Here is a 268,220-nt window from a genome sequence, read left to right on the forward strand (position 1 = left end):
GGTTTGTCACCTCTGAGCCATCTGGAGCCTATGTGGCTTATTTACCTGACCTGCTTAAAGTTAGACCTGGTTTCTAGAATATTCACTCACGGCAAGAGAAGTGTCCCTATTTCCCTCTCTCAATGGTCTTCGGGACCAGGACAGTTCTTTCCATAATCTTACACCACAGCAGGTCCTCTATCAACAACTAGTGTTATAGATGGGGAGCCGGGCTAAGCCACTGAAGAGCATAAGTTCCAAAGGACAGCTTTGTCTTTTGGTTCGGATGCCTGACCTCAACACCAGCAGCAGCAAAGGAAGAGCATGTGCCCTGGCTGGGAAAAGGGAAGGTGGCAGTTTGTCCATTCCCTGCATGGTGGAAGAGCTCCCCTCTTTGGGTCCTACATGGAAGAGGCATCCACATCCCAGAGGGATGCTCTAGAAATTCCTCTCCCCTTCACAACTTCTTGACTGCTTGCCTTCCTACCTCCCACTGGACTCTGGTTTTTGTGTCTCCCTACAGGGGACCACCAGTCCCAATGTGTTGAAATCATCTGTTTCTCTCCGTCTGCCTCCTCTCTATCCCCAGAAGATCCTGGAAGGCCGAGACAATGTCTTGCTTATCTTTGTAGTGTGGGCGCCTTCTTATCCAAGGGCTGCAAACTCTGTATGATTTAATAAATTTCTTCTTCTTCTTCTTCTTCTTCTTCTTCTTCTTCTTCTTCTTCTTCTTCTTCTTCTTCTTCTTCTTCTTCTTCTTCTTCTTCTTCTTCTTCTTCTTCTTCTCTTCTTCTTCTTCTTCTTCTTCTTCTTCTTCTTCTTCTTCTTCTTCTTCTTCTTCTTCTTCTTCTTCTTCTTCTTCTTCTTCTTCTTTTCTTCTTTTCTTCTTCTTCTGGTTTTTACGAGACAGGGTTTCTCTGTATTGTTTTGGAGGCTATCGGTCCAGCCTGGCCTCGAACTCACAGAGATCCGCCTGCCTCTGCCTCTCAAGTGCTGGGATTAAAGGTGTGTGCCACCACCACCTGGCGGATTTAATAAATTTCTTCTATGAATGAAATGTGAAACAGTTCTGGGTGGCACTACACTGCTGGGGAAAGATGGAGACTTGGGGAGAGATGTGAAATAGAAGACCCCAACTATTATAAAAGCTGTAGAAACGAATCCACAAGACTGAGGTTTGCAAGTATTCAGGAACATGGCAAGGAGTACAACATGGTGGGTCAAATTCTTCTAGGGATGTCCTGTTTTCAATGTTCAGGGCTTAGGGTGTGCACTGGAATATGCCTGCCTTGGCAGAGCCTGGCCAAGGGAGCTTTGGGCCAAGGGAGGAAACATGGCTACTCCAGCCCCTGACAAAGCAGGGAGTTGGCTTTGCAGCAAATCATTTATGACTGAGGAGGCCAAAGAATATTCCTTCTCCTAGGCTGGGCAGTCGGGAGAAGGGTTATGCATCCCATTAGTACCTTGGTACCCTGGTGAATGTCAACAGGCTTATGGGATGCTCAGGATTGCTGTTCTCAAGGGAGGCAGTTCCAGTTCTCCTTAGGTAAGATGGAGTGTAGGAACCTCTGGCCTCTCAGACATGAAGAGAGAAAATCAGGCAGCAAATTCAAAGGTAGATGAGGCGGTGCAGAGGAATGGGGGGTCTGAAGGTGGAAAGGGGGAGAATATGGGGAGAATGATAAGGCAACTGCCATTTGGCCTAGCAGTTCAGGTGCATGTTGGGACTGTGCAGGGCTCTGGAGACATTTTTTTCCTCTTCCACCTTTTTTTCTTGCTTCTTTTGGATGTATGAATCTAAGGAACTGCCATGATTTGACCCCACACCGCCATTCTGGCTCCACTTCTTATAGCTGGCTAACTTCCTTTCTCTAGCAACCCTGGCTAGAGACATACTATCTGAGGGCCTTTGCCCTTGGGTACCCTGTGCTGAGTCTGCCTGTTCCCTCCACCACTTCTTGGGCCTGCGCTTACAGGCCCCCTCCCTGTGAGGCAGCCCTAGACCACCCACAGAGCAGTAAATCCCTCCTTCCAGCACTCTCCATTCTTTTTATAAGCTCCACTCTGCTCTGTTTTCACTCCATACCTGATATCGCAGTCAGTCACAACACATATTTGCTTGTTTGTGTTTTACCTGTTTCTGCCTTGGAGAAGATGAGCTTTGAGAAGTCTGGGTCTTTTGCTTCACTGTTAAAGCCTCAACGCCTAGAAGAATATGTTGCAAATATTTACTGGTCTAGAAAAGCAATGGGTAGTTTCCCTGGAACCCTCTTCTGACCAGAAGAGGATCTGAAATGGGCTCTGCTCATACTAGCTGCATAGGGGAAAAAAATCTCAAACTTTTGTGACTTCTGCTGGTCCCTTAGCTAAAAAAAAAAAAAAAAAGAGAGAGAGAGAGAGAGTTGTGTTAAATGACTACAGATTTAAGAGGACCTACCCAAAGAGATAGGATGAGAGAAGGACTTTGGTGCCTGTGGTTTTCTCAGAGAACACCATGACACCGAGTCTCAGGAACGTAGTCTACTCCAAAACTGGGTCGGGGTTCCAGAAGACCTTCAACTGGAAGCTAAGAGCTGAGTTCAAAGGTGGATGATGAAGAACCATGCTGGTATCAAGGGTGAAGGATGGACAGAATTCAGATCTGGGCCAGCTGCGTTTTTATTTAAATCCTTGATAAGAATCAGGAAGCAGGTAACAGCCCAATGACACATTAATTAACTTTGCAGATGATACTGGATCAGGAAGGTATTACATCCACCCATCTTGGTAAGAGAGAGAGGACAAAAGAATCAAGGAAAGGGTCAGGAACTAGGCCAGGAAATGACCTTAACGAAAGCCAAGAGGGAGAACCACCTGTGTTCTTTGGGTAGATGAAGGGGTTAGCGGGCGTGGAGAGTATCTATGTTGGGAACCCACATCTCCAGTGGATGGCGGGGACTGGTGAGGGCTACCCTGTCTTCTGGATGTGTTTCAAGTAATGCGACTAACCCCAGGTTGGATATAGAGCCATTTTACAGTGTTGTTTAGAAGGTAGGGGCATGGGACAGGACTAAAAGACAGACTAACACTGGTAGGGTGTCTTCAATGAGCCAACACTATATAGATGACCTTGTTTGAATTCTACAACAGCTATGAAAAGATAGGCAGAAACTAAGCTTCAGTAAGACGAGAAAGTGGTCTGGGTACATTGCTCAGTGGTAGGATCCTTGTATAGAATGTGAAACCTGGGCTTGGTTCTCAGAACTGTAAATATTAACAACATCCATCGAAAGTCACGCTGTAAGGAAGAGACCAAGTTGAGATTTGACTCTTGGATGGAGGTCACAGTTCCAAAGCAGGTTAGGAGTCAGAGGGGGGAAAGCAGAATAGCTGTGGGGCTGTCAAAGGACCTCCCAATCTTTAGGATTGAGAATGCCCCAGAGGAAACTTCCTTTAGGAGCTCGAGATCCCATGGGACAACTGATTCTCTTGTTGGGATGAACTAACTTCCTAAGCAAGGAGAAAGAGAAGACTTCGAGAATCTATACAGCTTGAGGCAAAATACTAATTATCAAGTGATCCAGAGTTCTTTTGGCCTGTTATTGAGAAGATGCCAAAGGACTTAAAGTCTCAGTTCTCTGGTTACTAGTCTGACACTTTGGTAGGGACAAGGAACTGATGGATCTGGGCTCATGGGCAGTACCCAACAGAGCATGCCACTCAAAGGATACAGGCCCAGGGATAAAGGCAATGTTCTCTGAGATGGGCCAACCTCACCTTCAAGAGCGACAGGCCTCTCTTTTCCTTTGAGGGGGTGAGAGGTGGGGGACTTTCTGAGACCACAGTGAAGAACTCAGCCGATGCCAAGGACCGTCATGTTTGCAGCCGAGCAATAAATATATCTCTGCATGGGCCACGATGCCAACAATGAAAAGTTCAAGACACGGATGGCTGCCAGGCCTGGGTAAGCAGGGTGAGGAAAGACAGCCTAAAGGACTAGTGACCAGGTTTCATGTGAAATTATCAAGGACCTGTGAGTAACACTGGATCAGAATGGCAGGATACCAGGGCTCCAGTCACAGAGTGGAGAAGGAGACTGCAGGGATGGAAGGCCTGGGGAAGGCATTTTTGAGACCTACAGAAGAGGTCCTTTTCATTTAAGGACATTTGGGACCAGATCATGTGTTCTGACCCTGAGAGAATGTTCTGAGGAACTCCTGAAGGGGTGGCCAGGAAGCAGGTTAGGCAGTGTTAAAGAAGTCACATTGTGGGTCTGCTTCCCATGAAGTTAAACTTTGGTTGATATTCTCCTGGTTTGCAGCTTAGTGGCCATGTTCTGTTTCTATCAGTGCCAAAATGAGATTGTTGACAAAACATTGAGTCATCTGTTTACTAGATGTAAAGAAACAGTGTGTCTACCCTAGAGTCAGGGGCTCCTGGTGGCAGGTGGGTGGCAGGGACTGCTTCAGGTCCAGACCTGAGAGAAGCCCTGGCCATGTCTAGGGCAATAAGAGTCAGGGTTACATTAGACAGCTTATTGCCAATAGGAGAAGCCTGATCACACTGTCTCTTCCCTGTCCTACCTGTTCTGACACTGAACTGTAAAGATGAGCAAACTTGAAAGGTAGAGTGAGGGGAACCCTTTAAACAAAGGAAGGGCAAAGTATTAAGAGTTGGAACACAGAGAAGCTAGCCTTTGTGTCTGACGGATGAATACAACTGTGTGTCTTCCGGGTAGGATCTGGCGGATGGTCTCTGAACTGTCCCTTTTCTTTCTGGACCTCTCTCTCCTCTCTCTAAAAGATGGGATTTTCTGGGAAGACCCTTCTGGGGGATGTCAAGGATGATATCCTGATTTTAAAACTCTATGAGAAGGTCACATTTCCTTGCTAGTCAGAGTTTCTCTTCCTTTCCTTAGACTTATCAGAAACACCAGGGATCTCATCAGGGTCAGCAGAGGCAACTCACCACCCCCTCATTTACGCAGGCAAATCCTGGATTATTAAAAAGGGGACACTAAAATAAATAAAAACTAAAAAAACTAAATAAGAAGGGAACCCTAACAACTCTCCAGAAGCTAATGCCTGTGTTCACCAAAACCCACGCCGTGATTCCTTTTTACGTACTTACGGATACGAGCACACACACACTTTGTTCACCACTACCGTACAAAGACACACTTCCCACCTCATATTCTTAAAACGTATCTCACTTTCATGGAGGACAATATTGCAGCCATGAGTTTCAGAGTGCAACACCAGAGGCCGTGCACGGGTGCTTATGCAATACCCTTCCATTCTCCTCCCAACGCTTCGGATGTTTGGAATAGGTGGCGGTACTATTTGTCTACACCTCTATGCCTCATTATGTCCATTCTGCCCTGAAGTTTCAGGCTCGAATCTCTCTACTTACAAAACCCAGTCAGGTTGGGTAGCAAGTGTGATGCTATCTGGGGCCGCCTTATCTAGCTAGCTACAAAGTTTGAATCAGTGATTACGCCACACTGGGTTGGTGCCAGCCAGGCACGCTGCCATATTGCCAAGTAACCCAGTGGTTGAACCAGGTTGAGTTGAGTAACATCCACCAATGGGAAGTGAGCTTACTAATCATGCAGCATGGTTTACTGTTGAGAGCACAACTCTGAAGGCCTGGTTTGGTTGGAGAAGGTACAGGCGGGGCAGGGCGCTAACTATGAAGACATCTCGTGATAATATCTTCAGCTCTGATCAGACCCACCTGAAAAACCACACAGACATCTGGAAGGAAACATCTGGTTCATAAAGAGCTGGGCTATAGGTTCAATCATTGAGACTTAACAGCCATCTTGGACTCCTGGTTGAAAGGAGGATAGTTCTATGTGGTTGTGTATAACACTGGAGTTTATAATTCTTAGTTTTATAAGTGAGGGAAAAATTCAAGATGGCAGACAATGAGCTAGAATAATGTGGGTGCAAGAATTTAAGATTACACAGGGCATCCTCTTTATTCATCTCTCACTTCAGAAACATTCTTTTCTAGGGCCACAGTCCACTGCCCTCCCCACCCAGCTCTGGCCTTAGCTTACTGGTAACTACAGCCAACCTGAAATAGCAAATAGCAGCAGCTCTATTTCTTACTGAGATGGGCCTGCTACTATTATCAAGGGCAGTTTCTGTGATTTTGGGCTGGCTCTCTCTCTCTCTCTCTCTCTCTCTCTCTCTCTCTCTCTCTCTCTCTCTGTGTGTGTGTGTGTGTGTGTAGAACTGACTCCCCATTACAATCTAGAGCATAAAGGAAAAGATACAGACAAAAAGCAAAGGGCAAATGGTCCCTTAAGAGCAATGGCGGAAATGCTAGGTTGGCCAGAAAAGTCAGTGAAGGCTGAGGGAGGTAACCTGAAGGGCATGGAAGACACTGTTTTCACAGGAGATGGAAATCATGAGAGGCAATGCATTGACACTGCACGAACTTTCCCTGTCCTGTGTGCTCTCCAAATCTCGGGAGTCCTTTCTTGCCTTAAAAGCATCAAATCTTTGAGTCACCCACAAGAACCACTTTCTAAGGAGAGCCACCTCTCTTAGACGTTGACAAGCAGGGAGGACTTTGGAAAGTCTGTCCAAGTGGGATTAAAGCTGTAGAACTTTACAACCAGACTCCCCTCTCCCCATTATCTGACCACAGAAGAGCTGCCAATCTCTCTGGTTATCTTGCCAACCCTGAAGAATCCCTGTCAAGTCTCCACCTGTTTCTCAGGCTTCAAAAGCTTAAGCAAGAGAATTTCTCAGAGCTGTTCCAGAGGCCCTTTAGGGTCTTGTTCTAAGACCAACAGAGAAATAGTTTGCCAATGAGGAGACTTACCCGTGGAAACCATAGAGAAGGTTCTAGAAGATTTAAATCACTGCCCTGTCACCCATGAGTTCAGTTTATCTAACCTGTTCATCTAATCGCTATGCTAGTCTGAAAATCGCAGAAGGCTAGAGTGGAACCCTCTCAGAACCAGCATTCAAAGCTGGATTAGAAACACCAGAACCCACACAGAATCCTGACTCATGTCCAGAGACATTTGTTCTACTCTGAGAGTTCTCAGAGCAAGAAGCATAAATCCAGGCACCACAACCTATCAAACAGACCACCACTCCCCAAACAAAACAAGACCAAAACCAAAAACAAACAACAACAAAGACCCCAGGCCAAACCAAAACTTTATACCATGAAAACAAGAAATAAAATGAGATTTAAAGGCAGGCTGATTGTCAGCAAACACAATATATTTACTGTATTGGCATTTGCTCACAGGGCAAATGGTACAACATTACACTGTTTTCATATTTGTTTTTAAAAATGCTGTTTTCATTAACTATATTATATTGGCATAACAATGTGACAAGGAGTAAATGAAATGTTGGTGAAAATCTCACCTTTTCACAATATCAAGCATTTTTTAACCTTAGTATAAGGTACTATAAATCCAAGAAATAAAAACATCCACAAAATATATTACATCTGGTTTGTCTTTTTCTAAGTACTCAACTGTATACAAAAGTCTTTCAAAAAATATCATTCCCCATAGGTTTTCCTGTTTAAAACCTGATTTTTTTCCTCTCAGTTCACATAAGTTAGAGTGCATTTTCTTTTGTTTTTTTTAACATGCAGACATATAAAAAAATCCGGGATAACACAACCTTTTGGCAACAAAGTTATTTTTCTCTTAGTTTAGCTTAAATGTCTGAGAACAGTTTTATTAAAACAAAGGAAAAGTCAGAATTATCATGCAGTGGCATGCATATTTCAGAAGGAGGAAGGAAAAAAATTAAAGGATATTTGATTCCTCCTTCCAATTTTGAACTGACCAAATTTTTTGTGTTTTTTAAATAATCATCACATTATAAAAAGTATTCAGCAAAATACTGTCTCTGCAAAGAAAGATTTTACCCTTCAGCTGAAAAAATATGGGCCCTCCTGGCAAACTTCTCCTTCTACAAAAAGCCCGAGTACCTGGAAATTCACAATCCCCTACTCTTTGAGTTTTCCCTCTCCTTTCACTAGAGTCCTTTTAGTATTATTTATCCACCACCAAAAGACGGTGCTTTTTTTTAATTAAAAAAAAGTGGGAAACGCATAAAGTGACTTTAAAAACAGACATTCTGTAAACTCCAGATCTTTGTCCCCTCTCTCTGGGCAGCTCACTGGCCACAGGAGAAATGACACTAATAGGAAACAGTATACATTCAGTCAAGACCGTGAAGGAAGCTGTGTCAGAGAGCACCCTTCTCTGTCTCCAATTCAAAAGGGCCACCCTGTGTGAGGAAGGGCTGGGTGGGACAGCTGGGGAAGAGGGGCTCCTGAGAAGAGGTGAGGTAGGGCAGGGAGAGGGTGTGACGGGGGCATGAAACAGATGTACCTCATTCAGCAACACAGATTAATGCAAAAACCCCCATCTCATTTTGAGGACAATTTGAGCAGAATGTGTATGCATATATACACATGTGTGCACATATATTCACATACACATACACAGGTAGATATAATCTCATCGGTTAACATTTTCATAAAAATAAATCATTTAAAGCTGTACATGCCTACGAATTCTCTTCATTCCAGTGCACTGCACTGGATAACCAAATGCCTTTAGATTTGATTTTGCTAGGAATATAGTGTGTTATGTAAACATGTGTGTATAAAGAAACACACACATACATCTACATACACACACCAACATCGTATACATACATTTCACTTCTATCTGTTGTGTTGGCGATCACAGAGGGCAAATGACTAGAGCCAGCTTTCCCAGGAATGGGGGACGAGAGATGGGTATGTGACAGACAGACAGCCGGGTGGTTGATGGAGGCCTGCCTCTCTGGGTAAAGATCTCGAGAGACCGAGTGAGAACCTGAGAGGGCAAAGGAGACAACGGTTGGGCAAGGCAGAGGGCGAGCTCAAGAACACAGATTTGGAAAGTGGGGGGCTGAGCAAATGATTTTTAAAAAAGGCAGGCTCAAGAGATGGTGGCTCTTTCTCCCCAAAGATCAAACTGCCCTGAGGCCTAAGAGGGAAGCGCTCGGAAAGGGAGGGGGCTTTGAGGGGCCAAACCCGAGGCGGCGGCAGCAGTACCGCAGCAGCTGCGTCCGAGGCATTTCTGTAAGAAACATTAGTACGGAGCAGATGGAAGACCATCTCCTCCGGCCACATGCAGGTCCCCAGCCTGGGACATCTCCCAATGGCTTGGGGACCCTATGTGAAGAAGAGTTTGGGGGTAGACACAGCCCAGTTCAGCTCAAGAGTCTCACACACGCGTGCGCGCGCACACACACATACACACGCACACTCACACACATACAGGCGAGCACGCACACACTCACGCGCATCACCGCACGCTAGCGCGCGTGCGTGCGGCGGGCAGCAAGCTCTGCGCTTTGGTGCGCTCCTTACCCCCTCCCCCTCTCGGGTATTCGAGGGGGAACACAGGGAGACACTGGAGGGGGAAACAGTGAGGTGCTTGGGTCTGGCGGGGCTTGGATGGGCCCCGCCTTCAGTCCCCCGCAGGTCCTTGGCCTGGCCCAATGGCCCCTGGATCAAGGCGATCCTAACTGAACAAAGCGGGCTAGACGCCACCTTTCCGCCCCCACGCCTTGGCAAGGGGGGGAGGCAGCAAAGAGAAAGTGCCTCCAGCCCTAGCCCCCAACCATCGGCCGGTGTGAAAGGGTGGGAATGGGGGACATCGAAGGGGAGGCAAGGGGGCCACACGTCCAGGACGAGACCAGGGCGCGGCCCCTGCGCCTCAGTGGCTGGCTTTCCCCGCTGCTTTCAGGCGACCAGCCAGGAGGCACTGGTAGGGCAAAGAGGGGATCTGGGTGCCCGATCCTCAGGCGCAAGTGGTGACCACAGGGGCCAAGGACACGGTGGGCGCCGAGGATGCAGAGGGCGCACCCCCTTTCTCCGACTTCTTCTCTTTTTGCTTGAGGTGGATCTTGGCGTGGCGCTTGCGCTCATCGCTGCGCGCAAACTTGCGCCCACAGAACTCGCACGCGAAGGGCTTCTCCCCGGTGTGCGTACGGATGTGAGTGGTGAGGTGGTCGCTGCGGCTGAAGCTCCGCATGCAGATCCGACACTGGAAGGGCTTGTGGCCCGTGTGGATGCGCAGGTGCCGGGTCAGCTCGTCCGAGCGGCTGAAGCGGCGGTCGCAGCCCTCTGCCGGGCACGCGTGGGGCCGCTCGTGGAGCGGGGTCTTGCTAGGCCGATTCGGGTACTTGCGGGGCCGGATGGGCTTGAGAGTGAGTGGCGGCTGGGGTAGGCTGCCGAAGCCCGGGTGGATCTGCTTGTCTTTGAAGGCCTTGATGGTCTCCAGAGGGGTAATAGGGGGTGGGTTGACCCGGATGGGGTCCATGCCCTGGAAAGGCTTGTGTTCCGGAATGGAGCCCATGTCGTTGGGGTGATGGTACAGGTTGTAGTCAGGAATCATGGGGAAAAGATTGCTGTCCAAGGCCGGCTTGGCCGATTGGTAATCCTGGGGAGAATAGGCGAGCCCAGGGTTACCCTGGGGGTCGTGGAAAGACACAGGCTCCGAGTAGAGATCACCGCAGTTGGAATAGGGGGGCAGCGCCGGATACATGGCCTCCACGTCGCCCTGCGGAGGCTGCACCATGCTAGCCGTGGACGTCTGCGTACTGAGTGCCCCAGAGGCCGGGGGCACCCCCAAGATGCCGGCACTCATGAGGCTAATGATGTTGTCCTGGCACCAGTTGGAAGGAGAGTCGAAAGCGAACTTTCCCAAGTAGGTCACGGTCTTGTTGCCGGGGGCTGGCTGGAAAGAGCCCGAATAAGAGAGTTCCGGATTGGGCTTCTCGTTGGTCAGACCGATGTCCATCACATTCTCTGCGGAGAGCGGGGGAGAGAGGGGAGGGGTGAGTGAAGCCGAGCCGGCTCCCGGCTACGGCGCCCCGGTCCTTGCCTAGGAGTAGAGGGTGCGGCCGGCTGGAGTGCGCAGCGCGTGGGGTAAGAGGAACGCTGAGGCCGGCGCAAAGCGGGCGGTGCCGCGCTCCCTGGCGCAACCTGGATACAGCAAAATACTACGGATCGGGGTGTGGAGTGGCTCCGGCACACACACCGCACACGCTGCGCACACACTCACGTACCACACACATACACGCACGCGCGCGAGAGAGCATTGTTGTTCTTCCCGAGGTGGGGCGGACAGGTAGCTGCAGCTACAGGTAGTTTCAGACCCGAAGCGCGCCCGGCTCTCGCTCTCCAGCACACACAACTCGGCCTCTTCCCCTGGCCCTGTCTACTCCAAGACGCGGCGCCTTCATGCCCCAAGCGATGTCCCCCTACGGGCGCCGAACCCCGGTGGCCGACCCAGAGCGCTTCGACGCTTTTGTCCTCGGAGCGCAGAAGGGTGCCGCCCGTAAAGGGAGCCTTTCCGGGCCCCAGTCTCCTCCCAGCCTGAAGGAGCTTTCGGCTCGTGCTGGAGGGGAAAAGCCTAGACCCCGCTATGAGTGGAGAGTGACGGAAAACCGGCCGGTGTCTCCACAGCGGGAGCAGCTGCCTTTCCCAAGCTCCCGGGTCCCAGGATCGCCCCCAGTGGCAAACCCTTTCCCCCCGCCCCGTGGGTGAGCCCCCTCCCTCTCCCCGCCGTCCCCACACCCCCAATGGCTTTGCTGAACGCCCGGAAAGGCAGCGTCGCAGTACCTCTCCCACCGCGGGGACTCCACGCCGCACATGGCTCCATCCCGGGTGGGAGGCTGAGGGAGTAAGGGGGGGAGAGCGCGGGTGAAAAAGACGCTGAGCTCCTCCCGAGAAAGGGGCTATAGCACCACGCCTTGTGCACAGCCCCAACGATCGGGGCCCCCTGCGTGGGGAGGGAGAACCCCGGAGCTGCTCGTACCTACCTCCCTCCGATCGGCGGCTGCCCCCACCCGGGAGAACCGAAGCCTCAACCGTGGCGTCGCCAACCAAGCCTTCCCGATCTCGGAGGGCGGGAGGAGTGGGTGGGAAAAGCAACTCGCCCCCCCTGAAAATTCCCAGCGCGCCCCCCATCTTTCCATCCGTCTCTCCATCCATCCATTTCTGCATCCATCGATCTATGCATCCATCGCTAGCTCGCTCCCTCCTCCTCTTCCTCCCCCTTTCCTTCCTTGCTGCCTCGCCGCCTCACCGCCACCCTTACCTGTAGCCATCTGATTGTAATGGGCTACCGAGTCGCTGCTGCCGGAGAAGAGGTTGAGCGCGCTGGGGATCTCCTCAGGGTACAGATTGTCAGGCAATTGGTTTAGCAAACTGCTCATGGTCACCGGCAGCTTCTCGGCGAGTTTGCCGGTCATAGCAGTCCCGAGCTACCGCCGCCACCGCCGCCGCCGCCACCGCCACCGCCTGTTCCTAACGCAGCTTCCAGGCTAGCGGCATCCGAGAGGCGATCCGTGGTGCAGGGGAAAAGCATGCGAGAGGGAAAGTTCGGAGGGAGGGGGGAGGGAAGAGGGGAAGGGGTGGACCAGGGGAGGGGATCTATTCTTTTTTTGGGGGGTGGGAGAGGGGCAAAAAGGGTAATCCTCTCGGGTGCTTCAGCTGGTGCGGTGCGACGCTGGGTCGTGGGGGTGGGGTGGGGCGTGTGCGGGGAGTGGGATGGGGGCTGGGCTGGGGGGGGATCTAGGCTCCAGGGGGTCAGACGCGGCTTCAGTATTGATCTCACAAACAGACACGCGCCCGCCGACCCCCCGGCCCCCGATCTGCCACAGCCGCCGCCGCCGCCGCTGCCGCCGCCACCTCCTCTGCCGCTGCTGCTGCCGCTGCTACCACCACCACCAACCCCGCCGCTTCCTAGCTAGCTCACTGCTGCCCAAAAGCTCCCAGCCAGGGAACTCCACCAGTCTATTTATCTGAGCCCCGGGAAAGCTCCGTGACGTAGCTGCCCATATATGGACAGACAAAGCCCAGCCGAAGGGGCGCGACGTCACAATGGAAGCTCCTCACAATGGAACATTAGAAAGCAGGAAGCGGGCCGCAGCCAACGTGCAGCGCCCGCACCGCTCGCCGTTCTTAAAAAAAAAAAAAAAAAAGAAGAGAAGAAAAAAAGAAAGAAAAAAGAAAAAAAGAAAAAAGTCAATTAGAAGATTAGAAAGAAAAGAAGGACGAAGCCGAATGCAAAGCGCGCGCTCCGCAGTGCACAGTCGAAAACCCAGCAACCAAACATGTAGGTTTTTATTTGAGGTCTGCATTAGAGACAACATTTAGGGGGTGGAAGGGTGGAGTTGTTTGCAACTGGCCTCCAGTACTCCCAAAGTTCAACACACTAGGCGACAGGTCCCTTAAGAGCCTGGGAATTATTGGGAAAGGGGGAGGTGACTGCTTCAACCCAGGTTCCCCCACCTCAACCCAACCCTTCCTTCAGCACCCTACTTTGGACTCGGGTGGAGAGAGAAAGTACTTCCCTTTGGGGAGGGGGTTCCAATGTCTAAGGGCTCCTTGGTCTAGTACCTAGAACTTTCCTGCCTATACCATTCTGATTCACCGCCCACAGCCCTGGCCCCTCCCTTGGCTCTTGACCGCGCGCTGACTCCCAGCTGTGCACAGAAGTGACCCAGGAATATATTGCACAGGGGGCAGAAATCCCACATCTTTGGGGGCGAGGACATGAGTTTTTGGTGAAAAGCAAAGAGTGAAGTTTAGGGTATAGAAAACACGTGCACCAAATAAGTCTCAGATAAATTCCCTAACGGTTCTAAAGCAAACCCCTTTGGCCACAGGATGGCAGGAGGGCCCAGCAGGCCAGGGCACAGTCGCTGTTTACTGCAGTCAGCGAAGGGCTTGCGGCTGAATTACAGCAAGAAAATACGAAACCCACAGTTTCTAAGTCGCCACAGCGGCGGTTTCCCCTAGTCTCTACGCTCCTGGTCTCCCCAAGGGCTGTCCTCATTGCTGCCTGAGGGTGCCTCGCAGTCAAGGGCGGACCCTGTGCCGACCCGGGGTGCTGTCACCTCCCCGAGCGACAGCGGATCCCGGGGGTGGGTGATGTGTTCCCCGAGGCCTGCTCCTGAAGCGCGCAGCCTGGCTGAGAACGAGGGGGAGGAGAGGGAGGGAGCATGGAGGCGCGACCCCGAATCACACCGGCTTGGCGGGGGAGGATTCCCTCCTCAGTGGCCGCATGGGCACGGTGAATCCCGCGTCCCCCGCTGGAGAGTCGGGGTTGGGGGAACTTGCATCTCTCACGGGGAGGGGGAGTGCTGACAAGGAGGAAGAGAGGATCCCCGGGCCTCACGCCGTGGGAGGTCCATGCGGGGCCGGGGACGTGTAGGAGGAACTCCGGAGCTGCGTATTGTGATGGGGGTGGATGACAACCTCACTCCTTCTCTCCTCCCCACAGTTTGGTGGAGAACAGAGGGTGGGAAGGGCCCAGACTCCCCCGGATCTTCTCTAGCTCTTAGGAAAGGAGGGATTCCCGCCGCCTGTGAGCCCCTTCTCTGCCACCCCCGCCGCCTCTCCCTCCAGGCTACCCATTCCTGTGCTCTAGAGGCATTGCGCCCCCGGGTTCTCCTCCGCCCGCGCGGCGCGGGGAGACTGCGCGCTGCAGCGGTCCCGGGCTTCGGCCGGAATCAGGGCATGCAGCGCTTCCCGCCCCCGGCTCCATCCCTGGAGGGGGGAGCGGCCGGTCAGGGGCGTGGGCGGCGGTGTGAGCCTGGCTGGGTGCGGGAGGGGCCTCCGCGGCTGCTGGGAGGGTCGTGGGGCAGCGGGCCAAGCCGGGAAGAGCCATACAAGGAGCGGATCCGGTGACGCGCCGGCCGCGCCCCTTCTCCTGCTCTATTTGGCTGCTGATTCCGGTCCCCGGATTTGCATATTTTGGCATCCAGTGGAAAAGGGAAGAAGAACGGAACCCGCAGCCTTTAAAGGAACCGCACAGACTGTAGCGTCACCTAGAAAGGCGGTCGGGGTGGGTGGGGGGGGGGACGTGAAAAATTAGCCTGTAGCTCTGGCCTGTAGCTGGAGAGCCCGGCAATTGGGGAGGGACAGGACGCCTAGGGTACCCGCAAGCTTTGGGCGCGCCTCTGCAGCTCTTCCTGCTGCGCGTGAGATGGGAGGCTGGCGGGCTGCGGTGGGAGGGGCAGGGTGTCTCGGTGGGTTCCTGTCCTCTGCCTGGACCAGCCGCCAGGTTCTCAGCCCTGGAACAAGTGGCCGGTCTAAGATTGGCTGCAGTGCCCATGCCTCCCCGCGGGAGGCCGAGATCAGCCTGAGGGGGTGGTGGGAAGGAAGTGGAAGGTCTTCTGCCGCCCAGCTCAACTAGTAAGGACTCCAGATATCACCCACTTTCCACCTGTTGGGCTCTCCATAGGAAGAGCTGGGAGCCATGCATCTTTTCCATAGAGGCCTGTGGTGGAAGCATGTTGGATTCTCAAAGGCTTTCCGGTTCCAGAGTCAGCTAATGCTCCTTCAAGGATGTCCTGGAGCACTTTCGAGATTAGTTTGTTGCTTCTAAGAGAGAAAGCACATTGCCAGGAGGACTGGCTTGCATCAGGACTTTGTGGCCTGCTAGGCATCAATGGAAAGGCTGTCATCCTTCTTATTACCAGTTCTTCTAATTGAGTGGAAGCTTTCAATTCACTTAAAGTATTTATCAGACCTTCATTGTGACAAGGCAAACTACTGAGCTTCTTATCTATTGATTGAGGTAATAGTACAGGCCTCATAGGAAGAATTAAATCAGAATGTCCATAGAGTACTTTAATACTAGACTTCTAGCAAGCATCCAGAAACAGCAATTACTATTAAACTATGTTCTCCTCCATCCTGCTGCATGATGGACACACTCCTTGTGTGTCCAGAGATGCATCCAGACTGGTGCAGTTAGTAAAAAGTGCCTAACTGGGGAAGCCATCCCTTTCAGATTGTCATGTACAAGAAATACTATTCATTTACAGAGAAAAGGAAATTTCTGTTTGGGTGCCTGATAGCTGTGCCAGTCTAGGGATGTTTAAGGAATGGTCCCCTTTCTGCAGGAGCCAAGACCTGGATTAAGATTTCAACTGGTGGTGGTGACACTAGGCCTGGATCATTCTGCAACACCCTGGAATGCCTTAAAAACTATAACAAGTATTGGCTGTGGCTCCCAGGAGAGGGTGGAGGATTCTGGGGCCTTTTATTTGCCATGAAAGTCATAGGCCCTTAATGACTACTTTCCATTCAGGTCTTAGTGCCAACAGATGCCCTCTGTCACCCTGGATGATGATGAAGGTAGGTGGCAGCTATGGTTCTGTGCCAGTAGGCACAACCAGGAATTTGGAGCAGCACGGGGTGTTTTTTACAATGGCGGTTTTGTAGATTACTATAGTTTCCTGGTTGTCAGGGGTGGAATTCAGTCTAGAAAAAAGTTTTTCCTCTTCCTCACTGTCCCTCCCTCCCGGTGTGTTTCCTTTCTCCATCCTGGAGAGGGGCTGAGGGTGTTTCTTTCAGGTTTATTGGCAGGCTCCAGAGACATTGCCAAGAGCCTAATTGCCTGAACCCTAAGCCCTGCCATTGTTGGGGAACGAGTAGGCACTGGTTCAGGGCATACTCCCCTAGAGCTGGTGAAAGGCAGGCAGGCCAACCCTGTGTAAAAGAACCAAGACTGTTGTCTCCCACGGAGGGGGAATGGGTGTCTTTGTTTTGGTGAGGATAAAGAAGATGTAGTCCTGGAATTCCATGGCAGAAACAGGCACGGTTCTGTCTTGGTCCTTTGTTTCTTGCATCTCTGAACTTTAGCTTTCCTTTTTATTAAGCAGTCTTCTATCTTCCAAGAGCTCCTCCTTCCCCTCCTTAAAATGAATTCAACTTGGCACATTAGCCATTTAATGCTCTACCTGTCTTAGAGGGCATTTGAATTTACATTTATTTGTTTTTATGTGTATGGGTGTTTTGCCTGAGTGTGTGTGTGTGTGCAGAGGCCATAGAGACCTTCAGGTCTCCTGGGACTGGAGTTAACATAGATGTGAGCCTCCCTGTGAGAGGTGGGAATCAAATTCTGGTCCTCTGGAAGAACAGCCAATTCCCTTAGCTGCTGACCTATAGTTCCAGTCACAAGGGAATATGCCCTTTAAATGAAAATGCTTAGAAGTGGGAATGTAGCTCAGTGGGAAGAGTATTTGTGTCTCCTATCAAGGCCCTGGGTTCCAAGCCTTCCAGCAACTTCTTTTTTGGTGTGTATATTTTATGCATGGGTCAGTGTTCATGTGCATGCTCATGTGGGTGTCTCTTAATCGCTCTCCACCTTACTCTTTTTTGAGATAGGTCTTATTAAAGCTGGATTTCACTAATTGGACAAGACTGGCCAGGCAGTGAGCCTCAGGGATCCTCCTGCCTCTGTGTCAGTGTTACAGCTGTGTGTACTTTTTACATGGATGCTGGACCCAAGTTTCCATACTTGAGCAGCACACAATTTTCTGTTTGAGCCATCTCCCGAGAGTCAGGTGAGACTGGCCTTACTTGCCTCTACCTCCCAAGTGCTGGGATTATCGGTGTGTGCCTTCACAAGTGGCTCTACTACCTAGCATCTTGGAGGAAAAGAATATTTAACAAGAGTTACTAATATAACCTGAAGGTATTAAGCACAATACTCAGAATGTCATGCAAAACATGGAGGTACTCACTAACGCTGCTAGAATGGAAATCTGGTTGTAAGACATCAGGCCCAATGACGAGTTTGGGGTTGCTCAAACCACACCAAGGACGTGTGTAGAGGACCTGTCCTGGTGGCATTGCTCTTGAATGTCAGTTGTCTTGAGGGTCTTCAGGTGTTTTCCACTTTTGGGTGTCACCCAGGAGGGCCACTGGAGTCCTACTGCTCATCAGTGAAATCTCATTGTCATTTCTCTGGTAATGACAGCCAGTTTAAAGGAGAGGCTAGGTAGAATTTTCCCACAAGCTTGAAGAAGGAAAGTGTTGGTATCCTATAGGGGTGAGTAGGCTTCATGGGACGCCTGGTGTTGGTGCTTCTGGTTGATTATATCTCTAGAAGTTTGGACCACTGATACCTGATGCTTACCTACGCCAACCACCTCATTTCCGCTTGCTTTGCCTGGTCAGGCATGTATGTATACTGCTTTCCATGCCTTTTTAAAAAATGTATATAAGTGCTTTGCCTGTGTGTGTGTGTGTGTGTACATGTGCGTGTGAGTGGGCAGTCTGGTATCCATGGAGGTCAGAAGAGGGCATCAGATTCCCTGGAACTAGAGCTACAGATGGTTGTGAGCTGCTATCTGGGTGCTGGGAATCAATCCTGAGTCCTCTGTGAGTGCTCTTATCCACTAATCCATCTCTCCATGCCTTATTTTCTTTACAGCAGCCAAGTGAGGAAGATTTGGGGACTGCCTTCCTCATTTCTTACTATTAAGGGAAGAGCTATGTGGTTGGGAGGATCTTAATTGCTCCCCGGTCTCAAAGTGGCTGATCTATTTGAACTCACCCCGATGTAACTCCACAAAGAACACTTTTGGCGTTAGCTGTTGTTCCTTTTGTGACTGTGACCCAGGGAAGAAATGGGGTGGTTGGTGTGGGTAGGAGGATGGAAGGCATGACAGGCAGTTGTGAGCCACCAAAGGGGTGCTGGTAACAGAGCGAGGCCCTCTGACAGAGCAGTAAGCAGTACTAATCACCTTTGACAGAGCAGTAAACACTATTGATCACCCAGGCATCTCCATCTCCTCCATCTTTATTGTTTGAAGACAAGGTCTCTCACTGAACCTGAAAACCTGGGGGAGAAAGCAATGAGGAACAGGAAGGAGGCTTGACTGGTATCCCAGCATGCTTTGGACCAAGCATGGAGGTACAGAAAGAGCCCAGGGGCCAGTAAAGGGGTGTAGATAGCGCTTGTACTTTGTAGGAGTTCTGCCAGGACCTATTAGTAGGCCTGAGAGACTGCATCACTCTGAGCTCCAGCACTCCTTTCTAAAGCTGTTGCGATGGCCACAGGATCCTCTCCAAGGACAATCACATACTTCACGGACTCTCTCTCTCTCTCCTCTTTCCCTTGAAATTGGAGCTACAGGTGATTCTAAGTCATATGAATACTGGAGCACAAGCCTTGGTCCTCCTGCCTTTAGAGTTTCTCTGCAGCTCACTGATTTGGTGAGGCTGGCCGGCAGACTTCATTGACCTGCCTGTCTCTGTATCACTTCTTTACAGACGTGGTTATAGGCACATACATGCCCCACTTTTTACATAGTTCTGGGGTCTGGACTCAGATCCTCTTCTTTTGCCCGGCAAGCACTTTATCAACTGAGCCATTTCCCCAGCCAGACATAAAATTCATTGGTCTAAATTCATGATTATCCTAATCATGTAGAAATGGGATATTTGGGATCACACTCTTAAGTAATTTCTGGGTGTCTGATAACCAAAGACAAGACAGAGCATCACTTGCTGAGAGCATGAGAGTAGCCACTAAATTCCCAAGGCTGTTTATTCTAGGGATCTCTCCAAAGACCTGAGTGAGGACAAAGCTAGTTAGTTGTCATGGGTAATTCACAGGCTGAGCATTCAGCACTGAGCTGGGGCAGGGAGGAAAGGGAGATATTAACAGATAGAACTGAGCAAAGTGTACATCGTAGGTAAACGTCCAACACTAGTCCTGGCCTTTGAATCAGGAGTCCTGATAAACTATCCGTGTATGACTTTGGCTATGATTAATCTTATTCATGGGCTTCAAGAGAGTTGGACAACCCTCCTTTTCTCTTAATTTCAGCTCTAGGTTTTGTCAACTCATGGGTTTCTGAATGAATTTCTAATGATGGGGGCTAGGAGGGGGAGAGAGATAGAGACTTAATGAGCCAGGTCCCCCTTCTGAGCTCTCCGGGTTTCTGACTATCTTAGACAGGTGTGGGAGGAATGTGTTGAAGTTCCTAGTTACAGTTAGAGGTTCTAGAAGGAGGGGTTGAGTTCCTGGGGCAAGGGTGGGGGTGTGTGTATGGGGGTGGAGTGGGTCAGCGGATGAGGGCTGGTAATGGGAACTTTGCTGTCTTAACACAGGGGCTCACAGAAGGTCAATGGAGTCATGTGCTCTGAGGGCCTGTCTCTCCCCTGGGACCCACTGTGGGATAACCCCTTCTCAGTTAGGAGGGATGGTGTCTCTGCAGAAAGGACTCTCAGGGGATGGTGCTTTTTGGAAAGAGGAACTTCATGATTCGAAATGAAGCAGAAAAGGTGTGAGTGTGTGTGTGGGGGGGAGGGGCAGTGGAGAAGGCAGTTAGGGAGAAAAATGAGGAGACAGAAAAGAAAGTGGGAGGGACCATGGCTAGTTCTTAGCTCCTGCTTTTGCTTTATTCATGAGGCAGACGCCGATTCTTTCCCTTCATCCTCATAAGAAAAAGCCTAGGTTTTAGAGAGGTGGCAGGCTTTGAACTCTCATCTCAGCCTCAGCCCCAAACTGTTAGGCCTTTAGTCTCTTCCATCCCAGAGAAGACTGGGAAGTACATCTTTGACTTCTTTTTGTCTTTTTTTCTGCTGTATGTATCCAGTCAAGCAGGATTCAAGGAAGCAGCTAATGACTCTCGAGCGCTCAGAACTCTAGCTCTTGGTGGGATTAGTGCCCTATTCCTTGAGCAGCTCAGGTGTGGGTTTAATGCCTTTGTAGGAAATAAGTCTTTGGGAACAGAGGGCTTGATGCAGGGTCTCACTGTGTAGCCCAAATTAGACTTGAACTCTTCATCCTCCTGCCTCAGCCTGCTACTGAGCACTGTCTGTGATTAGAAGTGTGAGTTCACAACTGCCTGTAATTCCATTCATCATCCTATTAACACCAACCACTTCATCAGAGACTCCATAAATCCTTGTTCAAGATGGAATGTGCTAAATACTCTACCGGTCCTATTTGTGAAGTGGGGGGGGGTGTCGCTAATTACCAGTGTGGAGTATGAGGGTTGGGAGACCCAGAAACAGCACAACAGGGAACCACTATGAATCCCAGGTTGGGGGCAGGGGCAGGGTGGGGTAGGAGTCATTCCGACACAATCTCAAGAGGTAATAACCCCATTAATTGAGAGGTAATGATCCTTGGCATTTTCATCTTCAAAGCCAGGAACAAACTGTAATTAATGCTCCCACCACCCGGGGGCAGGGTGGGGTGTAGGGAACCTTGAGCTACTGCTACTCAGGGAAACTGAGGTACTGGCAGAAAATCTTTAGGAAAGAGGAGTGGAGTCCACCAGCCCTTCAGGGGTCTTTCAGGAGCTTGGAACACATCAGAGCACTGCCCTCTCCAAACCCTGGCAGTCTGGAGAGAGTCGGGGAGAAGCCAAGGTCATGTGTGTGTGTGTGTGTGTTGGATGGGAGAAGCTGAAGAACCTACAGAGGCCTCGCCACAGGTGGTAGCAGGGTAACTGGGTTTGCTGGTGTCTCAGCCTCAGGATATTCGGCTCAGGCTGTGCCCAGTATCCCAGAGCACAGTCTGGGATGCTCCAGGGATGCACCCTGCAGTCCCCAGCGTGTGCTCCCGCCTCTGTAGAGCGCAGAGCAGAGGGAGAGGACGTGGAAGTCCTTCGCGCCCAGATGCAGGCAGGCTCCCGCCAGGCACATTCAGACTGACTCATCAGGCGACTCCGAAATGCCTCCCGGTTTCTTCATCTCAGTCTGGCTACCCCAAGCCCAGAGGGAGTTTTTCATTAGCATGATTATCCTGTTAAAAGCTGGTAAATCTCACTCAGAGACCGAGGCCGGGAGCAGCCTCTGAACTGCAGCCTGAGTTCATAGATCTCCAGCTGCCGGCCAGTGGCGCCACTCCATGTCTTCTGTGACCAGTTCAAGCCCAGATGTCCGGGTACCCGGGGCAAGACACTCAGGCTTTGTGCGGTCTCAGGGGTGCTATCCCTGTCCAAGTGCTCACCCGCAGGGCATACAGCCAGGTTCTGTTTTACTGGACATGACCCTCTGCAGGGCATGGGGTGGGTTTTTACAGCCTTACACCCCAGTCAGCCTTCTTGGAGGGAATGCTACAGGGATGCCTTGCCCACCCGATTTCCTCCTCCCCCCTACCCACACATTTGTGCAGTCCCTTGATAAATGTGCCCCTTCAACACATGCTCCACCAGGGCTGAAGGGTGACTTCTCAATTTGTGCAGATTCCCATTGCACCCCTACTTTTTCCTGGCCACACACCATCCCCATCCCCCTGGCAGGAGCATCTGGTGTTTAGTAGGCCGTTGCCCCCCCTCTTTTGAGTTAACAGTCTTCAGGGGGTAATAGTGTAGTTTTAATGATCTCCCATCATTCCCACCCTTTCCCCAACATTTGGCTATTATTTATTGTGAACCCACTGCACAATTGCACATCAGGCCTTGAGTAAGGCACTGAGGACAGTAGGTCAGGTTTTTGCAGAGGGGAAATGTAGGTCCCAGGAGGCTCCAGGGTGGGCAGAGAGAGTAAACAAACACAGGTGATTTGGTGGTGAGGAGTATGGGGAAAAAACTACGAGCGGGTGAAGAGTAGTGAGGCCTATCTTGGCAGTCACTCTTTGATCCTTGCCTTTGAAGGTATGGCTTGGTCTGCTGGACTACCCATCAAAGTACTGATTTCCAATATATGGGCCTCACCAGATGCTCTGAAAAATTCCATGTCAGGATCTTTAGTATTTATCTTTTAATCTCACCAGGGGCTAGTGAGATGACTCATCTGCTGGGTGACTGCTGCTAAGCCTAACAACCCGAGTTGGACCCTGAGTCAACCGACCCTGAAAGTTGTCCATGCTCCTGCCAGGACACATGCACATTCACACGTGTGTGTGCACACAAGTACATCGGGGACAGTCAGCTCCTGAAAGCAGGTGTTGCTTGGCCCCTCCTCCTCTGGATTAGCTTCTTGCTCTCCCACCAGTGTTGTGAGGACAGGGTCGTTTTCATGGGGTATAATGGGGTAGCAGATCACTGGTGACGGTGGCTTTGGGTGCCCAAGCCCCAAATCTTGGGTTCATACTTCTTTCTTGCACAAACTGTTCTTTTTGGGGGTGGGGTGGAGAAGGTTCTTCTAGACCCCAAGTGAAAGAAAAAGTGGTCATGATGGAAACTCAAACAAATTCTTCCCCATTGCCCTACTTCCCTCCCGTGGTCACACTTCCGGCTGCCACCACAGGGTATTTTAGGCTCAAAAACAAAGCATCAGATCTATCTGAGCAACTTTTGTTCCATCGGAGTAGAAGTGGAGGGGCCTGTGGCCGCCCTGGGCTAGGCCACTTCCCCAGGGAACTGACGCGTTTCCCCTTCTCTGCCAAGGTCCAATTTAGCAACTTAGTCTGGCCAATTTTGGCTTCTCTCTTCCCTGACTGGGCAGGACACAGGCAAGGGGCCAGAGGTAGGGCTGCTAGAAGGATGGGCATGTGTCTGGATGCCTTCCTCATGAACTTTAAGGGAAGGCCGGGTTCCCTTCTTATAGCACCTCCCCGGCTCTTCCTTCCCCGGTTTCACACAAGAAACCTCCACTGCAGTCACCAAAACTCCACTTGCAGCAGCAGGCGATTGCAAAGTGAGATTTGTGGCTAGGTCATGTCTGGTCCTTAGTCTCCTACAAACGGAGGTGTTTTTCTGTGTTAGTGGTGGGCTGAGACGTGATCAGGCTGTGAGTGAGAGCATGCTGAGGTTTACAAATGCAACTTATCTAGAATGTCTAGAAAGAGGTTGGTGGGGTCCATACCCCGTTATGTCTATTGGGTGCGTATACCATGTGGTTTTGTGTGGGTTGCTGTGTTGAAAGAATGTGTGTGCAGGTTGCATTCAGTAGAGGTGTGTTGTAAATGTGGATGGATGCTCATGCTTGGGTATGTGTGGATGGGCAGGACACGGCTGGAAAGAAGCCAAAGACTCTTGGATTCCTGACAACTGAGGCCAGTGTCCATCCATTTGGCCAAAGGCTAGGTTGTAGATCAGTGGTTCTCAACCCGTGGGTCACAAATCAGATATCCTACATATCAGATATTTATATTACCATTCATAACGGTAGCAAATTTACAGTTGTGAAGTGGTAACTAAATAATGTTATGGTTAATGGGGTTACCACAGCATGAGGGACTGTATTAAAGGGTTGCAGCATTAGGAAGGTTGTAGATGCTGCTGTGGATGTTACTTATGTGTGGATCAAGGCTTGGAGGGCACTTGATCAGGTAAGTTTGCTGTAGTACCTGACGGGGATAAGCCACTATTGGTGCCTTGATCTCTACCCTGCTGTCTCAAGTCTCCTGCCCCGTCCCTACAGACTGCAACATTCCTCTCTGCATGGATGCCCCTGTCTTGTGAGCCCGTCCTTGACTGCTCTCTTCTGAGGCTGCAGCTCTTGACTGGCTTAACAGTCACACAACTGGGTTGGGCAGTGACTTTGCCACCGGTACGCCATGGGTTTTCCTAGGGCACATGCAAGGCTGTCTCTGTTCCTGTGGGTGGGAGGGGTCTTGGGAAACAGAAAGCATGTAGGCCTTGCAGGCTGCTACTCAGGCCCTACAGGACGCACCCTTCCCTGCGTTCAGTGAGACTGAATGTGAAAGTGGGAACCCAGGGCAGCTGGGGTCCCTCCTGATGGCCTCTGTCTCGTTCCTTTTAACCCACTGCTCCTGACTTAGGGTTCTAGCTAATGATTCTGTGTGTTGCCCTGGGTCCCTGAAGTGACTATGAGGCTCCCCCTGCTTGGGTTTTGCCTAGCTGGCATCTGAAATAGATGTTGCTTGTGGGAGATCCCAGGGTCATCAAAGGCCAAGAGAGGGTGGCTGACTTGCCCAGGCAAACAGAGCAGTGAGTGGCTGAGATGAGCAGCCCACCAACAGCTCCTTTGCAGCAGAGCATATGTGGCTGTGCCCTTTTCATTCCCTTTTCTATTCCTGATTCTTTGCTGGTCTCAGAAGGGGAGAGATGGGCCAGCGCATACACAAGTGTGTGCGTGTGTGCATGTATGCATGCGTGTGTGCACGTACGCGCGTGCGTGCGTGTGTACAGGTACACATCTCATGTGTCTCTTAGCAGTTATTGGGGGGGCAGAGGTAAAAGTTAATTACCAGAGGAGAAAATGTGTTCTGGAATTGTCTCAGGTTTTATTAAGAAGGCTAAGAGAGTGGGGTAAGGTCCTAGAGGTGGGTGGCTCTGCACACCATTCCTTTAAAGTAGATTAGACACCTGGAGAGGCTGGGGAGGGGGATATTCTGAGTGAAGGGTCTTTATCTTTACCGGAAAATGCTTGCTAGTTGCTAAGGAACTGGGTGTCTTTCCTGATCTAAGCCTCCCAATGTTTTCTTAGTTTGGGAGGGGGATACTGGGCTGGGGCTCAAGCTCCCTAGCTAGGTGGCCTTCTCCCTGGGTTGCCGAGGCTCTTACGGGTCTGATAGGAAGGACTCTCATCTGGAGGAGGCTGCTCCTTGGCCTGAGCCTCGTTGCTTGTTTCAGTTGAGCTGGGGAGAGCAGGTGAAGTGGAAGAGGTGAAGAGGAGGAAAACAAGTATTTGTTGAGTAGCCTGCATGCCAGACACTTCGTTCCAGTGTCCGCCCTGCTATCTCATTTAACGTCGTAACCCATCCTACAAGGGAGTCATTTATCCCTCCCCCAGCTTTTCATTGTATTCTTTATTGCATTTGAAACAATTAAGCTGCTCAAGGACCCTAGATTGCCATGTGGCAGACATCCATTTAGGTCTTGGAGGGGGTGGGTTTTCTTTCTATTTTCTGGCTACTTAGCCCCCATCATCACCATTGCCATCACTGTCATCAGCAACACTGTCCCCGTCACCTTCACCACCATCACTGCCACCTCTGTTGTCACCTACTGCTCGAGCTCTCGTAGGTAGGTGGCTTTCCATCCTTTTCCATTTGTCTACCTTTTCGAGAAGTAGCTACCACACAGGTGTATGTGGGGAAATACAGAAGGGAGATTCAGTTAATTGATGGTGGAGTGGTGAAACACTTGCCTTTGACAGGTGGGGGGTGGTGACACAGTCTTTGTCTGTGTCAGCCCGTTTGCCTTGAGTACTCTGGGGCCCTAGCTTTCTTCACAAAGGACTGGGAGGGCTAGCAGCCTTTTTCCTTTGGTTCAGTCAAGTTCCTGAGTGGATAAAAGACCCAGGCTTTATTTTATATTGCCTAGAGAGTAAAATTAGAGTCCTGTCTCCCTCTGGATACTGTGATGAGAGGCAGTGTAGATCGGGGTGTGAACACAGCAGTGTGGATCAGGGTGTGAACACAGCAGTGTGGACCGGGGTGTGAACACAGCAGTGTAGACCGGGGTGTGAACACAGCAGTGTGGACCGGGGTGTGAACACAGCAGTGTGGACCGGGGTGTGAACACAGCAGTGTGGATCAGGGTGGGAATACAGTAGATGAAACGTTACGTGTAAAACATTTGGTGTCTAGTGCATGGTATGCAGCAAGTTCAATAAGTAGCAAACATATGATGATGATGATAATGCTTTTTTTATTTAAAGATGTCAGTTCTCTTTAGTGTGTAAAGGATCACACTGTGTTCCCTCCCTTATATATTGTGTGGCAATCTGCACACTTTTGTTTTCTTTTGGTGGAGCTAGTGAGGCCCCCAGAGTTCTGCAGGTAAAAAGCTGAGTCAAGATTAGGTGCCCCCACAGGTTGCCCTCCTGGGCTTGAGGTTTTTGCCCCACCTCTGGGCCTTCCCCTGTGGTTCTGGCAGGGCTGGCTTTAGCCTAGGGCCTGGGCCAACTGTGTTTTTCACTTTTTAGGACCTGAAGAGTGGGGGTCCCTCGTGGGGCTGAACTCCAAGCCTAAAATTCTTGGGCAAGAAAGAAGGGGTGAAAAAAGGGAAAGAATGCAAGCTGATAATTTCCTCGAAGGATAAACATCCGATTTTTCCCTTACCCCAAAAATAAACATGCTAGCCACAAGGAATTAAAAGCAGAAGAGGGAGGATGTCTCAATTTGGGGTTGTTCTAGCAAGCCAACCTTCTATTTATCCTAGTCCTGGGCACCACTCGGAACTGCCAATTACGCTCTGCACCTGGCATGGTAAGGGTTATGGAGAGAGAGTCCCAGGGAACATGGTACCCAAAAGTCCCTTTTGTGGCCGTCTCCCATGACACTGCAAATGGAAACTTCCTTTGTTTCTTATTTTAGCGCTGCTTACAGACTTGCCTGGTGGGGTAAAGGGAGCGGGAGGTGCCTTTTGCCCTGGGCTGGCATCTGAATTTGCTCCTATTCTTTTGGGCAGGAATCTGAACCTAGTGATGGAAGGGGCAACATTCTTCCAAGGCACAGAGTCAGTACCCTGCCCCGTCGCATTCCTCAGATCCCATCAACTGAAAATTAACTAATGAGTTAAGACTGTGTTCCACGGGGTGAAGGGTCAGCTGAGGCCCCTCTACCTTGCAGCTATCGTGGGGCATTGCCTCTAAGAGGGTAATAACCGCATGCCTAGCTTCATCCTGGCCCTTTCATCTGGAGATCTCAAAGCACATTGTACATGAGTCACCAGTGGTGCTGTGTCTCAGCCGAGGTCTCCACATCCTCTCGGAGGGAAACTGGTCGAGGGGGTCTTGAGGGGAGTAGAGAGGACTAGGGTGGCGGTAAAGCAGCTGGAGAGCTATGGTTCCTGCTGCACACGAGAGGAACAGGAATGCATTTCCGGGGGTCCTCGGGCAGCAAAGCCAAGAAGCATACAAGGAAATCCAAGGACCTTAGATGATGAAAATCCTTTTCCCATGAACACCCTCCTCATGGATTCTTGTCGCCCCATCTGATTTCTGTCACCTGTCTTTCTCTAATCTACTTATCATTCCATAATTTCTTATTGTTTATAAGGGATTCAATTCAAAATTATAGCATGACTATAAGGACTGGCCTGGCCTTTGTCTACCTATCCAGCCAATGTCTTTCTTGCGTGTGTCATTCCAGCTACTTCATTGGACTTTCATTTTTGGGAAGATGCCACATGTGTTCCTCCCAGCAGCTTGGGGAAGCTCCGAGGAACGCTCTGCCTCCATTTCTAGTCACTGAATTAATCTCTACCCCACATTCCAGCTCCAGCTTCAAACACCAGCTTCTTCCACAAGGCTTGGCCTCTTGCGCTCCTCCCAGAAACTAGGCCCCCTTTACAGCCTCATAACACTATCAAAGTTTGCTATAACTTGATTGTGATTATCTAATGATTAACACCCCCTCCCACCCCAGATTGTGAAGATCCACAAGAGTAGCAAACATCCACCCCCCCCTTTCTGTCCTGGGTCTAGCATGGAACAGGTACCAGCCAAATTCCCTAAATGAAGGCTGTTGGCTGTTAGAACTGGAAAGGTACATGGTCAAAACCCCAATTTCCACCAACACTTCTTCCTTCCTCACTGCCAAAGCTGGGGATGGTGGGCTATAGGGAGGATGAATGATTTGGCAGCTCAGGCCCTGGGACCTGGTCTCCTGCCTGTCAGCCTGACTCACTTGCATTTGTAAGGAATCCTCAAACCTAGGACTAGACACTGGTCCCGTCTTTCTTGTTGGTTTTCTTTTCTTCTCTCCTTCTTTCCCTATGCCTCTTTCTTCTTCTTACTACTTCTTCTTCCGTGTGTGCATGTTCGTGTGTGTGTGCATATGCGTGCGCGTGCATATACGCATGTGTTTGTGCATGAATGTGAGGTCAGAGGAAAATCTCAAGCATTGTTGTTCCTCAGGCACAGTCAACATTTTGTTTAAGATAGAGCTGTATCCCGCCCCCCTCGCCTGCTTGCTTTCTCTCTCTCTCCCACTCCCACTACCTGGTTTTTCTGTGTAACCCTGGCTGGCTTTCCTGGAACTCACTCTGTAGGCAAGTCTATCCTAGAAATTTGCCTGCCTCTGCCTCCTGAGTGCTGGGATTAAAGGTATTGGCCTGGATAGTGGCCAAGTAGCCTAGGCAACTGGCTAGTGGGCTTTGGGAAATGTTTGCCTGATTCTTATTTTTCCCATCACTGGGCTTTTGACATGGGTTCTGGATATCCCAACACACTTCTTAATGCTTGCAAGGCAAGCTCTTTATTGACCAAGCCATCTCCTTAGCCTTTCCCTTGTTAATTTTCAAAGGAATACAGGTTAGGAAGCAAATTGCTAATCCCTGGGTGACTTTTCTTTTCTTTTCTTTTTAATTTGGAAGATTCCAAGAGGAGATTCTGACCCAAGACTATTTGTAGTAGATTACATGACATGGGCACACATCTGGAAGGTAAAGTCGGCAGCTCAGTGAACCGTTATCTTTCACTGAATTTGCCTTTGGCTTCATTCATGCGTCTAAAAAATTGTGGTATGTGGCCATCGAATTCAGTCATGAACTGGGTACTTGCTTCGTGACTCTGCAGCCTGTGGTCCTGCAGAAACTTTTCCAGTTTCCAAAAACCTAGAAAGACAGACAGACCACAGAGAGACAGTAAGAGATAACCATAGACTTTAGATGGCCTGGCAGGGAGAGGCAATTTCTGAGTGGACAGGGCTACCCTTTGTCCCTGAGCTAGGGAGTACATATTGCATGGGGGAATCTTCTGGGTCATAGCTTTAGGAAAGTCTGGATGTTTGTAGAACCTCTCACACATGATAGAGTTAGATGTCTGCTTGCTAGAGGGTGATGGTGACATGTTGCAGAGAGTTAAAGCCACCTTAGGCTTCCTTCCCAAGAGTCTTCTATTTAATATACATTGCTGCCTCCTCACCCCAAGTATAGAGAGTCATCATCAGATGAATGTTGGTCTTCCCACCCCCTCTTCTTGAAGGTCTTCTGATGACAGAGGTGTGGATATGTCTCATCACATCCTGCTCACCCTAGCTGTTGGGGCCGAGATTGGTGGGAGCCTACTGCTGTTCTTACAACTCCCCTCCACCCAGAGCATCAAGTACCCCACAACACACAGCTCCTCCTTGAGGTGAAGGAGAAGGGCCGCCCTTAGATCCTCTGTGGGGATCAAGTATGGGAGACATGTCCCTTGCTTAGGGCTGGAGAGTCCTCGTCAATGCCTAGGTCAGAGGCTTCTGAGGGGGCATCAACCCAACGAGGTGTGCCTCCTGTGATGAGAGGAGAGGGGTCTTGTGGCAGGGAAATAAGTGTACAGCTCCAGACATGGAAGGAAGTTGAGGGAAGTGGTTGGAAGTATGTTCCAGTCTTTCTTTTCCAAATCCTGAGCTTCAAGCACCTTGGCTGGAGGGTTGCCAGGAGAGTTAAGGAAGCACTGGTAGGTTTGGATTTCAGGTAACAAGTAATTTGCTGTAGCTTCCCCACCTATTTCATGGAGTATTCTTACGCTAATTTTTTTATTTTCCTGTTTATTTGGATAACTGTAATTCACATGTGTCCTACAGTGTTTTATTATTTTAGGGGAGAGGTTAACTCAAGAAATCTTTCTAGGGTGGGAGAAACACCCAAAGAAGGCCTCACCCAGAAGACCAGACAGGCAGTGACCAACATGCCATGGTCTGTGGAGACCAGTTGTCACTGAGATCCACTGGAAGAGTGCCAGCGTGAGGCTGGCAACCCAGAAGTCCCTGCACAGTCTCACCTTAGAGTCATAGGCCACTAGTGGTCCCCAGCTATATCCACAACTGCTTTTATGAGGATGATATGAAGTTCACCCATGTTTCTTTCTCAACTTACCTCCCCACCCCCTACCAGGTAAGGTTCATGTTTCAAAGATCTTCTGAAGGACCAGGACATTTTTTGTAATACCAACTCCCCAAAGCTATAATGACGACAATGCCAACAGTAAGATGAGAACACATCCCTGTAGTGTTTCCTAGAAGCCAGGTGTTATCACAGGAGCACCACGTACATTACTTCATGCCACTTCTAATGTGGAGGACTGTGACTATTCTGGTTCACAGATGGGATTGAGCCGGAGGTGGGGGCAGGATGGGGGTACAAAGTCTTTCAAGGTTCCTTCAAGACTACTTAATAACTGCATGTTTGACTCAGTCTCAAGGTCTGTAGAGTTAGAGCTTATGCTTCTTGGGAAGGTGGCTGAGATGCTGCCAGCTTGGCCCATGGATAGGTTCTGGCTACACCGGGCAACTGCATGATGTGGCTTTGTGTCATTGTTCTTTTGTGTACATTGTGTGGTAAGAACCCCTGTACCCCAGGGGCTAGGCTGACTAGAAAGAAATTTTAGTAATCTGACCCTTGAAAAGCACATGCAGGTGTGTCTCTGTGTGAATGGGCATGTGTGTGCGCGCGCGAGCCCCAGAGAGGGGATCTTAGGTGAAGTAGTGTGTGGTAGTTACAAGGGGACAAGGTAGCTTTCTCCTTTCCTCACTGAGTATGACAGGAAGGAGCCTGGGTGGCAATGAGGGAATTGAAACCCATCACGAGATGAGAGCAAGCTGGTGGAAAGAAATCCCCTATGTCCCGAGAGAGAGGGGCCTGGCTCCCCTTGATCAGAGCTGGCCAAACCTGACTAGGCAGCTGTCTTTTGTGCAAACTTAGAGTGTCCTGAGGTAGTTAGGCTCCTTCTGGCCATATTTCTAACAGCCTTGTGGTTCTCAGCAACTTGGGCAGCAGCTCCTCAAAGCCAGGACCCAGACTAGTCTCCTGCTGTCTCTTCCTTTGGCTCAGCAGGGACTCCTTACACACCCCCACTAGTTTCCTGCCACAGAAGGCAGGAGGAACTGACCCAGAGTATGCTCTAGAAGGAAGAGGGGTGAGTCAGGCCCTCAGGGGCATGTGGAGAGAAATGGAGAGCTGTGGCTTCTGTGGTCACTGCTCAGAGGAAAGCCCCTTCCTGTGTGGCACTGCTCTGTCTTCTGGCTGCAGGAAGAGGGCGGGACCACTGCTCTGGTAGCTGGCCATCAGGATTCTTCTTGGGACAAGGCAGGGTGGTGAGTGAGGCCTCTGGTGTTTATGTCCTGAGCTGCCTGGAGGGAGCCTCGCAGAGGCTGGAGCTCCTGCAGCAGAGCCACGCAGATCATATGCAGTCTGGTCTCTGCACAACCCTAGGGCACGCCTTTCATCCTACACAAGCAGTCGGAGCAGCTTTGCTGAGGAGGCCACTGCTTCTGCTAAGAGCTGATGGAGAAGAGGTTGGCCAAGGTGCTGATGTTTACTTGGTTGTGGAAGGGGGTGAGGGGAAGCACGCTATCTAAAGCCTGGAGGAATTTGAACCACACTATATGCCTAACCTCATACTAGACACTAAGATTAGGAGAGATGGAAGATCCTCTCTTCAGCATCCAGGAGAGTTTTATTCCCAGGGAATGCCATGGCCAGCAGGTTTGGAATGACCTTGGTGGTAGATGTTGATGGGCACTTTCTCCATTATAGGTCTCAAGTCCATGGCTTTTGCAATTTGGGAGTGGCATCTGTGTGCCCACATATCATTTGCAGGCTTCAGGGGAATGAGAGGGGCAGTTCATCACCTAGAGTTTGTCCACTCCGAGTGGAGTGAGTCTCTGTGCTTGCCCCATTTATGTAACATGGGGAAGGCCTCCCTGGATCTCTCACAGGCATAGGTGGTGGGGGCTGCTTTATCTCCTTATCTAGCTTCATTCCTGACCTCAGTGAGTTTCTGATATTAGATAATTAACATCGGATTAAAATAAACCAGTCCCGGTCAGGGAGGCCTTGTCCAGTAACACAGCTTTGTAACCAGCTCCTCACTGATGCTTACAGTCTTTGTAGCAATCCCACTTTCAGATTTCCAGTAATCATAGGTGAAAGAGTTTTCATCTGACTTTCCATGTGGTCCTTTCAACTTTGGGATGTGGGGTCGGGAGGCTGAGGGGGGCAGCCCCCCACTCAGGTAAGGTAGAGAACGAAAAGACGAGGTTCTTAGTTGTTGACCTTGGCCTCCTGCCCTAGGCAGCCCATACAGGGACCTGGACATCTGGCTCTTAGCTGCCTGATTCCCCAAGGCAAGTGACTTGTATCTGACCGAGGTGTCTAGCCCCTTGCCTGGCCTGGGCCTTGCTCTATTCTCCCTTTTGGGAGAGCAGGGGACGGTGGCTCTGAAGAAAACAACACAAATTCAAGTCCAAACTAATAACTACCCCATAGAGAGCCCGGCTCAGGTCTGTAATTTGTTTGGCTCGCCAGGGCTGGATGCAGCGATAGAAGTGCTGATGCCTTCTGCAGAGATTAATGATGTCCCGGCAGTGGTAGGCGGGAGGCCTGAGCCTTTTATTTTTTGTGCCATTAAATGACATCCAGAGACTTTCGCTCAGGAGCTGAAAAGCCCTCGTTCCATCACATCCAATTACTTCTGGAGAAGTATTTGCTGAGTGGCTGATCCTGCCGGCTTGAGAGGCTTTGGGATAGAGGGACCACTGGGACCTGGGACTTTGGTTCATATGGGCAGGAGGGAAGCTGGGCAGGGCCCATTGCTGTGAGGAGCTGTCTCTTCCCTCTGTAGAAGAGAACCCAGGAGAGCTGGAGAATGAGGGGATTTCTCACTGCTCAGCCAGGGGGTACTGGGGCCTCCTTCTGTCTTGTAGCCAAGGGCAGTGATGGAGAGGGGAGAGAGACTAAGGAATTCAATGGCCAGGTTAATGTTTACCAGTTCCTGTATTGGGTGGTAGCAATGACTGGCTGGGATTTGGGAGTTATCTGTTCTCTATGATCTATGTGTTCCTTTTTGCTTTGAATGGTCAGTGTTTAGCCTGGCCGGTGCACATTTCTCCAAGAGATCTACCTTCAGCCTACAGAAATCTCAGGTAGTCCCTGGACTGGGTATCTGAGTGTGTGCTGCCAAGATGTTCCCCGCTGGGTGCCTGCCAGGAACCCAAAGGTACCAAGCTCTGCCAGGTGGGTGGGGCCCTACAAAGGCAAGAGAGAGATGTCTGCCACATAAGCCCACAGTGGGAAGTGATCAGGGGCTAGGCCCTGGGGGATTCTGGGGCCAGGCCAAGTGAACCACTGTGGGAGGTCATGGGGGGTTGGGCTGAGCTCTTTTGCAGTGGGGCCTGTATGTGTGTGTTTGTGTCTGTCTGTGTGTATGTGCTGGAGGGTAGTAGTTTGAGGGTGGGTCTGTTCTACAGATGTGACCTCCCTTTTCTGGAGCCTCTTCCCTTCATGCTCCCCAGCTCCCTCTGAGATTTACCTTTTGCCTACAGGCCGATGGGTCCCTCCTAGCCTTGTTCCTGAATGTCACCACCACTTTTGCTTTGGGGCTCTGTTGCTTTCATGCCTGTGGCCTCACAGTGGCCCTGTCTCACTCACCCAGAGAGCTCTGCAGGTGTTCAGATCCATAAGCAAGACTTAGAAGCCATTGTATGGCAGGCCCATACCTGTTCCTCCTCATTGACCCTAGAGTACAGATGTCTGTGCGCTGGGGAGCCCTTTATAGCTGTCTAGCTTCAAGCCTTAACCATTCCTGCTTGCCGCTTTCATCCCATTTTGCAACAAGTGAACTTTCCCACTGAATGTCCCTGGGTTATTGACTTTCACAGTGGTCCCATCCTGGACTTGTGACCTTTGAGTGGTTTCTGGAGCAAGTGGTAGCAGGCCATCTGTCATATTATAGAACCTGGATCATGAAACCCACAGAAATTCCACAAATCCCAGCCAGGTGTCGTTACTACCAAATGACTGTCAAGTCCTACCTCTACTCTCTTCTATGTCCCCCCCTCCCACACAAAAGGAGCATGAGGCTGGCTTGTGACAACCAAGGGTCAGTGGCTTAGATGCAGCATAGTGCAGGAGTTTGAGGCCTAGTCAAAGGCAAGAAGGTGATATTGCATAAGATGATCACTTTCAGGCTTCGGACAAGATACAGTTGCTTCCTGTCTGTCCCTGAAATCTGGTGATCTGGTTGGGGAGAGCAGTGTTGAGTGAGTTGGTTCCAGTGTCAAGAGCCATCTGCCAGGAGAAGGTTTGGCCTGCTGTTAGCTGTAGATCTTTTGTTTCTCATGGACTTCAAATTTCCTCAGTCATTCAGGGGATGTCAGCCACTGTCCTGCCTCCTGACATGGTGGGGGCTAAGGAAAATGTCACCGAGTTCAAGGCGGGTGGCAGAAAGGCAGCCCTGCTGGCCTGGGGTTGGACAGGGAGGATGTGGATGTAGGGATTGTCATTTGAGGGCATAAGCATTCAGAGAGGTGGCTGCCTTTTCAGGTGTTGAAGGATGTTAACATGGTGTCTGTGTGAACGTGGGGGTGTGAGAACATACAGATCTGTGTGTGAATGGCCTATACATGTGTGTCTGTGGGTGTGACACACACACACACACACACACACACAGTGACTGAGAGGCCACCATAGGCTTGGCGAAGTGACAGATAATCAAAGGGAGGACCTCTTCTCTCCAGGAATCTCTAGTGCCATGGTGGACAAGAGTAGAGCAGTATTTACCAGCAGTATTTACCAACACTGAAGAAACCCAGGCAGATGCCTGAGCATAACAGAACGTTAGGGACGCTGGCACAGCGATGGGGACACTAACAGGAGTGGGGGCAAAGCTGAGTTGAGAGGGGACAGCCCTGGACTACAATGGTACACGCTGAGGAATAGTCCAGATGGGGGAAGGGGACAGTTGGCCCATCTAGATGGGCAGACAGGGATGGGTGAATCAGTTGTTCTGGCAACCTGTGAGACTCCTAGGAAGCTGTACATTGTGTGCGTAGGGCCTGCTATGGGATCGGTTAATTCCTTCGGATTATGGAAGTGGATATACCAAGGCAAAGGATGCTGCTAGGAAAACATACGGGGAAACCATAGAGAATCATGCTTGTGCGCACGTGTGTGCGTGTGTGTGTATGTGTGTGTGTGCGTGCGTGCGTGCGTGTGTGTGCGTGTGTGTGTGGGGGGGTAGGTAGGTAGGTAGGTAGGACAGGACCATCCACCAGGAAGCAGAGAGTGAAAGTCCAGTACCTCCTAGGCTAGAGTTATCTCTAGCTCAAAGTGTGGGCAAAGCATGGCCTTTGGGATGATGTCAGTGAAATATAACAGAGGTAGTGGCTTCGGGGGGGGGGGCTAACGATACTTGATATATTTGCATACCTTCTCCAGAGCATTTTGTGTGCTCCAGTACTCAGGCTACGCCAGGGTGACACCCACATCCAAGGGAACAGAGACTTGCAGTTTTCTTTTGCCATGTCAGCACTGGGCGCCATGTTGGGCACAACTTAGCATGAGACATTGTCCCGGGAACTCAGAGGGCATTGGGCAGTCATGACAGGAGGGGCTGTGGCACAGGGGTGGCATCATGGCACCACAGGACTTCCTAACTAGATCAGAGTAGGTTGAACCCCCCTAGGTCCTCCCTGTGGAAACCCCCCACTCTGAAATGTCTGGAGTTGCCCCCTTCAGTCAAGTCTTGTCAACACTCTCATTCATGTGGCAGAACTCAGGAAGTCAGTTCCAGGTCATTCCACTGTAGAATAATCGATTCCATTGTCACGAGAGGGGATCAAGGCATGGGGTGTGAGGTGCGAGGTCACACCCTGATTGAGAGAGCTTGAATGTTGAGATGTCCTTATTCTCTGAGGACATGTATTTGTCCTGAGGAGGGTTTCACCCTCTTTGCTTTGAACAATGCCACCTACCACTCGTTTCCAGTCGTGGCAGGTTCAATGACGACTCATTGCCACATTCAGCCTGTCACATACAAATGAGTCCCGAAGAGGACAAGGCCCTGCACAGGGATAAAACGCAACTGGCTCTACATTTATTTGTTTATTCCAAAGTGAACTGGACCCTGCGTCACAGTGGGGACCTTTAGGTCACTTTAGTTTCAAAACTGCTTTGCAAACGTTTCTTATAATTGTCTAGCTAATTGACTCAGCCAGCTTTCTTTTTAGATGTCCCTTTGCCTAACTCCTATAACTTCTTCACCTTTCCCCTTCAGCCTGTTCACCCTGGGGGATACAGCACCTGATTCTAGCATACCTACATCTCTCATAGCTCTAATCCTATGGACAGAAAACGAGATCAAGGCAAGTCCTGGGGCTTGTGTTCATTGGCAGGGCCCTATGCCCTGACCTGAGTGTTGGTTTTGCCTCGGGCTCTGTGAGTTCCTGAGCACTGTCAGTGCAGAGTGTACCAGGCTCTCAATACTCTAAGTTATGCAAGGACCACAACAGTTTCTGCTTTTGTAATCGCCCTGGGTCCATCTCTGTTGGCCTCTCGCTCGCTGCCTCACATCAGCACACCTCCGGTGTCCTCGTGCCCCCGTCTCTCTGATTATTTGGATTGCTTGTTTCTACAGAGCCACTTCACGAGCTACCTGTCCCACAGACAGTCTCTACTAGCTTCTTGTGGTTTACCCACGATTGCCACATTTCTGGTGGTCTTGCCTCTGTTTGTTCCTATTTTCTTTATTTTAAAATTTTTTCTCTTTCTTTTTTTATTTTTAATTATTTATTTAAGACAAGGTTTCTCTGTGTAACAGCTCTGGTTGTGCTGGAACTTGCTCTGTAGACCAGGCTAGCCTCAAGCTCAGAGATCTGCCTGCTTCTGCCTCCTGAGTGCTGGGATTAAAGGTGTGCGCCACCTCTCAACTTGCTTCCTGTTTTCTTATTTGAAAACAACGACAACGACAACTTTGCATCTTTAGTTTCCACAATCAAGGGCTCCCTCTTCCTTCACTCAAGAGTTCAGATTTGCTTCTGTGGGGCCCAGTCTCTCTTCCACTCCTCCATGAAGCCCCAGGGCAAGAAATCTGTGGACTGCACGCCAATGAGCACCTCATCATTCTGAAGTGGAAACTGAGGCACTGAGAGAATTACCACCAGCTAGAAAGTTGAAGCAAGATTTCCTCACCCCACAGTTAAACACTTTTCATTCTCTACCTGGGAGAAGAGGGGTGCTGTTCTGGAGAGAAATAGACCCCAGGAAGGGACGAGATCTACCCCCGGTCCACATGATATTATTGTGTCCTCCGTGTCAGAACAATGCAGTTAAGGACTTAATTATAAGCTGTTCTGCACTGTTATTTAATCAGTTCCAAACTAGACTGTCAGCTCCCTTAGGGCAGGGAAAATCCTGTGGACTCTGGGACTGTTTCCTCTCGGCACAAGGCTAGGCACAAAGGCGTGGAAGGTAGCCTCCATGGTGGGACCATGACCTTCTTTAGCAAAGAAAACTCTAGGGCCTTATTCTGCTCAGATGCAGGCACGTAACAAGTGTGAGTGGGCACACGTAATGAAAGTGATTTCAGGCCTCATGGATTTGCAGTTTTCTTGCCTTGCTGTCTGTCCTAGGAGTTGGGGTGGGCAGCCTCTGCCGCGTACCTGAGCCTCTGTCTCATGGATGCTAGGCTAAGTCACATCTCTGGAGCCTTGTCTCAGCACGGCAGGGCAGCAATGTCTTGGGCACACACTGCCCCCTTCCTCTCTGGCCCCTGTCACTGTTCTTCCTGGCATCCTCTAACGCGCCTCCTTCACTTCCATCCTGTCATAAGAAAGCCAGCGTCTCACTGTGAGCCTGTTTGTTCTGAGCGTTTTCCTGGCTGAGGCACCAGCATTGGGATCCTGGAGTCTGAGGTATGGCACTGAGGCACTGCTTTATTCTACAAGAATCACATAGAATGGGTGATAACCGGGTAGAGGACATTAGTTCCTGGCACCCTGCAGCTACACAGCCTAGGTAGCTTCCTGTCATTTTGATGAACTGGGTACCCAGGAAGCTGGGGAAACACGAGACTTGTTTTGGTCTGGTCAGGACGCATTCTTTTCTCCCTTTCTTCCCGCTTGATACCAAGACTTAAAAGTGTGGCCTTGTCAGAGCTGTTTAAACAGACATGCATGCTGGCAAGGGGTTGGAGGCACCTGGGAGGGTTCATGAGTGGAAAAGTGACACTGTCTTGGCTCCAGGGGCTGAGTCCTCCGTGACTGAAGGCCTCTGCTCGGCACACATCTGAAGGCCTTGCTTCACCAGCGTGCCAGCCTCGTTCTGGGCTTCAGCTCTTTACCTCTGGAGCCTCAGGCACAGGGGATGTGACAATACCTGTGCCGGTTTCCCAGTGGGTGGAAGTTACTTGGGGTCACCGGGGGAGGGGAAACGGCTGCCCACATCTGCCTTCCCACTCACCTTTGCAAGGCCTGGGGCGTGTGTGCTTATGCACCCTTACACTGCCGCTGTGACTTCTGCAGGACCTTCCCTGTCTCCTAAGCCAGGGAGGTGACAGAGTGCACAGGGATCGCTCTATTCCCATTTCCCAAAGAGAAACCTAAGGCTCACACGGTGAACTACCTGCAGTCTGTCTGGGAAGCTTCAGAACCCCGTTGGTGGGATGACTGAGGCCAAGCAGGCAGGTTAGACATGGGAAGGCTTTGGAAATGTGTCCTCCCTTGTGTCTGAGGAGAATTGCTAGGGGAAGTTGGGAGAAGGGGCGTGACTGGGGACATCTTTGCCCCATCACTGAGATGGCAAGGCAGACCAAGCAATTAACCACTAATGAAGACAGACCAGCAGGGTGGCATTCCAGGGTACTCTTGCCCAGATTGGCCTCAATTATAGGGCACAATTACCTGCTGAGGTGTTGTAGGGTAGTTGCCCATACATGCCATGCAAAGTTTTGGGGGGCGCTCCTATGCTGATGTGTTTACTTCTGGGAGACCACATCTGAAGTCAACACCTCCTTTAAGACATTCGTCCCAATCAATTCACTCCCAAGAAATACTGCCCTTTGACCCCCCACCTCCAAGGCTCTTGGGTAGAAGTAGAAGTTCTGACTTCCCCATAAAGACACACACTTCAGTTTTGCCCCAGAATCCAACCTAGCTTCTGTGTGAAGGTGCAGATGGCCTCACCTCGGTTTCTGTTTTCTTTGTCAGAGATGGAGATGACCCTATCTCCCTGAAGATAGACGAAGAACTGGTAGCGGTGTAAGCCAGTGGTCGGTGGCGGGGTGGGAGCCTGGTAATCTGTAGGGAAAATGACGAGAGACACAGGTGGGGTCACCACCATGCTACCTAGGGTGGAGCTCCTGCTTACTGCGTCTCCTGGCTGCTCTTTAAAAAAAGTCAGCTGTGTTTTTCCATCCCTGGAGACCTTCCCAGTGTCACCCAAATAAAGTCACACCTATTGAGCCCCTCCCTCCTCCCCCATTAGGACTTATGCTTGGTGGGATCTCCCCTTCAGTGTCTTTATTAAAAGTGTCTGTTAGGGATAGGTAGGTGTGTTGTTGCTAGTAGTGGAACTTCAGGTTGGCATGGAGGATTGAGGCTCCCATGCTGTTCTGGGCCAGTGGATGGGGAGTTGGTGGTATCCTGCTTGTTTTAGTCTCTCCTGATGAATTTCCTGCCTCAAGAGAAATCCATCTTCCCCTATGAGTGTGTTTGGCAGTGTGTTTTAATTAAATTTAAATTTTTAAAAAGGATTTCCTTAGGAAGCCAATCCCTAAAGAAGCTAGTTTCTTGGATGGTTTGGGAGAATCTGGAAGTGGTTACTAGGGTGGGTGGGACTGGGTTCAAAAGGTTTGATCACAGGCAACCGTGGAAGCTGGGAAGCTCGGGGCACTGGGGAGAAGGCTCCCTCCTTCTCATTCTCCCTCTTGGAGGCTGGCTGTTTTGGGGGTAAAATTGTAGGGTGAAGATATACTTCCTCTTTGCCTTGTGCCTACATAGCAACAGGGGACTTGGTTGGCCTGGACTAGGCCTTCTAAGCTGGAACTCCTTCCAAGGCTGCCTTGCCTTCCCCATTTTCCTCTCCCCATTTCCCTTTCCCAGGAGGATATACAAGCTGGGGCCAAGAATCTCCCTGGGTTGGGGTGGGGGTGTTGGTGGTGGGAGGGAGAGCTTGATTGCAAGGGGGGAGGCTAGTGGGTGGGAACACTGGCTCTTCATGGCCGTCTCCTCCTCCTCCTTCCCTCTCTTAACCATGAAACAAAAAGGGGACTGACTGTTGGGCATGGTTGGAAGTAGTTCTCGTGGTATATTTCCGGCCACTGGGCCACCAGTGTACCGAGAGCTAGGGAATTTCCTGACTGCTCATCTTTCCCGTTGCAGATCAGATTGTGTGTGTGTGTGTGTGTGTGTGTGTGTGTGTGTGTGTGTGTGTGTGCGCGCTGAGGGAACAGAGCAGGGTGTGCCATTTGTGTGGTTCAGGGTCTACAAGGAGGCAGGTGATAGCTTGCCAAGGCTCCCAGGCTGCTTTGGAGCTTCGGAATTTAGGCAAATCAGGGGATTCCTCTCAAAGACTTCCAGCGTGGGGAGTAAAAAGACTGTCACTTCATGAACATGGGTTTGTGGAAGGCAGAGGTAACAGGTGGCCTCTGGCCAGGCTGGCGGGCTCAGGGGTTACCTAGTGGTCAGAATTCTGCATGGACAAACTGAAATTAGACTTATGGATTTAATCTCAGGGAAATGGGGATTTACCCTTAACTCTCTTACTCGGGCTTTCCTGAAGAAACCTCCCCCATTCAAAACCTCCAGGAGTGAAGATTTGGGAGTGGGCAGTGGGTTCCCCACGTTGGCTGGGTATATAAATGACAACTTCCTTCCACCCAGGCCTTGTTTAGGTTCGTTTTTATGAGGAGACTGAGGGTTTGAGAAGTGAGACTGGGCCCCAAGCAAGTGGAGTTGGAATTGGCCTACATGATGGCAGCCCATGCTACTTCATTCACAGACTGTTCGGGACCATTTATCTTTAGTTTTTTTGTCTGAGGCCAACTCACCATCTGAGTATCCCCTTTAAATAGCACCCAAGGCACACCTTAAGGGTGAGGACCTCAGAAGGAAGGGTATGGGGGTCTAGGGGCCTGGAAAATTTAGTAATGAGTGCCCTCTGACCACCTAGACCCTTGACTGGCCTCATGCCTTCCTAGCTGCAGTGATAAGGGGAAGTCCCCCCCTCCTTCAGCCTCAGCTTGTTTAAAAGTAGACCTAGGGGCTGGCGCTATGACTCAGTTGGTAGAGTACTTGCCTCTAGCATGCTTGAAGTTCTGGGTTCTATTACCAGCATGGCAGAAACAGAGCATGGTGGTATATGCCTACAATCTCAGAACTCAGGAGACAGAGGCAGGAGGATCAGAAGTTCAAGATAATTCTTGAGCTATGTTGAATTTGAGGCCACCTTGGAATACATGAGACCCTGACTCAAACCTCCCAACCCCCCCCCCAAATAAAAACCTGGATGTCAGTGACCTAGCCTACAAGTAACCCCTATAGCTGGTATTTGCACATTGTGAATTAGTGTCATGGTTACTCTTATGACTGTGTTAATGCCCTTCTGGAGAAGGGATGCTGGGAGGACCCACTCACCTGATATCACATTGCCCCGGATAATCCCAGATTTCAAGTCTGCACCCTAAAGGGAGAGAAGGAAAGACTGTGGATTACTTCCTGGGCAGTGATGGTAGAGGCTGACTCTGGCCATGCTTCAGCAACCCCTCATTGTCCTTAGCAGCTGGTCTTTCTCTGGGAGCAGGACGGAGGAGGGGTGTGGCTGCTTCTGGGAGACTAGTTGGGGGTTGGAAAATGGTACTTCAGGGAGCTGGGGGAGAGGAGACAGTTGCAGGGTATCAAGGGATGGGAGGTGTCCTGGAGGCAGAGAACAGACACCTGGTTTCTGAGGGATCCTGATAGAGACCTTCCCAATGGGTTGCCTTGGGCTCACCATCAGCACCTGAGGCTGGGTGCAAGGTGTAACTGTTCATGGGACACCTGGCCTGCCTGTCCCTAGCAGCCGGCTAGTTAACTCATCTTCACCGGGGAGGACTCTGCTCCCTCTGGATCCTCCAGCTTATGAGGCAAGGAAGCAGAGGGGAGGTCGGGGAGAGAGTGGACTGCTTGACTAGACTTAGCCCCAGCTCTGGGCAGTCTGTTTGGCCTCAGTTTCTCTCTGCTTCCCTCTGCCCTCCTTCCTTCCACTCAGTGTCTGTGGGATAATGAGTTGCTCCTGGAGGCGGGTGCTAATTATTGTTTTTGCAGGACTGCTGGATGCTTAGATGAAAGAGGCTGGAGCCAGGCCCCTGGGTCTGTGCCACAGCTCGGGGGCCCCAGGCCATGCCAGGGAGCCCTGAGGGCCCTAGGTGTGGGGTTTTATAGCTGTAATGATGGTGATTAGCGTGGTTCTTAATTGATTTTGCCAACACCTAACTGTGCCCTGGCCCCCTTTCCTCTCAGTCCTTCCTGGGGCAGTCTATGCCTCTCACTCTCCGAAAGTGGAGGCAGGATGGAGGAGTGGTGGGGGGAGGGAATGAGGGTTGTACCATGGTTAACTTATTGGCTATTCTAGGACCTAGAAGGGGTACTTATGGGAGGGGACAAGGATCTGACCTCTCTGCTTTGGGCCATGCTTGTCCACTCTTCACTGTGGGTCTCCTTGCATGGGTCCCTTCTCTAGGCTCAACTATAAGGGTCTATCTAGGTCATTTTCAGTTGGGAGAAGGGGCAGGAGGCTAGAAGGACAGGATCCTACACACCCTAAGTCCACTGCCTTTGGTCTTCTCCATCCTCTCCCCAACCCCATTCCTGCAGCCCCGGGTGCACGTGGGTAGCCTTCAAATACAGGCTCTTGTGTTAGCGGCCACTGCAGCCTGCCTGGTGCTACAGTGCAATGGCTTAGCTCCTCTACTCTGGGGCCTGGCGTTGTCTGGGGCTGGTATCAGAACCAGATGTGACCAGAAGCTGAGATGCCAAGGCTAAGGTGGGAGCGGGATGGAGGTTTGGAGCCTGGAGGCTTTTCTTCTCAATGGCGGTCCACAAGGGGAGGTCATGACCAAAGGAAGCCTGGAAGCACTCGCCCCAAATAGCTCTCTTGGCTACCCTAACAAGATGGGGAGGAGGCAGGGAAGCCCAGCCCAGCAGCATGCTTTCTCTTCTCTGGCCTCCCCCTCATTCCTCTCCACGGCAGCCCAGCCAGTGGTTTGTTTAAGCCAAACAATAGCAACCTAGGCTGGCTGTTTCTGTTCAATTTCCCATGGGCTTGGGTCCCACCCAGAGCAATAAGCAGGCTTCTCCCCTCCAGCGAGGGGGCAGGGAAGCAGTGAGGGTAGGGGCCGAGACTTCTGTATGGGTCAGGGAGCAGCGCTGGGCCCATGCGGAAAGTCTGACTTGAGACCTCACTCAGGCCTTGGGAGTGTCTTCCCACTCACCAGGGCTGCCTGGTTTACAAAGACTGGATGCAAACCTTTGGGTTGAGCCTCAGCATCACGCTGTCTGCGCTTCCTACCGGCATCCCTTGTTACCGCTCTGCACCTGGGTTTCACTTGGGTGCTCCGGGCGTTTAGCTACTTGGGTCTGCCTAAGCTGGTCCCACAGACAGATGCCACTCTTGCTGGCCGGAAGGGTAGAACCTGATGGCAGTGGAGCCATAATGCAATGAGTGGGCGGAGTGGCTGTGACTTACTCAGGTTGGGTGAGGGTGGCTAAGTGTCCTTTGGCTGAAATCCCTCCTCAGGTTAGTTCCAGAGGGGCTGAAATTTCTACTGTGGGGTCAACAGCAAAGAAGCCAAACTCTAAAAGCTGAGAAAATTGGGGGCCCAGAGAGGTTAAACAAATTGTCCCAAGCCATTTGAGAAATGAGTGGGAGAGCTCGAGAATGCTCAGCAAGTGAGGGACCCTGGGACTCCCGAGGCTGACTGATCAATGGCTCAGGCCTTTGAGCCCACATTACTGCCTTGTACCTTTACATGACGTCTTGATAGCATCATTGCTCCACTGGTAAGCACTGTTGTTCTCAGCTAACCATTATTAAATACACAGGCATTGGGTGAGGGCATGCCTCGACAGGATGGGGTGCTTAGCATGTGGGGGGTCATTAGGCTTAATACCGAGTACTAACCCAAACCGGACAGAACCAAATAGTATCTGGATGCCTTGGGTTAAAATATCTTGGTAGAAAATCATACCCAACCTGAAAAGCCGGAACAATGGAGGATGGTCCTGACTCAGTAGTAGAATGTGAGTGGGATCCTGAGAAATGCCAGCTCTGCCCTAGAGGCCAGGCCAAGAAGGGACCCTGATGGGGGTGGGTAGGGACCTGGTGTTGGAGGGGCACAGACACCACATTTGCACTTTTGAAGGAGAACCTGCAAAAGATCAGGGACCCTCAAGAGCCCCCAACACCTTTAGGCTTCCCTGCTGCCCACCATCTGCTATCCCCACCTGCTCTGGGAGACTCCAGGCACTCTTGGCTGTCTTTGAGACCTGGCAAACTCAGCCCAAACCTCCTTTCCCCTTTTGCACTCGGGGATAGACTGAAAATTTCAAAAGGAACTTTTCTAAATGCTGTTTAAAAAAAGGAAATAATTATAGAAATCACAAACACCATAGATGCAATTGGATTTCTGACACCCAGGAACACTAAGAAGCCAAGGATGTGCTTTGTAGAGTGGCAGGACGAGGGTCCTTTCAGGCATGTTTGTGTCCTGTACCTGGGAGGACATTAGGGAGCCCTTGTAAGTGTCAAGGACAGATGGCAACAGATGGAAGCAACTTTTTCCCACAACTTTTTCCCATTCCTCCTCTTCTGGGGAGGGGAACCTAGTACCGGTGGGTATCCATGGTGGGATGAGGTGTGGGAAACTGCTCAGTAGGGAAGACCCTTATGTGTGCAGGGTGTAAGAGCAGCAGTTACTCTAGTTTCTGGCATAGGAATTCACGTAAATTACAGTAGGGACAGAGTCCAAGGCCAGGCGCATTCTAGGCAAGCACTCTACTACTGGACAACACCCCCAGCCCTAGCACAAAGATTCTATTGCACAGAAGGATCTGGACTCTGGAGCACATGGGTTCCTCTGTGTTGGTAGACAGGAGGTCTCTTTTTGCTGGCTTCCCTCTCAGCATCCACTGTCCCTCTGTTGAACTAGCTTAGATCTTGGAGATACTTAGGGGAAGTTGGGGCTTGTTTGGGAGTCACAAGAACTGGGAAGATTCAAACATCTTAAAATGCTTCTGATTTGTCTCAGGTTAAGTCAAAAGCATGGTTCTGGAAGCTGGTGGTGTGTGTGTGTGTGTGTGTGTGTGTGTGTGTGTGTGTGTGTGTGTGTGTGTGTCTCCCACGTGTGTGCATGTGTATATGCCTGCCTACCTGCCTGCCTGTCTTTAGCCACTGTTTACTCATGTTCTGATTCTCCAGGCCACTATCCTGCTGTCTGATCTCAGCACACTCCCTGCATGGGAAGATGGAGAGTGACAGATGATTCAATCAGACAGAAAACAGAGGGGTTTCAGTCTCTCCAGGGCAGGGGCTATATCCCACCATCGTTGTCCACCTGGGATGTCTTGCGCAGAGTGGGCAGGGATGTTGCTCCCCTTACCTTTGCCACCCCAGTCAGTTCTACTTCTCATCTAACCCTTTGCTTCTTTCCTTGTGGGGATACTTGTGTGCTGTTCTATCTGAGGCTTCTCACTTCCCTTGCTCAGAAAGCCCACCAGATATAAAGGCTCAGACTCATAATGGTTCATGAATCTCTCTGGTGGGGGCAAAGGGGATGGACCATTGCAGGTCTTGGCAGAGTTGTTGGCCTGCTGGCTTCATTCTGCTGCAATTACCTACAGCCAACTGGAAACTCCCCCCCCCCATGGGGGATGTTCAAAGCTCCAGGTTCTCGGGCTACCTGACCTCCAGGTAGGGGATCATGACACATTTCCTCTAGCACTCAGGAGATGTTTTAATCTCTTCATCCATGTCTTCCCATTTCCACGGAGGATTCAATTACTTCTGCCTGACGAGGGATTCCCTCTGGCAGAGGGCAAAGTTTCGCTTTTTTATTTCAGGGGGAGTGGGGGGCATCAAGGAGAGCCCCAGATTTGAAGGACAAGGCACAGAGAGATAAGGGAGTGTGGTAGGAGAGATGAGCAACAGAGAGTTCTTGGGTAGAAAGGGAAGAAAGACAAACCCCAAACAAACAACAACAAAAAAGGAAACTAGAAACGGAGTCCAGACTCTGTGACACTGGCACCGAATGAGAAAGATCCTTGCTGTTTCGCACAGCTGCCTGCAAGCTGCCAAGTGGCAAAGGAGCCAGGAAAAGGCACAACACTGGAAAGTGCTACCCAGCAATCTGTGTATTCTGCAATTAACAAGGGCTAAGTGAGTGGAAGGCATTGACAGCTCCCAGGCTCTGAGATCCCCAGGGGCTGTGGCTGCCAGGCCACCAAATGCCAGCCTGGAGGAGACCCAGCTCTGGAGATGGTGCCTACTGGAAGGGAAAGTCTTCCAGTCAATTAATCCTATGGCCTGCTCTTGCCCTGGGGCTTGGTCACTGGGGCAAGTGGAATGAAGCCCATGGGAAGATGGAGGCACACGGATCTGAGGCCTCCTGTCAACTGAGTGCTTCTAGACCCCAGGGTGTAAGATGGCCAATTATTTTGCACATTTGTTTCCTTCAACATATCTCAAGATCAAAGACTTGTCAGGTCTTTTCCCTCTGCCCTTATGGGTAGTAGAGACAGGAAGGTGAACACTGGTGACAGACCAATGGATGGGCAGCAATTGACAACAGGCCCCCTGGGTTTTGATTCTGAGCTTGGTTTCAAATCTAGGTCTCCAGATACCACAGTGGGATGTCACTGAAGAGGAATGATTCATTTCTTCCAGGAAGTAGTGGCCCAGGATGGGAGGAACATCACCCAAAGCTTAACCACCCTTTATCAGACTGGGTTAATAGGCAAATTTCCCATGGCCAAGGTCAAGGTTGTCTATGGCCCTTTGTTCCAGGCCATGTAACGTGTAAGTGGTGTCTCAGTCAGTCCTGCTCACTGGACATTCCCTGTATGTGACAGTCTATAGTATGGAGCTGGTTCTGAGGAATGATGGATGATTGGGGAGATGGGAAGAAGAGTGAATAGATGAGATGATCTGTGTTGGACATAGGACTAATGAGACACAGTTCTTGGTGTTCTGATCCAGACGAGCAGATAAATTAACAAAGAAACAACTGTCATAGCTAAGGCCCTGTAGGCAGTGCTCAGATGACAGAAGATACAAATAGAGGAGAAGAAAGAGAATGATACCTGAGAAAACTATGGAGAGGAGGCTAGTCTTCGGGCGATGAAGGATATGTAGTAGTGTTTTGTTTTGTCAATGGATAAAGCAAGGGAGCTCAAGCTTAAGTTGAGAAAACTGTCTGCTAGTTTTCAAGTCTGCAATGTCCTCCACAGGCTGTGTGTTTGAACATGTGATTCCTTGGCTGGTGGTGCTCTATTGGGAATTTGCAGAGTCTTTGGGATATGGTACCTATATGACACTCATAGGCCACTGGGGGCAAGCCTTGAAAGTTCTTCTATGTGCTTCACTTCCGGACCCACAGCCTCGTATGGAGCCTCCCCAGTCACCACGCCTTCCCTACCATGATGAAACTGTGAGCTAAGACAAATCCGCCCCTTAATTTGTTCGTGTCAGATCAATGAGAAGAGTAACTAACATACTCCTTGAGCGATGTGTGAACATGGAAGTGACGTTCGAGGTAGGACTAGACTGGATCACCTGTTAGAGCCCACCAGCAGACGCATGTCTGAAAGAGACTCAAGAGACATGCAAGGGAGAGGCCAGCCTCCGATGCCAGCAAACACACCAGACTGTGGAGAGCCAAAGCCATCAGCGGGTGTTAAGCCTTGAGTTGAACTCAAGTTCATCTCTGAAGCTTGAGTTCACAGATCCTAGGCAAAGGCTTTCTGCTTTCCAGAGACTCAGCTGCCATCCCAGGATGGATATTGGAGATAGTTGCCCAAGCTGCCCCTCAGGTCAGGAGGGGATGAGGGTTAGGCTGGGCTTTGGTTCCCCGCCATGCCAAAGATCAAAAAGGAAATGGCTGGAAATCAGTGGCTTCCCTCAGAACATGTGACCTTGGGATCTGGGACCCCAAACACCTTTCTTCCATAAATACTAATTTTTGGTTAAGGTTACAAAAGGACTGAATGCTTCTTTTACTTGAACTCAGTGTGGTGAATGTGTGTGTGTGGAGAGAGGCCGCAGGTCAACCTCAGTGGGGTAGGCAGGCTTCTCACCGGGGTTTCTACATGAGTTAGTTCACGTTGGTTCCTAATTCCAACTGAAGCACAGTGAGGCTGGAGACTACCTGCTTGGAGGGTAAAGGCAACCACAAGACCAAGAAAATGGAGACATCCAGTTGATAGGCGACTCAGGCATCGGGCATGACTGTGCTCCCGGGCCAGCCAGACTTCTGTCCAATGTCGTCACCAATTAGCTTGGTGACTTTGAGGAGCCTCTCAATTTCCTTTCCAAGTGTCCCAGTCTCTGTACCTTTAAGTCGAGTGATGGCGATGCACAGTAGGGGTTTCTCACAGGGTGGCTATGAAGTTGTTGGGAAGCAGAGCCCTGAAGGCCCACAACGCCACCCAGGCGTAAGGGTCATCACTGAGCTGAGCTCTCTGCTGAGGCTTCATGAAAGGCTAGTGGAGGGAGGATGGGCTCTGTGGCTGCCAGTGCTCTTGGATTGCGACAGGCCCGAGAAGTGTCTGTGCCGGGTCAGGCTCACAAGGCTAATGGCTGTGCCTAGGGCTTAGAGGTTACCCAGCTGTGACTGTGGCCTGTCCTGCTGGGCCTATGCTCACCCCAGGCTTGTGGAGCAAGTAGTATATGATGTTTATTAATAGGCCTTGATGAGGGGCATTAGTGTCTCCTAATGACACCATCTGAGCCTGGCCTCTTTTTTTCTCTTCTTGATCCTCCTGCCCACTCCCAGCCCCAGCCCCACAGAGAGACTCTCTCTGTGTCTCTCTCTGTCTCTGTCTCTGTCTTCTCTGTTTGGAGCTCTCTTTCTCTCTCATACACACACACACACACACACACACACACACACACACACACACACACACACAATGTCCAGAGAACACAGGTCTGGAGGAGGATTGTGCCAGAGGGCAAAGACAGGAACCATCGTCTGAGAGACAGAAGGCTTTGCCAATGGGAGGTCTAGCCTTGGGGATCAGAGGGAGGGTCCCAGTGGGTAACAAGGCAGGAGTTGTGGAAACTTGGCCAGAAATGGCTTGATGACTGAAGGGGAGCAGAACAGTGGCAAGACCTTTTCAGAACCAGTAGAAATGGGAATGGCTAGGGGATAGTAGAAGCTACAGAGGGTGGGCTTCCTTGAAGGAGCAGCAGCTGGGTGGAGTGTGTGGAGACTATCAGGTACCGTGGGGTTGGGACTGACAGGGATAAGTGGGTAGGGGAGAGACAGTCACAGGCATGGAGAATGGTGACTGATACACACACACACACACACACACATACACACAATATGCTCACAATTCCCACACTAAACATATCTATGCTCACACATACTCATTATCACAAAGTGTTCTCATACTCAATACACTCATATACATGCTCATATTCATTTATGCACATCATATATCCACATATAATGTGCATACATACAGTGTACTCACACACTTAGTCACATGTGCTAACATGCACACACACACACACACACACTCATATACACTAGCATGCTCATACTCAGACCCCTATACTTACATTCTCACTAATACACAGATAGGTGACCCTCACACACTCATCTCCCAGGCAGCCTCTCATTGGTGGTACTGTCAGAGTTTAAGCATGATGGGAGGAACTGGGCATGTGTCTAGGCTGCAGCTTGGACCGTGGGAAGAAGACAAGTGGCAGGGAGTGTGGACAGACAGATAACAGACTGATACAGAGGTCTGTGGGTAGGCCCAGAACCAGCCTACCAGCTGGGAGGTGCAGAGAGTATGGGGGGCAGCCTTCTGGGAGGTGGGCCCATAAATCTAGTCCTCCTGGGCCTTCCTTTTGGGATGCTTGTAGGAGGCTGCAGGTATACTGGCTCCAGCAGCAATTAAGAAAGGAGTGCAGTTAATCCCTAAAACAAACAGGGTTTGAGAAACTGCAGTGGGACTCACTCTTCAGCCCTGGCCCTTATCAAGCTCATCTCTCACCTGTAGAACCCTGTCTTTCTGGCTGCTGGCTGCACCTCATACCTGACACCCCCTCCCTGCCCTGCATTGTGTAGAGAGATGAGCTAAGGAGGACCCATATGCTGGGAGGAGGTGACCCTACCAGACTTTTGCTTCCTATTTCACAGCAGATCCCTAGGGAGTGGTGCTTGCCAGGCTGATGTCTAGAATGCCATGCCCCAACTTGGGAGGCTCCTGGGGTGGTTGGGATTGCTTCCCAGGAGCTTCCTGAACCTGCAGAGCATCTGGCCCCATATATTCCCCTTGTCCATGATCCTGCTAACCATCTGTCTCCCCTTGTTTGGCTAAGACCTTCCTCACTCCTCACCCCAACCCATCCATTCACTTTCAGCCATCAGCCAAAAACTACTGTCAACACTCTCTGGGCTACTTTGCCCTCCCCACTTCCCACTAAGAGATGAGGGGCCTTCTTGGAGTTGGGTCACACAGTGGGCTAAGGTCTAGAGGTGGGTGAGAAACTTTACCATAAAGAGCCTTCTACTGTGGCCTCAGGGATAGGGATGGGGGAGCCAGAGCAGTGGCAACCGGACTCTTGGGTTCATCTCTGCTTTGTCTCCCCCTTCTCTGCCCTATTTGATGAGTCCATCCTCAGCACATGTTCTTAGTTGACAGTAGAGAACAAGGGGTGAAGATAGGGGGCTCAAGGGACACTTCTTAGACAAATAATGGATCAGAAGCAAGAGGACCTGCAGGGCCAGACCCTGCTCTGTAACTCTGGTGGCAAGAGAAACTGTAATCCAGACTTTTGAGACTTCAGTCCACAGACCCAGGTCTGGGGCTGCCCTGTGAGCAGGGAAAAAGGAAGGAAGGGAGGAAGGAAGGGAGGGAGGAGAGGGAGGAAGGAAGGAAGGAAGGAAAGAAGGGAGGCAGAAAGGGTGGGAGAGAGGGAGAGAAGGAGGGAGGGAGGGACCCAAGGAAGAAAGATAGGGAGCTTTACGAAAGAGAAGATGCTGGGTAGAGTTGGAAGCTCTGGGAAACGGATGCTGGTGAGAAAGTGTGACAATAGGCAGAAACAGTGTAAGTCCCATTCAAGTATTACCTTAATCATTCCCAAAGACTGACAGTGACCCTGGCTTCTGCCTACTAGCCATTAGCCCCTTGTTATTGAAATGGCAGCTGTCCTAGAGCAGTAGCAAGGCCTGTGCAATCTCTAGCAACCTGCCTGGGATGGGAGCTCTTTAGAAAACACAGCGTCTGGGGTTCCACTCTTGGCCTAGAAAGTCCCAGAATTTTTAGACATAAGAACCTGGGGGAAAGCTGGTCTCAGTGATGCAGGCTTGTAATCGAGACCGAGGTAGGCGGAACACAAGTTGAAGGTTAGACTGAGCTACAGAGTAAGTTCGAGGCCAGGCTGGGCAACTTGGTGGAACCTGTTCTAAAAGTTTTTAGACGTGGAAAAAGTGGGATGGGTGTCTAGGGGTACGGCTCAGTGACAAAATGCTTGCCTGGCATAGGCAAAACCTTAGGCTCCATTTCCATTGTGGTCAAAAGGAACAAAACAACCCCCATCCTTCACCCACCCAAGGTGATTCATATACACACTTAACCTGGATACTACTCGCCACAGAGTCCTGATGCCCAAAGTGTCTCTGGGCCCAGGAAGGGGATTGCCTCTTTAGCAGACATATGATGGCAGCAATGGGAACCCTCTGTGTTCTGGCCCTGGACGGGCTCTACTTTCCTGTCTTTTCCGGGCTCTGGCCCCTTGGAAGCCTTTCCTTGATAGGCCCTGGCTGACCTTCAGGCTCTAAGGTTTCAAGTAAGGTGGTTCAGACAGGGTGGGACAGCCAGAAGAGGGTCAGTCACCTCACATGGGGACACTGGGCTTTGAGTCCTTGAAGTGTTGGGGGTGAGGTGGTCGCCCCATTTGATAGGTACATGAGGGCACTTGTGGGCTTCTGATACCCTCTGATGATCTTTCTCCAGACAGTCCTCCCTCTACAACTCTATGTGATGTGAGGTATGCCTGTTCTCTGAGGGACCTCAGAGACCAACGCAGGAGGGAGGACACTGGAAAGTGAGGCCCTATGGACTGGAGGATGGTGTGGGAAGCACTTGGTCCTGAGGGCCATGGTCCTCTCTGTGGGCTCTGGTGGCAGGAGTACTGTAGCTGAGCCCCTTCCTTGTTTAGTTCCCCGTCCTCCCAGATGTCCAAGATGCCATCCGTGACCTGATACCATGATACCCTCTCATTCCTTGGCTGTGCCAGGACCTGTGTGGTGGGCCTTCATGTCTCTGCCTGCCTGTGACAAACCACATCTGTTGGTTAGGCCCAGGGAATTATGAATGGGGCCCACCAGAGCCCAGCCAGGGGCTGGGGCCATGCAGTCTCCAGTCAGGCCCAGGGCTTGCTCCCATTCCGTTGTGTCACTTTTTACAGTGCCCAGCAGGCAAATGCCAACCTGGGGAGCTTGGCAATTACAATGAGAAAAACAACTCAGGCTAATACAGCAAACTCCACCCTGACCTCATGGCTGGTCCCATAGGTCTCTGGAACTGTTGGGGACTGACATGACCTCAGGGAGAGGAGAGAGCTCCTATGGGAACCCGGGTGGACATTTCTTACGGGCCACTCAGTGCCAGCAGTCACTGGGAAGGTGCACTGAAGAGGTCCCTGGCTGCTTGTTGGCAGGCAGAAGAGTGGGGGGCAGGGCAGCTTGGGGTGCCTGGCATCCAGTCCCTGTAGGGAGCATCCTCAGTCTCAGTGTGTTGAAATGAATCTTTGCACAACTTTGAGGAGGGCCAGGCCATTCCAGGTGATGGCGCCGAGGGGCATTAAGGAGATGGGAGGAAAGGGGACCAGGTGACAGCAGGAGAGAACTCTAAAGGGGGTCAAGGGATATCTGCTGACTCCTTAACCTACCTCCTGCCAATAAAAGCCCATTGTAGTTATTCCAGGGTATGCCTCACCTCTGCAGAGCAGTCTGGGCATTTGGATACCTAGGCTAGGCCACAGAGAAATGAGACAAAAACCTCTGTAGCAGCAGCCACAGTGTCTGAGACTGCTGTGCACATAGGCAAAGGGGTCTTTAATGAATGCAAATGACAGCCGATTAATCTGCAGACTCTTCTCTGTGGGTTATGGCCACGGTCCATTCAGCCTGGATGGCTTGCACCAGTGGGGCGGGCTTCGGCTTACTGCTCCTCCTGTCCCTTAGGACCGGAGTACGGTGGAATGGCTCTGGAGGATGGGTCTTCAGCCTCTCAGATTTTGTTATCAGGTGTTCCCTCATAGCGAGATGGTTACCTTTCTGGGGACAAGGAGTGGAGCAGAGTGCAAAGGGAAGGCCAAGTAGCCGCTGGACTGGACTTATAGAAAGGAATTAAATTTAGGAGGTGAGCAGGGCACCTCCTAGGTTGGGTAGGCAGCTCACTTCTCAGTCACCTGCTGAAGAAGGGGAACGTATGGAGATATGGGGATAAGGAGGCTTTTCTTTTTTTGGAGGAAGCTGTGTAGGCAATGCCTGTGTTAATGGTACCCGGTAGACGAAGGTAGAGAGAGTTATGCACTGGGATGGCAGTGCCTTCTTGTGCCAGACTGCAGCTGTCACTCCTAAGCCCTCAACAGGACCCCTTTACAAGGAACCTCAGATCTTTCAAATACCATTTGCATGCTACCTGCCTTGGACTGCCTGGCATCTGGAGGTTGGAGAGTTGGAGGGGCAATAAGAGGCAGGCCTGAGACCGAGGGTTACAGTCTTTCCCCTCGGCTACACAGCTTCTTTGGAGGTAGGAGCGGTACTCCCTTTGGGGGAGAAACCCCTTCAGTTTCTACTGCCATAAAGAATGGGCCAGAGCTCTCACTGCAGTGTCTAATGATGGGGTTGCATGTAATGAATATCTCTGGTCTCATAAAACAGGCTAATGACGGCCCTCGTTTCATGGACCCCTTTTATCCTCACTGTTCCCAAACTAAAAGGGACTGTCTTGGGGGGCTGAGGCCCTGATCCTGATGGCAGCCATAGACTACAGCGAGTTGCATGGGGGATGGCGAGGAGGGGGTGTCTGATGGAGATTTGCCTGCTGCTCTCCCATCCCTTACCTGGTACAAACAGCCTGAGGAATTTGGGTCAATGGCCGAGAATGCTCAGCCCGAGGAACTGGGCAGGGATTATGAAAAGAGGACACAACTTAACACCCTGATTCCTAAGAACAGAACCCAAGGACCTAACAGAGGCCCAGAAAGCACGTGAGTGCCCAGAGGCCGTGCCACACCCCCCTCCTCTGGCTGGGTGCTGATAGGAGCTCACTGAATCACTCCAGTCTGCATCTAACACCTGAGAAGAGCTAGACTCCAGGAGGGAGGGGCTGCGCTGCTGAATCACCAGCAACACCTGTGTTTTGCTTGGGAGGTCTCCTGCTCCGAGACCAGCCAAGCCTGACCCTGTTTGGCTTCCTGGAGCTTGGTGAGATCACAGCCTAGGGTGTTATGGCTGCAGGCCAGTGTGACCTGCTATGCAGGAAGGATTTTTACAGAGATACTTGTGTCTGTGTTCCGAGGACTAGGACTAGTTCAACGAGAGAGAGAGAGAGAGAGAGAGAGAGAGAGAGAGAGAGAGAGAGAGAGAGAGAGAGAGAGAGAGAGAGAGAGAGAGAGAGAGAGAGAGAGAGAGAGAGAGAGAGAGAGAGAGAGAGAGAGAGAGAGAGAGAGAGAGAGAGAGAGAGAGAGAGAGAGAGAGAGAGAGAGAGAGAGAGAGAGAGAGAGAGAGAGAGAGAGAGAGAGAGAGAGAGAGAGAGAGAGAGAGAGAGAGAGAGAGAGAGAGAGGAGAGAGAGAGAGAGAGGAGAGAGAGAGAGAGAGAGAGAGAGAGAGAGAGGAGAGAGAGAGAGGAGAGAGAGAGAGAGAGGAGAGAGAGAGAGAGAGAGAGAGAGAGAGAGAGAGAGAGAGAGAGAGAGAGAGAGAGAGAGAGAGAGAGAGAGAGAGAGAGAGAGAGAGAGAGAGAGAGAGAGAGAGAGAGAGAGAGAGAGAGAGAGGAGAGAGAGAGAGAGAGAGAGAGAGAGAGAGAGAGGAGAGACAGAGAGAGAGACAGAGAGACAGAGAGAGACAAAGGGAGAGAGAGAGGAGACAGAGACAGAGACAGAGACAGAGACAGAGAGAGAGGAGACAGAGAAACAGACAGAGAGACAGACAGAGAGACAGAGAGACAAGGGGGGGGAGAGAATGAAGTTGTTGTGTGAGTCCATGCCCCCATGGGATAGTAAAAATTGGTCATTGAACAGACCATCACCATGAAGCGGAAAATAGTCCTACCCACTTACTATAGATAAATACCTGGAAGTGCGCAGGGGACCTTGGTAAGCCATAGCACCCAAGGGAGAGAGGATAACCATCATTAAAGCCCCTATAGTCTCCAAGGATGGAAAGAAGATTCTGGAACTGCCTAACTGGAGTCTTCTGGTCAGGATAAGGTCTACAGGCCACCACGGCAGAGTCCGTAGCAAGTGACAAGGGTCATTTCTGACTTACTCAGGCACTGGCCCAGCCCTGCTTCCAGGTGGCCTGCAGATGACTGGGGTCAGCAGAGGTCAGAGGATCCCAGGGATGCAAGTTCCCTGTGCCCAAGCCAACCTTCCCTTTCTATGTCCTCTCCCTTCTAAAGATGGGTCAATACAGCACCCCTTCTGCAGGGCATAGAGGGGGTACCCTCTACCCCAGCCATCCCAGACCCTGTGTGACACTGTGTCATATACTCCTCCTTCACGAATCTGTCACCCACGGTTTGCACCAGGAGAGCACAAGCCCTTGGGAAGTGACATGCCGAGATCATAGTCCCGTTGGACAGTAGAGTTGGGGGGTGGCATCCAGGTATCCTGGCCCATGTCTCACTCCTGGATCATGGCCCAGAATGCTTCAGATTCCACCTTGGAACACAGGAGGGCTGTGTGAAGGGAACCAGTCCTGAGGGGAGGGCTGGTTTCTCCTCTTTGCTGGAATCTCTCTGGCAACCTTGAGATGAAGGGTGGTCCAGTCAGGGCTCCCCATACTTCTGTACCATGCCAGGCCCGGGCGAGAAAGCTTTGCCATACAGGGACAGGTCCCTTTCTGTGATGCTTGCTAACCCTAGGGCCTTCGGTGCCATGGGCTGAGAGGGGAAGGGGTGTGATGAGTCAGCACGTCTCTACCCTTGGTGACCCTTGAAATCTGCTTGGGAACAGAGACCTGGGGGGTGGGGGAGGAGTATAGGGCAGACTGGGTGAGTGAGTGAGGCTGGAGGTTTCTCCATGCAAGCCTGAGCAGCCTTTGTCTGACATGACCAGGAAGGCTAATGAGTTCAGCTTGGGCTGTGGGTTCTCTGGGCCAAGTGTCTTTCTTTCTCTTTCCAGTCCATTTCACACAGCTTCATCTAGGAAGTCTTCCTAAATTGTCATTTTCCAGTTGCCCCTCCCTCACCCTCTGTGTTGGTCTCTACTGCCAGGCCTGGCTGTCCCTTCTTCTGTGAACAATCTGACGGGACACCATCCCGTTCTCCACCTTCCACCTCTTGTGAAACATCTGGACTGGAGGGCCTGCTTTGCCCTGAGTTCTTTATCCTTTGGAACCACTCAATCGCCACAGCCCTGTAAGTGAGAGAAACTAAGGTTGGAGAGGACGGAGCTGTACAGGTCGTGAGGTAGCAAATTTTGAATGAAAGGTAGGCATTTCTGAATGCATGAGGTATGCTATCTGCCCAGCCTAATGCTGTCTTTCAAATGTTTACTTAGAAGAATTCCAAAAGAAGTGACAAAATGGACTGCTGGTGTGCCCATGTGATGGAACCACAGTGTCCTCAGCTTGGGAAGAGTGGTCTGTTTGTAGCAGGAGAAGCAGTTTTGTTAAAAAGTTTAAACATTACACACACACACACACACACACACACACCACACATATATAGTGTGTGTGTGTATATATGTGCATGTGTGTGTAAACATACTTTCATGTATGTGTGTGAGTGCACACATCCACCCACCACAGTGCCTGGATTTTTCCTTCTAAGATGTGGGTTCCAGGGGTTGAACTCAGGTCGTCAGGCTTGGCAGCAGGTAGATACATTCTTGTATCATTAGATTTCACTGTTTCTCTCTCTCTCTCTCTCTCTCTCTCTCTCTCTCTCTCTCTCTCTCTCTCTCTCTCTGTTTCTTCCTCCCTTCCTTTTCCGTGCAGACATATTTTCTGGCTTGAACAGTGAAAGGGACCTCTGGGTCTCCCTGTTAGATCTGTCCTCCCATGGGAAACAAAAAGCCATTATGGGTTCAGGTGTGGAAGCCTCCTGAGGGATAGAGGAGCACGTGGTCAGAAACAAGTTGGGTTCTGTGGACATCTGTGATTCTAGACTCTGGCCCTTGTGTAGTAGGTGGGAGACAGTGTGTCACTCTGGGGCCGGGGCCAGGGCCAGTTGGTGGCATCACGGCATGACAGAGTCGCCTCAGCTCCCGTCCTCTCCTTTGTCTCCCTCACTCTCCCATCGTCTGCTTCTCTTGGTCCTCTCTCTCTCCTCCTCTCTTCTGCCAAATCCTCTGGTCCTCCTTTTGTGGAGCCCATCAGCATCGCCCCCCCCACCAGCATCATCCCCCCATCAGCAACACCATTGCCCAGCCTAGGGACAGATCCCTCAGGCGACTGCACCTCCTACCCGCCTCTTTCCAGGTCAGCCTTGCCCTTTGCAGTGTTCTACCATGGTGGGAATGTGTTCTTCTTGCCCTCCTACAGGGCGGCTATGGTCCTGTGTTCACATCCATCATTGTACAGGGAACCACCCAGGAAGAGAATCAGAGCAACAATGACTTCATTTTACTTCAGCTAAAAGGAAGGAGCTATTTGGAGCTAATGGTTACTTACAGTAGACATCAGAACTTGGGGTGGGGGTTGGGATGTATCAAGCATTAGACTTCAGAAACCCCTGGGAGTACCCTCGGCACTGTCCGGGTAAACCCTACTTTGTCCAGGTCTGCCTCGGTGTAGAGGTCTAGGTACTAGGCTTGGAGATCGATGATGACCTTGGGCAAATCACTTGACCTGTGTGCCCCTGGAGCCTTTTCTATGAAATGCTGAGGGTATTTCCCTACACACCCTGAAGTCTCTTTCCTTCTCCATCTCCAGTTGTCTTTGAATAGGACCTTGCTGTGATCAGGGTATGAGCTGGAGGGCAGGCGGCTGTGCCCCAGTGTGCATTCCCGTGCAGGAGCAGTGAATGCTTAACAAATTTCTTTCTTTTAGGGGGAGGGGGAGGGGAGGGTTTGAGGCAGGGTCTCACCATGTAACCTAGACTGCCCCTGACCTGACCCACTCATTCTCCTGTCTCCCCAGCGCTGAGATTACAAGGGCACCTGGTTTTCTGCCCAGGCCTGTTTCACCAAGCAGCATGGGTCTAGGAAATGGGTTGAAGGCTACAGAGCTAGTGAGATGGTTGCAACCCAATTCCACTCCTGGCAGGTTCCCTGGCCTGGGCTGTTTGTTTCACAGTGCCTAGACTTCCTCTTTGACCATAAAAGTCTCCCGGAAAGCCCTCCCACAGAGGCCTCAGGGGCTTTCTCAGGGAATGTGTGAGTATGTGCACACAGTCATCCAGTATGCTATCCCAAAGAGCTGTGGTCTAGCATGAAGGGGTGTATGTAAGTGTCTGCCCCAGCTTGGGTGAAGGGATCTGGCACTTAGGGCCCTAGCTTTATGAAATGCTTAAATTTCAAGTCAATTTGAACAGTCGAGGCATGCGCACATGAGTTTCTACAGATATGCATGTACTTTATGTAGAGAGGTATAGGGATGAGAGATAATTATTTCTTTGCTCCTTGCAATGCCTCTGCCCATAGGTTTGCTCCACCTCTCCCAAGATCCAGAGAAAGGATGGTGACCCCTGACAGAGAGCTGCTGTCAGGCTGCTTGGGTTTGGGGCATGTTCACAGACGAGGGCTGAGGGAGGTCTAATGCGCCATTGAGATGCCGCTCTCTTCCTCCCCTAGATGGTGTCCAGGCCTTGGTATCCTGGGTCATAGAACCTGCCTGTCAGGGTGTATCGTCAGAGTGAAACTTCGCTAGATGCCTCAGGGGAGAAGGCAGTGAAGGCTTGTGAGCCCAATTTTCCAACCTCGAGGTGCTCAGGGTCAAGTCCTTGGACGCCACCAGCTCTTCTCCACACACCCAACACCATTGCACTAGACCTTCCATGGATGGATGTGGTCTCTAGGGGCATGTGGAGAGTAGGGGTGTGAGTCAGAAGTGACCAGGCTTTCATCAGCCCTGAATCAGAGGGAAGGCAGGGAGGAGGGTGGGAGTTGACTGTAGATAGTCTTGCGGTTCTGTAGGAATGAAAGCATCCTGACGAAACTAAGGCCTTCTGGAAGGTCTGAGGCTCCTGATGCACCCAGATATACAGGCCATTGATACATACCCCAGAATAGGACAGACCACCAAAAGCTTGAGAGAGTTAGGAGAAAGACTGTGAAGGGGGGGTAGTGGTGGTTGATCCTTTGGGTTCCTGTGAACTCTGGTTCCATAAGAGGCCTCACCATTTCAATACTTCTTTGCCCTGCAGACCCAGACCTCCCGGCTGAGGGTTGAAGTGGTTTCTTGTGACTACAGGAGTGACAGGCTGGGTTCAGAGGATCAGGGTGGATGTGAGTATTGGGTAGTACATCTTACAGTGTCCGCATTTGCCTCAGGGTTTTCTGCTGCCATGTGAGTAGAAAAGAATGGGGGTGTTTTGGGTTGTGTTGGGTCTTTACAAAGGAGCTGTGGTGGGATGTGGTTTTCTCTTCAAAGCTAGCAGCCCCGATGCGATCTAATGCAGTGAGGTTGAGCTCTGGCCAGTTGGTATCTCCTCCTAGTTCTCTATTGCCCTTTCTTGCTCTTCTGGTTTCCCATCCAAATGCAAGAAGTTCCCATCTGTGTCAGGATGACACAAACATTACAGCTCCCTGCTAGAGCCGGAGAGCCCTAACTGCCCCAGGCCTTGACTCTATCCATCTCGCTAGCCAGAAGTGTCACCACCCAGGGCTACAGCCATTCATCTAACATAGAGTATAGATAGACTCTCCGGGGTTCTAGTTACAGTCGGTCTGAACACTGCTTCACCTCCCCTTCCTTTGAGTAGACGCTTGACCCAGGCAGGCTGCTAGGCAGTTGTGCAGGCATGGGTGAACCACCGACAACAGCTCCATGGGAGCACTATATGATGAGCTAGGGCCACGCCCGCATTCAACAAAGGGCCACATTCGTGACCCTGGCATCTACAGAATCAGGTACCCATAGCAGAAACGGTTTAGAACCCAGTTCTCTTGATCTCCCCACTCAGTTTGATAATCTTTAATAAGACAATACTTTCATTTTCTTAGGACTCTTTATGCCTGGAGTCGGGAAAAATTTATCTGGGTGGAGTGTTTTCTTCTTCCAAAGCCAATGGTGACAGGTACCGGGCACAGGGCTGCTGCTTAATAAATGCTTGCCGGTGGACTTGCATCTCTTGGGGAATCCTGTGTCATCATCACTGTTGAGGGCGGTTGCTAGAAATGAGATAGCAGGTGAACTACTCCTCCATCTCTTGGGTCACAAACCCTCTCTTAGCTCCCCTCAATCCTGAGATCTGAGCAAGGGAGGAGGTCTTTGCAGTGCTGCCATCCTGACTAAGTTGGAGAAATAAACAAGATGCTATTATGCCAAGAAGAGAGGAGTTACATCAAAAGTATCTCTGAAAGGAAGAAAGCCAATTTTTTTTTGCCTTATGTGAGATGCATGGATAGGGGGAGAGACGGAAAAATGCCTGGGTAATTAACTTAATAGGTTTCTTAAAGAATGCCCTTGTGAGTGATGTTCAACACATTCAAGTGTTGACAAGAAGGCATTGAACTTGACGCCCACGCAGCGGGCAGAAGCATGCTCTGGGCTCTGACACACCTTCGTCTGAAACGTGTAGTAAACTCTGTGCTGGGTTGTGAAATTGGTCCCAGGGAATTTATGCTGTGGGGGCTCTGAGGTCAAGGTCCCTGCTCCTAGGTAGGTTAAGGTGACTATCCTGGAAGGAGATCTTATGAGTAGGATAACAGGGGTGGATAACCTTGACTTAGAAGTCTAGGGATGCCACTGTACAGAATGAAGCCCTGTCCCTCCTTCCAAGCCCCGGTTGCCTTTAAATGAATAAGTCTAACACCCAGGGGCATCTGTGAGACCCCAGGACTCCCCTAGAAGAATTATCAAAAGAATCCAGGTGAATGTGTAACTATGGACGTTCCCTTTCTATGAAATGTAGAGAGGGGAGAGAGGTTTCCAACCATTGGTGAGCTGGCAGAATAGGAACTTTGCCTTAGAAGGTGTGTGTGTGTGTGTGTGTGTAACAAACACTGGTTGCTCTTGGTTGAAGTCATAGGGGATATGTAAGTCATCTTGATCTCTCAAATAGAGGACAGTACCCTTTGCCAAGCAGCCTGCTTCCAAGGCCGTACATGAGGATGAGCCTTGGCCTCTGTGCCTATTTAGTGCCTACCAGCTACCTCCCTGTTTGTCTGTCATCCGGCCCTCCTGTCATCAGTGGTCCACTCATCCATCCTTTCTGGGATGTGAGGCTCCGACTTATCAGATTAAACTTTTCAGGCTGAGACCGGGTGGCAAGGGATGCCACGACAGTGATGGTGGCCAAATCTGCCAAGTGGAATAAAGGTGATAAAAATGTCCTTTCCTCTTCTCCTGCCTTCCTTCTTCCCTCCTTCTCTCCTCCACCTCCTTTTTCCCTCCTTCTCTTTCTGAGACAGGGTCTTCTATGGCCAAAATGCTTGAATTGTTAGTGTAGCCGAGGGTGACGTTGGACTTGTAGCTCTGGGAATTGGAATTACAGGCATGTGCCCACCACTACGTAGGCCTGGTTTACAGGATGCTGGGAAGTGAACCGAGGGCCCTGTGCATGGCAGGCACACATTCTGTTATCTGAGTCACACTCCCAGCCCCAAGAACTTTTCTTTCTTAGGTACTTAAGAAAATGATTTAAAACAAAACAAAAAACACCACCACCTATGCCTATAGTTTAGACAGCTCATATCAAGGGTGTCATCTAAAAACCCGAATTGAGTCCCATGATTCATGTTTTTTTTGGGGGGTGGGCCTGGCAAAAAATATCAGTAACTGCCTTCCCCTAAAGACACACACCAGACTGTGGGAGAGTGGGGTGAACTGAAGTTATGCCTCATTTACAAATGGCAGTCCAGGAAGTGGGCCCTGCCTTGTAACTGCAAAGTCTGGATTAGCTCTTTGCTCCTGTCCTGGACAGCAGCACTTTGTTTGGGGCTTATTCCTGCCTGGAGAAGCCAGTTCTCGGAAAGTGCAGGATTCTGGAGTTTCAAACACACCCTTAGTATACTTCTAGGAAGAGAAATGACTGCCCATCTTTCTGGTCACTCCTGAAACATTTGGGCATGGTATCAAAGAAAAGGCCGTGTCCGTGGAGGGGACACAGTTCATTTCAGCCATCTCCTACACCGCCACTACCATTCTCCATCATGAAGACATACGCTTCTGCCCCTCCTTTTCCTGATTGCCTAATCTGAGTTTCCCAAAGGCAGAGCGCAAGCGTTGATCAGATTCCCCATTTGCCTTTTGACGCTGATGTGTGTCAGTTCGGCACACCCTTACTGAGCATGTTCCATGTCTAGAGTCAAGGCTACATCCATAGTCCCCCAGCTCCTCGTCTTAAGGAGAGGCTATCACCCTGATTGCTACAGAGCCTCCCATACCATTCTAAAGTCCAGAGGATGGATGACACTCCATGTTAGGAGCCACGAGGAGCTTTGGGAACCTTGGAAACAAGCTGGGTTCCAGAGCTGCAACCCCATTTCAACAAAGTAGGCCCTACCTCAAAACAACAAGACTACAAGGTGCACATGGAACTCTGCAGGAATCAGTCATGAGAGTGACAACGTCTTTTTTTCTTTTTTTGGTACCCATCATACATGTGTTTGTTTATTAATGTGCATCTGTATGGAAGCCAGAGGACAACCTTGGGTATCATTGCTTTTAGTGTCTTTCAGAGTGTGAACATGCATGTGGTCTGTGTCTTGGTGTGCTCACACCAGTGTGTAGACTATGTGCGACTGTGTGCACTGCATGTGTGGAAGTTGACATCTGCAGACTTCATCACTTTCCACTTTTATTTATTGAGGAAGGATCTCTCCTTGAACCAAAGAGTTCACCAGTTGTGGTGATTACAGCTAGTCAGCCTGCCCCAGGGATCACCTGTCCCTGCCTCTCAAGTGCCGGTGACTACAGGCAGACACCATGCCTTTTATGTGGGTTCACAGGACACTCCATGACATTCAAATTTTATGTGAGTGCTGGTGACTTGAAGGCAGCTCCTCATGCTTGCACACTAAGCGCTTTAACAACTGAGCCATCTCCCCAGTCCAAACTACTTTAGAAAGTAATATTCACTTCCCTTAGAGCAGTGGTTCTCAACCTGTGGGTCGTGGCCCCTTGGGGGCTTTTGAATGACCCTTTCACAGATAGCCTGCATATCAGATATTTACATTACAATTCATAACAGTGGCAAATTACAATTATGAAATGGCAACAAAAATAATCTTATGGTGGCGGTGGTCCCCACAACTTGACGAACTGTATTAAAGGGTCACAGCATTGACTTCTAAGACTTGAGAAAATAATGAAATCACATCAGGCACTATCCATGTTGGTGTGTTTCACGTGGACATGGATGCTGGGAGGGAGGCCTTTAGAGTCAGGTGGGTCCCCAGCAGCTGTCAAGACATTGAAGTTTAGAAGTCTAAGGTCAGGGAAGCTACAGACTTGCTGGGGCATTTCCTAGGTCACCCACCACTCCTCCTGGATGCCCTGGGAAGGGCAGGAACCAATGTGCTGGCTTATGCCGTGAGAGTGGCCACTTACAGATTTTGGATTGAGAAGAAGAAAAACCTCTGGACTAGACTCTCCACCCTGGCGTGGGAAGTGTGAGGGGCTGGAGCAGGGAGGCAGGAAGTGAGCGCAGATGGACAGGCCTGGGCAGCTGTGCAGGGAACAGAGCACATCTGTCTGGGAGTAAGCTTGGCAGGGCCCCTCCCTCAGCCTCTCTGCAGAGTGTGGGCTGGGTTTGGGTCCCAGATGGGGATCATGATAGGAAAGAAAAGGGCCAAGCTAGAGGCTAGGAATGGAAACGAGAGAGAGAGAGAGAGAGAGAGAGAGAGAGAGAGAGAGAGAGAGAGAGAGAGAGAGAGAGAGAGAGAGAGAGAGAGAGAGAGGGAGGAGGGAGGAGGGAGGAGAAAGGGAGGAGGGAGGAGAGAGGGAGGAGAGAGGGAGGAGAGAGGAGAGAGAGAGGAGAGAGAGAGGAGAGAGGAGAGAGGAGAGAGAGACAGACAGAGACAGAAAGAGAGAGGAGAGAAAGAGAGACAGAGAGAGAGCGTTCAGGTGGAAACTACGAATGTTGCTGAGCAATGTGGAAATGTGGGAAAGGAAGACGCATGAGACAAAGCAGAAGTTCGTTGAATGAATAAATGGTTTTGTGGCCTAAAGTAGCCTGAAATTTCCTCTAATTAGCTTCAAATACTGCCAGGAAGCTTATCCCAAGTAGACACCTGGCAGAGATCTTTGGGAGATAGAAGCAGGATCAGACTACTGGGGAATTTACCCTTGGGCATGGGGGGGGTAAGTTCGCCTTTTTGCTGTGTTCTAGGGAGCAGGGCAAAGAGGAAAGGCCCATTGTTCTGGAAACTGTAGATACTGGCTTGTCATCATGGCCATCTGTGTGGCCTCCATGGGTAGCTGTCCATTCTTCAGGCAAAGCCACCTGCCCAGTGTGAAGCTGGAGAGGTGAGCATCTGGAGGTGGGATGCCACATAGACATCAGCCATCTTGGCAGCTGATAGAGTCCCCTGCATCCATTCTTCTGCCACCTTCTCTGGTTTCCACAGTGCCAACAAAGTCTGTTGGGCACTCCTGAGACACCCACTCTTCTTGGAGCCTCGGCCTTCTCATCTGTATAATGGGAGGCTGTGCCAGCAGACCCCAGTGACCCCTCTAACCTCTTCTGTCTTGGAATGTGGGAGGGTGGCAGGCGGGAATATGGCTGTTGAAGGTTGTTCCTGTGTCCTCTGTGTTTGGCCTGGGCACTTTGCCTTCACTCAGGCTTGGGAAAAGGGGAAGAAGGCTCAAGAGGCGTTGACTTCACCCGCTGAGCGCTGGGCTCACTCTCTTGTGCAATGGTGACTCCTCTTTCTGGACTGACATAGCCCAGTCCTGTATGGGGTCAGGAGGTCAGAGTGATTCCTACAGTTTCTCAGACTCTTGCTTCTGGTTTTCAGATGTCTAGTAGGTACAACAGACACACCAACAGACAGGCAGGAAGAGCTCTACTAGTCACCGTAGTCATCACCATCATCACGCCCATGATTAACATTGCTAAAAATTTATTGTTCTTTTATTCAGCCCTGCACAGTGGATGAGTAAATCTGCAGGAAGATCGGGCCACAGACATTGGCCCCGTCCTAGGCATCTCTTAGAAACTGGTGAACTTGACCTCTACCTAGAAGCTGAAGCTCACTCATGGCAGAACATGGAACCAGAGGCTTTGAGCTCTTGTCTTTGCCAGGATGCTTTTCTGAGGAAGATAAGCATCAGAATTCCATGTTCTTACTGTTGCTTCACAGTCATGCCTTCCAAAGATCTCTACCCCTGTAGTCCTACATCAGGGTACAGCAAACAGGGCTGGCTCAGTGTGGATTGATATTAATTTTTGTAATGATAAATTATGATACATTTGGCAGGGGAAGGGGGCCTGGAATAACCCAGGGGTCTAGGAGCTTCTGGCAACTGAGAAATCCTTGTCTGGGGCATCTTCCAGGCTAATGCCTAGAGCCTGAAAGCCGCGGGCTGCAAGACTAGCGTGGGATTGTTTTGCAGGCAGGGTGGCAAGCTGCAGACAGGAGGTGAACTGCGGGCGCCTCCTTCTGGCCCCGCAGGGCTGGAGCAGGCCTGGGGAGGGCTCCTGCCTGAACCTTAACCCCTAGGTGGTGGTATGTGACCCTCCCTGGCCATGAGCCCCTTCATGGCCAGAGGGAGAGAGGAGAGCCCCAGCTCTGGAGAGCTATTTGAAGAGAGAGAAGGAGGCTGTTATGTAACCAGTTTACCTCCTCATCAAAACTGGTGACTAATTCAGACCTTCGCTGCCAGATTGGCTCGGCAGCCTTGCTGTTAGCTTGGGAGGGCTCAGCCAGCCTGTGACAGGTCCTCACACCCTCTGCTGGAAAGATTTCCTCTTCACTGGTCTCAGCTCTCCAGATGTAACCTCGGTCCAGAAGCTCCCCAGACCTGGGTAGTTAGCGAGGCAAGCCTTTCCTCTCCCTGGCCAGCCCCTCCACTTTTGTGTGTTTTCCTGCCTTGGTAAAGGAGGCCATAGGAAGAGAGTTCTGTCTGTCGGGAGACCCACTTGCCTGGGAGCTCACGGAGGCCTGACATCTGTTCTCGAGTGACAGTGGCCAAGGGAAGCAGGCAGGCAGGCTGGGAGCTTTGGCTTGCAAAGGTTAAGGCAGTTAGGCTCAGAACTCAGTGGCCAGTCTCTGACCTTGGCCTCCTGGCTGTGGGGGTGACCGGCTCCTAGGGGACGTATGCTCACTCCCATGTGGAGACAGCTCTCAGAGAGACAAAGGCAGGTATTTTTTCTGTGACGGTCTCAGGGTATTTGCCATAGTAAGTATGCCTGCTGTATGCCAGGGCTTGTTTTATTTACTTCTTCACCAATGAACCTGGGGGCTTGGGTTATTCTCATTTTAAAACAGGCGAGGAAGCAGAGGCTGAATGAAAGAGAGCGTGTGGCTTCCCAAAGCTGCTAAGCAGCTGAGCTGGGATTTGAACTTATGTCTCAGAGCCTGGGAAGTTGGATCTGGTGTGACACTTCCCTGTGGTATTCCCAGGGCTGCCTCAGAGGCCTTTGAGACAACCCCCTTCCCAGCAACTTCCCAGCAACTGCCCTGCCAACTCCAGAAGATAATGCGGCCTTGTGTTTGTCCTGCTACTTCCTTCCGCCAGGCAGCTCACAGACATGACCTCATTCACATTCCCAGATCCCTTAAGACCTGGGAGTCGGGGGAGATTCTGACTTCTGAGTTCCCAGGGAGAAAAGGCAGGCCCAGAGAGGGATGGAGACCCGCTGTCTGTCACACAGCTGGTCAGGACTGGGGTTGGCCTTTTCTGTCCTCTAGGGCAGTCACTTAGCTTGATGGATAGGAGCCAAAATCACCCCTAAAATCTTGAAAAGTAGGAAGGGTACTCCTCCTGGGGTAGGGGTGGGGTGGGGTGGGGGATGATTCAGAGGCTGAAACAACTCCAAGGGCTGGTGTTGAAAAGGGAAATCTGAGATGCACAGGAATTCAAGCCTTATGGAAAGCAGGGGTGGCCTGGGACCCTCCTGCCTGCCCAACTGCCTGCCTGGGTTCCAGCTTCCCTTGCAGTCTGGTGTGGTGGTCAGAAACTGGCCCTTGGGTCATAGAGCCTTGGTAGGGTGATCCCTCAGTTATTCATTCCATCCCTGCTTTTCACACAGAGTGGGACTGCTAACTCAGGAAGAGGACTGTGTGGAAACTGTTTCATTCTCAACCACAGAGCCTGCGAGAGGGTCACGGCTGCTGTCCCCAGCCCCATTTTCTCTGCCAAACAGGTCTCTCTCTCTCTCTCTCTCTCTCTCTCTCTCTCTCTCTCTCTCTCTCTCTCTCTCTCTCTCTCTCTCTCTCTCTCTCTCTCTGTGTGTGTGTGTGTGTGTGTGTGAAAATGGCTTTGAAGTGATTGAGCTACTTCTCAATGTCCTAGGCCTCAAATCTGGTTTTCCCTCAGTGCCCTTTTCATACCTGGTGTATGTGGCACTCAATGCCTGGTCCTCACTGTGTGAGCCATCCCTGGGCAGCCTCATGCCAAACTTCCTGGAAAGGTCCAGGTGTCAGATGTCTGAGCCTTGGTGGTGGGGGGTGGGGGGATGTCACACATGGTGTTAGTCACACGTTCCCTCTGTGTTTGCTTCTCTGCTTACCACCTTTGAAAAACACAAAAGCCATTTTTTTTTTTTTGGTTTTACGAGACAGGGTTTCTCTATATTGTTTTGGAGGTTGTCGGTGCAGCCTGGCCTCGAACTCACAGAGATCCGCCCGCCTCTGCCTCCCGAGTGCTGGGATTAAAGGCATGCACCACCACCGCCCAGCACAAAAGCCATTCTTAACTCATAGGCCCTGCAAAAGCAGGCTGATAACTAAAGTGAAGGTAGGTGGGGGAAGTGGAAAGAGGAAATGCCTGGCATCCAGCTTGGGGTAGCTGTGTGCCCTTGAAGCTTTGCTTAACCCTTTCAGACACAATAATGCTGACCCAACTCCGTGCTTTTCATTGCCGGCAGAGTGGAACACATATTGAGTGCCTTTTGGACAGTGGGTGCTGTGTGAGGGAGGGCTGGGTGTACTCTGGCCTTCCTCCTTCCGGGCTGCTTTGCTTGTGGGTGGGTCAGGGCTCTCAGTCTGGGGCTGTGGAAGAACACAGTCCAGACCAGTGGCAGCGGTGGCGGCGGTGGTCCTCTCTCCAGTGTGGCCTGAGGTCAGGGGATTTTGAGATTTTAATTTTATTCTTTCTCTCCTCTCCCTCTCTCTCCTTCTCTCCCTGTCTCCCTCCCACTTTCCCTGTCTTCCTACTTCTCTCAGAAATACAGGGAGAAGTGGCTGGCTCTCCCTAATTGTCAGGATACCTCATCGTTGCTCAGCCTGTGCCATCTCATGGCTCCTTCTGAAGGGTTCAGCTGGGACCCACCTCCTGGGATGTCACTCAGCAGTGTCCAGAGTCCCTGCTCACCCCCCCCCCCCGGCACTTGGGCTTCTCCTGTCTAGGCACTTTATCTCGTCATCTCAGTTAATTCTTACAAACCCATGAGGCGTATTTCTGACTTCCATTACAGAGGCTTAGGGCAGCCAATTAACTTGCGCAGAGTCACTTAACTGTTAAGCAGTCTAAAATCTGAGTCCAAGCAATTCAGTTCTAGTGCCTTCCCTTCTAGTTACAAAATTATATTGCCTCTCTTCATTACTTATAACTGCCCCAAACTGTAATTAGAAGTTTATGGGTCTATAAGCATCTTATGAACAGAGATTGTGACTTACTCATGCCAGCTGCCCTGGAATGCAGTACATAGTATAGTGCACACAGTAGGTGCCTAATGGATGTTTATGCAGTGAATGTTGGAACTGTAGGGTTGAGGCCACTGAGGACGGTGACATATCTTAAATAGGCATGGGAGACAGACATAGGGCAACAGTATGGGGGGGGGCTTCTGGAACCCTGCAGGGTTAGGTGCTTGGGGAGCCTGTGACAATTGCTATCCTAGTGTCTTGACCTACTCACTACAAGGTCTAGGATGCTTTGCACATAGGTGCTCCAAATCCAGAATAAGGAAGAGCTATTCAAATCCTTAGACAACATACACATCAAGAGCCAGCACTCATCCCTGTAGGATGGACTTGGGCAAAAGCGCCCCCTGAAGGTAAGGCCTGGACTAAGTGACCTTAAACAGGCCTCTGAACATTGCTGTCACTGTGTCTCAGGCGGCCAAGGAGGTCCCTGTGTGTAAATGCCTATGTGTGTTAGTTGTTCTTATTTAGGGTAGAGCAGGGGGGTGCATATGAGACCTTTATTTTCTGCCTGGTCCTTGCCCATGGTGGGTGGGGCCTGTCCCACTCAAAGCTAATAGAGCCTCCCAGCATGCTCCAGTGGGCCTGTGAGGTCATGCACCCTGGGTTGTAAAAGCAGCTGTTGTATCTTGCAGGTGGGTCTGTCTAGGGAGCTGTGGCATGGTGTGTGTGTGTGTGTGTGTGTGTGTGTGTGTGTGTGTTAACACTTCATTGTGGGGACTGGCAGTGCCCCCTAAAGTCAACTGGAAAGCACTTTGCTTGCCTGGAAGAGGCCCAAGGCGTGTGTGGTTGCAGGCGTGGCCAGGCGAGGCTATGGGGGAGGAGGGAGGCTGGTGAGTGAGAAGACACCCCCTGCAACCCACATTCATACAAAATGCATTTCCCAACGTATCCCTCTGGCCTGTCGAGGCCCTTCTGCTCACTGCTCTGTTTATACATGATAGACAACTAATTAACAGCAGAACCTCTTGAAAGGTCTTTTCAGAGGTAATGTTCTGACAGATTATGTCAGCAAGGAGCACTGATTTGTCTAAGCATGGATCACATTGTTTCAGATTGAATGAGGTGAATATTAAATTGCTTTAAATGTACTCTTCATAAAGCACTAATTACACACTCCCAAGGGAGAACAGCCAAGGAATACTAAACAGCAGCGAAGTCAACAGAGGGGTCTTTTTATAGTATGTTGCTGGGCTCTGTGTTTTTCTGTCTCTCTCTCTCTCTCTCTCTCTCTCTCTCTCTCTCTCTCTCTCTCTCTCTTTCTCTCTCTCTCCTTTTTTTTACAGTAAAATCACAGCACGCTAAAGAATACACATTTATAGCACAATGCTTCTCATCTAATTATATGGCAATCATTAGTTTTAAGCTGGATGCATTATATTTTCTTTGATATATTATGCCTGAGGCACAACTCTGTATTTATTGCTGCTACTGGCAGATTTTACCCCTACCCCCCTTCGAAGCACCAACTCCTCTCTACCCACCACCCCTTAACAAATTATTTAACCCCTACTGTTAGTTTGCTTATTGTCTTAAAGGGGGGAAATCTCCATAATTTAAATTGGCAAAAGGGGCCAGACAATAAACCCTTGGTTAACTTAAAGAAAAGAAAGAAAGGAAGGAAAGCTCGTGTGTTCTGGGAGCTGTGTGTTTGGTTATTAACTGGGTGGTGTCCTGAATACACAATTTCTCTCCCCACCCCAGTAAAATTCCTTTGCAACAAATCTTACCAGATCACGCTGAATTCCCACTTGGCTGAGTTGCATTGTCCCTCAGGGAAAAAGATATTTATATGTCTATAAATATATATCTGTAAAGAGACGCAGGGGTGGAAAGCCATGAGGGTTGGGTGGGGGGGCATTCCTTCAGAAATGCCTGTCCACAGATGCTGCCAGCATCCTGCTCTGGCAGCCTTTTTTTGAGTCTCCATAGTTAGGGAGAGGCAAAGATAATTCTGAGCTGCTTTGGAGTCCCAGATCTAAAGTCCAGAAGGGAGGAGGAGGTCAACTTCTACTGGGATGGATGGCCTGATGCTGCCCCTTCTTGGCCAGGCCTCCAGTGGCTGGTGGCACTACAGGTAAAAGAGAGGCGTGTCTTCGGGGAGATAGAGCTATCTGACCACTGAGTAGCTGAGCCCTTGTGTGCCTATGAGCTCAGAACTTGGGAGGTGGAGGCGGGAAGACCAGGAGTTCAAGGTTATACTTGGTTATATGGGAAGCATGAAACTGGCATGGGTTACCCAGGCCTCAAACATCAACAAACAAACAAAACTTCCAGAGTGTATTTCTTCTATGGTCATCCTTTTTTTTTTCTGTACTCTGAACCTTTGGTCTATTGGAAAGGACCAGAATTACCTTTGCTCTTTTGTTTTACAGCCAGATGATCTTGATGGAATGGCACAGGGCACATCGTTTGCTATCATGTAACCCCCTGCAGTGCCAGCCGGGCTCCAGACTCCTGACTGGCCCACTTCAGACAGAGTAGATCCAAACAGCTATTTTTTTAACAAGTTTGGCCAAGGGCAAAGGAATGGAGAGATGGCTGATTCTCTGAGAGCTAGAAGTTACCAAGTCTGCCTCTCTTGTTGCTGATGGACCATCCCTACAGTATCCCCACCTACGAACTCATTTGTTCTCAGATCTGGGTTTTGTCCTATGGTGCTCAGCTCAATGATGTATAGCTCAACTTCCTGGAAGGTGTTCAAGGGCAGTGACAGCTAGAGCTGGCACTCCTTTCAGATCTTGCACAGCTCCCTGCTACTTAGTAGCCCTTGGGTAAGTGACAATGTTTTCTTTATGCTTCTGTTTCCTCCTTCTCTGTACACTGGTGATTGGAGTGCCTGCCTTGCAGGGTTTTGTGAGGAGGAAGGAGATCATATATATGCTACTTCCAGCCTGCTGGGCCACCGCAGGTCCACTATTGGTATTGTTAGAAAACTCGTGCTCTCTATGATGGAGAAGAACTAGATGTGTCTGGTGGTGCCGGCCTGGAGAGCTACTTTGGGAGGCTGATGCAGGACAAGGACAACAGAAAGTTCAGGGTCTGGCTGGCTTACAGACCCTGGTCTGTCTTGGCAAATTAGCAGGACCCTGTCTCAAAATGGCAAGTATAAAGACGGGTAGGGTCTGGTGAGCAGGCCCAGTGAGGAGGAGTGATTGACATGCAAGTCTGATATTGAGGGTTTTGATCTCCAAACCTTATAAAACCTGGATGCAGTGGCACATATCTGTAAATCTAGCACTTCCACGACAAGATGCGAGGCAGAGACAGGAGGATCTCCTGGAAGTTCATTGGCTAACGTGGCACACTGGCGTACACAAGGGATCACGCTTCAAAACAAGACAGTTTCGGTGGAGTTGCAAGTTAATACAGTCATTATGACAATCAGCTTTGAGATTTTGCCCCAAAATTTAAAAATAGAATGATCCACTATTCTACTTCTGGGCATATACCCAGAAAATTCCACATTCCACCTGAGAGGTGTTTGATCCCCATGGGTACTTTACTGTTGTTTATTCACTATAGCAAGGAAATGGAACCAACCCAGTTGTCTGAGCAGGTAAAGCTGCAATGAAAGCCAGTGCTGACATGAAATGGAATGCTACTCAGCTCTAAAGAAAAATGAAATCCCAAAATTTGCAAGAAAATGGATTTAGAATGTATACTATTAAGCAAGGTCACACAATCTCAGAAAGAAAAAAAAACTGCTCACTTGGGGATCCTAGTCTACTATAGACGTGTATGTATGTATATGTATATAAATAATGTATATATGATTACTGTATAATAGAAAGGCGAACAATAAAGGCTAATGTTAAGCAATGAAGGAGTAAATGCAGGTAATGGACACGAGTCATGAAGGAGGAAATGAAATTTAGTGTTTTTCTAGTTTTAACTCTGTCACTGGTTTTTTTCCTTTTTTTGTGTGTGGTAGGTAAGTGCATAAAAACATAGTTGATATGAAGGTGTCAAACCAGTGTGAGGCTCTCCAGCCTCAGGATGGTCATTCTAACCGTATAGACGCTCATTGAGATGTGTAGACTTTGGGTCTGGCTAATTTTACTGTGTACTTTTTATTTGAGAGTTCTTTACAATAAAGTTTTATTTAATAATAAAACAAGGAAGGCGAGGACTGACACAAGATGTTATCTTCTGACCTTATATGCTGTGGCATGCACACACACACACACACACACACACACACACCAACAAAACCCAAATCCATGTTTCCCAAGAGCCATGTGGTTATGATTTTACCTTTGGCCCCATGTGAGGTTAACTGTCTTCCAACCCAGCTGCCTTCGCATGTCTTGTTAACTCACAAGTGCTACTTTCACCAGATCACCTGGTCTCTGCTTTCAAAGACCCCTCAAGCTCAGAGCCTATCTCTCTCAGAAGGACTACTCAGGGTCTTGGCATGCTGCTCCCTTGGCATGATGTCATAACTGTCCCACCCATTTTCCCTGAGAGAAACCTCAAGGAAGTAGAAATGGATTAAGGATGAAGAAAACTGACAGAAAACTGATGGAGCTCCTTTTCACCAAACACCATAGCACTTGAGACTCATGGGTGTGGGATGCTCCTTATCTCTCTCTCTCTCTCTCTCTCTCTCTCTCTCTCTCTCTCTCTCTCTCTCTGTGTGTGTGTGTGTGTGTCTGTCTGTCTCTGTCTCTCTCTCTTCACACACACACACACACACACACACACACACACACACACACACACACACACACACACACACCTGGTCTGGTGCCTTTGCATCTGCCACTTCTCTGGGATATATTTTCTGTCTCAAACCCAGGCCCCATGATGAAGCTGTCACTGGCCATGCTAGAAATTAGCTGATGATGGGTGAATCTTCTAGAAGCATTGAACTGATAGTCCCCCTGGTCACTGTATTTGGCAGCTCCAAACCAGGCACCAGGATGGCTTCCTATTAATGTGACCAGTGTAGGTTCTTGACCTTAAAGGGACTGAATGCTCTGCTGTCCATATCTTTGCATTCCTAATGCCTTAATCTTTGACACTGTGTTGTGAGTGAGGTCTGATGGGTCAGCACATGCTGGGGATTTGGAGTCTCCCTGGTTGAAGTGTGGTTCCACCCACCCCGACTGGTCATGCTTTCTCAGTAGAGCCCTGGGGCCCTGGGACAGATACAGAGTGGAGAGCAGGGACACCTTCTAGTAGGGTTTTTGTTTTGTTTTTGTGGTGTGACAAATAGTGGTCATCCTGGACCCTGCCTGGCAGCATTTGGTATCTCTTACCTACCCTTAATTTAGATACCAACCAACTCATGGCATGGAGGCCACCACAGCCCTTGGGGTTTGCCCTGGCAATGGGTGAAGGGGGGCTAATGCCTTTTCCCATGAATGGCAGACTCAGTTCCTTTGCCACGTCAAGTCCTATAGTCATGCCATCAGTCTGCCATGGATCTAGCTGAACACTCCCTCTGCATTCCCTTCTCCTTTGGTAGTCTCATTGAGTTCTCAGTTCTTCTCAGGGACAAATGCAGCCCCACAGGAGCCCAGCTTAGTGCTGCCAGGGCTACCTCCATGCAACCCCCAGCTTCTGCTTTCTCATCTCCCGTGGCTGATTCTGCCAAAGCTGACATCAAGGAAGACAGATAGTTTTTGGTTACTCTCCAGCTGAAGTCCTCTCTACAATATTGCCTGTTGATTCCAGGATAGCATATAAACTCATTGACACGTGAACACGTGAATAGATGCACACACTGATGACCTTATATATTAGCTTCACACGCTGGGTGGGTTCCCTCCACAGCCCATCGGTTGCTACGGTTTCATAGGCTTTTACCTCTTGCTTTCTAGAACTCAAAGACGCAACTGAGTTTTATCTAGTTTGTCCTCTCCCAGCCTAACACAATCCAGGCATCGACTGGGTTCTGGATGCAGGTTTGGGAAATTACACAACCATGATTCTCTACATTTAGGACCCTAAGGAATAAGGGCACCCTGGTGGAATCATGGGTGGGGATGCTATTTTGAAGGGAGAGCGCTTGCCTCATACCAGCAGGTCTGGCTGCCAGATCTTTGGCTTACGTGGATGGTCCTTGTTCTTCTGCCAAGTTCATGCTTGCTCCCTCACTCTTATATTGCATCTCTGGGCTGTTCTATTGCAGTGAGTCCTTCTGGTGATGGGGGCATGGTGGAAAGGATGTGCTCTTCAGGGTCAGTCAAGTTCACGACACTTTGGACATACAGGGAATGAGTACTTGGACAAGTCTTTGCGTAGCAGAAAGACGGTGATCAGCATATTGGCCAGTCTCCTTGCCTTCGCTGAGCTTTTGGTCTCCAGGAATTTATTTAACTGACTGAGCATGGGCCTTCTCATTTACCCAAGGAGCCCAGGAGGACTATTCTACAGGGTTACTGTAGTGGAAATACACACACGAGACATTTGATAAGGACTAAATGCTTCATAAGGTTTCCAAGTGGGCATTCCTTTCTAGAAACTGACCCTTCTGGGACAGGAACACCTCTGCACATCTCTTTAAGGGTGGGACTTGATGCTTTGATATGTCCCTGTCCCTGGCCTTGGTGGTAACCAAGAATGGGACAGATGTTGGTGAACATGGAGAACATCCGTGCCTCTGGTGTAGAAGAAGCCTGCCTGGGGAATGTATTATAAAGGAACATCCTCCTTATGTCCTAAAGGTGTCATTTCCCTCCTGGGTGCAGGCTTCTTTGTCCTGACTCAGAGATGCCTAAGACTCAGTTTTCTCATGTGAAAAGTGGGGGTAACAGTACTGTCCCACTTACCTTGTTGAAGGGATGGGGAGAGTGGCACACGGGTACATGTGAGTTTCTTTCTGAGTCCTCTGTAGGCCTCACTAAAGAGCACTGTGGCCTTAATAGATTTTCTCTCCCCTCCGGAGTCCTCACACTTTAAAAGATGATGCTGGGCGGTTTGACACAGTGCAATAGGTCGACTGGGGCGACACTTCAGGGGAAAACAGTGAGGCGGAGACAGGAGATATTTTGGGGGCAGGAAGTGGCCCTCCTTCTGAAATCACACCACTTAGACTAGCAGTTCTCAGCCTCAAAGCTGTGACATGCTGGTGTGGCACCAACAGTTGTGAGATGCATCATAGACAAATACGTTACTAATAATAAAGTGTTGCAGTTTTCGAATAATTTCCCCCGATTTGTCTTTTGTGTAAATTAGAGGGAATTCAAGGTTATCTCTCTCATGTCGTCAGACCCAATCTCATGCCCATGCGAAGAGGAAGGACCTGGGAATTGGGCCTGGCTTTACAGAGATGCATATACTTGGTCATTGGGTCATGGATGCTATGGGCTCAAATCCCTGCCTGGGAGACAGAGAAGCCCAGTGGTGAAAGTCTCTGAGAAATAGAGACAATGGAACACATACCTGCTTTCTGCATCCCCACAGGTGACACAAACCAGCACCTGCCACATGATGCCAATCAATGATGCTTAAATATATGCCCAGTTGGTTGTGACAGCATAGTCAAAGAAATGTCCACAAAGCGGAGGAAGTGAATGAAGGAGAGGCAAAGTGGTGGGCCTCTTCGGGGTGCTGAAGAGAGTCTATAGTTTGGGTATGGTGGCAGACTCAAAGCTGAATCACCACCAAGGTGTTTAGGTAAGGTCTGCATCCTCAGGCTAGGTGTGTTTGCCTCCGATCCCAGTACTCGGGAGACAGGAGAAGGCTGATCTCCAAGTCTGAGGTCAGCCTGGTCAGCACAGTGAGTTGTAGGTCAGCCAGGACTACATTCCCCCATCCCCATCCCCTGAAAAGATCTATGTTCTTGCTCTCAATGTTTGCACATTCACAGGAAAATGCTAGTACACCTCCATGGAGTCCTAGATACACAACTATAAGTGTCTTTCTGAGAGCACCTGCTGGGAGTTCCCTAAATGCTCTAAGGTCTTGGTAAGGGACAGTGGGATAATCACATTAACTTGGGGGCTTCGGGAGCCTTGGGGTCTCCAGCAGGTCCAGGTTCTGCCCATGAACTCTGTTTACACGGCAACTGCCTGTTCCATTTAGTGGCTTGGTGTCTGCGCTCAGCTACCTACCCACGGGTGTGTGTGTGTGTGTGTGTGTGTGTGTGTGTGTGTGTGTGTGTGTGTGTGACTGACTCTGCTTGCCTCATTAGCACCAGTGCTTATACAGACAGGGTCTTCATCAGAGATCTAATTTCTGGGGACAGCTCTGCAGTGAGAGCATGCGTGAGGCCCACAGCATGTTGGGAAGTGTTCTATGCCTGGGGTTTCACCATGCAATCTCGGTAAAGGGGCTGGATAGACAACCCCCTTTAAATCCGAGGCTCCAGGATGCTGAGGTGACTGTTCTTAGGCCACCCATTTGGAGCTCATTTTATTTGCTTTGTGTGTTACTTTTCAACCCACCCCCTCAGTTGCCAAGGAAACAGTGATGCATCCTAGGGTGGGGCCTGAGCTGGTCAACAGAGTCTTCTGAGGCCACATCCAGGGAGGTGGGCCTGGGGGCATGTGTTGGTACTAAGGAAGAATTGGAACAGGGTGGGATTGGGGTGGGAGTGGTGGACTGCTTGGCCCTCTGCACACCCCAGTCATACAGTCTCCAGAGACCTGCCCATCACCATGCCACCAGCAGACAGATACAAGGCAAATATAGGGCAGTGGCAACAGTCTATCCTGCCTTGGTGTTTGTGGGGCTTTACCAGGCCCAAGACCTCTGAAGACTACAAAGCAGTCAGGAGCCAGAGAAAATGGATTTCTTGTGGTAGGTAACTTGGTGAGGCAGCATGGGCTAGTGCTCCACTCAGGCAGTCCCTTCTCTGTGAAGTGTCCTCTGTGCTCTCCAGGGAGGCGATTCCTGGCTTCCCATCCTAATCTCACGTCTGCATCAGAACCAGGATCTTTGGGACCTCCTGCCAGGATGTTTTGACTCCCAATTGTGGGCCTCTTTGTATACCTTTCTCAAACTCCTGTCTCCTAGGCCCATCCATCCTTCTTCATTCTAGCCACCCCAGCTGGGAAAATAGTCTGCTCCTTGGGGTTTTTATCCTGGGGTGTGTACTGGGCACATCATTATGCTGGGGTCTTTCTCACAACCCTGGCTGTGTAAGGATATTCTGAGTTCTGTCCTTGGCCCCAGACAACTGTTCCTCCACCTGGTGAGTTGACACAGGGCCTGCACAGGGTACCCAGAACCTTTTTTTTCAAGATTCTCTCTTTGGGGCTCTGTGGGTACCCTCTGTGGTCTTGCCAACAGCTAGAAAAATCATGCCTTGACATTATATCAATCTTCTCCCCACTACAGAGCTCCCCATATTCGCTCCCTGCCTTCCCTCATGCTGTCATTTCCCCTATCATCCAGTCTCAAAACCCAGGAGTTATTTTTGATTCATCTATCTCCTTTATCACCCATATCTAGTCGCTTATCAAATTCTGTCAGTTCTTCCCTCAAAATGTCTCTAGCATATGTCCCTTCCTTCCTTAAAAATAAATTTCATTGTTTTCCCCTTTGTATAGCAGAGAAATATGTTCAGTGTGAAATATTTAGAAAGTACGGTACCCATGACCAAAGAAGACAATTAATTAAAGAAAAAAAAACAGAGAGAAAACCACCCAGCTCCTCCATGATAGCTAACTAGTCCCACTGTGTGGCTCCTTGCCAAGCCTCCCGTCCCTGCTAATGTGTCTGCACCTTCACCTTTCTCTTTCCTCCCATTGTTCCTGCCCGCACACTTCCTTCAAGGTCTCAACCTCTTGTCACTTTCCCCTCCCACTCTCTTATGCTCTGGCCGCAGTCTAAGCCCCTCAAACACCTTCTTCAAAACTTCCTGTCCACAGCCTGTTGAATTCAGGGAAGCTGAGAGTCCACAGGAAGCAGGTACCCCACCCAGTGGAGAAGCTCACAGTTTGGCAAGCCTATGGCCAGTTCCTCTGTGGGAATTAGAGGCTTGCCTCATTCCGGGTGGAAGTTCACGGTATGTTTGAATGTGCATCCAGTGAAGACTTTATCCCCACATTAATATGCTGGAAGTGATTGGGCTTCGATGAGGCCATGGCCAGACGGCATTAACGGTAAGAAGGTAAGAAGGTGTGTATGCTTGCTTGGCTTCCCCACTGTGAGCTGCTGGCATGCTGGCCAGATACTAGGGCCACACTCTCAGACTCCTCAGCCTTCAGCCTTCAGAACCACCACTGCGCAAATCTGTAATTTCCCCCACTTTTTTGTATGTGTGTACACATGTTCACATGCAGGTGGCTGCATGTGTGTGCTGTTCACATGCACATGTGTGCAGAGGGCCAGAGGACACCTTTGGTGGCTGTTCCTCAAGAATGTCATTTACTTTTTGAGTTGGGGTTTCTCATTGAACCTGGGATTCGCCAATGGGGCTAGGCATGGTGGCCACCAAGTCCCAAGCATCCTCCGGTCTCTACTTTCCCAGTGGTGGGATTTCAAGTGTTCACCAGGGCACCTAGCTTTTTTAAAATGTAGATTCTGGGGATTGATCTCAGGTCCTTATACTTGCATGGCATGCACTTTACTAATTGAACCCCCAAACCCCGTTCTTTGTAAATTACTCTTTCTTAGATATTTTGTTACAGCAGCAGACAACATACAAAGACACCAATAATGGGTAAATAAGTGACTTGGTAGGGAGAAAACAAGCCTCCTCCTGGGGAGCAATGAATAACTTTAGGAGGTGGCCTTGGTCAAATATCCTCTGTCACATGGTTGGCAAGGCCTAAGCTTCTGGTTTCCTAGCACTTACCATCCCCGATTGAGTTGGGTTACACCCTGCTTCTCAAAAATGTGTGTTCTTCCTCTTCCTAGGCTTCTGCTGAAGCTCTGCCATTCTCCAGCATGCTTCTTCTCCCTAATCTTCTCATATACCCACTTGTGTGGCTCAGGGTCAACCCTCAAATGCCTACAGAGTTCAGACAGTTTCCCTGACTTCATTGGTGGGTAGGATGGGAATCTGTGATGAGGGCCTGGGTCTACCAGATATCCCTTCTCTACTATTAAAACAACCTCTCAACTTTTCAGTGTTGCTTGCTTGAGATGCTTCTCATTTATGACTGGGTTATGCCCAGACAAGCTCATTACAAGTGGTATCTAGCATTAGCTATAGATGCATTTTATCTCCCTAATTTATAGTGCATACCACCCAGTAAAGTATTGGTTGTCTTCCCTTGAGTTTATGGGACTAACTGGGAGCTGAGGCTCTGCCCAGCACCACAAATTTCATAGTGTGTATATTGCTAGGCTGAGAGAAGATCAAAATTTCAAATTCCAAGTCTGGCTGTAGGTGCAGGGTGGGGATGGGGGTGGAGGGGGTGGGGGGTGGAGTGGGGGTGGGGGTGTGTGGCTAAAACTGTATTGCCAGCATATGAGAAGCTGAGGTAGGAAGATCTCCAGCACTTTAAGGCCAGTCTTGGCTACAAAGTGAGTTCCAGGCCAGTCTGGGCTACATAGCAAGACTCCATCTTAGAACTAAACAAAACATAACCCGCCAAACTCCTGCACGGTTTCTACTGAATGCATGATCATGTTCACATTGGCCCAATGTTAAAAATTACAAGTTAAACAAGCCTGAGACTTATTTAATATTTTTAAAGGCCTAGCCAGGTAGAGCAAGGCTGTCAGCTGTTCAACTCTCCATCAACCTATTTCTCCTTTGAAATATTCTGGTCCTCTACCCCACCTCTCTATAGTCAGCTCTGCTGCTCGCACACAAGGACCGTGCCCCTCTTGGCAGTTCTAGTTGCTTGATGCAGTGGCAAACACTTGTTAACTTAACCACTCAAAAAGGCACATGGAGTAGCCTTTGCAGATTTCACAGCACTTGGCTTTGGCTTCTAATTCCAGAACATTCTGGAGCAAGTCACTTACCCTTTCCAACCCTCGCTATCCAACCTGTGAAATGGGGATTAAGGCAACTGTCAGCCCACTCATTTGTGAGAAGGCACTGGGATCATATATGTGAAAGCGTTTTGCAAACTGTGGAGCTCTGGGAAGTGCCATTAACATCCCATCTTCCTTTGTTCCCAGTTTGCTAGTTTCATGCTTCTGAGAGGTAGTGGCTGGCTCCTGATGGTCCTGAGGGTGTTCCGGGATTTTGATAAAATATGTGTGGGTTAGTTGGTAGAATGCATTTATAGCACCGTATCTACCTCCTTCAATGGAGGATTTACATAGACTCCAACAGGACCAAGTGCAGTGAAATAATAACATAATGTCTTTGACAGTGACAAGTAACCTTGACAGAGCTCCTACTGCATGCTTGACACCTTGCTAAGAGCTTTTTGATCGCTCCCTCATGTAATCTTCACAGTAAGTCCTCAAGAACGGTACAGTTGTTGCCCTTACTGTATAGATGAGGACTTAAGCTGTGTAGCCAGTGACAGGTTTGCATAGGGAGCAGGGAAGTTGAGGACATGATGAGCCAGAAGCTATAGGCCATCAGAGATCTCACAAGGGTCTCAGGCAAGCTACAAGCATGCAGGGACACATATGCATTACCATTAGGTACCAGGCCTAGGAGAACATGGCTTTGATTTAGATCAATCCTTACAAGAACCTTGGGAGGAAAGTGTCTTAGTATCTTTTCCTGTTGCAGTGATCAAATATCCTGGCAAAGGCAATATAAGAGAGAAAGGGGTTGTTTTGGTTCACAATTCAAGGCACAGTTCATCATGGTGGGGGAGTCAAGGCAGAAGTTGGTCACATCACAGCCACAGTCAGGAAACAGAGAGGGATGGATGCATGCTCGAGGCTGCTCAGCACCTTCTCTCTACTTATATACAATCCAGGATCCAGCCAGGGAACAGCACTGCCCATAGTGGACAGGTCTTCCCATCACAATGAACTCCGTCAGGATAACCTCTCACCAGTTTGCCCCAAGGCCCATTTCCCAAGTGTTCCTACACTGCCAAGTTGACAGTCAACCCTACCAGCGTCCTCATGTTCATTTTACATGGGAGGGGAGCAGCAACCATAGAGATCCAATGCCTCTGCCAGGCCACGCAGCTAGGGAACGAGAGGCTGGCTTGGGGCTCAGACCCTCCCGTCCATCTGACCCTATCTATGGTCAGCAGTAGGGCTCCCAAGACTTCTTCCAGACAAACAGAAAAACGATGCTTCCCATAACAGTGCCGGCTGTTCTCCACGAGCCTGGCAGTGGGAAGGTGCCTGTGAAGGCCTTCGGTGCCTCTGCCACCTGCACCCACCTGGCTCAGGGATACCGCACTGGCTTGAGATGCCCAGGGCTGGGTACTCACAGGCCCTCCCTGTAAACTTCAAGACAACAAAGACTTACAGTACCTATCTTGGCCTTCCCTGCCCCCTCCCTATTTTCTCCCCAAAGAAAAATGAAAGAATCTGATAATTACTTCTATCTACCACCCAACTGTACTAATTACCAACCTATTTCTTCACAGTGTGACAGACACCAGCTCTGGAAAACACATAGAGATAAATTAGCACTAATTGGTTTTCCTCTGGCTGTTTGAATTAGTATTTAAAGCTCCAATTACAAAGCAGAATAATTGCTATTAATGTCCTATCGCAGTACAAAAGGCAGTTCTCTCGAGAACCAGCCCAGGTGTATGATTACTCTGATTACAGCATATTTAACCTGGCTCGTTAAGAGGGAGAGGAGCAGACGGTTTCAATATGGCCGACAGGCCACTTCCTGCAGGGCTATGGCTGGAGGGAAGAAAAGGCAAGCAGAGAAGGTGGCAGGGTGCAGGAGCTCGAGCCTGCCTGTTCCTCAGCAAAGGCCTGCTTGCAGAGACCTGCAAGGATGTCCGAGAGCATGGTGCATGGGGTGGGGCGTGTGTAGGGTGGACCCCACATTACTGCCAGATTTGATGCCAGCCGGTAACTGGGCCTTCACCCGTGCCACCACCTTCTTGATGGGGGTCTCAGTTGACATGAGCTTCAGGACACGAGCCTGGGCCTCACGCTACCTCCTTTGCCTACCTTCATCCCCACACACCGCTTCGTTCTTGTGCCTCTTGTTTCTCTACCAGGGACCTTCCCCTCTCTGACCAGAGATGGATATTCGGAGAGAAGGAGGAAGGGTGTTCTCTGGGTGTATTCTGATGGCTCTGCGGAGGGGAGCCCAGGGGAGCCCTGGCTTTCCAGCTCCTTGGCTAGATGACAAGCCCTCCAACTTCAAGCGTCAGTTTCCTCATCTATAAAAGGTGGACCACGGCCTCCCTCACCTGTGAGGGTCAGATGAGGAGAGATGTGAGAACAGCACTTGTGAATCCCAGCACACTGCATCAATAACGTTGGGTTTCTCTGCTCGCTGTGTAACAGCCATGACTGGGGCTGGACCTGCCTCTTCTCCCTTCGGTCTCCTCTTCCTTTCCAATAAACTTCCTTCCTCCTTTTGGCCTCTTTCTCAGTTTCCACTTCCTCCCTTCCTCTGGGCTGCCTCCCAGATCTGTCTCCCCATTCACACTGGGATGCTAACATCTCAATGAGTTTTCCTTTCCCCAAAGCAGTTGCATTTGAGAAGGGAGGGCTATGTTTAACCCAAAGAAGTGAGTCACTAATGGTGAACTTTCAGGCAAACTGAGATGATATTTTGTGGGGGAGCCAGGATGTCACAGCGCTCTTCAGAGCCCCCTAGGCAGCTGTCTACTCGCTGACACACACCGGTTTTGGCGCGGGCCTGTGCCAGGCTGAGTCTGAGCCAGGGAGAGGAGAAAGAGGCCCGTGGGGACAAGACAGCAAGATAGGAAGCCCTCTGCAGGCACTTCGGCTGCAGAGCCCTCTGTGACTGCTGACCTGGATGTTGAGGTCACATGAGGCTAGGTGGTGGTGGGGCCCCATTCTGGAAATGATGCAGGGAGGGGCATCCCTCATCCATTTGTTCCCACTAAAGTGTTCAGTTGTTTTTCTGGACTGGGTGGCCCTGGGGCTGTCCTAGAAGCTCAGTCTATCTCAGGACTGCCTCCTTTGTCTCCCATAGACCTCCTTCCTTGCTGTCACATGGGAAACAGGACGCTTTGAATTCCCTCTACAGGTCTACTCCAGGCCCTTGACCTTCAGAGTCTCCCCAGCTCGTGTCTGCTTTCCTCCACAAGTCCCCTGACTTCGGTCCTGTCTGTTTCTCCCTCCTGCATTCTGGAAGGGACCCGTCATATAGCAAAGGGATCATAGCACCCTCGGGGCAGTGGCCAAGGCTCAGCCCAGCTCTACATCAGGTTAGCCATACAATATGCTTTATTTTGCCTCCTCAGCCTCAGTTTCCCACCTGTATCATGAGGGACTGGTCCCGAGGGCTTTTCGAAGGGAAGTTTCTAGCTTTGGGAATTCTCCACTCCTTTCTTGTTCCACCCATCTGGTCTCCTATATCAAGGAGCCTGAATATCTGGGCGGCATCCTTAAGTGGCTCTGGGCCCTCAAGAGCTTTGGTTAAGGGGTTCCTGAGGTTAGCAGTGAGACAGCCACCAGGATCTGTCTATGATGAGAAGTCCCTGGGTGGTCTCTGTTGGGTGGGCCCAGCTGTAGCAGCCCGGGCAAGAAGCAGCCTTGCCAACCAATCCCTCCTTTACAACCATGCTGGGAGGGACCTGCAAGGGCCTGTGGGTGGTGTTCACGTATGGGGGGGGATTTCTTTTTAAGAGACAAGGTGGGTGGAATGGGGGAAGCCAGCTGGCTGTGGGCTCTATTTCTACTGACAAGGCTTTACCCTGTAGGTGTGAGGAATTCCAATTAAATATGCAGCCTATTTGTCTGTGTGTGGGAGAGGGTTTGCTGGAGGGAGGGGGATGGAGGCAGCGTCTCTGCGGCATACCAGCAAACCAGAAATTAGCTCCGTTCATCACAGGCACACGGGGCTTCCCTCAACCCTCCTGTGCACTCGCAGGAGTCGCAAGAAGGAGACAGACAGAGGAAGCTAGAGAGAGAGGTTGGGGAGGCGGGTTCCCGGCTGGAAGGGCTTCCGGAATTTCTGAGTGGGCAGGAAGGATTGCCCGACTCCTTGGCTCTTGGGGGTTTTCCGGATGCTGGCAGCTTGCTCCTCTGGGGCATCTGTCCCCACTGAGGAGGATGGCCAGGGTGGTCTGGGCGCACTCCCGGAAGGGTCTCTGGTATACTTAGAGGACTATCTGTGGATGGAGCAGCCACCACTAGCCTAGAGGACCTACCTCCTCCTCTATCTCTATTCCAAGCAGCATGGGGGGGGGCTCAGTTGGGGTAATGGTTTCTCTGCAGAAAACACCCCTAAGCTGCTGGTTTGAGGATCATGCAGAAGCACTTTAGGGTTACACAGGCCCCCAGGAACTGATGTGAACCTTTTCTTTCTTGTCCCTCGGTTCTCTTATTACTCATAGACAGACAGAGGAAAACGAAGTGCTTTCAGGACTACAAAGACCAATCTACATTGAGCCTGTCTTTTGATAGTAAGTTCACATGGGCTTTGAGGAGGTTTGCGTGATTGTCCGAATCTAAGACATTTGATGACCAGCAAGCATGGCCACCGGGATGGTGGGCTAACCTAGTCATTGCCTTTCTTAGTCTTAACCATCAGCCATCAAACCACTGGTCTTCTATTCAGACTGCCACACTACCATCTTACACCCCACCTACCCATTTCTCTATTGGTCAGTGCTCTGCAAATTTGTTTTCCCTTAAGGTTGCCTCTCTCCCTATCTGCTTCCCCCTACTCTAAATTCACAGCTTATTCCCCAAGGGATGAAAACACAATCATGTGGCCACCTAGGAAGCAAAGTAGCTGGGTTGATACAAGGGGCTGTTTTTCTGACCAAGGCATCGGAGATGTTGGTTGAGTCATCCCATGCTAGCAAGCGCCTCCCCTTCTGAGATGCCCCAATGTGGAGCCTGCTGAGCATGGAAGAGTTGCCGAGTGGCTTCACACCCCCTGAAGGATGGCATGTGGGCACAACCAGGATAGCTGGGAAAGGGTACCGGGGAGCCGAGGCTGGCAGAGCAATGGGATGAGTGTTGGCAGGATGGAGAATAGCTCCATTGAGGTCTGGGCTAGAAGGAGAGGGCTAAAAAGGAGGCCATTGCGCAGCTAAGTGGGCTGGGTCAGAGCCACCAGCGGGTAGCCGGGAAGGAAGTCGGGTGCCAATCATCCAAGGAGGAGTACAGACAACAACCTCTGTCCTACCTTCCCTGTGTGCCTCCTTCCGTTTCCGTCCGTTTCATCTCTGCTGAACCCCTCCTTTACTCCCCCATTCTCCCCGTACCCCAATCCGGAGCATCTCCCACATCTACAGGGTGGGAAAGGGGCTTGGCTGCCTCAGGGGAGCCTCCTGGAGCAGAGAAGCCATTTCAGAAGATGCCCTGTCCGGGTTTTGAGTTCAATGCCCACAAGATGAGGAGCCTGGGTCATCCGGGGAGGTGTGCCTGCACTAGACAGTCACTGCATCCCCTTTGTCCCTTGTCCCTCACTTGGAAGAAAAATGAAATACAGGTAGCAGCTTAGAGAGGAGGGTTAAAGTAGAGGTTGGACAGCAAGGAGATGGAGGGGACCGGAGGAGGCCAAAAGCAGAGGACTTGGAGAGGTGAGGTATTTCCACGCTGGTAGCACTGGGTTATATGTAAGTTATCTTTGAGAAGAGAGGCAGTCCTTCCCCGGAGCAGATGCTTGTGGGAAATGCAGGAGAGACAATAGTGAACTGAATTCAGACACAGGCCAAGGAACCTTGAACTCATCTTGAGTCCTCTTCAGTGGATGTAAAGAACACTCTGGACCATGAGATGGAGGGACAGTGCTATGGCACTTCCTACACCCGTTTCCCAAGCACCTGCGACATGTGATTCTGTGTGTTATATGGGTCCCACAGATGACATCAGCACTCCCTCTAGGAACTCACTGACGAAAGAAAAGCATCTCTGGGGAGGGAGACATACCTCCTCATCTCTTTCTGCTGCCCAAGATGTGAGCTAAATGGTACCCGCCCTTGTTTTAAGGGAGAAAGAATTTACTTTGACTCATATGAAAGAGGGTGCAGCCCCATCATGGGAAGGAAGGCCTGCCAGTGAGAGTGGAAGGGGTCAGTGGCATGACTTTTTCACGTCTCCGTGGGGCAGGAGGCAGAGAACTCCGGTTGGAAATGGGACTAGACTATAACCCCAAACAATCTAGACCTAGGGACCACCTCTACCAGCCTCATCTCCTACCCGAAAGGTTCCACAGCCCCCCAAAACAAGTGTTGAAACAGCAGCTTATGGTAGAAGATATTTTACATCCAAACTATAATATTCTACCCCTGATCTGCAGGGACCAGAACGGATGAGCCCTCCAGGACTGAGATATTTCTTCAAGCCCAGCCTCAAGCATGATAGAAGAGGGGTAGGAGGGTATGATCCTGCCCCTTGGCAGCACTTCCCAGAGGGAAGCCCCCACGGCTGGGCTAACACTATCCTGCTGAATGATTTTAGGAATGACTGCAATCCTGGGTACACGGAAGAGGGTACCTTAAGCCGCAGGTAGGATTTGTACTGCATTGGGGAAGTGGTGGGTAAGGCCTTTCTAGACTCTGAGGATTCCTTGAACCAGAGTCAAGGATGGACAGGGAGGAGGCTGGCTTTGCAGGGCCCTCATCTTGAAGACGATGAGCAGGCATCTGTCGGGGTGACATTGGACAGGGTCTTCCTGCAACAACCTGAAGACAACTGGGAAAGGGATTCCCCCGCCAGGTTGCACCCAGGTCCTCTTGTGTTGCTGCTACAGCATGATTGTTACTCGGGAGCTGGGGACAGGGAAAACATGAATGGCAGAGGTGCTCCAGGTCCCCAGGTCCTCTTGTGTTGCTGCTACAGCATGACTGTTACTCCGGAGCTGGGGACAGGGAAAACGTGAATGGCAGAGGTGCTCCAGGCCCCCAGCCTCCGTCTTGAGCAGGAGGAGAGAACCCGGCCACTAGGTGTTTTCCAGACTCCAGGCGCTAGGGATAACCTTGTAGGAGGGAGGGAGAATCCAATTAGACACGCAAGGCTGGGAGCTGTGTGTTGAGTGGGCAGAACTTGCTTCTTGCTTTCTGGCTTCCCTGGCCCTCCGTGGGATGTGACAGCTTGGCTCCCTCATGGCAGCCCCTCTTGTCCTATTTTCCTCTGCAATCACTGTGCTCTGACCACCACCCCATCTAACCTGGAGCGGGGTGGGTGCGGCCATGACAGAGTGAAACTCTGAGTCAGCCGCACCCCAAAGGGAATGGCCACCACTGTCCTTCCTCTTCATTTGCCTCTAACTTTTGGTCGGGTGCTGCTTCCTGCTTCCCTGGGAGTTCCGTACCCATTCTTCCCCTCTCCATTTCTCTGAACTTTGCAGCAAGTGCCTGTTTCATCCCCTCTACTTGGCCTCGACACAAATAGTGACAAAGTGACCTTGCTCCTTCTGGAACCATCATCCCAACTGTCCCTAGCAGCCAACTAGATGAGTTACTGTCTGAGCCTGGACCTTCCTGCCTCCAAGATCTCCCCATTTTACTCACCGAGGGACACCGTAGAAGACACCTAAACATGTTGGTAGCAAGTGGCTTACTGTGACCTCCTCAAGTCTTCAATAGCTGCTCCCCCCCACTTGAAGACCCGGGGAGGGGAGGAGCCTGTTGGTGGAGCTGGGCCTGGGGCTACTGTGATGGGTGGGCCTGTGCAGCAACCTTCCTCCCCGGCCCCTGGGTAGAAGGTTCTGGAAGTATTGTTTGGTTGGATGCTGAGTACCAACGCAATTTCCAAGCCTCTTGACGGTCTACCTGGCCCTTCTCTTTCAACTCTGCTGAGGCTATCTGATGGAGGCATTTTTAGGGACGGTAAGATCTGTGGTTAGTCTTAGCACCCCTCCAAGAGTCAGGGCTCACCACTGCCCAGGTACTGATTCCTCTGTCATTCCATTACAGGCTGTCCTTAGAGGTGTGAGGAACTCCAATTAGACATTCAGCCAGCCTGCCTGTGTGGGGGCCTGGGCTGTGGGGGAGGCTCCGTTGAGCTGGTGAGGTGACTAATCCTCACACAACACCAATTATGAGCCTCTAGGGAGGAGATGTGGGAAGGTGAGGGGGGGGTGGGGGAGGCAGGGACGTGGGAGGAGGGGGTTTCCTCACCCAGTTATCTGCCTCTGGGTAAATATGCCTTTGGTGGTGGCCAGAGTGTGCACTCCTCAGAAATCGGAGGCACAGGGACTCAGCTTCCTCATAGAAAGGGCCACACCCTGTGGTGGGGTCTAAGGCACCCCATGTTTGGATTCCCTTAATGCTTAATGCACTCCTCCTCACAACTCCAAGGTGGCCCCAATTTCCCCCAAAAAGGATCTGGGCTACAGAAGCCAGGGACATATCAAAAGTCACTTAGCTAAGAGGTGACAGGGTCGAAAGGATGTGTGACTCTTAAGGCCACTGTGTTTCATGCCGTCAGAGACCGCAAGACAGGAGCTCTGAGGGTCTCAGCAGAGGACCTGAGTTAGAGGCCACAAGTGCCTCCTGACCACCCCCCTGTTCTGTGGGGAGACTAGACACTCAGGGAGATAGCGAGCTAGGGTGGGCCCTGGATCCCCTCCCCCACTCTGCTTGCCCATTCTGAGCAGAGTTCTTGGGAATCTGGACAGTGTCTCTACTGGGATGTGTATCTGTTTGGCTTAAACATCCCCAGGCCTGGGCCTCGCACTAGGAAGGGCCAGGAGAACCAAGTCTCCAAGCAAAGAGATTCAGCCTGCTCTTAAAGTTCAGCAGCCAATGTAAGAGGTACTGAGGGGCCCAGAGGAAAACTGAATTGGCTCACTGGGCTTGGGAGAGGCTGGATTTGAACCCTCATCTGGAGCAGAGTGAAAGGAGATATGCCCTTAGGGGAGGAGACAGATTATCAGAGAAGGCAGGGGGGCTGAGGCCTCCATAGAGCCATTCCAGCCCTTGTCCCTCCGTCTCTGCTAAGAGCTCAGGCCAACAAGAGACAGGCCCTTTATCCCAGGACACCCCGTTAACCCAAGAGAAGGGCAGGGTTCAGAGCTTTAAAAAGCAGCAGATGTACCCTTGAAGAGGACTGACTGGGCACGGCACCAGGGGAGTCTCCAGGGAGTCCTGCCTTTTTCACCTGGAGGTGGGGAATGTATTATAATCTCCTTCCTGGCGATCATGTTCACTGGGGCAAAAGCCCTTGTTTTCTAGACCTTTCCTGTAAAGTCTAGGGCAGCCCATGCCTTGAAATCCATTTGTCCAAGGCTAGAGAGATGGCTTAGTGATTAAGAACATGCGCTGCTCTTCCAGAGGACCTGAGTTCGATTGCCAGCACCCACATCAGGCAGCTTACAAACTGCCTGTAACTCTCGGACCAGGGCATCGGATCGTTCTAGAGTCTGGGAACCTATGCATTCATGGAAACATACCCACTGCCCCCACATACACGTGATTAAAAACAAGATACATCTTTGTAAGAAATCTGCTTGTCCAGAGGAGTCTCCTTTTATAAGATGGAAAAATACGCAGCAGGGGGAACTGAGGTGTTTGTGACCCTTCCTGAGCCCCAGTGAAGGGTTTGGGGGTCTGGCATAACATTTCATCAGTCTATTAAGGCCTCTTGAGAAGATTCTTTTGAGAAGAGAGGCAGATCCCCAGGGTGGGAACTTTTGGGCCTGAAGGCACAGGTCCACCCTGCTACATGTCTACTGGGTGATTGGGACCCTTCAGCTTGAGAAACATGGATGGAGGCCACTCAAGGGTTGGGTACATTTCGCAGGTCCCAAGCATGGTTCGCATGCATTCCCTGTGGTTTCTCCCTTGGCATGGAGCAAACACTTCCTTTGTGTAATGCTGCCCTTAAGTCAGCTTACAGCTTTCTGGGGTAAACATCCCCCTACATCTTCAGGCAAAGGAACCACCCAGATCAAAGTCTGAGAACTTCCCCCCAAAGCCTCATAGAGAGCAAGCAGCAGTGATGGGCATCAAACCCAGGTTTGTGTTTTCTGAGAGGACAGCCCTTGACCCTGGGATGGTAAGTAAGTAAGTAGCCCCTTGCTCCCCCGTTGGGCTGACCTCCAGTGCATTGTGGGACAGAGTTCCCAGAACCCCCACTGTTGGGTGGGGTACATAGTGGGGCATGACGATCCCTTTACGGCTCTTTGCCTTGCCCACAACGTTGGGTTGCCCTCAGAAGGTGGGCGGCCTCTCTTGTCAGTCCTGTGGGGGAGTTAGGAGTTCCGGGAGAATAGGAGGGGGCCGGGGCTGGTGGAAACTCCCAGGCACGGGGCTGGGAGTGGGGAGGAGAGACACGGGGGTGGGTCCCAGGCTTTTCCCCACACTTCCTCAGGGATCGCTTTACATAACCAGGCCTGCTTAGTCACTGCTTTTTACTTTTTTTTGGAAACAATTTTCTCAGCATCACAGCTCCCCGTCTCCATCCCTTACTAGTCACCGGTGCTAGGGAAGTCCCTTTTCTCCTGTTCCCTAGGCAACCCAGCACATTTGCCTTTCAAATGCTCCAAGGCCTGGGCGGGGGTAGGAGTTCCCTCCCCCTGTACCCAGGCCTCCCACACAGCCACTCCTGCCTCAGTTGGCATGTCAGGTGGCCCAACTGCTAGAGACATCTGGGGAGACCAAACTCTTGTGCCTGGCTTTGGACCTCTTTCTGGACCCTCTGGCTTAGGGCTGCAGCCCCCAGTCCATGTCTGGAGATGCCCATATGGGCCTTTGGATGTGGCTGGCTCTCCTCCTCCTTCTCTTGGGGAGAGAAAGCAGGCCAAGAATCCCCGTGAAAGCTGGGCCTGTCTCAACAAGGCCCAGGGGACTTGAGAACTGTAGAGGACATGCTGCCTGCCGTTACACCTCAGGTGAAGGGCCCACCTAGGGTCTTGGCTCCTTTCCTCTCAGTGTGGGGAGTGGATGTGGAGTGCGGTCTACTTCCTTCCTGTCTCTCGAAACTGCCCACACAGCAGCCTTGCCTACACAGCAGTGCCCGGTGGCTTGGGAAAATTAGACGTGAGGTACTGGGGTGGCAGTAGGTCTCTCACCAGGTAAGAAACACAGGACAGAGAATTCAGAAGGTCTGACCTTGGGTGCCTCTTCCACGTCCTTACAAAAGGCTACTGTGTGTGTGTGTGTGTGTGTGTGTGTGTGTGTGTGTGTGAGAGAGAGAGAGAGAGAGAGAGAGAGAGAGAGAGAGAGAGAGAGAGAGACTGCAGGCTCATGCATGTGAGAGTTGGTTGTCTCCTATCACCTGGGTCCTAAACTTAGATCACTGGGCTTAGCAGCTTTATCCGTTGAGCCATCTCACTGACCCCCTTAATGCTGGCTATGATACAAGGTGCTTGAGGCTATGAATTAAGGGCACTTGTGTGAAGTATAAAAACAGAGATGCAGTATCACAGAACATAGAATCCATTTGCTCCTTCATTCAACACACATTTGTGGGATGCCTACTACGTGTTAAGCGTTGTCCAAGTCCTTAAAACCATTAGATCCAGACCTCCGCCTCTAGTGGTGTGGAACTATCCAGGTCATCCATCAGGGTGTGTTAGAGAGCAGTAGTCTTCACACAGGGACCTTGGACCACATGTGGAAAGTCTCACACACTCCCAGAGGGATGCTAATTGGGGGCAAGGTCTTGAGAATGTCTGGGAACCGTGAACAGATTTCAGCAGCTTGGCAAATGAGTAGAAATGGAAAACTTCTACAAATCTGAGTAACTTTGAATGGGTGCTTTGCTAGGGCAGTGGTTCTCAGCCTTCCTAATGCTAGGACTCTTTAACACAGTTCCTCATGTTTTGGTGACCTCTCCCCCAACCATAAAATCATTTTGTTGCTGCTTCAAAACTATAATTTTGCTACTGTTGTGAATTCTAATGTAAATATCTGATAAGCGAACCCTGGAATGGGTCATTCTACCCCCAAACGGGTTGAGACATGCTCTAGGGAGAAGATGACACTTGTATCTCATTGGGGTCTCTGATTCTCTAGAAGGTTCTCTAGAGGCTAACCCAGTTTCAGAAGTGGCGGGGCTTCTGGATGCCCTAGGAAGGAAAGCTATTCCCTCACACATGGAGCTTAGCATCCACTGTGGGGACCTGGCCAGTCTTCCAGATGTCCCAGTCTTGCCGCAGCCAGGGCCATAGGGAAGGCCTGCAGCCGTGAGGATCCCAGGAGATTCTCAGGCCCAGCCTCTGTTAGGGAGCCCTGGCAGGCATCTGTTTCATGAAGGAGACCTACTGAAAAGGGCACCCCAAAATTGCGGGAGACCATGTGAGCTGGGCTCCTGCTGTTCTGGAATTAAGTTTGGGCAACCAGATTCTCAGGATCTATCCCCATCCCCCACCCTGATTCAAACCTTTCTACATTTTGATGTTTCCCAGTCCTTTCTTGAGACTAAGCAGGACATATAACTGTTTTCTTGGTCTTTCAAGTTGCCGTCCCACCGAGGAAAAATGGGTACGGCTATCCTGTCAGGTTAGAAGGTATCGATGGCACACACTCCTTAGGTGTCCACAGGACCAGTTCTTCCTGCCCATCGGCTTCTGTTTGCACTATCTCTATGGGTACTGACACTTGGATGGACCGCATAAGTCTCACAAAGGCAGGGCCCCCAACAACAGCCCCTTAGATGTCCTCGCAGGCCCCCAGCAGCATTTTTGGGGCTGGTGGTCAGGTGCCCAGTGAGAGGCCTGTAGGTTCCAAGCAGACCAGAATCTATGCTTCAGGCATAATTCAACTAGGGCCATGTCCTTTGAGCAAGACCTCAGCCTGGTGCTCATCAGGCTGACAAACTATCAATGCCCACATGACACATGCTGGTCTCTAAGTGCCTCTCGCTTTCAAGGAACAGAGTTTGTAGTCAGGCCTTTAGGGAAGCTCAGAGCGACTCTCACCTGTAACCTCCCCAGATCTCAGTGACTATACTTGTGGCAGGCTAGGGCATCAGTTCTAGGCTGTCTCGAGGGTTACTGAGACAGTTCTTTGGTATGCAGCCCTCTGTTGGCCGGTTCTCTTTTGTTCCTGACACCCCCATCCCCAGAGCTCAATACATAGTGATGCTCAGGGAACACAGGACAGCTTAGTGGAGGAAGTGGAGATGGCGGCGAGGGGAAGAGCCACAACACTAAACACAAACCACAGCCTCGGCAAAGACACCAGAAACAAGCAGGAAGGGACAACCTAGTTCTCTCGTGGCACCTTGATTTTATGGAAACTGAGGCAGAGGAGTGACCAGGACAGGTCTCCTCGCCTTGAATTCTGACCCCCTTGCCAACATCCCGACCTCCTGTCCTGGGAGCTGTGCCAGACCTGGGTGCTGCCAGGCGGGAGCTTGATTTAGCACAAGCCTTGTTAAGAGAAGCTAATTAACAAACCTGCATTTAAATAAGCAGCTGCCTGGGTGTTTGTAACCACCGCCTTATTGAATTGTGACAAGTTATTAGCCCTTGCATGTTAAATGAAACAGAAGCATCCAGGAAAAACCCCTAAATCCAATCTGCATAAAGCAGATTCCTGCGGAGAAAATGACGGCGGCGGCAAAAAACTGATTCACTCTGCTGCTTGGGGAGAACTCCAGGCCTTCACTCTGGGTTACATAAACCTCTGTCAACAGTGACGACACCAAGGAGAAAAGCATCGCAGCACTACAGCACTACGGAAAGGCCCATCAGAGATGCCTCGGGCTCCACCAGAGTTCAGCCGCCTTTTCGGGGTAGTGTAGCAGTATCCAGGCCCACACGATGCCGGCAGTGCCCCCTTGGCCATGTGGCTGTCACTATGCCGATTTCTCAGCACCATGGTGTGTCCACCTTTGCTACTCGGTTCCACTCTGATTGTCCCCGGTCTGCAGGTTGCAGTGGGATGGCAGAGCAGGCGAACATAACCTCACCTAAGACGAGTCTCTGCATTGTCTTTAAATGACGGGCGCTTGTGAGCAAGGGTCAGATTCCGTGCTGCCCTGCTTCATTGAGGAAAAAATAGCCATTGGCGTTCAGTGGTCCCTAATCAAGGGTACCAGTCCTAGAGCAGAGGCCTGCGAGTCCCCTGTCCCTACGAGACACCTTTGGGAATCTGACCCAGACCTTTCCTGGTCACTCCAGTTCAAAGTCCAGGTCACAGATGAGGTTTTATCAAGATCCCATCCGGTGGGGAAGACAAAGGGGTGAGATATTTTGGGACATGTCTTTCTGACCGCAGATCCTGCTCTTTAGGAGAAGAGGCTTGAGAGAAGAGCTGGGAGGGGGTGACAAGATGGTCAGACGCGCAACTGAGTCAGAGGGACTCAACTCTGTCCTTGGGTATAAGTACGGCCCGAGAAAACCAGGTAGCTAGCTTCCTCCTTGGAAATGAAGACACTGGCTTTCAGGCAGGGCCCTCGGGGTCTGTAACGGAGGAAGTTGTCAGTGAGCGCTAACAGAGAAGAGGGAGGATACGGGACCCAGAGTCGAACATGAATAGAGCTGTTCCTTGGGCTTTGTGGCTAGTAGAGTCTGGAGACAGCAGTTGCATAGATAAGGGGGCAGACACTGGAGACAAGAGGAGCTGGCTTTAAATCTCTGCTACATGGCTCTGGATAAAGGGATGGACTTCTCTGAACCATCCATTCCTTATGTGTCATTCAGAGCTCATGACAGTGGTGCAATGTGGTGTGAAATGACCCTAAATGACAGGTGTTTGGGAAGTGTCCAGTACAGAGTAGGAGTGGGATCCACCCTCTCCCCCCCTCCTGCTTGCCTCACCGATTTTTTGTTTGTTTCCCAGCAAGAGAAGTGCTAATCCTTCTATTCTGGAGGGTTCTGGATTAGCTATACAAGTATGGGAGCCCCAAAACACATTGTTGTATCCTGTGCATATCTCCCCTGGAATGAAGTTAGGATGTACGGAGGATGGCTTGACATACTAGTAGACATCTGAAAACCCATCTCTTAGTGTTGTTTCAATGCCCACTCATCAGACAAATGTCTCCGACACAGCTCCATGCTACGGGAAAGGGAGCAGAGAAGGAGTGGGGATGGCCGGTGGCCCTTCATAGGAAGAGAGATGTTCCCTTGGGTTGGATCCCGCTGTTCATGAGAGAAGGCTTCACTAGTGGGCCCTTCTGAGAACAACCCCAAGATGCCTCTCTCCGAGGACGATTGGGTGGTATTTTTAGAAGAATGGATAGAGTAGAGTGAGGAGAGTTGAGAGCTGAAGGGCTGCTTTAGACATGGAAATCAAGTTGTCATGTAGAGACTATCTCATAGAAGTAGGCAGAAGACAAGAATTACAACAGGTCTTAAGTTTCCAAATGCCCTTTCCTGATGACTGCTATTGCTCAGGTCTGGGACTTGACAGAAGTAGAGGAAGCAGGTGAGGGTGGCAGTGCTCACTCTGACAGATGAGGGTGATTTCCGTGGTACCCATACCCTCTCACTGAAGTCAGAAACAACTCTTGGGCTAGACTTCCCGTTGGCTGGTAATGGCAGAGAGAAGAGGATTTCCTAGGTCAGATAATATTAGCTCCTCAGTCCTCAAACACACATTGGGGTTAGGTCCACTTGAGTGCTGGAGCCTAGTGGGAGGGTCAGGGAAATAAACTGCCTTGACCTCTAAATGTGCTGCTCTACAGAAGTACAGGCTGGGGGGCTGTGCACGCCTTGGGGGTACCTGGCTTCCTAAAAGGCCTGCCTTAGGAGATGAGATGTGTACAGTCAACCTCACAGGATGCGCCAGGCAGGTGGGTGGGGAGGTGCAGGCTGGATCAGGCAAAGCTGAACTCATGGACCGTGAAAGCCTATAGGTCAAAGGCCTACCTGAGGAACCCTGGACAGAGGCAGGGAATGTGTGGCTGAAGTCTTTGGGGGTAGAGCCACTTCTGCTGGGAAGCACAGTGGGGAAGGGGTGCTGGGAAAAGTAACCAAGGCAGAGACAGTCAGGCAGTGGGAGGTATCCAGGAAGGATGATGGGGTGGGGTGGCTGGCCAGGGGGGTGGAAGGAGGGCCCTGGCAGCTCACGGGAGCATCTCCTCATTATGCTGGAGATGTTTGCTTCAAGAGGGCTGAAGGAGGAGCAGTTTATTGTGGGGAGGGGGAAGATATGTGAGGAGTGATGAAGGAAACCTCTGTAGGCCAGTATCTCTCAGAGTCAGCATGGCTGTGAAAGACAGAGGAAGATTCCAGAAGCCCGAGTTATGGCAGTGGGGTTGGAGGTGGACCGGCTGGGCAACTGGGGGATTCAAAGACGGTCTGTTGCTTCTTAGCTGTGTTAGCTCTCACACACTTGTGAGGAGTGCCCAGGACAAATACTTGACCATACCTCCAGCAGGCCTCAGTTTACCCATGTATACAATGGAGGGCCTAGAGCTCTAGGCCCTTCAAATGTGGTTGGTAGAATTCTAAATAGAAATTCTCAACACTGGGTGGTGTTTTAGTAACATGTGCCATGGAGCCTTTGAACACATGAAGCTTCTGCCCTCTGAGTTCCTAACTAAGGAAGTGGCCACAGAGGTGAATGAAGAGTTGTCTGCTCACGTGTTCATTGTAGCCTTGGTGATAATTATATATGTTTGAGTAAAAAAAAAAAAAAAAGAGATACAGCCTAATGTCCAACAGTGCAGGATTGGCTGAGGAAATTATAGTACATCCATATGGTAAACTACTTCTGCAGTAAAAATCATGGTTCGGAGGATTATGTGTTGACATGGGAAAATGTTAATGATATATTGCTAAGTAAAAAAGCCGACTACATTACGGAACGTACAGTATGATACATTCATTTTCAAAATTTTTGATTAGGACACAGACCAAATCTTTAATTAATGTCATTTTTTTCTCCTTCTCTTGGCAAGCAAGAGGAGTATTATCTGGAATAATGTAACCAGAAAATGAAACAGAGAGACAGAGTCCCACACTGAGTGTGTCACGTGGAGTTTTAGAATCATTAGGATAGAGAATAGGCTGCTGGCAAGTCAAGGAAGTGGAGGAGCAGAGAAGCTATGTGGTTTCTGCAAGTGGAAACTACCCTGAGTTCTGGGGACTCAGGCGCTTCACTTTGCAAATGGTTAGGTTTGCTTGGATGTTCAGGTCAGCTCGTTGGAACGAAGGGGATGCCATGCCAAGCCCTGGAGTCTCTCAACTTTCAGTTTATGCTAATACATTGCCACCTCTCACAGAGATTATGTTGATGTTTATGGGGGACCCCATTTCTACGCTTCCTGAACTGAGATGGGGGTGCCCTCCACCCTCCACCATTGGATATCTCTGTAGGTCAGAAGGTGGCAGGGTGGGGCCTGAGACCATAGCACAGTTTTAGGGTGACTTCTCTAGGGATGTTGGGGCCTCGGGAGCTGATACTGTGCTTGAAAGGGAAACCAGTATCTGGGGACTCATGAGCTAGGCATCACTGGTTTCCCAAAGAACACATACTTCCGGTTTCTCAGGCGCTTGCTGTGGTGATTCTCCTCCCCTAAAATGGGTTTCTTCATTTTCAGTCAGCTAACTTCCCATTCAAGGCAACATTCGTCTTAGCTGAGTTCAGCTCTGAGACACGCTGCAACTGTAGATGGCTTTGGCTCTTGTGGGCATGGAGACCCGTGGCCTCCTTTTTCACTCGCCTGGACTACTGTGGTAGTTTGTGACATTTTCCTGCTTCTACCTTGAGTCTTAAGCAGCCAGGGGAGTCCTGCTAGGACCTCTGTAAAATGTGTCTGCTCTCTGCTCACATGCCCCAAGAGCTCCTGATAGACTCACCGGAACAGCGGAGCTTAGCCCGGCCTGCCTGCTACCTCTGCCCTCTCACCTCACCCTACCTTGGTCTGAGCTTACTCTCCTGAAGCCACTGCCTCCAAGGCCCACCTTGGACACCCAGAGATATACTTGCCTTAGGCTCTTGTCATTGGTTGGTTCTTCTAGATATCTGTAAGCTCCCTCCCTCATTTCCTTGACATTTTCGTTCCAATGTCACCTCGTTGGGGAGACCCTCCTTGGCACAGACTGTAGCTCTCACCTTGCTCTGCAGCCCTGTTCCTGAGTACAGAGTACTACTGGGCTATGGCCTCAGCTCTCTGTTCTTTTATTTTGAGACAGGGCCTCACTAAGTTGCCAGGCTGGCCTTTAACTCACTCTGGAGTCCAGGTGGTCTTCTCCTCTCCTGTCTCAGCCTTCTGACTGACTCGGATTGCAAGCCTGTGCTGCTAGCCAACTGCATTGCTCGCTCTAGCCAACTCTCTCTCTCTCTCTCTCTCTCTCTCTCTCTCTCTCTCTCTCTCTCTCTCTCTCTCTCTCTCTCTGTGTGTGTGTGTGTGTGTGTGTGTGTGTGTGTGTGTGATTGCACATGCTCTTGAGGGCACACAGAGGTCAGGTGAGGACACTGGATGTCCTTTCTGTCACTTCCCACCTTACTCCTTTGAGACAGGTCTCTCACTGAACCTGAAACTTGCTGCTTTGTGACATGTCACTAAGCCCCCAAGAGCTGTGTGTCCATAGTCAGGAGAGCACTTGGAGGAGGGTTTAGGTCATGTTCAGTGTTCATGGGTAAAAGTGGAAGCAAAAATGCAGGTACAAGTTCTGTTTCCACCCCAGACTGCCCCCTGCCCCCTACCCTAGCAGCCTTGGAACTCCAGTCTCTACTGCATACACCCCAAAGGCTTCTTTTGTTCCTGTCCATTACTCTAAGTGCTGTGTGCTGACTAATTGGCCCATTTAATGTCTCATTCATTTATTCATCACAGCCATTGGCACAGATCTAGACAGTTTCTTTTTAAGCAGACCCCAGGTTCACAGAGCACAAGTGCCTTTAGGATTGACCATCCTCATAGCAAATGGAAGACTCTTCTGAGAGACAGATACAGGGGAGAGGGTCAGGGAACGGGTAGACCAGTAAGCTGCCGGAAGTTTGGGGGGGTAGGTAAAACAGGAAACACCGTGACTATTCCTGGGGTGCTATGGCTGGTTGAGATTTCAGGGTATCTGGGGTTAGGGAGGACACAGATGAGCTGGAGCCTGTCTTCAGAGGGTCTTGAGCCATCTCTGCAGACTGGCTGGTACAGTCCCCACTTGTACATTTTACAGGCTTCTGGAGAAAGGGGGAGTTGGCTCCTCTCAGCAAACAGACGGGGTTTAATTGCTGTTACTGTCAGTGTAGTTGCAAATATCATATAAAAAGGGCTTTTTGGCTAATTGTTTTTAGGATAAAAATTCAAGAACTATGTATAGATATTATGCATCCAGGGATCTTTAAAGATCAAACTGTTTCTATTACCCTTCAACACAGTCTTTAGCACGAGGCACTGAGAACTGCGAGTGCCTGGGATATGCAATGATCCCTCAGGGCTCTGAGATGCTGGATCGGTGTGACGGAAGTCACTTTCTTTTGCTGCGGTACTAGCTAGTACCCTTTAGTTGACCAGAGACCCAAAAGAGTAAAGCTGGTGATTCACAGGTACCCTTAGCCTCGGGCACTAGTTTTCTATGGACAACCTTACCCCCAGCCCACCCCCCTCCCTGTGCACCCAAGGGGGAACTGAATTGTGTGGGCTTCTGGGGTGGGATAGTGCAACTGGCTGCAGTGTGCACTGGGCTCCTGGACAGACCCGAGATGTAGGTGGCGACAGCCGGCAGCCTGGGCAGGGGAGCCACAGTGCTTCCGGCATCTCGCTCCCCTCACCTCAGCTTTTCTTCCCTCTCCCTGAAATGGTACAGTGAGATTTTTCATGCTGCACAAATAAAGCAGATTCATATCTATTCATTGCCATCTCGTCCTCATGTTCAAGCCTCTCAAATTTTAATTTGGGAGCTTTTAGAAAGGCAAATTTATTTGTGACACCATCCAAATTCTATTTTATTGGAATTCTATTCTCAAAGGATGCAGTTGACTCCTGAGAAAGCTGTGGGCTTCTCCTTTTGATATTTTCCCAAATGGTGTGTGTGTGTGTGTGTGTGTGTGTGTGTGTGTGTGTGTGTGTGTGTATACACATGCATGCACATTCACTTTTGGATTCTCTGCATATCTTATGTACAAATACATAATGCATATTCACAAGGCAGCCACAGAAGTGTGTATATTATACATATGTATTTGTCACATATATGTGTAATACTGTGCCGACTCCTGTGAGCCAATATTTAAGTTCTATTTAATTTATGTAACAAACATTTAATAAGGTACTTACGATTCATTAAACACCATCCTAGGCCCTAGGCATAAAGCAGAGAGCGAGTCAGATGAAAAATAAAAAGACTCAGTCTTGGGTAGCTAATATTTAAATTCATGGGATTCTTAATAAGAGGTTGCCAACCAACGAAAGGAAGTGTGTGTTAAAGGCTTTGAGTGAGCTGGCTATGGGTAATGTCACAGAGCAACAGTGGTGTCAGGGCTCCTTGCCATTGATGCCCTCTCAGGGCTGTTGGAACTTGGTCCAGTAGAGTAAGAACTTCTAGATCTTTCTCAAATGTCAATAAAAAGATATGGCAACAGGTTGGTGGAATATTTCTATGGTGACCTTTGTGATTTATGTGTGCACACATGTTTAAGTGCCTCAGTGTGTGTGTGTGTGTGTGTGTGTGTGTGTGTGTGTGTGTGTGTGTGTAGGCCAGGGAACACCTTTGGATGTTGTTCCTGTTTTCTGAGACAGTCTGTCGCTGGCCTGGAATGGTTAGGCTAGGCTGGCTGGTCACGAGGTCCAGGGATGTGTGCTAGGATTACAAGTGTGTGCGATCATGAATAACTTTTAAAACACTGGTTCTGAGTAAAACTCAGATCCTCATGCTTGTAAAACAAGTACGTTTACAGACTGGGCTGTCTCCCTCGATCCCTTAGGGATCTTTTATCTTCTTAGCCCACAATGATGCTGGATTGTGACTTTGGTTCATCCCACCCCTGTTTCCAGGCTTTCACATTTCTTCCTCCTCCGTGAAACCTTCCTTGCTCTTACCAGTTAGAACCAGCATTCATAGACGCCCCACGGCTGTGTAATTCACCCAGCACCTGACGTACCTAGCCCCGTCAAAATGCGCTCGGAACTTCATGGTGCTGGCTCTGCCCATAGGGCACTCTCAGCCCAGCATTAGGACAGACATGCCACCTGTAATTGCAAATGGAGTTCCAGGTGGATGGCAGAGGCATATGCAGGATGTAATAAGGGAGGTGGTGGAAGGGAGGTGGGGGCAGGGTGCTCTCAAAGCTTCAGGGCCTCCTAAAGGAGGCCGGGGGACCTTTCGGAGTCCTCCCCATCACCCCTGTAGCTGTGATGGTCATATGCTCTGCTCTGCAGTTTAATTTTTTTAGACAGCACTTAAAATATGGTGATAAAAATACATATTATATAATATTTGGAAAAACATCTAAGCCCAAAGAAGAACATAAAAACCACTTCCAATCCTACAGCTGCCGCCTAGATTTGACTCTTAGGAACATGTTGGTGGGAATACATTCCAGTTTATTCTCCCGTGCATATTTTTCCATGTACCCAAATGGGGTAGGTTCCATCTAATTATTTTTACTGGGCTGAAATCATCCTGTGGGCAGAACAAGCGTCCTTCATGGATGCACCCATAGACATTACCTGAGTATTCTTTGATTAATTATTGCTTAACTATTTTTTTTTTCTCTTTGAGGCAGTGCCTTGTTACACAGCCCAGGCTAGTCTTGTGAGTTTGGAATCTTGTCTCAGCCCCCCACACAGTGGGGTTACAGATGTGCATAATCATCTGCCTAGGAACTTGTATTGCTTTTGTTTTGAGAGTCCAGGCCTTGTATATCCCAGATCGGTCTCTAACTTGCTACGCAGTTGCTGATGACCCTGGACATCTGATCCTCCTGTCTCCATCTCCCTTCACTTAGACCAGAGGCACACACTACCACATCCAGATTATGTAGCACCTGAAATAGAAGCCAAGGCTTTGTGTATGCTGGGCAAGCACTCTGCCATCTGAGCTGTAGCCCAGCCCATACCTTAACAACTTTTAACTGGCCTTTTCACTCCACATAGCAACGTCGAGTAAATGTCTTTTTTTTTTTTTTTTTTTTTTTTTTTGGTATTTACGAGACAGGGTTTCTCTGTATTGTTTTGGAGGCTGTCGGTCCAGCCCGGCCTCAAACTCACAGAGATCCGCCTGTCTCTGCCTCCCGAGTGCTGGGGAGTAAATGTCTTGATGAGGTCCTTTTATGTTATGTTTATTTTAGTGGCTGCATACTATTCCACATGTCACTATTAGCTGTCATTTATACATTTTTTAAGTGGGGCATTCTAGTTTGTAAGTAGCATAAGACACCGGAAGTGAATTGTGGACGATACACTGTTCACATCCTCTATAACTTTCTGAGTAAACCCAGTACTTAACATGGGAGATTTTTTATTTTGGTAGATATCCCTTTTCAATATAACTTTTGTACACATTTCTAGAAGGAACCTTGGATCAAAGCCTGTATACATTTTAAAGGCTTTTGACATTTGGTATATCTGGCAGAATTACCTTGCAAGACAGATCTCAGCAATTTACACTGCCACTAGCACCACATGAGAGGACCCTGGGTATTAATAAATTAATTAATTTTAAAACAAAGCTGCCAGTGGTGGTGAATACTTATAATCCCAGCATTTGGGAGGCAGAAGCAGGTAGATCTCTGTGAGTTCGTGGCCAGCCTGGTCTACAGAGCAAGTTCCAGGACAGCGAGGGCTGTTACACAGAGAAACCCTGTTTTGAAAAAAAAAACCTACCCCCCCAAAAGCCAAAGCCACATTCAAGGGTTGCCAATTTAATGGCCATAGTCACCATGGGGCAGGAAGATAGATGATTTCTTGTTCGGTCTGCATTTCTCACTGCCTGTGTAGATGTCCATTTTCCATAGATTTATGAAGCTTTTCTCTAAACAGAATTTTCTGGACTGGGAGTGTGGTTCAGCAGCAGGGTGCTTGTCTAATATTCATGAGCTCTGGATCCCATCCCCAGTCCCACCCAAAACATCCTATTTATGTCCTTTGCTAATTTTTTAATGTAATGTTTTCTATCAAGTGCTAAAATAGATTGATAACTGTTAATGTGTTATGCCAGACACTGAGAATTTTACATGCTATTCACCTACAACCCCCATGAGGTATGTGCAGTGATTAGCCCACTGTAAGTGCTATGTATGTCCATGGCTGTGGCATTTAGTCATCTGCACATCGTGTTTTTCCAATGTGTACTGTCTTTTGATTGACCTTTGGATGTTTTATACTTACAGTTTCAAGGTTTTACACAACTATATAAAAATGTTAGTGCATTTTATTCTTTTATGATTTAACATTAAAAATTAACATTCACAGTTGGGCCAAGCCTTTAATCCCAGCACTTGCGAAGCAGAGGTAGGTGGATTTCTGTGAGTTCAATGCCAGCCTGGTCTACAAGAGCTAGTTCTAGGACTCCGAGGGCTAAATTCTTTATGTTTTGAGACAAGGTCCCAGTAAGTTGTCCAGAGTGATCTGAAATGATCTTGGCTCACATAATATTTCCCTAAAGCCTCTTATAGGGTAATCCATCCTTTCTCTTCTGTTTGAAATGGCCTCTTCAGCCTGGACTGAGGATTCTAGTTGGTCCCAGATCTTTCTGTTCCATCTCAAGGACATGTCTTGTATGTTTTCCCACCACAACTATGCTTTAAATGACTGTAGTTTCACAATATGCACCAATGTCAGTAAAACTGCTCCATGTGACCTCCTCCCATTAGTCCTCCTTTACAGCATTCTCTTGACTATTCCTTAGGAGTCTTTTTTTCCTCCTAGGGAACACTGGATAGCTTAAACTCCAATAAAAAACATTAAAAAAAAGATTTGTTATTTTTATTTTATGTATATGGGTTACTTTGCCTGCATGTATGTCTGTGTACCGTGTGTGTATGCAGTGTCCATGGATGCTAGAAAAGGGTGTCAGGTTCCTTTGAACTGGAGTAGGTATATTATGGTTAGCAGTAGGTACTGGGAATTAAACCTGGGTCCTCTGGAAGAACAGCCAGTGCTCATAACTGTTGAATCTTCTCTGCAGTCTACAACAATTTTATATTGTATTGAAATAAAATCATTATCTGTCAAATTAGAGACTATCAACTTATGAACTTACATGTATCTATGTATATGTGCATGCCTATCTGCCTATGCATATATTTATGTATCTATCTACCTACTTACATATTCATGTATCTGGCGTCTATCTCTTCAAGCCTTTCACATATTTTCTGAAACATTTCATTGAAAATTTTCACATTTATTAGATGTTTTCTTGATGTTTCATACCCATTTACTAGTATAACATATAAACGGCTCTATCACACTTTCTGAAGTATCAGTACAAACATGATGGGTTCTGTGCTACTAAGTGTCAAGGACATTTTAAGAGGCACTTCTTAGATGTGGAAAATATGGTGATTTCAGAGCCATTCTATGGTTAAGAGGACCACTATGTGAAGTGTTTATGATGGCAACAGCAGCAGACAAATCCCACCAAGCCCAAAACACAGTTCCTTTGAGGTGACAGACACCCAGTACCCATATATGGCTTCACATTGTGTGTTGCCAAAGTCTGAGAGTCAGATGTTAGCAAACCCAGAGGAGGGATTACAGGCAGCATTCTAGATAGGCATGGGTACTAGGCTATTGGTCTACGGCATCATCTGGTTTCCCCAGCAATTCTCAGATGGTGTGCTGTGTATGTGTATGTGCAAATATGTGCTCATTTCATTTCTCCATGGGGTTTTGAGTCTCTTGAGGCTATTTAATACCAACCTTCTATAGCTTCCTACAATACTTAGCAGAGAGTTGAGTAATACAAGGGTGGGGGAATGGAGGTGTGTGCTTTGTCAGTCAAGTGTGTGTTGAGTTATCTTTTGCTATTGAAACTATCAACGACACGGTCAACAGTATGGGATGGAAAGAAGGCTTCTCTACTCAGCATATGGCGCCGGCTCTGGGGAGAGGATACATCAGCCATCGCAGTTCCCATGTCTTCCCCCATGCTGTATAAGAAGACATTCTTGCCTGGGTCAAGAAACAGCTATCTACACAATGTCAGTGCCCCGGATGTTGATGCCCAAAGGGGCCTTGGTGGTCATGAAACCAATTAGTCATCTAAACTGGCAACATACTGAGGCTAGAAAGATGAATCATCTCACTCAAGTCAATAAACTCATGATTGGCAGGTTCACAGTCTCCTTGGAGGCCATCTTCTGGCCTAAGCCAGTTTGAAAACTACAGAGCAATTTGCTATGGGAGGGAAGAGGGAAGGGGAACAGAGGATACTTGTAGGCTGGTGTCTTAGGGTTTCTATTGCTACAAGGAGACACCATGAGCATGGTAACTATTTTTTTAATATTTTTATTTTATTATTTTATGTATATGGGTATTCTGCTTATGTGTATGTCTGGATACCTTGGAACTGGAGTTAAGAGACAGTTGGGAGCTGCCATGTGGGTGCTGGTAAGTGAACCCAGGTCCTCTAGAAGAGCAGCCAGTGCTCTCAACCACTGAACCATCTCAGAGGCTTAGTCTATTATCATCATGTCAGGCAGACATGGTGCTGTAGAAGCAGCTGCATCTTGATCCACAGGCAACAGGAAGTAGGCTGAGTGAAATTTGAGCAAATGAGATCTCAAAGCCTGTCCCCACAGTGACACACTTCCTCCAACAAGGCCTTACTACTTCAAAAAGCTACTCTTCCTAATAGTGCCTTCATATGAGATTATAGGGGCCAATTACATTCAAAGTACCACAGCAGAGGAGGTTGCAAATGATGAGCAGTGGTGTGTGGTCAATGCTGGAGGGTGTATGATTATTGGAGGAAGCTGTGAGAAACCTCTCCCAGGCCTGTGCAATCAGAAGGACCTGGGGAAGAGAGTAGTTCTTGAGAGGGACAATGCTAGGTTAGCCTGGCTACCCACTATAAAAATGTCAAAGGCATTGCAGACAGAACTGGTACTCTAGACAGGATAAGAGTTGACGCCAATGCACATGCTGGAGCTCAGGGTACAGGGTTGGACATGCACCAGTGTAGGAAGGAGGCAAGAGGAACCTTCCCAGGGGGGGCTGGGAAACTGGGGCAAGCACCTTGAGATGGCTAGGGAACAAGAGAGCGTGGAATTGGGTGCTAAATTGTGCGGCACAGCCTGTACTAAGTGGGAGGTGGGGGGAAGGGCCAGGTCCTAGAGTCCCGGGGAAGGCACCTGAAACCAGTAGACTTTCAAAAAAGCAGTGTTCAGAGAAACAGGCATGGGGGGGGGGGGGGGGGAAGAACTGGCCATATTTTTTTATCTTCCGGGTTTTGTGCCTTGATACTCTGAGGGGCACTTGTTCTGGGAATATGTCCCTGCCGGGGCTGACTACTTCCTAAAAGACTCTAAGGCATGCCTGCAAAGCACACCTGTCACGTACACACCAACCAGCCCCAGGCCCGTCCTTTCCATCACTTCCTTTCCCTAACTCTCTCTCATACCTAGCCAGTGTACCCCTGCCCTGTACCACCCTAGGGCAGGTATCAGACAGCTGGAGCATACCCCCATTGCCCCAGAACCTGCTGATAGTATGCCAGCTCACCAATCCATAGCTTGTTAGCACTTGCCTGCCCTGATTCTGCTCTCTGCCTGCAGAAACCACAGAAAAGGCTCCAGGTCACACTCTCCTTTGCCACCTCTGCTTCCTGACACGCCCAGGGACTTCCCCATGTGACCTTGTGTAGCACAGCATGACAGGCCTACTTCTGTTGACACTGTGAGTAATAAAAACTTTCAGTAGCATTGACCTCTCCATGCCATGTCTATAAATTATGATCTGGATGCCCCTTGGAAGAAGGAAGGGAGGGAGGGAAGGAGGGAATCAGGGAAGTAACCATCACTTCTAGGGGTCATTGGTACATAGGAAGGACCAGATTTTGCAGGGAGAGAAACTAGGGTAAAAATTCGGCTCTTTTACTCTCCCTTGTTGCCAGAGCCTCCTGATGTGACCTTCTCTGAGCGGCCAGTGCAATATTCCCATTTTGTTGACTGCCAAGTTGAGTCTGGGCTTCAAGTCAGGCCACAGCTTCTTCCTATGTGTGGCCCTTTCAGTTAGGTCTTCAACTGTGTTGTTTTCATGCTACATTCATTATGAAGCCCATGGGGAAGAAGATTTTGGAGCTAAAGATGGGTGGATGAGGAAAGCTTTTCTGATAGCCCTAAAGCCGTATCCCTTGGCGGGGGCCAAGTGAAATCCCAAATGCCAGGTTTTGATTTCTGAAGGGAGAGAAGGTGAGAGCTGAGCTGCCTGGGGTGAGCTTTCCCTTTCTTCTCCATTAGTCAGATCCAAAAGATGGGTCCCTTGGCACCTCCGGAGAACGAGCCAACCACCTACTAATTTCCAGTGGCTCACCAGACGTGAGCTGGAGGACGGCTTCTCTCATCCCAGCAATGTTGGGGTACTAGAGACTAAAAGTTAGGACCCTTCCTTCATTGTGGACCTTGGGTCTCAGTGTCTTCACGGGTATGACCAAATGAACCTGAGGTACCTACCTACTAGCTCTAGAGATTTAGAAGACTGTGGAGCAGGGGAGAGTTAATCTATGGTGGTAGTCTTGTCCATTTCAGGCATGTGTTGGGACTCTCTCTCTCTCTCTCTCTCTCTCTGTGTGTGTGTGTGTGTGTGTGTAGAGGTCAGTGTTGGCTATCTTCATCTTTCGCTCTCTACCTTACTTTTTGAGACAGGGTTTCCCACTGAACCTGGAACTTACTGATTATCTACATTAACAAGCACCTAGGACCCTCTCATCTCTGCCTCCTAGTGCTAGGGATTCGAACTCAGGTCGCATATGTAAGTACTCTGTCCACTGAGTCATACCCCCCAACTTCAGAGCTTTTGACACTTTACAGCAAGGAAATAAAAGAATTCCTCTTCTCAGAGTCCTTCCAGGGCACAGTGTCTGCTAGCTCGTCGCCCTGATAAATAGCGACTTGGGCTACAGGAGACACATAGCATGTGTCAGAGTCCCCGGGACAACAGTTCAGACTTATTCCTGGGAACGGGAGCCAGACTGGGGCAGGTGGCATGCTAGCTGCTGTCGTGGAGTGTCCTGTCCAAGGAGGGGCTGCAGAGGGCAGCAGATGTGTGTCTTGGAGCCAACACTCGCGGCTCAGGATTCTTCCTTACCACTTATCACCGAGAGCTGAATGAACGGCCCCTTTCTTTGCCCCTCCCCATCCTACCTGACTTCAAAGCCCCACCCATCCTCATCTCTTTGCCTACCTGACCATTACAGCTTCTCTGAGGACCAGGCTCTCTAGTCACACACACCCCCCTCCCATCCCTGCCTCCAGAACACGAACAGGGCAGGCGTTCCAAGCAAGTTTGTTGACTGAGGAAATATTAATGTGCAAAGAGTCCCCTTTTCTCCCCAGAAGGGAAACCATTCACAGTGGGGGGTACTGAGGGTCCATGTTCTGTGTGAACTTAGGTGATCTCCTAAGAGCCCAGCTTCAGCCCGGTGAGGTGCCTGGTAAATCTGACTTTACAGATGGGGGCCCCATGAGGATCATAAACACATGGACCCAAGTGTCCACCTGAGTTCCTGCTCCAGCTACTCAGCTACACTGCTTCCTAGGGCAAGAGGGCCCCGGTTCCTGACTTTTCTCTCCAGAAACACCCGTTTCTAATGTGCAGCAGGCCAGGGGACACAGGCAAGGTCTACACAAGCAGTGGGAGAAGAGGAATCATGACTGGAGCTCTGGGTATCTGCAGCCTTAAGGCCACTTTCCAGGAGATGAAGGGTTCTTGGCAGGGGGAGGGGACTGGGGAGACAGCATATTTCTTGGGGGGAGGGGTGGGCAGGACCTGAGCTTACCTCCTCAGAAACAGTTTTGTACAACACATATAGATGGGCACCCACACACACAGTGCGCACACATGCACACATACACACACATGCCTCCCTACCCGGAGCAACATGGCTTCCCAGGCACCTCGACCCTCCCCCCACCAAACCCTGTCTCCCTCCTACCCTATATGTGCAATCTTGTGAAAACTCCACCACTCTTAAGGTTAATAAGGCTCATTTGCTTAAGATAGCACCTGTTTCTATGGTGACTCCTGCCACCCAGAATCTGTTCATCAACGGAGACAAGAGAACAGTGACTTCCACCCTCTTTGAAAGGAAAGAGCTAGTTCTTAGTGAAAGGCTTGATAGGCCAGCAGCCCATAGAGCTCCGAGCATTTGTCCTTCCACCCCTGGAGGGGAGTCCATCTGTGTGCCCCTACCCACCATTCCACAGATCGGCTGATTTCCTCCACAGGAGTACAGAGGAACTCTGGACTGGCTTCCTCCTCCTCGTCGTTATCCCCCTCCTCCTCCTCCTCATCCCCCTCCTCCTCCTCATCCCCCTCCTCCTCATCATGCCCCTCCTCCTCCTCCTCATCCCCCTCCTCCTCCTCCTCATCCCCTCCTCCTCCTCATCTCCCTCCTCCTCCTCATCCCCCTCCTCATCCTCCTCATCATCCCCCTCCTCCTCCTCATCATCCCTCTCCTCATCCTCCCCCTCCTCTTCCTCCTCCTCCTCTTCTTCCTTCCTCCACCACCTCTCTGAGAAGCAAAATCCCAGTGAAGGAGAGCACTGTATTCTGGGTCACCAGCTACTTGTCCCTTAGTCTCTGCTCTCCACACTAGCTTCACTAGGGTTCTGAGGGGCAGAGCAGGCTAGCTGATGAACCCTAGGATGCTCCTGAATCTTTCTCCTTAGCCTCATCGTCCTACCCTAAGTCTATAGCCCTAGCAAGTCTGGATTCCTGTAGCTACCCCAAACATACCTCCTGGCTGGGGCCTTATCCATCCCCAATGTAGCCAGGATGCTGCTGGCTCCTCTACCTGCCTCTCCTAAATGAGAGATGCTCAGGCCCCGCCCTACTCTGTGGCCCACTGTGGTCTTCTGGTTAATAGCTGAGGTTTGCAACACCAGCTGGTAGTAGTACTAACCACTGGTGGCAGATCGCTAGGGAGGTAGGCTCCCAGGCAGGTGTGACTAACCATAAAGCCCCACAGAGAAGTGATTCACCTTTTAAAATTAGTGAGAGCAGCTTCCATGTTCTCCCTCCAGCAATGCCCCTCTTGCTGGTATTCGGAAATACTCTGTAGGCTGGGAGAACAAGCATGCAGGGAATTGCTTGGAACTTACAGCTTGCTTTGTGTGTTCTGAGACCCGGGAGTGCAGGTTGTGCTCATGAACAATGTTTCTTGAAGGAAGATTGAGGGTTGCTCTGTAGAGGATAAGGCCCAGAGCTCTTTTCTGTGGGAGCTTGGTACCAACCGGTACCAAAGCCCACCTGTCTATCTCAGTTTGTAAGGGGGACACAAGAAATCCTCCCAAGGTCAGAGTCTGCAGTAATGTCACCCAACTGGCCAGTGACCTGGCAGACAGGCCTTCTGAATCCTGCTCCCAAACTCTGAAGTGTCACACAGGCCCCATCAAGACAGACCTGACTTGCCATGACTTCTGGGCCCTGTATACCCCAGCCTCTCTGCCTTTCTCATCTCCTCTCAGAACAGAACTCAGCTAGATCAATGCAGGCTCCCGATGGGCAGCGTCTGAGTCCCACAATTGACTGTCAATCTAACTCAGCCTCCTGCCCAAGCCCGTCAAGGCAGCTTCTCCTTGAACATCTGCAAGAGTAACTCACTTCCTCTCTCAAGGCAGCAGGGCCTGACCGCAAGCGCCCAGCACACCTTGCTGTGCCAGGCTCCTGTGGCACCCTCCTGGGACTTCAGATCCTTTCAGTCTCCTTATTTGACATCTCTACAAGGAGACCCAAGAGGCCTTTTAGCATGAGCTTGTCTGAGTGTCTCGGAACACTTTATATGAGATTAACCCTCTTGAGTTCAGAGTGTCTAAAACAACACTGTTAACTAGGAACTGGAACTTAATTATCTCACACAACTCTAACTCGAGACCTGTTCCATGGCAATACTTCCCTCCCCCATCACCTCTCAAGCACATTCGCCTCACCTGGGGAGCCTTAGAAATAAGTGGATACCAAGCTCTACCCCCTAAGGCTCTGATGTAACTGCTCTGGGTGTTTCCAGGGAGGCTCTTAGTGAACGGTAAGGAACATTAGAACCTCCATTTTTCCATGGCCTCATCTCCTGACCTCTTGTCCTGGACCACTAGCTCCACACTGGTGTCCTCTCCCTTCTGCCTGGTGGCCTTCTCTTTCCTTGGTGACACAGAGAGCACCTACTTGGCTCACAGGTCCATATCTCTGGGGAGTCTGCTCTTAGCCCTCTTTCTCATTTCCCATGGTCCCCAAGACTTCCCTCCATCCCAACCCTCCCCACTCCATACAGTCATTGTTTCTCTTCCCTGGTCTCTGTCTCCAGACAGGAAGTTCTTTAAAAAGAAGGGATCTGACAGCATGAACTTGTGGTTGACTGAGCGAGACCTATTGCCCAGGGCATGCTAAGCACATACTGAGTGAATGAATGAAGAGTGAATGAATGAATGAATGGACAGACATGGTTTGAACGGGCCAGAGGAAGAGCATTCATGAGCATCTTCAGCGATCAAAAGCCTCCTCTTTTTCTGATGTGGCCTAAGATTATCCTGTCTTAACTCCTGCATTATGGTTTGACGTTCTATTATTAACTGAAAATTCAGATTTAAATTAGCTCAGGAATTAACACCAACTCGTCTTGATCTTTTCCTTCATGAACCTCTGACATGCCAGATCTTCCCCATCCTGAATGCACAAAACTGATTTGAAGCCTAAATATAGAACTTTACATCAATCCCTATTAAATCCGTTTTGTTGTTGTTGTTGGGTTTAAAAAATTTTTTTGCACTGAGGGCCCCTACTTCCTGTTTGTCAAAAATAACCATTTCATGTTCCTCATCATTAACTATGTCTTGAAACTCTGTGTGACCCTCAAATATGGTGGCATGCTATCCCTAAGGCAGAAAAAGGCAGTGACTTGTCACCAGTGGCCTGCTTTACCACCACTGTTAATTCATTTGTCAATAATGAGCCACAAAACCCACATCATGCCAGAGTTATTGAAGCCAAGTCTCCCATCCTCACCCACAGGCTCCCCTGATTGGTACAGTTTAAGCCTTCTCTAGTCACGATGTGCTGTGCTTGTTTATGGCGCCCTTCTGTCCAAGGGACTAATGCACGTGCCGGCGAAGACATCAAAGTGGTCTGGAGTGTCTGGTTTTTAGTGAACCTGTGTGGATTCCTCCTGTTGAGTTTCTAAGATGGTCTGTTTATTAAAAGCTTTTTGAATTCTGATAAGGATTGGCTAGAGTGATGGTTCCAGTGGTAAAGAAACAGGACTGGCTGTTCTACAGAAACCCAGGTTCAGTACCCAGCATCCACATCAGACAACTCACAACCACCTGCAAATCCAGTTCCAGCAGAAAGAACACCCTTCTTCTGGCCTCCACGAGCTTCTGTACTCACATTGTAAACATACATAAACTTAGGAACACACACAAAGTGAAATAAATAAAAGTTAAAAATAAATATTTTTATGAGGATTGATATGACACCAGCCAGAGTTTAGGAAACTGTGCTGTCCCTTCCCATTTCTGGAGGTTTCATGATCATACATGTCTGAGCCCTTTCTGGACCCCAAAGGTATAATTCATCTGGAGCTCTTGACCTATTTAAAGCACCTAATTTTTTCAGATGGCAGAAGAGCTTGTAGGATGAAGGGACAAAGCAAGTAATGGTTCCCAGAGCCTGTGGCCTCAAGAGGTGTGGAGACTCCACAGTCAGATCAGCAGGAGGCTGTGCAGTCTTCAGGAGTGGGTACAGGCCTGAGGAGGGGGTAGAATTTGGCTTCCAATAGGAAAGTTGTCTGATTTTTAGTACCTGCCCCAATCCTATAATCTAATCTAATCTTGTCCTGATAGCCCCCACCTATTTTTTAAAATATTTATTTTATTTTATGTGTGTGGATGTTTTGCTTGTATGTATGTCTGTGTACCAAGTGCATGCCTGGTACCCAAAGAGGTCAGAAGACAACATTGGATCCCCTGGACTGGATTTACAGGTGGTTGTGAGCCACCATGTGTTATAGACAAAGCCCAGGTCCTCTGAAAGAACAGCGTGTATTCTTAAACCACAGAGCCATCTTTCTAGTCCCTGTGCTATTATTTATTTATTTTTTAATCCATGCACCTGCTGATGGAAACTTACGTTAACTCTACAATGTACTACTGTGGATTTTGCAAAGGGGTTCATCTTCTGGGTCACTGGATCCTACTTACCCAGGAGGCAGTTCCTTGGGTCACCCAAGCACAGTTACTTTAAGTGACAGGGACCTCACTCCCCCTTGCAGTAGACACTAAGTTTGGGGGTAGTTCAAATTTTTAGAAAGCTTCTCCTGGTAACAAGTATTGTTTCCTTCCAAATACTGTCCACTGGCCTTTCTGTGGCCCAGAGGGGGCTGCAGAAGATCCCTGCCTCCTGGGGACATCTCCACATGTTGCTAAAGATAGTCACCTTGACTCTTTCCTGGGGTCATCCCTGAAGGCTACCCTCCTCCCTCCTTTTGTGATTGATGATCTGCTGGGGTAGTTTCTAGATATCCTCCTGGTGTTGACTGCTTTCTTGGATGCTGGTCACCTAGAACCTTAGGGAAGTATGGCCAGGCAGAGGCCCTCATTGTGGATATGGCATCTGCCTTAAAGGAGCATTGCAAACAGGCAGAACTTACTTTCCTTAGGTACTGGGAGAATTCAGAGAGTCTGCCCCAGCCCCCCTTCCCCACCCCTCCCTGTCTCTGCCAACCTCTGTGTGTTGGTTAGTTTTATTTGTTGTTTTCTTTCCAGTTTGACACAAATCAGGGTCATCTAAGCAGAAGAAATTCAACTGAGAAGATGCTCCCATCATATTGGCCTGTAAACAAGTCTGTGGGGGCATTTTCTTGATTAATGATTGAAGAGGGAGGGCCTGGCCCACTGTGGGTGGTACCATTCCTAGGCAGGTGGTACTGGATGGTATGAGAAAGCAGGCTGAGGGAGGGCTGGCTGCAGTCCTTCATGGTCCCTGCCTCAGTTCCTGCCCTGAATTCCCTTGATGATGGGCTGTGACCTGTAAGTCAAGTAGACCCTTTCCTTTCTTCACCAGATGCTTTCAGTCACAGTCTCTATCACAACAACTGAACAGAAACTAGAACACACAGGTTAGGTAACTGAGACCCAGGGGACAGTGACAAGCCCAGGTCCCTTACATTAGAACAGGAATGGATTGGGACTGTGGGTGATAGTTGGGTCTGTTGTACAGCTCTGACCGAGAAGCAGAAGAGCCAGAAGTGCAGCCCTGCTCTTGAGGGCTGCTGGAGCTGGAGAGGAACAAGACTATGTGTGTGTGTGTGTGTGTGTGTGTGTGTGTGTGTGTGTGTGTGTGTGTGTGAGAGAGAGAGAGAGAGAGAGAGAGAGAGAGAGAGAGAGAGAGAGAGAGAGAGAGAGAGAGAGAGAGAATGTTTTCTGCCTGCTCCAGGAATTCTCCTGGATGGCAGAATTGGTTTCCATAACGACTTTCTGATATAAACATATTTGATAAAAATAAGTTAACAGTGGAGCTGTGGTAGAGCAGATTCTCGGAGTGCAGGGAGAGGGAGGGAGGGAGGAGAGGAAGAGAGAGAGCCTTGAAGAACAGCATTTTCTTTCTTATCCTCCCCTCCCTCTCCTACTTACCATAAACCTACTGAAAATCTTTATCATACCCTGTGTACACAAGCCCCCTTTCTTCCTGTGTGCCTCACATTCATGTGCTCTCTCTCTCCCTCATTCTCTGCCTCCCTCTCTCCCTCCCTCTCCTTAGTTACCTGAAGCACTGCAGTATGTATGGGATAATATGATAAATTCATTTCCAATTCACTGCATTATCCCTTGAATATTTTAATGACTCATTGAATGGAGTAAAAAAAGCTATTTCAAATGAACAATTATGCTGCATTAGTCTAAGGGCTGATTATATTTAAACACTGCTCACATGGGTAACAGGACACAGCGACCTCAGCAGAGGAGAGCTAATTTGGCTCTTATCTCCAAATAATTTTACACTGCAAATTACCGTGAAAACCTAAAGGGCTTTAAAAACATTCATCAAAAGATAATATTCCACTTTGTAGCAACATTTTATTTAAATTATTTTGAATGGGAGTGAAGGCATCTCTGGGGTAGGACAATGACAGCTGAGTGGGGCACTATGAGCGATAAGAAACTGGCAAGGGGTTAAAAACAAAGCAGGAGGTACTGGGAAGGAAGAGACTGCAGCCTTGGCCCAAGAGAAGTACACAGGAGCCAGCCCAGCCCAGGAAGCCTGCACCTTGCTCTGATGCTGGGGAAGGGAGAGGGCGGATCTGGTCCAGAGGTCAGAGGACACTCAACAGAGACTGAGTGACAACACTGAGTGCTCCCAATCCTGGCATGGTGGCACATTCCTGTAATCCTAGCACTTTGGAGGCAGAGGTGGGAAAACTGCAATTGCAAGTTTGAGGCCAGCTTAGGCTACAGAAAGAGTGACCCCCCCCAGTAATAATAAAACAAACCCAAGACATCAACAAACAACAACAAAAAGGAATTACTTATCAATATCACCCCTTCAGTTTGCCCTCTTCATCTCAACTGGTGGTTCTGATAAAGATAATTTATGCTGCTTATTGTTGTCAGCTGGGTTCTGGATACACACACACAAACACACACACACACCACATTCCATAATTATTTATAGGTACATATGTAAATTTCTACAGGGTCTGCTGCTTGGTTCATTAGGAATGAGGAGAAAATGCCACTTTCTGTGGTGCCTCTTTCTAGGAAGCCTCCTCCTCTTGGTGAATTGAAACTCCTTCTTCCTTACCACTGCTCTGGGGAAGAGTGTTCTGTGTCCATTCTTCAGTGGAGAAGCCAAATTCCAGGAGATGTCAGGGGACTTGTCAGAAATCATTCTGGAGCACATTGGAACATGCATTTCAAACATGTATTTATTTAATGTGTATGCACAGATGCATGTCTATGTGTATGTGGGGGACAAAAATCAACCCCAGATGTCACTCCCAGATTCTGTCTTTGAGTAAAGGTTTCTCATTGGCCTGCAATATAACCAAATAGGTTAGCAGAGCCCCAGGGACCTTTCTGTCTCTGCCTCCCCAGTGCTGGGGTTACAGGTGTATACCTGGTTTTTGTTTGTTTTTCATCTATTAATTAATTAATTACTTAGCATGAGCTCTGGGAATTGAACCCAGGCCTTCATGTTTCCAAGGCAAGTGCTTTGTTGGCTGAGCTATCTCTCCCACCCCAATGTGGATCACTCAAACACATGCTGACCACAGAAGTCAAAAGCAGGGAGAGCTAATTCTTTCTCTGTTTGTTGGGTTTTATATTCCTCTTATTCACCTAATATACTTAGAGGTCATTTAAAGACACACACACATACACACACACACATACACACACATTCACACACACACACACACACACACACACACACACACACACACACAACCTTTTATTACAGAAAAATTCAACCCTATAGGAAAGTAGACAGAATAATGACCCCTTAGAGCTCCTTTTGATTCAACCCAGAATTGGTTTCCATTTATGGCTGCCAAAGGTTGAGGACATTGAATGAAAGAGGAAGTGTGAACTTGGCGGCTCCTTTTCTTTTTTAAAACAAAAAAAAAAAGACATTCAGGACAAATTTTAGAATCATTGACGGTTTCTAGGAAGATTTTCTTTTTTGGAAGAAAAAAAGGTACTCTTGTCTCCTTAATTATTCTTCGTATTCTTTGTCACCAGTCATGATAGTCTTTGTGGGAAAGTATTCATGTACCATCTTCCTGTGTTTAATATTCCCATTAACAATAAAAAAGAGCCTAATGAAAATATCTGCATGAAAGCTCTGAGCGCTAATTTCAGAGACAAATAAGACAAGGAGCCAATAAACTCTTCTCCTGGAGTGAACGATGCAGACTAATTGATATCTCAATTGGGCCTCAGCAGAACTGAAAAGCATCTGTAAAGAAACCTGAGGACATGGCACGGGGAGGAGGATGCTATCCCACTGTGTGATGCTAGGAATCAGCAGTCCTTTGTTTCAATGTGGCATCTCAGTGCACAGGCCAAGCTAGCCTAGAACTCCAGGTCCTCCTGCTTCTGCTTCTGGAGTGCTGGTCACAGGTGTGTGTCACCATGTCCAGCTTGGATTAGAAATCTACTTCCGCTCACCAAGGGAGTTTCAGAGAGGGGTCAAGGAGCACCTGTGTGTTATGTCTGCATCCCTGCATTCCCTAGCATGGCGAAGTTGTGTGGGAGAGGGGCTGATGGGAACTGACAGGTAAAGGAAGTTCTACCCAAGCCTGCCCCTGGACCCTCACAATACCTCCCCTGCGTAAGACATCACTATCCTGGATTTTATTTGCATTTGTGACTCTAGAGCTCAAGAGGTACTTGGCTTGCAGCAATGGTGATAGCAAACTGTTTAAAGCCAGCTATGTGCTATGTGCTTTTTCTCTAAGCATTTTACCTGAGATAACATAGACAAACATCACTTTAACAGTGTGAGGCACAGGCTATAAATATTTCAACTTTACAGATAACTACACTGAGACCCAAGGAAGCTGAGCAACTAGCCCAGGATCATACAGCCACTAATGGTGGGTATGGGATTTGAACCAGAGCAGTCTGAGTTCAGAGTCCTTGCTCTTAACCATTACATCAGGACTGGTCCTATTTCTGGGCCTCTTTCTACCTCCTACTCTTTATCTAAGATGCCCACATGTCTAGAACTTTATCCTATTCTATCTGGGCCCTGCGAGACAGTCTTTAGGATGGAGTGGAGGGAGGGTGGCTACAGATGCTCCCCCATGTTCTTGTTCTTGTCTGGATAGCCTTTCAAAACAGTATCTCCACTGAAGGGATTCTGTGGCCATACCTTGGTCTGATGTCTAGTTATATCTGGCTGCCTGATCCCAAGGCTACCTTAAGTTCCTCTGAGTCTCCCTCTCCCTCTCCCTCTCCCTCTCCCTCTCCCTCTCCCTCTCCCTCTCCCTCTCCCTCCCTCTGTCCATTGGGAGTCACAGGACCATTGTTATTCTGTTTGCAGTGACATTACTACATGGCTTACTGGTGAGGGTGTTTCAGTAATGGTGATGCGTGGGGTGTGGTTTTATGGGGTCTAAAACACAGATCAGGTATGCAGTTATTATGCCAAGGTAGCATTCCCTGGGCAGTGTGCCCTGGAAACCTCTACCCATCCAGGAGTGAGCTGGAGTCATAGGAATGGGGTGGAGATTGTTCTCATCTTACAGAGGTGTGCTCCCTAGACATAATGGGACTGATGAACATCGTGGGACCCCACAACGGTGTAGCACGGTATGAATAGTTTAGAGTCTGGTACATACATAACTAGCTACAGTCTACTACTACTGCGAGTGGAGGCTGTCATTGAACCTCCTTAGCCCCTGCTTCCCCTCATTTAATGGGGGCAATGCTAGCTCACACAATGATTGAGGTTTCAACAGTTTCCAAAATGCTTTTATTTGAAAACAGCCTCATGGTCTGGAGAGATGGCTTAGCAGTTAGGAGCACTGACTGCTCTTCCAGAGGACCAGAGTTCAAGTCATAGTGGCTCACAACTGTCTGTAACTCCAGTTCCAGGGGACCTGACACCCTCACACAAACATATCTGCTGGCAAAACACTGATGCACATGAAAAATAGTAGTTAAAAAGGAAATAAATAAAACAGTCCCACAAATAGATGACACCCATCACCATCCCAGGCCTGAGCACTGCAGCCTCCCCCACCTGAGAGCTGGTCAAGGCGGAAGCTATGTTACTTGTGTGTCTGCAAAGCTCTTCCACAGCATGGCCGGGGAACTGAGCCGCACCTTGGAGGCTGATTTGACCACTACCCAAGACTTCATCAGGGCCATAACGGGGCTGCCTCTGGCCCCATGAACTTCCTGGGTACCCAGAGATGAGCCAGTTGCCAGGTAATGGGCCCCTCCCCACCCAGGTTTGTGGAGTTCTATGGAGAGGTGGACTCAAGAATTTACATTTCTTCATGGTATCAGCCTGGCCTTCTGTGTGAACTCCAAGTTAGAGGATGAGCTCCTAGGCTTGGTCAGAAACCCCACTCTCCACTCTTCTTCCTTTAACAGAGCTCCAGGATCTGAGACCTGAACCCACTTGGCTAAAGCCATCTTTCTGGCTAGCAGAACATGGAGGCAGGTGGCAGGGCCAAGTAACTCCATCAGGGAAAGCCGCAGCTTCCTGCTGGGCACCCAGAAGAGGGAAAGTGGGTGGCAATGTGACTGAAACCTGAGCCTCCTCTGGGCAAACGGGAAGTGAGGGCCATGCCCTGGCAGGTGGCTTTGGTTAAGCTCTGTGGCTTATCAGGCTTGCCTGACAGCTGCCACCTGTCACCTGCCACCTGCTGTGTCTCTGAGCAGGGCTTCTGGTGCCAAACCTTTGTTAATAGCACAGATCTGGTGTGTGGGATATGTCCTGAGTGAGTATCAGGGTGATGGGAGTGGGTGGGGTGGGGTGTCAGACATCGCTGGAGGCCCCGCCACAGTCCCAGGACTCCTTACCTGGGAAACCATTCTGCTCACAGGGCTTTTCCCTCCCGCCTGAGAATCCCGACTGGAACCCTCTCAGAGGGAGCCCTGTGTATGTGTGTGTGTGGGGGGGCGTCTATGAGCATGACCTGGGAAACTCCTTTCTTGAGCTTCCACCCCATGAACGTACAGTCTGGAAAACAACAACAGTGTGCTAGATGGAAGCCAATCTGACAAACTGCCCGTTTTCTGTGCCCTCTACTGCCACCCCTGCCACACAAGACCCTCCCTCAACACTGCCTCTGTGCTAATCGCTAAGTTCTCCAGCAGGTCACTGGGCTATAACGAGACTGTTTCTAAGGAGGGCTGTCCTGCCTGAACTTCCTAGGAAGGGTCCTGGTGCTGGGACACGGCTTGGTTGTCAGGGTAACTCTTCCTTCTCTACCCACTCTGGTGTGAGAGTCTTCCCTTGTCAGGAGTCAACGGCTACTCAAACTGGTGTCCCTGCTTCCGCCTGTGGGTCTAGCTTTCAAGACACCAGCCTTTGCAGCTGTGGTTTTCTCTACAGTTTCTAGGGTGTTCTTCTTGGGATCATCAGGATGACCATGAAAGTCAAGAGTTTGGTTCACATGGAAACTCTATGTGCAATAGGGAGTGTCTGGTCTCTGAGCTGGGGACCAGCTCTTAAAGCACAGCACATTCAAACTTCATTCTGCTAGTTTCCAATATCTTACAAGGCAGAGGCCCCTGCACATCCTTTGCAAAAAGTCACTTGTAGGTTGTCTGGGCACAGATCCCAAAGGCTACAGGCTAGGGTGGATTTCTCCATGTACAGGTGAGTCCATAATACAGCAGGATTGGGAAACAACTGTGAGTTACATACACTTGGGCCTCTGTTCTTTGTGGGTTCCACACCCTCAAATTTAACCAAAAGTAGACTGAAAAAGACAAATAGAGGATTACACCTGTGACAAAGTGCAGGTATTTTTTTTCTCCATCATCAATTCCCTATACAATACGGTACAACAAGCTATCTATGCAGTGTTTACATTGTATTGGGTATGATAATCAGCTAGAGACGCTTTAGAGGATATATAACAGACTCATGAGGGTTTCCTGAGGGTACTGAAGGGTGACTGGGATGTTTATTAAGATAGCAACATCTTTAAAAGGCCACTTCATGAGACACGAGATCAAACCAGTTCAAGCTGGAAGAACTAACACTTGTGTTGATTTAGAGCATTCCTCAGACATACTCCTGAAAAAGGCACGTAAGCCTCCTCCCCAGATATCACAAAACCAATTAGCAAGCAGCTATATTTCTGTATAAAGAAGAGAGCTCTCCCTGCATCCTCTCGGCCCCCCATACAGCAGGAGGAAGGCCCATCACATGATCCTCCACACACTGCCAACCAAACTGGGAACCCCCCACCCACACACCAAACCCACAGTGATGTGACTGTACCACCTCTTAGACTTCTAGAAGTTTTGCGAATCAGTTCCTCAGTCTTTAATACCTTGAACTTGGTATCAGAGAGGCGACGTCTATCATAAAGAGCAGCAGATGCACACAACTGTCATCTTCTGCTACTCCTGTCCTGAGATCTTGTTCTCTGGCCCATCACGGCTCACGTTTAGATGTGCTTTTTGATGTCCTTAGGAAACTCGGACATCTGACCCAGAAGGCCTCACTCACCCTCATCCCCAGCCCTCCCAGATGAGTGCTAAGAAACCTTACAGGATGGTGACCTCACCTACAGTTCAAAACAGTTCTGAAAACACCCATTGGTCTCCTTACTTTGATGTTGGACACCACCCAGTGTCTCCAGTATTTGGCCCTGTTGTCGTTCCTGCTGGGGGCATCTGGATCCACCATCACCAGCAGATATTGTGTACCCTGTAAGACATGGCATCAAGAAGTAATGTAGCATCGTGGCTGGCACTCGGTGGGGGAATACCAAAGGCAGAGACTCTACCTGCCTTCCAGCTGAGCATGCGGCAGGTGCCCACAACGTCCCCCCTGCTTTGTTCCTATTCTCATGGCATTTCCCTCATGTTACACATTTATTCTCAGAAATAAACATGAAGTCTACAAAATAATTGCAAGGACTCTTGACCTTGATGAAGAAATAGAGCCAACAAGATTTTACTAAGTTCCTGGGGGACGAGAGTCCATGGCTCCATGCCAGGTACCATGGAGGAACCAGTAAAAGCCTGACAGCAGGCTGTTTGCCCTCCAGGAGCTTCCAGTACACTTCTTCACCCAACCAATCAGTGAGTGCTCGCTCCTCACCAGGGTATAATGGTCATCCCTTCAGCAAACACTCGCTGAACACCTGTGTGCTGGAAACTGCTCCAGCTATTGGAACACGGCACAGAAAGAATCACGTGCCCAGGAAAGTGTGGGTAATAAGAATGAACACATAGGAAAGGACATGCTCAGTTGTGACCAGTGCGCTGTTGAAGATGCAATGGGGTGAGCTGAGGTCAAGGCAGTGCAGGAGGGGAGGAGGGGAAATATTGAGTAGAAGGTGGCAGTGGGGAGACACAGGGGTTTTCTAGGCATGGGTTAGGAGTGAAATATGACTCTAAGTATAGCAGGATCACTCAGACAGTGCTTATACCTTGCTTTACTTTATTGGAAGATCATGTGGGCTGCCGGGAGAGAGTGAGTGGTAAGCAGGAGATTTTAAGAGGCAACAGGAGGCTGGGAAAGGATGGTGATATGTTAGATGACTATGGTGAAGATGGAACCGGAAACCAACAAGTAGCTTAGAGAAGCATTTTCAGATAGACGTAACAGGCCTGGCTAATGGATTGGGTAGGAGGGCAGAGGGGAGGGTGTAATGTCTCATTTTTATTTTGGGTTGAGTACCTGGCCATTTTATTTGTTTTGTTCTATCTTTGAGACAGGGTCTTGCTTTGCAGCCCAAGCTGGCTTTGAACTCACATTCCTCCTGCTCTTGCTACTGAGTGTTGGGATTATAGGTGTGGCCCACAATGCTTGGCCAGCAACTGGGTTGATGAACACTATGGAGATTAGGAGGAAAGAAGGGAGAACGTTGGCTTTTTGTTTCAGATCTGGTAAGCTTGAAAGGTGGGCTAGAAGACAATCTAAGTCTGCACATCAGAATCCTGAGGTCGGGGATAATGTAGAGCCAGATGAATATATACACAGGTGAGCCACAGACTTGGAACCTGTAACATAATCAGAGAGTGTACACAGAGGAGAAAAGAGGGCTCATGACTGAGCTCTGAACATGCTAACACTGAGAAGAAGGCGGAAACTGGTAAAGGAGACAGAGGCCAAGGAGGTAGGTAGACCTGGAGGACAGGTGTGTTCCAGAAAGGAAAGGTGGAACATTTGGTAGAGTGCTTGCCCAGCACGCAGGAAGCCTCACATAAAGCAGGCATGGTGTACATGTCTACAATCCCACTGGCCAAGAGATGAAGACAGAGGAATCAGAAGTTCAAGGGCATCCTTAGCGAAATAGGAAGTATATCTCAAACACACACATACACACACACACATACACACACACACACATGCATGCAGACACGTACATATGCAACAAATGAATGAATGAATGAATGAATACCACCACAAAGTAAAGGAGGTACTCACATCACATCAAATGCTTCTAGAAGAACAAGATGTGAACTCAGGTATGATAGAATGAGTTGACAACTTAGAGATTCCTGCTGTCTTTCTAAGGCCTATTTGGGTGGAGTTGAAGGAGTGGGAGGGGCTGAGAAGAGATGGGTCATGAGGAATTAGAGATGCTGTTAAAGATGGCATGGAGAACAGTTGAGACATGGAGTGGCTGTCACTAGGAAGAGGGAAATCGAGAGATGTTCTCTTTTTTGATGGATGATACCCCGGCAATGCTTGATGCTTGTAAACTGGTTGGGATTATCTAGTAGAAAAGGGGATATAGATGGCCGAGAGAAGAAAGGGGATCACTGTAAAAGCCAAGTCTCTGCTAAGACAGAGGATGCAGAACAAAACTGGAAACTAGGTCTTTGATAAGTTCCGGGACAAATGCAGGAGAAGTGGAAGGTGCAACAGTGAGGACCTGGTGCTGTCTTCTCATTGTCCATGGCCCTTGGGATTTAGAGGTAAGATTATTAGATGGAGGGATAATGGGTTATCTGGGGTTAGGGAGAAGAATGGAATTCTATTCTACACTGGCAAGTAGATAACTGGTAATTAGGCTTAACTTGGATGGAGACTTAGACTAATCTACTGGAAGAAGGGAGCAAGAGAGTAATGGTGGGAGAGGGGTACAGGCAGCTTGGCCTTCCTCGTGGCCTGGATACACACATAGCAGCTCTACAGTGTTCCAAGCATTCCAGTAGAGGAGAATCCATGAAGCTTCGGGAATGCAGAAGAGGATGGCCTAAACTTGTCTACCTTAGGAATACAGGTTTGAGCTTGATCTCAAAGGACGAACAAGTGAAGGGTCAGAAGAATCTCTCTAGGTAAAGCAAATGATGTGTGCAAAGACATGGGGCTTCTTAGAGAGGGAGTGGTCCAGAGTGAGTCTGTAATTCTCTCCTGGGCAGATTGTGCCACAGTGAGCTGGAAGACAATATCTCAGTTAGGGTTTCCATTCCTGAAAGAAAAACAAACAAATGAACAAACAAACCCACCATGACCAGCAAGCATGTTGGGGAGGAAAGGGTTTATTTGACTTACACTTCCTGATTATACTCCATCACTGGAAGGAAGTCAGGACAGGAACTCAAGCAGGACTGGAACCTGGAGGCAGGAGCTGATGCAGAGGCCAAGGAAGAGAGCTGCTTATTGGCTTGCTCAGCCTACTTTCTTATAGAACTCAGGACAACCAGCTCAGGGAGGGTACCACCCACCATGGGCTGGGCTCTTCCTCACTGGTCGCTGACTGAGAAAATGCATTTCCTCAACTGAGTCTCCTTCCTCTCTGATGACTCTAGCTTGCATCCAGTTGACACATAAAACCAGCCAGTATAGCTAGTAAGTGAGGAGTTGGAACAAACAGGTAGAGACAGCCATTTCATGTATTTCCCAAGACTTGGAAAATTAGCACCTATCTGGGGATCTCAAAGACCATCTAGAGACAACATGTGCAGAACCAAGGAAGAACCCAGGAACTCAAAGGAGTGTGGAGACAAGAGAGCTGAGGGGGCGTTAGGAGAGAATCCAGGGATCCACAGAGTTGTGGAGCCTAAGAGGATGGAGATGGGCCAGTGTGGCACTGGGGAGATGTGGGTCCACAGATACCGTGGTTGTGGCACTGGGGACCATCTTCACTTTCTGAAGGCAGGACAAAGATAAAAACACTGACCGCAGAGTGTTAAAATATAAAGAAACAATCAACCACGGTAGACCCTAAGGAAACAAAATCTGAGAATCCAAAGATAAAACTCAAACAAGTCTCCAAAGACTCAGCAAGGAAAGATTAAAAAGATGAGAACACAGGAGTGTGTGTGGTCCCAGTGGAACTCCAGAAGGTGGAGCCTGTGTGTTTGGCGCATCCCAGAACTGGTCTTAGCTAGGCAATAAGGGAAAAACAATCAAAAGACAAGGTATAAGTACAGTAAAAGAAGAAATAAGGCCACTGAACCTTCCACTTTTTCCTTTTCTCCCCCATATAACATAATTATCTATATGAAAATCCCTTTACAGAAACTCTGAAAATAATCAAACTAATAAAAAAGTAAAGTGACCTGATACCAAAAGACACAGAGCCATTTACTAATACTAGTAATAAAATATACTTTAAGACCCCATTTGCAATTTTAACAAAAATCTGTCTCAGAATAAACATTATAAAAAATGTATGATGTTTAAAAAATGCACAAAATTGAGTAGATGGAGAGACACATTCTGCTTTTAAACTGAAATAAGTATTTTATAAAACTTCAGAAACACTTAAATTAATTCATTAGTATAACCATAGTTCTAAATAAAAATCTTAAGTAATTATTTTGCCAACTTCACACATGGTTATGAAACTCACAATTACATTCAAGAAACAAGCAATTAAAAATCATCAAAGGCATCACTGCAAAAGATGAAATAGGGGATGGTACTGACTTTGAAGACATAAAAATATATTACAAAGCTAAAATAATTAGAACAACATGGCACTGAAAGACAGGTACAAGAAACACAATAGCAAAGTTTCAATGTATGTATATCAATGTATGATACTGCTCTTTAACATGAGATTTAATATATGACAGAGTTGTATTAAGTCAGAAGGGTAAAGGTGGGCAATTATTATTAATGCTATAGGGTGCCAGGTGTAGTGGTGTACACCTTTAATCCCAGCACTGCAGAGTCAGAGGAAAACAGATCTCTATGAGTTCAAAGCCAGCATGGTCTATACAGTGAGTTCCAGCCAAGGCTACAAAGCAAGACCTTATCTCAGAAAAAAGAAAACAAATTAAAAATGTATAAATGTCATGATTGCATTGATGAAACACCCACCAAAAGCGACATAAGGGAGGAAGGGATTTATTTGGTTTGCAATTCCAGGTTACGGTCCATCATTTTGGGGAAGACGAGGCTAAGGAACTCAAGCTGCAAGTTACATCACATCCAAGGTCAAGTAGTACAGCCGTCCCTACTTACTCTCTCTACTAAGACACCTGCTCACCCCCTTACATAGTCAAGGGCCTGATCATGGAATGGCAACCCCACCCCGTTCAGACTGGGTCCTTCCACTTCAGTTATCAGTCAAGACAATCCCCCCAAAACATGCCCACAGACCAACAATTCCTCACCAAAACTCTCTTCTGGTGGTTCTATGTTGTATCAAGTTAACAGTTAAAGTTAACCAGTTTTCAGGGTTAATGAGCTTGATACATGGATAAGATAGATCGAGGGCTCTGTATCTTTCTGACATCAGAAAACTGTCAAAATTAAAGAGGAGAGTGAGAAAAGACCGCCCCTAAAAGCCGGTTTAATAACGGAACGTTGAATTCATGGAACAGAATATGCTATTGGAGTGAGAGCTTTATATTACTAATGTGAAATAAGCAAGCTGCAGAGCAGTGTGTATGACATCTTAAATGTGCAGGAAACTTTATATATCTAGCTATATATATATTTATAGATATATCTCCATATGCACAGAAAATGTCTGGAAAAATACATACCAAACTGTTAACAGTAAATGGCATGAAAGGAAAGATTGATATAATCTGACTGGATATATTTTAAAGTCTTTTATATGGCAAAAAAGTAAAATAAAATTCAAAGACAACAAGTTGAGGGGAGACAGTTACAAGATCTATGAAAAAGGACAGTATTCTTAATACATGAAGTACTTTTTTGAATCAATAAGAAAAAGACGAGTTACACAGTGGAAGAATAGGCAATACTCAAAGTCAATTTTAAAAGTAAGTGCAAGTGATCAATACGGATAGGAACAAATGTTGAATTTCACTAACAGTGAAATACAAGCAAAATACAAAATCAAATCCCATCTTTGCCTATAAATGTATATTTTTGATATTTATCCCCAGGGTTTTGAAACACGTAAGATGAAGGGTTAGGTGAGAAAACTCAATGAACCCCACGGGTTCACTGTCTTCTTATATTTTTGGTTGTGAGCCTACCCTCTAACAGCTGAGCCATCTCTCCAGCCCCACTATCTTCTTTAAAAGGAAGAAAGGCGCAGACCGTTTGTCGCACACGTACATACCCTCTCTTTAGTGACCCTCTGGGCTGCCTTTTTGTCGCTGTGACAAATGCCTTACAAAAAACAACTCAAGCGTGGAAGGCTTCTGTGGAATTAGAACTGAGTGGGTACAGTCCACCGTGGAGTGGAAGGCACCGCAAGCAGGAGCAGGAGGTAGCTGGTCACGCGGTATCCACCACCAGGAAGCACAGAGCAGACAGGAAGCGGGCCAGCCTGGGAACTCTCAAGGCCCCAGGACAGTGACCCAGTTCCTCCAGTGAGGTACCACTCCCTCAAGGTTCCACAGCCTTCCAAACCAGCGCCACCACCTGGGCACCCCGTGCTCAAACACGTGAGATGATGGGTGGCCTTACACATTCAAACCATAAAAAGACTGAGAAGACTAGAAAAACAGGAAGTGGCAAATGCATGTGACTGACAGCTCTCTTAGGGGTGAGGTAATTCGGAATCCTTTTCCTCTTTATGCTTTTCTATACTTTCTGAGTAAAAAAAAATGCTTGCTTTTGTGCTTAGGATCAAAGAATCAGTTCTACAGAAAGTAAAAATAAAAATGTAAAGCCACTGTACAAAGGTTCAAACAGCACCAAGGAGCATTCTTGCCCACCGGAGGCTTCTCTTCCATCCTCATCATTGAATTTCCTTGCAGCTCCTCCCTGCCGCCCCCCCCGCAGCTCTCCTATGCTCCTGTTGGACTCTCTGCTTAGTGCTCCAAGAGTCCTTCTGGGTGAGTCTGTGTTTCATGGCCCTGTCACTACAGTGACTTGAGTGTGATTCATCCTCAGGACTTCATATGTTTCCATCTCGGCCCTCATTGTGATGGTACTGTGGTCATTAAAAGTAAGCCTTTGGAAAGGACACGGTAAACAAGACAAAAAGGCAGCCCACAGAATGGGAAAGGATATTCACTAACCCCACATCTGACAGAGGGCCGATCTCCAAAATTAACAAAGAATTCAAGAAGCAAGTCTCCAAAACACCAAAGGATGCATTAAAAAGTGGGGTACAGAACTAAATAGAGAATTCTCAATAGAGGAGTCTAAAATGGCTGAGAGACACTTAAGAAAGTGCTCAACATCCTTAGCCATTAGGGAAATGCAAATCAAAACAACTCTGAGATACCATCTCACTCCTCTCTGGATGGCTAAAATCAAAAACTCCAATAACAGTTTATGCTGGAGAGGATGTGGAGAGAGGGTAACACTCCTCTACACTGGCGGGAGTGCCAACTTGTACAGCCACTTTGGAAATCAGTATGGAGATTCCTCAGGAAAATGGGAATCAGTCTACCATAAGACCCAGCAATTCCACTCTTAGGCATATATCCAAAAGAGGCAAATTCATACAACAAGGGCATCTGCTCCACTATGTTCATAGCAGCATTATTTGTAATAGCTAGAACCTGGAATCAACCTAGATGCCCCTCAGCTGAAGAGTGGATAGAGAAAATGTGGTACATTTACACAATGGAGTATTACTCAGCAGATAAACAATGGAGTCTTGAAATTCGAAGGTAAATGGATGGCACTAGAAGAAACCATCTGGAGTTAGGTAACCCAGTCACAAAAAGAGAAACATGGTATGTACTCACTCATATATGGATTATTTTAGACATGAAGCAGGGGAATGCCAGCCTACAATCCCACCACCAGAGAGTCTGGGGAACAGGGAGGACCCTAATAGAGATATGCATGGTACCCCAGAGAAGGGGAATGGGACAGGATCTCCTGAGTGGACTGGGGGGGAGCATGGGGGGAAGGGAGAGGGAGCTGGGGGAAAGTGAGGGGGGGGGAGAAGAGAAGGGGAGAGGAGGATATGGGAGAGCAGGAAGGTTGAGTAGGGGGAAGAAGGAGAGCAGGATGAGGGTGCCATAATAGAGGGAGTCATTATAGGTTTGAGGGGAGATCTGCCACTAGTGAAATTTCCAGAGATCTTCAAGGATGACACCAACTGACAATCTAAGCAATAGTGGAGAGGCTACCTTACATGTCCTTCCCCAATAATGAGATTGATGACTACCTTATATGACATCCTAGAACCTTCATCCAGTGGCTGCAGAGGCAGACACCTACAGATAAACACAGAACTGAACTCCTGGAAACCAGTTGCAGAGAGGGAGGAGTGATGAGTAAAGGGGTCAAGACCCAGCTGGTGAAACCTATAGAAACAGCTGACCTGAACAAGGAGGAGCTCATAGACCCCAGACTGGTGAGAGGCCAGCATGGAACTGATCCAGACCCCCAGAATGTGGATGTCAGTGAGGAGGCCTCGGCAGTCTTTGGGGCCTCAGGTACTAGATCAGTATTTATCCCTGGCATACGAATGGACTTTGGGAGCCCATTCCACATGGAGGGATGCTCTCTCAGCCTGGACACATGGAGGAGGGCCTAGGCCCTGGCCCGGATGATATGACAGACTTTGGAGATCCCCCATGAAGGGCCTCTCCCTCCCTGGAGAGTGGAGTGGGGATTGGGTGGGGGGGTTGGGAGATTGGGGGGAGGGGGATGAGGGAAGGGAGAGGGAACTGGGATTGACATGTGAAGCAAGCTTGTTTCTAATTTAAATAAAAGAAAAAAAGTAAGCCTTTGGAAGCGATTAGTACAATTCTGATGAGACCCCAGTTAATCCCCAGTTGCTTTCTGACTTCCTTTTTTACCATGTGTCTTAGTTAGGGTTGCTATTGCTGTGATGACAAACCTGGCCAAAAGCTACTTGGGCAGGAAAGGGTTTATTTCACTCACAGTTCCATATTACAGTTCACCATCAAAGGCAGCACGGGCAGGAACTCTCAAACAGGGCAGGAACCTGGAGGCAGGAGCTCATGCAGAGGCCATGGATGGGGCCTGCTTATTGGCTTGCTTCCCCAGGCTTGCTCAGCCTGTTTCCTTATAGAACCCAGGACTGCCAGCCCAGGGATGGCATGATTTAAAAGATGCCCAATAGCCTGATCTTATGGAGGCATTTTCTCGGTTGAGGTTCCCTCTTTTCAGATAACTTTAGCTTGTATCAAGTTGATAGAAAAGTAGGCAAACCCACTATATGATCCTTGAATATTCCCTGACATTGTGATGTCACCTGCTAAAAGGTCCTCTCTAGCGCCACGTATAACTTGTGGTCAGTCATGCCCTTGACTCTCTAGCAGGCCGGCTCAAACAATCCTCTCCTCTTTAATACATTTTCCCAGCCGCAGGACAAACAGGCTGAATGAGATGATCTTGGCTCAGTTTCTATCATTTGAACCCTGAGATTTCTAGGCACTGCAAAGGTGGGCCTGCTCATATAATCTAGCAATTCTATTTCTTGGGTTTGTTCAACGGAACTGGAGTCCAGGTTTCTGGAGGTAACTATACTCCTCTGTTCACTGAGTCAAAACACTCAAGATACAGAATTACCCTAATGTCCATCAGTGGGTGTGCTGATAACGAAACAATGGTTTAGGCAGATGCTCCCTAGCTTGTAGTGGGCTTGCCTCACAATAAACCACAACAAATAGATCAGGCTGAAAGCTGAACATGCATTTATCATGTGTATCCTGCCAATCATGATAGGCTGGCTGAAATGTGTTCAGAAAATGTACATTTACTTGTATTTGGGAATCGTGAGAGAGAATCATGCTATCGCTAGCTTGGGAAATTTCCTTTGAACCTGTTGCTGTCATACCACTGCAAAGCCAAACATCCCTGTCAACCTTTGAAAGTCACTGCCCACCTGAATACACAATAGAATCTTTATTTGTTTATAGCCTTTAAAAGGGAATTGACTGTAATGTGCAATATGAATGAACTTGGAGGATATTATCCTACATAAAAGAAACTACCATAAAATGAGAAATAATACAGGATTCCACCTGTGTGTGGTGTTGGAAATAGACAAATGGGCAGTAGAGGAGAGAACAGAGGTTGCTTAGGGAGGGGCTATGGATGGGTGCTAATCAATACCTATAAACTCAGACATTTGTTGAGGGTAAATTATTGCTCAGTGGTTAAGAGTTCTTTCCACAAGATAAAATACAAACAGGGTCAGGGAGATGACTCAGTTAGTAAGGAGGTTGATGTGTAAGCATGAAGACCTAAGTTGGGATCCCTGCCATCCACATTTCTAAAATGCCACTTGTAGCAGTGTGTGCCTATAATCCAGCACTGGGGAGGCAGGGATGGGGGATCTCCAGGGCTCACCAGCCATCCAGATTAGCCTAGTTGGTAAATTCCAGGTTCAATGAGACATCCTGTCTTACAACATAATGTGAGGGACAATTCATGAGGATGCTCGATATCGGTCTCTGGCCTCTACATGCATGCATGTATGTCCATGTGTTCTACCCACCCACCCCACATCTGCAGTGCTCCATGTGTGCTTTGGAAAGCTCTCCAGGATAAAATGGGGGAATCAGGATGAGGAGCACTCCATCTAATGTCTTAGTTTCATGTCAGAAGGATAGAGTGTGTCTTCAAATGTGCTGGAATTTGCATAAACAAGCTGTATCAGTGACTTTTCTGTTGCTGTGATAAAGCGTCATGACCAAGGCAACTTATAGAGGGAAGGGTTTATTTGGGCTTACGGTTCCAAAGGGATGAGAGTCCATCATGGTGAGGAGGCATAGAAACCAGCATCAGGCATGGTGGCGGGAGCAGTAAGCTGAGAACTCAAAGTCTGCTTCAGTGGTGGACATCCTCCAGCAAGCCTGTACCACCTTAACCTCCCCAAGGAGTGCCACCAACTGCTCATCAGGTGTTCAAATGCCCGAGGCTATGGGGGGCATTTCTCATTCACAAACTGTAGGAACATGTTTGAAATAATTAGCAAATGGTGTGGATGGGGGTAGTACTAGGGGTAGATGGGATGGAGGTGGCCAAGTGGCTTCTATGTTGTCATTCTGCCATTTGGCTTTCGAGCCATGTGAACGTAGCACCCAATAAAACTAGACCGATTAAAAGGTAAGGTGGGAGATGTGGTGAGACGCCGGTCTGCAGGCTCTTCTACTGGTGCTAAGAGTTGTTAAGAGATGGCCTCGTGGCGGGGATGTGTACTCCTCTTTTAAAGGATGAATGCTATACCTAACCCTTGTTAGAGAACAGCGCATGTGCAAGGTGCTGGGGCCTGGCTGAGGAAGCCAGAGATCCCGGGCCATACTGATGACTGAGGAGCAGAAGTAAGCCTGGACTTGGCCAGATGTGGGTTTTATTATTCTGTTTGTTTGGTGTTTCATTTGCTTGTTTGGCCATATTTTGAGTCCGGGTCTCATGCAACCCATCTTGACCACACAGTTTCTATGCAGCTGAGGACAACTTTGAACTTCTGATTCTCCTGCCTCTATCTCCTAAGAGCTGAGGTTACAGGTGTGCACACCCACACCCCCTGGTACATTGCTGGGGATTAGACCCAGGACTTGATGCATGCTAGCCAAACCTTCTGTTCATTGAGCTACATTCTCAGCACCCAGATGAATTCTTAAAATAGGGATACTAGGATATAATTGACATACCACAAGTTCACTCCTTTCAATGTATTTTAGAGCCATCCCATAAGCCACACTGAAAATATTTCCACCATCTTCCAGATGACCTCACGTCCATTGACAGACATTCCCATTTCCTTCCCCCTAATCCATGCAATCACTATTTGTTTTCCGCATTTCCAACCTCTAGCCTTTCCTGAGCGTTCCATATGAGCGGAATTGTGTCAGTTGTGGTCTTGTGTGTGTAGCTTCTCTTCCGTGGCACGATTCTTGGGAGTTCTTCCACGTGGCAGCACGTACCAGTATGTGTCGGCTCCTTATTTTTTCCTTCTTGCTAAAAGCAGCCGACTGCGTAAGGAAACGTTTTGCTTATCGGGCTAAGGGACACTTGGATTGTTTTGTTTAGTACTAGTAATGCCGACATGGACACTTGTACACGTTTTGGTGGTCTTCATTTCTCTTGGGGAGATGCCTAGAGAGGAATCTCTGTGTAGGATGGTGTGGTAGTTTTAATGGCCTGTTTGTCTCAACAGAGACTGGCACTATTGGCAGGTGTGGCCTTGTCGAAGTAAGTTTGGTGTTGTTGGAGGAAGTGTGTCACTGGGGGCAGGCTTTGAAGTCTCAGATGCTCAAGCTAGGTCAGTGGCTCACTGTCTCTTCCTACTGCCCATGGATCCAGATGTAGAACTCTCAGCACCTTCTCCTGTACCATGTCTGCCTCCACACTGCCATACTTCCAGCCATGTCAATAACGGACTAAACCTCTGAAACTATAAGGCAGACCCAATTAAATGGTTTCCTTTATAAGAGTTGCTGTGGTCATAGTGTCTCTTCATAGCAATAGAAACACTAACTAAGACAGATATATGATAGTTATTTCTGTTAAACTTGACACAACCTAGAATAACCCAGGAAATGAGTGACTGTCTGCATTGGGTTGGGCTGAGAGTATGTTTGTGGGTGATTGTCTTAAGTTGATTGATGTGGGAAGACCTAGCACACTGTGGGCAGCATCATTCCCTAGGCAGGAGATCCTAAACTGTATAAGAGAGAAGAAATCAAGCTGAGCACATGCAAGCAAATGAGCAAGTGAGAATGCATCATTTCTCATCCCGCTTTACTGTACTGTGATGTGACTACTTGTTTGAAGTCCTTCCTTGACTTCTCCACAGTGATGGATTGAAACCTGAAACTACAAGCTGAAAAACAGTCATTTTCATGGATGTGGTATGGATGAATCAAGATGACCTTATACCTGGAATCCCCAGTCCTCAATAGATTGGTATTTGAATGTAAGAACTTTTAGGAGGTGGCTAGATGGCAAAGGTCGAGCCTTGATGGGGAGATTATTGTCCTTGTAAGAGATGCAAAAGAATTTACTCTTCAACCTCTGCTCTCTAATCCAGAGAAGGCTGCCTATGAATCAGGAAGTGGGCCTTTTCCAGGCACTGAATCTGCATGTGACTTGAACTTAGACTTCTAGCCTACAGATCTGTGAAAATAAATGCTCACTGTGTGAGCCACCCAACTGATGGAATAGGCTAGAGAGGCCTATTCAGACTCATGTGTAGAGCACTTGGACCCTAGCTTGTGTCAATACTTTAGGAGCTGTGGCGCCCTTGAGGAGTAGGGCCTGGGTAGCAGAGGGGTGGGTCTTTGAAGATCATATCTCACCCTGGCTCTGATTTAATGTCTCTGCTTGTTGATCTACTAAAATGTGAAGAGCCTCAGCCGCAAGATCCCACCATCATGAATAGAGCCTTTCTGCCCTGCCTTCCCCAACACAGTGGACCAGAACAAGCCTTTTTTCCCTTGGGTCACCTCTACCACATATGTTGGTCACAGAGACACAAAAGAATAATACACAGCCCAAGTTGACAAGACAGATGCAGATGCTGAGGGAGGTATCTCCCTACATGGATATGAACATGTGATTCTCCAAGGTCCCTTCCTTCCTCCTGGCCATTTATACAGAGTCTTCTTCCACAGATAGAAGGAGGGAATGAAAAATAATCCTAGGACAGAATATGACCGGCTCTCGGTAGCCCTTAGAACAGTCATGAGTCCTAGGAATACTGAAAAGATGAAGCCAATATTAATCACATCTTTTCTTTTCTGATGTGTTGATGTCTTGCTGACCTGGACAGACAGCTTCTGTTGGAGTTGGCCATTTCTCAAAGAGGGCACACTCTTCAAAGGCAACCTGACCTTGCTGAGGCTCAGCATCCCAACCACCTCCCTTAGAAGGCTGAGCCACTCTCCCCAATGGAATCATTGTTCTGGTTTGTATTTTGTTCCTGTGATAAAAATCTACTTGAAGAGGAAAGGGTTTGTGTGGTTTACAGGTTACTGTCTATCACTGAGAAGAGCCAAGACAGAAACTCAAGGCAGTAGCTTGAAGCAGAAAAGCATGGAGAACCGGGCGGTGGTGGCGCACGCCTTTAATCCCAGCACTCGGGAGGCAGAGGCAGGCGGATCTCTGTGAGTTCGAGGCCGGGCTGGACTGATAGCCTCCAAAACAATACAGAGAAACCCTGTCTCAAAAAACAAAAAAAAGAAAAGCATGGAGGGATTCTGCTTACTGGCTTGCTCAGCTACCTTCCTTTTTTGGGGGCAGTGACAGGTTTTGAGACAGAGTTTCTTCTGTATATCCCTGGCTGTCCTGGGACTTGCTCTGTAGACCAGGCTGGACTCACTTAGAGATTCACCTGCCTCTGCTTCCCCAGTGCTGCTATTAAAGTCTTTCACCACCACCACCTGGCTTTCAACTACCTTTCTTATATAGCCTAGGCCCACCTGTAGAGGGCTGACACCATCTACAGTGGGCTGGGCTCTCTTTTATCAATCAGTAAGTAAAAAAAAAATACCCCCAGAAATCCTCACAGGCTAATCTGATGGAGGCAGTTCCTCAATACAGATGCCCTCTTCCCAGGCATGTCTAAGCTTGTGCCAGGTTTACAAAAACAAACTTTGACAATCATGGCAGAGGAGTGGGCAAATCAGCATCCCCCAGAACTGTCCAAGTCAGTCAGTCTCGGCCCTATCCCCACGCCTGCCTTGTCCACCTCTACCTGGGAAAATTATAATGGAGAGGGCTCTCTCCAAATTTGTATGGTGGAAACTTAGTAGAGTTGGAAAGTGAGGCCCATGGAGATAATTAGGGTTAGATGAGGTATGAGGGTGAGGCCTCTATGATGGCATTAATGGATTTATAAAAATAGTGTCATGGTGTGAGTCTCTTACCATGTTCCCAGCCTCCAGAACCACAAGCCAAATAAATCTCTACTCTTTGTAGCTACAAAGACTGTAGTATTTAGTTATAGCAACAGCAGGTAGACTAAGATTCAAGACTTTCTCCTTGTTCCCTCTGTCTCATGATCTGTCACAGGACTTTCTTGTGTGACCCTTCTTGGTGTGCTGCATTTCGTGTCTAAAGATCAACATTCCTCCTTTGTCACACTCACTCGTGTCTGCCTGTCTTGCCACTCTCAAGTAGAACAAATCTCAAATACACTTTTTAAAAGTAGGACCCTTGATGTTGTCATGCCAGTGTCTATGAAGCCCATCTGGAGATTTACAGGAACATGGATGGGGTGTGTGCTCCAATTTCCAATAGGACCATGGGTGTCATATGTTCCCTATAGCATTCCTTCAGTGGAATCTAGGCTGGCAGGGCCAGGTTCGGGTTCACAGTCAAGTTTAGTGGAAAGCTTTCTCTCTCTCTCTCTCTCTCTCTCTCTCTCTCTCTCTCTCTCTCTCTCTCTCTCTCTCTCTCTCTCTCTCTCTCTGTGTGTGTGTGTGTGTGTGTGTGTGTGTTTACCTGTGCACCCAGTTATGGGATCCAGAGGTCAACGTTGAATATCTCCCTTTATCCCTGTCCACTCAATTTTTTGAGACAAGGTCTCTCATTGATCTTGGAGCTCACCAGTTGGCTAGTTCCAATTGTCTAGTGAACCCTAGGGATCCTGTCTCCACCTTGATGCATTGGGATTATAAATGCCAAACCTGGCTATTTAAGTGAGTGCTGGGGATGCAAATTCAGGGCCTCATGCTTGCTCATCACAGACTCTGCAGGCCCCCAAAGGGCCATTTTCTCCAAGATGATGTTGCTTACCCGTCTGCATCTGAGTATCACAAGTCGTGTTTTTCAGAGCACCAGAGCTAGCCTCCACTTCCATTGAAGAGGTTTGGATTTACAAACACCCAGACATTTACACTGAGCTGGCATCCTCCCAAGGGGGTTCTCATGCAGAGATAGGGACAAGAACTTGAGCCCTAAAGTCTGGTTCCCTCGAGTCCTCACCAAGCTTCCCATCGTAACCACATGGGTTCCTTTCCTACTGCCCAGCACACTTGGCCCTGGGGGGACCCCTTGTGTCTTCTTTGTAACGAAGAGTGCCTTTCTGTGGACTCAGCTGTGGTCCTTGTGAAAGGACTTGGGCATCCATGGAACAGCTGAAGCACAAACACAGTTGCCCTGGGCTCCCACGGCTTGTGATGGTGAGGGGTGGAACACAAATTTAGCCTGCAGTGGGTAGAGGCTCGAGCCACCCCCACGAAGTTCTGCATGGGAAATCTAGTTAAGAACCTCCTTCCTGGGAGGCTACAGCGAGCAGCTGCTCCTTGCTGGGAGGGCGAGGCTAACAGGACACCAGCTGGGCACTGCCCTGAAGCCCAAAGCCTTTCATACCGGGACTGGGTCCTAGTCCAGCTACCCTTCCTCTAGAAACTGCTGAGGAATGAGTACCCAGGCTAGGTGGGCAGAGGAGACTCTACCCAAGATCTGGGACTCCGAGAATGCCTTGTGGCTTAATTATTTCCCTTGTGGTGTGTGACCAAATACCTGACTACAAGCAACTTATAGATCTGTCATAGCTTAGCATCTGAGGAGATATAGTCCATCACGGCGTGGAAGACATGGTGGCAAGAGTATGAGTTTGGAAACAAGGAGCTATGAACGCCTCTATTTGGTTTGTTCACTCCTTTTTATTCTGTCCAGGACCCCATCTCATGGGATGGTGTCACCCCCATTCAAGGTAGGGCTCCTTCAGTTAAACCTCTCTGGATACACGCTCATAGATAAGCCCTGAAGTGGGTTCCCATGGTGATTTTAAATCCCTTCACATTGGTAATGAATAGTAACCATCACACTTTGACATGTTGGGAAGAAGGTGTTGTGTGTTAGTTACTACTATGTCAACATGACCAAATCCCTGACAGACACAACTGACTGGAGGACATGGCTTCGGAGGCAAGTTGAACTGCACCATCAAAGCGGGTGAAATTCGTGGCAGCCGGAGCCTGTAATGGAGCCTCCTCACATTACAGCAGATTGGGAGACAGATACCAGGGACTAGAAGCAAGGACCAGGCTACAACCTTCAAGGTTGGGTCCTTTCTGAGCTACCTTCTGCCCTGCCTCCTCAAGGTTCCCTAGCCTCCTAAGACAGGGCTACCAGCCCGGAACAAATACAGAAATCATGAGCCTATGGGAACCATTTCAGATTAAAACCACCACACTGTCTCTGTTCCAGAGGCGAGTGGGGCCGGGAGTGGGGGAGGGGGTAATGAGTATTAGATTTCCTAGTGTTATAATGAAGTAAAGCATCGTTGTGGTCAAGATGTCAAAGGAAGGCTCTGGGGAGGAGGTCTCTCCCTGAGTAAAAGGCAAAGTCACTAAGAGAAAACCCTGGGTGCCTTTCATTTCTTTACCCATTATCCTTCCTTCCCGGAATGTAGATGTGATATTGTGTGTGTAGCAACCATCCTGTGACCAAGAGGGAACAAATACAAAGATGAGGTCTCATGTATTAATAATGAAAAGCAAAAAGGTATGAACAGCCGGAATCTGGTTGAGGTGGCCAGCCTCTAGACCATTTGTCCTCAAGCTTCCCAACTCTGCGACCCTTTAGTACAGTTCTGATGGGGAATGTTCATCTGTATGTATGTTTCTCTTATCAGCTGATGAGTAAAACACTGTTTGGCCAATAGCCAGGCAGGAAGTATAGGCGGGGTGACCAGACCAGGAGAAGGCGGGGCAAAGGGGGCAGAGAGAGGCTGCCATGTAGAGACTGGGAAGATAGGATGTGCATGTTCTCAGTGGTTCCTAGAACAGCAGTTATCTTGATGCGACTTTCTCCAATTTTCTGGTTCTTAAAGACCAAGTGTGAGGACACAGTGCACACAGAGTTGTGGCACCCCACATATCGCTTCATCTCCCTCTCTCCATGTCCCTAGGAGGGCTGTTCTTTCTCAGAATGGGATGGATTGCAGAATCCCAGAGTGCCAGAATGATTAGGAGTGTGTGTCTCCATGGGGAACCTAGCAAGGACTGCCTAGCATCTTCCATATATCTTCTGGGCCTTGAGTACCACTTGCTTGGGCTCCTCTCAAATCCTTATGGACAGCTATGTCTCACAGGGCCTTATAATAAAAGATTTCTGGACACATTCATGTTGTTTCAGTGTGACAGAGAATAAGTCCTGTCCTTCTCACACACAGCAGCCTCAGACCCTCAGAACCAACACGTTCTCCAGTCACCTTCCATTCAAGTTCAAGTTCCTAGTGTCTTTGACTAGTTTGGCTCCTTGTACCGAGGGAACAAAGTGTCAACAGCCACAGTAAGAAGGGCCCAACCAGACCCCATTTTAAAGGTACAAATACATGGATGTGGGAGTCCAGGAGAAGGTGGGCTGGAAGTGAGCCTTCATAGAAAGTATGTGTGTGTGTGTGTGTGTATTTTTGCAGTGCTGGAGATAGAGTCCATAGATTCATACAGGCTAGACAAGCACTCTATCACTGAGCTACATTCCCAGCATGAAAAGGTGATTTTTCTTTTCTTTCCTTCTTTTGTTTTTTCCTTCATTTGTTCCTTTTTTCCTTCTCCTTCCCTTCCTTCCCCCCTTTTCTTTCTCTTTTTTCCTTTTGACAATGTCTCATTAAGTAGTCCTGGCTGGCCTGGAGCTCACAGATCCTCCTGCCTCTGCCTCTTGAGTGCAGACTCGTGTCACCACACCCTTCCTGAGAAGGTAATATCTGATGAGATAGAGTCAAGGGTTGGTAGTGGCAGGTGACACAGGTCCAAGTCAGTCAATGTCATAATTTGGTGTATCCAGAGTCTCATACTGGGAACCTTAAACCAAGTTGTTTTTCAGAGTCTGCAGGTAGAAATATTGAGGCTTGGGGAATCGGTGAGTGTGCTCTATAGTTCTATAATATACTTTAGTAACGAGACTCCCATCAGCTGCTGGACTGCCTTGGGCAAGTTGCCTGAACTCTCTGGGCATCGTGCTCACTCTCTACCAGGTGGGAACAAGAATGGGTGCAACTCTCTTAAATCACTATTGTCATTAAGTGAGGTAACACTTGGCTGGTGCTGGACTAGTGACCAATACAATCCAGTCACTAGGGACAGATGACCTTCTCTGGAATTCCAAACCATGCCTCTGGTCTCTAAATCCCACCCTCTTCTTTCACACAGAGGGACAGGCATAGCACGGGGAGTGAGGGGCAGAGGGACAGATGAACAGATTTGGGGGTCTGTTTAAATTTTTGGACTAGAAATGGAACCCAGGGCCTCACCCATGCTGAGCATGTGCTCTGCCATTGAGCCAGACCTTAGCAATTAGTGCTGACTTCTACTCACAATGATGTGGTATTTGTTCTCATGTTACAAATCCCTGACTCCTAGGTCTCTGGGTACTGGTGTAATTTTAATATGTGTACCGCCAATATGTACTTGCTGGAAACACGTCTTTTAGAGTCCCCACTTCTCCACTGTGAGCCACAGTGCTGGTCTCCCTACAGCATCTGTCCTCTCAAATATATCTAGGGGAAGGAAGGTCATCTCTGGATTCATGTGGCTGTATGCCAAGAGGCTGCTGACATGCCTAGTGGCAAGTTCAAATCCTGGTACGTTCACTGTCTCGTTCTTCCCTTAGAGTCTGAGTGCTTGGGCCCCCTGGGGCACTGAAACTTCCCTGTTAATAAAGCTGAATGATCTATTTAAATGCAAACATTCCGGAAGCTAGCAGCCTTGCAGGCGGCAAAAATCACTACATGTTGAAGGACAAATTGGGAAAGAACCCATACTGCCCATACAGGAGGGAGGGGCAGAGGAAAAAGAGAGTCCTTAGGAATGAAAGGGTGGGGCATTTCTAGGGTCCAAGCAGCAACCGGGCCATGACTGGCTGCACAGCCACATTCATAACTCCACCGTGGCATGTTCCTCTTCTTCCTCTGCCTTTTCCTACAAACAACAGTGTCACTATAGCTACTATCGTCGCCAAGCGCTAAACTTTGGACTCTTCCTTCTGTGCCTGGGGTTCAGTCTGGCTTCTCTGCATTCCTTCTGGCACATCTATGAGGGTTCTGGAAGCTCATGTCTCCACTACTTACACAGCTTCCTAATGGCCATCTTCCCTCCTTCCCACCCAAGTGACCCTTGATGGCCGGGAGAGCGATCTAGCATAATACTGGCAAACTTATTCCCCAAAATAAACGAACAAACCAACCCCAGTTTGCACCGTAACTCATTCAGGTCTTGTTCAGCTTGCCCAGCTGTCCCCAGCAGGCCCTCATGCATGCCCATGTGAAAGGCAGACCTTTCTGGTCCCCAGTGTGACTGATTTTTCCCAGTTCTGTGCCTCTGACTGTTCAGGTCCCTGTACCCATCAGAAATCCCTCGTCATCCTCAATGTCACTGTCTCCCTGCGGCATCTCCTTCGTCTCTTGCCCCCAGAGAAACGAGGCCTACTGCATCCTGCTTGCCCTTTGCAGGGCGTTTCTGCCGTTTTGCTACATTGGTAGACATAGCTTTGTCCCCGGATGATTTATTCCGGCTAAAAATCTGACCAGAAGCCCCTTGTGAGTTATCATTTTAAGTGTTATAGTCCAACATGGCAGGGGAGGTATGCTGGCCGGAGCGGCAGACAGCTAGCTGGTCACATGGCCTCTGCAGGTTGGGAGCAGAGAGCAGACCGGAAGTGGGGCGGGGCTGTTGAACCCCAAACCACCTACAGTGAGGTTCCACCTCCTACAGGCTCCCCGGCCTGCCCAGTTGGTGCCACCAGCTAGGGACCAAATGTTCACAGGAGCCCATGGGGGGACAGGACAGTTCATGCTCAGAGGCCCTCTTAGTAGGTGGTTTTCTTCCATGCAGGAAGTGTATAAAGTAAATAGATAAAACATTTCTTGAAATAAATTGACCCGTGTCCCCTGTTGTGTCAAGACTTTGTTTTTCTATCTTTTAGTAAGGGGGAAGAGATGTTTCTGGTCCCAGAACTGAGTTTGGCCCTGCACCGGGCCATTCCCTATGGAGATTTTGCCTCCCACTTACCCTGCTCCCGGGAAGTCAAGAGCAGTTAGCTGTTACCCCAAGGAGCCATTGAAATCACTGGCCCTCTGGCTGCCACTAGCACCAGCACACTAAACATTTGCCTAAAGACCAGGCCTGTGACTCAGTCGGCCCAGGATGCCTTGGTGACTCAGCCTGTGCTGAGGCTATCCTGCGAGGCCTGCACTGAGCTGTGGCATGGTCTCCTCTGTGTTGGGCCTAAGCCGCTGTGGTTGCCAGGGCCCCTAGTGTGAAGGAATTTGAGTTCTAACTTTAGGTGGCTACGTGGCTGATGGCTGTTTGTGAATATCTCATTCCTTTGGGTGCCCAGCTGGTGGGAACAGAACGGTAGTCATGGGACTGTCATCATGTGCTGTCCAGGTTAACATGTAGCGTTTCTATTACTATTAACAGACTTTCTGCTCCTCACTCCATCTGTTCCTGAAATAATTGCAGTTGTACAGACCATGCCTTCGCTACAGGCAAGCTCTGGGGAAGAGGATAGTGCTTTTATGAGGAGGAGAAAAAAAAAGTGTTAAAAAATAACAGCAAACATGAGAAGAGAGTGGGAATAGAGCGGGCAGCAGCTTTCCGATTTCTTTCGGATTCCGGCCTGCAAAGGCGGCGATTTTCACACTCATCAGGGTGACCAAGCCCCCCAGCTCCATGGGGTGAGTAGCTGGGCTGGCGGCTCAGCCTTTTGGAGACAGGGTTGTTTTCCAGAGGGTTGGACACACTGAAGTAGGGACAGCTTGGTCTGAGTGCCCAGCAGGAAGTATAAGGAGGACAGAACCCTCAGCTAGAGGCAGGGCAATGCTTTGTCACTGGACGTCCTGCTCAGAGCTCTGGGAGGGACGGCTGTCTGGAGGGGATGGCAGAAAAGCAAGGTCAGGCCAGGGCAGGAGAAGGCTAGACGCTACAGAGCTGACTCTGTCAGGGCCTGTTCTCCACACACAAAATCAGGGAGGTGGAAGCTTGGGGAGACATTAGGACAATGGCTGGGCTACTACCAAATATCCAGATTCTTCCAAGCGAAGGCTAACACAAAGGACTATGAAGATCTAGTGTGTGAAACAGACACTATGAAATAAATATGCACAGCGAATCTTAGCAGGCACCGCATGCTTTGAGAGTGAACCCTATGTGGGGTTTTCTCCCCATGGAGCACAAAGTCATGTGTAACTGTGAGTCCCAGTTAGGACCTGCTCTGACTGACACCTTCTCTTTCACCACCCGCTCCTAAATGTGACCTGCCTAACTCACAGGACTGCATCTCATCTCTTACGGCTGAGGACAGAGCTCAGCCATGGCCCATTCTCTTCTCGGGATGGCTGAGGAGGAGGTACCACTGGTTTCTTATGGAGTAAGCAGCATATGGATGAAGCCAGCTGTATGCTTTCTAAGTCTTTTTCCAATGTCAAGAGAGTGTTTCCATTCAAAGAAATTCACATAATGCAATGACACTGCTGTAAATAAGACACTGGTTAAGAGGGGGAAATTGTGTGTGTGTGTGTGTGTGTGTGTGTGTGTGTGTGTGTGTGCTCGTGCACGCTTGCGGCAGGGAGATACACTGTTCTGTTTTCCAAATCCATCAAAAGATTCCAACAGGGCCAGTGAGATGGCTCAGAGGGCAAACGTGCTTGCTGTGCAAGCCCAAGGACCTGGGTTTGATTCCTCAAAACCATGGTGGAGAGAGAAAAAGCAGGAACTGACGCCCAAGGCCCTCACCTCCACACACACTGTAACACCTGCACCCCGTACCGCACATACCCACACAACAATAATAAGCAAAATCTAAAAAAGCATTTAAATGAAGATTCTGCAAGTGCCAGAGAATCGGACAGGCCCACTGGTGGCAGCCAAATTGCCAAAAACTTTGCACACGTGAGACAGATTTCACCCCATTCTTGCTCACGTCACCTGCTACTGTGACCAGACAGTTCTCCGTCTTTAGAAGCAGGCTCTGAAGACCACAGGGACTGCACTGGAGGTGCAGTGGGAATGTGGCCTCAGAATAACCTGCTTCTCTGATTAAGGAGATGGGAGTGAGACCCTCTAGGTGCCTACCTCCTGCCTAGTGACACTTTCTCAGAGCGATAGGATCTTAGGGAAGTCACCTGTTCTTTTCACAGATCTGACTGGAGAGAAAGAGAACTGGCCCCTTGAGCCAATGCCTATGCATGACATTTCTGCCATCAGCAGGCTGCACATAGACATATAATCTCTTACCATTATAATAGGGCTGAAAACCTCCCCCAGTGTGTTGCATTGTGGCGCATGCCTATAATCTACACTTGGAGGCTGAGGTGGGAGGAGATGCGGTTTGAGATCAGCTTGGCTATATAAGACCTTGTTTCAAGAAAAAATAATAAAAAGGGTATTATATGACCAATGTGTTTGCTTTAGTGGTGTGTAAGCAAAGCTGCCCTATGAAGTATGGTGTAGACAGTTATCTACTGTCCTTGATGACACTAAAACTTTTTTCTTTGCATATTTACTACACTGTCCATTGCTAGGTTTAGGTATAGTCCTCCTTTACACACACACACACACACACACACACACATATTGGGGGTGGGGAGATGGCTCAGTCAGTAAAGTGCTTGTTATGTAGACATGAGGGCCTGAGTTCAAACCCCAGAATCCATATATAAAAATCAATGTACTGGCCCGTGCTTGTCATCTCAGGTCTGAGAGGCTGGCAACAGGCAAGTGTCTAGAGCTTGTTGGTCAGCCAGCTTAGCCTCCTTGGCAACCCCAGACCAACAAGACACTCTTTTCTCAAAGAACAAGGTGGATGGCACCTGAGGAATGACACTGAAGCTGACCTGTGTATGTATGTTTGTGTATGTGCATCCTCCACTCACGTGTGCACACATGTAAAGATGTGCCCTACATGTAAACAGCACATGCTGGGTCGTGCTGCAAGGCTGTCAGTGGCCTCGGGCAGCCCACCCCCTCTGTTTGTTTGAGTCAGGGTCTCACTGTGTAGCCCTGGCTGGCCTGGAAGTTGCTATGGAGATCAGGCTAGCCTCACACTTGCTGAGATCCACCTGCTTATACCTCCTGAGTGCTGGGATTAAAGGCACGAGCCACCACACCCAGCCCTTCTCTTGTCTCTTGATCCCATGGGAAAGCCACATGCTATGTTGGGCTACACTAATCTAGATTTGTGTGAGGACATGCTAGGATGGTGACACCAAGATGGGGTTGCCTAAAATCCCATGTCTCAGAGCATGGCCCTGTTACTGGGTGACACTTAACTACTTCCACGTGGTTCCTGGCACATACCAAGTGCCTAGAAAGTGTGCAGGCTGAATGCAGGGACCAAACACACAAGCCATGAGACAAATAGTACATGCTGCCAAGAAGCTGACCACAAAGGAGGAACTTCTCCACACAAAGTAAACTCGGAGCAGGGTGTGGTGTCATGAACCTGTAATCATAGCCACTTGGAAAGGGGAGGGAGAAAGCTCTCCAGCTGGAGACCAGCCTGGGCTGCATAGCAAGACTCTGTCTCCCAAAGGAAAACACTGGCATTACAAATGGATGCAATCAGTGGGTAAAAGATTCTTAGACAAATAACAGCTACCACAAATCAGACCTGTTTATGGTATTTGCCAAACACTCTATTTCCCTTACCTCGTTCACCTGGTTAAAGCACAGCTCAGCACTACGGTGCCTACCTTAAAGCTAAGAATGTTGACCCGTAGAGAGATTACACAACTTGCCCAAGAGCGTGTCACGGTCACAAAGCAAAGGCAGAAAGTCAGCTGCATTCTGCCTATGGTTCAAGACATCTACGGCCTGATAGGGGGAATGCAGTGTCTCTGTCCAGGTCATCAATGCTTTCTTAACCTGATGGATTCTTGTGGGAAGGGACCTAGTCATCAATCTTACAAAGGCCTTTGACAGTCACGTACTTTGTCACTGACAGGAGTTTAAAGATACTAACAAGCAAGCCTTATTCTGTGCATCTCTGGCATGTTTCTGTGGGTTCAATTCCACCTTTATATGCATGGTGGGTTAGAGCCAGGCCAACCAGAGGCAGGACCTTTCAGAAAAGAGTGAGGGTGCTATAGATGGTTCTCAGGAGACAGCAATCTAAAGGTCTCCTGCATCCCAGAAGGACAACTGAAGGCTGCCATTCGATGGTAAGTCACCACACATAAGATAAATCAGTGCTCCTTAGCCTAGAACCTGAAGGCTCTATGCTCACCTGGGCTCTGTGCCATTGAGAGGGACATTCCCCCCCCCCCCGTCATACAGAAGGATGCAAAGAAGAGAGTCCCTGCTAACACCAGTTGAGGTGTGACTTGTGTGTCATATTATCAAGAGGAAAGAGACACAGTCTTGGACTTAGAACCCTTGGAGCTGGGGCTGGAAAGACCCCCTGCCTCTTGAAAAGGAAGCAGCAAGCTTGCAGAACTGCTACCCTACACTGAGGGTGGAGGACAGTTCCTCGAAGTTCCCAGAAGTGAGGCAGGATGGACACAAGAATTGCTCTAAAAGGTTTGTGGGTGATTTGTTCAGGGTGGGTTTTGGAGTAGGTGGTGACTTTCTGGATGTGGGCCATAGGGAATGAGCATACACAGAAGTGTAATACCCCTCCCCCCAAGTCTCTGGGTCATGTTAGCCAGAGGCAGCACTCACAGATTTGACAGTCCAGGGTGAATATGAACCTGGAGTGCCTGTCAGGTGCTTTTGTCAGACTGAAGGAGGAGGGAAATATTTCCATATCCTGAGAAGATAAAATAAGGCTTCTGTGAAGTGGTTTCTAGCCCTTGCAAACTCGGAAGCCCCATGGTTAGACGTTGGTAGAGAAAGCCTTTTTTTAAAAAAAATCTGAGTTAAACACAACTGTGAAGAAATGGTAAGCATATGCCTCTGTCACCAGGCCAGGATCACAGTCAGCCTACAGGGACAAATGAAGGTTGTGTAGGGCCACTGTGACCGTCTTGGAAGCAGAATGAGCCTCACTCACACACAACCATGTGCAACTGGCCAGGGCCCCACACTGAGGAGGGGCCAGTGCTTGCTTTGATGGTCCATCCACTAGAAATGTTCAATAGATTTTGAAATGGGGACTATTTTACAGTGAACCCCTGGTCCTGGTTAGGAGCTACTCTTCTAGCACAATGGTTGGGGGGAAAGGGGGCCCACAGAAAGGCAGCTGGATCCAAATGATACCAGGCAGCAGAGCATGTATAGAGGGGACAGTTTCCTAGGTAACGGGTTGCTCCATCTAAGTGTCACACACACGCTTTGCTAAAAACAATTTCTAATAGCTGGGAATAAAATAGAGACCTGGCTCTAGGGATACAGGGTTCGGGGTGTGGTACCCAAGGACTGACTTGTATAGCCAATTTGTGTATGGAATCATCTAGAAGAGAGAGGGACAAAGAGAGACAGAGAAGAGAGGGATTCGTTGACCCCCATCTCAAGTAGCTGTTTTAGGGTTTATGAGTGGTGGGAGACACATTTCACATCCAAACTGTTAACAGCCCTGACTACAAGCTCTTCAAGCCTCCCAGGTATCTCACGAGTGCCCCGATCATAAACTCAGGCCATCACTTGAGGGTCAGAGAAATGTTCTGTGACAGTCTACAGAGAGGCTGCTGCTCACACCACCAAGCCCAGCCACGGGCTTCTTAGTAGATCTGGAAGCAGAGTGCTGGATTGGAGCCAGAGTGGATTTCACCACTCACCACATACCTTTACCAGTGAGGGCTCAGGTCTCTACCTCTCCACAACTTTCCCAAACAGCATGGTGGTGCACACCTTTAACCCCAACACTCAGAAGGTTAAGAGCAGGTGGATCTCTGTGATTGCAAGGCCAGCTCTTCTACAGAGAGTTCCAGGTCAGTTGGGCTACATAGTGAGACCCCTATCTCAAACAAAATATAAGGAGTCTTTGTCACATGTTCCCTTTGCCAGGAACCCCATGGGGCTTCCCCACCATGATGGACTGGGTCCCGGGAAACCCATAAGGCAAAATAAGTCTTCTCCCTCTCAAGCTGCTTCAGTGGGGTCTTTTGTCACAGTAGGAGGGGAGTGGCTAAGACAAAGGTGATAAGGACACCTTGAAAGGGAGATAACAAAAGAGTTCCAGGAAGCCTTGTTGGGCGGAGCTTCTGGTTCCTCTCATCACCAGAATCATTTAAAAGTGACATTTCTAAAAATCACTTGCTTTGGGGAGGGGTTGGCTTTCCCATCTTCAAAGCTAGTGTTCTCAAAATATCATTGAGGAGGGGGGGTGGGGGGATGTGAGGGATAGGGAGCATGGTGGGGTGGGGGGTGGGGGGTGGAGGGGATACTATGTAAATAATTAACTGGCTCAGATGGTCTGGAAATAACTGCAGAGGAAACCCCAGGATAATAAAAGTCCTCACATGGGATTTCTACACAGTCACCTGTGCAATGTCAAGCTGGCAAGCCAGCTAAGAGAAGCTATTGTAAATGATGAGGAGGACTTGAAACCTCAACTATTTCCACAAAGGCAAGGACCAGGCCTGGTGGTCCCTTAGATACTTTGTTGTCTTAGATACTTTTGAGGCTGAGGCAGGAGGATGTGCTTGGCTATGGAGTGAGTTTAATGCTGGGCTGAGCAAATCTGTGAGTTATAATCTTGAAATGAGAAAATAATAATAATAGGGCTAGGGCTATAGCTCTGTGGTAGAGCACTTACCCAATATCAACAAAACAAAATCAACTTCACATCTATCCCAATAAAGGGGCCCATGGGATTTCTTTCCCTTTCCCTTATCTGTATTCTCTTCAGAAGCCTGGTTTTGCTAAGACATATTGGCTCCAGAAGAACTTCCTTTCTTTCTACTGGAGGCAGGCAAAATAGCGGCAACTCTCTGAGCAGGAAGGCAGCATGTTTGGGACGTGACCCTGGTCCCCCTCTTTGCTTACATTCATTTGCTAATTTGGAGTCTAGTTGATTAGACCACAGTAGGCACTTGGCCAGTAGTCACTCTTGTGTGGATCCAGTCCTATCTTACCACTGTTATTAGCACTTTGAACCTAGGTGGGGAAGCAGCAGTAGAAGCCCGGGTCATGACCAGCCAACGGCCTATGGTGCAGGGGAGACTTCCAAGGAGTTGTAACGACCTAACATCACAGTAAGCATGGCAGAAAACAGAGACTCAGGTCCAAGGCTCTCCTGCACCCTATAAGCCTCCCATTCCCTATCTGGTCCTCACTGATAGATAGGGAGGGAAGGGAAGATTCAGGCATCGCCATGAAAAGTAAAGAGAGACGGATTTCACCAGCCTGAGGGAGACTTTCCTGAGAGTCCATCCTGGGCTTCCAATGGACTGCTGGGAGTCGAAGCGGGAGGGAAACCAGCACATTATCACACTATGGGGAGAGCATAAAAAACTGGAGGCATCCTCCAGTGGTGGGCTCTGTACCTAGCTGCATGGACTGTTCTGGAAAAAGCCTTACCACCCAAGGTTGAGAAACTTATCCTGTGCCATATTTAATTCACCCAGGGATATTCTGCCTCGGGCTCTGTAAGGCATGTCTCACCTCTCTAAATTACTGGCAGACATTTTTTCTTTTCTTTTTCCTTCCTTCCTCCCTTCCTTCCTTTCTTTTGAAATCTGCCATTGCACAGGATCATACGTAGTTTCCCTAGGTAGGCTGCACCATTATTCTTAGGACTTACACAAGGCTTGGGCAGGCAGAACTGGATGCTCAAAATCAACAAATGGATGACCCCTGCCAGGTGCCGATCACCCCCCCCATAACCCCCAGCCTCTGCTTTTATATCCTTTTTGGTTTAGATTGGGTCTGTCTGGAGTATAGCTTGGATGGCAGAGACTGTAATGGGGCTGAGCACTTCTGGAAGGAGGGAGAGGCTGGGGTTGTGGCTCGGTAGCAGAGTGCTTGCTTGGCGTGTGAGCAGTCATGGGTTTGATCCCCGGTGCTAGAGGGAAAGAAGAAAGGAAGAGAGAGGGAGAAAGAGAAGAGACAAAACAAGAAGAAAGATTAGCTAGGTATGGCTACACCCACCGATAAGAGCAGCAACTGGGAGGCTGAGGCAGGGGGATTGTCGTAAGTTTGAGGCCAGCCTGGGCTACATAGCCAGTTCCAGGCTAACCACCACTGCATAGCAAGACTCTGTCACAAACAAAGAGAGGAGAGAATGGGGTAAAAATGACAGATGGAATCATTCCCTATGAGGCACAATATCCTTCTCCCACACGGAACCCCACCTTGGCACTAGAGGACCTCTTCCCTTGACTGTGTCCTCAGAATGTCGTCCCCTGCATGAGCGCTTCCATGTGTGCGTTGGGTGTCTGGCTCCCTCAGGCGTGGGAGGAGGCAACGCATGCCAAGCAGAAGCAGATTGGTACGGAGAGAGAGGCTAGAGCCTGAGAAATGCTGGGAGGCAGAATTTTGATCCTATGTGACCAAGGCTAGCCCCTCCCTCTCTGTGCCACTTTTTAGATGGCGTTCTTAGGAGTGAGGGGCTGCTGCTTGTGAAGAAGGCTCCGGCTGGGAGAGAACCCAGTGGGCTTCGAGCCAGCACAGGTATGAGAAGCCGTGGCTGGGTCTTTGTTTTGTGGGGTGATCCTTCCACCCTAGCATTCTGCTCATCACCCCTATCGAAGAAACCTTATGGGATTCTCCTAATCCACCTGACCTACCTTCCCTTCTCAATGCCGAATGCCCACTCCACAAGTGACAGGGAGCCCAAGTCTACACCCTCCGAGCCAGGCAAGAATGCATGGGACTGATTTCAAACAGCCCAGCCATGCTCCCTGGGAAAATCGGCTCCCACTAGGCCTGGGTCTCCTGTTCTCTGTCTATATTTGTGATGGCCTAAGAAAGATCACCTCTTTGCAGAAAGAGGACATGATGAGATGTCAATAGGGACATGGAATGTCTAATCAGTCCTCGCCTCAGGTTGGGGTCAAGCAGACAGAGAGAGACAAGGAAAGCCATGGGAGTGGCATGGGGGAAGAAATCTTTGTGAGCTAGACCACAAGACAAGCAACGTCACTCAACTAGTGTGCATGACAGCCATTCTGCCTCCTCCCCCCAAGTCACTTTTCTCCACATCCCAGGGGCAGGGATACCATCTGAGGTGAGGAAGTACAAGAAGGTCAGGGAATCTGTTCAAAGGGCCGTTAGGGCCAAGAGTCAGAACTGGAACTAAATTTGTAGTCCCTCTCCTATTACAAGTGGCCTTTAGTCTTCTAGGGTATTCCTCTTGCCTTGGAGATCTCTACGTTTAAAGCCTAACCTTGGGAGAAAGGCCCCCAAGCTCCCATGTTTGGAGGGATTTCATAGCCTGTCTAATAGGGCAGGCAGGAGGATTTCCCCTTGGTCTTGGCTTTGTCACAAATGAACTGGTGATCTTGGGTCTCCTTATTAGATGCCAGTCTGAGTTCCCATATTTATCACAGGCTTCACTTTAAGGAGAAGACTTTTGAGTTTTTGTGAGGTAAGAACAGAGGCCAACCGCTGACAGCCCCTGACTGGGTGGAAAGGTGGACCCTTGTCTCTGTGTGCTGAGGGAGGGGCTACCTTCCCACACGGCTTAGTCTAGCCCTGGGAGTGGTGAAGGGAACGGGAAGGACTGAATCCCACTTGTCATCTCCAGCAATTCCACCAGCCCCTCCCTAGTCTCTAGTGTGGTGCAGGGTGACAGCATCAGGGCCTGAGGTGGCTGCCAGGAGAATTCACAACTGGAGCCTGCCGCCCTCTGAGCTGTAATTGCTGAACTCTGTGAGCCAAACACCTCAAAAGAGCTAAAATGACTTTAAATGCCTAAACATTTTAAAACAAACCTTACAACACAAGGCTTTTAATCCGTTTTTTTTTCCCCTTTGCTTTTTTTTTTTTTTTTTTTTTTTTTTTTTGCCCCTGTGCTAAAGCTCTTTCTGTCTCTGTGTGCTTTCTCTTTTGGGGGAAATTCAAAAGCCGTTTTCCGCCTCATTACCTGCACACTGTGAGTGATGTCTGTCGGTCCTTGCGCTGTAAATACCTTAAATCATGCTTCATTAAGAATATCTATGGTGCTATTAAAGAGCTATAATAGACAACGAGTTAACAGATGATTAAAGATGAATTCCATTTGTGTCACTCAGCAGCCAGGAAGAGACGGGAGGCTGGAAGTTCTCAACTCATTATCCCAGAGCTTCCCTGTGCCCCCTTCCCCCCCCAGCACCGGGAGGCTAGAGATGGGTGGGGGCCTGTCTGCTCCTGGGAGTGAGGTACAGTGAGGGCCACTGAGAGGCGGCAACAGGACCTAGGACAGGACCAGTGTGTGGGGTCAGCCAAAAGAAATAAAGGAGAAAGGAGCCTGGAGGCTCAGAGAGGGGGGAGGTGAGCACGCAGGTGTTCATATGTGTATTTTGTATGTACATGTGTGCTCCCGCCTCCCGCACTTGGGTCAGGAACTGTGCCTGCTGTCTGATGCCACTGTTGGGGATTCCAAGCTATTTCCCTACAGAGTCAAACTCCTCATGCAGCTGTAAGAAAGGGTCAGTATTAGAGCTAGATAGTGGTGGCCCATGCTGTAATCTCAGCACACTGGAGGAGTAGACAGAAGAATCGGGAGTTCAAGGCTAGCCTTGCCTACTTAATGAGTTCAAGGATGGCTTGTGTGTCAAAACATCAAATAGAAAAATAAAACAGGTCAATATTAGTCCAGTGTGATGCCATACATATACGTCTGAATAATCCTAGCACTTAGGAGGCAGATGCCCCAAATATTACTGTGAGTTTGAGGCCTGCCTGGGCTGTAGAGAGAATCTGAGGCTTGCCCTAATTTAAAAAATAAAAAAGGATCAAGTTGACTACCTGATGATCAGAGGAAGAGTGAAGCAGAAATGAAGAGATGGGTTCCAAGGTGGAGATGGTCCATTTGGCAGTGGCTGTGGAAATCGGGAGCAAAGGAAGGTGTCCCAGCCTCTACTGTGTTTTCAGGCTGGGGAACAGAGGAAGTGCTGTCACCAAGTGACAAGGAGTTCAGGAAAAAGTGGGCCTGCTAAGAGCGCGGGATTGCTTCCCTCTGGAGAACTGTGGACGACCAAAGTCCACTACTTCACCTCTGGGTCAGGAGATGCCAGGATGAGCTGGGGTCACCACTTCCTTTCCCCATGACAGTGCAGGGCCTAGACCAGAACATGTCTAGTGCTTGGACCAGAAGGGTCTCAGTAGGCAGAGGCAGCTAAGGTCACGGTGGATAGTTCTAACAGATGGCTTTAACACTCCCTGTGGGTATTAGTTTTTTCTCCTTCATTCTTTAAAAGACATGAAATGTTTTTTTCCATTTACAAGTGGAGAAACTGAGGCACAAAACAAAACCACCGAGGTGGCTGTTGAGTCTGGGCACTGTGCTCCATATGCCACAGCACAGGTTTTTGACACCTCAGAGTTGATCCATTCATGGTGCTTCAGGATACAGATGGGCAGGGAAGTGAAAAGCCACCAGTTGGGGTCAGCAAGAGGGCAGAAGACAGCTGAGACATGGTTACTTGTGTTAGCAGCCTTGATGGCGTCTGTGTGTCTCTCAAGCAAATGATAACACACCAGCTCGTCTTGGCATCTCCTGACCCAGACGGTGTTTCTGTGCCCACTGCCAACTTATCGGAGCTCTGTCGGCAACACTGATGTGTGCCATTATGCTATTCACATCCCCAGAGCTACTGTCACATTCTCTGACATCCTGGATGTCACCTGCCATGCTGTCTTGAATGTGCTACTTGGCCTGGGGTGTTACTATACTCTTTTGCTCCTCTATATCTACTTTTTATGCAGAGTGAGAGAGAGGGGGAAGGGAGAGAGGGGGATAGGGGAGAGGAGAAGAGAGAGAATTAAAGTGAAAATATTTCAAAAGCCAACCCAAGACACTAGCATCCACAGTTTTATGTGTGTGTTTGCTTTTTCTGTAGTCACAGGGATTGAACCTAGGACCTTGTGCATGTTAAGTGAACCCTCTACCGCTGAGCTAGATTTCGCTAGCAGGTTAATGGTTTCAGGCTGCTGTCTATTGCCCTAGAATGCAACCAGTATGGCATTGTGGCTGGGAGAGAGGATGTCAGTACAGCTTAAAGAGAGAGTGGCATGGTTAGGCGTTGGATCAGTGCCTGGCAGGGAAGAAATCGTCATTTGGGATGGGACAGTGGCACAGAGGGGCTTGCATCCTACAGTTCTCCAAGGATTCAGTGAAGGAAGTATTGCCATCAGACCCTTTAAAGACCGACAATGATGATGATGACATCAAGTCCTATGGCTTGAGAAGAATGTGCCCACCAATACTTCATCATGAATGAGGGGATCTTACGAGGGCCCACCCCTCCCTAAGGGATTCCTGGCAGTTAATAGTTTCTGGGGAGTGTGGCCAGTGGCCAGTTGCCCATGCACCAGTAAATAACCTCTGAACCATGCTCGTGCTTACAAGCAACCATAATTAAACTCAGTGGGTCACACAGAGATAAAGGCATGAAAAGAGGGACTAACTGAAAAGAAGTGTTTCATCCAAGGTTGGGAGATGAGAGGAGATGGGGACAAAAACAGCTAAAATTTATTACATGTATTATGAAAGCATCAAAGAAAAATAAATAAATAAATAAACTTAATTTAAATATGAAATAAAACAAGAACCCGTGGTTTAGGAAAGATGAATGGTGGCCTCAAGGACTTGGGCCAGTGAGTAATGGAGCTGGAATGATCATACCTTTCAGGGCTGGAAGGACCCTCCTGAAAACAATAGAGACAGTGGACAGGCAAGGATTAGTGGGTCTAGGGGGCTGGGGAGATGCTTAGTGGTCAGCATGAAGATGAGCTTGGATCTCCAGCACCCATGTGGAGGTCAGGTATGGCAGGGCACGCCAGTGCTGGGGCAGCAAGGATAGGAGGATCTCAGAGGTTTGCTGCACAGCTAGGTTAGCCTACAGGGAGCTCCAGGTTCAGGGGCGATGCTGTCTCCAAAGAGGAGGTTGAGAGGGACCGAGGGAGATGCCCATTGCCAACGTCTGGTGTTCACAAGCAATGCCCATGGGCATGCAAACCTAAAGACATATAACCTGCCACTCTAGACACAAAAGAGGGAATGGGGGCCAGGACCACTGGTCAGCATCTGTAATTAGTCTGCCATATCCACCCAGTGCCGACAAGCAGCTGCAGTCTCAGGACTTTGGGGAAGGGATTTGGAATACACTTGAGTTCAGATTCTGCCAGCTTCATGCCACATTCCACTTCCAGGAAAAAAAAAACCAGGCTTTGTTGGAAAAAGCAAACAGACTCCTAGAGCATCTTGGACATCCAACAGTTCTTAGGAAACAGCATTTGGGCAAACACCACTGAATCAGCAACACTTGGATTCCATTTCTAGTGACAGCCTCACAAACTGAGAGAGACTGAGAGGCAGGAGGTGGGGGCCTGGGAAGGTAACCCCTAAGGGACAGTGTCCAAATGCGTCTTGGGGATAGTCTCTATCTAGTTCCTGCCTCCCACCCACACCCAGTGTAGAAGATGCCTTGAAAGAGTCCTGTCATGTGGGTCCTTATATAGATTCTGGGCTTCCTATGGAAGAGGGTACCGAAGACCCTGGACCAGAAGTCCAAATGTGCATTGCAGCCATCCCTGCTACCGGGGCCCCGAATGACCTTTGCTGTGACTTTGTGTGCAAGTTCTTTTGAAGATGCACCTTTAGAATGAATGCTCTCTGTCAAGGAAGTGCTTTGGGTCCCTCAGGATTTTCTAACTAGATGATGAACTCAGAGATAATCAATTATAACTCTCTCTCTCTCTCTCTGTCTCTGTGTGTGTGTGTGTGTGTGTGTGTGTGTACACGTGAGCCCATGACAGTGCGTGCTCAAGAGCGCACATGAGCATGCTCAGATGTCATTGTGAGGTGCCATCCACCCTGTTTGTTTTGAGACAAGGTTTCTAATTAACCTGGAGCTCATCAAGTTGGCCATTGAAACCTAGGGTCTGTCTGTGTCTGCCTCCTCAGTCCCGGGACTATAAGCACATACCATTATATTCCCTCCCACCCGAACCTGGCAGCCCCCACACAGGATGTCCTCGTGACTTGTATGGCATGCACTTTACCGACTAAGCTATTGCCGCAGCAGCCCTACTGTACGTTACTATTGTATGGTGGGTGTCAGAGTGGGGGAGAAGGGAGGCTCAGAAAGGCTAGTGACTCGCCCAAGGCCACGCAGCTAGAAGCAGTGCCTTCTAACTGATATACCAATCCTTTTCCGTGGTGTCAACCATGATCAAAGTCACTCACAAAGTCACTGACAACCAGAGAGGGGAACAAAATCTCTCTTTCTTGCTTATAGAAACTCCATTACCCACCGTTACCAGGAAGAGAGAACCCTAAACGCTCCACTGGAGAGCACAGGTGAATACAGCGGGGGAGGGGACATGCAGAAGAGAGAGAACCCCCATTGCCCTGATAATTGAATCTTGTTGTGGAGAGACAAAGGGACACACTGAAATTGGGTTAAGCAGAAAATGCGATTTCTGAACTGGTAGACATCTTTTCAGCCCAAGGTTCCTATCATTTACTCCAAGTACCTGGTGGTCTCGCGCAGCTGACCCCAGAGCTCAGCTGAGGCACTGGCCAGCTGGGATCAGCTGTGTGGGGCAGGGAACGAAATTAATTTTCAATTCCCAGGGGCTGTTGCTGGTAGACCAGCAGATAAGGACAAGGCAGCGATAGGGAGGAGAGAGTACAATCCTTCCCTGAGTTATTGAGCTCCCAAGCACCCTTTCGGGTGGGGAAGAGGTGAGGGAGAGGCCGGGGCAGCGGTCCTCCTTGGCAATCCTATCACTGGAGCTTAATGGACATTCCCTTCCTGAAGATTTGGCGTCTTGCTGATTTCTCTCTCGAATATTTAATTTCAAACTCCTGCCCTCCACCTCCAAAGCATGAACCCTGGAAATGAGAAGAACCGTGTTTCTTCTCCTCCCCCCAGCCCCTGCCCCCACCCCCCCTTTCTTTCCTTCCCACCTGTTGTACTGAGGCTAGAAATTGCTTTGCTAAAATGGACTTGCTCCAATGAGAGGAACAAATCCTGGGGTCCCCCCGCCCCACACACAACTCTCTGGAATGCAAACATCCCAATTTCTTGTTGGAATGTATGCATAAAGACAGAAGGGCCTACTGTCCCTCTGAACCCACCTTCCCTAGGGGCTGGTAAATGCACAGCAGTTTGCAACACCACAAAAGCCCAAGCGGGAAGAGCCCGGAAGAAAATCTGTTTCCCAACAGGAACTCAGTTCCAGCAGTCTTTTGTGACTGTGAAGAAAAATATGAATTATGGTTCCTGGCCATGTGAAGTCTTCACTGAACAGAAAGGAAAAAAAAAAATAGGAAGAGCAAAGAGGCTGCATCTGTTTCTCCTGCTTGCTCACATGTTTTCAATACACCCATGAGGCCTGGATCTGAATTCACCAGGTCCTAAGCAACTAACGGTTCTAAAGGCAAGACGGAAGGAGAAGAAAGCGGACAGCGATGATGGGAAGATCAAACAGCCAAGGTGCCGGCCCTGATGGGTTTGCTTCTACCTCACGAACCCCTGTGCAGTCCTGGCCCTTGCTGAACAGGGGAGCTCGGCTTCCGAGAAGGTACTGGGAGGGCATTGTTAGCACAGTGCCATCTCTCTCTCAGCCCATAGCAATTACTGCCCACACCCTTCAGGCTGCAAGGTGCTTTCATTACAGGGGAGTTAGAGGTCACTCAACCCGGGTCCCATCTTGGGCTAAAATAAGCGTTTTTCTGCACTGAAAATCGTGGCTTCGTTTAAATCCGTAATTGCTTTGATTTTGGTAAGTATGGGACATGGTGAATGCATGACTAAGAAATGCATTAGTCAATAAGTTTGCTACTTTTATGAGTCATTAGTCATCCCTTGTTTTAGTCCTTTCCTGCACTCCGCTGAACCAGGGTGGTAAACTTCCCTCCACCCCCACCCACTCTGTGGGGACTAGAGAAATCGTCCTTTGAGATCACCTGTTCCAGGGATAATTGGTTTCTGCAGGTCACAGAGGTGGGATGGAATCGGTGAATGCTAAAGCGGACTGCCCGTCCTGTTTCCATCCTGTATTGAAGTGGTCAACGGGCACAAGGGAGACAATGTATCGACAAGTCGTTACACTATTGAGAGCTTTTAATTTAATAACTATTTAATGTCTATCAGCGGAGGCCCAGGGAGGTGGGTGGGAGCGCTCCCTTCTTGGGAAAGGGCTGCAAAGCTGCTGGCCAGAGATAATCGGGTCTCTTCACCTCTGATTCTGTCTACTTTGAGTCTGACATAGCCACCTCCCTTCCCCAGAGGAAACAAAGTATGGTGAACCACTGCTATGCCCTTTTGGAGATTCAGAGCCCACACTTTGAACCCAGCCCAGACCTCTTTCTTTGGGCTAAATAAACCATCACCTGAGTGAACTTGTCAGCTAAAGATAAACACAGGCTTCTGCATCCTGGCCTTAGGATGGACGGACCATAACTCACAGGACATGCATCTCCACTGGGACAAAAATTGCATCGGTTGCTTATCCTCCTGCCTCAGCCTCCTGAGCGCTGGGGTTACAGATGGGCCCCACCATGCATAGAACAGTTTTTAAGAAACAGGCTAAGAACTATACATGGCAAGAACAACAGTTGCCTATAATTCCAGCGCTCAGAGGCCTGAGGCATGAGGATGGTGAATTCAAGGTCAGTCAGGGCTACACATGGAGACTCTACTTTAAAAAAACAGAACGCGCCCCGATTCTGGGTGTTCCAGGTCAAAACACAAAACTCGACAGTTGGATTTCTCCCCCACAACCTGGGACAATCTTCACATACATACACTCATCTCTTATCTGAATCTTGGACATGCACCTAGTCTGGTGTCGCTTTCTCTTACCCTGTCTGCAAACTGATCACCTTAGAGGGGAAGTGACCAAAACGAGTAGGGTAAACTAGCAGCCAATCTCACCGAACAGCCCTGATAAATTGTAACTGTGTGTCCATGACACTAGACATATGTCATGTCCCCAGACAGCCTAGGCAGAAGCCAGGCGGTGGTGGTGCACACCTTTAATACCAGCACTTGGGAGGCAGAGGCAGGCGGGTCTCTGAGTCCAGTCTGGTGTACAGAGCAAGCTCCAGGACAGGCTTCAAAGCTACAGAAACCCTGTCTCGGAAAAACCTTTAAAAAAAAAGTGGGCGGGATGCCCAGGCTCTGGGTTGTCAGGAAACTGAGGGGTTAACCTTGTCATGACCCATCTTCACTTAGGGAATCTGAATTCTTGATCAAGTATTTGTCAGGATTGTTGTGTATTTACTGTAATTACAGAACTTCAAATGTGCATTGACGTAATTACCATAAATATGTGTAAAGACATTATAACGTGTAATTATGTCATCTAATTCTTTAATAAAGCATGCAGGAGAAAAATTACTCTGAGCATGCTCATTTCTCTTTCTACTTCTACCTGAGGTTTTATTTCCTCCCCCCCACCATTTATCCTTTTCAAATTGCAGAGATAGTTTCTTGTACTTGAAAATACCTAACAGAATAGTGAAGTCAGATATTCAGATATTCTCTCTCTCTCTCTCTCTCTCTCTCTCTCTCTCTCTCTCTCTCTCTCTCTCTCTCTCTCTCTCGTGTGTATGTGTGTGTGCACACACGCATGCGCGCGTAGGCAGATGTTCATACACACACACACACACACACACACACACACACACACACACACGCGCGCGCGCGCGAGCGCAGATGGGGGCGAATAGGCATTTTTCCCCCTATGGAAGTGGTGTCACTGAGGATGACCAGCACACCCATATTCAGTCTTACCTGGGGTGACCTGTGCCCTACAGGAACAGGCATGTCAGTGAACAGACCAGCCAGTGTTCTGGCAATGAGAACTCCTAGAAGAGGGATGCTTGTTATGATGTAGACATTATTGTGAACCCAGAAAATGTCTGCCAAGATTTGAACAGGAAGGCAGTTCTCTCAGGTAGGACCCACAGGGCTGGGTGTTCAAACATAGCCTTAATTGGTTAGGGCACATTTAGGGTCTTTGCCAAGACCTACATTCTCCCATTTTCCCCTCACAGGTCCTTTGGAGCATGACTTCCCTGAGTGTGGTGGTTTGGATAAGAACAGTCTTCATAGGCTCACGTATTTGAATGCTTAGTCATCAGGGAGTGACACTGTTTGAGAAGGACACACGTGTGCAGCAAAATGCTCACACACATAAAATAAATAAATCTAAAAATTTTGTTATAAAAAAAAGCAATCCTAAAGGGGAAAGATTGGTAGAGTAGACTATATAAGAATGTATAAAGAGGCTGGAGTGATGGCTCAGAGGTTAACAGCACTGGCTGCTCTTCTAGAGGTTCTGAGTTCAATTCCCAGCAACCACATGGTGGCTCACAACCATCCATAGGTAAGATCTGGTGGCCTCTTGTGGAATAAAGTCATACATGCATGTAGGATACAGTACACATAATAAATAAATCTTTAAATATGTATGTAACCTCTCCACATTAAAAAATTACAATGAATCAAATCAAGCAAAAGATTGTGAGACATTTGCAGCAAATATGACACAGGGTGTTAATATGAACAACCCACTAGAAAAAAAATACAAACGACAAAAGAGCAGATAAAGTAAACCATCCTAATGCACAATCAGTGGGAGAGACAATATTTTTCACCTATCATATTAGTAATTGTTTTAGTAAATTATACAGTATTGTTGAGGTATGAAGAAATGGGTTTAAATCCTTAAAGCCAGTTTGACAATGAATACTAATTTTTAAAAGACGCAATACCCTTTGATTTACTAATTCTTCTTTTGGTAAAGGATTAAAATTAAAAATATTAATTAAAATATAGTCAAAGAACAAGAATTTAAATTCTCCTGGATTCCAATTATTTTTGAAGTGAAGGGGGGGGGAATTCCATGGCCATAATTCAATATTCAAGACAGACAGACTGTTAGAGTTGTCGAACTCTGGAATACTAGACAGCCACTGAAAATGTTAGGTGAATGCTTGATAACGTGAACTGATAAACTGTGGTGTGGGAAAATGAAGGCTGAGTGTGTAGTAGACACGGTTCATGGAGGAAGGATGTGTACCCGGTACTTCTGCTAGTCGCTGATGTGAAAGCAGGAGCACTTAATTTTCTTTCTTTCATCCTTAAAACTATCTAGTTAAGAGCACTGACTGCTCTTCCAGAGGACCCATGTTCAATTCTCAGCAGCCACATAGTGGTTCACAACTGTCTGTAATTCCAGTCTCAGGGGATCTGACTCCCTCTGGTGGCATTTGTGGACACCAGGTATGCACATTGCACACAGTACACAGACATACATGCAGGCAAGACACCCCGAACACATAAAAATAAATGAATAAAAAAATTTTTTATAGTAAACGTTTAAGCTCCTCTTTAAAGTGGTACACACACACACACACACACACACACACACACACACACACACACACACACACTGGTTTAATCCCTTAACACATTCAGAAACAATGCACAATTTGTAGAGAAAGCCTCCAAATAGCATGGGCCTCACACTGTGCACCAAAGACTACACCTGCTTCTTCCTTCCACTCATGCATTACAAGAACACACATGGTTAGAGCCAAGTTCTCTCCTTCCTTTCTCTCTCTCTCTCTTTCCCCTCTGTCTTTTGAGACAGGATCTCATGTAGCTCAGGCTGGCCTGTAACTCACTATATAGTTGAAGAAGACTGTGACCTTCTAATCCCCCAGCCTCTACCACACATGTGATAGGATTACATGCCTACTTTATACAGTGTTTGGGAGCAAACTGAGGGGTTTCATGCCTGTTAGGCAAGCACTCTACTGACTGAGTCACATCCCCAGCCTCCAGAGCCAAGTTATTGAAGGCTCATCAGAAGTTCAAGAATAGATGCTCAACTTCATTTTGGCTTCCAAGTAGTAAGCAGGATTTAAAGCAGAACTGGGAGCCAGGATAGCAGGCTAGAGCTAACCTGGTTGACAGGTTCCTTGAACTCAGCACTAGTACAAAGAGTCTTTCTGCTGAAGTCACAGGGCAACCCCAAGTTGTGGAATCTCATGGAGTTGGCTCTATTGAACGCAGAGTTCAGACCATGAGAGAGATAGAAGTGAGTTAGTGTAGTTGTTTAAATAAGAATGGCCCCTGTAAACTCATATATTTGAATTTTTAGTCTTCAGGGAGTGGCACTACTTGAAAAGTACTCGGAGGTGTGGTCATGTTGGAGGAAGTGTGTCACTGGGAGTGGGCTTTGAAGTTTCAAAAGCCCAAGTCAGGCCCAGTGTCTGTCTCTTTCTGCTCGCTGCAGATGTAGAACCCTTGGCTGCTTCTCCAGCACCATATCTCCCCGCATACCACCATGCTCCCAATCGTGGTGACAATAGACTAAACCTCTGAAACTGTAAGCCAGCCCCCGTGTTAAACTCTTTCTCTTGTAAGAGTAGATGTGGCCATGATGTCGCTTTCCAGCAAGAGAACAGTTGCCAAGACAGACAGTAATCGGAAGAGCCAGGACCCAGAATCAAATCCTGAAGTATTCCCGATTTATCTCTCTGCTGGTCTGCCCCACTTTGTATGTATTTAAGACAACGTATGAAACCGGGCATCCGTGAGCCACGGAGATGAACAGGAAATGACGGACACAAGAGAAGAGCTTCCGGTGAGACCTGCCTGACACGGGAGGTAGCCACGGCGTGACTTATAGATGTCTCACAGTGCAGAGGGTAGTAGGCTATTTTTAATGAACCACAAATGGAGCAAACTCTTTGTTGTCATGCCAACCATCTCTTCCACCTTCTGTACAACATGGAGATCATATGGTAGATTTCTTTGAAGGGACTTAAAGGCGGTTTGTTCTTAGTGCTGTTGTGACTAAGGATGGGGTCCTTTCTACACCGCAGAATGAAGGGTAGGAAACTGGAGTTGTGTCCACAGGCTCAAAGAGGGGTGTTGAAATGAGACAAAGAATATGTGAAGTTGATGTATTTGTGTGTGTGTGTGTGTTTGTGTGTGTGTGTGTGTGTGTGTCTATCGGGCAGTAAAACTGTTAGTACAGTTGTTTTGAGCAATGCTGCCAAAGAGAAGAGGGGAACTGACTGTCTTCAATGAATGACCACTTCTGTGACTGTTCATTGTCAATCTCAATGCAAGAATCACTCCCAGCAGGTGAGGCAGTGTACCTTTGTGCAGCTAATCCCAGCACCTGCACAGACAGGTGAATCGCTGTGAGTTTAAGACCAGCCTTGTCTACATCATAAGACCCTATCTCAAAAGGGTGGAGGTGAGGAGGGGGTAGAGGCAAACAAAGAAAAAAAGAGTGTGTGAGTGTGTGTGAGTGTGTGTGTGTGTGTGTGTGTGTGTGTGTGTGTTCCTGTGTGGAGATGCATGTATACATATGTGTACATGTACAGAGGCTAGAGATCAATCTCACATGTTGTTCCTCAGGCCTTATCCACTGTGCTGGCTAGAGTTACCTGAGAGGAGAAAATGCCTCCATAAGATCATGCTGTAAGGCGTTTTATTAATTAGTGATTGATGGGGAGAACCAAGCCCATTGTGGAGTCGCCAAGGCCAGTACCCTGGGCTGGTGATCCTGGGTTCTATAAGAAAGCAGGCTGAGCAGGCCATAGCAAGCCAGCCTTGTTGCTTGCAGCATCCTCCATGGCCTCTGCAGCAGCTCCTGCCTCCAGGTTCCTGCCCTGACTTCCTTAGATGATGAACAGATGCAGAAGTGTAAGCCAAATAAGCCTGCCCAAGTTGCTTTTGCTCATGGGCTCTCATCACAGCCATCTTGTTGTTTGAGACAGGCTCTTTCATCAGCCTGAAGCTCACTGAGCAAACTAGGCTGGGTGGCCAATCCCCAGAGATTCAGTGATCTCTGTATCCCTGTTGCTGGGATAACAAGACACAGGCCACCACCTGGTTTGTTGTTGTTTGTCCCTTTTATTTTATGCAGTTCTGGGCATTGAACTCATGTCCTTACACTTGCAAGACAAACACTGGGCCAGGCCAGAATTCTCTCTCTCCTCTCTCTCTGTCTCTCTCTCTCTCCTCTCTCTCTCTCTCTGTCTCTCTCTGTCTCTCTCCTCTCTCTCTCTCTCTCTCTCTCTCTCTCTCTCTCTCTCTCTCTCTCTCTCTCTCTGTCTCATGCTGGGACATCCACAATACTGTCGATGTTGAGTATGCATATTACTATTATCTCATCTTGTTATTCACAGTTCAAAATATGTCCTGTTTCTACTTCATTCATCATCTCAATATCCCTAGAAAGTCAGGAAGGAATGACACACTCATTACAGAAGGGGAAAAAAGACAGACTTGTAGAAGAGAACAGAAGCCTAAAATTCTTGTGCTATGTACACAATGGAGCTCCATGGAGAGGCCTGTCTTGTGGCCATCTGGCTCTCAGTTTTATCTAGAAACCAACCTTGCATGGGTGTGCCCAGTAAACCCAAACACTAAGGATAATAAAATACAACTGAATAAATGTCCTAAGGCAAATGTCACTGGGCAAGTCTTCAGCTGGTCTCAGGCAAAGAAAGGCCCGTAAGTGAACCAAGACAAGGTGGCACCCATGTGCCTAGAAGCTTCATCACATGGCCATTAGACATCTCTAGGAGCTTGCACCTACAGAAAGCCAAAGACGAGACTAAGGAACAAAGGAACTAAGGCAGATCCAGGGACAGGCCTTGTGTCAGCTCACAGCACTGAAAAACAGTCAGGTGAATCAGGCAAATCTCACTTACTCCCATCGGTTACTACAGCTAGAGCACTCAGGGGGATCAGTTAGGGCAAACCAAAGCTAGGGCTAGAATGGAGGCAACAGCACAACATGCTTGCTCACGAGTACCCTCAACAACTCTACAGTATCCAGGGTTGAAGAGAACACTGAAAGCCATCGGCGACACACAAAACTGAAATGAGAACTTTAAACTTCATACTCTTCAGCATGGCATTCAAGGCCATTTTGCCTCCACAAGGCCCCATCTCTCACCCTGTCTGTCAACTCTCCTTCCACTTGCACTGTCGTGCCTCTCCACTTTACCTCCCACCCTTATCTTATCTTCACTTTTAATACATTCCAATGCACATGTTTATGTTACTTTTTTCTTGATTTGACAAAGTTCCTGTCAGAAGCAATGTCTGTGAGGGGCGTTTGCTTTGCCTCATGACTTCAGTGTGTACAGTCTATCACAGTGGAGAAAACCCAGCAGCTGGAGTGACTCTGACTGCAGGAACCAGTGCTATGGCTTATTCACATCTTGAAGGATCAGGAAGAAAGAGCTAGATTGGAACTAGGGCTGGGCCACGCCAACAAAGGCCTGCCCCTTAATGACTCAACTGTGGGTGGAAGTTTCTGTCCTGCCAGGGCCTGCAGCAGTTTAGTCCCAAATAAGCACACAGAGGCTTAAATTAATTATAAACTATTTGGTCAATGGCTTAGGCTTCTTATTGGCTAGCTCTCTCTTAATTATTAACCCATTCCTATTAATCTATGTATCTCCATGTGGTCCTGACTTACTGGAGAATGCCCATCATCTCTCTCATCTCACTAGGACTTCTCCTGGTCTGGTAGTCCTGCCTGTAATTCCTGTCTGGCTAGATCCTGCCTGTCCATTGGCCAAAACAGCTTTAGTCATCAACCAATAAGAGAAATATATATATTCACAGCATACAGGAAACCCCCCGTCACTCAACCTCCTCTGCCTAGTTCCTACCTCCTAAAAGTTTCAGAACCTCTCTAAACAATGCCACCAGTTGAGGACCAAACACTCAAATACAGGAGCCAGTAGGGAACATTTCAGAGTCAAGCTGTAACAACACAAAATATACAAAACCTGTCATTTAATTAATTAATTAATTATGTGTATTTTGATGTATATGCGTGTTTGACTGAGTGAGGCTGCATACCCCGAGTATTTAGAAGTTGACAGTTTCTTAGAAGCTTCTTAGATAGAGTATGTCCCTGGGACTTTGCTTTGGCTCATTGATTTGACCACGCTGGTTGGCCAGCAAGTCCCAGGGATCTGCCTATCTCTACCTGCCCAGTGTTGGGATTGCAAGTGTGTACCACCAGGCCTAGATTTTTGTGTGTGTGCTAGAGATTGAATACAGGTAGTCATGTTTGGGTTGCAAACACTTTACTGGCTAGGCCATCTCTGCAGTGTCCATCTCAACTATTTTTAAGTATACTCTTCACCGTATCCATCCCTGCAAATACATACCTGCCTATAATACATGTATAATACATACCATAAATATGCATGGGTCTTAGTGAGGGTTACTATTGCTGTGATGAAATATCATGACCAAAAGGAACTTGGGAAGGAAAGGGTTAATTTGGCTTACACTTCCCACATCACTGTTCATCCTTGAGGGAAGTCAGGACATGAGCTCAAACAGGGCAAGAGCTGCTGCAGAGGCCATGGAGAGGTGCTGCTTACTTGCTTGCTATGGCCTGCTCAGCCTGCTTTCTTATAGAACCAAGGACAACCAGTCCAGGGATGGCATCACCCACAGTGGACTGGGCCATCCCACATCAATCACTAATTAAGAAATGCCTTACAGGCTTGCCTACAGCCTGATCTTATGGAGGCATTTTCTCAATTGAGGCTTCCTCCTTTCAGTTAAGTCTAACTTGTGTCAAACTGGCATAAAACTAGCCAGCACAGCATGTGTATGTATGTGTGGTATATGTGTATATTTGTGTATACAACATATGTGTATATATAGGTACATGTATATACATGTGTCTGTGTGTGGCTAAGTACAATTTCCTACTCTTAAGTATATCCGCAATGATATATGATCAATCTCCAGAATTCTTCATGTTGCAAAACTGAAAACTGCACTCATTTTTAAAAATTCCCCATTCTCCCCTCCCCTCAAGCCCTGGCAACCACAATTCTGCTTTCTCTCTAGGAATTTGACTATTCTGAGAACTTCATATAAGAATAATACAGTGTTTGTGTTTTCTGTGGTGAGCCTATCTCAGTCAGACTAATGTCCTCAAGGTTCACGTTATAGCATGGATCAGAATTCCCATCCCTTTCAAGGCTGAGTCGCCTTCCTTGTGTGGATAAACCACACCCCCTTGTGTGTATCTTTGACCCTCCACATCTGAGAATATCTTCAGAGCTTAAAATCTCTGCTCCTCCATGAAACTGTCCTCAAGGTCCTTTGCTGTAGTAGTGGGTCATTCACAGAGGTCTTTGGAGCACCTGTCCTGTGTCATGTGGTGGTGGGACTCGGGGTTGAAAGGCCAGCCTCTCCCTCGTGGTCTGTCCAGGCCCAGCTTCCTTTGAGGGACTCCACTGCAGCCTGTGTGATACCATTCCCGTGTGACAACACTGCTGTGGCTCTGACGTCTAATTGGTCCTTCCACATTACCTGTTCTACCTGTAAGCGCTTCAGGACATAAGCCACGTCTTCCATCAGCATCCCTGACCAACACAGGGTACTGACCCAGCAGACGCAAACAAACACTGCTTAACTAGAACTAGAACCACACCCCTGGGAATGCAGGGCTTCCTGGCTTCTCAGCCATTTACCAGTTGACAGGGTGAGAAGGAAGCCATTGCCAGTGCTGACCCTGACACAAGCCCAGAGCACAGGCTTGGGTTCCTGTGCCCATGCTGGAGTGGACACCTCACAGCCACTAATGTCACTATGTATACAGGGAGAGTTTGAGGCTCAATGTGTCCTGAAATAGGTCTCAGGAATTGCCATGATGCACCGTGCTCGTCCACAGGCCCCGTTCTCTCGGTGCTTTCCATAAACCCACGGAGTCCTCCTGATGAACCTGAGAGATGGGTGTTTGTCACAGATCAGATGTTGTTTTATACCATGCCTATCTCACAAGCGTAAAGCTGAGGCATGGAGGTTAAGCCTGAGTCCTCATCGCCAAGGGAATTATGTAGCCAGAATGAAGATCCAGGCAGGCAAACTTTATGACCTTTTAATACTATCACATCTGTGTGCGCGTGTGCGCGTGTGCGCGTGTGCGTGTGCGCGTGTGCGCGTGTGTGTGTGTGTGTGTGCGTGTGCGCGTGTGTGTCACATGGGTGGAAGTCTAATTTTCTCTTCCACCACGTATGTGTTGGAGGTGGAGCTCAGATTGTCGGTCATGGCAGCAAGCACTTTATTTTTTGAGCCATCCTGACAGCCCTAGGCTTTCTTCCATAACCCATGGGCCATCATTTAAAACATTGTAAATAAAGGGCCCGGCGGAGTATTTTCCATTCAGCATGGCACTGAGCTGTGAGAAGGAACAATAATGGTCAGTTTTATGTGTCAGCACGGCCAGGCTACAGAACACAGTTATTCAGCCCCACCCTGCCTGATTGAGAGAGGGTGGTACACAGCCCACCAGCTCCTCGTTATGATGCTCCCAATGTGGCAAGTGACCAATAAAAAACCAGGGTTATCTAAACAGCATGGCTGTCTTATTCTAAAAACACTTTTGTTGTCACTATTAACAAGAAACAGCAAACATTAATGCCGGCAAGGCTGTGAAGGTATTCTGTATGTGTGAGCCATATCAGATGGCCAGGTGGGCTTCATTTGATCAGTAGGGATTTCCTGGAGGAAGAACTGCCTATCGACTGGGTCAGGTCCTGTCAGTGAGCTGCCAGCCTGCTCTTCCTCACAGCCTACTCCATGGACTTGCTAGCCCCAGAACCATGGGAGCCAGGGTTCCCTGTGTTTCTTGGAGGCTCTGCTTCCCTGGCTGATGCCCAGATGATACACAGGTCAGTGTGAAAATTCAGGAGGAGGTGGGAGGGTATTTGACTGAAATGCTGTACATGATGTGCCCATAGGTCCGGGCGTGCATGCATTGAAGGCTGGGGCTCCGGGTGGCACTGCTGACTAGGAGGTGGGTGGAGCCTGTATGGGGTGTGCCCTACAAAAGGTCATTAGAGCCTGGGGGCTTGCCTTCAAAGCAGATTGCATACCCCACGCCTTGTTCCTTCTCATTTGCTTCCTGCAGTGTGGTGTGCACTTTGCTCCTCTGTAAGCTCCCAGCTCGCCCTTGCCGTCCTGCAGGCTCACCAGAGACCCACAGCTATGGGTCTGTCCGGTGTGGACTAGAACCTCTGGAATAAGGAACCAAAGGAACTGTTTTCTTTACAAGTTTACTGTGTCAAGTGTTTTGCTAATGGTCGAAGAATGCCTAACGAAAATGAGGGGAGGGAAAAGGAATGACCAGAAAGGCTTGGAGTGGACCGACTCTGTGGAGTCCGAACAGAACCTGAGCCTGCTAAGCCGTGGTGCTCAGGTGTCCTCCCTTCTGAGCATCCTAGGGACTGACCCAAGTCTGTCGTCTGTCTGCACAGCCTTCCCCAGTCAGAATATATACTGAGTGCTACAAGAATGTCTCTGAATTTGGGGTTTGCAAGTAGGGGCCCTGAAACTAGTGAGGAGGTTCCAGGCAGGTACATTCCCAGATCCACAGAAAGGGCTGTGAAGGCCAAGTAGGGAACCCTGCGGCTTCCTTTTCAAGCCTGTGATACACACTGCTCAGCATCCCACCATCCTGCACCCCTCCACTCCCAGTGCAGGGAGGATTTCCGATCCCTTTGTGTATGCTCAACCCAACCATTCATTCAACAGGCTTTCAGAAGCTCAGAAGATATGCCTGGCCTCTGGTTGCCATGGCAGAGTCAGAAGGCAGGCACCTACCTCCCTGGAACACTAGGCATCCAGCTCAACGGGGGGCGGGGGCCGTTCCTTCCACCTGTGTGAGGAGGGCCTGATGGGGTCCTGGGGAAATGCCTGTCTGATAGCGGGCCACAGGGGAGAGGAGGCGCTACCGCCGGAATCTCCACTTAGTGACAGTCAGGTGTTTCTCCTGGTCTCCTCTCCAAGACACCTGGTCTAGACATTTATCATCATCTGTCCGCATTACTGCAAGAGCCTCCTAACCTATCAACTCTACTCCCTTCCAGCCACCAGCATGATTACCAGACTCACTTTGGGTGGCCCGTGCCAGCCCACCCGGGCTGAAGTCTTTGCCTCCCATCTCCTCCCATGGCGCACTGTCATTAGCAGGAACCCCAGACTGTCTTTGACCTGTGTTTCTGTATAAGGACTGATTTCATGCCCTCTGCGTAGCTCTCAACCACAGTATGGACTCGGGTGTCCTTTCCTCCAGGAAGCTCAATAGGATTATAAGCAGGCCATAAACATCACCGACCACCCTCCTCCCTCCCTGCCTACGCTCAGTAACACTTTCTGTAGATGCAGGCCAAGCAGGATGGATGACCAGATTCTGGGCTCACCTGTCTGTCCTGGGAAGTTGGTCGGTCTTAGAGGAAAGGTACCACCTGCCCTCTGAACTTAACTCAGGACCCAAAGGCAGAAGGCAGAACCACCAACAGGTGTGGGAAGTTAAGGTTTCCTGGGTAGGTAGCTGGGTTACCTCTCAACCCCTAACCCGGTGCCTCAGTCTCCCCTACTAGAACCCCATTGAGGAGGGAGAAGTACACGCTCCCTCACACAGAGGAAGCACTCTCATTCATTAGCATTTGTGAAGGGCTCTGAGTGCTGCAGATGGAAGCTGCTCCTAGCAGGCAGCTTGGTGGGACTAAAAATAGAGCAGCGTGGCACCTTCTAACACAGAGCTGGGAAAGGGTGGAAGGGTGAGGGAAAGGTAGTCAGGGGTGGAGGTGGCTGCTCCAAGTCCCTGAGGGGCAGCGCACACTGGTGAGCCACCCTGAGCTACCAGGAGATATTGTCTGTCCTCTCAGAGCACCAGGTTCCCGCGCTGACCCTGACACAGGCCTTCTCTTTGGAAAGGTGGCAGGCAGGTGGCTTGGCGTGCCTGAGGGACAAGGGACAGAGAAAGAGACTGGACCACAGGACTTAGACACTGTCTTCACAGTACCAGGGGTGGCGGGTCAGGCAAGCCAGGCCAGGGCTGACCCTGGGAAGTGCTAAGGCGTTTGAGGGTGGCCCATTAAGCCGGGTTATATAGCCAGGAGGGAACCTGCTGGGCAGTGGAGCTGTGGGTGGAGAGCTGGGGCCACAGCTGGGGCAAAACCTCAGGAGAAGGCCAGGGCCCACATTCTCTTGTGACTCAGGTCTGACTCAATGCCCATTTCTGAAACAGCCTAAGGGGGCGGGGTGGGGAGGGTGGAAGGTGTTTTTGCAAAATGACAAAGCAACTTGTTTAGGGCAATCAGGCAAGAGCGGCTGGGATGGGAATCATCCTGGGTCTCCTCATAGGGGTCCAGGATCCTGGGCTCTCCACACACACACCAGCTCCCTCTATGTGTGTGCGTGGTCCCCAGACCGGGCCGGAGGGTGCCCCACTACCACCACTGAGAGGAGGAGAGGAAAGAGCCTCCTGGGAAAACTAAAAGAAAGGATGCCACTGTCACCAGTGCGAGTCCCCCAGCCCCCCACCCCGCACTGCCACTAGGAGGGGATTTCCTCAGCTTAGAGTGTGCTCCCCGCCCCCTGCGCGATGCTGGGAGAATCCCGGGATACTGCCAGTGGGAGCAGGCAGCGGAGGACTCCTTCTCAGCTGTGGCCAGAGTCCAGGCTGAGGGGCAAGCCGGGATGGCAAGAGAGGCTGCTCTCCTCACCCATCAGATGGGCGAAGGACATATACCCTGGGGGACAAGAAGGGCAACTGTGAAGGTGCCCTGAATCTCCCCCCCACCCCCGCCCCCGCACAGTGGGAGTGTGTCTTTGGGTGGTGGGCCTAGCCCCTTGCTCATACTATGAGGTCCTGGCTGGGCACAGAGAGTCTCTTAAGCAGAGACCACAGAGGCATCTAAGCTGGCTAGGGCTTCTAGGGACTCTAAGCCATCCTGGTGCCTGTCACCCATACGGTATCTGCCAGGAGTCCCCTAAAGTCAGTCCACTAAAGCTTCACTTGGAAAGTAAGACTTCCTGAGGAGGTCCACAATGCCTTGCCTGTCTTGAGGTCCCCATCTGGCAAACAAAGAAGGGGGCCATCAGCACACGTAACTTTTGGTCCTCTCTCGCCAATCAGTGGGACAAATAAGCACTTCTCCTAACAGCAAATCTTGGGTTCCCTGCTCTAGGCATTATCCTTTGCGGATATTACACTGCCCATGAGGTTGACTGTTTATGTACTCAGAAAAATGCTAGGGTGGAAAGATGTAGGTGGGTATCATGAATGCAGGAACTGCACTAGGAGAAAACATATAAAAATTTGGTGACAACCACATATTCTAAACACAAAAACAGTTGCAGTCACACTGTTCAGGTCTCTGGGCTGCAAATTTAAATACAGCTAGACTCCAGCACTCGCCCGCAACTAACCACTATGATAGTGGGCCTCTTTTGTTTTAACTATGTGGCCTGAAGTGAGCCCCTAGTCGGCTCTCAATTAAAATTCACATAATAAATGGACTAAGAGAATACATGTGTCCAAATGACGGGTGATTTTGTTTTCTTGGTTTGTTCCACAAGCACCACATTTTCCATACTGAATATGAAACTTCTGAGAAGAAAACCAGTGTTATCAATGTACAGTTTGAAGACAGAGCTGCCCAAAGACCATGTTTTTGTCTTCATGAGAGGAATGAATGGAGTAGGGACCTGGAAAAAGCCACACAGAGGAGTGAGCAAGCTTTGCATACCCCTCTGGGGGTGGGCCAAGAAATGGCAGGGAAATAGGGCTGTCGGGACCCTGAAAAGAAAGGGATGGAGTGGAGAGAAGGAGAGAAAAGGCCTCAGTCACCTTTCCAGGGAAACCCCTGGTAGACGAGGCTACACCCCTAATATTGCTCTGCAGCCTGCCCTGCTTAGAATCCCTGGGGGCCAGAGAGAGCGGTCCAGAAGTGGACTGAGATTCCTGAAGGTTATTATGTGATAAATCTTTTTTTTCCTCCTATCTTTGGAGGTAGGAAAGCTGGGTGTGGGACATTAGATGCCACCGTCAACATATTTGGGTCAGAAGGTGCCAAGCGCTGGGAGAGAAATCAAGGCAGATGGAATGGGCTGTTCTGGATGCATTTTCATTAATCTGGTCCTATTTCATAACTCAGTTTTACTCTCTCTCCAGAGTAGAGCCTGTAGAGACATTCCATCAATAACCCCCACTTGGCCATTCTGCCTATCTCTCTGAGGTCCCCTCAGCACACCAGGTCTAATATCAGCCTTGGATTATTAAAGCACTAGATTCTCAGGTGGTGGATGGCAGGGCTTGTCCCTTACACCTACCCCAAGCTTGTCAAACTGACCCGGTCCCCCTTTTCCCTGCCTGGGAACCTGGAATGAAGGCCAATTCATTGTTCTTTCCCCTCTTGGTCCAGCCCCAAGAAGCTTCGCTGACTCCCCCCACTCCCAACCCAGAGATGCAAGGGAAGCAGCCTAGCAGCTCCTCCGAAGATTCCCGAGCTCCAGGCTGGAAATAGAGGGGCCTTTGCTCACGTCATTGCATGAAATTCACCATCTGCCACTTAGCAAGAGAGTCGGGGACGCTGAATGTGAAAACTCTCGCTTGGGCAGTTGGCTGCGTTCCAGGGTGAGGACACAGCTGGCATGTTAGACCAGGGACTTGGGCTACTGAAGTGAGGAATTCGTCCAATACTAGGCTCGTATGTGGCAAAGCCACAGCCATAGATGGCTTCTCTTTACACAGCTACCCCATCGAACTCTCAGACTATAATAGGCAGTGGGGGCCCAGGGTTCATCAGATTGGCCCAAGGCATGGGTGGGTGTGGGTACTCCCTCCCCTTAGCATTCTCCCTCTTCCTTTGCCTGCCTGCCTTGGCAATGGAGAGGTAAGCAGACTATGGTTGTGGTTATCAAAAACCCCAAAGTGTCTATTTCCTTGCCACTGGGGAAAGGTAACACATCAGGACTTCCCCTTCTCTGTCTCTTTAGTAGTGAGCAGTTGTGGTTGAAGTGGGGGTGGGGGAGGGTGGGGAGGTCCCTCTATCTGATCCTCTTGAGTGTGGTTTTTGGCAGCTTGGATTTCTTCACCTGCCTTTAACCTCAAGAAAGTCTGGAAGGAGCTGCTCTCGGCTGGGTGTGGCTGTTTTATGAATTGGTTTTCCTGAAGTCTCTACACCTCCCCTGGAAGTCCCTGCAAAGGTGGGGATGGGAGGAACAGGAGTTTATTCTTTTGATCCTCCAAAGCACCCAGCTGCAGTGTGTACACAGACGGCCCTGGACTCCTAGCCCACCTGATGAGGATGCCCACCAGTGTGAGCAGAGCGGGTCTCAAATGTGACCCCTCGTCTGTGCGGTGCCCATCTCAGTCCCGCGCACCTCCCTGACTTAGGTCGCAGCAGCTCCATCCTTCCGGGGGTCAGGCTGAACACCTTGGTGGCATGTATGAAACTCTACACATCCACTCCAGCATCAATCCCAGTGAACAGTGGGGGAATCCAGTTGAATCTGACTAATGCTACTTCCTTCTTCCATCACTTCCTTCCAGCTTGCTGCACTGGCCTCCCTGTTACCACCTGCGCCAGCCTTCAGCATGAGTGTCAGAGAAATGCTGTCAAAGGCTAAGTGGGATCATGTCGCTCCTTTGCTCAAATCTCCCCCAGTGACTCCCCATTTCTCTCCAAGCAAAAGCCATAGATGTGCAAGAACATATAGGATCGGCACCTTCCTCTACATGCTGCCATACTTCTCTCTCTTACTGTGATCATACCAGGTTCCTTGAGACCACAAGCACAGCAGCCACTCCCCTGGCACTGTCCCTCTAATTTCTCTGTCTTCTTATTGTCCTTTAGCCTCTTCGCTTCCATTAAATCTCTCTTTCTTGATGAAGCCCACCCTGCTACCATATTTAGATGGAGAAAGTCTCGTTGGGGGGAGCTCTGAATGAAGCCCTGAGTGAATGTGTACTGTTGATATAGGCACAGTCATGTCAAGGACCCTGTCTAAGTCACTCTTCTGTCGCTGTGAAGAACCACCACAACCAGGGAAACTTCTATTTAAAAAAAAAGAAAAGAAAAAGCATTGAATTGATGGCTTGCTTACAGTTTTACACGTCTGTGATCATCTGATCATCATGGAGAGACACAGACAGGCATGGAGCTGGGGCAGGAGAGAGAGAGAGAGAGGGAGAGAGAGAGAGAGAGAGAGAGAGAGAGAGAGAGAGAGAGAGAGAGAGAGAGAGAGAGAGAGAGAGAGAGAGAGAGAGAGAGAGAGAGAGAGAGAGAGAGAAGGAGGGAAGGAGGCCTGGTGTGCTCTTTTGAAACCTCAAACCTCAAAGCCCAACCCCAACAATACACCTCCTCCAACAAGGCCACATCTCCTAATCCTTCTCAAATAGTTAAAAAGTTTGTCAACCAGGGACCAAGCATTCAAATAAATGGGTCTATGGGAACCATTCTTATTCAAACCACTATAGACTGTAACCATGGGAATGGCAAAACCTTCTCTTGTTCTATTCTCATGTTAGACTCAGATCTTGATGTCACAGATATCAATACACTCACATCTATTTTAAACCCCTATCTTAATGTATGTGCCCCTACTAGAAAGTGTGCTTTGCAAAGTTAGGAACTTTACTGTGGTTTTTTTTTTCAGGGATGTGTCCCCAGGACTTGGTGCCTTGTCTAATGGAGGTATTTAAGGGATGGGCACACCTTTCGGTCACTCACTCACTCAGGCATTCTCCCCACGAATCCATGCCCTGTATGACAGCCCTGACTTCTTTTCATTTCATCCATCAGGCCTACTGAACACAACCAGATGGGGTTACAAGGAAGGAGACAGACTAGAAAAGATGGGGTTGATAAAGGATGGAGACGTAAACTATAAAAAGAACACTAAAATGAGCAATGCAGATAAGGAAATGGACCAGAGATTGGAAGTATAACCTAGTGGCAGAATGCATGCTTAAGTGCTCTGGGTTCAAGTTCTAGCACCAGAAGAAAAGAAAGACCAAAACTCTGCTGATGCTTTAACCCAAGAAGAGCGTCACTCACCCCTCCCCCAAATCGGCAGTTTTGATTGCTAAAGTTTCAATTATCCCAAATCAACCACGGTTTGCAAATATTACGTGGAAAATCTCAGAACTAAGCAATTCACAGGTTTTAAACTAGATGCGATTCTGAGTAAGGCTGATGAACTCCAACACCCTCTATTCCATCCTTCTGGGTAGGAATTGTCCTTTGGTCCCATGCGTGTGCTCTGTATGTGCTACCTGTTCATTGGTTGCTCGGTAGCCTGCATGGGTTTCAGACTCTCCGTCAGGACTACTGTGCTTGTGTGCAAGTCACCTTCGGTTTATTTCAGCACTGTCCCAGAACATCAGGATAGTAATGCCAGAAACTTGCATATGACAAAGAAAATCCATAGAGTGTCACTTAAGTGAGGAGGTGAAAGTTTTTTGCTTCAGGAAGAGAGCCGTGCACCGAGAGCTTGCTAAGATATACAGTAAGAGTGAATCGATCTATCAACAAAATTCAAAGACAATTTCTTCGCTGCACCTCAGACCGCAAAAGTCACAGTCACAGTGCCTGATAAATGCTTAGTGAAGATGGAACAGGTATTATACCTATAGGCTTTGCTACCATCCGTGGTTTCAGGCATCCAGTAGGGGCTTGGAATGTATTTGCCATGGGTAAGGGGTCACTATTAAATGCAGGTGCTAAATAAACACATGGAAAGATGTTTAGCACTGCATGTCACCAGAGCATTACAAACTCAAGCCATCACACTTGTTAGAATGGTCTCCATCCAGAACACTAATAACATCCAATGCTAGTGAAGCATGGAGCAACAGGGATGCTATCTGTGGATGGTGGGATGCAAAACAATGGTATAGGTGCTTTGAAAGACAGTGTGGCAGTCTCTAATAAAATAAAACACACTCTTACTATACAGTCAGCAGTTGGGGCCCCTTGATAATTACCTGAGGGAGTTGGAACCTTTGTCCACCTATGTTTATTCAAAATTGCTAAGACTCACAAGCTGCCAAGATATAGGTGAACGGACAAACATGGTATAGTATACTTAAATGATCAATGAAGCCACAAAGTGGTACAGGGGAACTTTGAATGCATTATTACTGTGTGAAAAGGCTGCATACTGTATGATTGCAACTCTCAGGCATTCTGGGAAAGATGAAATTACGGAGACCTTAAAAGGCATCAGTGGTTGGCCAGGACTTCAGGGCAGGAGAAGGATGGATAGGATGTTTATGGCCATGGGAGTTCTTTCTGTGCTGTTACAGTGATGGATGGATGTAATTGGGCATTAGTCCACATTCATAGATGTGTACTTCCAGGACTGAAAAGATAAGACTTTAGGCAATTGTGATTTTTCTACAGGCTTACTGGATACAACACCCATAATCTTGTGGGAGATATTGAGAGCTCTGTATGGTGGGATGGTCGAGGTTGTGGGTGTTCTATGAGAACTTCCTATGGCTTTTACTTAATTTTTCTATAAATCTAAAACTGTTCTTAAAGCATCGTCTATTGACCACTGGTCCTTTTTGTTTTGCTTTTCACAATTTCATACATATATGTGATATATGTTTATCTCTCCCCTCCCCCTCCTGTGAAGCCCCTCCCTCTTCCCAAGAAGTTTCTTCCTACTTTAAGTCTCTTTTTCTTTTAAGGCCCCGGTGCACTTAATTAGGGTATCTCTCAGGAGCATGGTGTTATCTGCTCGAGTAAGAGCAGCTTAGCCATTGTTCTTAAATTTTTAAACTTTGAAGAGCTACCTCTTTCCTGTCTAAAGAAGCCCCTGGGCCTCTGTCAGGGATTGGGTTTGTTCTAGAACAATCTTCATCTCCAAATGGTCAGGATCCAAGAAGACTGGAGATGAAGGAGTGACAAATCCTCTGCAAGGGTCTTCCCTGCTCAACTGGAGAACTGTATGACAGACTTCTCCATGCTGCCCTCAACCCCAGCCCTGACCATGCAAAGCAAGATCCCTGAAGCCACAGAGATATCGCCATGCCCTGGGGTGGGGTGGAGAGAAACAGAGAGGCGGGAATAGCAGCAATGGATGGTGCCAGGAAGCAGTACCAGGCCTCTGTCTAGAAGTCAAGATTAGGCCAGTCCTTGATTTTTCTCTCACAGTCCTCCTGTCTGGGGACATTTCACATTACAGTTTGTCATTCCATCATCTGTCATCGTTTGAAGTGTAGTTTTCGTTCAAGCCCAGGAGCAATAAGGACAAGAATGAGTGAATGAATGAGTGAATAAATGAATGAATATAAAATCACTGTGGCTTTAGAGATTTGGATTGTGCTAAAAGAGTCACACATATGATCTCAGTTAGTCCATACAACAGTCTTACCACAAAAGTACAAAATCAACTTGCCCAAGGCAGTGTAAGTATTGACATAGTAGAGTATGTCAGTAGGCTGTCAGGCAAAGGGATAACTAAAATCCAGTGTCTGGGGGCTGAGGAGACAGCTTGGTGCTAAAGAGTATTGGCTGCTTCTGCAGAGGGCCCATGGTTGATCCCAGTGTCCACATGGCATCTCACGACTATCTGTAACTCCTGTCTCCGTCTATCTGATATCCTCTTCTGGCTTCGGAGAGCACCAGGCACACACGAGGTGCACAGACATCCATGCAGGCAAAACATCCATACACACAGCATAAATCAACACATTAAAAAATTAAAAGTAAGGAAGTAAAATAAGATTCAATGCCTGGCTACCTTGCCAGGCCATGAAAGGAGGAGGAGCACTCGCCTAGCATGGATGAGCCCCCAACCCCCTACGTGCATGAACGCAGAAGCCTACCTCCAAGAATACACCAGCGACATGGATGAGGAGAGGAGAAAGGGAAACCAGACAAGAGTCTTTTTTTTCAAGTGCCTGGAAAAATGAGGAAGGAAAAAATTATTATTTCCATTACTACATGCTGTGGTTCATCTGTGGTCTGTCCCCCAAGGACTTGTGTGCTAGAAGCTGTGTTCTCAGTGTGGTGATGTGAGAGGTAACGGGACTTAGTGGGACGTGGGGAGGTCACTGGGGATGTTGCCCTCAGAAGCGATTTGCTGGCCCATTAGTTGTTCCCCTGAGAGTGGGCTGTGAGTAAAAAGAGTGGGGCTCAAGCTGAGGAGGAGGTTCATCAGGTGAAGAATGCTTTCTGGTCAAACACGATGGCCTGAGTTTGAATCCCCAGGTCCCCCACAAAAAAATCTACTGTTTTCAATAGGTAGAGATGGGAATCAGTCACCAGAGGCTCAGGTCGGCAGATCTGATTAGGCAGTCAGGAACATGCTATGTCTCCAACAAGGGAAGGTGGAGACCTACACTGGAAGGCTGTTCTCTGACATCCACATGCTCATCCCTAATACACACACACACACTCACATATACATGCACGCTCACACACACAACTGCACATTCATATCCATGTACACTATTCATATGCACACATACATGCACACAGACACATTCATACACATGTACACTCACACTCATACACACATATGCACACACAGATATACACATGAACACACATACACATGTACATTCATACTAAAATACACACATATGCACACATACATACATGCACATTCATAGACATGCACACTCACTTATACACACATATACACACGCATACACATTCATATACATTCACACTCACACTTATACACACGTATGCACACACAGATATACACATGCACATACATGCACATTCACACTAAAATACACACATATGCACACATACATACATACATGCACATTCATAGACATGCACACTCACTTATACACACATATACACATGCATACACATTCATATACATTCACACTCACAGTTATACACACATATGCACACATACATACTCACATGCACATACATGCACATTCACACTAAAATACACACATATGCACACATACACACATGCACATTCATGCACATGCACACTCACTCATACACACACATAAGCACACACACATATACATTCATATACATGCACATTCACGCTCATATACACACATACATACACACATATATATTCATACCCACACTCCCACTCCCACACAGACAAGCACACACACACACACACTCACACACGCACACAAATCTGGCACCTTCCCATTCTGTGGTGTTTTATTTTCCCATGTGAGTCTAACTAGTACCGGTTTGCCATTGTGAGGCAATTGCCACAACTTCTTCATCAGAACTAAGCAGAAGTTGGTACCGTGCTCCAGAACTGTGAGCTAAGGAAACCTCTTTTCTCTATAAAATACACAGCCTTAGGCATTTTGTTTTCACCACAGGAAAAGAATGACTACACCACAAATGGAAGTGCTGCCCTTGAAGTTGTGAGTTTTCCTGGCCTCTTTGGGATTTCCTTGACTTCCTGCCTAAGATTGTTTCTAAACCCCAATTCCTGACTTCCAGGTTTGTTTGTTTGTTTCTGGGTAAGGAAAAACTAGACACAGATATGGACACATTGCTGGAGGTAAAATTGAACAGCAGCCTAAACTAAGCAGGCTCCTCCCCAAATCCCTTGTTCCTGGTGAGGGCACATGGAAAAAGAGCCACCCAAAGCTGGCTGTACTTCCTTTGTTCATCGTAACGCCATCAGTCTTAAGTGACACTTTTCTTTCTCTTCTCTGTCAGCATGAAGGAAAGGATGTCTTAGGAGACAGCTTTACATTTTTCTCAGTTCAAGTAAAGTTCACTAAGGCAGCGTTTAAAGCAACCGTGCTCACCGAGGCACAGGTTAAACACGCTGCTCTTCCTACTGTCATGGCCCGCATCGCTTTCATAAGTGAGAAATGAATGCAGCTCCTGATGCTGCTCATGTTTGTTCCTGGGGACGGCGTTACTTGCAGCCTGGAAAAGGTCTGCCCCGGAGCTTGACCTCGAGGTGTTTTGGGGTGGGGGGCATAGAGTTTGCCTAGTGTGAGACTTCAGGATTTGCAGGCTCCCACCCCTCTGTAGCTTCCTCTCCTCCCCAGGTGTCTGGCCACCACATCTGTCCACTCAGCTCTAAAGAAATAAAGCTAAAACGCCAAACTCAGCAAAGAACTGCAGCTCTTGCCCCCTCCCTTCCTGCCGGCTGGCTGTGTGCTTGGAGCCATCCTGTGGTTGTGAACAGGGAAGGACCAAGCGGGCTGATGGAGCCCAGATGCCAGAAACACACAGCGCAGCTGGGGGGTGGAGAGGATTTCAGCAATGAAAATAAATAATAAGGTCAAGAGAGTGCAAAGAGAAAGAGGGCAAAAGTCCCTTTTTAAGTCCCTGGGAAATTATTATTTCAATTACTATGAAAATGTATTTTATTAGAAGAGGGGAATTTATCATTGACACTCAAAAACCTGAAAAGCAATATTCAACTCTGTAATATGCCGGGTCTCCACGCAGGAAGAATGAGTTATTAAATCAGAAGGCGAATGCTTGCAGTTCAGTTAACTGCGTCTGTCACAAAAAGAAAGAATTCTAAACTAGCCGTGAATTCCCATCCCCTCTGCATCAAAGCAGCCTCTTGCCAGTCCCCGACCCTGTCTATATCTTCAAGGATCTGGATCCCACAGCCCTTTCACATTTTCCACTGGCGTATGAAAATTCAGGTGTAAGAAAGAAAAAAAACTCCAGCAAATTAAATGCAAACCAGAGAGGCACTTTATTATTATTTTTTTAAAAAAGCAGTTGCATATAGTTCGATTGTTGGAAGCGTGAGGACGTAAATGCGATGCATTCTTATGTATAACAGCTTTTCCTTCCGCTCCCATGGCAGCCTCAAGAACTCCGTGCTTCTGTTCTGCATGAATAAATATGTATAAAACGTAATGTTGCAAAGAAATAAAATCCGATAACTGAAAGATAGCATTTCTTCGATTCTGGGAACAACATGAGGTACCCGCTTTCCTGCTTTTTTAATATTTGTATGAGGAGGCTTTGAAATGATAATGTAGATTTTATTATATTTTTTCTAGAGGCCAGTCATTTGCAGCTGTTCCTCAGGCCTGTAAAACTCAGACAGAGGGTCTGGCGGTCCACCTACCTTTGCGCCAGCCTCCTCATTCAGGCCTTTAGCCAGAGCTTCCAAACTCCTTCCATGGCCTTGGGACCCAGCTTTGCTAGTGAAATAATGGATGATCCCTTGCAGTCAGCCTGAGGAAGCCCTTTCTCCACTGCGATTCATGAGGTTTCACGTGCCAGATGAGAGACAATCCCGTAAGCAGGTGCAGGACCAAACTCCCCACTTTTTTCTGGAGTCATGAGTTACATGAGAGACTGATCTTCAATAGGACGCAATTTTTTTTCTTTTTTTTTTTTTTCTGAGACAGGGAACTCACTCTGTAGACCAGGCTGGCCTCGAACTCACAGAGATCTGCCTGCCTCTGCCTCCCGAGTGCCGGGATTAAAGGTGTGTGCCGCCACCGACCAGCATGATCCATCCAACTTTTTCTTGTTGGTTTTATTTGTCTGTTTTTGAGAGTCTCAAAGCTGACCTTGAACTTGTGACTCTTCTCTTGTCTCAGCACCTGAGGACTGGGATTACAGGTAGGCAGGGCCACACCCAGTTATCAGGTACACTTTTGTTTTTTAATAGAGGAGGAACTTGTTTACAAATGCTGGTGTTTCCCATGTGTGGGCACATGCTAGTGCATATGGTCATGGCATGGCATGTGTGTGGAGGTCAGAGGACAGTGTTAATCCTCACTTTCCACTTGATGGAGAGAGTCTCACATCCACTGTATACAGTCGCTAGCTGGCCCTCAGGCTTCTGGGGATTCTCCTGTCGCCATCTCCACCTTCTGTAGGAATATGATGGGACTACAGAGCTTTACACTGTGACATCCAGCTTTGCAGGGGTTCTAAAGATGCAAACTCATGCCGTCATATTAGTGCAGCAAGCACCTTACCTATTTATTGAGCTACTGCCCCGCCCACATTTTGTCACTTTCTGATGATAATAAAATGCTCAGGGCCCTGCTCCGTCATCTGTAAGGGCACAGGCTGGGAGTTAGGGGGTCAGGTCTCTGATCCAATAACTCAAGGCTCTTGAAAGCCTGCCCAGCCCGTCCATCCTGCTCCTTTCCCAGCATTCCCATTCACACTGTTCTGGAAACCAGCAGTTTGGGGTTGTGCTTCAGAATGCATCCTGCCTCCCTAGGTCCTGCCTTTACATTCTCTCTTTCCTCCGCCTGCATGCTCCGGGGTCTTCGTGGCTCAGATGTCACCTGTTCATATCTGCTTCTCTCCCTGTCACTTCCTTTCTTCTCACACCTCCACACACCTTGTTGGCCATCTTGGCAAGCTTCCTATTGGGCAGAGGCGTGTCTTAGGACTTTCTGCGGGATGAGTCCTCGGGGTCATGGTTACATGAACTGTAGCCAGTGTCTGTCGAAGAGCTGAATGAATGAACTACCCAGAACCAATGGTACCCAGGTCACTCCTCTATCCCTCAGGATGGCCCCCACTTCAGAAGGAGAGTGTCTGGGGACACCCGAGGAAGCAGAAACTGAAGAAAGGTGTTCCTCCATGGTAACAGAGGTGCCATGCCCTGTCTATGCTCCAGCTGTTCCTCCATGGTAACAGAGGTGCCATGCCCTGTCTATGCTCCAGCTGTTCCTCCATGATAACAGAGGTGCCATGCCCTGTCTATGCTCCAGCTTACAAGCTGGCTTCCTCCCAGATGGTGTATGCTTACAGTGCTTGGGCTGTGTAACAAACAACCCTTGGACGAAGGAAAGTGAGGGAGAATCTCTTTCCTCCTCAGACAAACCTATTTTTCAGATGGGCTGCTGGGATCCGGTGATGGCCGTTCTTGGTTGTCAATTTGACTATACCTAGAATTAACTAAAATCCCAAAATGGAGGCATATACCCTTGAGGAATTTTTTTGCTTAATCTGAACTGGGGAGATCCACCTTTAATCTGGGGCCACGCCTTCTGATGGCAGCCTATGTAAAGGACATAGAAGAAGGAAGTTTTGGTTTTTGCCTGCTTGCTCTCTCCTTGCTGGCAAGTCCATTCTTTTACTAGCGTTAGTCTACTTCTTTGGGATTCTATTGTATACTAAAGACCAGCTGAGACATCCAGCCTCGTGGGGACCGAACAACTAATGGATTCTTGGATCTTGCATTCATAGGCAGCCATTATTGGTTAGCAGGACCATAGCCTGTAAGCCATTCCAATAAATCCCCTTTTTATATATGGAGGGAGTCATTCTGTAAGTTGCTTCTCTAGAGCACTCTTGACTAATACAGGTCCCATTAGCTTCTTTGAGCAAAATCCGAACTAGGAAAGTTAGATATGGAAAGGAAGGCTAGGGTTGGTGGGACTCGTTCCCATTGACTCTGTGTGACCTTTAGCTATTTATTTGATATCTCTGGGCCTTAGCTGGTTGTATTTAAAATGAGAATAATCATCATGCCTCATTCCCTAAGTCTAGGTAAGGCTCTAAACACGAATCACACAGCCTGATTACCAGAACAGAGACACTCTCTACACCTACTCACTCTCTGAATTATGACCTGAGCCTCGGGGATCTACTCTACCCTTATAAACTCATCAAGTGGACTGGATGCTTGAGATGCCAATTCTAAACAAGCTTTCCTAGTGAGGCAGAAACAGTCCCTAAATAGCTAAGCAGTGAGGATACTCCCTTGTACTCAGCCCTTCCGGCCCTGGGTACAAGTTTCCTTAACCATTCATTCCAACTGGCTATCCTTTCCTGTCCACGGCCATCTGGATGAGATCACATCACCATGAATCAAACCCTCCACTTAACACTCTGCAGGTCAGCTCGGATGTGGAGAGACCAGACTCTGACAGGGAGATGTGCTGGTGTCCTGCACAAGGCTCCCATCTCTAGATCACACTTTCACACTTTTTTGCTTCAGGCTCAGGTCTTCTGTACCATCGAAGTGGACAAATGGGTCCCTGAGACTTGAATGCTTACAAGGGGTCAGCTTAGATGTCCTCGCTTAGAGAGTGTAGACAATTACTATGTCATTCCTGGGTACTGCCGTCAGGAGCCAGGGAGGCACATAGTATAGCCTCAAAGCCAGTCTATTAGAAAATACACTGAGAGGGACAGAGAAAGATGTTGCATCGTCCTGGAAGCCCGAGATCAGTGTTTTGGTCATGGGTATTGTGGGCAGGCACGGCACAGCCTGGAGGCTCACAGGTCAGTTTGGTGCAAACCCAGTACACCTGTGGGTGACTCACCTCCCTGACCTGATACCCACCAAACCTGCCAGGACAATTGCATTGCATGCATGGGTAACAAGGGCTTTCTACAGAAGGCATTCACAAGCTGCCAAGCTTGCTGATTACACAAACATTGCCTACGGGACACCTGCAGTGTTTGACAATAGGAGTCAGAGCAGCAGCAGGAGGGAGGAGGCACCTGGGGACCCAGCAGCATCCAGAGAGATCAGTCCTCTGCCCCACTAGAGAGGGAGATGACTTCACACCCACACATCACATCAGTCAACACACAGGACTGTTACCTTTTCCGCTGAACTGGCCAGGCTGGCAGGCAGGCAGGCCAGCAGATGCAGCAGTTCCTGCACCCTCCAAACTAACCTGGCTGCCACAGGGAACCTGAGACCCCTGCTGCTTCAGGCTGGATGTTTGCAGGTAAATGGAAGGCAGGTGCAGTATCTCCAGAGAGGGAGGGGGGCTTGAAGGGGGCATCTGAGGAGGGTGAATTCTCTGGGGTTTCAGATTAGGGGGTGTAGGATTACAGCCTTGTGGGGGTTCTCTACTTCACACTCTGCAGGTCAGCTCAGTGTGGACTCATCGGGAGGGGCCAGATGCTCGGAGAACTCCCAGAAGGAGCTGCTCTGGTGTAGCTGCAGAAGGCTCCTGTGTCTGGGTCACGCTTTCACACTTTTTGCATCAGTTTACCTGACGCCAAGTTAGTGAGATTGCTGCCAGTGAAGGCTGTGAGTCCTCCTGTAAGCTCGCACACTGTTGCAAAGCACAGAGAGAGTGGAGGGCTTCCCTCTGTTAGGCTTAGGTCCTGGTCTCCAGGCATCTCCTCTCCCAAGTTCCTCACGTGTACTCTTCAGCCCTGGCCAACCTGGGATCGAACCCAGGATCTGCCGACAGGGGTGAGTATTCCCTGAACCCACCAAAGATGAGGCGTAGATGTATAGGACGGAACTTGGAATGTGTTAGAAGCAAGCGAGACTGATGCCTCCTTTTCAAAGCATACCCCGCTCTTGAACTGCCCTTCCTGCACTGAAGACACTACAGACAGACAGAGCCTACAGTCTGGGGGCCAGCCTGGTGATGCCAGCCTAATTTCTGACAACAGAACAATGGAGAGGAACAAGAGTGGACAGCTTGCCTAGGTACCTCCATCTCTTTTGTAGGAAGAAAAAGAAGGGAGGGAAGGGGTGGGGGAGGGAAGGAGGGAGGGAAAGAGCTCCAAGGAATGATAGACAAACATCTTTGTGACACTGTATCAGACTATCACCCCCAGGCAACAGCGAACCTCACAGAACAGATCTACCCATGATGAGACTACACCCAAAAGTTGGGCCAGATGCTGCTCCCTAAAGCAGGCAGAGGCGGGGAAGCCTGATGATTCCCAAAAAGACTAAGGTAGTAGTGAGGTAGACAGTGGTGTGCCTCCCAGCCCTCTCCTTTGCTCCCTGTTCCTAGGAAGTCCCAAAGTCTATGCTCCCAGAGACCCTTTATCTGTCCTTCCCAATGTGGGCACCTTGATCGAAGCTCCTTGCTTGCCCGTCACTGCTGCTCGTCTCTTTGACTGTTAAATTGGGACAGGTGGCTGAGCCTAGTCCACTCGGGCTCTCAGAACCAGGGCTTTGCCCTGAAACTCCAGTCACAATGTATCTGATCCAAGGTCCCAAGTCACTAGCCTGGGAGCTCCCCAGAGGCAGGGACTGTACCCAAGCCACTCTTCTATTTCTAAGCCCTGGCACCAAAGAGACACACGATAAGTGGGTTGTGCCCGTGTGGTTCATAAAGTGCCAAAGACGAAATTTATCCTTCCAAGAAGCGTCATGGAAACAGTGAAACCTTGTCTTCCGGGTTGGCACAGCTAATGAAGTCGGGACCCCCATAGCCGCTATGGTACCCTACAGTGGGCTTACACGAGACTGGGCCCACCAACAGTCAATCATGCATCAGGGAGGGGCTTGCAGGTTCCACTCCTCCAAGATGAACTACTGGTTACTGGTGGATTCTGGGGGGAAGACAGTCATTGCCATTAGTTGAAGAGCCCACCAGGCTCCAGTGGACAGGTCCAAACCTGTGGCCACCAAGATGGCCCTGGTTAAAACTCAATGGATCTCAAACAACAGCAATAACAATAACAACAATGAGTGTGGGAAGGGGCATTAGAGCCAGTAGTAGAGGCCACTGTACATCACAAAATTACCAAAAGGCAATTTTTAAAAAAACGTAAAAGAAAAGAAAAGGCCTAAAGAAAACAGAAGTGGAAACAACTGTGGAACAATTAGGTTCCAGCTCCTCAGGTTACAGGAGAGAGAAGGGCATGCTACGGAGGTGAGGCCACATACAGATCCCACACTGGCCAATTTAAACAGGGACAGGACTGCCACAGGCCACCTCACTGCACCGTCCTTTGCTGCTGGGAGAGGACAGAGAGGCACACACACTGGAGAAGCAGGCTACACGATGCAGCCCACATCTGTGGCAGCAATGCAATTATCTCTGAGACCTGAGCACTGATGGCTGACGGGAGCTCCAACCATCAAAATCTCCTCACTCTCCCTCCCGGCCAGAAGAGAACAAGTACCTCTCTGTGTGCCTATTTCCTCACAAAATACAATGTGCCAAATGCTACTTCTTGGTGGTGGCAACCGACTTTTTGTTTGTTTATTTTTGCTTTTTGAGGCAGAGTCTCACTATGTAGCTCTGATTGTCCTGGAACTCACTACATAGACCAGGCTGGCCTTGAACTCACAGTGATCCGACTGCCTCTGCATCCTGAATGCTGAGATTAAAAGCCTGTGCCACCATTCGTGACTGCAACTGTTTCTTTTTAAGATTTATTTACTTGTAGCAAGGCATTGATGGCTTATGCCTTTAATCCCAGCACCGGGGAAGCAGAGGCAGGTGGATCTCTGTGAGTTTGAGACCAGCCTGGTCTCCAGAGAAAGTTCCAGGAGAGCCTCCAAAACAATACAGAGAAACCCTGTCTCAAAAAAAAACAAAAAAAAGATTTATTTATTTGTTATGTGTATTGTGTTCTGCCTATATCATGTATATAGTATATGCTCATACACCAGAAGAGGGAACCAGATCTCATTACAGATGGTTGTGAGCCTCCATGCGATTGCTGGGAATTGAACTCAAGTCCTCTGGAACAGCAGCCAGTGCTCTTAACCTCTCAGCCATCTCTGCAGCCCTACAACTGGTTTTTTTATTATTATTTATTTATTTATTTTTGGTTTTATGAGACAGGGTTTCTCTGTATTGTTTTGGAGGCTGTTGGTCCAGCCTGGCCTCGAACTCACAGAGATCCGCCTGTCTCTGCCTCCCGAGTGCTGGGATTAAAGGCATGCACCACCACCGCCCGGCTACAACTGGTTTTTAAAGTAGCTGAAATAGTGTTTCTCTTTCTCTTCCTGAAAAGTAAGTGGCCACACATATGAGTTTGGCTTCTAATCAGAATAGGTCCACCCAACCAGGAATGGGGACATGCCTGGAATGCCACTCTTTTTTTTTTTTTTTTTTTTTTTTTTTGGTTTTTCGAGACAGGGTTTCTTTGTGGCTTTGGAGGCTGTCCTGGAACTCACTCTGTAGACCAGGCTGGCCTCGAACTCACAGAGATCCGCCTGCCTCGGCCTCCCGAGTGCTGGGACTAAAGGCGTGCGCCACCAACGCCCGGCCCGGAATGCCACTCTTGAATGTAGAGGCAAGGAGGGTCAGTTCAAAGCTATAGGCTTTGTACAGTGTACAAGGCCAGCCCAGGCTACATGAAACCCTGTCTTAAACAGTCAAAAACAACAAAACCACAACAGTTCTATCCAAACTTGGAACTGATACAAAAGAATGGACCAGCCATGAACAGGGCTGTCTTTCTCTGTCCTGCCCAGGGCCTGAGCCCAGAATAAAGCAGATAATGGAGTAGGAATTACAACAATGGGAATCTGGGAAGGGTCACCTAAGCAAAGAAGCCCTGAGTGGTCTCTATCTACTAAGGGATTCTGGTATTATTGTAGTCCCTTTATTTACTGTCCAGGCATGTGACTCTCACAGGGCTCCTGTGTCAAATCACGCACAAAGTCACTTGAAGATTCAGATGGCATTATAAATGAGAAGCATTATTGAACAAATGGAACACAGATGGGCTGTGGATGGCCACCTTAGAACCTTAAAGGTGGAATGGTCTGACCACTCCTAAGGCATCTGTATTCTGCTTTTCATGCAGGGAAGGTGATATTTCCCTTGTGAAAACCAGTGGTTCCCTGACCTACCAGGAGCATTGCTGCCCTTAAAGCATTCCTGTAAGAAGGGGGAGCCTCAGCCCTCAGGAAGAGCCACCCTTCCCGCTGCCTGCTCTGCTGCTGAATGGAGGGGTATGGTGACTGACTTTTGCAGACTGCATTCCCCAAACCTCCTGTGGCAGCTGGATTTGGTCTACGCTGGGTCATCCAAAGGTGTTGTGTAAGAATTAAGGACAGAGGGAGGAAGCAGGAATATTTCCATCTCTTCCTGTTGGCCCCAGATAATGATCTTGCCCTCAGTCATGTCTACCTGGCTCCTCTTCAGGGCTCACACTTCCCCAAGGATACCTGGCTCAGGGAATCTAGAGTCTTTCATCCTCACTCAGCTTCTCCAGCCTCAGGATGGGAACTGCTCCCAGCTGCTGCTGATTCGGGATGGCCTCCTATCCTCTCTTTGCACCTCAGACTTTGCATCATCTCCAGAAGCAATACCCAGAATAACTACCCCAGAACAACTACCCCTTTTATTTTCACTGCTCAATGTAGATTTGGACTAAGCTGCAAATTCCCAGCTAACCCAGACACCAAGGCCAGGCTCATATTGGCTCTGGTGATCAGAGATGGCCACCTGGCAAGGTCACACTACACAGAGGCCCTGAGTGGATCAGTTCCTACTTCCCAAGTGTGTTGGTAAATTTTCATTGTCAACGTTAATGAATTGCAAATCACCTAATAGAGATAGTTAGGCACATTTTTGGGTATGTCTGTGGGATGGCTCCAGAAAGAGTTAAGCTGGGTAGAATACCAGTTTTGAATATGGATGATATCATTCCCATGGGCTGTCCTACTCCCAGAGGAATTTTTTTAAAAAGGAGGAATAAATGATCAGCATTCCTCTTTGTTTCCTAATCTTCTGAGACATATGTATCACCCCTCATGTGGTGGTTTGAAAAAAAATGGCCGCCAAAGAGAGTGGCACTAATGGCAGGTGTGGCCTTGAGAAGTAGGTGTGGCCTTTGGAGGAAGTGTGTCACTGTAGAGGTGTTCAGACACTTCCCAGTATCTCAATCCATTTCCTGTTGCCTTTTGATCAAGATGTAGCCAGCATCACATCTGCCTGCACATTGCCATGCTGCCCATCATGATGATAATGAACTGAACCTCTGAACTGTGAGCCACCCCAATTAAATGCTTTCCTTTATAAGAGTTGCCGTGGTCATGGTGTCTCTTCACGGCAATAGAAACCCCAACTAAGACAAATGCGTTGATATTTTGGGGCTTCATTGACTCTGAAAAGATTGCCCCCCCCCAGGGAAAGCTAATTCTCAGAGAAAAATTGATAAGTGCCATTTGGACACTTGTCATGTGCTCCAAGATCAATCCTTTAGCAAGCTCTACTGCTGGAGGCCAGGACCTTGGACAGGGACTCCCTGGCACCCAGAGCCTACTGAACTATTCACAGGAGCCCACCCTAAGCCAGCTTGCCTTGCCTCACCTGGCCCCTCCTCCTGAAACCGCAATCCAGAGTCCTATGCATGCTTTACCCTCACTTCCTGACCAGACCTCGTGCTGTGCTTCCCCATGGGGCCCCGGGTAGCGTGACATGCTTCCTCTGTGAGGATGAGGTCCTCCTTTCACATCTGCCATCTCCCCATTGTTGTATCTAATCACACCTGATTCAAACCAATCCCAAGGACCCTCAACATAACGGGGGCACCCAGAGAAGGTACATTATATATGATGTTTGCTTAGAGTTTCAGAAAGCTTGAACCTAGAAGGATCCTTACCACAATTACCCTTAATTATTTCTTTGATCAAACTCTTTCTGACAGTGTGGAAATAACTTAAGGAGCCAGTAGGAAGTCCCAGTGCTCTTAAATGATAAAACTAACTGGAATTGGGTTCAGAGAGGTATCTCTGCAGTTAAGAACACTTGCTGCTCTTACAGAGGACCAGGATTTGATTCCTAACACCCACATGATAGCTCACAACTATCTATAAACCCAGTTCTAGGAGATCTTACAGGTGCACTCATGGCACATACATGAGTACTGGCCAAAAAAATTCGTGCATTAGGAGAATAATCTTTAAAACAATAGGCCTAACTGAAATACTATTTGTCACTTTCATTAGGCATGGTGGCACGTGTCCTTAATCCTAGTACTTCAAGAGTTAATGGTAGACAAATCTCTGTAAGTTTGAAGTCAGTCTGGTCTACAAAGTGAGTTCTAGGCTAGCAAGTACTACAGAGTGAAACCCTGTCTCCAAACAGACAAACAAGTAAACAAAAAGGCACGACCGCCTCTGTGTTGTGTCTGATCCCTTAACACACCCACACTACTCCCCAATTCTGGCCACATAATCACTCACCCCAATGTCCTTGCTATGCCCCACTGGCTGCAATGACCAGATCCTAAAACTCCTACATCCCTCTCCAGGGGAGATAGTATCTGCACATTCAATAAAATCAAATATTAAAAAAAAATACCGAGCCAAAGATGGCACAAAATTAGTTCCTTCAACAGACACATTTGCTCCCGAAACACTCTGCCAACCTGCTAATGAGTCGTCTTGAACCTTGCACAGTGTTACCTCTAATTTTACAGCCTGCTAGGATTTGAGTTCTGTGGACAGCCTCGAATTTGGCTTGGAATTATAGGCTGGGTTGCTGCTCACTCCTATTATTGTGCTGTCAATCCTGCATTAGCACATTATAATATGGTACACTGAATGCACCTGTTCCTTATATCAGGGGCGGCATTGTCATTTGTTGAATCATTTTGTCTTATATGATTGTTAAGCAATTATTTCATCTTGGGCGGCTTAAACTCCGATGACTGTATTCTATTTATGGAGGCTGGGAGAAAGCGGGAGGGAGATCTCCACCATTGGCCCCAGTGCTCACAAATATTTATGTTGAGGTAAAAAGGCTTCCTGTACCCTGGACCCAGGTCCTCGAGTCGCACAAGGGAACCAGAGGAGAGTATGGGGGAGGTGCAGCAGACCCTCCGACGGCTGCAAGTTTGGAGGCAACTGAAGAGCCGCGTAACAGCAGCATTTCTGCTGGTCCCTGTAGTGCAGAGAGGGACCACATAGGGGTTTCAAGCATTTGACCTCTAAAAATGAATATTAAATATGCCTGGTTCTAGTAGCCAGTTAGACACAGCTATGTAAGTTGAGCTGTTCTCTGAGATTCGTAGCCCAAGTCAGCGAGATAGAGTCTCCTAATTAGTAAGACAAGGAAAACTAGAAAGTTGCTAAAGCTACCTGGCAGGGCTTGGAGCCCGCTGTCACTACCGCAGTGACAGTACTGCCTTCTCTGCTGAGCCTATTATACTGTCAGGATATGTAGTCCCCTTTCTGGGTGGGACGGTGGCTGTTAGGCAGGAGCCTATGCACATCAGAAGTAAGAACGCAGGAGAATGCTGATCAAAAAGAGCTGTGGACAAGACTTGCTTGCCTCATGCTTGTCTGGATGGAGGGTGGGGGGGTGTCCCTACCAAATGCCATTGTTCCCGCTCAGCTTGGACTCCCCCAAACCCAAGGTGCTTTTAACTCCCTTTCCCGCTTGTCCCCAGTCTTCCCATGACAGGGCTCCATGCTCTTCTTTCTCTATAGCCTCCCAAATGTCTTCTCCTCACTCTGAGTCTTTTGCCTCCACGGTCTTCAGCCTTTCCTAGCCTCTGTATCCTGCCTGAAAAGTCTTCCTCATTTCCCTCCATGCTTTCAAGTCCCTCCCACCTCTCCCAGTTCACCTCTTCCAGTAAACGCCACCTTAGCATGTGCCTTCATCTCAACTCACAGCAGTGTTGGCTGCTTAATAATTACCCAGTTGCCTCCAACACAGAGACCCTCCCCCGCCACACACGGCACACACTTGTTGGAAGTGGCGATGAAGTAATATCTCTTCACATACAGTCCACTCAGTGATGAGTGGAATTACCATCATACTAAAAACAGGTCCTCTCCAGCCCTGGGATGCATATGCCATCCATGCTTGACTCTAGCTAATAAAGAGAAGCTGGGAACTTTTTGAGTGAGTTATGCCACTCAGTCTTTCCAGGAGTTCTCTCTATACTCATTCATTTTCTGTTGCTTGAACAAGACTGGGTGATGTATGGTGTGTAATGCATAAATGAAAGAGGTTTATATAGCTCCATTTTGAGACTAAAAGTCCAAGCTCAGAGGTATCATCTGTCTTACCTTCCATAGAACATGGTGGATGGTAGGAGTGGGTGAGACAAGATCACATGATGAAAAAGAACCTGAGCAATCTTAGGGGCTGGGCTTGTTCCTTTTAAAACTACTTGCTGACATGGGAACAAGATCTGCCCTAACCTTATCTGGGAGTACAGCCTCAAATGACTCAGTGCCTTTTCATTAGATCCCCCCTTAAAGTTCTCTTAGTTTCTTAGTTCCCACATGCAGACATGAGCCATCTTCAAGCCCTGGCAGCTTATGAGGCATTGACCCACTCTAGTGGGCCATCAAAGCTGGCCATTGGTGGCGCATGCCTTTAATCCCAGCACTCGGGAGGCAGAGGCAGGCAGATCTCTGTGAGTTCAAGACCAACCTGGTCTACCTAGCGAGTTCCAGAACAGCCTCCAAAACAATACAGAAAAACCCTGTCTCGGAAAAAAAAGAACCTTCTAGAGGGCTCCATCGCCCAGCAGCAACAGAGATAATGACAGAGATAAAAGATAGTGTGACCTATCTAGGTGAGACCCTGGTACTAGACACATTATACAGAAAGCAGAGACTATGGTAGAAATAAGCCAAGGCTAACTGTGAGCATCAATCCATTTTATGTTGCTATAATAAAATACCCAAGACTAGATACAAAAAAACAGAGAGTTTGGGATCACTGTTTAAAGTCTGTAACATCCAACGGCATGGTGCAGGAATTTGGAGAGGGCCTTTAGGCTTCATCACAACATGGGAGTAGGGTACCACATGGTACAACAGATGCAGTGTTCTGCCTCAAGAAAATTTTCCTTTTCAGATAGTCGCTAATGCCACCACCATGGACCCGTCCTTGTAACCTTATCTAGCCCCAACAACCTCCCAGGCATCTCTCCTCCAAACTCCCTTAGCATATACATTTGGAAGCTGCGTGTCCAACATGCAAACACATCTGTATGTTTGTCGTGTGTGCATGTGTGCTTGCATGTTTGCAGGTGTGTGGAGGTCAGCAGATAATCTCAAATGTTCCTTGGGGGCCCTTCCATTACTTTCCCCCTACTCTTTTATTTTTGTTTACATATATTTTAGGATGTGTGTGGGATGTGTATGTGAGAGAGACGGGAGTGAGGTTGCATATGTCATAGTGTGCATGTGGAAATCAGAGACAATTCTGTTTTCTCCTTCCACTGTGTGATTTCCAGAAATCAAAACCAAGACCATTAGGCATGACAGCAAGTGCTTTGACCCACAGAGCCATCGTGCGCTCTCTCTCTATATGTGTGTGTGTGTGTGTGTGTGTGTGTGTGTGTGTGCATGCCACAGCATATAATCTCTAGAGACCAAACTCAGGTCCTCACACTTACAGGGCAAGTGCTTTATTCACTCAGCTATCTCTTCCCACTCCTCCCCAACAAGCTAATTTTACAGACACAAACAACAGCACTCCTCTAGTTCTCCCCCAGGAAGGCCACCAGGCTTGTGACCACCTGCACCTGCTCCTCTTCAAACAACTAAGTAGGGCATAACCAATGCAATGACATGGACTTCCCATAATATCCCTACTTGCCTTCTCCAGCTGGGTCAGTTCTGCCTGCTGGAGGGCCCAGCTCATTTGTCAGCCACCTTCAGCATCCTCACAGTGCCTTGCTACCTACAAGCCAGGCACATCTTAAACCTCAATTAGACCTTGATTTGATTTGGATTCAGAAGATCAAATTTGACCTCTTGGAATCAAAATCTATACAGCTATAAAAGGAAGACAATGTTCCCATCACACTGGACCAGTGGAATCGGGGTTCAAGGGTCAGTATGTACTTAAGGGGCTACCTAAGGCCACAAGAGTCTCCTCAAAGTCCAGAGCCATCATGGATGAGTTGAGGACTGAGAGGGAGGTGGACTCTGGGAGACACATCTCAGCCTCCATCAGGAAAAGATGCTACCTGGTACTCCATTTTGTCAAAGGCTCTAGGGAGCTTGGAGTTTAGGGAGATAGTAAGTGGGAGAGAATATTAAAGGAGGAGAAGTCTAAGGAAGTCGTCAAAGCGCAGCCAGATGAACAGAACCCTGAAAAAAAGGAGGCAAAAAGTAATGCCGTAAATTACAGCTTAAAAGCCTCGCTCTGGGCAAATTGCTTTTTAACAAGTAGACAAGCTCTATCAATAGCATCTACCGTATGTTTTTATAAAGTGCAGAAATATGTTTTTAAAAGGCCAGTAAATAAAGTTCCTATCGATTTGAACTCAAGTGTAATCTGTTTTTCTGTCTGCCACCAGCACGGGTAATAAAGTAGAATCATGTAATACGGTATTTCAGCTAATGTGACTATACATCACTGCAGGGACGCCCCACGCTGTGGCGATCTATCATTTTCTATTGGTATTGCTTAGCTGCAGAATTTATAAACTTGCTCCAAATTGATGCAATGTTCAATTTTCTTTTCCAATTTATTTTTTGGTTGAGCCAAGCAATATTGAAGTCTCTGAGCAAGGCGTTGAGTACCACCAGATGTTACCTGTAAGACATAGCACACCTTGGAAGAAGTGGAGAGAGTCCCAACTAGACCTCACCACACTCAGCAGGTCACAGGGCTAAGGACTTGGAAGCAGATGCCTATAGAAAAAGGGTTGATCTTGCCCTGAGGATTCTGGGTCTAGAGGCAAAGGTAATTTCCTCAAGGAGATACACTCTTGAAGCAGAGTAAGGCAGAGACTATCTCTGCCTTCTTGGGCTACAGTAGTGACAAGATTGATGGGGTTTGAGCAACAGCTTTCCAGCTTATGGGTATGGGGAGAGAGTCCTGGAATGAGAGACCTTTAGACTCCAAGTTCTCAAGTCTAGTCCCTCACTTCATGGGAGTTGTCTTAGTTAGGGTTTCTATTGCTGAGATGAAACACCATGACCAAAGGCAACTTGAGGAGGCAAGGGTTTATTTGGCTTACATTCTCATACTGATGTTCATCACTGAGGAAAAGTCAGGACAGGAACTCAAACGGCAGGATCCTGGAGGCAGGAGCTGCTTCAAAGGACATGGAAGGGTGCTGCTTACTGGCTTGCTTCCCCTGGGTTGCTCTGCCTGCTTTCTTATAGAATTCAGGACCACCAGCCCAGGGATGGCCCCACCCACCATGAACTGGACCCTCCCTCATCAATCACTAATTAAGAAAAGGTGGGTCTTTTGGAGACATTTCTCAGTTGAGGTTCTCTCCTTTCCAAAGATTCTAGTTTGTGTGTCAAGTTAACCTAAGACTAGCCAGGTCAGAGAAGTTTAGAGGCTTGTGGGTCAGTGAGGCTGAGGCTTCCTCATCTTCAGACTATAAAGATTGCAGCCTGCCAGTAAAGTGGACAGTGACCTCTCAGCTCCCCAGATTTCTCCTCAATAGCAGAAAGAGCCTAGAAACCTCAGGCAGGCCAGTTTAGGTGGTTTTGTTCCTGGTGGGGTTTTCTGGAGGCCCAAGATCCAGTCTCCTGCTTACTCCATCACAGGTATTAAGGGTGCTTAGTTTCCTGCAGTAAGTTTCTGCTATAAACAATTAGAACGTGGTTTGAGTCTTCGGCGATAAGCACCTAATGCCACATCATCAGAAATCAGAAGAGAATTTTTGGGGGGGAGGGTGTGCTTATTTATTTGGGTGTGTTTTGGGATCTGCTGGTGGCAGTCAAGATGAGTGTCAGAGGCAAGACTTACCTAAGATCATGGAAAACTAGTGCAAACATGAGCAACAGTGATTTTTAACTGTCGGGTTTCAAACCACGCCTGAGAGTGAACCTTGGGAGAGAGCAAACCAATGAGGGAAATCCTACAGTCACTGCAGCTGTCTACATGGCTAGTGTTCTTAGCTGAAGTTCAGAGAAGCGAACCTAAGCTGAGGAGACAGAGCTGGAAGTCCAAGGACAACAAGGCACCCAGAATTCACAGGGTAGAAAGAGAATTCCAGAATTAGCGGACGGGCCTCCAAATTTTTGTTTTATTTTGTTTAGTAGGGGGCAGAGTCCCACTCTATAGCCTTGGCTGGCCTGAAGCTCACTATATAGAGCAGACTGGCCCTGAGCTCACAGAGATTCACCTGCCTCTGCCTCCCCTATGCTGAGATTAAAAGCATGGGCCACCATGCCCAGCTCTCCCAACAATTCAGCAAAGAGCTGACCAGAACACAGGGTCTGCTGATCTGAATCTAGAGATAGCACTCCCCCTCCCCCAAACAAAGAGAGCGATGTTAAGGAAGGACTGAGAATAGGGGGTGTTAGTTGTGGTTTGGATGTGAAATGTCCCTCACAGGCTCATGTGTTTGAACACTTGGTGCCCAACTGGTGGCGCTGCATTGGGAGGTTGTAGAACCCTGAGGAGGTTGAACTTGACCCAAGGAAATGAGTCACCAGGGGTGGACCTGGAGGTTTGACAGCTTGTCCCCACTTCCTGTCCTATTTTTACTTCCTGCCTGTTGGCCTGACACAACTGTGAGCAGCCACTTCATGCTCTTGTCACCACACCTCCCCCGCCCCTGATGTTGGACTAGATCGCTTCATAAACCGTGAGCCAAAAATAACCCCTACCCAATCTCAGTAGCTTCTTGTTAGGTATTTGATGACTGCATTAGGAAACATAGCTCATGTAGTGTCCCCACCAGACCCAGTGAAGAGCCCCCTAATTCATAGGCAGAGGGCCACAAAGCAGCAGTGGGGCCAAACAGCTCTAGCAAAAAAAAAAAAATTGTTTTCGCTTCCCAAGGTATAATCTCAAACCCCAGGAAGAATTGAAGTGTTTTAATGAACCCAGAAACATGCTAGAAAAAAAGCTGAGACACGTTTACAAGATTACAGTTACACTTCACACCTAACAGAGTCAAGATTCACGAGGTCTGGCACCTAACAGTTTTTACTAGGCATGCAAAGATGCAGGAAACTACAAACCGTAACAAGGACAAAACGCAATCAATGAGAAAAGACCAGAAATGGTTCCGATAATCAAAACGTTACACATTAAAAGTTGCAACCATAACCCCTATAGACAAGAAGGTACAAGAATGCTTAAGCGTCCCCCTAGAGAGATGGAAAGTCTCTTCTAAAGACACCCCCCATAGAATTTTAAGAGATGTGTTTCAGCGTCTATGATAAAACAAAGAACGAATGGGGGGGGGGTCAGAAGGTGAGCCATGCAGAAGAGGCTAAGCAATGGGAGTCGTCAGTAAGAAGTGGGACATCTCCAGCTAACCCAGTATGCCAGTGACCGAGTCCCTGGAGAAAGAGACAGAGGAAAACAAGAAGAAACAGTGAAATTTCCAGAGTGGTAAAAACTACAAGCTACACTGAGGAGATGGCTCAGCTGGTGGAGCTCTTTCCACGCACATGGGGACCCAATGAGACCATGTAAAACCAGCATCCGTTTGGTATAAACATCATCAGGTTTGGTATAAACACTCCCCAGTGCTGGAAAGGTAGAGACAGGCAGATCCCGGGGGCTTGCTGGCCTTCCAGCCAAGGCTAATTGGCAAACTCCAGGCCCAGGGAGACAAGGTGGGTGGCATTTGAGGAATGACACCTGAGGCTGCTCTTTGGCATCAGCACATACAGGTGCACACATGTACACAAACTAAACAAGATCATTTTTATTGGATCTTGTGGACCAATGTAGAGTCTAGACCTAAAGAATTAGTTGTGTTATGTGTGTGTATGATCCTATATGCTAAGTAGTTTTCTTTTGTTTTGACAATAACTGAGCTTAATATATCCTATACTACATGAAACCGAAGTGATAAGAACTCCTTGGTGTGCTCTAGAGGGAACAATCTTGTGATGATATATAATTTATGATTTATTAAAGCTTGCCTGAGGGTACAAAAAGCAAAGCTAGCCACAAGCCATAGAGTCAGGCAATGGTGATACACACATTTAATACCAACAGCCATACCAGCAAGCCATAGAGTCAGGCAATGGTGATACACACCTTTAATCCCAACAGCCATACCAGCAAGCCATAGAGTCAGGCAATGGTGATACACACCTTTAATCCCAACAGCCATACCAGCAAGCCATAGAGTCAGGCAATGGTGATACACACATTTAATACCAACAGCCATACCAGCAAGCCATAGAGTCAGGCAATGGTGGCCCACACCTTTAATCCCAGGATTTAAGAGACAAGCAGACGGATCTCTGTTAGTTCAAGGCCACACTGAGTTACAGGAAATTGATCCAGCCCTAAAGAGAAACAACTCACACAAAGGTGGTCTCGGCACTTGGGACCACATGCCTTTAATCCCAGGACTTGAGAGGTATAAAAGGAAGAGAAGACAGGATTGCAGTCTGAGGCTTGGTGGAGACAGGATTGCAGACTGAGGCTTGGTGGAGACAGGATTGCAGACTGAGGCTTGGTGGAGACAGGATTGCAGTCTGAGACTTGGTGGAGACAGGATTGCAGTCTGAGGTTTGGTGGAGACAGGATTGCAGTCTGAGGCTTGGTGGAGAGATTTATTCTCCAGCCACGCTAAGGAGAGGAAAGCCCTTTCAGCCTGAGGTAAAGGTAAGAGCTAGTGGCCGGCTGGCTGCTTTGCTTTTCTGATCGTCAACTTGAAGCTTGAACCCCAATATCTGTCTCTGGGTTTTTATTAGCCGTGTTGCACAATCTAAATCCCAAGACTCCTACAGCTACGGGAGTGTCAGAGGAGGTTTGGTCTACACACACAGTCACCCTCATGGCTCTCCAACTCTGTCCCCTAAAGACTCGTGTCCCCTTGAAGGGCACATAGTAATGCCTTGCTGAGGGGAAGGTCAGCTTTCCTTTTCTCCATGGTTGCTTTAGAGCTCCTTGAGTTTAAGTGGCTTGTTCATGATATGTGGGTGATTAAGAGAAAATCCTGATTCAAGTTCTCGAAGCTTTGTGGCTCTGGTGTCTGTTGTCTTCCACCACATTGGGAAAGTTGTTGGTCATCGTCTCACCAAACATTTCTCCCAACTTATGCTGTCTTTTTTCTTAATAGTCTTGGCTTATATGTTTGGTGTATGTATGTATGTATGTATGTATGTATGTATGTATGTATGTATGTATGTATGTAATTTCATGTTGCCTCACACTGCTTGGGTGCTCTGGCCTGTCTGCCATACTTCTTTTTGTTTAGATTGTGTCTTGAAGTTCGGGTATTTTCATCTATGGTGTCCAATTTGCTAGTGAGCTCATCCTAAGTGTGGATTTCAGTAAGCTGGCTGATGATCCATGCTTGACTGTGACTCTGCCATCTTCCCAAGAGGATGGAACCTATCCCTGAGTCCAGCCTAAGTGGAACAGGCAGTACTTCTGTGGGGAGGATTTTTTTCTTCGTGCTAACCTTTCTGCCTGAGCTTCTGGTCACTACCTTCTAGTGGTTCCTCCCTGGGGCAGGTCTGATGTGTGACAGACATCTGCCATAAAGTTGCTGGTACCAGAATTTGGGACATGCTCCCAGAATATCTCTTCCTGACATAGTATGGAACAAGTACTGTTAGAACATGGGGTGATATGGGATCCCAGAGGATAGGAGGCTAGTCTGGAGAACGGATGGAGAACAGAGTTCAGAGATCCCCTGTAGCATTAGTACGGGATTATGAAGGTCTGACCTAGGGCAATGAAAGGATTGGAGCTAACATCCATTGCTAATCATTGCCAACTTTTGGACCTGCGGGCCCCTCACTTCCAACTAGTGGCTTCTTTAACTGACAGTTGCAGTGTTCAGTGGGATCGTATCAGGGATCCACCCTGCTCAATGAGGTTAAGCAGAGCCTTCTCTGATATCCCCTTACTATCCTTCCCATCTTGTCTCTATGGACCCCTGAGGGGAGGGGTCACATACACCCCTACCTTTCTTATGTTTGTGAAGCTTTTTGTGAGAACGGATATTTATTTCTCACTTCCCTTGACACTCTGTCCTTGGTCTGACTCTCTCATGTGCAAGTGGAGGCTAAGAAGCTACTCCGACTTGGCCATTGATAGGAGGAGCATCATGACAAAGGGGAAAGCAGCATACGTAAGCAGCGATATGTACGACAGAATTTCACATTGCTGGGAAACATCTCAAACGTGATACCTGGAACTCCACAACCAGTGTCTCCATCCTTTAACTCGAGATTTCTCAGCTTACACTGATAAATGATGGCTTCTCTGCTCTCACCGATCACATGAAATACGAAAAGCGTAATACACAAGATATGTCGTATATAGTATATTAGCTACTTCTGTATTGCTGTGATCAAAATACCTGAGAAAAACAATGTAAAGAAGAAACTATCTTGTCTCATGGTTTCTGAGATGTCTGTCTGTCGTGGAAGGGAAGGCACAGAGGAGCACCCTGCCAGGGCCTCCTCTCTGCTTCCTGTTTTGCTGTGGTGTGAGCACCCTCCACCACAAATTCTCACCACCATGAGCCAGGCAGTATGTTCCTCCATGCCCAACCCAGTGACGTATTTCACCAGCGTCCCCAGATAGTGCCACCGGAACCAATCTTCAAAACAAGCTTCTAGGCGACATTTGAGATTCAAACCACAGCATACAATACATTTGAATATATATGTGTGTGATATATTTAGATACTACGTATTCCCAAATGGAATAAATAAAAGAGATAACTTTACTGGGCTTTATTATTTATCTAATGGCATGGTTTTAGGACCTCCCATGTAGATTCCAAAACGTTCATCTCTTATATATAAATGATGTCCTATATTCTTATATAAAAAGATGTTTTAAGGCTACACATATCTTCCCAAATGCTTTAATGCATGTCTAGAGGTAATACTGGAAAAATAATCACTCAATCCCACTTCTTAGGGACTGATCACAAGTGGAAAGTCTGGACATGTTCAACACAGAGGCTATTACATATTTTTGAAATTAAGAATATTTTTCACCTGTAGTGCCAGCAGTGACTAGGACATGGGAGACCTGGGCCCGTCCCTCCCTGACCACATGGGGATTCACCATCTGCAGCTCCAGTTGCAGGGGACTAAGAGAGGAGTGGGATCCGAGTACATGATGTGAAATCCCAAAGAATCAATAAAAATATTTATGATAAGGAAAGTTTTTTTTCAGGGGTAGAAGAGATGGTTCAGTGGCTAAAGCACTTGTTGCTGGGTTCCCAGCACCCACATGGGGATTCACCATCTGCAGCTCCAGTTGCAGGGGATCTGATGCCCCCTTCTGCCCTCCTCAGGTACCACGCATGCATGTGGCACACATATAAACAAACACTCAGGAAAAATGCTCACACACATAAAATAAATTTTTCATTAAAAATGCTTTCATCTAAAACTAGTTGAATTCAGGCAGGGAAACCTATAGCTGTGAAGGGCAACTGTTTATCTACGCCATTGCTTTTCTACCTCCGTGTGTGTGTGTGTGTGTGTGTGTGTGTGTACCTGTGTGTGCATAATATACCAAGTATACTATGCATTTGTTTTGTTCGTTTGTTTGTTTTGTTGGTTGGTTGGTGTTTTTGGTGATGCGGCCTCACTATGTAACTCTGGTTGTCCTTGGAACTCACTACGTAGACCAGGCTGGCCTTGAACTCACAGAGATATGCCTACCTCTGCCTTCCAAGCACTGGAATTAAAGGTGTATACCACCATGCCCAACTTGGACTAAGTCTTAATCTTGCCATTGATATGTGAGAAAGATTCAAGAAGAATATAAAAGAAAACACCTAAAATTGAGCAAAAAGAAAAAAAAACAAAAAAACATTTTTCTGCTAGTTGAGAAAATACATCTTTCCTCCTCCTCTTCCTTTTCCTTCTCCTCTGCTTCTTCCTTCTCCCCCCCCCTCATTTTCTTCCTTCTCCTGTTTTTTCTTTATACTAAGACTGCTTAGCTTCTTATTATGCAAAGTCCCTTGGGATGGGTAATACTTAAGTTTCCAAGTCACTACCATGAGACATGATGTGACCTGTTTCAGAAAAGTCATATGAGGACACCTGTGGTGGGGTGTGTTGAAGAAAGGGATGCTGTCGAATCCACAGGGGAAAGAGATGTGGAAAGGACACGAATTGTGGAAGGCCGACAAAGGAGAATCGTTTCATAATTTCCCCAATGCTCACCACTGCCACAACTGTCAGCTCATCAGTCTTAATATGCTCCATATAGCACCAAGTGGTTTGCATTCTTATTCAAAACTTGGAACAGCCCTGAGACTGCGGGATAGGCATTGCTGTTCCTGCTCTGCAGTTGAGAAACTGCTCTTGGAGAAGTGACTTTCAAATCTGTGTCTTTCTCCAGCCCATGACTCCCTTGAACATCAAACTCTCAAGTATAAAAACATTCTTCTTCGCCTATCTGCCTGGTATCTGATAGCACCTCCAACTCACCATGCCCAGATCACGTGTATGCATGTATGTCTCTGTGTATGCATGCCACATATGCGTGGGTGCCAATGGAGGCCGAATTCCCTGGAGCTGGAGCTACAGGTGGCTGTGAGCTGCCTGGTATGGGTGCTAGGAAATGAACTTGGATCCTAGAAAAGCAGCAAGAACTTTTAAGCACTCAACTATCTTTGTAGCTCCTGCCGCTGCTCTTGATTACCTACCCCGTGTTGGTAAGAGCCTATGACTGAAGAAGCAGCACACTTTGATTGTAAGACATAGAGAAATCAAGCCGGAACTAACCTGAAAACTTCCTCCCTGATGGCTAGTCTTCATAGTGCCAGAAGGCGCTGTGCAGGCTGACAGGGGAGGAAAGACGCCAGTGGTCTTCACCAGTGCTGGACCACTGGACCCTAAATGCTACAGTACCTCCAAACAAACACTAGTGTAATAATGGCATGAGGGTTACAAGGGCAACCAACCACTTGGTGATTTGATCTGAGTTCTGCTCCCTAGGAGGGAATTCATACTGATATTAGAAATCTGATCCAAAGCCCATGGTTTGGGAGGTCATAGGCCCTTTGATGAGCAGGCATGTTGCCAGACTGCCTTCTAAATGTCTATGTTTATACCCATTGGTTAGTCTTGGCCGGAGCAGCCTCTCTCTGCAGTTGAGCAACAATGAAAACGCTGATAGGTAGTGTAAGTACTGAGAATAAGTGACTGTTGAGTGCTTAGCCCTAAATGGGACATCTATACCCGAAGGAGGCATGCTGTGCTTACAGATAAGCACTAGGGGAACAAAGAATGCTAAACACACTGTGTTGTCTCTTCAAAGGAAGACATGTATAACCTGTTTTCTGCCCAGAAGGCTGGGAGCAGATGTGGTTAATAACCTTTGTGCTTTCTGTGAGGCCAAGTCATGTCAGATCTTCCCCAGACCATTTTATCTTGAGCTTGTTTGTCTCAGTCAATCTTTGCTACCTCCCCCAGACCCTTATCTTGAGCCTGTGCTCTCGGTTAATCCATGGGACCCATCTTTATGGAAGATGTCACTTGTATTCCACACAGTTTCAATGTTGTCATGTCTTATTTGGCACACAGGATTTTGAGTTGATTACCATCAGGAAACTTTTTTCCAAATAGTCCTTTGTTTAAACATGCCTAAAATAAACTACTCAAAGTCAGACTTTCAAAGTTTGAACCAACACCAGCTAATAAGTCTTGTTCAACAAAACTACCTTCTTGCCTCTGGTGGATCATTACTCTGCTGCCTGTGGTTTTATAGAGATACCCCCTACATGCACATGCATACACACACAGGCACGCATGCACACGTGTGCACACACGCGAATGTACCACCAACCCCTACAAGGCTTAGGGAAAACAGGCGAAGAGGAAGCAGAGAAAGTATAAGATCCAGGAAATGAGGAAGAGTGGGGTGAAACGTGTCTTCTTGTAGGTGGAGAGATGGCTCAGGGGTTAAGAGCACACTGCTCTCGTGGAGTTCTTCATTTCCTAGCAACCACGTCAGGCAGCTCACAACTGCCTGAAACTGCAGTTCCAGGGAATCCGACACCTTTTTCTGGCCTCCCTAGACACCTGCATTCATGTCCACATCCCACACGCAGACACACACTTACACACAACTTAAATTTTTGAAAATCTTTCTTTCTTTTTTTTTTTTTTTTTTGGTTTTTACGAGACAGGGCTTCTCTGTATTGTTTTGGAGGCTATCGGTCCAGCCTGGCCTCGAACTCACAGAGATCCGCCTGCCTCTGCCTCCCGAGTGCTGGGATTAAAGGCGTGCGCCACCACCGCCCGGCTTGAAAATGTTTCTTAAAAAATGAAAAGGAATACTCTCTGCTGGATATGACATGGCCATTGTACGGGTGAGCTCACTGCCCCTATGGTCACCTGCAGAAGATTCATATAAGGCTAAGCCTGTAAACATTATTAGTCAGCATTCCACCAGGCAGCATTAGCTAGATAAACAAAGTCCATGAAGGGGAGGGGAAATGTTGGGTGTCTGAGAATACGGGAGGGGGCAGTTGAGGAAGGGTATATTTGATCAAGATACATCTGATACATGTGTGTACTTGCCAAAGAATAAATAGAAGATAATCTTTAAAACACAAAGCAAAACTTCAAGGCCACCCTGGGCTACAGGACAAAGGGTAGGACAGGGCTACAGTGTGTCCCTTACTGTCTGAAAAGAAGGTATTGAGGAAGACAGTAAGGGATTGGCCTCGTCAAGAAAAATAGAAAAAAAAAAGACCAGACAGGAAGCCGAGCCCCAGCCTCCCTTTCTGGTCCCTGCTATGAATGTTTCATAGAAGTGTGTCGTGGTTAATTAAAGCCACTGCTCTCGACAGGCAGTACAGCATAGTCAATTCATAGACTCTAGAGCAGCGGTTCTCAATCTTCCCAGTGCAGCAACACTTTAATATATATAGTGCCTCGTGTGGTGGTGACCAACCATAAAATAATTTCCGTTGCTACTTCATAACTAATTTTGCTACTATTATGATCCATAATGTAAATACCTGATATGCGACCCTGATATGTGAAAGGGTAGTTCAAGCCCCACAGGTTAGATAGAGACACTTCTCTGGACTTTGGAGGCCAGCCCTGAAGCTTAACCATAGGAGTGACTCGGGGCAAGACACAGCCTGGCTCTCCATATGGAAAGTGGGAATAGTAGTAGGATTAGAGACTAAATGATGACTGTGCAAAGGACTTGGGGAGCTAGCGAGATGGTTCAGTGGGTGAGAGTGCTTCCTGTGAAAGCACGGGGAGCAAACTCCAGATACCTCCCATCCACACGGAAGCCACCCGTAACCATGTATGCAACTATAACCCCAGCACTGTGGGGCATGGAGACAGGAAGATCACTGGGTCTTGTTGTCCAGACAACTTTGGTCCAGATTCAGTGAGGGACACTGTCTCAAAGGAATAAAGTAGAGATTGATAGAGCAGGATACACACACACACACACACACACACTTTGGGTAGTACCTGACATGTAGTCTATTTCCCATCATGCCCTGCTCTCTGACCATGGAACTGTAGACCTGAGCACAAGGGATGAAGGGGGCATGCAGCCTCATCACCTTGCCCAGCTCAAAGGCTTTCTGGTTATATGTCATCTCCACTCTGAGTAGCTGGGGAAGGTTAAGGGGCATGCTCACTGTCTGAGGCCTTCCCGACCAGGAGACATCCAGCTCACTCACATGTGGAAGTTAGGCTTTCAAAGTAATGCATTCTGAAAATCCCAAGCTTGACAGGGAACTTTCTTCAGGAGTGTAGGGAAAAGTGTCTGCTTTGTACCCAGGGAGGCTCTTGGGTGTGTCTGCTCTTATTGTTGATGTTGGATTCCCAGCCGTCAAGGCTCACCTTCGTGTGTCCATATGGTGGCTGCTGGGCTGTGCATAGGTGGTAGCACCTTTTGTGTCCTCAGAAGCAGATTTGGTTGCAAGCTGTTATTTCCTGATGGCTAGAAGGTGTCGGGCACCTTATTTACTGGGTGAAGTTAGAAAGAACTTAAAACACTGGTGGTGGGCTGAATGGGCTTGCTGCCAAGCCGGGTGACCTGAGTTAGATCCCTGAAACCCACACAGTAGAAGGAGAGAACTGACTCCCCCAAGTTGTTCTCTGACCTCCATGAGGACCCACCCTGTGGTACATGCCCATCCCACATATATATATTTGAAGAAAATCATAGAATTGCACATCAGCAGTGATCAAGAATTTTTTTTTTTGCCTTTGAGACAGGGTCTCGCTGTGTAGCTCTGGCCAGTCTGACACTATATAGACAAAGCTGGTCTTGTACTCACAGAGATTCACTCGTCTCTGGCTCTCCAGTGCTGGGATTAAAGGTGTGTGCTACCATACTGAACCTGACCCAAGAAGTCAAGATCCTGCATGGCCAACCTTACCGGTGGCTGTCAGGTAAGTGATAACAGAATCCGGCTCAGAGAAGTTTCTAGAAAGACAGGAGTCCTGGCTGGGAGTGGAGGGGGGTCTATGGCCACCTGCCAGTGTGCCCTCTGGCAAGAGCCTGTGCTTCTGCAGGCTTTGGCTTGAGAGCAGAAGACAGGAAGATATGCCACCCAACCCCGAAGGACTGTTGTGAAGCTGGTGAAAGGTAAAGGGGCTGAAAGGAGGCAGCCTTCTCAGTGGAAGGGGTGGGAGAACATGACTCCAGAGGGAGGCCACCCTCCCATTAAGCATTGCTGAGTACCAGAAACCCTGGGGGAGTACAAGATGGCACTTAGTGGAACACCTGCTGTGGAAAAGACTCTAGGCCCTTGAGTGTATTTTCCTCTGTGTGTGTGTGTGTGTGTGTGTGTGTGTGTGTGTGTCTGTGTCTGAACACACACATAGAGACCAGAGGAAAACACAGGTTGTCATTCCCCAGATGCTACCTTTTTATTTTTTTGAGGCAGGATCTCTCAATTGCCTCCTCCCAGTGCTGAGGTCCATATGGTGGCTTCTGGGCCACACACACACACACACACACACACACACACACACACACACACACACACACACACACATACGCACGCACCCCACTGTGTTCAGCTCCCCACCACCACCACCACATAGGGACCGCCCCTCGGGTTTTCTGCCACTTTACCAACTGAGCTATCTCTTCGGCTCCTTTATCCACTTCTACAGAGGGTCAAAAGACCCTGGGAGGTACATTTGCTAGCAAAATACAGAATGGGTGCTGAACTCAGCCTTGCTTTGGTTGGCATGCCTGGATTGAGCTGAGACTGTTTGCTATGTGGCCTTCTTCTTGGTCTTTGCCAACAGGGAAAAGTCACGCAAACGCCATCTTTCGTGTTCGGGACGTGTAGGTTAAAACACAGGCCCTAGACTCACAAGCGCATTCTGAGCCTATTTACTCTTAGTTTAGACATAATTCTGACACTCCCTGCTATTAGGTTTCCCATCCTGTCAAGAATTTGAGGGACCATAAGGATACTAATCATCTTTTGACAGCAGCAAGAAGTGACAGATGACAGGAGGAAAATAAATTTTAAAATAATTTTAGCAGCCTTGGGTGGTTTCAGGGAAAAGCAAGGAACCCCACAAGTTTCCCTGATCCCCGAGATACTACTGAACAGTCTGAGAAGGCTCCTGCATTCCTCTTAAGTGTGGGTTACAATCTATATTTGTCGAGTAGGCCAGGCTCCAAGAAGACAAATCACCTTGAGTAGGGCAGCTGGACCTCTCCCAAGTCCTCAAGATCTTCTTCTTCCCCTTTCTGAGACACTGTCTTAACGATGGGGTCCCACGCTTGCCCTCTGCACCCCAGCAATCAGGAGTTATGAACACAGTTAGTAGAGATGAGAATCCATAAAAGGGAAGCAAATATGTAGGAAATATAAAGCCAGATGATCCTACGCAAAGTAACCCCTGCTTTACCATTTCCATAATGACGAGCAAGGCTGGGACCCTGCTGTGTGCGATCTAGTCAGAGTCTGGTGTTCTGTCTCTCAATGAGGACAAATCATTAGAATTCTGGGTGTGGCCCCAGTCATGTAGGACAGTGTAGACAGCAGATAGAAGGCATTAAGTAAGAATGACACTGGCAACATGAAGTCAGGATGGACCAGGAGAGGACTTGTTCTTCCCCAAGCCCCTGCATCAAAGGCAACCAACTCCCTCTGAGAGCACAGGCCTTTCTAAGAAGGTGGGAGGAGTGTTGGCCAGCTTCATAGTCAAACCTGTTCCTGGGCCTCGGGCTAGATTGGCACCTGGCAGGGTCCCAGCCCTATTCATCCTTACGGAAACGATAAGAAAAGGACTATTTCAGAAAAGTGATTTCCTTGGCCCACAGTTCTAGAGGCCAAAAGTCCAAGACCAGGTAGTTTCGTGTCTGTGGCCTGATGAGGGTTCCCATGGTGGGATCACAACACAACCGAAGAGAAGGAGGGGGAGGAGACATGGAGAAAAGAGAAACTGTGGTGAGACAGGGAGTCAGAGAAAGAGGCAGGAGCCAGACCTGCTCGATAACAACTCACTTCGGTAAGAACTCACTTTACAAGAACATTAATCCGATCCAAAAGGGATTCCTCCAACAACCTAGCCACCTCCCAGTAGGCCACGCCCTTCCTGACAGTTCCATCGCCATGCTTCTGCTTCCCAGGGCATCAAACCTCCAGCCGGCAAATCTTCAGGGGCCACACCACATCAGACCATAGCAATGGGTGACTTTCCTCCAGGCAGAAATCAACCACAGGGGGCAGCGGAGGGAACAATATGAAACCAGATGATCCGGGCCTAAGCAGCCATTGCTCATCATTTCCATAATTATTTACATAATCGATGACTAGGGGTCAGGACCCTAGTGAATGGGTCCAGTCCTAGGCTTGGGGATTTGGTCTTGAAACTGTCCCTCAAGCACGCGCTCTCCACCCTTGGATCTGCCTATGCTCCCAAAGGGCCGTGGCCTTAGCCTGGCAGAAGCAAACCCACTGAATCCTATCAGGATATGAGCCGGCAGCTCAAAGAAATGAAAGGACGTGAGAGAAGGCACCACTGTGTGACAGCTGTTTCCAGGGATGAAGCAAACACCTTTAGCAAAAGCCAAACCATGGTCTTTAGACTCAGCCTAGGAAGACAAGCCCATGTCACTTGGTGTCAAGAGGTATATTTGAATTTTAACCATTACTCTGAGTGGCAATCAGACCACATGTAGTATGGAAGGAGCTGTTCAAAGTTCATCTTTTGAGTAGCATCGTCTTGTTCATTTATGGTCCCAAATATTTTTATTTGCATCATTCCTATCATATTTCTAAATTAGTTTGCATATGACCCTGTCTTCCTAGGCTGATGTGTGACCCCTATGAAAGGGTCATTCAACCCCCCAAAGGGTCAAGACCCACAAGCTGAGAACCGCTGCCCTGGAGACACGTCACCAGACTTTGGAGGTCATCCCTGAAGCTTAGCAGTCTTGACTCAGAGCAACACGCATCCCGGGTCTTCATACGGAAGGTGGACTAATAGCAGAACTTGACGGGAGCCTGAATGAGGACTGTGCGCAGCTGCTGAGGCCCGTGGGATTGGGAGCAAGCCTGAGTTTGCATATGCTGTGGGTGGGGTGCAGGTACACTTTGGAGCCTCTTGCCTTTCTCTAACGCCGCACACACTTTCTGAGCAAGGCCTGGTAGGACTGAAAAGAGGACCGTGGCCCCTCACGTTTGGGTTTCATGTTTCTCTGATGGTGCCTGGTGCTCCTAATATTTTACATGGGCATAATCAGCCGTGGTGCCAGAAATATTAACAGCAGGATTTATTTACCACCTGTGTAAAACATGGGGATGAGGATGTGTTTAGATGCATAAATGTGAGGAGGGGACCGACCTAAACAGCCGGCATCCTGATCCAAATCTGGGCTTCATCGCTTGTCGGCTGTGTGACCTTGGGCGAGTGGCTTGACTTCTCTAGACCTCAGTTTCCACATCTGTGAAACGGGTAGTAATGACTCTGAAGAGTAGATGGGCTAATGTTTCCAATGTGCTTGGAGCTCTGCCTGGCACATGTCTGTGCCTGCTAAATAAAACAAAATAACCAGGCACAGGCGGGAGATAAAAAGGCAAGGTGTTCCCAAGCAATATCTCCGAGACTGAAATGCATGGGTTCTCTGTCATCCCCAACTCCTCGCCCCAGAGGCAGCGGCTCCTGAATGGGTCTGCTGGGGAGGAAGTGCAGTGAAGGGTTAAACCATGGAGTGCACAGAAAAACAAGTTCCATCTGGTCCCTGGGACAAAGCGACAGCCTGCAAAGCCCCCAGCCCGGGCTCCTGCTCAAAGGACACATTGCTTTTTAAAATTCCAACTTGTGGCTGTCTCAATCCGTTCTCCACACCCAAGAGCTCCCGACAGGGTCTGCAAATGGCAAGTGGCAAGTCGTTCCGTGTCCTGAGAATAGGCGGAGGAGAGTGCCAAGGACTACCTGGTACCCAGCCTCCACCTGGGCTTTGCTTCAAGGTGAGCACTATCTATCTCCTGTGGCAGAGGAAGGCAAGATGCAGCAAAGGGGCAAGACCAGGCTTGAGCTAGCAAGACTTCCATTTACGTACTGAACTCTGCACATGGTTGCTTTGCGAGACATAGCCTTTGACATTCATTGTGCCAAAAAAAAAAAAAAAAAAAAAAAAAAGGTCACTCGCCATATGGTGACTGGAACCCCATCTTTGGGTGCCAGGCTAGGAGAGGTATAAGAGGGACAAAAACCATCAAATGCTCCTCAGAGGTTTAAAAGAACCCTGACCAGAGGAGCAGGCTCAGTCCCTGAGGCAGCTCTCACCCCAGCATCGACTGTGGGAGCAAGGGCCCTCCCCACCTGGGAGAAGAAAGGAAACCAGAATGAAACCAGGGCCCCCAGTTTCTGTCTCCCCCACCCCCAGGCACGTGTCAGCCTGGAGAATGCTGAATCCAGCGCTTGCTCTAAGCCTGCAGAGCAGGAAAGTAATTCACAAAAAGTTGGGCAATTCAAAGTTATGGTTTCCACAGCAACCAGCACTCAGACCATTTGGGTAGCCGAAGTCTTTTCTCTTAGCATTCACTTTTTCCCCCTCCCCAAATAGCATTTTTCTTTATTATTAAAATAATACTTGCTCATTGGAGAACATATGGAAATCACAGAGAAATGTACAGAGGAAAATAAAATTCACCCTGAATCCCACCATTCAAAATGATCTAGTATCAACATTTTGATGTAGTCCTCATTTGTCTAGGGTTGGGTTTTTTTTTAATTTTTGCTCATAAAAAAAATTGGGGCTAGAGTGAAATTACTGTTTTATCATTTGGCTTTCTTTCATCTAAAATATATTGTGAGACTTTTCAATAGCCTTAAATATTCTTTGAGAATGTGATTTTTTTTAATGGCTTGGAGGTATTTTTTTTCATATGGATAGAGTACATTCACTCTTGCCTGCCTATTATTGAACATTTAGATGGCTTTCATTTTTTCCTACTATTTTAAATATCACTACAATGAACATCCTTTACATAAATGTCCATCTGTGGCTGATTAAGTCATCTGATTAGAATAAATTCCTAGAACTAAAATTACTGCCCATACAGAGGAACGTGCTACTAACTTGGGTACGCTTTACCAAGGAACCTTCCTAGAGGTTGCAGTGATCGGTGCCTTTGCTTGTAAGACACTGTCCCCTTTCAGACGAGGGCACGAGCTGCCGTCTGGCTGCTTTTACATACAGTCTACACCATTTTTAAGTCATATTTTAATGTGGGGGTTGAGGATGCACCTCAGTTGCCGGGGTACTCGCCTGGAATGCTTGGGGCTCTGGATTCGGTCCTAAGCACTGCATAGAAGGCAGGTGTGGTGAGTCTGTCTGCAATCCCAGTGCTTGGGAGACACAGGCAGAAGGATTGGAAGTTCAAGGTCATCTTCAACTACAGATTGAGTCTGAGGCCATCCTGGGCTACAAGATTTCCTGTCTCATAAAAAAAAAACCCAGCCGGGCGGTGGTGGCGCATGCCTTTAAATCCCAGCATTCGGGAGGCAGAGGCAGGCGGGTCTCTGTGAGTTCGAGGCCAGGCTGGACCAACAGCCTCCAAAACAATACAGAGAAACCCTGTCTCGATAATACCAAAAAAAAAAAAAACCTGCACCCCCCCCTGCATTTTCTAGCATGTATTCAACCTCCCATATTTTTGATGAACCTTTTTTTTTTCTAGAATCATCTGGTAGCATCCTTTGCATTCTATTCCTATGGAGTATTCATCTCTCTGATACTGATTCATAAGAGCCCTTACATATAAAAACAATAAGTGCTTGTGTTACACTCTTATCCCTGCAAGGCACTTTGTGAAGTTGAGAAGTTTTTAATCTTTTAGCACACATCTGTCCTTGCCTTGACTGGCTATCTTCCGATCCCTCCAATCCCTCCAATCCCTCCAATTCCCATCTGATCTACCACTCTGACACACTGATGTAACCTAAATGCTGTTTCTGGCCATTCTGTGTTGGGTTTGGTTTATATGAACTGCTGTAGGCCACCTTGGGTTCAGTTAGGTAGGCAGAGTACACGCTCCCCTGAAAGCTCTGAAGCAGGAACCTGGTCGGCTGCCTCAGAGAATGCTGCCTGGCAGATGCGGGACCTGATCCACCTGCTCCCTATCTGGCCTTGGCCCTGTAGATGCCCTCCCTTGGGGACCCTGGAATGCTGCTAATGATTAGAGGAGAAAAGGGCCATTCTGTGATCACACACCAAGCAAGATACACTTCACATGGCCTTGGTTCCCTGTCTGGGAGGATGGGAAGCTCCAGATGTATGAAAAGCTGGCAAGTGTGTTAGGAATATGGGAATCTACTGGGTGGTGGTGGCACAAGCCTTAATCCCCGCACTCGGGAGGCAGAGGCAGGCGGATCTCTGTGAGTTCAAGACTAGTCTGATCTACAGAGTGAGTTCCAGGACAGTCAGAACTGTTAAACAGATAAACCCTGTCTTGAAAAACAAACAAGCAAAAAAGAATGAGAGGGGGAGAAGGGAGGGAGGGAAGGAAAGAGGGAGGGAGGGATGGAGGAAGGAAGGAAGGAAGGAAGGAAGGAAGGAAGGAAGGAAGGGGTCCAAAGTCAAACCTGAAACTATCACTGCTCTACTTGTACAATGGACTTGGAGAGGCGTTCTGTGACATGGTGCATCATGAAGAAATGCTGGGTACAGAGAGGACATAGTGTGTCTGCTCCCCTAAATGTCCTTTTCTCCTGTCCAACCCTACTCAAGGGTCCCTAGATTCCCAGGCAGGTCCTGTGGTTGTAAACAAAAGTAGTTCAGATGGCCCCATGTCTAGTCCCAGGAGATAATGCCTGCCACCAACAACATACCACATTTCCACCTAGCCCTCAGACTTCCTCACCAAAGTCAGGTCTCTGGGTGCGGACTGGCAAGAGACACAGTCATCCACTCCTCAGGGTTCCTGGTCTAATGCCTACGTAGTTCTGAGCCTGGCCTTGTTGGTCTTTTTCTCTTCATATGGACACATAATGTCTCCCTTCTGTCTCCATTCCCTTTATCTGTCAGCTGGGGAGTGGGGAGGGTGCAGAGAAGAGGAACTAGCATGGGCGAGATCCTGGACTTCATCTCTAGCGATGGAGAAAGAAAACAGAGAGAAGGGGAAGGGGAGGGAAAGGGAGGGAGGGAGGGCAGAGGGGGAAGGGAAGGAGAGGGAGGGAGGGAGGAAGGGAGGGGGAAGAAGGGAGGGAGGGAGAGAGGAAGGGGAAGGAGGGAGGAAAGAGGGAAGGAGGGAGGGAGGAAGAAGGGAGGGAGGGGGGAAGGAGGGAGGGAGGGGGAAGGAGGGAGGGAGGGAGGAAGGAGGGAGGGAGGGAGGAAGGAGGGAGGGAGGGACGAAGAGGAGGCAGAGAAAGAAAAACTCAGTTTTCACTCTCCTGCCACCTAGGCTCAGCCTTGTTTTGGCTGTGGAGTAGTAAGGTCGCACCAGTCACCTGGACCCTGATATTATCCACCACTTTGTTTCGTCTGCCACCACCATCGTCTGCTCCATGCCAGTGTCAGACACCAACAGACTTTGCACGCAGGAGCCCTTGAAATCTTTACTGAGCAGTGAGACCCAGAAGTTGCAAAGTTTGGGTCACCCAGGAAGTTTCAGAAGGCTGTTCCACGGCTGTCATGACTCGAGATGAACACATTAAATTACACTGTAGATGCTATGGATATTGTTTGGATTACTGTGGAAAAAAACCCGAGAAAGTCAGGAGGCCCATGGACATTCAAAGAAGGGAAAAAACGGCCTGAAGGCTAAGCTCTACCATAAAGAGCACTATGCTGAGAAAATACAAACGGAAAAGATGATTAAGATGCACACATAGAAACACCAAGCAAAACAACCGTGAGAGGCCGCCACAGGGAGCAGAACCTGCCCATCTGCTGGATAGAGAGGGACAGGCCCAGCAAGAGTGCTTTCCAACACGATTAAGCAGAAACGGAGAGAGAAGATGGGGAAGTGGTAAGTCGTGCTACACACAGCCCGTGTCCAAGGAGAAGCAGAAGTTGTTTGATCAGGAAACGGAAGGAAGAAGGCGTGGAAGAAGATGGTTACTAAAGTCTACTTTGTTGGTGGTGGGTCTATGAGGAAACCACCTGAATGTGAAAGTTCATTAGGCCAATGGGCCTGTGTTTCAAAGGAGTCCGTGCCACACATCCTGAACTGAAAGCTCCCTTTTGCCTGCTGGTACTTGGTGTGAGAAAGAATCCATCAGCCCCGCTATATACAACTCCGGGTGTAATCGCCATGGTACAGTTACTGATGTGAACACAAGCGGGTTGGGCCTCGTGACATGAGGAGGCAGGCTCTGTTGGGGAAAGCATGCCCAAGTTACTGACCATCCATCAGACAAGCCGCTCAAATTGTTACTGAAGACTACAAACCATCAGGGAAAACACCATGGCTGTGATCTTCCTGAATACTACCAAGACGCCAAACCAACGTGCAGTAAACAAAAACAAAAACAGAACAAACAGCAGCAAAAAACAACTGCCCAGTTTTACAAAAGAAAAAAAAAGGAAGGAAAGGAAGGAAGGAAGGAAGAAAGAAAGAAAGAAAGAAAGAAAGAAAGAAAGAAAGAAAGGGGCTGGAGAGATAGCTCATGGACTGGAGAGATGGCTCAGAGGTTAAGAACATTGACTGCTCTTCAAGGGTCCTGAGTTCAAGTCCCAGCAACCACATGGTGGTTCATAACCATCTACAATTCAATCTGGTGCTCTCTTGTGGCATGTAGGCAGAATACTGTATGTGTAATAAATAAATCTTTAAAAAAAAAAAGAAAGAAAAAACAATCTTCGCTGAATCGTATCTGTTCAGAGCCTGCTATGCAGCAGAGTCTGTCCTCCACTTAAGGTGAAGCAGGGAGCTAAGCCAATAAAGGGTCCTGGCCTCTCAGAGCTTACATCCCGGCTGTGTGGCAACAGAAAAACAAACTAGCAAGACCCAGAGTTCTCAACAAAGTTAGATGCAGGTTGGAAGGGTTTCGAATAGAGTCAGAAATCAAGAGGGGTTAAGGGGACTCTGCAAAGCCTCCTTGAGGAGGTGATTTTCAAGAGGGAGGGAGAGAGCCTTGCCAGTACAGAGAGAGAGGGGGGGGGAGGGAGAGAGGGGGGGGAGAGAGAGAGAGAGAGAGAGAGAGAGAGAGAGAGAGAGAGAGAGAGAGAGAGAGAGAGAGAGAGAGAGAGAGAGAGAGAACTCCCTGGAACAAAGGACCTAAGAGAGGCCAGCTAGGGTAGGTAGTCAAATGACAGAGGAGTTGAGGAGAGAGGATGTGAGGCTGAGGGGGTGGGGTGGTCAGATCCGGGGTGATTGACAGGCACTTGTAGTGTGGAGGCTTTTACTCAGGAAACGGAAGCATGACAAATTCTGAGCAAAGGTTTGGACTGATCAGACCAGCAGATTTAAGGGCTCCCTCTAATGGCTGGACTGAGAACACGCTGGGCCTTGGGGACAGGTGGTGGTGACAAGGAAACCAGGGGAGAGGCTGTGGCAACAACCTAGGTCAAAAGAGGGTTTCACCTGGTGCCCTGGTAGCACGGAGAAACTCCACCTGCTGCCCATCCTGGAGTTAAAACTGAGGACAGAACAGTGAAGGGGGATGTGGGGACTGGATGCTTGCGGTTGGACACACCACATGTAAGGGTCATACAGGACGATTGAGGTCACTGGTATGTGGATAAGGTCACCCGAGGAAAAGAGAGACAGGGAGGTGACAGAGAAATGAATAAGAGAGGAAGAGGCCAGTCCAGAGAGTATGGGTCTTGGAAACCACGTATGTCTAGAAGAGAGAGAGACAGCCGCAGGGGGAAGAGTCCCAGGTGGGACCACAGAGGATTCCACAAAGGACTGCCCCCGGGGCTCTAACCTTGAAAGGGGTACTCTTGGGACTCCAAGGTGAGAACAAGGAATCTTGGAGGACTGGGCAATTTGCACAAGGTGGGCAGAGCTCCACGCAATCGCACCAAGGCTTAAGCCCTCCCAGAGTCCCTGATCCCCGAGCCTCCTCTGTAAACTGAGGCAGGCAGGTTTCACCGTTCAGTTTCCACTCTGGAAGTCCATAGGCTGGGGAACTCCGGGCTGAGCAGGGAACCAGATGCGCTTCCCCCAAATCTTTGTGATCTGGGGTAGGCAGTAGAAGGTAACCTACTGTTATCCCTGTCAGGGATTTCACCCAGTTAATCAGGAGTTAGGGGCGAGTTAGGGGCGTTTAAAATGGAAAGCATTGCACTTCCAGTCACTTGCATTATCATAACAGAAGTGCATTTTCCGCTCTGGACAGGTGGAAAGAGAGACCTGGCAGAGCCTGGGGCCTAACGCTTCATACCAGACCCACATGGAGGACTTCATGCTTTCACTTATGGGTCTCTCTCTTGCCTTGGTGGCCCCAACCAAACCCTGGGCTTTGGGTTATCTGGGGCGGGATGACGGTCACCTATCTCCCCCTGGTGGTAATTCTTACAACTGCAGCCCCAGGCCGAGCAGAAGTCCATTTCCGCTTACCCACAATCAAATGAGGGAACCATACCCAGGAGCACCCTCACCACACGCTCCTGCTATGTCTCTGTGTGTGTGTGGGGAGGGGGGTCACTCCCCTGAGTCCTCATGGCTCAGCCTCTCTACATTCCCATAGTGATGGCCTAAACACCTAAATGACACTGTCCCGGAAGAACCAAAAAGCAGCAAAGATATGCAGGGCCCTCGATACACACACACCTCTCATTGCGCCAAGCCTACTCCGCCTGTCCCTGGGTTAAGGCACTTGACACTTCTGGAATATTCACAATCACTTACAAACACACATCTGTAAAGGGAAGCGATTGGGGCCAGGGTCACCTTGTAATCCGCCCGGACTGTTCTCCTGCCCTGGCTTCTTCCCTGAACCTGGGGACACATTTGGGCATCTAGGCTTGTATTCTCTCCATCATTGTGGGAAGGGACTGGGGCATGAAGGCTGGGGGGGACGTGGAGGCTTCCAGATACACAGCAGGAGGTGGCCATGTAGATAGAACACCCTCTATGTGCACAGGAAGCAGTAGGAAGTGATGTGAGCTCAATTCTGAACTCTCAGACTGAGGAATCTTCCCATGCCTCTGTCTGCTAGAATCTACCATACAAGGGGACACCAGGGCTTACGTGTGGTTATATTCTATTCACAATTCGTTCCCTCCGCTCAGAGCCTGGCAGCATGGAGGAGGGTGAGTAAGTATCTCCAGGTGAGCATCTGGGCATGGTGGGAATGGAGAGAGTTGGGGAAGAGCGAATGATGTAGAAGACAAGCCATCTGAGCTTTGGTTTCCATGCTGTGGGAAAGTAAAGTCCCCTCAGGTTGGCACAGAGCTCTGGGCCAATATACACACTTTCTGACAGCATCTTATGCGGTGCGGGCTGACCTTGAACTCCCCTATAACCAAGGATGACTTTGAACTCATCCTTTCTGCCTCCATTTCCTGAGTGCTGGGGTTACAGACACACACCACCACACTTGGTTTTATTCAGTGCTGGGGATCAGACCACCAACTGATTTTCACCCCCAGCCCATACTTGCCTTCTCTTGGGGGACCTGGGGAGAATGCCTATGCCTCTCTGGACCTCAGACTCCCGCAGACAGAACCCACACCTGTCCAGCCTGTCTGCAGGGACTGATCTGAGATAAGAAATGTGAAATTATAGCATGGCATAGAGCACACAGAAGAGACTGTCATAACAGGGAAAGTGCTTTGAAAATCATAACGCTTACTCTGTTATTACCAAGGGACAAAACTCCCAGAGGCCTGCACTCTGCTCCATATCACAGCTTGAATCTCACTTCATGAGAACTACCTATGATCTTGTTTCTTTCCCAGGCATACAGACATCTCTATCCTGGAGAAGTTTATATTCTCATTTGAGAGACCAAAAAAAAAAAAAAAAAAAAAAAAGAGGACGATGTTGAAATTGGCCCCAGGGGCAGAAGTGGGTGGTCCTTTGGTCACATCAAAGTCTTGGTAGAAATGTCCATTTAAAGGAAGAGCAGTCCTCGGAGGAAAAGCTGAGCCCAGGGCAGTTGGCTATTGGATAGAGCAAAGACAGATACATTTTCTGAACCCTCAGAGGGGAGGAAGACACTGCCACAGGAGTTAGGACACCTGGTGGCAGCAGAGGCTCTGCCCATCTGAAAAGGTTAGGTGCCAAATGATTGCAACTACGCAACACTCTGGAAAGGATCAGGGTTGCCAGGCCTGGTAGCTGGGAGGAGGAGGAGGGATAAACAGGAAGAGTACAGAGTGTCCTTAGGGCAGTGAGCTTACTCTGTCGGGTTACTCTGTAACAGCGGCTGCAAGTCATGAGGCCGCCATGTCGTGTACAACACCAGCTCTGGGTGACAGAGACGCGGATATTGACGGCTATGTGCATAGGAGCAGGGGGGGGGGATTTTCTGCTTCATTCTACTGCAAATCTAAAACTGATTTAAACTATGAAGTCTATTAAATCATTTCCCTGGGACTGTGTTTCCTCATTTGCAAAACAGAGGCCCTGAGACTTGTCTAGCCTGCTTATGATGCCCACAAGTCTGTGGTTAGGGCAGGCAGACTTCATGACATACAGTGATCTCCCTAAGGTGACGGGGCACATTGGTCTCCGAGGAGTGAAAGAAACCTTTAAAGTCAGGGTAACAGACAACCATCCACACTGCAAGTCCTCCTGTCGCTGTCCCTCATCTGCCCCTCGCCTCCCTTCATCATCAACTGTGAACAATAAATAACGTACTGTACCTCTTAAAATCCTGCAAGCCCTTTCTCAAAGTTCCTCTTTGGACCTACCACCTTCTTTCTGTAGTGAGGGCAAGCAACACGTCTTTGTTGCTTTTGAGACGCATGTGTTCAACCCTCTAAACATCTGCAACAGTGGTTGGGCAGCTGCCTGAAACTCTGAACAGCCTTTGCTGAAACTCAGCAGACCACTGAGAACAGATCCCAGCCAGTGAAGAGGCCCAGCCATGGACGAGTGTTCCTGCCTTTTTTTCTCAACCAGATGCAAACCCACTGAACTCTGCTTTCAGGTCCCATGTGCCCTTCCATGCAACGGCCCACACTATTGTTTAAAGAGACATCATTTGATCTGAAAAAAACATCTGCAAGTGCTTCCCCAACCCTTGCCTAGGAGCCTGGGCTGAGATCAGACATCAGATGCTGTGTTCCTGAGCAACACCAGCTGGTGCTGTTTTGGGGACCCCTGGGGTTAGACTCAGGTCTGGCTGGAAGCTCTGCAAGCCCTAAAATACTGACTTCAACAAAAAAGATGTTTGAGGGGGGTGGGGAGACTAAAGAGAATGGTTTCGAAGGTCAAGACCAAGGAGCTTCTCATAGCTGTTACCCTGGAGTAAGACACAGGTCACTAAACATGTGGTTTATTTTGTTTTGGTTTTGGAGACATGTTTGTTTTTTGAGGCTGGCCTCAAACTCAGGATGTAGTTGAGGATAACCTTGAGTTTCACTGAGATGACAGGTTTGTGCTGCTACACATGGTGTATGGGGAGCTATAGTCCCAGTTCTACTATGCCTAGTTTTATAGCTTCCATTCAGCTTTCTGTGTTTAAAGTAAGGATGTGGGGCTGGAGAGATGGCTCAGAGGTTAAGAGCACTGACTGCTCTTCCAGAGGTCTTGAGTTCAATTCCCAGCAACCACATGGTGGTTGACAACCATCTACAATTCAATCTGGTGTATATGTAATAAATAAATAAATCTTTAAAAAAACTTTAAAAAAAATAAAGTAAGGATGTGGGGAGCATCCTTACTACTCTGAGATGTCTGGGCAGGGCCAGGGTATGCTGTCTGCATCCCTTGCTCCTGAAATAGTGTCTGCCAGGACTTGCAGAAAGCAAACCTCTCTCAAGATTAGTTCCAATAGGGGGTTGGAGAGATGGCTCCAAAAACCACGTGGTGGCTCGCAACCATCTATAATGGGATCTGCTGCCCTCTTCTGGCAGGCAGGTGCAGAACTATACATAAATCTTTAAAAAGATTAATTTCAATAAATAGATGGTTGGATAAACAGAGATGTGGATGGATGCATGGATAGAATGAATGAATGAATGATGGGTGCATGGATAGAATGAATGAATGATGGGTGCATGGATAAATGCATGGATCCATGGGCAAAAGGCACCCTGGGTCTGGCAGAAATGCTAGGAGATGCTCTCAGAATAGATTTTAAAGACACGATTACATATGTGCAAGAGCAATGGGCCTGTCTGTTGTCTGGGGCTACTTATCATCTTTGGGAATTTCTTGGCCTCCTCATCACCACTTGGCTTTGCTGTGTCCAGACATGCCCCCAGACAACGGATGACCATGTGGAACACAGACAGGACAGACCACACTCAAGCTAAGAAGCCAGTGGCACGTGAATGAGCACAGTCTCCCTGGTGAGTCCCCAGCTGTGACTGGCGCTCTCATCTGCCTACCCAGACTCAGTTCTGCCTGCCTCACCCCTGCTTCTGCAGCCTCGCCCCCATGGGCTCACCCTCCAACCACACAGGCGTCCCACTGCCTCAAAAGTGGTCATTCTCCTACCTTTTGCCTTTAGAAGACACAAACACCCAATACAACGCAATACCACTCATTAAGCTCTGGTTAGGTGTTAGGTGCAAACATCTCGTCGTCGATTCTTCCCTAAACCATCACTTGACGTGTCGGTGGCCTTCCTGCTGGTGGTCCCCTCACCCTGTCACACTGCTGTTCTTAGACCGCTGTTACAGGGTGGTAGGATTCCCTCTCTTATCTGGGGAAGGCAAGGGACAAGGACACCATGACTCTCGGCTTCTTCTCCTTCACTTTCCTTTCTGGGAATACCCAACAGCATGCTCATCCCGCATGCTCTGTACCCAAAGCCCTTCCACTCGTTTCCAGGGTACTTCCCACATCATTTCTGTGCCCTGGGGTTCGGGCTCCACTGATGGGACTCCAGTGCACAGGGCCCTCAGCCCAGAGCTGCCAACTCCGCCTCTTCCACTGCCTGGCCATCGGAGTTCCTGACTCTCGAGGCCCAGTCGGTTCCAAGGTAGAGGGGGCCAGCCGCAAGTCTTCTCTGTGGGCTGTCCCCTGCATTTCATCTCTTTCGGTGCGAATTTTTCCAGCAGAACCACGCCATCTCTTTTCCCACAGTCTGGCATTGCTCTGCCTACCCGTCCTGTCAGACTTAAACACTCCTGGGTGCCTTTATCTCTTGGCCAACCGGTATGAATGACCTACCCTACAATGCCCGTTTCTCCTTCTTTGCCTAATCGCCTCATGAGGGCCACCAAAGACTCCCTTGTGGTTGACTCAAATGCACATTTTCCACCACCTGTCTAACCTGGCACCTCTGGCCAGCACCTATTAAAGCACACCACATCTTTTACATGAGAGGTGTCCTCTACAGTAGCAGTTCTCAACCTGTGGGTCTCGGCCCCACTGGGACTCACATATCAGATGTCCTGCATATCAGATATTTAGATTATGATTCCATAACAGTATTAAAGTTACATTAATGAAGTAGAAAAGAAATAATTTTATGGCTGGGAGTCAGCACAACATGAGGAACTGTATTACAGGGTCCCAACATTAGGAAGGTTGAGGACCACTGCGCTGCAAACTTCACCTAGCTCCATCACTAAAGATCCCGCTCCAGGTGCCCAGGCCAGTCTTTCTGTCTGTGTGTCTGTCTGCAGTTCTGTTGCGCTCACACACAGCCCTCAGATGCTGAGCAGCAGAAACCGCTACTGCCAGGTGCTGTCCCTGGGGCGCTAAGGCTTCCTTTGTGTCCCTTGCTCGGTGGAGGTGACATTCTTAGGATCAGTGTGCAGTGCTCTGTGCTGTGCTGGGACTGTGCCCAAAGAGACCACATCCAGGCGTGAGTATAAACAATGCCGCCTCCAGTCTCAAAAAGTCCTGTTCGGAGTGATAAATCAAGTATCCCTCCTCACTCAAATCCACCTGCCTATCATGGCTCCCAGAAACCTGAGGGTTACACCCACTCCACCCTCCTCCTGATACCCCCACAGACACAGCACCCATGAATACCAGCACCCTAACATCTCTTACCACATTGCCATGGCATTCCTTCAGTTTCCCCTCCCCCATCCTATCTGTTGTCACAGTGGCCTTGCCCTTCCAAAGTTGCTCACAATCCTCAGTCTAAGCATGAGATAGTGACTTCAAGACGACATCCTGGCCCCACATCAGGGCCGTGTTGAATCCCACGCCTCACTTTACCACCTGGCCATCGTCTGTCCCTCACTACTCGTGGCCCATGGGGACCCTATATCCCTCTGCTTTGGGGCGGCCTGCCTGCCTCTCCGGCTATCCCCGAAGTGATGGTGTCTTCCGTCTTTCAGTCAATGGCGCTTGCATGGTGCTGAGCACGCAGCTCGTGAATCACTTCAGGTCGCTAACACAGCTAGCCTGTGTGGTCACATGCCTAGGGGCCACAGCCCCTGTATATATGTGCCCGTCCCCTCTGCTTGGAAGGCCTGTTTCCAAGTCTGTCCCTTCTACCACGAGCCACTCTTACCCAGAATTACCCAGGGCCTCGGAAGCCCCGTACCATTTCGCAGTGAATTCCTCTGTGACAGTAGCAGGCCCCGCACACCCCTGCTCTGTGTGGAAAGACAAGGCTGGGGTTGGCCTATGAGATCTGCCTGTGCCTTGTGCCTGTCTCCAGATTGCTAACCCTTGAGGAATGTGTCTTCACAATGCAAGCAAGGAGGTGGTCCTTAGGGGACAGCAACACAAACATGCTGCTGCAGACATGGGGGGGGGACTGTGCCTGCTCAGCTCCGGAGAACCTTCAGGGTCACTGGCTTTCAGGATCCTGATTGGAAACCTAAGGGACAGCAGGGCAGAGCACTGTGGCTTTTGTTCTGTCCCTCTAATGCAAGCCCATATTCCCTACTTAAGGGCAATTTGTTCCTTTCGAGAAAGGATTCCAGCTGGTTAGATTTGAGGTGAAGAATAAGTCTTAGTCAAGACGCTTCTCAGGGCTTTTCAGTTTTCGTTGGCTGCAGAACAGGATGCATTTTAGAATGTTGGCCACTTAGGGTTTGCCAGGAGGAACACCAGGGAGGGAACTCGGGGAGGGAACATGGGGAGGGGAAGCATCCACTAACCAGCTCACTCTTGCTCCCCCCCTCTCAGCCACAGATCACAGGGAGGCATCCTGTGTCCTGAATTCCTTTGCCCTTTGAGTACCCCTGACCTTCTCCATTTCCCTTCCCATTCTTAGCTAGCTCCCCCCGCCCTCCGGGCAGAGAATACTTTCCTGAACCCCTAGTCTCAACAGTGTCCAGGACTCAAAACCACTTAACAGGCAAGCAGTGGGGCTTACCATCCGTTGCTTATACACCAGGGACTGTTTTTGTACCCACCATCCATTCATTCCGTCATCTATCCACCCATTCCCTCCTCTATCCATTCATCTGCATGTCCATCCATCTACTCATCCATCTGTCCATCTGTCCGTCCATCCATCCATACGCTTGTGTGTCACCCATCGAGTTATACACCCACTAATGTATCCACTCGCCTGTCCGTCACTCATCCATCCATCCACCCCTCCATCTACTTCTTCATTCACTCCCTCTTACCCAGCCAGCACGGAACCTGCCGCGCCCACAGGGGCTGTAGGTGAATCAGTGTTTACAAGGTGATTGCCGTGGTATGAGATAAGGTTGAGTAGCAGGAGGAGTGAAAATACTCTGGTTAGAAGGCATGGCGATGTTTAAAGAGCTTGGAGCAAGATATCATCAGCAAGGATGGGAGTAAGGTTCGGAGCCAGCAGTCGGGGAAGGCTTCCTGGAAGAGGAAGCAAAACCCAAAGAAGGGAGAAGCCTGTACAAAGGGGTCACAGAGGCCTGTCCCATGCCTGAGGCACTCTAGCCCAGGCCTCAGACAGGGCTTGCTTGGCAGGGTGGGGGTGAAAGCTCCCTGGACAAGTCCCCTGATAGTTGTCACTTTGATGACTTCAGTTCCACCATTTTGGAAAAAGGGTGCTGCTTCCGCTGAGTGGCGTGCCAACTCTTGCCTTTTTCCATCACCCTGGGGACTCTGAGGAAATGCCTTCATCCTCTAACTAAAGACTCAAGCCCTTCCCACCCCTGCCTGGCTTTTGAAGTACCCAGTTCCAGTATGGCACCTACCTCCTCTCCAGCCCTGCCTGTGAGTCTCTCTGTGGCTGTTTCCTCCCTTGGGCTCTTTGAGAAAGCTCCAGCCACCACCTTCTTTAAGGATCATCCCTAGTGTCCTCTCCACCCCTTTCCATTTCCACCAGAGCAGCTTGCCTTCAGTGCCCCCTCCAGCCCCCTCAGACTCCTGGCAATGATTGACTGCTGGAGACAGAAGGTTCTAGGGTTGGACACTGGACAGACCTATGTGTTGAGCCTGGCACTGCCACTGCCCCGCTTAGTACTGGCTTAGATCCTTACACCCATCAGAACAACCCTGGCCACCTTAGTGTAGAGAACCCATCAGAACAGCCCTGCTACCCTCCCCAGCCCCTTAGTGCAGAGAACAGGAGCCACTGTTTGATGTAGGGACTAACACGTACTCCAGTCAGGATCCTGGGACTTACCACTAACCCCTTTACAAAAGCAAATACTTAGTCCCCAGACCTGAGGAGAAAGCTGAGTGGACAGAAGGTGTAAGTTCATGAAGGGACATGTGGTGCAAGCTTTACAGTAGCCCTGGCTTTACCTTCTCACGGATCTGACGCATTTTCAGGAAGCATTGGGTCTACACTAGTACACACCCCTTTTTTTCCTCCTGCCCTCTGCTTCCACCACACCTTCCTTTACCAGTCTTCTTGGTTCTCCTTGGTTACATGAGAAGTAGATATCAGGACAGGGCAGAGACCATCATTTCCCTCTTATGTGTCCACATGCCAGGACAATCAAGTAAACCCAATGAAGCCAAACTCTCCTAACTGGCATATTCCTCCCATGAGGGAGAGCAGGAGCTTGGCAATAGACACTTCCATCTAGTGGACCCCTTCGTAATAGCAGCAGAGTTGCAGATTCCCTTGGGATTAATGAACTAATGGTGAGTCCAAAGGTTCCATCCTACAGAGATATACTGGTTTCCACGCAACCTTTAAGCCAGTTATTCTCAACCTTTGGGTCACAACCCCTTTGGGGGTCAAGTGACCCTTTCACTGGGGTCATTTGCCTAAGACCATCTGCAGATCAGATATTTATGATTCATAATAGAAGCTAAATTGCAGTTATGAAGTAGCAGTGAAAATAATTTTAAGTTGGGGGTCACCACAACATAAGGAACTGTATTAAAGGGTCACAACATTAAGAAGGTTGAGAACCACTGACCTTAGCAATAGTTGCTTGACTCCTGAAAACCTGGCCCTGGGGGTTTTCATGAGGCTCCAAGTCCCCAATAACAGTGAGCCAAAGGCAAATCAGGACCCCACACCTCTCCCTCAACCAATCCAATTCACTTACATCCAAGGCTTGGGGGAACTTGACTATCGGCTCAGGCCACGTTTGGATCTTCTGCCTGTATTCATTGCACCGGGGAAGAATTTTGCAGCTGATATTCCCCACCTCCGAGTAGAAAACTTCAAGATTCCTATGAAGAGGAGAAGACAGCCATTTCATGCCAGGGTTTTGGTCAATCCTGGGGCTCACAGGCTATAGTCCAGCACCACTGGGTATGCAGAGTTGAATGGGGTTAAATTCTAAGCCCGCCACTAACTAAGGAGCTATGTGACCCAAGAGTTGCCTGATGTCATTGTCCTAGGTCTCCTTGCCTGTAACAGAGCTAGTGGCTACTTCAAGGGTTAGTGTGGGGATATAGCATTGGTCAGAGGGTCCTCCTGTGAGTGACCCTGGAAGAGGGTAGTCATCTTTGGTATGCCCAGAGACTGGTTCCAGGACACCTGACCCACAGAGATTCTCAGATATATGAATCCTTCAAGGAAATGGCATGATGTCTTGTCAGGTCATATTTTGTTCTTGATCTAACAAATAAAGCTTACCTGAAGATCAGAGTGTGGAGCTAAGCCACTAATTAGTCATAGGGGCCAGGCAGTGGTGACACATACCTTTAACCCCAGCACTAGGAAGGTGGAGACAGGAGTGATATGGCTGAGTGGGGAAAGGAATATAAGGCAGGAGGAAACAGGAGCTCTTTGTATTCAGTCTGAGGACCCACAGGAACAGAATTGCCCATTCAGTCTGAGGTTTCGTAGAGACAGGTCTTTGCCCCCATGGGTCTGAGGATTTCATAGGGGTAAGAACTCTAGCAGCTGACTCCTTTACTTCTCTGATTTTTCAGCATTTACCCCAATATCTGACCCTGGGTTTTTGTTATTAAGACCAATTAGAATTTGTGTGACAATGTCTGCATTAACATACACATGTCTTTCTGTGTAGTCAGGTCATTTCTATATTATGATATATACACAGTAAAGATGCTATACAGTGGTATCCTTTAGGAAATGAAGACAAAAGTCTATACATGCTCAATAACCAATGTGTGTGTGCGTGTGTATATTTATGTATATGTGTATGTCCATGTATGTGCATATACATGTATATGTGTGTTTATGTATATATTGTTCATTGTATGCACATAAATGTATGTATATGCATGTGTGTATGCATATGTTAATGTGTGTGTGTGTGGTACCCAGTGACTTGTGCATACCAAGAAAGAACTCTACCACTTAGCTATACTTCCATAGTCACTGCCTTTTTTTTCTTTTTCTTTTCGAGACAGACTGTCCCTTGGACTTTTGTCTTCAGGTCTCAACCTTACAAATGTATGACTGTGTCTGTATCAGAGGTAACCCCCCACCCAAACGTTTCCGATTTGTGGTTGGTTGCATCCATAGATATAGACCCTGTCAATGCAGAAAGAAAATGATCAAATTGGGCCTACAAGGACCTTATACATGAACTTGTCTGATATTCTTCTTACACATGGTGCCCCAATACAGCTGAGCTAGTCCCCAAACAGACAGTGACTACCTACAACAGTCCCCCATGCCCTGCTGGGGTGATACCTGATGGAAACCCAGGGGGAACATAATGTAAGGATCATATCTTCAGAAGAATTCCTGCAGAGTAGAGCTGAGAAGAGGCTAAGGGCGGGCCTCCTAGTGAGCCCCACATGCCCTTCTAGCCCCTTGTCCCCCATCCTTCCTGCAGCTCCAGATGTCCAACTTTGGACAAAGGCAGCTGGGTCCATGGGTTGCTTTGATTCAAACATAGGGTACTTTAGTGGGTGTGCACCCCCACCATCAAGACTTGGTCACTATGGTCCCCAGAAGGTGGAAGAAGTAGCATGTGTTGGCCAAACCAACACTTCAGGGGTGTTATTTGTTTCTATTAACTTTATGCGTGTGCACAGCATTCTTTTTGGATGGTATGGTTTGGGCAGTTTTTGAAGACATCTTAGGGAATGGGTTTTCTTTCATTCATTCATCTTGGTTTTGTTTTGTTTTTTTGAGACAGGGTTTCTCTGTGTAGCTGTCTTGGAACTCACTCTATAGACCAGGGCAGCCTCAATCTCACAGTTTTACCTGTCTCTGCCTCCTGAGTGCATTTGCTGCAGACATGGAGGGGACCAGACAAAGTCAGATGGATAAACATAGTTCTTCCAGTTCTGAGACTGAGCCTGGGTTCTGCCAGATATAGGTAAGGCCTCACCCTGAAAATCCTTCTTAATGATTCTCCTTCACGGATCCATGCCTCTAAGTACTAAGTTCAACATTCCAAAATTCCCTGCCAGCCTCCACAGTCAAGGCTAGAAGCTGAGCTAGGCAGAGATCCTGCGCTTAAGTACAGAAATCTGGGCTGTCATTCCCATAACATATCTTCAATTCCAAGGCCATCTCTTACAAAGGTCTTGAGGTTTGAATGAGAAGCGTCACTTATAGGCTCACGTGTTTTAATACTTGGTCCTTAGCTGGTACTGTTTAGGAAAGGTCCTAGTTTTCTTTCTGTCGGCTGTGGTAAATCGATGACCAAACCGACTTGGGAGAAGGGTTTACTTCAGCCCATTATCGGGGAAGCCAAGGCAGGAACCTAGAGGCAGAGACGGTGGAGGAACACGGCTTACTGGCTTGTTTCCATGGCCTTCTCATTTTGCTTCCTTATATGACCCAGGTCCACCTGCCTAGGGGTGGCACAGTTCACAGTAGGCTGGGCTCTCCCACGCCAATCGCTAATCAAGTAAATATCCACAGGCCAGCCTGATCGAGGCAATTCCTCAATCGGGGCTTCTTCTTCTAAGGTGATTTTAGTTTGTGCCAAGTCTCCTCCGTCACCAACTTGCAGAGAGAATGGCAGAAAAGTGGCAAAGGAAGGGGAAAACTCGGGCGGCTCAGGAATCTGGAGAAATGGAGACTGGATTTGCAATGTGAGCAGAGCACAGAACTCCAGGGCCTGCAGCTGGCAGCAACCCAGATCGAGAACATGTGGCCTTGGAAGGAATGAAGGTAGCTCAGCTCCAGCTGGGACCACACTCTCTGGAGGGCTCCCTAATAAAACACACTCGGGCCTACTGCTGAAAAAAAAAATCTTTTCATTAAAATGCCACTTTGTCGAAAACCTCAGGGAGGGGGCTTTCTGGGCGGGGTTTGACGGCTAGCTTTATCCACAGGGTCTTCATCCCCAGTCAAGGAGGTCTCCAGGCTTTATGCTTGCTCTCACAAAAGCTGGCTAAGGCACAGTGCCGCTGAGTTCTAGATGCACACTCCCGGAGGCCACCACTTCCCACACTGCCCTCTCCGTTTACCCGCATAGTCCCATGTCTTCTTTGGGCAAGGATTCAGGAACACATCCTCCGCCTCCGCCTCCGCCTCCTCCGCCTCCGCCTCCTCCTCCGCCTCCGCCTCCTCCTCCGCCTCCGCCTCCTCCTCCTCCGCCTCCTCCGCCTCCTGCTCCTCCTCCTTCTCCAGTGGACTCAGGTGTTGTCATTGAGAGGCCCAACCACACAGCGGCTGCAAGGAGGCTGAAGCAAAGAGCCACTGCACCCAGCTTCATCGGCACTGTTCCTGGCAACTGAAAGGAGGAAAGAACGGAAAAACAAAACAAAACAAAACTGGAGTGATGCTGTGACCCTGTGCAGCTCTCTTCCCCTCCTAGGCCCCACTCCAGGCTCCTCCCGGTGGGCAGAGCTCTGGGCTCCAGCTACTGACCAATTACCCAGCTGCGTGTGCTTTGGGAGGACTTGGGTTTGCTACAAGCTGGACTCTTGATTCCTGTCCTGGCTGAGGCCCCTCCCTGGCAGGCCATAGCTTTGTTGTCCTGTCCTGGCTGCCGGCTCTGAAGAAGGGGGTAGAAGACGCCCGGCAGTGAGGTCCAGGGCCCACGCCTTGGGCTTCACATTGACTCCAGGCTGGGGAGGGCTGTGGGTTCGGCTGAGGTATGTCCCTCAATTGCTCTACTCTACCACCAGTTTCTCCGCTACCTGTCTCTGTGGCCTATGGACACCAGAAAAATGGTTGGACAGAATGATGCTACTATGTAAGGGCTGCTATACAGGATGGGGCCACCACTCAAAGACCAACTCTAAAATGCCACCTGGGGACAGAGGGTGCCTGGATATAACTTGCACTGTGCTGAGCTCAATGCACTCCCAAAATAACAGTACCTGGAGAAGCAGGCGGGATAGAGCCTGAATGTGGTCAGGATGTCTATCCAAATCTAAGGGGGGGGGGAGTTGAGGAGTACGGGTATGGGGGAAGTGGGAGCTAGGGAAGGTGGGGCACTGTTCCTGGCATGAAACATTGCTCTCCCTTGAAGTAGCCCTTCAGTTGGGCCTGAGGTGGGGAATTCTGATTTGAACTTGCAGCAGAGGCTAGATAGGTGTGATCCACCCTGTTGATCCCAGAGACTGGGGACTTTGGACCCCTAGCTTCTTCTCCAGTAACTGCCACATCCCTCCCCATCACTAGAACAAGTTGAAAGACCCTAGCACCCTCAGTCCTCACTTAGGAAAATGAGACTAGAGGGCATGGCTCTTGCTTCTGAATGAAACTCTTGTCTGCTTTCTGCTTCCAGGATCCCACATGTTCTACAAATTAAACATATTTTTCAGTCCCATACTCTAAAGCATGTTAAGCATGCACAGATCCCCATCCTGAGAACTTAGTCAATGCCACCATAAGAATGAAAGGAAAAGTCCAGCATTGAAAGGGGAGGGAGTCATGCAGTAAGTGCTCATTTTGGATAAGCTAACCACTTCTCATATCCATTCATCCATCCATTCTATCTATCTATCTATCTATCTATCTATCATCTATCCATCCATCTATCCACTCACCTACCATTCACCCATCCATCCATTCCTCCACCTAGTCACAAGCCAGGTTGTGGTATATGGACCAATTGCTCACAAAGCTTGAAGGCCATCCAGAGCTAGTGCATGGTATTGCCCATTGCCCGGGGAAGGGGAAGATAGTGGTTGAATTCATGGTTCCCTTTCTCAAACTGGACAGGGCAGAATAAACTTTACTTTATCTAACAATATTTTATCTATCTTAAGTCTTAACTGAGAAAAGACACAACAGGGACTTTGGACCCACAGATAACTGGAACAAAGATGACAGATGGAAATACATCATAAAAGGAGCATCTGGGGGGTGGGATGCTTTGGAAATGAAGATATTCAAAAGCATCTGTACATAGAAGAATTGAAAAAACCACACCCAGGTCCGTATGTGACATCTGGTTTCTTACAGTCTTATCCCTAGGCTCAGATCTAGTCCCTAGCCCAGGCAGGCAATGACAGCCTGGCAATGGGGGATGAATTCACAATTCCGGTGAGCCAGGTGCTTTAATCACTCAATCCTCATATCAAACTTGTGAAATAGAAACTGAGAATCATCACCCAGGTCAAGGAGACCTACACTGAGACATGTATTTGAACTACTGAACCCCAAAGACAAAGGAAATCTTGAAAGAAGCAGGAAAAGATGTAATTTTGTCTTGTACAGCTTCCTCAATAATCATTAGCAGCCAACTCCTCATGGGGAATCCTGGAGTCCAGCAGAAATGGGATAATGTATTTCAAGTACTAAAACAAGCAAGAAACAAACCAAGAGTCAACCAAAATTTCTATATCCAGTAAGACTATCCTCAAAGTGGGAGGGAGAAATTAACAGTGAAGCTTAAGTAAACAGATAAGGAGGGAATTCACTATTAGCAGAAATGTACAAGACATGATCAAACAAATGTTCATGTGGAAATGGGTGAAAATAGATACAGAATAGATAGGAAAACCTCCATTAGAGGCAAATAATAAGACAAAAATAAAGTCTTGTTTGTTTCATGTTAGTGTGTAACTCCCCTTTTAAAATACAAGATTTGAAGAAAATAAATGTAAAGAACTATGAATCTGTCTTTAGTAGGTAAACAGTGCCTAAATATATAAATTGTGACATCAGTAACATAGAAATGGACGACAACATAGAGGTCTCTAAGAGCGCTTTTATAAGTAATTGAAGTTATATTGCATCTATTCAAATTGGATTGTGATAATTTTGTGAGGTCTTACGTAACCTACATGAAAACCACAATGTAAATTTGTAGAATATACACAAAAGGAGATTAGAAGTAAATCAAATGCTTCACACACACACACACACACACACACACACACACACCCCAGCTGATCACATGAACGAGTGGAATTGGGATGGGGAACCTAAAAACAATTTTTAATGGAAAAACAAGTCATTGACTATCAGTGACTACTTTAGATTTAAGTTGACCAATTTGTAGGCTCAGAAGAGCTAGCCCTGCTCCTCAACTGTAGCTGCAGCAGGAGAGCTGGCGCCAGTGGCATGGGCTCAGGAAAACTGACCCCTTCAGCAGGGGTGCCGGAGAGCTGGCTCTGCCCCTTCCTGGCAGAAGACCGGGGCTCAGTTCTCAGCACCCACACATGGAAACTAGCAACTGTCTTCAAGAGGATTGCTACCATTAGGTCATGTGTGAGTGATGGGAGATCTGTTCCCTCTGTGACTATGTTAGAAACTAAGCAATGTAGAACCTAGCTGTAATCATGAGTTATAGACCTGCCCAGGTTACATAAAGGGATGCTGTCTCAAGAAACAATCAAACAAGAAAAATAAAAGCAAAACAACAAGGAAGCAAAAGAAGGTAGAGACTAGAGAGAAGTGTTTAGTGATTAAGGGCCCTGTCCTTGGAAGGAGTGAGTGATCAGGGTTAGTTTTCACAAGACGGCTATTATAACGGAGTGACTCTGAGAGGCAGCTCTCTGGCTTCTGGCCTCATATGATCTCTAATTCTTGCACTGCATCTGCCATTTCGGTGCCACGTACCACATGAGGCAGCCAAAAAATTCCCTACCAAAGCCAGGCAGATGTTGGTACCATGCTCTTGTACCCACAAAACTGTAAGCTAAGTGAACCCCATTTCTTTATAAAGTAGCTTTCCTTGAGTATTTTATTCTAGCAATAGATAGCAGAGTAATAAAAATATATATTAATGTACATTAATATATAAATATATATGTATTACAGAATTAAATAGAGAAGTGGATGACTTAATGATAACAGTTGAAGAACTCAATAGTATACTTTGAAGGTTTTTTTTATTGCATCTACCCATTGTGGGGAATGCACAGACCATGGTATACATGTGGAGGTCAGAGGGCAATTTATGGAAATTTCCTTTTACCTCCTTTGAACTCCAATCATCAGGTTTGGCTTGGCACCAAGTGTCCTCACCTGTGGGGCTATTTCAATAAAGAAACAGAGAACCTGAACAATACTGTGAGCCGATTGAATGTATTAAGATAAACCTAACAGCTCACACAACAACAGGATAATGAACATGTTCCCAAACTAAACACAGGGAATATTCTCCCACATACTGTGTCAGGCCACAAAAGCAAGTCTTAATGGATATAAAATGTGGAAATCAGACAGCATGTGTTTTGAATTTCATGGAGTGAAACTAGAAAATAGCATGATCATAGATGGAGACTTCAGTACTCTCCTGAAAAGTCTCAGTGGGGAAAGGTATTTGCTGCAAGCCTGAAGAAATGCTGGAAAAATCACAAACAGATTGAAATGAAATAACACACATTTTTGGTGATGCTGGGAATAAAACCCAGAGTCTCATGCCTGCTAGGCAAGTCTTCTATTCCCCAAGGGACATCCCTAGTCCATCAACAGCACACCAGTAAACAAAGAGATCATGAATGAGGTCAGAGAATAACCAGAGAGAAATGAAACACAATGTACCAAGGCAGACTGGATACAGAGAAAGCTGGTCATGCTCTCGGATCACTGTAAAGAACCAGTAAGAAAAAGTGAATGGTTGGGTAGTGGTGGCACACACCTTTAATCCCAACATTTGGGAGGCAAAGGCAGGAGGAGTTCAAGGCTAACCTGGTTTATAGAGTGCATTCCAGGACAGCCAAGGATACACAGAGAATCTCTATCTCAGAGAGAGAGACAGAGACAGAGAGACAGAGAGAGAAAGGAAGGAAGGAGAGAGAGAGAGAGAGAGAGAGAGAGAGAGAGAGAGAGAGAGAGAGAGAGAGAGAGAGAGAAGAAAGGACCTGGTGATAGTGGTGCATGCCTTTAATCCCAGCACTCGGGAGGCAGAGGCAGAGGCAGGTGGATCTCTGTGAGTTCGAGGCTAGCCTGGTCTACAGAGTGAGTTCCAGGACAGCCTCCAAAACAATAGAGAGAAACCCTGTCTCAAGAAAGAAATGAAGGAAGGAAGGTAAAGAAAAAAGAGGTAAAAATCCAAAGGCAAAACAAAAAAGAAATAGATTAAAATAAGAGCTAAGATAAGATCAAGCATTCATAACTATTAATAAGTCTCCAAGTCATGGTTTGGGAGAAAGTGTTCTACAGATCTCTGAGTTCAAGGCTAGACTAGTCTGCATAAGAAGTTCAGAAATAACCCTTTGTATATATTGTGGTTTAATGAATTCCAATAAAGATACTCAGAACATAAAACAGAGAATACCACCTCAACACATGATGTTGTCAACTATAAATCCAAAGAGCCACATGCCCAAGAGTATACCATATAAAAACTGGGTCACAGGTTTAAATCTAAGAACAAAAAGTATATAACTCTTAGAAGAAAACACAGGAGGAAACTGTTATTAAATTGTCATGGATTTGTCAATGACATTGTTTTTATATAAAAAGCACAAGGATCACAAGCTAAAAAAAGACAAGCTGAACTTTCCCAAAGTTGAACCTCACTTTCTCCTTCCATGAACAGATCCAATCTCTGGGTCCCCACACTTCTGAGGATGGGGAAAATAGGGAGTTTTTGTTGTTGCTTTCTTTTGTTTGTTTTGCTTTGTTTTTCCTGTTTCAGAAAAGGAGTAAGGCTGCCACAAAAGAAGGAAATGTGGGACTGGAGAGATGGCTCAGGAGTTAAGAGTGCTTACTTCTCTTGCAGACGAAAGGCATTTGGTTCCTAGCACCTACAACTGCCTGTGACTCTAGCTAGGGCATCCAATGCCCTCTTCTGGCCTCCATGGCTACCTGCACATATGCGGCACACACAGAGAGACACACGAATTAAAATGAAATGTTTCTAAGGAAGGAAACATGATAGGACTGTCAGGATTGAAGTTTGCTATGGTCACTCATGCTCTCTGCCTGGCCCTGAGCCCCAGCAATGAACAACATTCCAGTGTTCTTTCTAAAGGGGGATAGAGAAGTATTTATGCTCAGAGACAAACACTTAGAAACACTATGAGTGATGTACTCAACTCACATGAAACTGGAGGCTTAGAAAATGCTATCCTTGGCACCAATTTCTGCTACCTCTCTAGGCCAAGTTTCTGGGTCTCAGTCTGGCTGATGGAAAACCACTATCGCACACCAGAAGTCAAGCCCTTCTTTTACTTACCTGGGCTATGGCATTAGCTACTATATTGCCTTCACCCTCATTTGGGGGGGTTTGATCCGTTTTGAAGCTGGCAGAGGTCCCTCCTGGGTACCCTAATGGGCCTGGGAGTCTTGAGAATGTTCCCAGAGGAAGCACAGGACAGGGGAAGCAGTTGGCTGTTGGGGAGGCAGTTAGAGAAAGTTCCAGGGAAGTTCCAAGGAGGTGCTTCTACTTAGGGCAGGAGGGGATAGGAAAAGAAGGACGGGAGGGGTTGCCAACCTTCAAAGGGTTCTAAGGCAGAGAGTGGGAACTTCATGGACAGTTCTTTCCCTGCTCCTCTTATTTTCCAAAGGACATTATAGAGGCAGGATGAGAAAGCTGCAGACCCATGCAGAGTCAAAGAGGCAAACGGCTGGGTCCAGCATTTGGAGAGAGTGCAGAAAGACTCAGACAAAAAACTTCCTTGGAGCCTTTTGCCTCCTGGTCCTGTGTGACCTGGAGAAATTCAAACAAAGAACTTACTTCCAGGTTCCATAGATGCAGTCCTCCTAAAATCAGGAAGCACTACTCCTGCCACAAAGTTATGGATCTCATTCAGAGCATGGATCTTCTGCTGTGTTTGTATAACCATACCTGGATTTACAACTTTACTTAATTCCTTCCAAAGAATTCCTCCCAGGAAAATAAAGGACTTGCCAACACATACTCACAAATTCAGCTACTTGGTAAACTGAGGCAAGAGAGACTTTCAAGATCAAAGCCAGACTGAACTATGGGGGGAGTTCAAAACTAGTCCCAGCAACATAGTGAGATCTTGTATCCCAACAAAGCATAAAAAGATGGGGGCTCTGAAGCACTTGACTGTTCTTCCAGAGACCCTGAGTTCAATTCCCAGCAAACATATGGTGGCTCACAACCATCTGTATAGAGATTAGATTCCTTCTTCTGGTGTGCATGAAGGCAGAACACTCATATACATAAAATAAGCAAATAAATAAATCTTTAAAAAAAAGAGCCAGGCGTTAGTGACTTATGCCTTTAATCCCAGCACTGTGGAGTTCAAGGCCAGCTTGATCTACAGAGCAAGTGCCAGCATAGGCTCCAAAGCTACACATACACAGAGAAACCCTGTCTCAAAAAAAGAAAGAAAGAAAGAAAGAAAAAATAGGGTCTGAGGATTGCAGCTCATTCGGTAGAGTATTTGCTTAGCACGTATGAAACCATGGGTTTGATCATAGCATCACATAAATTGAGCATGGTGGTACAGACTTGTAAATTACAGCATTCAGGAGGTGGAGAGAAGAGGATCAAGAAGTTTAAGGCATCTTCCACTGCATGGTAAATTCAAGACCAGATAGATAAGATACATGAAAACCTGTTTCAAAAAAAATTTTTTAAGCAAGAAAGAGGAGCTAGGGGTACATAGTTCCAACATAAAGCACTTGCCTAAACCGGGAGATGGTGGCACATGCCTTTAATCCCAGCACTCGGGAGGCAGAGGCAGGCAGAGCTCTGTGAGTTCGAGGCCAGCCTGGGCTACAGAGCAAGTGCCAGGATAGACTCCAAAGCTACACAGAGAAACCCTGTCTCAAAAAAACCAACCCCCCCCCAAAAAAAGAAAAAAAAATCACTTGCCTAATATGCCCAAGCCCTTACTTTTAACACCCTGTAGTGTGAAGGAGACTGGGAGGAGGAGGAGGAGGAGGAGGAGGAGGAGGAGGGAGGGAGGGAGGGAGGAAGAGAGAGAGAGAGAGAGAGAGAGAGAGAGAGAGAGAGAGAGAGAGAGAGAGAGAGAGAGAGAATCAACAGAAATTCATGCACTAGTAGTTCATTTTCAACCCTGGCTGCCCATTGGAGACCTGGAAATAGCAAAGGCTGTCATAATCCCAGCAATTCTGTCAGACTCTGAGGGTAAGATCCAGACACCGTTAGATGTTTCTTAAAAGACTTAGCTTAGGTGAACGGCAGGTGTTCCCTTGGAAGGTGCTGAAGGCAGGAAGATGCTGATCCCACCACCGCCTAGCTCAAAGCTTAGTACATTTCACCCAAACTGAAAGACGAAGACTGGAGACTGGCGTGTAACTGATTGGTAGAGTGTTGGCCATGGATGAGCAAGTCTCTGGGCTTGATCCCCACTGCTACAAACAGAACAAAGTGGAACTCCAAGATGGCAGTTCATGAGGTGCCAGTCAGTGCCCGTTCAGTGAGGCACCCCTCCCCGATAGTCCCTGCTGCCATCCAGGGCCACTGAACGGCAGAAGAGTCATGAGATCTTCACAGTGCCAACCTCCATCAGTTTTTGGAAGCACCTCCAAATGAAGCTTCTGGACGGGCATATTGCCCTACCGTTTCCCTGAGCTGGTCTGCAGGAAGGAAAGAGTGGATAGACACTTCCCACCTCTTCTTGCTGTCCCCAGGTATCCTGCCCCTCTGGATGCTTGTGCCACTGAGCCTGTTCCAAAGATGGTGACAGTGTTGGCCTTCACCATGTCCTGAGCACCCTGTGAGCATGTCTAACTTGCACTGTCCCATTTAATCCAGCCCTGTGACCTAGGTCCCTGTTTTGCAGCTGAAGTTTGGCATCAAATGCTATATAATTAGTGAATGGAAGAGCTGGATCCCAACCCAGATCCTTGTGTATCCAAAGCCTGTGTGCTTACCCTCCCCCAAGCCGAGATCCTTGACTGCCTGCTTTTTCTGTCTTTGCCCCAAAAGTCCTGTGACCACAAACGTCCCTTCGTTTGTCTCTTTGATTTACAGCTTCCCCAAACTGCAATGGTCACAGGACATTTAGAGTCCCATTTTTCTTGGACACTCCCTGTGTCTCATCCTATTGGCTCATTTATTCACTCACTAATTCACTCATTCAATCACCAGTTTCTGGGTCTTCTCCAAGCCAGATGCCGCCAGTCTCTGGGGTTTGGCTATCTTGCTGCTACACCAATGTGAAATTAGAAAGGGGAAAAAATAGTGGTCTCAGCCAGGTCTAGAATGGTGGCTTAGCTGTTTTCCTCTGAGGGAGGTGAGGTGAGAAGGCATCAAATCCTAAACGTCTTTGAGCCCTCCCACGTGCGACACGGTGATCTCAGCTCAACATCTTATTGCCAGGCTGCACACAGCAGCATTTTTAATGGGAAATGGGAAAGCGGTTTAATGGAAAAGGCATGCATGCATTAACTTAATACCAGGTACCGTGCTGAGAAGGAACAAAAACTAAAACGCAGAGAACAGGTCCTGAGTTAAAGAGCTGTCTTGAGTCAGAGATAGGCTTAGGGCCAAAGTCGTATGAGACTAGAACTGAAGGTTGTATAGCACATTGGTGAGTCTTCAAGGCTGTGTGCTGTAAGCTCAGCCTCTGTTCTTTGATGGGTTAGAATGCATGTGTCAGATCCTTAGGGCCTGCCTTAGTCCCAAGCCCTCATATCTGGTCGTGTGATTGCTGTGCTGTAGGCAGGTAGAGGACTGAACACAGTCAAAACATTAAACCCAAAACAATTGCCTACAGCAAGCGATGAGAGAGGCCCTGGCCCATCCACAGATACCAGCCAAAAAGAAAAATGTCAGGCCTGGGATGAGGCTGGCATCTTGATCTCCCTTTGAGAGTTCAAAGGAAAGCTGATCGTGGCCTGCTCACAGTCCTTCTCCTGGCATGCCTACTCAGAGAGGAGGCTTGTCAGAGGGCTCTGCTAGGAACGGGGCAGGTCTTTATGCCGTTTATTCTGTCTTCCTTTAGCTGCAACACTCACCTGTGTAATAATTTCACAAACCGTCCCAGGGCTGGTGTGTAAAGAGTTGGGGGAGGTTTGCCATCCTAGGAGAGAGGGATGGAGTGACCTGGAGCAGATTTCTAGTTAAGGATAGCAATCATTGATGAGATGGTAAGTCTTCTGATGACCTATCTGGGGACTTGCAGGGAACTCTTTAGCAAAATGTCCAGAGAGGCCGGGCAGTAGTGGCGCACAGCTTTAATCCCAGCACTCGGGAGGCAGAGGCAGGCAGATCTCTGTGAGTTCGAGGCCTGGCTGGACTGACAGCCTCCAAAACAATACAGAGAAACCCTATCTCGTAAAAACCAAACAAAAAAATGTCCAGAGAAGTCCTACCGTGCCTAAACAGGGACATTACAGAGAAGATTCCACTCTCAGGGGAAGGATGGATTTGAAGGTCTGGGCTTTCAGCCTATGCTCTGTGGAGCAGCTTCAGGAGTATTTGGGGTACAGCATGTGGGGAGGGAAGCCAAGTGGTTGGAACATGGTTCAGTTTTCTGCATTGGGGTTCTGTACTAGTTACTTTTCATGTTACCATGGTTAGTAACCTAACAAATAAATGATGGGAGATAAGATTTATTTTGGTTGAGGGTTTCAGAAGGTTGCAGCATATTATAACAAGGAAGGCCTGGCAGAGTTCCTGGAATCTGCTGGAGTGGAGGCTGAGAGGGAGCAGAAAGAGCTGGACCCAGGAACCATAGAAGCTTCTGATGCTCACAACTAGTTAAGAGGGTGGACCAAAAAACAAACTTATAGAGAAGAAATAACGAAATCAGTGTGCAAAATGTAACATCCACAGTTTCTTCCATGGTGGCTGTCCCAGCTAGTTTGACAACTAGACAGAGCTTGAGTCATCTGAAAGGAGGGAGCCTCAATTGGGAAAATTCCTCCTTAAGATCCAGCCACAGGAGGACATTTTCTCTATTAGTGATCGATGAGGGAGGGTGGCACCATCCCTGAACTGGTGGTCCTGGGTTCTATAAGAAAGCAGATTGAGCAAGCCAGGGAGAGCAAGCCAGTATCCGCACTCCTCCATAGCCTCTGCATCAGTTCCTGTCTCCAAGTCCCTGCCCTGTTGAGTCCTGTCCTGACTTCCTTTGATGATTTTGATGATGAACTGTGATCTGGAAGTGTAAGCCAAATAAACCCCTTCCTCCCTAAGTTGCTTTGGCAATAGCAACCCTAACTGGGACAGTGGGAAACACAACTTCAGACAAACCGCTAGCAAACAGAATTTTGTCCAGTGCCTAGAGACAAAAATTACCACCCCTGACAACTAAGACCCCTCATCCGGCCTCCAGGACAAGTTGCCCTCCACATCTCCCTATCAGTACCACCCACTGGCCTCATTGCCCCCACCCCTACCCTGCTTCACCCCTGATGGTGTTCGGACTCACCATCTGCTCTGCTCTGGCATTTATAGACAAAATCCAGCACCCCACATCTGAGATACAGTACACTCTGGCCTCAAGCCTTTAAATGCCACTCCTTCTGAGTGCTTGCCCCCAGCCTGTCTTGCTGCCCATGCTTCAAGGCTCGCCCAACACTTTACCATCTCCCCGAAGTACTCCACTCCAGCAGCTGGACCTCTCATACACCTTCCTAACACCGTCCTTCAGCTCTCCAATCCATTCACTACTTTATGCTGCAACCATGCCTCGATTATGTCCTTCCTATCTACAAACCTTCTCCTTCCTCAATAAACATCCCCCCTGCCTCTCTCCTTTCTGTTTTTCAGGGGGAAATGCCAGTTATTGACAAGACCTTCCAGAATTGTTCCACCTTTCTTCCAACATGGAATGTCATGCTTCCAGGGGTATAAGGCTTTTCTCTTTCCTGGTTTCAGGCCTCTGCCTCCTGCTGATTATTTCTTTATTTCCCATCTCTTCAACTTGGATCCCTCCCTTTCATTTGATTTCTCTTAGGAGCACTTTCTAAGATGCTTCAAAGGGGTCTGTAGTCAATGTTGTGATGCATCAACAGGCGCTCCTTCTGGACAGAGATATATACTCTCTGTTCCCAGCTTGCTGTTGACAGTGTACAGCTCTGTGCCCTGTGGGAACTGCCCATTGCAACAGCCTGGGCCACACTGGCACCCATTCTCTGGTCAGGCCTCATCCAATGACTGATGAGTTTATTTTATTAAGATGTAAGTCACGCAGACTCACATGGTTGTCACAAGAGGAGACTCTAAGATCACACATCCCTACATGCAGGAGCAGGTGAGTATAGGCTTCACATGCCTGGAACCCTGGGATCAAATTCCGGCACCCTCAAAAAGAAGAGTATCCCAGGGCAGAAGATATGCTACACAGGGCCGCTTGATGAAACACAGTCATCCAGGAAACTGAGTCGGTGGGTAGGGATAATGTGACCAAAAGTCTTTTTGTGACTTCTACTGAAAATATTCGTAAACAGAGTGAAACACGGTCCCTTTGCTCCATTTCAGTAGTTTAAATGGGCTTTAGGACGTCCCTCTCCCCAGCCCCAGAACCTGACCTGCCCAATGACTGCATGATTGGGGTGGGTCATAGTGGGCAAGCTCAAATGAAATGACTGGAAAGCATAGGCTTTGGATCGCTATAAATGTGAGAAGATGTACTTATGGGCGGGGGAGTAATTTTTCACCTCTAAGAATAGCCGGCCCAGAGGATGAGCCCATCTCGTTAGGGTATCCATCCCACTCCATGTCAAAGCATCAGGAAGAACAGAAATTAGGAAGATGTGCTGCATAGGTGAGGCCATTCCCCCCCCTTTCCATTTCCCTGATGGGGGATGACAGAAGGACAGCCCCCGATCTGCAGCTCTGGGGAGCTCTGCCAAGGTCTCCATTGTCGCTGCATCAGGGCCCACTCCCCAGTGGCACCATCCATGCTGCTTCCCCCACTCACCACTCCCTAAGAACCCTCCTGCCTGCAAACTCTCCTATTGGCATCTGTTTCCCAGGGAACCAATGTACTCTCTACCCCCACACACACAAACCCACTAACCACCGCCCCTATCTCTCTTTTCTTTCACAGCCGAACATCTTGGAGGAAGAACCCCTACTCCTGGTCTCCATGTCTCCCAGTTGCTTTCCACACCCCCATGGATGGAGGCTAGCACTTTCTTGTATGTTGACACCTCAACACAGAAGACGTGCTTCACTGCCCACATGCTGGACTCTCCACGGGGCTGACACCTGGCCACTGCCCACTCGGAGTCTCTTCCTTGGACACTCGGAGTCTCTTCGCTGGCCACTGCACTTTTCTGCTTTCCTTCCACTTCCCTGGCCGTTTGGCCCATCTTTCCAGTGTCACTGTTCCTTGGGTTCCTGTCCTTAGATTCTGGTCCTCTCAGGGTCTGCCCAGATGACCTCGGTTCTCCCTTTGTTTCAGTAAGCCCTTACAGCCATGACTCACACATCTGTGTTTGAACACCTGCCCTGCTCAGCCAACTGTCACCTCCTCAGTATTCCTCGGGTATCTCCTGCCTGAACTTGAGTGAAACAGGTGGAGTGTTTCTTGCCTCCTCCATTCTCCTTGGTTTTAATGTCCATCCACTCAGCACCCTGATCCCAGACTTGGAGAATCAGATACAACGTCCCATCTTCCCCTACTTCAGTCAGCAAAAGGCTGGCCCTTCTGAGAGTCTCCCCTGCCAGTTACGGCTGACTTATCTACTAGGCACAGTGAGGAGGGCTCAGTTCTTTGAGGGGCCTGCATAGCTTTTACTTTTTAGTAACTCATAAGAAAAAAAGTCAACAAAGTCCACCCTGGAGTGTATTTATCTCTTTGCCAAATGTAGTCAGAAAATATAACTTTTAATTGTGTGTGTATGTGCATGCCCATGTTTGTGTTCAGATATGTACGTGTATAAGTATGTATGGAGGTCAGAGGACAACCTCAGTGTCATTCCTTTTTGACACAGAGTCTCACTGGTCCTGGTCTCTCCAATTGGGCAGTCTGACTGGCCACCAAGCCACAGGAACCCACCTGTCACCACCTCCCCGGTACTAGGGTTGGAAGTGCACACCATAGGTTTTCACCTGAGTCTCATAAACTCAGGTCCTCATACTTGCAAGGCAAGCATTTTGTCAACTAAGCATTTTATCCTCCAAGCATCTGGAACTCACTATGTAGATCAGGGAGGTGTTGAATTCACAGAGATCCACTTGCCTCTGACTCCTGAATGGTGGGATTTAAGGTGTACACCATCCCTTCCAGCCAATTTTAATTTTTGTTACTGGAGGAAGGAGCCCACTAAAGTCATCAAGCTCACTCGTTAACATTTCCCAAAGCAGACACTTTGCCCCGACCTTGCAGCTAAGGTCATCACTCTCCCCCACCCCCATGCTCTTTCTCGACTTGCCCTGTTCCACACCACTTGGTCACATAACCAGACATCACTCTAAGCTGCTCCGGCCCTGGGCGTCAGCTGTCCCCAAACCTTAGCACACACCAGAACCTCCACCACTGGCCCACACCCAGACTTTCTGATGCAACAGATCTGAGGTCAGGCCAGAGATTTGCCTTTCCATCCTGCTCTTTCCTACCCAGGCTTTGAGAACCCTCTGCCTCAATTGTTCCCCAATGTCATCAGGTTGGAAACCATACTGCCTGTCATGCAAAGTCCTTTCTGAGTGTGTGGCATTTAATCACAGCATCATGTTTATCACTCATCCAGCCTTTCACAATCTATCTATGAACACATGTGCTCCATCTGACCCCTGGGCCTTTGCACATGCCCTTGTCCTCTGTCTGGACCATCTATAGCTCTTCTTCCTCTTCCCTGAACTGGCTGGTGCTCTTCAACCTCCAGTAGCTACTCCCCCACCCCATAGTCCCTGAATCCTCTGGGTGCTCCCTTCCTGTGGCCGTCACTGTTTTGGACTCCACCCACCTTGGTCCTTGGCTCTTCCTTTTTCTAAACCAGCAATCCTAGCTGCAAAGAGATGGTCTTTCTCACACCTGGCTGGAGCCAGCTGGAAACATTAAGGACAATGGCATTTAAATGTCAGAGGAAGGACAACATGCACCCACAAGAGTCAGGGAGGACCAGCTGGGGAGGAGAAAGGAAACCTGGGAAAGTATAAGGTAAACCTAGGAGGGCCGCAGTCAGTCCGGAAGTGAAGTAGAAGTAGGTCAGACAGGAAGTGGAACTTCTCTCTGCAGTGAAATGGCCACTGAAGGGATAGAGAGATGAGTGAGGACACCGTGACAGAGGTCTCCTCCTGACTAAAGCAAGATGAAAAATGCTAAGCCAGAGACTGTTCCAGACTCTAGAGAATGCTGGCCACAGGGCAGCCTCTGCTGCTGCTGCTTCCTCTGGCCATCGTGTCCCTCTCCTCCCTTCCTGCCCCCACCCCTGTGGTCAGATGAAACCCACCCCAGGTGCCAACCCTTCTGGGAGTCACCTGACCCCTCCGAGGCTCCCAGCCAGCTCTGGGAGGTCATGTGATCACTTAGGCATGCATGACAGGCTCCCTGGGGATGCTTTGAGGGGTGACCTTGTGCCCAGCTCTTTCCTTGCCTATAAAGTGGGGCCGACCCCGTCGTCTGGAGGACAGTGAGAAGAAGGCCTCTGAAGGGGTAGGGCGAGCTTGTATCCCTCCCTCTGCTGGTTTAGGGCCCCAGTTTCCTAGGCTGGGTTATGTAACACCTGAGGAGAACTAGGCTCCCCTGTCACCTGCACGTTTTCTCTTTCTGTGGAGTGCTTCCTAGCCGCAGCTGCCTCTCGGAGCAGCTCTATTTTGGGAGCTGTTTTCGTTTGGCCTATATTAAGCACAGTCACAAGGCAGAGGCAAGGTGCGGGTGCAGGGTGGCCTGCGGGTTCTTTGTGTCTCTTTCAGTGTTAAGGGTGAGACAAACAGACTAGATGGAGCCTGCAGCTCTGGAGGGGAGATGCAAGTGGCCCACGGGTCACATGAGGGCCCAAATGACAGCAGAAAACGGACATTTGGTTGGCCTCCCTCTACCTCCCACAGGCCTAGGCCTCTGCCCAATTTCACATTCTAATTTTCTTCCCCAAGGCCTTGCTAAAAGAGACTCCTGTAGTCATTGTTGCACAGGTCAGAAAGAAGTTTTGGTTTCCTGAGGCCTGCAAGGCTTGGGAGCCAGACTGGATTGATGCTGGCTTGTGAAGTATAGTCCTCAGGGTAGTCATAGAGGAGTCCCTTCCTGAGCTCTTACTTAAACCCCATGACCAGTAGGGGTAGAGCAAGGGCTGCTGGGAGGTGGCTGGTCTAGGTTCTAGGACTCCTGCTTGAAAGGCCTGTGTATAAAAGGGACAAGGTCAAGAATCCACCTAGGAATCAAGCACACACTGTGTCCCTTTTGCCATTCACTTTTGTCCCTTTTCCTATGGTCTCTCTACATGTACATATCCCTTTCCAGGGACCCAGTGTGTGTTCCCAGGCTACTGCCCCCAAAACCTACATCCCCTGTGCCTTCTCTCTCCAAAGAGTCAAAGCCTGCTGTCCCACTCACTGAGGCAACAAGCCACCTCCACACCTAGATGGGTACCTTACTAGAGTCCTACTGTTGGCCAGGGCCTGCCGTCTGTCTCCTACCTTATTTGTATCTTAAAGGGGCCCATGGGGAAGATGCTGAGGTCACATTCAAGGAAGGACTGCAGGCTATGGATTAGGCTTTCGTGCATGACTGGCATTGAGACGCTGGGTTTGTCATGCATACAAAATGAGTCACATGGTTCCCAGCAGAGCTAGCTGGAAACACCCCCAAGATGTGAGGAGAGACTCTCTGGAAGTTGTTACAACGTTCCATGGTGCTACAACGTTGTACAACCTTACATGCCCAAGTCCTGATGGGCAGAAGGGACCCAGGAGAGGGGGACAAGAAATGTGAGCTAAACACAGAGATGGAAATCTATAGAGCTTGAGTTTAGCCTTGAGAGTGACAGATCTGAGCTGGAGGCAGAGGATGGTGAAGCACCTAAGTGTCTCTAGGTGGGACACTTAGAGAACAGTCCCTTATCAATGATTCACTCTATGTACTCTACACTACCCTATCAACTTCTGTCCACGAGTACTCAATGGAAAATTCCAGAAAGAAATAATTCTTAGGTTTTACACAGTGCCTTGTTCAGAGTAGCATGTTGAAATCTGGCTTAATATAGCTCTGTCTCATCCAGAATCTCCCTTATCCTTTTGCCCAGTGTATCCTCTGTATATAGGCTACCTACCTCCTAGTCACTTAATAGTCATCGTGGCCATCAGACAGACAAGCTTATTGTCCAACTGTTACTGTTCAAGCTTGAGTGTTTTTTAGTTGTGTTGTTGTTTTGTCTTGTCTGCACGTATGTGTGTGCACCATATGCATGCCTGGTGCCCATGGAGTTCAGCAGAGGGTATCAGATTCCATGGCACTGGAGATATAGAAGGTGGTGAGCCACCATGTGGGTGCTGGGAACTGAGCCCAAATCCTTTGCAAGAGCAGCAAGTGATTTTAGGTGATTGTTAGGGAACCAAACTCAGGGCCTCATACTTACACAGCATGCATTTTACTAACTGAGCCATCTCCCCAGCACTGTGTGTGTGTGTGTGTGTGTGTGTGTGTGTGTGTGTGTGTGTGTGTGTGTGTGTTGAGAGAGCAAGCATGTTCTTATATAACCTTGCCTGGCTTCCAACTCATTATGTAACTCTGGCTAGCCTTGAACGTGTGATTTCCCTGCCTTAGCCTTCCGAGTAGATTACAGATGTGGGCTACTGTCTGACTAAACAAAGACCATTTTGGTTGTTGTTGTTGTTGCTGTTGGGTTTTTACTATGTAGCCTGTGATCGTCCCATTTCGTCTCCCAAATGCCGGAACGTGTGAGCAGCCTCCCTGGCTTTGCCCATCCTTCTTGCTGGTGGTAACGGGTCTGTTGTTGGTGTGTTTACTGTCCTGTACTTTTATAACTATTTCAGAATGCACTCCTTCCACTTGCAAAGCTTCCTGTGAAAGGGAGGCTGTCTTCTGCCAGCAGCAGCTTCACACGCCTCAGGGTTTACCCCAGCTCCAGATTGCTATTTTCTTCTGTGCTGGATTTGGGTTTGCATTCTTTTCCTTAACACATGCCGGAGGAAAAGACCCCCACACCATGATATAGACCATAAGCCTGGGTGTGACGTAGGTCATGCCACCTAGTTTACATTCCATGATTGGGGTGCTTTCCCATCCCAATCTAAAGTTAAATGCATTATATAAATTTGGAAATTTTTTTTAAATATGAAGAAAAAATAAAATGTTAAGATTTATAATTTTGACATCTAGAAATAACTTTATTGCATGTTTCTGCGCTTTTCCTTGTGGCTGAATTCTTCCTTAATACTTGAGTGTGTACTGGCAATATAGCTGGTTGTGTGTGTGTGTGTGTGTGTGTGTGTGTGTACACTGGGACAGTCAATGCTACCCATCTACCAGACAGACATCCACCATTCATTTAAACCTGTGGAAGGCTTGTTTTAGTTCATGTTTTCCCTACCATTACTGATATCACTAAATATTTCTGGACTATGGTTTTTCCTTAGATTTTATTAAACTTTCTCAGATCAAAGTAAATGAGAATGTTTTAAAGCCTATATTTGATGGGGAAAGTCTTTTATGTTTCTCTTATTGGTTGATGAATAAAACACTGTGTGGCTAGTGGGCAGGCAGGAAGGATAGGTGGGGCTACCAGAGGAGGAGAATTCTGGGGAGTGTAGGCAGAGAGAAGTCACCATGTGAACCCGGGAAGAGAGGATGCATCAGGCATTCTCCAGTAATCTATGGAAATAAACAGATTGATAGCAATGGGTTCATAATTAAGACAGAGCTAGCCAATAAGAAGCCCTAGCCACCAGCCATCAATTTTATAATTAATATAAGTCTCTGAGTGTTCATTTGGAGCAAGGTGGCTGCAGAACTAGGCAGGAAATCCCGTAACATCGGAACATTTATGAAAAGAGGAAGAAACAAAACAGCTGTTCTACCCTATTATTTTCAGTGTCTACACCTGTGAATTAAAGACAGGCTTAAAGGAGGCAAAAGGGTTTATTTGTACATGCATGGAATCAATGGAAGAAGTACTTGGGAAATGGAGGGATGGCTCAACCTGTAAGCTGCTCCAAAGGACCAGGTACTCACATCGGCAGCTTACAAGGGGATCTGATGTTCTCTTCTGGCTTCTGAAGGATCTGCACACACATGGTGCACAAATGCACATGCCGAGCTGGGCAGTGGTGGCACACGCCTTTAATCCCAGCACTTGGGAGGCAGAGGCAAGCGGATCTCTGTGAGTTTGAGACCAGCCTGGTCTACAAGAGCTAGTTCCAGGACAGCCTCCAAAGCCACAGAGAAATCCTGCCTCAGAAAAACAAAAACAAAAACAAATGTACATGCAGGTACAATGCCCATATACATAAAATAGAGGTAGCCGGCTCATAAAGTAGTTAAAGTCTTAAATAATCTTTACAGTAGCTCTGAGGTTCTGGCTGGGTCCCTACATACACCATCTAAGTGTTTTCTAGTTTATATTCCCATCAAGTACAGGGAGTAGAGTATTATCAACTAAGGACATTATAACTTTCCTGTGTGATGTTCTAAACCATAGTCCAGTACTCAGAAGAGAGAGACAGAAGAACCAAGAGTTCAAATCCAGCTCAGTCTACATAGTTAAACTATACTTTAGAAACAAGCACATTGTTTTTTAAAAAAGATGTATTTTATTTAATTATTTGTACATGTATATTTATGTGTGGGTATGTGCACATGAGTGCCTGCTCCCTTGATTTCCCACCCTTTGTGAGTTCTGAAAACTAAGATCAGGTCCTGTACAAGAGCAGTAAGTGCTCTTAACCCATGGGCCACATCTCCAGCCCCCACAAAAGCATTCTTGTGTAGCATCCTTGAGGGAGGTCCTGGGTTCAGGCTCTGCTACCACCGAAGGGAGGGAGTGCTTACTGATTGACAGTTAAGTTTAATTTAGGACAGAACACTTTCTTCCCATGTATAAGGTACAGAGATGGAGTTCCTTACTGGGTGGTTTTGTGTGTGTGTGGGGGGGGGGTAATCTAATTTTCACTTTTGTTTTCAGTTCTGGAGATGCCATGAACCCAGGGCCTCAGGTATGCTAGGCATCGCTCTACCACTGAGCTACCTCCCCTAGCCTTCTTTTTGCTTTTTGTTTTGAAACAGGAACTTGCTAAGTTTCCCAAGCTAGCCCAAAATTCATTCTGTAACCCAGGCGAGCCTTGACTGGAGACCTTTCCACCTCAACCTCCCAAGGATCTCAGATGACAAGCTTGCCCCATAAGGCTCAATGTAAAAGGTTTTTAAATGTTTCCATATTTAATTCTTCTTAATGAATCATATTTGCATGTTCTTTGCCTATTTTTTAACTAGCTTAAATAATTTACTAGTACATTAAATCCCTGGAGGCTTCAATGTTTGGTTGTCACATCAGAATATTTATAAGGACAGACAGTGAAAAACCTGAGTATTTTCTTACCAGTGTGAACAGAAAAGAATTCATTTAATCACCAAATTCCTTCGTAATTTTGGAAAAACAGAAGAGTCGGCTCATTTAACCAGGACGGTTTTGATTGTTATCCTAGCTGTCTTCAAAGTGCAATGCTACAGGGATGTCTGGTGCCAAGTTTTTTCACCAAACAAATTCTACAGATATTTAAATTTTTCAGCTCTACATTCAAAGGAATCTAATCTCCCCATAGCTTTGGGTGACACCTCCGAACACTTGAGCAGTTCCAAATTACAACCTGGGTGTTTCAACTCGATCACTGTTAAGTGCACCCAGACCCCATAGCCTGTCACCCAAAACCAATATTTTTAAAGTTTCCTCACATCTCCTATATTTAACTTTTTCTTTTAGCTACAGCCAATCAAAAGAAAATTGCTCTGGGCCAGCCTTGTTCCTGGTGTCATCTGTTTGTAGAGCTTAAAGCCAAAGATTTTTTTTCCTTTCTTTTTTGCAGTTTCATTTCCTATTGTAAAAGCAAATCATTAATGCTCTGGCATAAGGAGTTCTGTGTAATTCTTAGGGACAGGAGTTTCTGCAAACACGGTTGCCGGGAACTGTTTCATTAAGTCTGGTTGTGGTGACAATTATTTTCAAACCTGGATTGTGGGGGATTTCAAACCAGTGTGGGACCCTCCAGAGCAACAGGAAGCCCCTCCCACCTTCCCGTCCCCCAACCAACGCCTCCTTTGCTTCTCTGGGGCCGACTAGGTAGGGCAGGCCCCTGGAGACTTGTGCAAGTAGTCTGGTTTTTAGAGCTGAGTCTTTTGCCAGCCACAGTCATTTGAGAGAGTCACCAGGTCCCTACCGGGAATCTGCAAGCAGTGGCCGCCAGCTGGAGGGGGAAGGCAGGCAGGGGCAGGTCTGCGCAGCCTCCCCCCCTCCCGGCCCAAACCCCGAGCTTGCCCTGCAGTGCTTACGCTGCACTCGCCGGCTGCACAGAAGCCAGCTCACTCTGACAATGCCAGGGCCTGGTCTCTGCTTGGCCAGAGTGCTAGCTGGAGCGATCTCCTAGGCTGCTCTCGCCCCGGGGCCTCGTTGTCTGTGCCACTTCCGCCCAGGTGCCGCGGCTCCTACCTCGGCTCCAGACATCCCTCTTGGGTTCTCAAGGCCCCCATCTCAGAACAAGGTGGTGACTGTCTCCGAAGACTTTGAGCACTGGGTCCTGGTGATGAATCTCTCTTCTTTCACTGAGCTACATCTCTGGTTCTCTTACATTTTTATTTTGAAACGAAATTGCCTAGTTTGGCCTTAAACTTTTGCCTCAGCCTCACAGTGGCTGAGATTACACACCTGTTCTGCCAGTCCTGGCTTAGATGTCATATTCTGCCTGTGCCTTCACGTTGCTTGCAAACAAGATCCCTCAGTCATTTTTAGGACACTAATCCTGCTTCCAAGGATGGAACCTGTGACCTAACCATTTTCCTCAGGCTCTGCCTCTCAAGTTCAGATTATATCTCTCTTTCCTCCCCCACTGCTTCATTGTTTTATTTTATATGTGTGGGTGTTTTTCCTGCATGTACGCCTAAACGTGTCTTGCATCCCCAGAAAGCTTCAGATCTCTAGATTTACAGGCTACAGAGAGCTGGCATGTGGGTTCTGGGTGGCAGAACCCTGGTCTCTGAAAGAGCAGCTGGTGTTACTTAACAGATAAATCATCTCTCCAGTCCCATATAGAGTATATTTCTACATAAGCATTTGATGGACACCTCTAGACCCCAGCTATTCCAGGGCAGAATTTCTGTGTGGCTCAGACACTGTCTGGACTGTCAGGCATTTCTGACATCACTTTAGAAACTACGGAGACCTGGCAGGAGGGCCCTCTGCCTGCCACCTGTGAGCCAGGATGTGGAAGCTTGGAGTTTGTGGTGGCAGGCAAACTTCCTTCCAGAATAGTCCAGTGAAATAGTGCAAGTAGTTTAGACTAAAGGGTGAAGGGTGTGAGAGGGGTCGCTGGAGAGATGGCCCGGTGACTAAAAGCATCTACCACTCTTGCAAGTAATTCCCACTTCCAAGTTCAGTTTTCAGCACCCACAGTTTACAGCTGCCTGTAACTCCAGCTCCAAAGGATCCAAGGGCCTCACACAGTACACACACCCACAAATACACACCTAAGTTTTTAAAGGGAGATACATTGTTGAAAGAGGAACTTGGAAGAAATATTTAAATTTCAGAGCTGTGTTAAGCTTACTAGCTTTTCTTCTATTTTCTAAGTGTTTTACTATGAACTTGTAGAATGGGAGAAAAAAAAGACATAAAAACAAAGGCAGTCCTATGTACAAATCAGGGTCATTCTGGCTTCAGATTTCAGTTTTCTGTATCTAATGGTGGTGACCATTTCTGTAATTTTTTTTCATGTTTTCCAGGATTCTTTTCCTTTGTCTATGAGTGTATGTGTCTATGAAACCATGGAAGTTTTATTTTTTAAAAATTTGTTATAATTCCCTTTTGGTAATGGAGCTAGGGCCTTTCACAGGTAAAGCACTATACCACTGAACTATTTCTGGAGTACAGAAAAAATTTTGTTTTGGTCTTATTTTTGATTTATTGAGTTTGAGAGAAAGAGGGTGTGTGTGCGAGCACGTGTGCGTGTGTGTGTTAGTGTGTGTGTTTGTTAGTGTGTGTGTAGTGTGTGTTAGTGTGTGTGTTAGTGTGTGTGTTTGTTAGTGTGTGTTAGCGTGTGTGTTAGTGTGTGTTAGTGTGTGTCAGTGTGTGTGTTAGTGTGTGCGTGTTAGTGTGTGTTGGTGTGTGTGTTAATGTGTATGTTAGTGTGTGTGTGTGTGTGTGTGTGTGTGTGGCAGGCAGAGGACTACTTTTTCAGATCCCATCATCTTGCACCTTGTTGAGGCAGAGTCCTGTTTCTGTGGCTCTGCTGCTGCATCCTAACTGGTCTCTAACTTCTGGGAGATTCTTCTGTCTCTGCCTCTGATCCCATAACGGTGCTAGGGTTGCAGGTATGCAACATCACATCTGGTTTAGGACTTTTAAAGTGAGTTCCAGGGATTAAACTCAGGTAGGCAGGCTTCCACAGGAAATGCTGTGCCAACTTCCAGTACCAGAGGGAAAAAATCCTTTTCAAATAAAATACTATTTTTCTTAAGGACAAAAACAAGCAAGAAAACCCTCCCAATTTTTAAATACCAAGCAGAGAAAATCTCTAAGAGGAAAAGCAGAACTTGGCACCCAAGGAGAAAATGGAGAAAATCCAATTAGTCATCTTGGGGTAAGGAAGGGCTTCTCAATTAAGACAGAAAAGCACTGGCATGAAAGAATGCTTGATAAAGTCAACTACAATATAATTAAGGATTTATGTTCATCAAAAGACACAACAGGAAAGTCATAAGACTCCACAATCCTGGAGAATGTATTTGTCAAGCTTATAATTGGAAAAGATCAGAGGCACAGGCCTGAATCCCAGCCCCTTGTCAAGGGGGCAAAGGCAAGAAGATATCTGAGTCTGAAGTCAGCCTGGCCACCATACCAAAATCTAGGCCTACCGGGGTCATCGAACCACAAACTATACAATAAGAACACCATTATACACACAAAAGAAAGGTATAAGGTCATATCTAAAATCCTATCTGGAGATGAGAAAAGAGATGCAACTAGAAATTTTAATTTTTTTTATTTTTGAGAGAGAGTTTTTTCGGGACAGCTCCATCTTTCCTAGATTTTGAAATCCTCCTGCCTCCTCATCACAAGTACTAGAATTGCAGGCAAGCACTATCATGCTTGGCTGGGACCTCTTGGAAGCTACGAGGGAAAACGCCTTAGCATTTTCTTGTGCAGTTGAACATGCGTGTTTTCCACCATTCGAGCATTCCGAATCCAGGTATTCCACCAGTGAGGAAGGCTTGAACATACTACACACATAAAGATAAGCACAGGAGTGTTCAAAGACACTGGGCAGCCCAGTGCTGCCATGGCTGAGGAATAGTAGTATTCTGTAGCAAACATGGAGAGCATTATCTATGAATAGTGAGATATCTATGCCTTATGAACATAGAATTGGATGAGTAAAACATGTCCAACCTGATGGTGTGCGTACTCAAAAACTGTCAGCAAGAGCTTAGGCTAAGGGTATAGCTCAATGGCAGAGTATGTGCTTAGCAAGTATGGAGGCCCTCCGTTCCATCACCATCACCCTGGGCCTCCACCCAAAAGATGAAGACAAATGAACACATAGTAACCACATCTACATCCATGTTACTTAGGGTTCCTACATAACATGATACAGGCGATTTAAAAATCATCAATGAAAGGGCAAGCCCATGTTACATAACAAGAGTTCCCTCTGTTGGAGAAGTTAGAGGGAGAAGTTGGAGGTGGAGACAGGGAGGAGGAGAAGGCGGAGCTACAGGAACACTGAGGATAGTACATAGCTTTTCCTGTGCAGTGTACATGTTACATTATACTGTTTTTGGTGGTAGAAGCATATCAAGACAGGGTTTCTCTGTGAAACAGCTCACTATGTAGACCAGGCTGACCTAGAACTCACAGAGATCTGTTTGCTTCTGCCTCCTGATTGTTGGGGTTAAAGGTAGGGAGGAGGGGCAAAGTGGTAGCCTCAGGCCTGGGAGGGAAGGGAGAGACTGGAAGACTGGGGAGTAACAGAAATAAATGCCCTCCCAGAGGATCTGGGCTAGAGGCTAAGCAATGAATCCTGTCTCATTCCAAGCCGTACCCACTGGGGGAAGCCAGGAAGCTGGAAATGAATTCAGATCTCTCATTTCTCCCTCCAATCCTATGGTGGCAATGTTCCCTCCCGCTTCTGGTTTTCGAAATGCCACCCAGGACCAACCCCTCACATCGCAGTCACAATGGGGGCTATATTAATTACTTTTATGTAATTGTGACAAAATGCCTGATAGAACAACTTAAGGGAGGAAGCACAGGCTCTGGCTTCCAATCCATCACACCAGGGGACGTGGTGGCAGCTGCCTATGGTGGCTTGGAGCATGTGATAGAAGCCTTTCACACTAAGCTGTACCAAGAACCAGAGGCTGTACAATGATCTTCAAAGTCCTGCCCCTAGTGACAAACTTCTACCTTCTAGCCCCATCTCCTGAAGGCTCCACAGCCTCCCAAAGCAGCAACCCAGCTGCAGAACAAGTGTAATAGCATGAGAGTCTGTGAGGACACTTACTCCAAGAGCAACAGGGGATGGAGTAGCTTAAGCCATTTGGAAGGATCCAACAGTGCAGTCACTCTCAGCATTACCTCTGGAGCTCTCAAACATCCACAAAATCAAAGGACACCCGCTAGATCCTTTCCAAGAAACCTCACACCTGCAACACCAGCAGCAGGAGGGCAGGGCGAGGCAGGAGGATTGCTGGGGGTGTGATGACTGCTTGAGCAACAGAGGCCCTATCTCAAACCACACGCAACAAGAAAGAAGCCTGGTGGCCAGTTTAGGTTTTCTGTCTTCTGTTTCCTGGGCAACCATGCTAATCCTTAGTTGTCCTGCTCTTTTCCACCTGTGTGCAGGTAAGCCCAAGCCAGAACAAAGCCTTTCTGTCCCCACCTGGCTTCTCTGGCCCTCCTTCCCTCTCCCCAGCCTCTATGGCCTGGAGTCCAGGTGGAGAATTCGAAAGTAATCGCCAGTGGGGTGGCACCGGGCCAGGCTGTCATCAAAAAGAAAAAAAGAAATGCCGGTGAGTCAAATTCCAAAGCAGTGTGAGTCACTAGGATCCTAGGACACAGGCCAAGGCCCAAGTCCTACCAGGAGCCTGAGGGCAGCTAAATAGGGCTCCAAGGGAGGCAGAAGCTAGGCCAGGCACTGGGAACACTCACCCGACCAAAGGCGGGAACAGGTGGGTTAACCTGAGCTCTCTGCAGACTTAGAGGCAGGAGTGGGGTAGGGCGGGGTAGGGTGGGGTGATGTGGGGTGGTGTGGGGGTTTCAGGGTAGGAGGTCAGCCTCCTGGCCATGTTCCTGGTTGCCAGAGCACTTACCTGCTTTCTCATAGGCTGTGGTTTGGATCTCAGCCTCAAAAATCCAATGGGCTTTCTGTTTCTTTACACCTCTCCTCCCAACAGCCTGGCCCAGTCCACCGTTGTCTACAGGAGCAGTGACAAGCCCGTTGGGCCCCTAAGGAGACACAGCAGGGGAGTTTATGCCTCTTGGTGCTGGGCTTTGTACTGGTGAGAGAGAACGGTTTCTTCACCCCAGCCTGCTCTAGTCACACCTTGCCACTTCATGTGGCTCTCAGTGTTGGGTCTCTTGAAAGGTGACATGGGAAGACTGGGCAGGAGTGGGTGACTGAGGAGCCTCGGGCTTGATCTGTTAATCTGTAGCATCCCCTGGACTTGACCCAGCAGCTTCGGAATAGGAGACAAAGGATTTGTGCCTGCTGGGGATGTGGCAAGACGGAGTATGTTAGCAGCCATGGACCAGCAAAAACCTGGGTTCCATTCTTCCCTTCTGACCCTAGCCAGGATGGAAGGGAAGGTAAACCGGATGAGATGAGCAGACACCATCCCCCCCCTTCCAAGATCACTGGATTCTTATTCATGAAAGGTGCCACAGATCAGGATAGGCCACAGTGACTGTGATGTTGGGGCTACCTTGGCCTTCACGGTGACCTGATCTCCTGCCTCTCTTAGTTGTTATGGCCCCTCACATGCTCCAGGAAAGACCCTCCTTCTACTAATGTCTGCAGCCTGTAGGGGCTGGTCCCTGAGCCCTGGATGACACGCCATGTTTTGGGGACTCTCAGTCCTTTAGGCAATAGATTCTGTGGGCACCAAGAGAAATAAATCAATAGCCCACGTTCCCATTCTCCCCCTTTCCTACCCCAACCTTTACATTTTTTTTCCATTCCTAGCTGACTAGGGGCTCATAGGTTTTCAGCAAGCACCCCTACTCCTGCCTCAAGACTTGGGGTTGGTCTCTTGCAAAGAAGTAGCTGAATGAAAGGCTCCTTCAGGTTCAATAAGGGACAGAACTGGGATTGGGCCTGAGCCTGGGGCTTCTTGAGGCTTGCAAGTTCCCAACTAGGCAGTCATAATTCATACACGGGCTACCCTGGGCATGGCTAAGGCTGACAGGGGCACAAGTCTTGTTCAAACCTGGGTGATTAAGAGGACTTCTCTGAAGAGGCCACTTAAGGATCTGACCATGTTCACATTCACTTTGACCCCAGGCATTACGTTCAAGAATTTTCTATCTTGTCCTCCTCACCCTACCTCCAGGCCATATTTTCTCACCTGTAATGTTAAGACCAACCAGGCTCTCATTGGCCAAGTGTACACTGAGTTAAAAACTCCAGCCTGGATAGACAAATACCTTCCTGTATTGTGGACTCTGTGTGAGGAAAGGGGGGCTCCAGCCCCACTCAGAGAATCCTGGAAGAGGTCCCCAGGCTAGCAGAGCCTGCTTCTCTGATTTCTTTCTCCCTCCAGTCATTGAGACCATGATGATCCTCCCTGATGGCAGACAAAGCTACATGATAGTATCATACTTGGCAATTCCAAAAATGGAGGGTAGATATGTGTGTGTGGTGGAGGCTGGGAGGCCAGCCATCCACCTTGTACCAGATAAGGGATTGAAGGCCAGAGACACCTGTGAGGAGACGGAGCCGAGGCTGGAAGGGGTTTAGGGTCGTGTAGTCCCATCTGGGAGGCTCAGAGCATGAACGCAGCGTCTCGTGTGGTAAACCCCAGACAATAGAAACGGGGATGTACTTCCACTGACCAGCCTGGCAGCAGCCCACACTTCCACTCCCCTCCCTGGGCAACTACCCTAAGCCGTTTGCATCTCGCCTAGCTCCTCAGCCTGGTGAGCATATTTATGCTCTGTGATCCTGGAAAAGAAGCCTATCCCTTCTGGAAGCTTCAATTTCCATTTCCTCTTTGGCCAATGGGCAGGAGAAGAAAGAAGATAATGATGATGGCAACGATGATGATGATGGCTTCTTACAGGCTTTTTAAATTTTAACAAGATAGCTGGTAGAACACAATACTGGACATATATATTATAAACATGGAATAAGTAGTTACTGTTCTCCTAAACCTAAGTCCCTTGGTGACCTGGACTGCTGGCATCCTTGCCACTTCATAATCTCTATGACCTCTAGCTCAGCACCAGGCACCAGAAGGAGCTTAGCATGTATCTGATGAATGAAAGAAACAGGCTAATGACAGGGTTAAGTGAGCAAACAAGCCTCATTATTTGCAGAGAAAGTAAAGTCTCAGCTAGGCAGTGTGGCATGGGTTGCACAGGCTGCTCACCATCTTGGTCCTGCAGGATTGTTTATGCCCCTACACTGACTCTGCCTGAAACTTCACCACCTTTAACTGGAGGCAGTCTATGTCCAGAACACCTAAGCTGGACCTGTGACTCCATATCTCAATGCACCTGCTTCTCTGGTCCTCAGGCCTGCATGTGAGTGACCCAAGCTAGGGCTTCAAGACTCCCTGCAGGGATGGTACGGCAGAGCAACCTCTGTTCCAAGCTCCCCTTGGGGCTGCCTCTAGCCCTGAACTTCTACCCATAGCTCAGTTTCCCAGAGAGCTCCCTGCTGGCACTCCCAGCAGCAGGAGAAAGAGGGTAAGTTTGTGACCAACAGTGGATTTTCCAGAGCACACATATAGCAATCCCCAGACAACCAAAGTTGGGGTATGGGCTTCAAGTGGGCAGTCTGGCAACAGCACACACTCCTACTCCTCTGCCTGGGCACCTGCCCTATGCCTTCTGTGTCCTGTCTGTCCCTTAAGAAGTCCTTAACTCTGGGCGCCAAGTCCTTTTCCTCTCTCACCTGCAAATTGAGTATTGAGTCAGCCCTCTTGTGGCTTGGCTCCTTTCACTCATGCATTGCTCCCGTGTGAGGGGGCTTAAGCCAGCCTTGACTCTACAGAGCAAACTTTGTCTGTGACAAGTCACAGTGGCCTCTCAGTGACTTTTAGACAGTTGAAAACCATACCTTGGGAAGAGTGGGGTCCTGAGGAGGTCAGGAGTGCCACAGCTGTCCTACGGGTTTCTCATCACCGTAGCTGTCACAAGAAACAACTGACCAGCAGTCCTTAATCTATCATCAGGGTTGAATAATGACTCTTAGGGTCCCTGGCCTCCTGGCTAGTCACCTGCTTACTCATCTTGTAAGAGCTATCTAAGGTGAGCCGCGTGCATTTATTTTTATAGAATCTTAAACCAGAAGGTGGGAAAAGGAAGAGGAAAGCAAAAGGGAGACAAACAAGGAGAGGAGAGAGAGCCGAGCCTGTAAAGGTGGGCGGAGTGGGCCTGAATGAATCCCAGGCTTTATGGAGAATAGGGGGCTCCTCAGAGCTTAAGGTGTCTTATTCTCCTGTCAAAGATCGGGGCCAAAGATTGGTGTGATCAGGACCACAAATCCCACAAGAGTCCCCCCAAGTCAACCACCCCACTTTCCCCTGAGGCCTCTGCTGGGACAGAAGCTCTGATACTAACTCAGTGGCAGGGTATTTACATCATTCTCTCCCTTGTATCTTTAGAGGTCTAGGTACCAAGAAGACTCCCAGGGTTGGGGCCAAAGCATGAAAAGGCTCTGCAAGATTCAGCCTGGAGCTCTCCAGGGAGACTCGGGACATAAGTGAGGTTTGCATCCTCTCCTGGGTAGCCCCCAGCAATGCCACAACCGTGGTCAAAAGCAGCTGCAGTTTCAGATTGCTTATGGACAACTAGCAACACCCAGGGGATTCAATTGCAGGCTGAGTTGACCTTAGCCAGAAGGAGCCTTCTAAGTACAGACTGCACAAACTCTGCCCTCCAGCTTCATTGAAACCAGATTGGCTACAGTGTAGTCTGTATTAAGCTGCCCCATGCCTTTGGAAGAGAAAGCAAGAACATATGCTCACAGTGGACATGCCCGAAGACACAAATGTCTCTGTTTTCTGGCAGCTCAGGGGGATGGGGCAGGTCAGAGGAGAAAGACCTAGGCTCTAAGTTACATGTCTCCTTCACCCCACTCCCTGCAGCTACATAGACACCCATAGGGAACAGTTGGGGCTTTTTATAATCTTTATTTGTTAACAGTTGAGGCTATTTTTTTCCCATGCTGCAAGAGATGCCAGTGGCTCATTAAAAAAAAAAGTTGTGAAAAACACAAATCTATTTTGGGGTGATCATCCTCCTCAAAACCTCACACCCCCAGCTCTGTGGAGCTATGGGGATGAGACCTGCCCTTGCTGGGAAGGTCTGAAGCTTGTAGGAAGCCAAGGATTCTTGGGCCTAGCAGCATACTGGCTATGGGGTACATTTTTGTTCCCTCTTCTACCTTCTTGGACAGAAGCAGAACCACCTAGCTCCATTCTGGTGTAGCCCTGCCTGCCTCCTGGTGGCTTCAGAACTCTGTCCTGAGCCACACTGCTGCTGGGTGTCTTGCTTTGGCATGCTAGAGGGCCTGGCATGAGTGATGGTTCTTACTGCTCTTGAAAGACATTAACCAGCAAGAACTCAGATTTCTCTGCTGAATGAAGAGTCATTTCAGAGACGTAGGAGGCATTTAATGAGGTGCTGGATGAGCTGTGGGGAGGAGACCTGGAGGGAGTAGGTACAGGTGCTCTCTGCCAGTGGAGCCACACCGGATTGCTAATGGAATCTTCTTGCCATGGTGTGGTTACAGGCCTGTTGCAAGGGCCTGGGCCAGCCTTGAACATTCCACCAAGAACTCTCACTCCCGTTCCTGGTTCCACCTCCCCTGGCCTCCCCTTCATTTTGTCAGGTGGCCCTTAGGGCCAAGGTGGACATGAGTTTCTAGCACTTAGTGAGACGATCAGAATCCTAGCTTTAACCTCACTCACTGCCCCTGTGTGGTTTGCTCTGCACATGGGGACCAGATGGCTGGGATACAAACGGAAGCTGGGTTCCTGTTACCCAGAGATGTGAGGGGGATCACACGGCAAGATGGGAAGAGTTTGAGGGATTTCAGTGCTTGAAGGGTTGCTGGGGTCAAGTAGTCATCTGCTGTCTTCACACAGCGTGGCTTGTCGTCTGTGCCCAATGGAAGGCCAGAGAGGTTACAGTTACTGTCCACAGTCACATAGCTGTTTGAAATGTCAGAAGCATTGAGGATGATGACTGCCTCCCTGCATATATTTCTTTTCTTTCTTTTTTTTTTCCTGGTTTTTCATGTCAGGGTTTCTCTGTGTTGTCCTGGCTGTCCTAGAACTCACTTTGTAGACCAGGCTGACTTTGAACTCAAAGAGATCTGTCTGCCTCTGCCTCCTCAGTGCTGGGATTAAAGGCGTATATCACACACCACTGTCTGATTTCTTTTTTTTTTAACTCTTATTTATTTATGTGTGTGCATGTCTCAGTGTGGGGTATATGCCCGCACACATGTATGCATAGGCGTGCGTGCGTGCGTGCGTGCGTGTGTGTGTGTGTGTGTGTGTGTGTGTGTGTTTGTGTGTGTGTGTGTGTGTGTATGTGTTCCCTCAGAGGCCAAAGGGGTGTGTCAGAGCTCCTGGAGCTGGTGTTACACACAGTTGTAAGCCACCTGAGAACTATTTCCCTATTTCTTCCCTTTCAAAGACTTCCCTCTCTGCTCCCAGCCTCGGTGGACCTCAGCTGGTGTTTGCTGAGTCTTAGTTTGCTCAGGAGCCGCTGTCATGGAAAGGATAACCAGTCAAATCTAGGCCTTCCATGCTTAGCATCCTTGCCAGCTGTCCCAAACCTTGACAGTCATGAGGATTCACTCTTATCTGTGAGAAAAACAAACCCAGGGAAGATAGCTTTGTCCAGTATCACGCAGTTCCATGACTGATGACTGACGATTCTTTGCCACATCACTCAGTCAACTCAAAATGGCCTGGTCCAGGACCCCATTGTTGGGCTCATAGCTTGCCCCTGTGGCTCCCAAGCTAGAGTATCAGACCTCTGAACTTGGGAATCAGCGGCCATGTCCTTGCCCTAGGTGGAGCTTTCCATTTGAGACAGCTGACTTCTAGGTGACTTACAGTCTTCTCATTTCTTTTCACCCCTTTGTCTCTTCCCATCTTGCTCCTTCCCTTCTGCCACTTCCATCAGGGGCCTGGAGGGAGCCCAGCACTACGGGAAGGCGAAGAGAAGGCTGGCATAGCCCATGGGAGACCTCTTAGAACAATATGTGAGTGGCCACTTTGTGGTACTGTCCTCTGCTCCACTCTTCTCTCTCCCCAAACTTTCATCTGCCCATCGAATATTTATTAAGCATCTACTGTGAGTTGTTGAAGCTCTAGACAAGCACAACAAACAGATAAATATCACTTTGGATGCGCACGTCCCTTCCAAAGGCCTTCTCGGCACTGGACGGCACAGAGGCAGCACTGTGACCAGCGGTGTGTGTCATGAGTTACTAGTGGAACACAGAAGGTCAGGGAACTGAGATTGACAGAGGGTGTTGGTGGAGGACTTCCTGGAGGGTATGACATCCAGGCCATTTTAAAAGGATGAGTAAACGTTTGCCAGTATAGGAGGTGGGGGTGGGGAGCATCTTTGTGTCCAAGGGACTGCTTCCACAAAGGTCACTCCTCCTCATGGGCACCTGGTAGTGGTCCCTGGGTAGAGAGCTGAGAACAACCTGGTTATCCTGGCTGTGCTTTCTCCCCTTATCTGGGCTCTGTATTTCAAAGTACCTCAGCCTTTGCTCAAGATTTACTTCTGGATTTGTTGCTCGTTCTGAGCGGGGATGCCACCTGCTCCAGTAGGCACATCACAAGTTCTGCGTGTGTGTGTGTGTGTGTGTGTGTGTGTGTGTGTGTGTGTGTGTATGGGGGGTGTGCTTAACTCCAAGAAGAGACAGGCACTGGGAACATGTGTTTATCAATCTGGAAGGCTGAGCTGCTTGATAAGCACATAGAACACACAGGCTGGAGGAAGGATGGATGGAGGGGTCTGCACAAGCCGGGTTGGCCTTGGAAGAGGTGGAGAGAGCCCTGGAAAGAGGGTGGTGTGGGGACTAGCCTGGGTCTTGAGATGTATGTCTCCCCGAGAACTAGGATGGAGGCTTCTCTCTCCAGCTAAACCTCCAGCTTATAGGCAGATGTCTGGCCGCAGGAAAACAGCAGCCTGGCGAAGGAGGAAGTGACATCAGAGAACAGGTTCAAGGGGATTTTAGGGCACAGACAGCTGTGGTGAGGGAGGGGTTGCTGGGGGTCTGGGACAGGAAATGTTGGAATCAAACCTATCTTTGTGTGGCAGGAATCCCTAAGACGGAAACAAAGCACTGCTTCCGGGGCGAGGAAGGGAGGCCACAGCGGGGCAGTGCCTAGGCCTCCCCGGAAGGGCAATGCAGATGGCCAACTAGTTAGTGAGCTGACGGAGCAGGCAGCGGTGATGCTAAGCGGCAGGAAATGGGCAGAAAGGGACACGAGGAAGAAGGGAAGAAGAGGGGTGAGGTGGGCAGGGACTCTAGGCTTGAAAAGAAACCTGAAGCAATGAGAGCAGGCTCCGGAGCTGGGTTTGTAGGCTTAGGTGATGGAGGAGGGAGGCTGCCGTTCTGCAATGACAGCTGCTGGCTGCTGCCATAGGAAGGGGCACGGAGTGGGCCATCGGCAGCTACTGGCTGTTCTTGCTGTAGATCCGGCCTTGGGGATCCGCCATTGAAAAGTTATGCGGATAAAGTTGGGTAGCGGTGGCTCAACCCTTTAATGCCAGCACTCTGGAGGCAGGGACAGGTGGTCCTCTGGCAAGGCCAGCCTGGTGGTCTACAGGGCTACACGGAGAATACACAGAGAAACTCTGCCTTGACAAACCAAGGTGGGGACGGGTTGAGCAGAAAGATAAGGTAAGCATGGTCCCAGAGCTGGATAAGAAGCCTGGGAGGAAGGGCTACACTTGTTCCTGAGGAGGTACAGCGTGGAGGACAGCTGTGTGGGCTGTGACTCTGAATGCTGGACAGGTGAGGTGACAGGAAGATTTCCCTCTCGGCTAGTGTTACTATTGTGATGAAACACCATGACCAAAATCAAGTTGGGAAGGAAAGGGTTTATTTGGCTTAGACTTCTACATCACTGTTCATCATTGAAGGAAGTCAGCACAGGAGCTCAAACAGGGCAGGGCCCTGGAAGCAGGAGCTGATGCAGAGGCCATGGAGGGGAGCTGCTCACTGGTTTGTTTCACATGGCTTGCTCAGCCTTGTTTCTTATAGAACACAGGATGGACTGAGCCCTCCCGCTTCGATCACCAATCAGGAAAATACCCTACAGGCTTGCCTACAGCCCCGTTTTATGGAGGCATTCTCTCAATTGTGTTTCCCTCCTCTCAGATGACTTTAGCTTGTATCAAGTTGATATAAAACTATCCAGTACAACTCTTGTTTGAAGGAAAGCTGGAAGCAGGGACTGGACACTGTGTACCCGGGCAGGAGTGGTGATTCAGGCCACCTCTCCGGCTAGCCACTGGTTCAGCCTTAGCCACTCTGCTGAATGTGAACAGGTTTATACTTCATTTGACATTTACATTGGTCCAAGACCAGACCCCAGACCCCAGACCTGCATCTTGGAGCCTCCCATGACCCAGCCTGGCTTTCCTTCCCAAGAAGATAGGCATTGGCTACAGAGCTAGAGGCTCAGAAGCGCACCTCTGGCTCCCCTCTAGCAAAGGAGAGTCCTGTTTGTCTCCTCAGCATTGCACAAGTGACATGCTGCAGGACACATGAAAGGGGATACCAGCAGGCTTCCAGCATCCAGCTGGCTCTTTGGAGCTGGATGGAGAGACCCAGGGTGGGAGGGGCCCTGGCTGGGTGCACGACCCCAGGGAGGTTTTCCTTAAGTAAATCGCTCTTAGGAGTATAAACAATGGAGTGGGCTCGTCTGTCCCAAGTACAGGGGGGAGACCAGACACGAGTAAACGCTAGCTGCTTCCCTAAACCTGTATTTGAACTAGCACTTGTTTCATTAAGATTGAGTCTGGACACGAACTCTCCAGTTCTGGATAGTTGCTGGAGGTGGGGAAGCATCCTCCAATAGTGACGTATCCAATCCACCTCCTACACAATGGCAAGTGAGCCTGAATGTATACAAGCACCCTGAGGGACAACTTGCAATCATAAGCACTCACAGACAAGAGATATGTTTCAGCCAATACGAATTGAGTATTTATTTATGGCAGGGTCTCCCTATATAGCCCATATTGACCTCAAACTTTCCATCCTCCTGCCTCAGCACCCTGTATGCTGGGATTACAGATGAATATCAGGAAACCTGTCCAAAAGTCAGTTTTTATTTGATACTGGGGAGGACCAGTAAATCTCTCTTTCATATCATATTTTGCTTAAACTAATATTAAAATGGATCTATATTCTCAAAGAATGAGTTGGAAGTGTGATAGTTGAGATGTGAGATTTGCCGGTTTGGGCTTTAAAACCAGTCCAGAGATAATTGACACGCTTTGTAATTTCTAACAGTCCAGACCATCCTAACAGAACGGATGGCATTAGAATCAACACATTTTTATTTTAGTGTTTGGAGACAAAGTTTTGCTTTGTGTGCCACTGGTGGAGGTTTGGCTGAATTCAAGGAGAA

At 48.6% G+C, this 268,220-nt stretch overlaps 2 protein-coding genes, 1 long non-coding RNA gene and 1 pseudogene across 8 annotated transcripts; 2 read left to right on the plus strand and 2 right to left on the minus strand.

Moving 5' to 3' along the window:
- Nucleotides 1–7,184: 7,184 nt before the first annotated feature.
- On the minus strand, nt 7,185–12,669 carry Egr3 (early growth response 3). 3 transcript variants are annotated; one of them, XM_005071014.4, is made up of 3 exons: nt 12,107–12,244; nt 11,629–11,681; nt 7,185–10,812 (listed from the first exon to the last, which is right to left on the minus strand). In XM_005071014.4, the coding sequence occupies exons 2-3, from the start codon at nt 11,666–11,668 to the stop codon at nt 9,803–9,805; spliced, it is 1,050 nt and encodes a 349-aa protein (XP_005071071.1). In that variant the 5' UTR covers nt 11,669–11,681; nt 12,107–12,244; the 3' UTR covers nt 7,185–9,802. The 3 variants fall into 3 exon arrangements, with proteins under 3 accessions (XP_005071071.1, XP_005071070.1, XP_005071072.3); XM_005071013.4 differs by lacking the exon at nt 11,629–11,681 and having other exon boundaries at nt 12,107–12,669; XM_005071015.4 differs by lacking the exons at nt 11,629–11,681; nt 12,107–12,244 and adding an exon at nt 11,829–12,056.
- Nucleotides 12,670–12,807: 138 nt separating this feature from the next.
- On the plus strand, nt 12,808–89,518 carry LOC121136551. 4 transcript variants are annotated; one of them, XR_005873575.1, is made up of 7 exons: nt 12,808–13,126; nt 60,191–60,272; nt 72,176–72,574; nt 84,820–85,000; nt 86,132–86,200; nt 88,048–88,256; nt 89,098–89,518. It is a non-coding gene; the product is annotated as an uncharacterized LOC121136551 (long non-coding RNA). The 4 variants fall into 4 exon arrangements; XR_005873597.1 differs by lacking the exon at nt 72,176–72,574; XR_005873574.1 differs by lacking the exon at nt 60,191–60,272.
- Pebp4 (phosphatidylethanolamine binding protein 4) lies at nt 28,967–238,664 on the minus strand. Its single transcript, XM_040737036.1, has 8 exons — nt 238,499–238,664; nt 232,383–232,648; nt 229,082–229,208; nt 180,455–180,529; nt 123,045–123,143; nt 42,020–42,065; nt 39,569–39,682; nt 28,967–29,240 (listed from the first exon to the last, which is right to left on the minus strand). The coding sequence occupies exons 2-8, from the start codon at nt 232,628–232,630 to the stop codon at nt 29,095–29,097; spliced, it is 855 nt and encodes a 284-aa protein (XP_040592970.1). The 5' UTR covers nt 232,631–232,648; nt 238,499–238,664; the 3' UTR covers nt 28,967–29,094.
- Nucleotides 217,024–218,145, plus strand: LOC121136517 (annotated as a pseudogene).
- Nucleotides 238,665–268,220: the final 29,556 nt, after the last annotated feature.

This window comes from Mesocricetus auratus, unplaced genomic scaffold (genome assembly GCF_017639785.1).
Source record: "Mesocricetus auratus isolate SY011 unplaced genomic scaffold, BCM_Maur_2.0 Super-Scaffold_2245, whole genome shotgun sequence".
Taxonomy (NCBI): domain Eukaryota; kingdom Metazoa; phylum Chordata; class Mammalia; order Rodentia; family Cricetidae; genus Mesocricetus; species Mesocricetus auratus.

What these genes read in the sequence shown, in the direction of transcription:
- Egr3 (XM_005071015.4), bottom strand. Translation starts at nt 12,012, where the DNA reads ATGCAGAAATGGATGGATGGAGAGACGGATGGAAAGATGGGGGGCGCG. An exon ending in CAGCCGCCGATCGGAGGGAG is followed by an intron (nt 10,813 to 11,828) that starts GTAGGTACGAGC and finishes CGCTCTCCGCAG; the next exon opens with AGAATGTGATGGACATCGGT.
- Pebp4 (XM_040737036.1), bottom strand. Translation starts at nt 232,630, where the DNA reads ATGAAGCTGGGTGCAGTGGCTCTTTGCTTCAGCCTCCTTGCAGCCGCT. An exon ending in GAAGACATGGGACTATGCGG is followed by an intron (nt 229,209 to 232,382) that starts GTAAACGGAGAG and finishes TCCTCTTCATAG; the next exon opens with GAATCTTGAAGTTTTCTACT. An exon ending in CAAAGAAAACAGAAACCGAG is followed by an intron (nt 29,241 to 39,568) that starts GTGAGGCCATCT and finishes CTGTCTTTCTAG; the next exon opens with GTTTTTGGAAACTGGAAAAG.